Here is a 211,144-nt window from a genome sequence, read left to right on the forward strand (position 1 = left end):
TGTTAATTGGATGATAAAGATGGAGAGAAAAATTTGAGAGAAGTTTGCTTAGTTGAGAAGGATCTAAATGATTCATTAACATTGAAATGTAGCCTATATTTTCCATTATGTGGCCATATTTTATTAAATGTTTCAATAATATTAAACAGTAAGCATTGATTTAGTAAACTAATGTAAACTAATATTTTATTTTGAGAAACAGAATAACTTATTGGAGACATCTCATAGTCAGCAGCCACTCCATGTATTGATATAGATTACTTCTTGTATAGTTTTCTTAGTTTACATATAAAGTTAGTTTTATCAAGGTCAGAATGTGTATTTTTTTTTACCTCATCTGCGTCCTTGTTTGAGTGGGTGTGTACCGGGAGATCTTGTATGCTGGATTGATTCCAAGCATCTGTGGTCAGTCCAGCTGTGACCTTCACAAAATCAGTAAACTTTTGAAGAGGCACTTCATAACTTGTAAGAAAAATTCAGTTCTCATTCTATTGGATATGATGAGTTTTTACACACTCAATTAATTGCTGAGACATTGTGTGAGACTTGTGGCAACATCACTAGAACAGGCATCAGTAGAGCGAGGTCCAGCAATTAAACTGATTGCAACCATTTCCCACTGTACACCACTTCAACTACAATCAAAGGTGATCGTTATAACATTAGGTGTATATTGTGTATGCCTCTCTATTAAGCAGTAACTCCATTGATCCACAATAGGCCTTTTCACAGCATTTTGTCATGCTATAGCAGCAAAAACGTAGGCGTATTTAATGATATTTTAACCAGTCAAAGCGGTATTAATAGGTGTTTTGGCCAGTTGGAGACATTAGGACACGCCGTTAACCCAACATTGTCATATTATCACCTTATAAAGGCAAACATGATCAAAATCAGCAGAAATAAACATAATTTGCATAAATTCAAGGTCATGTTTATTTCCGTGCCATGAATGTAAGTCGATAAATTGACTCTCCTTTCTCCACAGGTAGCATTTTACGGGCCATAAAACCCGAAAATGAGTTTTAATGGTACCAAACCATTCTGTATAGTTGCAAAATCAGGTGAGTCCGTGGGTTTTGTCACCACTAGCAACAACTTTTACATTACACATAGTCATTTGACACAGCTTTTAAATGTCTGATAAGCTATGACAGTGAGTCTGGATCGTCAAGAAGAGGGCCCATGAACTGGCATACCTCAGAAGAATGTAGCTGCTATAATTATATAATTAAATATATTATTATATAATTATTTTATTGCTATGATATGTCACAATATCAGCTCTCTTTCAGCTGTCTTGGTCAAGTTCCATATTAGTTTGGTAAATTATACCTGTTGCCATGTAAGCAATAAGGCTTTTTAAACTGCTGTGTAGCTTGGTGTATGAATATGGGAAATGACAAAGTCAAAGCCTAAATATTAAAATAACGATTCAGTACATGTTCTGTATTAATGAAATGAATTGGTTCCACATGAGTTGGCTGAATAAACTCATACTTGTCCAAACTCAGTGTGTTGGCAGAGAGGGCTCTGCTTGATTTAGGAACCATTGCCAACTAACAGTTCAGTCCACAGTTTTTAAAACTCCACTGAGTAGATGTGATTTACAATATATTATACGCATATATTTGTCTGAATAATTGCATGAGGGAGGAATCAAATAATTTATTGCAATCATTCTTTCATACACTTACTAATAAACAGGTGTATGTTCAGTAACTTAATCTTCTTTCATTTCAATAAGGAAGAAAGATAGCAATTTCCTTTGTTGGCTGATTTATTCAAACTTAAACCTCTTTAACCAAACAGACCCTCCATTGGGGTCATTCTTACAAACCCCTGTTAAACATACGGAGTATTTATTTACATTTTTGTCAAGATTCCACATTCTCACAGATAATAAATATGTAAATTTATTTTAAAAATGTGTTAAAGGATGCCCAAGATATCATTTTTTTTTCCCATTTAATGTGATTTGGGAGAAAAAGAAAAGCATTTGTTAACATTTGTTTTCATTAAGGCATGCTGTAGCCTCAATGAAGCACTGATGCTTGTGTTTTTTTAAGATATGGTCATCTGTCAACTACACACAGTAAACTTATACATTCTCTCTCAGAGGATAATTAACCTCCACTTAACCAACATATGTAACCACAAAGCAAAGCAAGTCACATTGAAGACAGTTACATACACATATTGCAGTATGACTGAAAATGTTGGAATCATCCAGTAATATTAGATATTCATGAGAGTAGTATAAGCAGAAAGTAGTCCCCCACATTTATGATGCTGCTTCTGAGTCAGACACCTCGAGCAGAGCTTTCTTGCTGAGTCTCTGTAGCTGATGACAGTATATACTAAATCAGAGAGATGACCACAAAGTCAGTAGGACGGAAAATGCTTTTTATCTTCTTAAATACTTTAGCTCACAAAAACACCACAACAAACAGAAATATAGCAGTGATGCTGGAGTAACCACACCAGTGTAGGCACCTGCCTTTCCCCCCATCAACTCAGAGAACCAAACAAAAGTCAAAACACCGATAAGATAATCACAAATTTAAAAGACCTGATAGTTTAACAAAATTGTGAAACAGTAAATACGATATTTAAACCTTCTATATAAAGTGCTTCACAAGGATTTACTCTGTTTGCATGCTTTAGTGCCCTCATGTGGCATTTTTACATGCCACCAGCATTAATTCCTTTGCTCTCACTCTCCTGACGTTGCTATCTGCTGAACACACTCTCAATAAAGGCTCAAGCATTTGGCCTTTAAGGCTTTTACCTGAAGAAACTATGGCTTTAGGAATGTTAGCATGCTAATGTTAGCTCAAGACACAAAGTACAGCTTTGGCTGATGGGAATGTCACTTTTGCAGGTACTTTTTGTCATGAAGTATTGGACGATGATGTATGATAGCTAAATGGAATTTAGTTTTTTTTTTACATTGATGCTTTTCCTACTGTGACACTGTTTTTTTGTTGGTCTGGTGCACAAAGCAGAGGACTTTGAAACTGAAGATCGGAGGTCCTCCCTCACGCTTCAACTCAGTGTTGTCTTTCTTAATATTTAATATGTATATTTAATTGCCTAAACCTGACAATATGTAGGATGTAGGAAACATAACCCAGACTCCACTGTCAGTGTACTGTTGTTTGGTATAGCAATGCGTCTCTTCCTTAATTTGGTTAAACTTCCAGGGAGCAATTATGTTTCCTCCAAAATTGATTTGGGGAAGAACATTGGGATTTTGAATGAGACAAATTTGCATTTTCTTGTCTTTTACATGTCATGACAGGTATTTATTTTTTTATTCTTTAATTTAAAAATGTATTTCTGATAGAACATACCATATGTAAGAAAAGCGTACATTTTTTGTTTTAATTCTTTTAATGTTTAGCCACATCATTCAGTCCTCCCATATGTTGTCACAAAATAAAACTCCACATCTCTTGGGTTGGATATTTTGAGGTCATGTAATTTTGGCTGCAGCCCCAATCAGTGATGTCCCTTCAGGTGTCCTCTATTCACTCTCAAAGGAAATACACCTGCTGTGACATCACTGATTGAAGTTTGACCAGAAGTGCAACTCTCTTGAACTTAAAAACATTTTAAGTCAGTGTCATTTAAGTCACAAATCAGTGTAACAATAATTTGTGCCCTCTGTGAGTCTTTGCTGATTGGCCCTTCCAGCTGCAATTTGAAACAACTTCAGGGAGATGTAAAAATCAGTCAAAGCCAAAAATTGAAAGAATGAATGGGCCATTTTCTTAACATATTTAAAACTAACTTGTGTGGTTTCAAATGTTCTCTGCATTCCTCATTTCACTGACTGCATTTACTTATTTAAACCAGAGGATGGCGCTCACTGCTCACTCTTGTACTGATTAAAAAAGTCAGGAAAAGCATATAGCCAGAAATAAACATCTGGGCCTATGAAGAACCTAACTTAAAAAGTGTTGAATCCCATCACAACACATTGTTACATTAGGTAACAGTTGCAACTTTTTGGTTGTGATGTGTTGTGATCAAGCATCCAAGAAACAAGATAGACTATCTCAGTATGTTTTGTGCACTACAAATTCAAGATTCATGGTGTTGAATTGAGTACACACACGCCGTTTGCACTGCTATGTCAGGACATTAACACACCTCCATGCAGCAGCAGAAACCGGTTTTATCGGCAGTACAGTAGGGGAAAGTGCAGACCACCCATCTTGAGCAGCCCTGCTCACATTCCAGCATGGACACACGGGACGGCCTTGTCAGAAAGTGGAGAGCTGAGGAAGCAACAGGCTATCTTTGATGTCTATATTCAGGATGGACTGGATAGTGGGACTTTTGGGAGATGCAGTGTGAACTATATTGTGTTCTAGTGTCTATTGGTTCATTTTTCTTAAACAAGGTATAAGCAGGGTAGACATAAAAAAAAACTACACTTTTGAAGGGAGGAATTCAATTTTGTAGTTTAGTTTTGCATTAAATATAATATACATACATAGTTAATTCAATTTGAGTGTCTGTGAGGAGATCAAGGCAAACATCATAGTCAAAAGTGTAGAAATCCTGATTCCCTTAAAGTGATTATGTTTCATTGACTTTTGGTATAATAACCTCTTATAGAAAAGGAGAAAACAGCAGATAAGCCCTGTGTATGTTTACACGAGTAACTTCCTTGATTCCTTCTTGTGGACTCTTCCTTTTTAGGAAATGGGCCGCTGCCTTGCAGTCCCTCTTGGGAATCTGTGGGAATTCCTTAGCTGGTTTACTTGGCAGTTGGTTTCTCAATCCTGAATTATTCTTATTCCAGGGTGTGAGGTTGGGACGGAGAAGGCATTGAAAATATGTTGCCATGGGCCACTCTTTGACGGTGTCCTGAGTTAGTTTCACTCTCTTATTCTGCATTTAATGAAATGACACCACTGGGCACATTCAGTGCTACGATGTCTCACTGAAGCTTCCTCTTTATTTGGTTATTTAATTGAGATACCAGCTCTGGACTGTAACAGATTATTCTGTGGTGATAAAAATAGCGGTGAATAAACATTCCATTGTTCTCTTTTATGGTTATATTTGGTGTGGTTCAGTTTGAAGTTTATTGGGAATATCCTGTCCTGTCCTGATTGTTTTTTTCTATAAGGTCTGCAATCCTATCTCTAGTCGGTCACAGCTCCAGTATCTGTGCTTGAAGAGCCAGAAGGCAGAGCTCGTCTGACTGGTTAAATGACTCCTCACAAACAGTAGACACATATTTCCCTTTTTAGGGCATGAGAATCTATTACGTAATCTAGGGAGCACCTCTGAGCTCTAGCAAACTGGCCTGTGTGGAAAAGCAGGAGGGAGGGGGGGAGGGGCCAGTAATTAGAGCGACACCGCGCTCGACCAATCACACGCCGAGGAAGTTGCCATCTCGCTCGCTGATTGGCCAGAGGGCTGGACGCTTCGGGTTGACGTCTAGGTTGCTTGCACTCACTCTCTGGCTGGGAGTTTTTCACGTTGCCTGTTTCACGGGAGTAGTTGTAATAGTCTTCACACCGCAGGGTTGAAACTGCCCTGTGGAAGAAAGAAAAAGAAACTTTTGTAGAGGGTGTTTGGGAGAAAACTGCCTTAGGTGGTAGTAGAGCAACTTATTCTTCTGTTGGATAGTGAAATAAAGTTGCCACCATGCCGGTGTTTCACACAAAGACGATAGAAAGTATCCTGGAGCCGGTGGCCCAGCAGATATCCCATCTGGTGATCATGCACGAAGAGGGGGAAGTGGACGGGAAAGCTATTCCAGACCTGACCGCCCCGGTGGCTGCAGTGCAGGCGGCTGTCAGCAACCTTGTTCGTGTGAGTAAACTTTGTCCCTCTTTGTCCAAAAAAGTGTCTCAGGTGTTTGAGGCTATACCTGTCGCTCTTTGTCCCATAGAGCGTCCTGCTTAGACCGCTGCAACACAACACCCACAGCAGATAGATACAATGTATGCATGCTTGATTATAGAAGATAGATACAATGTATGCATGCTTGATTATAGTTGATACAATGTATGCATGCTTGATTATAGTTGATACAATGTATGCATGCTTGATTATAGAAGATACAATGTAATGCATGCTTGATTATAGCTGATATAATGTATGTATGCATGCTTGATTATAGCAGATATAATGTAATGCATGCTTGATTATAGAAGATACAATGTATGCATGCTTGATTATAGCAGATACAATGTATGCATGCTTGATTATAGTTGATACAATGTATGCATGCTTAGAAAGTTTTCTTGAAGTTGTTTGACTCGGGGCAAAAGGGCGTCCCCCCCCCTGAAAGTATGCCCTGCCTCCTCCTCCTCCTCCTCTTCCTCTCTGTAAGATGACTGCCATAGCTTGACGTAGGCACTGCTGCTTGTGTGAGCCAGGCAGGTACTGGAGCTACTGTATTTAAATCAAATACAGTGCATTATTGAATATGCCTTTGAATAAGAATATGACAAATCTGATATGAACTGATTCATTTCAGGAACCTCTGTTCACCAAACCACTTAGTAGGTGTAGTAATTGCACTGCATGTCACCTGAAAACCAAACTTTTTCAAACAGATCTATAAAGACAAACGTTACGCTGCTGCATGTGACAGTTGGAGAAATGACTGATCTTTGATGCGTGCAATAAATATCATGTCAGCTGTCAATGCTCTGCTTATATGATAAAATAGAAATAGATAGCATTATCAAACCTCCACCCAAGGCTGCACAAGTATGTGTCAAAATTGTTCTTTTGCAGGTGGATCTGGTATGCTGCATCAGATTTGTGTGACCTGAAAAGGAATCTGTCTCTATTGACATATTTACTGTGGTCACGTGCAGTATTTTCATAGTTGTTAATCAAAGCTGTCAGGCCATGATGGTTAAATGGGTCATGCATTTTGATGGCGGTGATGTCAGGAATTTGTAGACAGACGTGAAAACTGAAGGTCTGCTGTAAAGCCAGAAACTGAACCTCAACTGTCAACATGTTTTCTCTTTTCCATAGTGGACCTACAAGCATCAAATTATCCTTTGTTTTTTTGTCCCATGGCCTAGAACCGCAGAATTGTTGACAAGGTTTTTGAGAGAACTAACATACTGAACTAAAAATGTAACATCCTTGGTCGAGATACAGTACCTATAATTTTGACTCACTGTTGACAAACTATGGCAACAAGTGCTCATAAATGATCATATCTGGTTGGTGCCCATACTGTTTAATTAGAATGTCTTTGGAGCTATTAGTTATTCATTTACAGACTGCCTTTTCAAAACATTAAATTACGTGCGTCCCCTTGACCAGATGCAGCTTTGGTTTCAATTATATTTAGAACCTAGAAAGACCTAACCACAGTGATGTTCCTCAGAGCCACATTGTAACTATCACGGCTATATATAAGGAAATGACAATGTTGTTTCCTTAAATGTTTAGGCTGAAATACAAACCACTACATGGAAAGTCTCTTACAAGGAAACAGGAAGATATGGGGGCTGTCAGATATGACACTTGTAAAGAAAAGAAGGGGCAGAGGCTAAATTAAGGCAAACTTGGTTCCTCTCTGTCAGCCCTGCAGTTGTTTGGCGGTAAATTTGGACAATTGCTCTGGCATTTCCTGTCAGCAAAGGAATTCTCTGTTTCTAGGGATTGCCTACTATTAGCCCGCAGATTATTTTAGAAGGTTTTATGATCCATAACAATTTAAATCTAGTTGAATTAATTCTATGCCTTTGTTATTCCTCTATACCCCCTCTCAAACTATAAGTCTGTGTCCCATTGTGCATTATTTAAATGTTTATGTTTGACATCATATGTTGTTAGAAGGTCCTCTCTACCAAATCATATCGTTATTAATACCATGGATAATGGTTCATAAATACTGTCATAAACAATTTTGGTTGCACATAGACACTTCTACTTGAACTGATGGTAATAATTCCATATCCAATCATATTTATGGTTTGTGATTAGATGTAACTACTAATAGTCAAGAGATCTGCATGTCAAATTGTCATTGAAGATGAAAGTACTAATCTGTCCTTCAAAATAATTATATTATTGGGTGTAGGATGTTAAGTGAAATTAGACACACTTCTTCTTTTTAAAGATATAATCGGCATGCAAAGTTGAATTTAAAAAGGAAATCGTTAGTTGGAAATGTCATCAAAACATTGCAATAGAGCTTCACATTAACAACGTAAAACATGAAATGTTTAAAACAAATGTATTATAATAATAAAACAATATTAACAAAGGTATTGCCTTGAAATGATGAACCTACACAGAATAATGTTAACTCTTCTGCTTTACACACTTTTTTAGCCGCTTTTAGCTATTTTTGGGGCGTTGACATTTCGAGTATGAACACTCCAAATAATCCAATTTCCAGAATCAGCAGGCAAACAAACTTATTAGAAGAACGCATAAGAAGATGATAAAATGTCAGAGGTGGGTCTGTCAGCCTGTTTAGAAGTTCATCTGCACTGATTGGCACAAAAAAATATTAATGTTGCTTTAAATATTAAAACATTACATTGTCGCTAAGGTGAATTCAGTGCTCGTCAGCATTTTTCCGACACATGAAAGCGTCCTGTGCAACCTCAACTCGCTTGGGGTGAAATCATCCAGGCTTTGTGGACATTCTGAATTGTAATCAGATGTTTCCAACAGAGGCAAGAATGAATGGAAAGGCCTGTAATTATTTCCAGTTGCCGTAGCAACACTACAACATGGACAGTGTTATGATATAATTGAAGTTAAGGATCAGATGTAATTTCTTCTGGTTTCATTCCCACCAGTCCTGTGAGTCATACATTTCAAAGCTTAAACGTAAATACACTGTATGACTGAATGCATGAATGTGTTTTTTCTTAACTTATTCACTGTCTAGGTGTGGCAATTTTGCCAGCACTAGTTTTTTTTTTTCATAATCTTGATTGACTCAGTTCAAGTGACATGTAGAGGAAAGGATCATCCTGAGAAGGGAAAGGGATGAGGCGGTCTAATTATATTCCTTCAGAGTATCTCAGGGCGGGGCTGTGCCAGAAAATAAGGTTTTACCTCATTGTCTGTGTTGTCCAGAAAACCACATGTTACACAGACTTTTCCCCTCATGGATTCTTTTCAAAATCTCTGGAGCCAGAATCTCAAACACAGTTAATCAAGGGGGATATTGGATGACCTAAAATATGATTTTAAATATGGGTTACAAATGACTCTACCTTTCAAATGACATATTCTAATGGTTGCATCAGGTTACTTTCCATTGCCGGAAAAAGAAAAGGAAGATGAGCTTTTAGGATGCTCTTGGATGCTTGTCTGAGGAGATCTGGTGTACTCACTGGGACAGATGTGTAGACCTTTAAATTATTCAAATGAAAAGGGTCTAATCTTGTTATTCCAGATGCATGGAGATGAAAGTTCAGCCCTCGTCAACTGACCTAGTATTTAAATTGTAGCATTAACACAATACATTGAGAGTCAAATATGTCTGGTCTAACTAGACCCTTCACCAGTGCTTAGCATCTGTTGAGACAATGAGCCAGACCTAAATTAAAGATGAATGTGAGGAATGTGAAGAATTCCCAGCAATCAGGAATGCATCCCTGCTCAGAAGGGGGTTGAGCAGATCCTTTTGAATGAACGGTTTTGGAGAAATATTGAATACGATTATCAATTAACAAGCCTCCCCTCAGGAAAACCTGTGAAAAACTGTTCATGTCAGCTTCATCTATGTCAATGATGTCTGTGTTTGACCCATAATGCAGCTTGAAGTTGGTGAATGTCTTTACTAGCACGATGTGTGTAACTGTAGTTAATTAACTAACGTGGATGAGTTAAGAGCATTGTTTAGAGACGATGTGTTCAATGCTTGTGCAATAGCCAAGCCTTGTGGTTATTGCAAAAAAAAAATTGGTTGCAAAAGTTGGTAAATGCCCTCAACCTGCTGAGCTGCATTTAAAGAACCAAATCCAATGTTTTTTGCTCTGTAGTTTCATCCAGCTCTGGTGATTCATCGTCATCAGGTTTAAGTTTCAAGTTCAACATTTGCTAAAAAGGTTTTGTCATAATGAAACCATTATATCTAAAACATTTTCAACAAAATGATGTTACTATGTTAAATGTTATACTCATGATAACCTCACAGCTAAACGGACTTACAAATGTTTGCATTGTTTACTAAGTGATTCAGTTATCCTACTGGGGTAAGTGGAAGAACAACATGCATCTCTGTGTCAGCAGTCTTTCTTTTGACTTGACTACACAGGCCTTTTGTTTATTTCGGACCTGGTGTACTTCATTATATTTATAGCTCCTTTTTTATAGCCGTGGGTCGGATAAAGAAGAGAATGCCAGTGATGTACAGTCCTGGAACCATAGCCTGGAACGGATAAAGTAGTGAGTGGTAGTGGCACCTCTAAAAGTCTTTAGGAGACTTTTAGAGGTGCTCCTATGTGCAGATCACTTAGTAGCTCTACAGTTGATTTCTGGCTGAAAAAAAAAAGCCAACAACTTCTTCAATGCTGCTGAGGTTACAAATACCATGGTGCTTTATGCAACAATGCAGAAGAAACACAAATACTGGAAGTTGGTCTCAATTGTAATATTTTACTCGTGCAGAAGTTGTTAGCAACACATTTGGAGTCCTTTACTTCTTAAAACGTTGAGAGGATTATAGCAAATACAAACTGAAAAGTGTTTTTCAATGCTTAACTACGGTCTGTATTTGAGGAGGCCTTTGAACAGTCATTTAAATCACCTCTTCTTTAATCCTTTACAGATGGGAAACAAATGTGTTCATAAACTAAAGTGCTTAAAGGCATTCAAAAGAAAACATTTCCTATTACCTGGCTCTCCAGCTTCCTGCAATTTGTCAAGTGAAATCATTACATGCTGCTCACCGGTGGATTCAGTCATCTTGGCAACAACACAGCGTCTGTAATGTTTGCTTAGACGTATCGACAAGAGATAATCAAGTCTTCACAAAAATGCATTGCGGTGTAATAGTTTCACACTGCACCTGTAGTCGATTTGTTTTTCATAAGTCAGATGAAAACTTGTTAGGATAGAAGAACGCAGAGGAGTGATGAATTGATGAGGAAATGCAGGAAGCCAAGTCAGGAAGACCCGGCAGCTGTCGGCCCCACTCAGGAACAGGAGTGAGTCAGTGAAGGGAAACCCCCTCTCATTTTGCCGTTAGATGGTTATGACTGGAGATCATGACAAAAGATGCAATGCAGTAGGGCCGTCAACCTTTTCCAAAATGTCAAGTTTGAATGATTTACAATGATAACAAACTTTGTTGGGAAAAATATGAAAGCAAATCATTTAGCGTTCTCTTTAAATATATAGTATTTTATAAAGTCGGTAAAACCTTTTATCCAATGCTTGACTTGACTTCTGTACCATGCACCTTGGTATTGTGGTATTTGAAGTAAAAATGAATAATTCGGAATATGACTAATTGTAATTGAATTTCACTGAAAGGTTAAGATCCATTCAAAGACGACAAATAAGTTCAGGGTCCATTGAATCACCTGATTGAATGCCAGGATGTGATGTTGTCCCTTCCTCACCAACCCTCTGTGGACGCAATAAAAATAATCTTTCGTAATCTTTGTTCTTTAAGCAATCCTTGTAGTGTTGAAAAAGGGCAGCTCGTCTATGACTTACATTGACTCACTCTTCTTCTTACAAGAAGGATTCACACAGATGAGAGCCGCTCCCCAGTAACACTGTATGAGCTGCTGAGCTCCTGTAACATGAGATAGATAGTTGTGATATATCCTCTCTGGTCCGCAGGGCCACGGACAAACGAGCCTTTGATTTGTCGCTTTCATCGCGTTGAACACCCCGTTTGTAACCACTTCCTGAACCAAATTAATAAACCATGTTACACACCTGCCATCAATTTCCGTGAGAATGTGTCATCTGAACTGCAACGTCACCTAAGAGTGGGAATCAGAGTTGCACTTTGAGGAACCAGACCTCTGTGCAGAACCACAGACAGTTTATTTGTAGGGCATTGCTCAGGGCAGCGGTGACCACGCTTGACAGAATTTTTGTCACCATGGATCTTTATGGTCACCATGACTAACACAGCATTGTGCTAAAACTACCCAGCATGTGAAAGGCAGGCTGTGTCTTGGCAGCCTTGAGACTTTCAGAGTGGCCTTTCTTCTCCCAGCGGAGCGATGGGCTGCTGTCAACAAAGCCGAGTCTGTTCTAAAGGAGCGGCCACTTTATCGAGCTACTTCACAACGCAGAGGTTTCCACGCAGAGCTCTTGGATGGTAAAAGGAGTGTCAGTGTTTCCTCTCCAGACACAAATGGTAAATGAGACTGTCAGACAGCAGCGTGGTATGTGACAGCTTGGAAGAAGATGACACTGAATCGGGGAAGCGTTTTAAAAAGAAGGTGGAAGTGAACAACTGCCCTTTCTTTAAGTGGTTGATAGAATCTATTCAGGGAACAGGATATTCGTGTAGTGGTTTGGCCTGTGAGTCTGGACTCTGATAAAGAATGAGTTGTAAACTGACGGCCTGACGTAATCTTTTCCCCTCTCTCCCCCATGTTTCCTGTCTTCACTATCAATAATAAAACAAAGGCGTGGCATTTAAACTCTTCATGATTGATACCTAGATTGACAGAAAAAGTAATTGACAATAGTTTGGATGATTAATAAAAGTCTTTTAATTAAGCAAAAAAAAAAAAAAACTAGCTGGTTCCACATCCTCTATTATGATGATTTGCTGCTTTTTTTCCAGTTTTATATCATTGTTAGTTATATAATATCTTTAAATTTGGGATCTTGGGATCTGGGAACAAGAGATGGACATTTTCACTACCCTCTGACATATGTGGTGTAAAGTGGATGTATTGTCAAGCTCAGTCAGGTCATCAAAATGTGGTCCAAAATGTTGCCAGAGGTTCAAAATAGCGATATAGGCCATGGACAATGAACTGCTTGACAACAACGGCTATAAACTCAGGTCACAGTTCTATTTTTGCAGCAAATTGTTTGGATCTCTGTTTTGGCTGCAGATTGTTTGTGAACTTCAGACATTTGGAAGAGGCTCTGCGGGAAGGAGGAAAAGGAAGCCGCAGATGACCTGCTGCAGACAGTACCTAGAGCCTCAACTGGCATCAATCTTCGGGGAGAATATGACTCAGCACTCTTAAAAGCAGCGTGCACATAGCTTTTGGCCTCCACATTGTTGGCACATGGTGGAGTCTGTCTTCTCTCTTGTGTTCAGTTTAGGTCATGTCTAAACTTGACTTGATCTCATATAAAGTTTTTCAGTACCTTGGAGAATACTTTCTTCAAGATACTGAAAAACTTGTTTAAAAAGGCATGACATAGCATGCTACTATTTTATGGCGGATTTTTTAAAGTAATCTGAAAACAAATCTTAAATCATTTATTTTCTTTAGTCATTTTATCGTTTTATCGTAAGTTGATGATATGACAATTTCACAAGCTACTAATGTCCAAAAAAGAAACTTAACTAATAATCAAAACTGTCATAAGTTGATTTAACTGGTGATCAATTAATCAAGTAGCTGTTTAAGTGCAAATAAAGTAAATTATTTATTGATTTTGAGTTCAGGTTACTGTTTTTGCTGGTGTATAAATTGGTATGTCATCATACATCACAGAAATATGATATGGCTTTACATGGGATGAGATAAGAGGTACTTAACTTTCATTAAGATACTTCCTAAAAACAGCTCCCCAAAGACAGACAAAAATATTTCAAGTTTTACCACAAGGTACAGTTTCGCAGCTCAAAGTTGAACAAAAGAAAATTGCAAATTGGTTAGAAGCAATGACAACACTGTTGGCTTGTATTGTAAAAGTCACAAGACAGGAGAGCGGTTTTACTTCTTAAAGAAGATCACTGTGTTCTCTAGTGTTGGCAAGGGTTTGTGATGTTTTTCTCTCACCCTCACTCATGTTTACTACTCTGTCAGTGCCCCTATATTCCTGGTCTGTAGCCCTGCTGCCCTGTAGTTGAACGTGACAGAACAGCTTTAGTTGTTGTGGATGGCTTTTGTTCAGAGCGACTCATTGGTGGAATGTCAGTGTGGCATATGTATTCTGTCGCTGTGCTCGGGGATAGACAGCCTCTGCTAAGCTCCAGTTTTAGTTTGGCACAACCTTTGGCACTAATTTATAACCCCTCAGTTACTCAGAGTCCCTCCAGTACGGTGAAGAGATGCTGCTCCATTACTGCCTCCACGTCGACCGTCTGGAATGACTCTGCTACTGCCTGCAGTCGGACACGTTGACGGGCTCTCTGGGACCGCTCTACAAAGCACCAAGGCCACATCTATCTTTTAAAAATAAATTCCTTTTTTGGATAATCAATAAATGATTTAGTCTATGAAATATATTAGAATCATGCCAAAAGAGTGCTATTAACAGTTCCCAGAGCCCAGATAAATTGCTTGCTTTGTCAGCAAAGATCAGCAGAGGGAACCACTTTGGAAATGTTATATATTGCTAAATGATGCTTTTAATGTGGATGTCATCACTAACATGGTTAATATATATGTTATTATAATAATAATAATATAAAACGTTAAAGAAACGATTGTACATCTCTCTATTGGGCAGGGATGCAGCTCATTTTACCCTGTCAGTGTGATCCGTGCCCTGGCATGAACGCGTGTTATCACTCCCCCATCGCAGCTCGACATGGGTGAGTTGTGTCTCCCTGCAGAGCTGAGGTCATGATGGGGGAGGTGAGTCATTTTGGAATTTGAGGCGGCGTTCAGCTGCTTTACAAATTATAACTGTGCCGAGGCCTGGCGTCCCCCCAGCAGCTGTCTTGTTGAAATAATTGTTCGCCGTACGAGTAACAGGACATCATTCTGGAAATCTGCATGATTAAAGACAATACTCCCTCAGGGGGGAAAGTTGTGGTAACTGAGTTTTTGGTTTGATGTGTAAAATGTTTGCCCAAGTTGCATTAGAGTAGATCTCACATTTGAGTGTGACTGAGCTAGCACAACTGAAACTTACTGCAGTAGTTTGCAGTTATCTTGTCATAATTGTGTCGGTAGTCAGGATTCATGACAATAGCCTCAATGTGAGAAGATAATGGATGAGATGGTGGCAAAGAAGTTCACCTAAATCTTGTGCTTCTATATTGCTAAACCCTAGAGTGCATTATCACGCTTATACAGTGGCCATTTACCAAATAGTTTATAGTAATTTATAGTTTTGATACTATAATGGACCAATAACCTGCACATGGTGTCTTTGACCTTTGCCCAGTGCATGCTGGGACAGACTCTGGCCCCTATGACCCTGAAAGAGATGAAACAAAAAGGGCGAATGCCAAGTGGGTGAAGTAATTTTGAAACTTACTGGAAATTGAGCACCTGCTGTAGAAAACAGATTAAGATGAACCAATATTAGTGCCCCGGGACAGTCTGGTGACTGGTGTTTAGAGTGGACCCTGCCTTCACCTTCGTGAAATGACATGAGAAAAATAATTAGAATTAGGTTCAGAATCAACAATTAATGAAACTAAATTTGTCCCAGGCTTTCAAATGAAGAAATACACTCTAACAAATTTCATTTTGTGCATTGCAAAATGTCATCTCATATCTTTTGCCTGGAAATGTCTGTTGTGTGTCTTATGGATTACCTCTTTATTTCTTTGAAATGCCTTTTTCCATTAAATCACAGTTGATTGATTTATTTATTTTTTATTTTTTTTTACTAACCAATAATCTGTGTTTTCCAGGTGGGGAAAGAGACTGTACAAACCACAGAGGACCAGATAATGAAAAGGGACATGCCACCGGCTTTTATCAAGTAAGCACAGAAGGATTTCTTTGCAGACCTCATTCTCATACAGCAACAACCTGTCAGAAAAATGAATTTTAGATGAAATAGTGTCTCTCTATCGTATGTGGAACCCACTCTCTCTCTGGCTCTCTTTCTCTCTTTATCTGTTGCAGTAATGGCTGGTTTTTCCAAGCAAAGGTCAGACACGGCATGTTAAGTGCCTCAGAATTGTGCCCTGGTGGAACAGAAATACTTTTCTGCCTAGGGAGGAGTACCTTTACCCTAAAGGAGAAGGGCCACACGCTCATACATGCCCTCATAAATAAGAGCCACAGGCTGCTGCTGCTGCTGCTGCTGCTTCTGGTTTAAAACATCAAACATGAGCAAAAAAGTGAACATAATTATGTGGAAAAGAGGAGCGTATGACGTATTCGTTGCACTTACTCACTCAGCATCTGCTAAACCATTAAGTTGCGCTCAGCTGCTGTTTGTCCGTATCACAGTCTCTCATCAATCCTTATTACATGGCAGACTACAGTCGAGGTAGAGAGTGCCAGGACCTCGGACCCCCCCAAGGTCAGGGATGAAACTCATTGGCAGGCGCAGGTCATCAGGATCAACACATTTGGAGCCTTTAAGTCAGATCGTCACCCTGTGGTCATCCATCAGCACATGGGCTGGAATGCGTCTCCTTTACTAAATATAGTGTCTGCTGGGCTCCGGTTAATGCATGGCCGTTTCTTGCTAGTGCACGCTGAAGGACACTGTTGGCTGGCCCTGCAAAGACACACACACACACACACACACGTCAGCCTTGATGTCATGCACATACATTAGTCTTTATCATGCAGGGTATTTGCTCCTTTCAGAAGATTGTAAACTGAGCTGCCTTTGTTTGGCCCCCCTCAACGCCTCAAAATGTGGGAAATAGCAAGGAAAAACTTGGCCGGATGGTAAAAGAGTCGAGAGTAAGAATAGCATACTGGGGATACTACAACATGCGTCAGTCCTTGGCTTGTTGCCTGTTTCTATGTGCAATGTGGCTGTTATGATACAATGCAGGTCGCATGTATGACGCTGAAACAAAGGGCTGAGCCTGCAGTTTTTCTTCTGCTCTCGAGTTCACTGAGTGCATCGCACACAGGAGGCAACAATCAATCATTTACACTTTTTTTGGAAAGGGGTTAAATTGGGCCGAAGCCAACTAGAGTTCCGCCTCCCGAGGTCCAAATCACATCCTGTGAGAACAAGTTTAAATTTTCTGTCACGAGATATAGATACTCACGCTGCAGAATCAAAATTTAGGCCAGTTAGGTTTATATAGCCTAAAATCATTAATCAAAAATTTACGTCATAGGGTCTTACAATCTGCACAATATATGACGCTCTCTATCCTTACTCCCTCAACTATTAAAGCATTGAAAAGCGTGTTTCATTTTCAACCAGCCCACAACTTACTTCCTATTTCACACTCACTCAAGAACGCCCAGGAAAATGAATAGTCCTTGACAAAAAATCTTAACCTAGCTTTTTTTTTTTTTATTTAACACCTCATCTGTGATTTAGACTCCATCAGCTCTCACATGAGTATTTGCTTAAAATGTAATGTGAAGCATATAAGAAGAAGAAATGAAACAAAATGGACAGCACCCAGCGTATGTTATGGCGAGCTGTATCCAAAAGCTTCCATCTGTTTTTGCTGTAGGCACTTTGCTGTTTCCACGCGTAAAGTCTATCTGGCTTCTGAAGGGCTTCGTATCATCAGCATGACTTGTTTTGAGGATTTCTTTTTTTTTTTTTTTTTTTTTTTTTTTTTTAGCTGGTATTCAAATCTATGGTCTTCTGCTTTCCACAGAGTGGAGAATGCGTGCACTAAACTGGTGCAGGCTGCTTCCATGCTGAAGGCCGATCCATACTCTGTTCCTGCTCGGGATTACCTCATTGATGGCTCTCGGGGCATCCTCTCTGGGACTTCTGACCTGCTCCTGACCTTTGACGAGGCCGAGGTATTCATTCATTCATTCATTCATTCATTCAAATCTATTAACCAGAAGAAGTTTGCTGAACAAGTAGGTCAGAATACAGATTTGGTTACATGGTAAGAAGTATCAATCAGGTGACACTGCAGAATATCATCTGTTTTAGCAGTTTAGTGTATTTCAGCACACCTCATCCATGTAGTGATTTCCTGCAGTTAGCAGGATGTGGTTGTGCTTCAGCGGCTTCACAAACATGTGAATTCAATCATGGTTTTTTGAGACAGTGGAGGAATTGATTTCTCTGCCTCGTGTCCTCTGGAGTTCTCCCAGTGCGTTCGTCAAGCATTGGTGCAAAAAGGGCGGGGACTGGCATGTCCTTTGACTTGCCTCAGTATTACATCATTTGTTCTGTGCTCAGCTGGTTATAAACAGGAACCAGGAAGCAGAATTTGTGATAAGCTGATAAGACACAAAAATGTCAAGCCAGGAATTACAACTCGTCAACTATTCCTCCCAGAAAGTCAAATATGTCCTAAACAAGTCTGCCAGAATACAAAATGTAAAACCCAGCCATGCAATTGTAGCAGTTAAATATATTTTTATATGGCATACATACATATAGCTGAACTTAATTTCAAATTTAACTCAAATTCAGTTAAATGTGTATTTGTTTTTTTTATAGTTAACATTAAATTCCCAGTGGAGATTGCTGCTTATCTTTCTGTGACAATAAAGTTTGTTTTTAACCGTAAGATATCCTTCTCCAGTCATATCGTTATCATATCTTTTTAATACCCGAATGTGTATGCTTCTGTGCTTACTTGTTTTAAAAAAAGTAAATATCAGCTGATATATTGTTATAAGATTTTTATCATTCTGAAATAATGATATCAGCCTCACAAATCCAGTCTTGGTCAGGCGGTAAGAGACACTGTATATCTGGCAAATGAAGTTGAGAAGTGGACAGAAGATAACTAATATAGCTTTTAACTGTGTTAAAAGCTGTACTATTGATTTTCATTGAGCAGAAGCTGAGCTGAAAGGGCTTGAGTGTCTCCTTAATGGACACTTGAGCGTGGCAGAGGCCTGCTGTTACAGGCCCTTCTGCTATAAGGACAGTATCCATTCCTGCATACCCCTTGGGTGCTGTAAGGCTTATAAAGAAGACGGAGAGGCAGATAAATATGCCACACATGTCCGTGGAACTCTCCATATTTCTTGCACACTTCCTAAATCTTGAACCAGGCAGTTTCATCCAGCGGGCCCATCCCTATTATCCTCCCAGGGATGGAGAGTAAAATAAAAAAAGTGGCTGATCAGCTCTCTTGGAGCAGACAGCAGACATCAGGCGTCCCAGCGCTGTCAGCAGCAGTCAGCAGGAGTCATCAGTCAGCGGCGCCATCATGTTTTTCAATGCAGCTCAGGGATGGCTCTGTATAGTGGAGTGGTGACTCCAGCAGTCCACATAAAGCTGGAGTGAAGCAGGACAAAGAGGCTGGAATGTCAGTACGCAGCAGTATCAGGATGTAATTAGAGTGAATGGAAATAGTGGGGGGGGACTGGTTTTGCATAATCACTTCTATCTGGGAATGCAACTTTTGTTTTTGTCTTGTCATTATTGTAGGTCCGCAAAATAATCCGTGTGTGCAAAGGCATCCTGGAGTACCTGACGGTGGCAGAGGTGGTGGAGTCTATGGAGGACTTGATCACGTACACGAAGAACCTGGGACCAGGTCAGTCTGCTGATACTGTAGAGACAAGATCACTCTGCTGAAGTCTGGACTTGACAGTATCTCAGAGATGTTGCTGTCTTGTTTGACAGATTCAGAGCGCGTAATTGCTGTAGGGAACATTTAGTTTTTGCTTTGTTAGCATTCATCTGTGATGCAGTGGTTTACCAAAGTAAAAGCAGTAATACTTCATTGCAAATATTCCATTACAAGTAAAATACTTGTTCATTTTCAGATGCATATTAGCTTGAGAAAAGATCAAGTAACCCCAACTGTGGGATGCTACATTCGAATATACCTCAATAGAAGCTTTGAATGTAAAAAAAACAACATTCTGTATGCTACTTTAGTAAATGTACTTAGTTCCTTTCCAACTCTTGTTTGTTTCTTGTGTTCAGGGATGACAAAGATGGCAAAGATGATAGATGAGCGACAGCAGGAGCTGACACATCAGGAGCACCGTGTGATGTTGGTCAACTCTATGAACACAGTCAAAGAGCTGCTGCCCATCCTCATCTCAGGTATTCACACATTACCTACATGAAGAGGGAATTCCTACACATTGCTTTTTATTTTTCTTCTAATAAATCAAATAAACTGGCCCTAACAATGTGTTCTAGTGCAGTATTTTTAGAGTTGAAATATAGTATTGTTTATTGTGAGTTGTGTTTTTTTTTATTTCAGGTATCAAAATCTTTGTGACAACCAAAACATCTGGCAGCCAGGGTGTGGAGGAGGCCTTGAAGAACCGTAACTTCACCTTTGAGAAGATGAGCGGAGAGATAAACGAGATCATCAGAGTGCTGCAGCTGACGTCCTGGGACGAGGACGCCTGGGCCAACAAGGTACGCAGAATAACTTGCACGCTTTTACATGTGTTTGTCTATGGCCATCGAAGTCACATGCGCACACTGTTATTATAAATACATATGAGGTACCAGAGACTGCTTTGCCCTTTGAGTTGCTTAGACTGTTTAGCTTTGTTTTTGTGCATTCTTTATGGATCCCAACTGGAGGCAGTGTTTGTATGAGCACAAATTAGAATTTTGTCTGCTTCACACCGCGCTCTCACACACTCCCAGAATGCCTTTGGCTGGAGGCCTCAGACTGGAGAGAATATGAATTGATGTTCTTCTCATTTTTTTTTAACAAGGCTTTCACTTTGTTTCATCAGGATGCTTTATTTCAAGGTTGACAGGTGTGAAATGTGGTACAGTTAGTTATTAAAGTAGGAATGCTTTCACTTTCTCCCTGTCTCTATGTAGCTGGTTAATCTTTTTGGCTCTTTCATGTTTTTCTGCTCTGCACGTTCTGCTTCTTCTCTGTCCCGACATTCTCCAAAATGGCTCTTTACTGTGCCACTTTTTTTTGTCTTTGTTGACACTTTTTTTGTGTTGCTCTCAGTTGGTACGTCCAGTTCAACATGTGAATTTATGTCGTTCTTCCTTTCTTTTTGACTGTTTCTTTCTCCCTTCACCCCCTGTAGAAGGTAAGCCTTCCCTCTCTCGCCCCTTGGTTGTGCAGCAGCATGTCTGACAGATGTGTGTGCTGTCTTGTGCGGTGTGGTGCCATTGTGTGCTCATCAGTTGTGAGGTTAAACTGTTGACTATATATTGATAGAGCAAATTAGCAGTTTGAATTCATTGGACTGCTAATGAAAAGTTGTTTATTGAAGAAGTGCTCAGCAGGTTGTATAGCTGACATGTTGATCCATGCAGTATTTTCCTCTCCCCTCTTTTTGGATTTGTTTTGCTTCATAACATGCCATCGTGTCAACATCTGCGTGTCCTCCTCCTATGTCAATTAAACCTCACTATATGCATGTCCTCAACCTGTCCCTTTTTATTGATTGACCTTACTCATGCCGTATTGATTTTGGTGTCATTAATGAGAATTCTCTCAGCATTTTCCTGATCCGTACTTGCGCTTCACAACCTAGGAGAGCACATAGAAAAAAACCAGATATGGATTTTGTTGAATGAATGGCCAATTTTTAGTTTTATTTAAAGAGATATGTTTGCGCAGAAAAACAAACACCCTCTAACTTTACTTAATGACAACTACTAATGCAATAACCACCCCATCATTCACTTCACTTTTTTCCACTCGGATACACACAGAACAGCAGCTGCTCAAGTTTGAACAGTAACCTAATATACCCCTGTAGCTCTGCTGATATCACTTCACAGGTTTTAAACTTCCTGTTTTTTTCTCACGATTGTTCTGCTGCTTTACTCCACACTGCCAGTTTTTCAAACAAACATGCTTATTGTCATCTTTTTATTTTGACAAAGAAATTATTGTGAGGGCTCAGAAATATTTTGTGTTGAACATTTATAAAACAAGCAGCGGAGGTCTGTTCTTAATCTGCTTAATTTGCCACGAAACTCTGGCTGAACTCTTTGATGAAGATACATGCTGCCTTATGAAGGATGGTAATGTGCGTTTTCTGAATGTCTATTATTGTACCATGATAAATAAGCTCACTCATTCATCCGCTCTGGTCTCTTGCTTTGCTCCATGTCCTGCAGGACTCCGCTTTGTTTTTGCAGACTTCGACAATGAGTGAACTCATTGTCAAGTCAGCCGCTGTTGGACCGATTGTTGTATTTCCATCCACTCTGATTGAGATACAACGGAAAGGCGTTTGGCTTTTATAACATGACACGCTCATTATTGACCATAGGAAGGAAATATGGAAACGGCATGTGCTACGTGGTTGTGCCTGACAGATGTTAGCGATGCTGCACATGGACTTGTGTGCTGTGTGTTTCTTTTACTGGAATAACTAAACCGTGGGGTTATGATTAAAATGATGACGAAAGCCTGGAGCTTTTCTTGACCATCATGTAACTCGCTCAGGAAAAACTGTGAATGAGAATCAGAAATACACTCATGACCTCATTTCTAATGTTATTTTATTACTACACGTTAACCTCATCCACACAGAATATATACTATTTACAGGAATGTTGACTGGGAATTCAAATGAGTTTCTAGTGTCTAATAATCCTCTCATGATTTATAGAGAGAGAGTATATACATGGAATGACTAAGGGCATTGATCAACTCCTTTTTTTTTTTTTTTCTCTGGTTGCATTGATTCCCTTTTAAGATATTAATTAATTCTTTGTTTCAAACCCAAAGGACACAGAGGCCATGAAGAGGGCTCTGGGGCTTATCGACTCAAAGATGGGTCAGGCTAAGAACTGGCTGCGGGATCCAAATGCTCAACCAGGTAACAAACATCCACGCCCTATTCCTTAAACTATTCATTCTGCCACTATTGATGTGCTAAGGTTAATAATCTTGTGTGTGCTAAGGTTAAAAGAAGCACTACCCTGAGCCTTCCTCGTAGCACGTTTAGTTGTTGCACTTACGTATTCGTATCAGTTCGCTGCACTTATTGTATTCGTATTCGTTTACTGCACTTATCCTATTCGTAGTAGTTTGTAGCACTTATTATATTCGTATTAGTCTGTTGCAATTATTGTTTTCGTAGTAATTTGCCTCTGCACTGTACTTTTGCTCTGGTTTATGCTTTAAGATGCTTGTTTAAGAAAGGAGATGCACTTATGACTTCTGGTGACTAGTAGTTCTCTTGAATACCTATGTTGAATACACTTCCTGTAAGTCGCTTTGGATAAAAGCGTCTGCTAAATGACTGTAATGTAATGTAATGTAATGTAATCTAGTCGTATCTAGTGACATTATCGACGTGTCTGACTTTATGTTGTGCTTCCAGGGGACGTAGGCGAGCAGGCCATCCGCCAGATCCTTGATGAAGCGGGGAAAGTTGGTGAACTGTGTGCTGGGAAGGAGCGCAGAGATATCCTGGGCACAGCCAAGACCCTGGGCCAGATGACCGACCAGGTGTCTGACATGAGGGCCAGGTAAACTATACACCATAAAAGACATCGCTTTGAGTGTCTGTGTCACAACTATGGCAAGATATTTCCCCTCATATTTCATGCAGTCTCTTTCATTCTCCCTCATGTCCTGTTACTGTATGATTCCGTTATCAAATTTTCATTGGATATTTTTATCGATAAATGCTCCTTTTACAGAGTAGTTTTGTTTCCCATCCGTGGAGGGTATAGAGTGTGTAAGGCAGTAAGCAAATGAGAGGGGATCGTAGTGTGTAAGAGTGGAAGTGATATCCTTCCGATATGAAATCTCATTGTCACCAGGGACCCTGAGTCACGCCTGATCGCAAGCAGCTGTCTGGTATTAATCCATAATCTACTTTAACCCTGGCTGAGTGACTCCGCTGAAAATCGAGCGGTGCCTCTGAGCCTCGTCTGGTAATAGAGGCATTAAGTTAGAAAATACTATTCTTAAACATGGGGACCATAAGGCTTAAGCTTTTTTAAATAAACAAACAAAGAAGTGTGCATGTGTGGTCTTTAAAGGCATGGCGGTGCTGCAGTTTGTGGTATCCATGTGTTTTCTTTGTCCACTCCAGAGGTCACGGGGCAGCCCCGGCCGCAATGCAGAAGGCGCAGCAGGTTTCCCAGGGGCTTGACGTGCTAACTGGCAAGGTGGAAAATGCCGCTCGCAAGCTGGAGGCCATGACTAACTCCAAGCAGGTCATCGCCAAAAGGATCGATGCTGCACAGGTGGGTCATTAACCCTGTTTGCCTTACAAAACATGGATTCAAACCTTTTAAAAATGGAAGTACTGATGGTGTCTCTTGCCCCTGCAGAACTGGCTGGCAGACCCGAACGGCGGGCCAGAGGGAGAAGAGAACATCAGGGGCCTGCTTACTGAGGCCAAAAAGATTGCAGACATGTGTGAAGACCCGAAAGAAAGAGATGACATCTTGCGGTCTATTGGAGAGATCGCTGCCATGACTGCCAAACTGTCTGATCTCAGAAGACAGTAAGTTCCTGACTGCTAGAAATATGTATCATTTTCTGCTGTTTTTTGCCCCTTGTTTCTAACTCCACCGTTCTGGTTTTGCACTTTATTCCAGTTGTTCAGATGCTTTAATTCAAATATTGAGACGCAAAAGTGTTTTTACATATGCAAGACAATGTCAGAATTCAGTGTTCTGTAATAGTTATCACCTTAGGCTTGGAAGTTATTATCTACCATCAGTGAGGTATTTCATCTCTTCCGTTTCGCTCGTAATACTTTATCTATTCTTCCTGTGAGAATACAGATTTCTTACTGATAATCTGAAGTGGACAAGAATATATACTACTTTTACTGCATATTAAGCTGATATGCTCCCGATTTGGACTAAAATGGCAGTGTGAAAGCACTCTTTGTCAAACTGATTGATAACTATTCTCTCTCTAGCTGTAGCTGACCAATTACAGGCCTCATTTCAGCCATATCTTTATGATGAAGCACTACCTAAGACCTTTTTGCTGTTTTTAATTCCTTATAGGGGTAAAGGTGACACTCCTGAAGCCAGAGCTTTGGCTAAACAGATCGCAACAGCTCTGCAGAACCTGCAGTCCAAGACCAACAAAGCTGTGGCCAACAGCAGGCCTGCAAAGGCAGCTGTTCACTTGGAAGGAAAGATTGAGCAGGCACAGCGCTGGATTGACAATCCCACCATAGATGACAGCGGTGTGGGTGAGTCTGGCTCCCGTCCTCCCCAACTTCCTCGTCTCTCTATCTTTCTCCCACATTCCTTCCACTGTCCCTGTGGTTAGAGAGCAGACCAGACCAGACACTTGTACATGTCGCTCTAAACTGTACTCAACATTCCACAATACAACATTTTGGCTTGTCTCCTCTCAAACCTGAACATCATCTTGTATGTTTACAATTCAGCTGTAGTCCGGCTGCTTTAGGATTGATTGGTTCTCACATTAAGATGGAGGCAACGCTTCCATCAGAGGAGCCACATGACATGATACAGAAGCAGCCATGGCCTTTTTTTTCCTCTAGTATTGACACAAGCAGTAAAATATCAAATTTACCCAGCATTCAATGGGCAGCTATTGGCAGGAAGTGGCCAAGTTGAAAGCTGGTCTTAAAAAGGACACTTTAAAGCTAATAAGTGCTGAAATAATTTAAAACTTTGGTGTTTCATTCGTCATTTACCAATCAAAAACTTTCTCTGGTTCTTCTTTTATGTCATTATAAATTGAATATCTTTAGGTGTTTGTTTTCGGACTATTGGGTCCAAAAAACAAGCTTTTGGAAAATATCAACATGTGGAAATGTGATTAGCATCTTTTGCGATTTTATGACATTTTGTTGATGATTTGTGACTTAAGTACACAAGTTTGTCAGTGTTGATGTACCGAGATGTAACAGCAGAATGTTAATTAGCCCTACTAGGAAAATGTTGTTTTTTGTGAATCTCTGTGTTAATATGTTTGTCTGTGTCTGTGTGTGTTTAGGCCAGGCAGCCATCCGCGGGCTGGTGGCCGAGGGCCACAGGCTGGCCAACGCTCTGCCAGGGCCATACAGGCAGGAGCTGCTGGGTAAGTGTGAGCAGGTGGAGCAGCTCATGGCCCAGCTGGCCGACCTGGCTGCCCGCGGTGAAGGGGACTCCCCTCAGGCTAGAGCTGTTGCTCAGCAGCTCCAAGAGGCTTTGAAAGTAAGACAGCTCTCACTCAACAGTCATCCTCACTCAGATGTGTAGCGTCATTGTGATAGATCATGATTCACACACAGAGACAGAGAAACAACCCCCTCTGCTGGTTACTGGTGGTGGAAGAAAGTACAAGTAGAAGACCATAATGGGAAAATACTCCACTAAAAGTCCTGTGTAATAAAAGTAATAGTACAGTACTAGTAATAATCTGAGAAATAATGGAAATCTCAGATCTACAAAATTGCGGTTTCCATTCTTTCAGATTAGTTAAAACATAACAAGCCAGACTGAAGTTCTCCATGGCTGCCTAAAAGACTGCATTTTGAAGAGGCAATATTTTATGTTTATGTTGTCCAAACTGAATGTTTTATCTCAAACTGCAAGATAGGTAGCAACAGCAGACATCCGATTAAATATAAAGTACAATATTCTCACTGAAAGAATACATTTCTCAAAAATGTAAATGTAAAGTTAAAATCTCAATACTGTGCTTTCATACAAGGCGTACTTACTTTAGAGGGTATTAAAGCTCATTCCAAATTTGTATTTTTTAATCTACAAGACCAGCTTTTTATTTGGACATTTTTTGTTTGTAACACGTGTTTCTGTAATCTCAGCGAGCCACCATGAGTCAGTTGTAACGTCTGTTTGTCTTCCCCCCCCAGGACCTAAAAGGAAAGATGCAAGAGGCGATGACTCAAGAGGTGTCAGACATCTTCAGCGACACCACCACCCCAATCAAGTTACTGGGAGTGGCCGCCACCGCTCCTCTGGAGGCCCCCAACAGAGATGAGGTCAGCAGTACAGTCATTCTGTGATCTCATTGCAATAAGCCTCCTGCAGTGGTGTTATATTTATTGGCATGCTGTTTATATTATTTCCAACAGCCCTTTTGAATAATTGTTTTATTTGATCATGTGTAGGTCTTTGACGAAAGGGCTGCCAACTTTGAGAACCACGCCAATAAGCTTGGCACCACAGCAGAGAAGGCTGCTGCTGTCGGCACTGCCAACAAAAGCACTGTGGAGGGAATCCAGGCTGCTGTCAAGTCGACAAGAGACTTAACACCACAAGTATGTAACGGTTTGGTGTTTATATCTGTTTCCGTTTGTGTCTGCCCACCACTCTCCATCACGAGATACAAAGCATAAGTGTTTCTCCCGTCATGAGCCAAGTCTGAATCAGTTGTCATTGGACTGACAATTAATTGCTCAATATATTTTATAGGTGGTATCTGCTGCTCGTATTCTGCTGAGAAACCCTGGCAACCAAGCAGCATATGAACATTTTGAAACCATGAAGAATCAGTGGATTGACAATGTGGAGAAAATGACAGGTATTGTGCCATAAAGATGCTTTAAATGTCCCTGATTGCAGGAGATCAGTGGGTTGTACCTCATTGTGTGATTCCCTATATTGACATGTTATTGATGTTCAGGTTTGGTGGACGAGGCCATCGATACCAAATCCTTGCTGGACGCATCAGAGGACGCCATCAAGAAGGACCTTGAAAAGTGCCGTTTGGCCATGGCCAACCACCAGCCTCAGATGCTGGTCGCTGGCGCCACCAGCATCGCCCGCAGAGCCAACCGTATCCTCCTGGTGGCGAAGAGAGAGGTGGAGAACTCTGAGGATCCTAAATTCAGGGAGATGGTGAAGGCTGCATCTGATGAACTGAGCCAGACAATTTCTCCCATGGTGATGGATGCCAAAGCTGTGGCTGGAAATATCCATGATCCAAGTAAGTTTTGATTACTGGTTTTAGGTTGATGTTTTTATGAGAATGTGGAACCTTCTGATTAGTGATTAACGTGTTTGTTTTGCATTTGCCAGGTCTTCAGAAAGGCTTTCTGGACTCAGGTTATAAGATTCTTGGTGCTGTGGCAAAGGTCAGGGAGGCATTCCAGCCCCAAGAGCCAGACTTCCCACCACCTCCTCCTGAACTGGATCAGCTTAATGTAAGTCCTCAGATAATCACAACGTTTAATTTGGCAAACCATCTGAAGCTAATTTGGTAATGTATTTATTTATTTTTAAACCGCAAAACCATAATTACTTTAACTTGTCCTTGTAGCTCAACGATGAGGCAGCACCACCCAAACCTCCTCTTCCTGAGGGTGAGGTTCCTCCTCCCAGGCCTCCTCCCCCAGAGGAGAAAGATGAGGAGTTCCCTGAGCAGACTGGTGATATGGTTAACGAGCCCATGATGGTGGCTGCCAGGCAGCTCCACGATGAAGCACGCAAATGGTCCAGTAAAGTAAGCGAACACCGAAAATGGATGAATGGACTTTTTTACGTCGGAATGCTACACATTCATATTGATTTACGTTCCTGTTGTACCTCACAGGGAAATGACATCATCGGTGCCGCCAAACGAATGGCCTTGCTCATGGCTGAGATGTCTCGTCTGGTGCGCGGAGGCAGCGGAAACAAGCGCGCCCTCATCCAATGCGCCAAAGACATCGCTAAGGCTTCGGATGAAGTCACGCGGCTGGCCAAGGAGGTGGCCAAGCAGTGCACTGACAAACGCATCCGGACCAACCTGCTCCAGGTCAGTTCCATCGTCTTCATCGGAGGGTTGTGCAGTGGATTTTCACTGTGGAAAGACTATGCTTTCTTTCTTTTGTTTAGTCTCACCTGACTTTCTGATCTTGTTTCAGGTGTGCGAGCGCATTCCTACCATCAGCACTCAGCTCAAAATCCTGTCCACAGTCAAGGCCACCATGTTGGGTCGTACCAACATCAGTGAAGAGGAGTCAGAGCAGGTGAGCGGGATCTTTTATTAAGACCTCCAATAGCTAACCTATAACATGTTTTTCAGTCCCCCTCATCACTGTATCTTAATTTCTTCTTCGACAGGCTACCGAGATGTTGGTCCACAATGCTCAGAACCTGATGCAGTCTGTGAAGGAGACCGTCAGGGAGGCTGAGGCAGCTTCCATTAAGATCCGTACAGATGCTGGTTTCACCCTGCACTGGATCAGAAAGACCCCCTGGTACCAGTAAGAGAAGGGCCACTGTTCCTATGCTTGATGCTGGTTCTCTCCAGCTGTCCAGGAGGACATTGAATGGACAGATAGATACTTTATCGGAGCTATGATATCAGTGCCCGTCACACTAATATGGGTGAACCTTCTCTATTAGTCCCATATCCTGTCTGTAACAGTTGCTGTTCTGGTAGAATGTACACATTGGGACTATCAGAGTGAGTTATGGGTTAGATTCTTACTGGGGGTGTCTTTTTTTCTAAAGTGTGTAAAAATATTGTTTTAAAGCTTATTTCAACAAATCGCAGGAACATATACTGTATGTTTTGATTAGAGGTTGGATAACATATAATGCAAGGTTGTTTTTTGGCCTCTTCTAGACACAAGCCTTAAGTTAAATTTAAATAACTAGATTTTCTCAAGAGACATTTTTCTGTCTTTGTACTGCTAATTGTATTATCATGATCTTGCATTCATCTTTGCTAGGATAAGCACATGAACTTGAGGAGCTGTTACAAGTACAGTATAGGCCGTCTCTTAGCACACGCAAAATATACAATTATGCCAAGTTTACACTATTCTGTATGACCACAAGTAAAAACAAAACACTGTTAATTATTTTACATATTGTAATGCAACTGTAGCATTCTTTATTTTCTTAAAAGTTCTGCCAAAGACATTCTGCCTTGATCTCTGAAAGTGTAGTTGTCGTTCTTTGGTCAGCAATACATATTTTGTTACTCAAAATAATTTATCTTAAATGTTTGCCAACAGCAGCTAAAGATAAAACAGATGCTTGCACTCGACTCCTTCAACTCTTTCTACATAGGTTCAGGCTAATAGCCTAAATAATTACTCATAATTACTTTCACAAGCCCAAACTTGAGCTAACAAAGCTTACTCTTCTATAAAGAGGCTTGTCTTTTTTTCTTCTCAGCACTGCACACAGTTGTACGTCTCATGTTGTCTTGTTGTGCACAATCATTTGTTTGCGATATACGAATTGCACACTTCTCCATAAGTAACCAAGGGAATGACAACAGTTTTAATATGAAGCACAGTGTCATCGTCCGCTGGTGAAATCTTCACATTTGTCTCAACACACTAAACATAACTGGCCACTATCTGTGGCAACTGTAGTAGATATTTTGAAATGTCTGAAGACCGATGGTGTGAATGTGTCTTTTTAAGTATCTAAAACCAACAGATGTGCCTTGCGAAGGAACTTTACTTGCCATTGATACGATTTCATTTACAGATGTTTTGTATCATTATTACAAGGTATGCTGGTGTTGATTTCTTCAAAACATTTATTGTACATGATTTTTCTATTAAGTTACACCCGCTTCATGACTTTTACTGTAAGTCAAATTATGCTCTATGCAAACCAGTGAAAGTTTGTTTAACAAAATGATATCAAAATTATGCAACTTGGTTGGGTTAAATGGGCCGAAACAACATTTCGCCAAGGCATTGTTCACAATTTTGTAATAAAGCATTTTATAGCACTTTGAGGTGTGTGTGCTCTATACTTTATGTTCTTCTCTTATATGCTTACCGGTGCCTTTTATTGTGAGGAAGCTTTTTTTAGTTTCGTTATTTCTCTTGTTATTTTCTTTATAAAGTTCTTCCTGTGGGTTAGCAAATGTGTGAATGTCAAGGCCCGCTTTTTATGTGATCGAAAATATGCTTAAAATGACAATGAATTCATTCTTTCTTGCCTTTTCTCCTGGATATTTGACATTGACATAAAGCTATAGACAATAAACATCAGGGGGAGAGAGAGAGAGATAGAGAGGGAGGGATATGAATGCAACCAAAAGTCCTGGGAGTGATAAAGTTGTAGTTCATCTTACCAATGGGCCACTAAGTCATTTCTCTGATTCTAAATTAAACCACTGGAACCTGAATTTGCATAATATAGGATTGTATGCTGTGTCATAAGTTGAGCCTAAGGATTGAGATCATAAAACTAATTTGCAATCAATGAAATGACTCCAATCAATCTGCAAGCAATGCACATAGGCCCCTCTCAGACCTTGAGGGTGAACTAAACTGAGGTTAAGGTGCTTTAACTCCACTATAGGCCCCTCTCAGACCTTGAGGGTGAACTAAACTAAGGTTAAGGTGCTTTAACTCCACTATAGGCCCCTCTCAGACCTTGAGGGTGCTTTAACTCCAACTAAACTAAGGTTAAGGTGCTTTAACTCCACTATAGGCCCCTCTCAGACCTTGAGGGTGAACTAAACTAAGGTTAAGGTGCTTTAACTCCACTATAGGCCCCTCTCAGACCTTGAGGGTAAACTAAACTAAGGTTAAGGTGCTTTAACTCCACTATAGGCCCCTCTCAGACCTTGAGGGTAAACTAAACTAAGGTTAAGGTGCTTTAACTCCACTATAGGCCCCTCTCAGACCTTGAGGGTAAACTAAACTAAGGTTAAGGTGCTTTAACTCCACTATAGGCCCCTCTCAGACCTTGAGGGTAAACTAAACTAAGGTTAAGGTGCTTTAACTCCACTATAGGCCCCTCTCAGACCTTGAGGGTAAAAACTAAGGTTAAGGTGCTTTAAAGGTTAACCTTGGTGCTTTAACTCCACTATAGGCCCCTCTCAGACCTTGAGGGTGAACTAAACTAAGGTTAAGGTGCTTTAACTCCACTATAGGCCCCTCTCAGATCTTGAGGGTGAACTAAACTAAGGTTAAGGTGCTTTAACTCCACTATAGGCCCCTCTCAGATCTTGAGGGTAAACTAAACTAAGGTTAAGGTGCTTTAACTCCACTATAGGCCCCTCTCAGACCTTGAGGGTGAACTAAACTAAGGTTAAGGTGCTTTAACTCCACTATAGGCCCCTCTCAGACCTTGAGGGTAAACTAAACTAAGGTTAAGGTGCTTTAACTCCACTATATGCCCCTCTCAGACCTTGAGGGTGAACTAAACTAAGGTTAAGGTGCTTTAACTCCACTATAGGCCCCTCTCAGACCTTGAGGGTAAACTAAACTAAGGTTAAGGTGCTTTAACTCCACTATAGGCCCCTCTCAGACCTTGAGGGTAAACTAAACTAAGGTTAAGGTGCTTTAACTCCACTGTGCAGGCTGTGAAGTTGAACTTAATGTGGGTGGACACTGTGATAATGAGCTTTATTATCTCTAGTTATATCTGTTCCTGCCCTTTTATGTGAGTCATATGCACACGGGCTGGGGCAGGAGAAATGGCTAACTAAACCATTTTTATTTTTATTATTTTTATTTCCAAGGTTGCATGCTTGTGTTTGTCATTTTATTCATTATAATATTCATTATAATCAGCTGGGAGAGGAAGCTGCAGCCTGTGTTCCTGCTCGCCTCTTCCCCAGCAGTGAGCAGTGGTTTTCCCGGGCTCAGCTGCGTCTACACAGCCGTGTATTAATAATAATAATAATAATATATATATATTATTTATTTGTGGGAAGAAATAAACATGTCGTCGGGGAGGAACACGGAGTTAAGGTAAACGCGCCGACGGTGTTTTCCTGCTATTTGACGAGTGATGCTTGTGGACGGTTAGCAACCGTTGCTAGCCGTTGATGGGTGCTAACGGCTGTGTGACGTTGAGGTGAACTGTCAGCGGGAGGTGCGGGGTGATGAGGCGCTAAGCGGTTTGAACCTCTGGAACGTTGCATCGTGAAGCGGCCGTTAGTATCGAGCGTTACGTAGTCAACGCTGGGTTGTAACCATGCTAACCGTTGCTAGCAGGGCAGGGTGGGTTCATTCATCACATGACCTGGAGACTAGAAGTGTTTTATGCAAACATGTGATTAGTTTGGGGGTTTTTAATTGACAGGTGCTAAACAAACATCAGTGATGCTGTCAAACTTTTAATAGTGTAAATATTTTTAATATTATATTTTAAACTTGAAACTTTTCAATTAATACAATTATTTATATATATATATATATATATATATATATTTATTTATATATATTTATTTATATATATATATATATATATATTTTTATATATATATATATATATTATATATATATATATATATTATTTTTTATATATATATATATATATATTTTTATATATATATATATATTTTTTTATATATATATATATATTTTTTATATATATATATTATTTATATATATATATATATATATATATATATTTTTATATATATTTATATATATATATATATTTATTTATATATATATATATATATATATATTTTTTATATATATATATATATATTTTTTATATTTATATATATATATTTTTATTTATATATTTATATATATATATATATTTTTTTTAAATTTATTTATTTATATATATATATTTTTATATATATATTATTTATATATATATAGAATTTTTTTAATTTATATATATATATATATTTTTATAATATATATTTATTTATATATATATATATATTATATATATATAAATATATATATATATATATTTATATTATATATATATATGTGTGTGTGTGTGTGTGTGTGTGTGTGTTATGATCCATAATTAAGCATATATTAACATACCATTTGCAGAGATGGCAGGCAGCTATATTGTCTTGTTGCTATCATGCATAATGTTAAGTTAATGGTGCAGCATTCACTTGACTTGAAATTTGGCAAATGTAATGCACTTAACAGTATTTATATTGTACTTTAAACAAAGTCAATCAACACTGCTTCAAGGTGCAGAAAAATAAATTAAAATCCACATGCTCAGGCTCCTAACAGAGAAAACCACAATCAACGTAATGGTTGGGAAATTCAAGGGGAGAAAGGACAATGGCCTTTTTCATGAATTACATTTGACATGTCACAGTACAGATTATTCAAAGCTGAATTTCATGTTGCTGCTCAGTTTCCAGGTCCTGCTGTTGTGCATGCTGGCTCACCATAGACATAGTTAATGTTATTAGTAACACCTGTGTTTTCCTACTCTGTTAAACTTGTGATTTAGGCCTAGTTGCATGGTTTTGGGGGGGCTACTGAGTAATTCAATGTCGCCATAGCACTGGTCCTGAACCCTGCACTGCAAGAGCATCTCATGTTTCTGACAGACTGGTTTGGGCGAAGGAGTTCGTAATGTAAGCAGGGGAAAGGCCATTTAGTGCAACAAACAATGAGAATTTAATCACAGTCGAAAATGGAACAAACAGAAAAATGTGCTCGTTTGACCTCTTAACATTTACACTTTTAGTAAGCGTAGGCAAAATATTACAATGCCATCTGCTTAGTCTGCTTAAGTTAAGTTCAAGTCATGAGAGTGAGGACATTTAGTCCCCCACAAACAACAAAATGGAGGATGGCATGTAGCCCAAGACCATTTTGTATTCACTGTGGTCCTTGATAAGATGCAGGTGACCCAGTGATATCACAATACTATCAATTCACCACACTAAATACTTTGATAATCACCAATAAAAGTCATTAATTTAATCCATGATCCAAATGTAAACAAAAGTGCCACCCCACCAAAATAAATTAAAACACACAGCCATAGGATTAGAAGTTATTATTCCCATTGAGATTTAAATATAATACACATTTTAGATACAGAGGAGCAGAAAAAGCACTGCACACACACGAGACAGGTGTGTAGGAGAGGTACGAGTAGATCAAAAGTTTCAAACAAACTATATTATGATGATGTTTTGGTGCTTTGTGGTTTTTGCAAGATGTTGAACAGCAACAAAATCAAAACTATGAATATGTTCTTCTGTTAAAGGCTGATTTATATAATGTTGGTATACAGCTCTAATACTTGATGATATTTTCTGTAACTAAAACTGTTATTAAATTATATCCGAATAAACACATAATGTGTATAGTTAAAAAAAATAAAAAAAATAGTTTTCATTTTAATGTATTTTTTAAAACTTTATTGGTGTTCACCTTATTTCCCATTGCCACCAAATGCAACACAGAGAGCTTTCCAATAATTGGAACATGGTAGCCAATCGTATGCCTAGAAGATACTAAGGCCCGCCCACTTCCTCCACCAACCAGTCACTGTTGATCAATGTGCAGCTGAAGTTCCTGTAGTTCAAAAGCACATTGCTTTGACAGAGAGTAGGAAGCTTTTAACACATTTAATCATCAGGTTAGACTGCTGACTTTTCTGACACAATGCCAACTCCAAGGTAAGATCCAAATAGCAATATCCTCCAGTGTGTCCACAGGGAACAATTTTGCTTTAATGATTGTCTTTTTTTATGCTCACAGCACTGTCAGTCTTTCATTGGGTTGGTTTAAAACACTGTCTGTCAGACCTTAAAGCTGATATATAAAGTTGAGATGTCTTCAGTGGGTCTGGATCTTCTTGCAGATCACGTAAAACTCCAAATGCTGCACAAGAGAGCAATTATTTCTCCATGTGGTCTTAACCAGAGATTTAATATGTTTGTGTCTTGTGTTTTATTAAAATTGGGTAACATGTTATAACAACTCTGTAGGCTTTACCACTGTGAAATCTTGTAAAAGAAAGGGTTATGGAGAGAAAATGCTAAATTTAAAACAGCTGACACACAGTCTAAGCTTGCATTATGAATGAGGGGCACATGCTACACATGTCTCTACATGAGAACATTGAGACATCACATCTGAGATTATTCTTTATTTTGATCTTTTCATTGTGCTAAAGTGCCTTCTTTTCATTTGACTAATCTCCATCTGGATGGGGGGTAAAAAGAAAAAAAAATGATAAACTCTATAATTGACAGTTTAACATTTCTCAGGGCAAGCTGAGGAGGGATCTCATTAGTCTGTAATGAGCTCATTCGTTTGCAGTTGTTTATGTTTCTGTAGCTTTATTTTCTCCACATGCTTGACAGTACAGAGAATGTCAGGTCACAGAGCCATCAGTGAAACACAGGTCCATCCCTCATCAAAGTTTCAGTGACTTAAACAAATCAGAAACAGATGGTTTTCTGTTCCGCAACAGATTGTTTGCGTCCTCTGTTCGTGCAGAGCTGGCGAGTGGGAGTCTGCATAATACAAGTTGTTGTCTCCCCTACAGTGAAAACACACTCTTTGGGATGGGGAATCCCTTGCTGGACATTTCAGCTGTTGTGGACAAAGATTTCCTTGACAAGTAAGTCTAAACAGCTGTGTTTCACTGACATGTTGATATTTCTGTTCATATTTCTGTGCAGTATCTGACCTAAAACACACTGACGTTTATGTTTTCTCTGTAATCTTTCTTAAAGGTTCGGGCTGAAGCTCAATGACCAGATCCTCGCTGAAGACAAACACAAAGCATTGTGAGTCAAAGCTTCACGTGGACACCACATGTTTCAGTAGCATAACACAAAATGTTAAAAATGACATGGAACCAAATAAGGGATACACTGGTCATTCATACCCACTACTACCATCTTGACACTGAGCTCTGCTCAAAATAGCCCAGTTATAAATCAACCCTCTGTAACTGGGAGCTGCGCAACTTGACACGCACGCACATTTTTCCCATACTGACTTTTGAGCCAACTATACCAGGATGCCTCTGAATTTACAACTGCTCTGGGCTAAATAGTAGTTATTCATAGATATTTTTTACAGCACGTTTTAACTGCTTTCCATTAGATTGATGCAAAATGAATGAATTATTATTCAATTCGAGAAGGGCTTTGCTGAGCTTGCATGCTCCTTCTCCAGACCCCTCCCTCCAGTTGAAAGCGGATGCAACAGTCGTATTTCAACCTTCCTCGAAATCATGGTTGCGTGTCCCTGAACATACCACTAGGCTCTTCTGAAATGCCCCTGGAGGTAAACGTAGGCGTAGGCGGTAAACTGACAAACTAAAATTAAAATGCCAATCTGTAAGTAAGATGATGGTGAACTGTTGTAGTCTTTAAATCGTTTTAAACAATTTTCACGCTCATAACAATTATCACATGTTCCATATTCCTGATATGTAAACATTTCTTATGTGCTTGCCTCTTCTAAACCATTTTCAGGATGTTTAAAAACGATAATGACTGATCTTTTATAATTTATCTTGGTAGCAAAAGACACGAGACTATCTGGTCTAACTGCCAGTTTCATTCTGAATACACAGCAACACGTTATTCTTTCAGAGTTGTAAGCCGTAGCCTCAGGTTTCATACATCTTTTTTTTTGGCACATTTCACACTAGACTGAAACCCTTTTTGTTAGGAGACAGCACCATACCACAGAGGTGGGAGTTTTTATTCAGCAGTGTGAGTGCAGTTGTTTATGAGGAAAAATAGTTAGATAATCAAGAAGACCATATTTTACAATGTGTATAAAGATTCAAAAGGTTCAGAAGAATCTGCTGCCGAACCAGCAGACTTTAAAACGGCTTCTTTCCTCTGGCTGTGAGACTCATTTATTCATTCTCAGCCCTCCATTTATACTATTGTCTTTTGTTGTCGTTTGTTTTCTTTCCTATGTAGCAAATTGGGACTAGAATCTAAATTGTGTTTTGCAACTCTGTCATACAAGGATAAATAAAAACCTTGTAAAATCTATAAAAAAATTCCTGGATTTAGCTTTTGGCCTTTGGTCCAACTCTCAACGAGATGTTATTGTACAGAAACAACAGAAAACATAACCTCCTCGTGGATCAATCAGGCAGTTAAGTTATTGTTTTAGTGACTCTTTGACACGCGTATGTATTCACTGATTCCTGAGCTTCTCTTGTTAATTTTGCTCATGACGGAGCTTTCCAAACGTGGCATGTAATTCACACCTCAGAGGTGTTCAGAACAACCACTGTCTTATCTGTTGGAGCTAGATAACTCTAATCAGCTGGCCACTCAGGAGCTCCACTTGAGCACTTTGGTAATTTGCTAAAGGGCACCTCTGCAGTATTAATGAGTTCGGAGGGACAAGTGCTGTTCTTTAACTTTCTAAACCCAAATTCATACCGCTGGTCTGGGGATAAAAGGGACACCTCTCCTGTTCGGTTCATCGCAGGTGAAGCGTTTTCTGTACGCACATACTATTTTTTTTTCTCCAGTCAGTTTAGATTTATAAGCATAACATATTCTTGATTTTCAAGTAAAATGGCTTAAAGCTTTTAAATTCACATTTTTATAACATTAAATATGAAAGCCTTGGCTGTTATGGCTGCCAAATATGTTGTTTCTTTGTTCGTCTGTATGTTTAGTCTCAGAATATAACAAAGTTGTTTCAGTGAAGTTTGGTGGGCATCTTTGAACATTTTTAACAGTGAACTCATAAACAATTTCTGCATTACTTCAAAGAAAAAAAAATGTCTCGCATTATTCCATGATTTCTATGTTGTGCTTGTACTTTGATGCATATCTGGACCCAGATGTAAATTAAACAGCTGTAAACATTCTCTGTTGTTGAACTGGCAAATGTAGAGGATTATCCATGCAGCCTTGGCAGAGGTGTTTGCTCTCTTTCTAGTTCGATGACGTCTAATTTTAGTGGAACGCAAAATGAACGATCTCGTACCTGAGAAGCAATAACCTCTGTTTCAGTGTCTCGTGGGTAAATTCAAAGCAAATCCCAGTGCAGAAATCACAATTGTAAAATCATAAAAGGACCTGAGTAATGTACAAACAATAAATGGGAACAGACAGATCAGTACATCAGATCGTCTGTACCTTTTACAATGCGCTACCTTGTCAGGTCTTGTTACATGACAAAGGGACACATGTGACCTTGGGCGGCGGCAGCAGCAGCAGCGGCGGCGGCACAAAGCAGCATCATCAGCAGTGTTGTTCTCCTCCGGCACAAAGGCAGCGGTGTTATCTTTAGCCCCACAGACACCGTTCCCTCCGCATTCTGCACAAGGTCAGGGCAGGATTAACATGCGGCTTTGGCGGTTTTATTCCCAGCACAATACATCTCAATGCATGTCCCCTCCAGTAACACACACACCAGCACACTCGCCCTCATTTCCACAAATTTATATCTAAATTCAATTCAATTTATTTTGTGTAGCCCACAATCACAAATTTGGCTCCGAGGGCTCTACGTCTAAACTTTAGATGTTGTGATATGAGCCCCAGTATTCCTATTGAGGATGTTGGCTTACTACTACAAAGAGGTCATTCACAAGGTCATTGGTCCATTAAAGAAGAAGAAGAAGAAGAACTTGACTGCATTGTCTTGACAAATAACATCATTACTTAAAAGGGCCACAATAGACTTACAAGTCTAGTCGACTAACACTATTGTTGTGCTTCTGAACCTACAGAGTGTAACGCGATTCATTTTTTTCCTCCCCATCACCCTGGTGGGAGAGAGATCATTGGATGCAGTGCACTGTGGCCATGCCTGAATTCAATTATCTAGTCACAGCAGAGCCCATATAATCCTGTTGTGGCTGAGGAATTGCCTGCTGAAGAAACCATCAACATCCCCGTTAGTACTGGCTGGGGACTTAGTGCGTTTTCTTTTTTCTTCTTTTTTGTTCCCTGAATAAGCCTCAACTGTGACTTTTGATGCCTTTTTCGTTTCTCATCATGTTTTACAAGTTACAGTTGATTTCAAATTTAATTCAAACCGCTTTAGTTTTTTTGCTATGGAAACTTTAAGTATCAGTAGCATTGATTAGTTGACCGACAGACATTTACTTGAACACATTCTTTTGTCATTTATCAAGCAAAAATGTACAAGAATTTGCTGGTTCGAGCTTCTCAAATAAGAATCCGCTTTACATCACAATAAAATGATTATCTTACTGTTGGTTGGACAGAGAAAATGTTCTAATGATATCACCGTTGTATTAGTAATTGAGTTATTTAAGGAAAAATCAAGAGACACAGTGATTTGTTTAGGAAATCAAACAGTTGCAGCCCTAATAAAAAAAATGGTGGCGTATCTGCTCTGCTGAATACTCCACTAGTTGGTTAAGATGCAAAACTGCAGTGTCCTGGTTTGTTTCCGGCCCGGTGTTTGTGTATTTCATTCCTCTCTCTCTCTCTCTCTCTCTCTCTCTCTCTCTCTCTCTCTCTCTCTCTCTCTCTCTCTCCCCCTCTCTCTCCCCCCATGTTTCCTGTCTGTATCTATACTTTCTCCTGTTTAATAAAGGCACAAAAGAAAAGAGATAAATACTAACGACGATTAAAGTAAATTCAGAACTCATGAAGTGCAATCTCGAGCACTGCCACAATCGCATACCAGTAATCTCATCGCTCCTCCAGACAAGGCAGCTTCTGCTTCTCAATACTTGGCTATAACACATTGGTAACAGTGTGGTGGTTGGTGGCAGTAAATGCACGGGTCTTTGCGGTTCTTTCAGAGGATGCCTTGGATGTTTTGATATTGGGGTGTGAGAGGAAACCAACATGTGTTTGACTTCCTTTCTGCCTGCCTAGACATGTATCATTCTATATTTTAGTGGGTGATATTAACAGCATACATTTTCATCTGCCATCGCAGGAACTGTGTAATTGATAACATTAATACCAACTGCATTCCACTTGGGTGAGCTGGTTCCAGGGTCCTGGTGGCTAGTTTAACAATGTCTGCTGTGATAAAGGCCTATTGTCAGATGTAATGCTGTGGGTCACTTGTATAGTCACTGCTGCCATCCTGTGGTTTAAAATGTAAGTTTGATATCTGCAAAAGCAGGGTGTCTGTTTAATGGACTGTAGAACTTGTAAAGATGTGGGGTATTTTAAATCTTTATGTCAGATGATCAGATAATAACTCTCCAGTATAGTCTCAGTAGAGTTCTATTGTTAGTAGTGTTGTCTCTTTAAGTTCATACTGTTATGTCTTTGATTGTAGGCCTTTCAAATATTTATGGTGTTAGCAGTTGGTTGATATCTTATTCTAACTTCTCCCTTTTTTTCCTCAGTATTGAACTTTGGTAAAATGGATGTGTACCCTTTATATCCAACAGGGGGCAACAGTTGCCTGCTGTTTGCACCCCAAGTTGTCTCTGTAGGAAACATGTCAACATAATGGAAAAACACGCCTCTTTCTGCAGGAGATTAGAATGTGGGCAAATAGGCACTTCATTCCAGGATAACTGGGCATTACAGGTTGTTAAGAACATGCAGCATTGCATAATATACCATTCAGCCAGGCCCTCTTGGGCTTGTTAACCATATCATATTAGAGCTAATGATTATTAGTGTGTCAAATGAGTGAGTCATTGTTACAGTGAGTGTATTGTCACCTCTGAAATGGAAAAAAAAAGGAAAAAAGATCAGCCGGCTCCTGGATATTAGTCACGTTCAAACATTTGTTTTATGACTCCCTCTGTCCGACGATAATTAATTGTTTACTTTCTCATCTCCGGATGATGGCGTGACTCTTTTCAGAGGTTGTTTGCTCACAGCAATTAAGTTCATCAGTGCTCATCCTCCCTCCCTCCTCCTGCTTTCTCTCTATACCCCCCCCCCCCCCCCCCCCCCGTCTCCCTCCCTTTCTCTCTTTCTCTGTGCTAAATGCAGATTAGCAGCGTCACAATCGCATCCAGAATGAGAGTAAACTCCTCATTATGCCGTGTGACCCTCTGCTGAATGAATAATTCAGGGCTGCAGCGTTAGTGGCTGGCTGTTATTAGCATTCCGGATGGTGAAGGAAAGAGAGAGAGAAAAGGGGAGAGAGAGAGAAAAAGGGAGAGAGGGTGGGAGGCTCATATCACTGACAGGGCTGACTCAGGGGGATCAGCGCTGGATTGAGACACACATCACACACACATCATCACACGACACAGGAGATCAGTGGAGGTGCCTCTCCACTCACACACCCTGCTGTCTGTGTACATCTCACACACCCCTGCTGCTGCCACGCAGCTCAATCTGCTTACTGGGAGGAAAACAACAAAGGCCTCTCTCACTGAGTACATGCTAAACTGTGTGTGTGTGTGTGTGTGTGTGTGTGTGTGTGTGTGTGTGTGTGTGTGTGTGTGTGTGTGTGTGTGTGTGTGTGTGTGTGTGTGTGTGTGTGTGTGTGTGTGTGTGTGTGTGTGTGTGTGTGTGTGTGTGTGTGTGTGTGTGATTCTGCTCTGTAAACACTTGACTCTACCCCTGTTTTTTCCCTTTTGTTTTTGTGTTTATAATATATAACGAAGCGATGCTGCGAGTGCTAGAAACCCCCGGCGGAGCTATTCTGGTGTGTCAGGAGGAGAAACACTCCCCCCCCCCCCACCCTCCCCCCCCACCCCCCTTTGCGTGTGTGGTTGTGTCTGCTCACATGCAAGCATGCGTGCAGAAGCTGCATGTGCCTGCCATGGTGCCACTTCACTGGATGCACTCATGCTTGACTGAGTGTGTAGACACATTACAACCACCACCACCCCCCCTTTTCTTTTTTTTTTTACTTCCCAGCTCCCTTGTCTGTTGCTGAGGCTGAGTGCTGTACTACAGTACTTAAACTCACCTCCGCCGTCCCCGCTGGGGGGGGTGGGGGGGTCAGAACATCCGGCTCCCCCTGCCGCTGAGGGCAAAGGTCGCGGGCCTGCATCCATCAGCCGACCTCTGAGCCAAAAGAGAGCGAGCAGAGATTAATGGCACTCGACTGGTAATTGAGACATCAGAAACATGTTCAGCTGCTGCCTGCGCTGCTCTTGATGTTTTATTGATGTGCATGAATCCGACGATTTGGGGCCGCTTGCATAAATCTGACATGCTCACCAGAGCTGTACTCAACTGTAAGAAATGTGGATCTAGACCTTTTGAATTATAAAACAAGGAAACTTCACAAATAATCGAAACGACTCGAAGCCCCGTGTCTCCTAACTGCCGTTGCTTTATGATGAAGTGGGTTAGCCCCCTGTGATGCAGGCTGATGGCTCTGGGTATAAAGCGTACATGCTGCATCATGAGAGATGGCTGATGCAATCATAATTACTGCTCGTCCTCGCCAGAGCTGCAAATGCAATGCCTCTTGTCGTAGGTGACCGCCAGCAGGTGGTGCCAGAAGAAAACCTCACAAGTCAAAGGGAGTGTAACAAACATAATCCACATCTCTGTGCATGTGGGCGTCCCCCCCCTCACATTCTCCTCCTCCTCTCCTCTCCTCTCCCTCCAACTCCCCCTTTTTTAAAGAGCGTTTTATAATTAAAATGTGGGCGTCTCAGCCAGTACATACAGCATGTTCAGTTCAGAAAAGCATGCTCAGGGCTATTTATAGTCATCTTTGATCCCCAGCAGTCACACAGGAAAAGCCAATGATGGCAGCAGCGCGTACACATGTAGGCTAGTTAGCGTGAGCTATCTGAGCTTGATCGTTTCTCTACACCTAGCCTGTGCGGGGGTAGAGATGGTGAGGCCTGACTGGTGAACGGCAACACTCCCCGTGTGTTTTAAAGTTCACACTGGGCCATATGGTCCCCGCAGTAGGGGGTGTTGGTGGAATTATTCACACGAAGTGCTCTGAATCACCGAGATCCTGGTATCAACCTCCTAGATAAGGGGGACGTCTCAACGGCTTTGTGCCTCGGCTTCGAATCTGAATCCTCAAGAGAACGACCAGAAGCCCCATCTTTGCTTACACGCTCCTCTCTCTCTCTCTCTCTCTCTCTTTCTCTCTCTCTCTCTCTCTCTCTCTCTCTCTCTCTCTCTCTCTCTCTCTCTCTCTCTCTCTCTCGTCCCCACAAACACACTCGCACTCCCTCTACCACATCCACACAGTACAGTGTGACAAACAACGCCGCCCTCTGCAGCGCGAAAGCCAAAAACCTGTGACATTTTAAGAGGAAATAATATGAACTCATCCTCCATGACCAGATTTTTTTTTCCCCCGCGCCTAATCCTTGAGTGCAGCCTAATTAAGTACAAACAGCAGTCCTCGGCTAATGCCAACAAATGGGCTGCTGCGCTGCCGCCGGATCGGCTGATTATTAAAGGGATGTACATTTGTTGTTTCTGCATTCTAATGCAATTACTCACTCATTATGACCATGTAATTGTGCAGTCATTAATTGTGCATCCAGTCTATAATGCAAAGAGGCTCATCGCGGCTGAAGTCGTTCTTTTTTGTTGTTGTTGTTGTTTTCTTGCCCCCGAGGGACTCGAGGCAGGTTTTCTCTGCTGAACAAGGATTTAAACAAATGGATTGAGATAGCCTGAGATGAGCCTTGAGGATGGCGATCTCATGATGCTTTTGTGTAAATCAACTTTCATCCCTTACTGTAGTGTATTAGAAGATGTCAGAGGATGGGGGAACAAGGCCTCGCTCGCTGTTTGAATCATGACTCATTTGTGTTCAGTACTTTTATGCGTCTCATTCTTCGCCATCTATTCCCATCCTGCCCTAATGTTCCACTGATAAGAATGTCCTATTCATTCTGCTTTCTTCCTGTGTGTGTGTGTGTGTGTGTGTGTGTGTGTGTGTGTGTGTGTGTGTGTGTGTGTGTGTGTGTGTGTGTGTGTGTGTGTGTGTGTGTGTGTGTGTGTGTGTGTGTGTGTGTGTGTGTGTGTGTGTGTGTGTGAGAGAGACTACAGGCATTGAATGAAAAGCACATCTATTTCTGAGGGGGAGTGCGAGCAAGGTAGAAGATAATTATTGATTTGAAATAAGAAAAGATAAGGCTCAACCTTGAGCAGGCCCGGCGATAGCGCGCGGAACAGAATAATTAATGGGCCTGTCTTGTGTCGGGACAAGCTTTCACACTGAGACGAGCGTATTGATTTTAAACAGATAAACTGCGTAACCCTTTGTGAAGGGTTTGACAAACAATTTAATTGGGGGGGGAAAAAAACAACAATATTCCTCACCCTTTCCATCTCCCTTTCATCACGTCCCCGAGCTGTTTTTTCCCTCCTCCTGACCTATGGAAACAATTACTGTGCATCAGGCCTTGTACTGCCTCCAGACTACCAAGGAAGGCTGGTGTAGGATGCGCACACTGATTGGGGAATCTAATCAATGGTGGAACCTGTCTCCACTCCAGATGCCTTGTGTTGAAATTGGGATTACCAAAGCCTTTTAGCGGTACGGCCTCCTCTCTGCTTCTGAGAGAGAGAGAGAGAGAGAGAGAGAAAGATGGATCTGCCTGTTTTAAACGTACCTGCCTGCTATGGCAGAAGCAGAGACAATTTACCGTTCCTGTACAGCCCTCCTCCTCCTCCCTAATCCCCAAGAGGAGCAGCAAAGAACCCCCAGTCCTCTCACTACTTCCCCTTGCCCTCCCCTGATTAGCGATAGAGGCCGTTTGATCGTGTTTCCCTGCCTGTCCGCGTGATTTGTAAGCTGTTTAAACGTGAATGAGGCAATTAAATAAGGACGAACGCAGGCGAGTGGGGTGCCGCGGTGATCATTAGCGATGAATTACCCCGGTGTGCACTCAAACACTCGGGAGGACTTTCAGGCGGACCACTCCCGAGGATCCCGATCCAATCTAGCCATTGATTAACAGAGACTTGTTCTTCCTGTGAAATCACTCGACGGGGATTTTAGGGCACTCATCCGGTCTTATCGAGATAGGCTAACATCAAAAGGGCGAATGAAGAGGGATTGGGTAAACGGGCTCGCCTTGCCCTCCATTTGAGAGGCCTTAGAGGAGCAAATCTTGAATTATTGCCTCGTGTAAATAATCGTTTTTTTGGGGGAGGTGAGAGAGGAACTCGTGAGTCACTCTGGGCAGAGAACACTCATAGTGGAAGCTCTCATATTTCACTTGATGGGGAAACGTTGGTGGAGGCTCCATGCCCAGGAATGTAAACATCACCATGTTCCTGACTTGTGTGATCTGCCCCAACAATTTGAATGTGTTCAGCCGGGGAGATGTAGATTTGTTTTAGAAGAGGACTCTTAATATCCTCTCAATACAAACATTGCATTCAGTAGCCTAATTCCCCTTTATTTGTTTTAAGATGAACAAATAGGTGCCTCTATTGGTCTCAAATAGGAAGGTATGAAATTGAAAACTAGCACAGTGCCTTTAGTTAAGAGTGGTATTTAATCAAGAGTGTCAAGGTTCAGTCACTTGTCAAGCATGTGTTATATAACACAGGCTGTCTGTACATTAGTGGAATGCATGGCATAGCTGGAATCGCTGTACCATTGAGCAACACGAGCAGGTTTTTAAAAGCAGATTTTACTGGCTGAGGACATTTTGTTCAAAACAATTTATTTTCCTCTGCTCCCCTCCCATCACCGAGAGAGCTCAGACTGCAGTAGGTGGAAAGGGATTTTCTCTTCCTAAATGGCCAAGGGGGCCGTTTACGGTGTCACTACTACGGGATCACATGATGTTTGAGGGTGTAAAGGTCTTGAGGCAGCTGCTCCTTTTCGGATGGGATTTTTCGAGGCGTCCAAGAGCAGGGCCCCATGCTGTCTGCACTGAAAGGTGGAGCAAATACTTCTCGGAAGAAAAAAAAAAAAAAAAAAAAAAAAAAAAAAAAAAAAAGCTGAAATCCTCAGAAGCTGTGTGTCTATTTGAAATGGGCTCTGGAGTCCCTCGGCTGCCTTCATGTTATAAACACCCACAGTGCTCAAATTCTTCCTTTGTCATGGAGTCATAACAGGTGTCTCAGGAAGGATTTTTTTTTTTTTCCCGGTTAGCATATTTTCCACTTGCATGGAAAGTTTTTTTTTTTTTTTTTTTTTTTCTTTCTTTATGAGGAACATTCTGCCCTGGGTAGACCCCTCGCCTTGAGACATGATATGCAGACTTTCTTTGAAGCAGTAAAGGTTACTTTCACACTCGCTCAAAATTCGGCCATGCCTTGTTAAACCGGGTTGTGCTGAAGTATTGAACACCTCTGGCAGACATATGTTTGTAAGCCATGATGCACTCTGCATACATATTACTCTTGTCTGCAGTGAGGACATACAATGCACATAACATATTTCCGGGTTCAACTCCAAAATTGAAGTTTGTTCCCCCAAAACATGAGATTGTTGACCTCCTGTGAAAAGTTGTTTTAGTCCTATAGAGGGAATGAATTGGCACTCTGCTGCATAGCCTTTTAACTTAGAGTTAATTTTTAGCTGGAATTACACAGAAGGGAATGAAATGGTCCACGTTGAGCTACTTACTGTGTCATTGGATTGTTTCCCCTGATGTAAATACACTTACAAATTGTCAGTTATAAATTTACAGTTGAGAGAGAGAAAAAGCAAAAATCCAAGGACCTCCTCATGTGGCATATCATCTTGACTGCAGTTAGGTCAATTTCCTTAGCAGGGTGGACACGTTTATATAGCCGGCCCCCCTGGGAGGCTGTTTGTGTGAACAAAGTGGAGAATACACATTATTCATATTCACAGCTCCCCAGATAAAGACTCCATCTCGCCGCGTAGCCCAGCTTTGCATCAAGTTACGCATAAGCATTGAAGCTATTGATGTTTGAAATGGAAGTATGATGGGAAAATATAAAAAAGAAGTGATAGAACTGCCTTCACTATTTCAGTGGAGACCCAAGAGAGTTCCTGTGGTTTACGTTTGAAAAACTCAGCAATTGTTTACTCCCTATTCCCCAATGTCATGTCTGTTTTCTTGACTCATTGTGTTTAGTCTGTTACACTCATCTCTAAACTCTGCTGTATGGTTCATACATCAAACATTTAATCAGATGTGGTATCTAAACAAGTTATCCGGCTGTGAGGTTTTTCTGCAAACAAGGAAACTGTAAAACTTGTTTTTCTAATTGCTCTGGAAACAGCACCTATGAAAAACAAAAGGGCTGCATATCTGGAAGGAAGACTAGTGAAAGAGAAATAGATTCTTTTTAATTCATGCAACCCTTTTAGGAAGCAGTTCGAGTTCCCTCAGAAACAACTTTCACTGCTCATCTTGCTTTAATAGTCTTTGGCTCACTACAACCTTGTGTAGACAACGTTCCTCTTTTGCTTTTATCAAGTTGGAATTTAAACCCTAACTGCCTCTTTTCAATTGGTATCCCATTTAACAATTTATTATATATATATATTTTTTTTTAATTGCCATCATGCACCTAGAATGTCACAGTTGAAGACTGGCAATCAAAATAAAGTATGCCACTTTCAAGTTCACTACATTGCACTCTTGACATGCTGGTGTCTTCTTTACAGAGGGAAAGAAAAATCCAAACATTTTGATGAGTGATGATTCCCAACAAGGGGGGTTGAAGGATGAAGAGGTGTCTAAATAAGGTTAATAAAAATAATGCATGAATGGTTGATATAGTTGGCTTAAACTGATGGATATATGTTAAAGTAGTCAGCTAATAGTAATGGATATATGTTAAAGTAGTCAGCTAATAGTAATGGATATATGTTAAAGTAGTCAGCTAATAGTAATGGATATATGTTAAAGTAGTCAGCTAATAGTAATGGATATATGATTGAAATTGTTGGAGAAAATAAATGAATAAACTGTTAAACATGTTCTAATACTCATTTTGGCCACAAGAGGCTGAAGAGCACCAATACCCCATATTCTAAAGGACCGAAAACATTCATACTTTTTTCCAGGTTCATTTTAATTTACATAACATGCTAACACATAATATATGTACCTTTTTTGTGTATAGAATGTATGGAAGAAAACATGAATGCCTTCAGTCTTATTTAGAACTTGGTGCACCTCAGCCCCCTGTGGTCGGAGTGAGTATTACAACAACAAACCATTTCCTTTTCTTAGGTGATAAACCAAGGAGAGAAAACAAGTTGGAACAGACCGGGTCACCAGCATCCTTCTCCTCACTTGCCTCTCCTGGCTTCCGTACAAAATTGACAGATAGCAGTTAAAATAGTTAGCTAAGATATAAATGGTTGAAATGGACCTTGGACTGGAATTAGTTGTTTGTATCCTGCGTTGAACTAGTGGAATATCTGACATGTCGATGGTGATAAAAAGGTGGATCCTCAGAGTCGTTAGGATCCATTCTCTGGAGACCACAAATGTCTGTACCACATTTCATTATCTACAATCACAGCTGCGCCTCAACTGTACCTGCGTAAGCGCTCATAATGGCTTTTGTATTGACTAATTTGTGCTGCTTATGAAATTCACTTTCTCCTCACTCCTCCTACACATGTTGTAATGTGACATGTTACAGCTGGTTCTATCTGGTGCTTACACTAAGCCTTCATCAGGTCTGGTATTATTCATTTTTGTGGTTAATCTTGAATGGTGTGGTTTTTTTTGTACTTATTTCTTTTCAGGTTTGAAGAAATTGTCCAGAGGAGCAAAGTTGAATATCACGCCGGTGGTTCGACCCAGAACTCTGTCAAAATTGCTCAGGTTAGTCTTCTTTTGCCCTCTTTGGTGTGCCTGAATGTGTTTGGAATCCACGCTGATATTCCTATAACCCTTGGTTTGTCAGCCCGGGGATACGGAGCATAGCTGCACAGCATGTCGACACATTACGGTTTTAGGTGTTGTGAATTCATCAAACCTGCTGCGGAAAGAGAAAGGCGAGGAGGATCCATAATTGCAGTCTTATCTAGTTGGCCTAATTTCCTGAGACATATCAAACATCAATTAGATGAGAATTACAAGTAGATGCAATTAACATGTCAGAAGGAATTATATCAAACAAACGCTGATCATCTCCCTGACAGATTTGAGCATCTAAGAAAATTGGTGATAGGCTAAATCTAAAATGGCAATCTGAACCTTAGAAGATTACTCACTGATTCTTTTTTTCTTTTTTTTTTTCTTTTTTTTTTTTTTTCTAAAGTGACTGCAGTAAGTCTGTGAATTTGACATGCAGTGATTAGCTGCTGATAAGGCTTTGGTCTGCTTACAATAAACAAAGAAAAAGCACCCAGCAGAAAAACTATTCTCTTCCAAGGAGAAATGAGCGCAGAAGCTAATTGAGAGGCTGATGTTTGTGAAAGCGGCGTCTCCTTTTCTTGCGTGTGTGGGTTTTTTTTTTGTTTGTACTTGTCGGTGCAGTGTGTAGAGTTCGCAGTTGTACACACGTGCTTGTGTGTGTGTGTGTTTTTTTTTTTTTATGTTATGTTTGTGTGTATTTCGCACAAGATAGAAACAAAGAGAGGGAAGAAAGCAGGCAGGCCCTCAGGCTGCAACCAATTGGAGACAGTAAGCATCATTTTTAAAAGAGACGTGGAGCTGTGCACCTCCATACAAACACTCTTTAATTATCATGAACAGAAGCGTTTACATAAACCTCCGTCACTCACAATGATTGCCGACTTGATTTTATTCAACTCTCTCAATTTTTTAAATCTTGTGCGTTAGGTGCAGTTAAAAAACTGGTGGGCTTACTTTATTTACAACTAGGAAAATTGGAATTGCAAACATTTTCTACAGAGATTATTTCTTTCTTTCTTGTCATTACGCGAGCTTAAGCCGTAGATTTAGTTTGGTCTGCCCCGGTTAAGACACGGACCTTGAAAAGTATTTTTAATGTTTTATTTAAGCAGACACTAAAGGAAGCGCCCCAAGGTGCATATCAACCCCTTTTGTTAAATCAGATGGAGAAGGAGATTATTTTTTTATCGTAGGCCCTTGCTGGAGAAAGAGCCGTCATGGCCACGGTGCCCCTCGAGAAGCGTTCAGTAGACTAAATTGGTCTCATAATGCCATGGCAGACCCAAGCCAAATGGTATTCTGCCCTGTTTATTTGGATATTTACCCCCCGTCAGAGAGAAGATATAGAGCTGATTCTGAAATGCTCACGATAACAAGAGTGTTTTCGTCCCACACCCAGAAGTCTCAGAAACAGTTTCTGTCAATATATACCTTGAAGCGCTGACTTTTTCCACATTCCACTTTCAGGTGATGGTGTTCTTTTATGAAAAATGTATAATGCATAACCGGCTCCCAGATTATCACATTGTAGCACTTGCAATATGTGAAACTTCAAACCCCACTGTATTGTGGAAGCCGAACCTTCAAACACGAATGATATGCACTGCAGCACTGAATCCACATCAAAGGGGCCCCAGTGACTAAATGAGATGCTCGATCCAGGGCAGGTTTGCTCAGGAGCACCACCGCCGCCGCTGGAGGAGAGAGAGAGAAGTGTTCAGAGGCTTTGCACAGGAATCGCTGCACACGCTGGGAAAAACCCAGGGTGTGGGAGGATCAATGCCTTTGCCAGTAGAACCCGCACTTTCCTCCCAAAACCTAAGCGCTTCATCGGAGGCTGTAATAGGTTAAATACTGCCGCTTCATCGAGCTAAGATTTCTGCACTATCAAGGAAAAGCTAAACCTCGGCTTTAAGAAGATGCAGAATCAATGGTAATTGGATTTAGTCAAATGAGAATTGACCAAGCTGAAGCTCAGATGGATAAGTATTGTTTCCCTTTAACCACCGTCTCCGCCCCAGTCTTTGATCGAAATCATCCGTCGCAGTGTTTGCTCGTTGTCGATTGGTTGCAATCAGTGCTATCTTTAGCACTGAGACATTCCTTTTCTTTTCATTATCATGAATTATGGCCCCTGTCACTACTTATCCATATGCAAAGCACACATCATGACACACTAGAAGTCCCAAGGTACCCGTATCAACACATTTGTACATCCTTATCTGTGCACTTGTGCTCATAAATAAGCCTTAGATTTAGTTTGGATCAAGTTAGTAAAGCAGCAGTCTTGCATGCAGAGCCGTCTGTCTCTGATTCTTAAGAAGAAGAAGAAGAAGAAGAAGAAAAAAAGCACTGATAGAAGTGAGTTGAAGGTTGTTGCCTTTGCCCAGGCTCTAACAAACATCGTACCCTGAAGGTGCAGCCGACATAAAGGCTCACCTACTGGATGTTGCAGGGCTGTAAGGTAACAAAAACCAGCCCAGCGTTGCTTGCTCACATGCAGCCTCGCACATCAAAGGGCTTCTCCTCAGATTGGGCGCGGCGGGAAACAACAATCATATATTCCTTTTTCAGTCATTTGCAAAGTTAAAAGGGAAAATAATCATGACATTTCTGAGCAAGTGATCCAGAATTTGGTACCGCCGAGCACGCATGGTGTTTATCACAGGTGACAGAATCGCTGGGGCGAGTCATTTGACTGGAGGGCTGTATCAGGGAAGCACAGTCAATTCATTTAGACAGAACATCAAAGTCCTCCAACAGCTCCTTAGGGCCAAGAGATTGAAGTCTGAGCAGAGACAGGCTCATAGGGAGTTATTGCTGCTGCCAGGGAAGTAGATCCCACTCTGAGTGCCTCGTGTAAACCGTGCATTCTCATTATGGGCCTCACAAATCAACTGCATTGACATATTTTATTTCTTTGCACTGTAAGCAGGCTTTTGTACCCATTCACCAAAGGGACAAATTGCCCTGCCTAAGTGGCCAAGCTGTGAACGCGTCACAGAAAGTTCTGATTAAGTATGTTCCCTTTTCCCTTTTATTTAGATTGTGTCCTTTCTTTTCAGTCCATATCATCAATTCACTGTGATGTCTTAATTATTGTTTAGAAAGTAAAGGCTTTTGAAAAATCGGCCGTCTCTGTTTTGGTTATGATGCCTGTTTAACATTTCCTCAGACTTGGTCAATCGTTGAAGGGGTGAATGGGGCCCAGGCCTGGATGTTGGCTCTGAGCGCTTAATTGGAAACGCATGTGCACCACACTGTTGAAAGTTGTATCTAAAAAGCAGAACAATCCCACAGCACTACTTGACTCCGAAAAAAAAAAAAAAGTTCCTCACCAGCTCATATTTTGTAGGGGAATACTTAAACTGGGTTTGATGTCTAATTGACTTATTTCTCGGGGTGGAAATATTCCATGACCTAATGTTTGGCTTTTACAGCTCGTTTTGTTAAATAAATAAAGAACCGGAGCAACTTGCCTCCATTTGAATGGGCTAAATGAAGAAATGCCTACGTCTGGTTCCACTTAGAGAAAAACAGGACAGTTAAGGAGAAAGAGTGGAGCTTTTGTGTTCAAACTATGTGACTGAACTTATAGGAGGATGTGCTTCTTCGCTAAAAGAAGGCAATCAGATTTTTACTGTTTCTTTCTGTTTTTACTTACATTCTTCTCGCACTTCATGATTGGTTTTAGAAGAAATATTCTTTGTCTTTGAAGAGACTTTTGAGTGGGACATTGGATGGTGGGCCATTTAGCTCCTGGCATAACGGCTTTAGTTTTTGGTTTTTGATCACACTGAGTGAACTTGTAGTTCATAGATCTCAGTGCAGCTGTGCTGAAATGAGCACACTAATGACCGATTAAAAGCTGAACCCTGGTGGGCCTTTGAGTTTCACGCTGCAGAAATCAACCCTCTCAAGTATGTGCCTGTTGTTAAAGCAAAAGCCTCTTGTTTGTTTTAAGACAGGTTAATTGCAGAACCGCTGTTAGCACCCGCTCCGAGACGTTTTTATGGCACCGGGGTCTTGCAGTTTCCTTCCCCATTACGAAGCAGTGGAAGGTTACAGTCTGTTAAGTTTCTCGTGAGGGATGCATGAAACCAAATGGATTTCTTTTTTTTCTTTTTTTTTCCCTCCTCCTTTATTTTCATTCCCATCTCCACTCATTCTAGACATTCCAGGTGTGCAAGTGTGCACTTGAGGGGGGGGGGGGCTGCCATTGTTTTTCCCCGGCACAAGCGGCGGAAGCAGAGAACGCCTCATTCGCTTTGATGAGCGATGTGTTCATGCGTGGGCTTCAATGTCACCCGCCATGAGGCAGCTGTGAAGTCGCAGCTCATGTCTGTGGTGCCATTTACTCAATGATGAAGTGGGGGAGATCTCTGTTGGTTCCACATCCACCTCCCCTTTGCACACACATGTACGTACACACACTGTCGGAGCATGTGTTCCTCCCACCTCAACTGTATTGTGACTGTATGTCAAAGCTAATACCAGCATGCATTAAAATCCCAAGCTCTGTGATCACGATGATAAAGGTTGACTGGGCCGATTATGCAAGGCTTTGTCATCAGAGGGATTTGTTAACAGCTGATGGGCCCCCGCCGCGTGGCGCCTTCCTTCTTCCGTTTCCCTCGAATTCAGCTTTCACACAAAAAAAATAATTTGTTTGATTTAATTTTCCTCTCAGATGCACGAGAATTGCGTTGCCCCGGCGAGAAATATGCACAGATCGCTGCATAGGTGACGTATTACCGTCCCCGTTGAAGTTAATTTGCCGTCAAATTTGCGACTTAATTTAAGCTGCCAAAGGGAAGACGTGGGGAGTAGATTGTAACTCATAAGTATGCATTGGAAAGAGTGTTGATTAACATTGAGGGCTCGAGAGACAGACTCACTCAATGTGTATCATCTGGCCTCAGAGGCTGGCAGCAGAATTCGATGTGATATCTTGCATAACGTGTCCTTGCTTTAAGTCCTTGGTTCCAGGCTCAGGAAGAAAGGCAGCACCAATGGCTTGCTTGCTTTTTTTTTTTTTTTTTTTTTTTTTTTTTTTTTTTTTTTTTTTTTTTGCTTTGCTGTTGTACAGTTGCCCGGGCTCGAGGCGCGCTCTGAGTGAAATCTAAAGGCACTGGTGAAACAGACAGCAGTCTAACATTTCTGGCAGCATTCCTCATGTCAAATTTGCGAATTATATTCTGCACAGGACACTTGGTTTGCCTTCCACGTCGCTGTATTCTGCACTTAAAAGCAGGCGCTTGTATGTTTGGTGCACAAGCGATGAATAAAATGTTCTCACATGACTGTGGAAGGGTCTGAGAGCCTTTAGGACTGTAAACAATGGTTCATTAAACGAACTATTTGTTGGAATCATCTGTTGACACAGGTCAAGTAACCGATGAATGAAAGGCAGATTGGGCATTTTACACAACTGTTTCGACATTTTCATACAAATATCGAACGATGCCCCTCTCTCATATTTCCCCGCAGAATGTCTGTGGCAGTAGCATTTATTTGGCACATTCTCAGCATGCTCCCACTCTTGCGGTTGAAGTGTTGCATAGCAACTGAGAAAAACAGCTTTAAATATTTTGGTTAAAAAGGTCTTAAGAAAATAAAGAACAGCCTGCAATTACTGTTCATTTCTCCCGAGTTCATAAGTTTAAGGAGCTGTAGTATTGTGCCAAGTAATAAATGAAATACCAAATTAGGCTTTGTGTTTGCTCGGAAAAACTGAGAAACGGTATGTCTAGAATATTGCGTCCCCTTGTGCCAATTCAGCTATTCATCTCTAGCTGTTTTGTTTATCGAATAAATGCTGGCAGCTGTCTGCACCTTCACTAATTCACAAGTGTTTTGAAACAAAGCTCACAGTAGTTTTTTCAGAGTGCAGCTCGGGCTCAGTTTTCAAGCCAACTGAGTTTATCTCTGGCAGGATGGAAAATGTGTAGGTGAGTGCAAATTTGAAGTGATGTGCCTCAGGAAAACGGATGGGGATGGATCGACGGGGATGGGGGCGCATGTGGAGCGAGAGAAGGCTGGATGACGCACAGCAGGTGACAGACAGACACTAATAGTAATGGCTCTTATCAGTGCTTCGCTCGCTCCCTCTTTTCACATGGGCTCTGACATCCTCCTCCTACTCCACCCCCTCCATCTAGCAGGGGGTGCTGGGAGCTCGCTGGGTTGTGCAGCCCGCTCAGACGGAAAGAGCCTGCCAAACACCGGTCCCCTCACATATAAATTGCATCATTAACATCGCCTAGATTATTCCAAGCTCTCCCACCGGGTTTATGGCAGCACCGGCTCAACTTAACTATTTGACTCACTGAAGACATTCAGGTTTCCTGAGTGAGCTGTGCTCAGATCTGTGGTGAAATGTTCTATTCTCTCTCAAGGTTTTAAACAAATTCAGAAGAAACCTGTCTGCTTTTTTTTTTTTTTTTTTTTTTTTTACCCAGATAGGCTTATTATGCAGTCTCATGTGCTTTATTTCTATGTTGAGTTTTCAGAACTTGAGTGTGTTGTCGTTCACACCAAAGGAAGAGTGGTTACTTTAAGGCCTGAGCCATATGGTTATGAAATCAATTTCACAATATCAATAGCAGTATATTTATACCATCTAAATATGTATCACACTATATAAATCAAATCAATCTTTAATGCAACATAAAGTTGTGTTCCACTGTTGTCTCTTCACATGTGTAATAGAAAAAGTTTGATAGTTTTCTTTTTTTTTAATCACAATTCAGGTTTTGTATAACAGCTCTGTGTAAAATGAAACAATAACATCAAATGCTTATTTAAACTGTCAACTTGTTTTCACTGAAAGTAGATGAATGTTAACATTGAAACAAGGCTCCAGTTTATAGTTCATTTCATAATATAAATAAGACATTTTCTAACATTGAAATGCAGTATATCACAATATTGCAAAATCATACATACAAATCAGTGGAGTAATGGACGACTAAACAAAAATAAAATGAAAGTAATGTAATGTGAACATAAATGTCAGTCACCAGATCCAGCTTGTTTAATGTGTGAGTTTTATATCAATATAAATAAAAAAAGTTTTGGGGATTTGGACACTATAAACGAATTGATGAATTGGAGAAGATAAACATATGAATTGATGATTCTAATGTGTATCATCAGTTCCATGAATGAGGATACTGAGTCACTGTCCAGCTGTAGTTGCTCTAAACTCGTCACCTCCAACTTTAACTTGATCCTAAACTGCTAATTGTCCCTTCTTCTTAAATCGCACAAGACAATCCATGATCTGTTGCACCTCAGAAGGAGGCTCTTAAGCCCAATTGACATCTGCAGTGGAGCTGGATGGAGCTTCCTCCTCAGATCAGGAGGCAATTAACTCTGTAATTACTATCCAAGGTCAGGGTTAAGCTCCAAGTTAAAGGTTGGAGCAGCAAACATTTTATGTGATCCTCTTACTCTATTATCCTTTTCTCACTGCTACAAGGTTTTACCTCATGGGGAGAATACATTACACAAAGCCCCTTGGCAATTACTCCTCAATGAATATCCTCACGGTGTATAGTCCATATGATTAATCTGGAATCCCCTCTGCCCCTGTCCAACCGCGGGGCCAGGATCTGCTTACCATGCAAGTTTCATTTTCACCTGAACAAATGGCTCCTTTAGACAAAAAGTGCCAACCTTTTGCTTTTACTGGCTGCTCGGGAGAAGGAAAAAAAACAAGAGAGTGAGAGCACAACCTCCTGCAGTTAGAACAGATATTCCAACAAGGAGAAAAAGGAATGGGTGGGGTCAGAGTGGTTGTTGGTGGGGAGTTTTTTGGGGACGGGGGGGCACTTAATAGTGTTGAATAAAGGAACATTTATTTTTGTGCTTCGGCCTGTAACAGCCTCAGGAAATAGCTCAGTCTCTTGATCGGGAGCAAATCCTATTAACTTACAGTGCTCTCACTCAGGGTAATGGTCTCCACCTTGAGACTTGGGTGAGCACTTTTTCCCTCTGACACATTGATACCGGTGTCTGGAGGGCTCGGCGTTGGGTAGTCTAACACTCGGGCAGAGACTAATCAAGTCAAACAATCTGCCGGACTGGAGCAACACGGACTGGGGATGTTGATATCCAGCGAGCTCATTCAACAGGCCCCTTCACACGTTCCTAACCCAATACCAAAGGATCAGCGCGCTGGATCAGTTCAAGATCAGGTTATTCGAGCCCCTGAGAATTGTAAAGCGATCCCTGAGCAGCTTTTGCTTTCTCAGGAGCAATCGTAGCTGTCGGCTCCGTTATGGACTGCGAGGGCCAGGGCCAAAGGGAACTCCTGGGGTCTCCATTTATTTCTGTACAGCAAGGGTTTGGACTGCGTGTCTGCGAGAGGGTTTGCACTGTGTGTGTGTGTGTGTGTGTGTGTGTGTGTGTGTGTTTGTGGGAGAAAGTGAGGAAGAGAAACTCTATTTACAGTATGTGGGTAACCGCCATCCCAAAGCCAATTGGTAGAGAAACTCCAATATCTTTTTAGCGAAAACATAGGGCATCTCTAGTTTATTATTTTCTGTCAGGAATCTGATGTTTCAAAAACGTCTGTAGTTAGTTTAAAGCTGCCACATACTGTTATTAGCCTACCGCGAGAACCTCCGGAGAATTGGGAGCTCTCTATCAAAGCATAACTACTCCAATTAAGAGACTGAACCGGATTGAAAATGGCCTTTGTGGGTGGCAGCCATAGACTGTATGGCAGCAGACTGCTCCTCTGCTTAAAAAGCAGCAAATTGCTGGTTTCCCAACACGCCGCACATGTTTTTGTTTTTTTACTTTACTACTGCCACCCTTTTGAAACCGCCTCATTTAAATGTGTCCTAAACATGAACGCGTTTTGATGCTATGTGACTCCACTGATGGATCACCTGGGTCTGGACTTGCTCATAAATCCATGTTCAATGGCACGTTCTTCTCCCTTCACCATTACCCCTTGTGCCTGCTGTCATCCGGCTGTCTTATGTCTGTGGAGTTACACAGCGTACCTGTCAGATACAATTTATGGCAAGCAATTTGTTGTGCACCATGGGAGTTGCAGTTTACTTTTTTTGTTGTATTTTGTTGCACATTAGACATGGATGTTTCTTATTCAGCATTTCTGGCCAAGAGAGAAACTTGAACAATTATGTTTTCAGGACAGTTGAAAGATTACAAGCCCATATTTGGGTTTTAGATCATCTAAAAAGTGCATTGTCACTAATCTTTAAGACTAGGCTGTTTATCGCTTTGCTCCGGACGGCAACATAAGTTGACTTTCGATGAGCCGTCACCAGCATTTGTTTGATACAATAAAAGAAAAATGAATGCACAGCAATTAGATGTTTGTTCTGTCACATTGTTGCACAACTGCGCCTCTGCTGCTTGTGCTCTCAGCTAGGATTATCGCCCCTAAGAGGGGGGAAGCGTTACAAAATGACAGCCTCTCATGTCGAACAAGTCAAGCTGATTCAGTGAATATTGAAGTGGTTCCCACCACATGTTCTCCTGCATGTTAAGGGAGCAGCGTTAACCTTGTTTTGATTTGCATCTCCTTTGCAATTAAGATAATATGTCGTAATTAGAATTTTAATGTACCGCTGTGAGATTTTTGATAATTATACAGAATTCTCCGCGGTGATTTTCTCTTGCCTGCTTGTCTTCACAGATGAATTCGTGGCTGATTAGATCACTGCTCTAATCAGATTTGAGTTACATTGTAAGATATCTTCCCACATGTCTCCGTCAAGCTGAGTTCCTCAGTGTAACTGTGAAACAGTCAATGTGACGACTCATATGTTCGGTCGGGCCTTCACAAATCCTACTTTCACAGGGAGCAGACAGAGAGCTGAGGTGGAATTTCCGTCTGCCAGACCCGTACAATTAAGAGTGAGGGCTGGTTAGTCGAATACAGGGTTGTAGTTATGTCTTCTGCTGTGTCTGAAATCACTCCCGCCTTCACTCATGCGCTGCTCTTTACAGAATAAAACACTCTCTGCTGTTATTGTGAGTAGTAAATATGGAATATCAATGACGGGTGCTGTGTCACATCACTTCTAGCATGGCTGTCTGCTGAATAATGGGATTTTTGGGCTAAAAATAGTGTAAACATTCCATTTGAGGGCACTGCAGAACATATTGCTATAAGTTTTCTACTTTTGGGCTCTCAAACGGAAAGGCAGAAAGAAAATGTGGTAGCAAATAGTAATTGATTTGGGATGCACCACTGATCTTTGATTGAATTTCCTTTTTCATGTTTCATATCCATCTTGATCTTAGCCGTTAATGGATGATAAATGAACCTTTTAGCCAAAGTAACGTTGTCGATGTAGCGATTATAATTGCAGTGAGAACTTTTGCGTGTTAAAATGCTAATGTTACCATCTTAGCTAGCCTTAACTTTTAATGTGTATAATGTACTGTACACTGCATGCTGCACATGCTAGTGCTAACGTTTCAGTCGTTTAGTAGGTAAAGATGCCAAGCATTAGCAAGGAGTTGTTTCATTTTCATATCATTATAACTTGAGTATTCCAAGCTTCCCGCTGTTTTTGAGAAACTGTTTACGTTGTCCTGAAACATTTTAAACACCTGTAAACCAATAATAAAGGAATATTACTGATGCCTTGAATCAATACATGGCATTGATAGGACAAGTATGATCTCCCATAACAGATCAACATTCCTGTAAAGTGGTGAATAAGTGTTTGTTTTTTTTCATCTCTCCGACATGAATATAATGAATTCATTTAATTCAGTTGGTGGTGTTTTAGTAGGTCAAACTGGTCTTTAAAATCCATGTGAAGCAGCTCAGACTCATCTATACACCCCACAATGCAACATTTGTATAAATCCACATAATGCATATTTCATCAGTACGCCTAACCTCGATACATTAACTATGGCTGTTTTATTGTGTGTCTGCCTGTGTTGTCACAGTGCTGCTTCCTAGCTGCTTGTTTTCATTCACCACGAGACAGCAGCCAATATTCCCTCTTGGCCTTTTTTCACTACAACTGTACAAACCAGTCAATATTGGCAGGAGGATATTTTCCTGCCCCAAGTTGCCACAGTATCAATACTCGAGGACGATAACTGGGGGCCAGGGTAAATGAACAGGGATCTGCAAAGGAAAACTAAACCTGAGACTCTCTTTGTGGTGCGAAATTGGCCACCACAAAGGGAATTAATGACGGATCCTTCCAGCATAATTGTCTAATTATGCCGGGCAGATGGGGCACTGCTTTAACTAGGACACATTGTGCTACCTCTCCAGACTCTCCACAACAAAAGGCAAACCAGTGTGACAGCCTCTTCAGCAGTGAGTGGGAGGGAGAGTGAAAGAAAGAAAACGGAGAGAGTAGAGGAGAGAAGGGGGGGGGGGGGAAAAAAAAAACTGGGTCTGTCACCAAGCCATTCCTCCACTCGATATGTTACCACAGAAACAAATGTATGGTGTAAACACCGCGTGGATCACAGCTCCTGGGAGGTGAATCACTGCAGTGTAATGAGGTTGGTTTACATGCTGCTTCTCCGCTCCCAACCCAGGCTAAACTCAATACTTAAACCCTCTAATTAAAGAGAATCGGCCACCAGATAATTGATCACATCGGTTGCCTCTGCATACGCCATCACTGTACGGCTTCATGCCACTGTTTATTAGAGCTGTCTGCCTGCTTTGTCTCCTGGGAAGGAAGAGAGGAGGTAAGTGCTAGAGGGGAGGGGCAGGTAAGGGATGAAACGAAGGTAAACATGTAAAGAAATTAAATCTCCGTTCTCGAAAGCTGCTGTTAAAGTAGCAGTGGGACTAGTAGGATATCCCAATTTTGTCTCAAGGGTCTTTCAGGCAATGCTGCTGCACATACTACCAGTCATTGGAAGCACTACTTCCTGCATCAAAAAGTTATTAAAGGGGCATTAAGTAATCTATGACCTGTATCGACCTGTATCTGTAACCAACTACACAGAGACTCTGTATCGCAATTCCAAAGCAAATATGTGCTTGATTTTCACTCACAAACATTATGGTCCTATGAATCAATGCACAAAGGAATCAGAGGAGCTTCTCGTGGCTGAAAAAAAAAAAAAAAAAAAAAATTAATCGAATTCCAGATGGTGGTGAGGCAGTTACAGGAAAATCTCAGACAACAAAAACAAGCATTGAATTAAATTAAAACGTTTAATTGGCAGTGGTATTCCAAAAGCTGCAGTTTGATTAATGCCTGCTGATTCAAGTCTTGTATCGTTTCCTGTTGGTAGGAAACAGAGAAGTTCATTGATTTCCTAATATACTAACCGTTCCAACAGCAGACAATGACAAATTGCATATTGTACAAACTGTGTCACATTAGTATGTAGTATGAAATTACGACATTATTTGCATGTTTCAAACAGATTTAAAGGAATTTAATAGTAGTATAGTTTTATTTTTACTAGTCTCTTGGTGGGCTTAAAGCTGTGAATAATATGTGTAAGGTGCTATTATAACGTGTCACAAAAAACGATACCTTTTTATATATAAGAATATTCATATATAATCATTGATATATTGCATGTGTGCATACATTAGAACATTGAGTATAACAGTGCATGTGTACGAATAGTTTTCTTGTCTTTCTATGTTTATTTTCTCCCACCTTGCTCCTCTTTTGCACTTGTCTCCTCAGATGGTCATTATTGACGCGTGTTATCTTTACCACTGAGGTCCATCACTGTGTTTTGAAGCAGTCGAACAGGAAGTGACAGGGCTGACTATTGAGCATCTCCAGGACCTCTGACTTATAGATTTCCTCTGACTCCCTGTGGTGTTGGGTAATTGCTGAGTTTCAAAAATTGATTTATGGAAAGCAAATGTATCATCAAGGCTAGGACGGGGACCGGGAGAGGAGTGGATTGACGGTGAGCAGACAGACGAAGAAACGGGGCTGCCAGAGGAACACAACACACAGTAGCATGTATTTGTGGTAAATGGGTCTGGAGTAAATACCCAGAGTACACCTGCAGAGCAGACAGCAGGTTATTATAGCCGGGCCTGAGCAGGTGTGGTGGAGACGAGGAAGATGCACGACTACAGTCGGTCTGTTGAGCTCATTTCTTCTGAAAGGCTTTTTGCTGCTTTTGCTCGCTTGACTTAACTTCTTCAAAACACCACAGTCCCCATCGACACAGCAGCGCAGCATCACACTGCCTACTGTATCAAAACCATTAAGTTAGCCTTTTAAAATATTATACAATTACTCCCATTAAGAATCTTCACCATAGATTTGTTCCATGGTTTTGTACAGCCATTATTACATGGTCAAAAGGACTAATAGGTATTGAAGTGTGTGTGGAGAAATATAAAGTCAAATAGCTATGATTAAGGCTTATTCATCAAAAGGACTTTTTGAGTGCAGTCACCAGGATCAGATTTGTTATATAAGTTACATCTCATTTGTATTTATGAGCTTTACAGCAACCTGACCCCGACCTCAGACAAATAATTATAGTCTTTCTTGGCCTCCATGTTTTTGTACAGAATGATCTGATCAGTCTGTCATGTCTACATTGGCAGCAGCCCATCTGGCAACTCACCAAAGAGAAACATATTATTACAAAGTGGGTGTGACTTCCTTATGCCAATCACAAAGTGCTGGTTTGGCATTTCTGAATTCCTGTGGCTGGCAGCTGTTAGCGATTTCTCTGACAACCTTTTAAAGAAGCCTGCTGGGGCTTTCCCATCATTAACAATTATAGAAATAGATCTGTGCCTTGCATGCACACTCTTATACAATGAGTTTACACTGGCTGATGAGAAAAATAGAAGCTGCTGTACAATGCGATACAAGATAAGAAGCAGCCAAAATGTTAAAAAAAAAAGTCTTAAAGTCCAAGAAAAACGGCACAAACTACACCATATTGTTGAATTAACACTATTTAATGTTTACATATGATTGATGATATTATGAATTGTACATGTTTATAAATGAGGAATTTTATCTGCAACTGAATAGGCCTCAATATAGATTATGAGAAAATAGCCACAATGTTCTGTCTGAAATTATTAAACGGTAAATCTGGTGATGCTCTAAATCTTTCTTATTGCTCACAAATATAATGAAAAGATCAACACCAGCAATTACTAATTAGTATTGCCTGTCAGTCCAGAGTATGGTATGTGCCTCCATTGTAGTCATAAAACCCATTAACAAGCCACATTGATGCACTGTAGTCCATTTTGAGTCAATCCCACAAACACCGTCCTGCTGTAGAAGAAATACTTACTAGATCACCGAATGTGTATTAAGTCGCTGTAGAAAATAGTCCCCAAGAAATGCCTCTTTTTTGCTTAAAACTACAGTTTCTAGCTGTTAGGAAGCTAATGGCACTTAAAATGAAATTGGGAAAAAAAGAAACTATATATTTTTGATATATACATTTTTAATGTTTTAAGTTTTTATAAGGATCAAGTGGGCTTGGGAGATGGACTAACGCATTGTTGGTTTTATTCTTTTCAATTCTTTTTTTGATAATACAAAAAACTTGGAATAACGTCAGCCTTATCCTTTAATAGGTTCATTGATATGTTCCTGGATATGCACCAAACACTGATTACTTGTTCCCATGGCTCATCGCCCAACTTTTCACCAAATTTAATTGAAATCTGTTAACAAGATTTTGAGATATCTTGCTGTCTCGCACAGTAATAAAAAAAATCTACCCCAAATATACAGAGATGATTACAAGTTGAACTAAAGCACCATGTATTTATTGAACATCTGACTGTTTGTTTTATCTTGCAGCATGTTATTGAATTGAATTACAATGAACAGTGCAGCGCTTTCTTTTGGTTATGAAGCATAAAACTTAAGGACAACTTCTATCCTTTTTAAATCTGTTTTCCTGCTCTTCAAAAGCAGCTGTGTGACGATACATTTCCCCTGAAAGAGGCTAGCATGTCTGGCATCAGCTCATGACATTATTACAATAACACTTTATTCATGATGTTTAGATTGGAAGCCACAACCGTTAGTCCTGAGACATAATTGATGTTGCAATGATGGAGATTTTCTTATACACACAGTTGGTTTATATTTAAGTGTATAATACCATAAGAACAAGCACAGCTTGTTAGCCTCCTGCTTATGTAGTCTTCCTGCAGAGGTTACAAAGTGAAGTTAAGTTTATTGAACTTGGTATCCTTCCGCACTCATTGGTTTTCATTTCAAGGGTGTGAGAGAGACACAGCACTTCCCCCTGGCTCTGAGCGGATACTCTGCGCTGTGTTACTGTAGCGGTGACCTTGGTTCTTCTCTAAAAGCCTTCTGTCGGTGCAGATTCTTACAGGCATGCAGCAATGTAGTGTTGGCTGAAAACTCATTGAATCTGCTTCGCCAAAGCCAACAGGGCAGAAGGGTGCAGGTGCTGCACTGAAATTGTTTTTCTTTTTTGCTTAAAAATGTAAAGTGTGCTTCACCCAGAATGGCTCTCTCTACCACTCTCTGAAGCCAGAATCCGCTCCACTTTGGGGTTATGGTTTCACTGGAAGTCTGTTTTAAAATGTGCGGGGGAAAGAAAATATACAGTATGGATTGGATTCTGATACTAGACTGTATATATTTGGGTAATTATGATTGCTCAGATGGTGATATGTGGCCATTCCAGTAAATATTCAGTGTGGGACTGGAGTTAGGTAAATCAGTGTTGGCCCACAATCAGTTTTTAAAGATTATTATGAGACCGGGATTTCAAGGAGAAAAATAGAATGAATTAGATCGACTTTGTTTTTTTTGGCAGAGGGAGAGGCTTGTTGGCACACAGAACAATATCTAAATAGAAATCAAATTTTTCACTCAAGTTAGATTTAACTGGAGAGCATTGTCCTCTTTTCTGGCTCCCAGACGTCGGTGTCTAGAAATGTGAAAGTTGCAGCCGCAGAGTTTCAGTATATTAACATTATTGGCACGCAGGGTGTTATATCTGGCAAGGAGAGTCCATTTTGAGAGAGTCTGGAAATGTAAAGAGCATCTGCCACAGACCTTAGTTTCTTCTCTTAACCTGCAAAGTGTCAAACAGGTCAGAGACATTTCCCTTCTTTTTTCGGTGGGGGTTTGTAAAACGCACAGGATACAGGACCCAAATCATTAGCACGGTAGGAATCCAGAGCATTAATGGTAACCAGGCAGAGTCGAATGACATTGTTATTGCAGCCGTTCTCGGGGAAAGTGAGGCGAGCTGAAAATTTTATATTTGATTTATAGCAGGGTTTGAATTTATGTTCCAACTCTCAATAGGAAAGTAAGTGATCTTCGCCTGGCTTCTCACAAGAGGGGGCCCCACGGCATCTGGTGCTGGAAACATCTCTGTATCAAACAGAAAACCTTCTAGTTTCTCTTTGCACTGCTTAACCACCAAGAATTTACACCTGTAGGGGATATAGTATTACTGTGGTTATTGGACTGGATTCAAGTCTGAGCCTTGAGAAATTATCAAATGAGTGAAATAAGCTGCTCTTTGTGGGGAAGAAATGTTGAGCAACAGGTCTCTAGACATACTTTATTTTTGTTGTGTGCTAACTGATTACCTGCTATTCGCTTCTACACTAGTCATGATTGCAAAGATGGAGCCAAGTCATTCTTTTCTTGGGTTTTATATGTACTAAATGCTATTTGATAGCTTGAGTGTCTGCTCAGCATTGCAAGCAGTACGGCAGTGATATAAAGATCTTTGATTTACTCGGCTCAAGTGCTGTTATTTATTGGGAGTTCTTATTTCCTCAACAGCCCGTATAGACGAGAGCAGAAATATACAGCTCACTGTCACCACGAGTGTGCTTTAGAATCCTTGAAACATTGTATCTTCACATTATTATCTGCTTGAAGTGATGATACGAATAGCATTCTTTATGGTTTTGTAATAACTGCCCTGTTTTTCATAGGGACGCCGGGGTATTATTTATCACTGGCAGTGTTCATGGGGATTAATGATGCATAACTCTGTCAGAGTTGTCTGCCGTACAGCACCAGCCGAAGGAATCTGGAAGGTTATCAGAGCAATAAATCCCAAGTTTTTTTCGCCCGTTGTTTGTCACGATGCACTGCAGCAGCCAGTAGTTATGACGGTTTCAGCTTGTCGTCGTCGTCCCCCCCTCTGTCTGTAAGCCGTCAGAAAAATAACAGAACTTGTTTAAGCTGCCAGTTGATAAGGTGGAATTTGATGGCACAACCTCAAAGTTCAAAGCGGGCAACTGTTCTTAAATCTCCTCCTTATTACGTCGCCTGTGTCTGCTTCCAGCTGGATGATGGGTGTAGATAAGGAGCGCGCCGCACACTCTCTCTCTCTCTCTCCACCTGTGATGTTCGTTCTTGGCAACGAGAACACGAGCACAGTCTGTTCAGTCTTGCATTTTAACGGTTTTGTCAATTGCCGTCATCCAATTCTGTTATGTCCATAAACTGAAGATTAAATTAGGTGTGCAGACTGTTACAACAGTTCAATCTATACCCGCCCAGTAGCAGCATTTCTTTCATCATGGCTTATTTTCTCTGTTTAATTCATCCAATAAATTGCCCCTTTAACTTGCCAAGCAGGAGGGAAGCCATCCATGTATTGTCCATGATCCGGGCAGTGAGGAAGATTCAGTCTATTAGAGCAATGATAGGGCCTTTACTGCGGCAAGCTCACTGATTGAATGGCATCCTTCTCAAGGTCGGGCCGGAGCTCAGAGCTATTTTCTGCTTACCTGTGCAGCCAGCCGGCCACAGAATCTGCACACAAACTGCCTTTACACCAGCGAGCTTAGTAAGCGGAGAAGCTCATCACTGATATTTTTCCAGCTGGTAACATGAAGAGAAACCTCTTTGCCTGCAGAAAAAAAAAAAAAGGACACACAAAGGCATGTGTAATATGATAAGTGGGATCTCGATACAGTGCGTAAAGACATCAGGAATGTTGTTTTTTCGATCTGCGCCAAGGGCCGAATCATGTCCTCCCATTGTGTCCCCTGTCAAAGTAAACCATTGTGTTAAAAGTGAATCCGTTTGCGGGGAACGTGCGGATGGGGTCAGAGGTCACGGTGGGAGCACAGCTGTTTTGTCTGCTTATTTCTGATGGATGTGAAGTGCATGCCGATGCAAGCCCGCTTTCCTCGCAAGCATCTAAGCTGAAATAATGCAACACTATCACCATTAACAGAATTTCTGGCAGTCATGCTTTAAGCTGCTTATCTTCAGGGACCTACTTTATATATGTCTAAATTACTGAACACATAGGTGTGCCAGTGATCCGACAATGGATATACTTGGAGATTAGCGTTTATAATGTCTTGGATGGATATGTTATGTTGGAATGGTCTTGATCATTCATTTAGCTGATGGTAAATTATGTCACAATATGCAGTCATAACAAGTCATTAAAGCGCACTTCCTCCCAGCAGCTAATGTTTTTGAAGTGAATTTTCCGCACCGCCACATTGAATTTAGCCGGCCTTGACCTGTGCTAAGCCCTCAACCGGGGCTGTCATTTGGCGTATGTTAAGAATAAAAAAAATCTCTTCTGTAACACGGATCACCCGCACTGTCACCGTATCCAAAGGAGGGGGGGGGGGCCTGCCACCTCCGTGAGATCAAAGCAACGCATAAAGCCGCCATACTGCATACAGGGGAGTTGTCGGGGGGGGGCAGAACTGATTCACCTGTGCAGGGGCCGAGCACAGCTGCACTCCCACCAGCTGGAGCCCATGGACCGCAGACAGGATTAGAGGCTCTATGGCTGCAAAGGTCCCTCATCATCTCTCCACCTGAACCCTGTATGGCCACAACACACACCACACCCCCCCCACACAAACACATACGCCACTTTATGATCACTTTATAACACCCCCAAATCCTCACTCCGTGCACACCCTCCGCCAAACAGCTCATGTGCTTTTATAGCCGCCATTGTCTCAGATAAATAGGACGACCCGGCTGTCTGGGACTCCCAGCCCATGAATCTGGTGTGGAGGCATTTTCTCTCCCCCCCCTCCCCCCACAAAGGTATCACTGTACGACCTGCCATTGTGAGGCTCCCCGGCTTCTGTATCCGAGCTCAGCCCCTCATGCCTGCCAGGTAAACCCGTCTGCCTCTTTGCTGCTGCGATAGGGGAGTTTGGCTTCTGACTGACTGAAACAACATCAACTTGTTTATCCTGTAAATAATTCACCCCTCCCGGGCAACAGAAACAAAATCAGGGTTGTGTGTTTAACAAGGGAGGCAGGGAATGAAAAGGAGCCAAAAAAGAGAAAAAAATCAGGTGTTTCCTTTCTAGATAAACTTGCCGCCTGGGGACGGCGACACATCCCTGATTCCTATACAGTGTGAAGATGCTGCAGTGAGATGTGTTAGGAAGTGTGTGTGTGTGGTGGGGAGGTTTATTTTGTGTGCTCACTGAACTTGCCCTTTGATAGCTCTCTGAAGAGGGTGCACAGACACATTCTTGTCGTGTTTAACATCAGAACCTATGGAGTGTGTCAGCGCGTCATCGAGTCTGATGCTTATCATCGGGGGCTGTTCCTCGGAGCTGTAACCTCCCCGTCCGTGACACACATGTCAGCGGACATGCAAGCATTCTGTGTTTTTGTCTCTGTGTTTTGTGTTGTCTAATGCCACTCCCCTGGGGTGGTGTACCAGTGTCTAGGATAGCCAGACTATTTGTTTCCTCCTCACTTGTAGCATCCTCTCTGTTGTATTTGTTGTTTTTTAAACATGGCCGATTCCCTGGACAGTCTAGTCCAAGTGCATTTAGGCAGCGACACATTTTTTTATTGTGTCGACTCTGTACACAATCACATTGTACCTGTTAAAGCGCACATTTTCAAATTGATGATAGAAAGAAATTCAGAAAGTCACATTAGATTTAACGCAAATGTTTTGCATATTGTAGATATTTTTTCCCAAAAAGATTTGAGGGATGCCCTGGTGTTTAAGAGATGTAAGGCGCTGACCGTAAACATACGTCCCCAGTGTCTGGCTGGAAATCTCGCATTTCCCAGCTTTTTCTCCCTCATTTCCTGTCATCATGTAAGGTATCTAATAAAAGAATAAAACTCCTTCAAATAAAAAATATTATTTGTGTTCCCTGCTTCTGCTCCTTCTTTTGTAGGCAAACCACATGCATCTGGTTGTCACTTCCCCTTACAGTACATGCCTCCACGAGGTGCTCTGAACCTGAACGCGTTACACGTCGCCTCCCCTCTTTATCCCCGGTGGCTGATTAAAAATGCGACACACAATACATGGATCACATGCATAATACAAATGCCATCTTAAGTGGAAATCAGCAATGAAAAGCCATCATCAAAGTTGCTGCTCCTTGATGAATTATGTAATCTTGTTGTGGTCTATTTGCATAACAGTAGTTGATGGAGACCCAAATTGATTTGCATTTGCACAATATTTTCATTCAAAATCATCACTGACTAATAAGGAAATATATCCCCATCTTCATCTGTGCACTCTCACTATTGTTCACTGACATGAATGTAAACCATTAACACCTTTTTATAGGTTCTGTGAAATTGTTTCATTACTTCCTAAATATGATTTAATTCCCTAAGAAACAGGTTGTCAAGATCAGGATGATTCAACAGGCTCGTCCTATTAGTCACCTACCAGTGCAACACAAGTTCTTCATTGACATTTAACTGATTTCTAGGATGAAACAGATTTCCAAAAGTCCCCATTTTATTGGGATCTTTATACCTGAGAATCAGCCATTTAACCACTGTTGTTAAATTTCAAGTCTTATGTTGAAGTGGAGCCAAAACAGTAGGAAATGACTCACTGTCCAAATACTTGGAGATTACACAGTACATTTATACATCATTGGAGCATCAGTCATCTTTTATATTGTCGAGCAGCCAGTGCCCAAAGCTGCATGAAAACTGTGAAACAACCCTGACAAAAAGGGTACTTGAGTAGTGATTCACGCGCCTCGCCACCATGCTGATGTGTCAGCAAAGGACGAGCCAGGCGCTGATCAGAAGACGACGGAGGATCTGGATGTTTGAAGCTGATATTGGGGCCGGTTTCCCAATCAGGCTACATGCTATGCCTCCTGCCTCCCCTTTTTGAGTGTTGATCGCAGAGAGGACAATGTGGTTGACTGATCTGAAAGGAAATTACTGGAGAGAGAGCTTATCCATGCCTTTGACTGATAATCAGCTCATTATCGTGTTGATCATTTACAGCTCTCCCTCTCATGCTCCCTATTCTTTTAGCTGTGTCACTGAAGCAGAGCACAGAGACTTTTAATGGCTTGGCAGGGAGCCCACTGTGGCGAGGGAGGGTTAAAACAAGCATGGTAGCCCTGGCTAGTCTCCACTTTTACACAGTCTCCACCCCACTTATCAACCTTCCCAGGGAAGAGGGAAAAAAATTAAGCTAAAACAACAACAGCGACAACAACATATGCAACCCTGACGCGAGCAGTGCCCTAGCACCCCAACATGGCTAACTGTGCATGAAATTGAACTGATTGGAGTTATTGACCAGAAGGCTCCAGCCCCTGAGAGGACAGGGGAGTATCGTGGGGGAGTGGAAGGAGGGGGTCGGCTTGTGTGTTACCTGATTGAGTGAAAAATCCTCGGCCGGTTGCTTTGATGCCCTGCACTTTACAGGAAAGAGTGATTTAATGGAAGCTGCCAGACCTCATCAATGTCAGCGCTCGTAGTCAGGGCCCTCCGCTTCGCCGTGCTTTATATAAAAGCGCTCGCTATGACAGGTCCTGATGGACAGATGTTTGCTAGTTGTTTTAACTGCACAGTAATAAAAAAAAAAACACAGATATGAGCCTCCACCTCTGGCTCTAAAAGACGGGCTGTGCAGCGAGAGGAGGCTGTTACAGGCCATCCCGGCGTTCTGCACGCCTCGCCCTCAGCTGATTCTAGGCCTCTATAAATAGCCCTATTGAATTTTTACTGGCTTGATAAGCCTATAATTAATGTGACCATTATTAGGCACGGACATGTTCTTCTCAAGAGGACCCCACTGGTGAGGTGAAGTTGGAGAGTGCAGACTACTGTCCTTGTTTTAAGGATGAACTGAGCAGTCGAGAGGGGTGGAAAGTGGAGCGACAGCCAACCAGCTTCCCGGTGATGTGCAGAAGGCGCCGCTTTGTTGTGGAACTGCGGGATAACACACAGTGTCATCTATCAACTCTCCACAAAAGCCCACTGTGCGGCGCCTTCAGTAGATCTGAATTGCATTGGAATTGCATCATTAATAGAGCAAAAAATGATTCCCAGCAACTCCGGGAGAATACATTGACCCCTGGGGGAGACTAGAAACAAGACAATGTTTTTACAGGAGGAATATCTAACTAGAGGTCCCATTACCACTTCATCAATATACAGCAGCGAGTGAGCGGGGGAGACGGAAGAAGGCAGGGGAGCAAAAAAAAGAAGAGGAGGCAATGTAATAGCTTATAGTGCTAATGGCGGTCTGAGCGCTCAAGTCCCAAACATTCAGCCGCCTCATCTCATCTGGGCTGTGTAATTGCCCTCCTGGAAGCTGCCACGCGAAGCGGCTGCCTCCGTAGTGAAGAGTGGCAGCTGCTGGATGTTGAGGAGCAGGCCTAGGTCAACTCCCCAAGTGGGGCTCCTTGCAACCATGAGATGTCATAATTAATAGCTATCTGGGGGCCCCCGGGGTGAGTGTTGGGCGGGCGGGTGGTTGCATGGGTGGGAGGGTGAGATTATTTGGTGTAAATGGAAGCCAAACAGAAAGAGACACCAGACTTATTCCCCCACTTAACATAATATATACTTATCACTTTGCCTGTAGCGAAGACGCCTTTGCATGCTTTTCAGGGATATTTTTCTCACTTGTTTGTATTAGGTTTCGTATCTAAACGCACCTAGAGATATGTCGCTGTGGTGTATCATGGGAATTTATTAATCTCTGGGGACCGCCGTTCTCCCTAGTTAAGTAAATATACATGAGCTGCTGTGCAAGATACAAGCTCCCAGCACCTTCCGAAGAATCTGTTACTTCAGCTTCCCTCTCACTTCCCATCCTCCCCCCCCTCTCTCTCTAACATGCCGCCTGGGGGCAAATCTCACTCTGTCTCATCTGCTGCTTAATTTCACTGGAGCGGCCCTCAGTAATGAAGCGCCTTGATGTACATTTGCCAATTTCTGCCTCTGCCACTGCGGTATAATTGGGATGTGACTAAGCATGAATACCCAGCGCAGGGTTGGTTGACCTCTCGGCGACCCCGCGAATAGTGCTTTTGTCATAATGGAGGTATTATCTCACGTAATCTGGGAATGGAGAGGGATTGTCTGCAGGGTGCCAGGGATGGAAATGAAATGATATAACTCCCCGCTCCTGTGCACCGCAGAGGATGTGGGGGGGGGAGCGAGATACATTTTTGTACATGTTCATAATGAAGACATTTTCTTCTTATCTATTGCTGCTTTGTGTTTATTGGAGTAGGAGAGCAGCTTCTGGCAAAAGCAGGGGGTGTTTTTTTTTATGGAAGGGAGGGAGTTTTGATGCTGTGGCACACTCTGTATGTATGTGTATATGTGTACGTGTGTTTATGTCAGCCTTTTCCCTGCGTGGGTGCACTGTGTACCCATGCACATGTTAGTGTGTATGTGTGTCTGTTAATGACCCTGTAAAATGACAAGCTGAGCTGGCAGTGAGAGTACAGCCGACGGTCAGGAAGAGAGAGAGGGAGAGGAGGTAGGAGGGTTCAGATGGAGGTGGAGGAGGATGGGGGGTGTAGTATGGTTGCGGTTGCGGGGTCGATCGTTCCACTGTGATTCACCATGCTGTCATCAGAGGAACGGGGGCCCCTGAGTGGCCCTCTCTGTTCCCACCTGAGAGGGCTTGCAAATGGAGGGGCCGCGCTGTCATTATTTACAGCCCGCAGCTCCTAACCTTGGATTCGGAGCTCATCACGGCGAAGAGAAAATCAGATAGGACTTGACGTGTACCCGAGCCAGTGACCTTGATAAGTGTGAGGTGCCTGCAGCAAGAGGTTAGGGAAGAAGAGCTCGCTTCTGTCGGCTTTCACTGAGGATTTGCGTGTGCGTGTTTGTACTTGTTTGTGTATCACAGCCAGGTGGGGAGGAAGGAGGTTGTGGGGGGGCTAAATGACCGAGCCTAGACTCATGGGTCAAAATTCAGCGTTCATATGTGGCATTATTACTATTTATTTAGTTGGCACTAGTGATGAAAAGAAAAGTATTATTTTGATTATCCCTCAGGCGGCAACCCCAAATTCTGCCAGTGAAGCCAATGCGGAAACTTGCATTCTCTCTACAGGCCAGCAGGGGGCGACTCCTCCGGTTTCTCACTTGATTGATTACCTGATTAAACATTGTAAACATGAGTTTATGGTCTCAAGGACTAGTTTCAAGTATTCGTCAATTCAGCATGATGGTCATTTAGTAAATGATGGTCTATAATTGACCATAAAGCCAGTTGCAAAAAGTCAAAATGGCGAAAAAGATGGCGACAGCAAAATCACATAAACTCAAAGATTCACAATGGCACAAACCAATGGGTGACATCATGATGACTATGTCCATTTCTTATCTACAATTTATGTTATCACTTTAAAGTTTGCCAATTATCTGTGAACAACATCAAACATTTGCTGATTGCAGCTACTGGTAAACTCTTCTGTGTTTGGTATCACTCAAAATTGAATACTTTGCTAAACACGCAATTTGAAGGTATCGTCTAAGGCCAAGGGAAATGAGGGTGAATTTTTTCCCTTTTTAAAAATCAAAGGGATTAATGGATAATGCAGCCTGATTTTGTTATCTGGTAAAAGCCACAAGGACAGCTATGTTTGATTATTTATATGTTTTGTTTCTCCATTTGATTATGTTTTTTTTTTCCATTTGAAGTAGTTAGAAACGAGAGGGGAGAAAGCGCCATAACAGGGGAGAGCATCTCTGGATGGGTGATGAAAATGCATTTTTCTTCCCCCAACCGAGATGCTATTTGGTCGTGTGAAATGATTAATTTCACACGTATACAGGTCATCCCCAAAAGCAGCAACATCTCATTCACAAGGGGCCCCCGTCAGCAACAAAACAGAGGCTGCAATAAAATGAGCAAACAGCAGCACGTACTGTACGTCAATAAATCTTTGGAGGTTAAACCTGAGCGCTGTAGAATTTGAGCAGCAACCCCCCAACCCCCCCTCTCATCAGGTAAATGTCACTGAGTACATCAGGACTGTCAAGACCAAAAAAATGGCCGACAAGCAGTTCAGGGAGTGTCCTGTGGTAGCAGGTACACACACACACACTCTCTCTCACACACACACACACACACACACACACTAACAGTCTGTGTTTGCATAAGTAGGATGGAGGCTTGAATTATGGGGTTTGTGTAAATAAGGAGATGAGACTGTTTTTAGCACACATGGAAGAGGGAGTGCTTGGATGAGAATAGTGCGTCTATGTGGAGTGGAATTGGTCTTGGGTTGTTTACGACAGCTCGCAGCCCTCATATATCACAAGCAGTATGTTTGCTGTGAAGCTACAGTTTGTATGCCATCTGCCTTAGCTGAACTTGACCCTTCAAACAGACTTATATTTTGTAAACTGAGCTCACTGTAACTGCTGTTTTTTCTTTATTTTCTCTTTCCTAGTGGATGATCCAGAATCCCCAAAAGGTGGCTACTTTCTTCGGGTGCATCGGCACCGACAACTTCGGGGAGATCCTGAAGAAGAAAGCCGCGGAGGCCCACGTCGACGCACATTACTACGAACAAAACGAGGAGCCGACCGGTACCTGTGCAGCCTGTATCACCGGGGACAATAGGTTAGCCACCTTTCAGTCAGCCCCTGACCAAGAAATGACCCTTTAGCAAAGATTTGAAATAGTCTGTCTGATTCATTTTTACGTCCTGAGGCAGGCAGTTCACTCCTCTGGGCTGGAAGTCATAACAGGGAATCATAGCTCAGCTCTCACATCAAAAGGAAAAAGAACAGCTTGAGTGTGTTTTTCCAGGCCCCCACTCAGTCTCTGCCGCCCCAGTGGGTTGTCATCCATCTATAGGCTGACAGTAGCAATGTGTTAGAGATGGCTGGGCTATCCCAGCTCTCACCTGTCAGCCTTCCTCGGCTGTAAAAAGGGGGCATTAGCATCTCTGGCGACTCTCGCGCTAGCATCATCATCAGCACGTCTGAGACGGCAGAGGTCAAACCCTGCGCACACACACACACACACACACACACACACACACACACACACACACACACACACACACACACACACACACACACATACACACATACACACACGCACATATCACTAACAGTGAGAGCTCCAGTTCATGATAGACCAGGTGTGGATCAATAACCGCCTTCTCTAAACACTCCGCTCCTTTGCAGCCCTTCATCCGCTGCTACTGGAGTTGTCAGTCAGTCAGCGGCTGGACCTCGACCGCCCCGGGAGCCGGCCCCGCTGAATGGTCTTAGTGGGCTTGTTTGATGTGGCTCTGACACCTGAAAAGGTCAGGTGCCGTGCTCGGGGAGACGAGCGCTGTAATATTTCTTACAGGTGTTTAACAGGCAGCTCAAGAGGCTAGAGGAAAGGTCTCCGACAGGGCCAGGTTGGAAGGTTGATGGCTTTGAAGGATTGGGAACCAGTATGTCACGGCCCCTAGGCTTTGATTAGTGCAAGTCTTCAAAGAAAATAAATCCACCTCCCCTGCTCAATCTGACAATATGAGTTCAGATCTGTGAAGTGGTTCATGTATCTATGATTAATTGCACTTTATTCAGTTCTTACATTTATAATCAAAGGTTCACTGAGTAAAACTTGTTTTACCCTAACATGAGTCTGTAAGGTAACCTTAGTGCTTCCTACAATATCAAATCAAGTGGTAAGTTCCATGTGTAAAACTAGAAATTAGTTTTGGTATTTTTAATTATATTGTCAAGTGGAAATTTTGTTGGAGAATACAACGCCTGAGAGTACAAGTTGTAGGGGAACAAAGGTTTTGTCACCATAGTTACACTGAAGTCTCCTTACAGAGATTGGTGCTTGATTTTTATTTCACTTTTAAAAGTGGTTCTGAATTGCATTATGTTTATGTAGAAAACTGGTTATTGGTAAAGTTTAACCAGTTTTCTTAAATAAAAGATCTCACAGAATCAGCAAAATTGCAAATTCCTGGAGGGACCGATCAGCGTTTTATTTTAGTGTTTCGGTATTACCTTTTTAAAGATGCGGTATCATCAGATCTAGCTAGCTCCTTGACAGCGCTGAGCCTTGCTCGTGTCTGTTGGACTTTCTTAGTAATGACACCCATTTGGTCTGTCATGCTTGTTCTAACCTTTGAGTCCATTACTGCCGCTCGGGTCAAGTGCAGTCCTAATCCTGCTGTCATATCGTAGCCGTCTTCTGATCAACTTAGCACACTGTAGCTCCACCGTTAGCAGCTTTTTCCTCGCCGTGTGACAGCGGACCTTTTCCTGTAGCAGCACCCACCTATCGTATGATCGCCTAACAGCTTCCCTCTAAGTAGCGATGATGGTTGCACTCATTTTGATGGCCGCTCATAAAGCGACAGCACACAAGGACTGACTAATGAGCTATATTGAGATAATGCCACATGCCTCACTTCCAGCTCCCACCACTCACTACTCAACTCAAGTGTTCATTTAGTAATGCATTTCTGTTGTTTCTCACCTTCGCTAACAATGGACCACTTTTTTCAGGTGATTTGAGGATATGAATAATTTGTGTCTCATTGTTGGCCTTGAAAATCCCTTTTTTTTTTTTTTTTATCTGTGAGATGAAAGTAAGACATCCAAATGCCTTTTATTTCAACCTGGTTCAGACATTTTAAGAAACCATTATCATCCTTTTTATATTTTGAAAGAACAAAAGGAAAGTCCGGGGCCAGAGTGTTTTTTAGGGATGTTTTTGAGACAAAATTAAGATGGATGATAAGCGAGGTGGAAGATTTATGGGGTCTGTCTCTGCAGGTCCCTTGTTGCTAACCTGGCAGCGGCAAACTGCTACAAAAAGGAAAAACACCTGGACTTGGACAGCAACTGGGAGCTGGTGAAGAAAGCCAAGGTTTATTATATTGCGGTAAGTGAGACCCTCTACATTCAAAATAACTGTTCCCCGACTCCATTGCCAGAGGAGGACAAAATGTTAAGAGGCTTTATTCAGGAAATGCCTGAGCGCGCCTTCTGCATTGTCAGTATAGCCATTCATCCTTTGTCGAGTGAAATGAGCTATGTTACCTATTGAGACAATGCAGCTCCATTCTCCATGTTCACCCCCTTCGTCTTTGTGCATGAAGCTGCAGCACACTGTGAAATTGTTCTACATGTAATGCATTCATTCATTTCTTTTTTTTTCTTTTTTTTACGTGAAGACAAGCCAACAGGTGCTGTGAAAGTGTGAAAATTGATTATTCAAGTTCATTCGGCTTTACGCCCTCCTACACAATCAAAACACACACATACGCAGATTGAGGAGGACAGATGTGCCCTTAGACATTCACACACACTCAAGCTGCACCACTGAGGTAATGTCTTCACTTACAGCTTCTGGGGGTAGGATGGCCTGCCATGCTCACGTTTCACTGTTTGGGATTACATTTAATTCTGGCAGATCAACATTTTCTCTGATCTCCAGTCAAGATGATAGCCCTGAAATTGCACCGCATTCCACGTCTCTAAGCAGTTCATTATCGGCATAAATCAGCATTATAGCCCAGCCATCAACATACTCCTTGGCATATTGTCCCAAGTGAAAATTCACAATGGTCCCACTGTTGCCCACAAGCCCTCTAAACACGAGTGTACTGGAGTCCAATAATGATGGAGGTTTCATAATTAGCCGCCCAGTCGCAGAACCCCCCCTCCTCCTCCTCCTCCCGCCCCTAAAAAAAACACATCAATACTTGTGCCAGAAAGCAGATCAGTCAGTCCATCCTCCAGAGTTTGTGTGGTCTCATTTTTTTTTTAGCCTCTGCTTCGCATTAGCAAACACGGCACATCCTCTGCAAATTGGCAGTTGGGTTTTGCCCACATCCGACAGTCTTGCGCGCAGGGGAAAAGCTTCCGTGGGATTCGAGGAGGGATAGAAGGGCCACAAATGGGTGTTTGTCAGTGCTTGGAATCTCAAACGTCGTTTTATTTTTTTTTCAGCGTCCCTCCCGGGCCTCTTTGTCAAAACAGGGGGATCATTCGCTTTATTAGGGTCCCATTCGCACTTCTAAAGTACTTAGCCAGATACACTGCCACAGCTATTCCCACTTAATACTGTGTGGCGTGTCTAGACCGGTGTTCACTAAGGCCTCCTCTCTCCATTAACCTTGTCGAGAGCACTCAGATGTATTTACCCAATTTACAGCCAGATTGTACATTTTCTCTCGCCCGCTCCCTCTCTCTCTCTCTCTCTCTCACTGTACCAACCTCTGCTGTGTATTAATGTGCTTTGTTGATTTTCATTAAACGACCGCTGGGCGGTTAAAAAGCAGTCTTGTAAACTCTAATCTGTAAATAAATGTAATTACCGAATAGCGCACACGTGTGTATGTTAGCATGCGATTCTGCTTGCAGGTGCGTCCGTGTTTGCTGGAGCATGTGTGTTAAAGAGGTGATTGATGATTCCTGGCAGAGGCTCTCAAGGTGCCTGCTTCTATGTGGTGTGATTGGATGAAAACAGAATTATTAGAGGGCTCTTGCAGCCAGTCTGGCTCATCCGGCAGCAGCAGCGGTGGCAGCAGCAGCAGCAGGGCTGGTGGCAGACGCAGAGCAGGGAGGCAGCACTGCCATTTCTCACAAAGAGAGAGAGAGAGAAAGGGAGAGAGAGAATGTTGAACTCCTGCCAAATGTTTGGTGGCAGGCTGTTGCTAGGAAATCTGGGTCCTTAGGCAAATCGTTGCACAAAGACCAATAACAAAGGCGTGAGGAGGAAGAAGGAATGGCTAAACGCATTTCAGACTGAGGATATCTCTCTCTTTCTTTTTTGTGCGAATGCCATTGCTGCTGCAATGATGTTTACAGTTATTTTATCCCCCGACGATTGTGAACATCAGAAATGGAGGGTGATGCATTGTGTGAAGGGGGAGATGATGAGTGACTGTAATTGGTGGGGGTGATGTGTGCGTGCTGGCCCAGTTAGCCTCTCCCCCCTGCTTCCCTTCACTCCCTCTTTCCGTCCATCCCCCTTGGCCCTCTATGGACACCCCCTCCTCCTCCTCCTCCTCCTCCTCTTCTCCTTTTGCTGTCTCCTTTGCCCCCCCCCCCCCCTCCCAGTCTCTCAGACACACACATACACTTGCTGCTAAACACACACAGCATGCACGCACACATTCTGCAGCATACCACTGGCTTGTTTTTCTTACCACTGAGCGCTTTGCCCTGTAATTTGATCTCCACTGCTTGATGCATCCTCCATGATGCCACTTTGAATTAACCTATGGCGCCACAGCTCTCCTTAGCCCCGGCTAATAAAATGGCCTCTCCTAACTTATGCCATTTGCATTCAGGGGGAAAAAAAAAAGAAAAGAAGCACTTGGTCCATCTCATGGTTGTGCACGGAGCAAGTAACAGAAATGAAGACAAGGGGAGACAGACAAGACAATTGACTGTGAAAAGGCCTGTTAATGACTGGGCACAGATGGTCAGAAATAACCCCAAGGATAGACGGAGGAGACACTCGCCTCCGCCAACTGGCTTGATACACAAAACTCACCCAATGAGACACAAGCTGCAGTGCTGTTAGGTCACAAACCTGATCACAGCTGCGGACGCTGTTCGTCTACGCCCTTAGCTAATGGCGCCATCCCCGTTAGCCTGCGAGAGGTTAGCCACGCCCGAGGAAAACAGCTAGCCCACCTCTTTTTATAAAAAAAAAAATTCAAATGGAGCTGCAACTTGGAGTTGAATGCTTCATGCTGTTAACACTGGCACACTTCATATAGCATTAATTGGCAGTTGTATTCTTGCCCTCGCTGCAGGGGAAAGCTGAGTTCAGCTTCAGTCACCGTAGCATAATATGCAAGAAAAAGAGGCGAAGGGGAGGGCAGAAGCAGGGGGAAAAAAGCGCAATACTGGCACCACAAGCAGCACGTCAGCCTGCTTACACTCCAGAGTGGCACACACATACACACACACACACACACACACACACACACACATTGTTACTCCGCCCCACCAGCCCCAGCAATTTGCAGCCAAAAAAGCGAAAGGGAGAGGTTTTTCCACACACACACACACACACACACACACACACACACACACACACACACACACACACACACACACACACACACACACACACACACACACACACACACACACACACAACTAACTGACAACTCATCAGCCAGCCGAAGGGCTGATTAGCACAGAGGTGACTGCGGCTGTGTCTCTGTCCAACTCAGAGGACCACACTGTCCTCACGCTGACCTTGAGCTCCCTTTCACTCACTTCCTCTATCCTTTTTCTATACCACTCTCTCCCTCCTCTCCCTCTCACCAATGCTCTTTATCTCCAATATTCCATCCCTTCCTCTGTCTCCATCTCCTCCCTCCTTTCTCCCCTCTCCTTCTCTGTCTTTTCTCCCTTTCCTCTCCACTCTGTACTGCACCACTCTGCACTGCCCCTGTCCTTCCACATAGCCAGGGAGGGATCACGAGGCAAAATGCAGGCAGTGGAGGGAAAGAGGGAGGGAGGGGAGGGAAGAGAAGTGGAAGGGGGAGAAAAAAACTGGCAGGCTCCCCCTTTGTCTGCAGGCGATCAGTTACAGTCTTGGTTGCCGATGAAATTTAATCCCCACCGCATTTACATGCCAAGTTTGACTTCTGGCAAGCCTTATTAAATAGATTTGTAAATCATTTCATCTTGATTAGAATCTGTTCTCAAGGGATCAACATTTTTTTTTTTTTTTTTTTTTTTCGCCTTGCTTGTGTTTTGTTATGTGCACAATCTGTGCCCGCTGGTGTTCAAAATTTGAAAGTCAACCCTTTGGTGGTGGTGTTATTTTTCTGTGCGAGTTGAGTGTGAGCAGTAGGTTTAGGGGGACAAAGAGCGATGGGTGCCAAGTCCCGTCCGTCAGCGGCCAAGCCACTGTGTCAGCATGTCTCCCATCTCTGGAGGTCATGTTGGTGGGCGAGCAACCGCTATGATGTGTACTCTCTTTATTAGGCTGACACCACCATGTCTTTAGCACGGAACAATGTCATTTCAAATTGTGTCTAATCAAATGGCATTTTGTAATTGCCAGCAAGCATCTTATGAATATGAATTCATAATTGTTCAATTACAAGCCGACTGCATCATATTTATTGGCTTTTTTTTATTTATTTCTTCTTCTCCCGCTGGCCTGGGCCAATTATAGGATTTAAATCTTGAGGCAATCAAGTGATAAGGGTGAGGCGTTTAGTGTTTGCTGTCACTATATAATTCTCTTGAATGTTAAACATGCATCTGGGAGGGCTGTATTTGTCAGAAGGCTGTGCGTGGAGGTGCACCTGCCTAATTGAGTGGTAATGAGCTGTCAGGAGTGCGGGCTTGGTGATTGGCTCTTGGCGGGGCGTCCCGTGCCAGTGGGACGCACTGGGGCTGGCCCGGCCCTGCTGGAGGATCAGCCAGCTCCTCAGCCCTGCAGGCCTGAGTGGGTGGAGCATGGTAAATTAGGGTGGAGAGGCCAAATGATGCTGGCTGTGGAGACGTCCTGTGGCTTTCGCTCGTCTGTGGGATTTATTTAGGTTGTTTACAATTATCCTCACTCCTGATTTGGTTTTATATATTTTTGTCAATGGGGGAGGGAGATGTTTTGCTCAAGTCAATGTCGCAATACTGCACTCTAAGCATTCAGAATTAAAACTCTTGAATTATATTTTGACTTAAGGACACTATGTGTATATGTGATTATTTTGAATGTGTTCATAGAAAACCGTGACAGTCCTGTGCTGCATCACTTTGTTTTTACTGCAAAGTTAACTATTGTCTGCCATTTTATTAGTGTCTGAAAAGTGTGAGATTTATGTAATGCATCAAATTATATTGATTTTAAAATGAAAGGATGTATGACTCGACACCTCAGTAATGAGTCAGTTAAGTTGCGACATGATGATGATAATGCCATAAATGTATTTCACACTTTAAATAAAACGATTGAGTGTCCATAATATAGTGAGAAGTGAATAAGGCATTGAGGGAAAAATTGGTGCATTTTTTTCCAGTTCATTAATTCTAAATTTTCCGAAACAAATACAAAAGTACTCATTATGCAGATTGTTATTATTATTATTATTATAATTATAAAGGCATTTTATTACTGGATTATTATTACTGATGGTTTTTGTCACAAATAGTTGAGATTTAGCCAACTTTAAAGGCAGAATGAGTAGGATTTGTCTGTTTCAGTTTGTAAACAGAAATACAGATGTTGGCTCCTTTTCCCCGGCTCCTCAACACTACAAACTCACACAGCCTGACTGCTTCTGGGGTTAAGGTGATTTTCAGCAGTGGAATCACTGTAGTTTCAGAACAAGCTTTGTCCCCTTGGTTTTTGACTTGCTATTTGCGTTTTTGTCAGTTTCTTGTCCGCCATTTTTATAGCTTCCTCTTGAATGGGTTCTTTCAATCGTGCACCTAATTGCTACTTATTTTTAGAGGATAACACCCAGGAAAAGTACCAAACACAGCAATATAAGAAAATCAGGTAGGATCAGAAACGGCAGATAGAGACCCGGCCTCACAATTCTGATCATAAGTGATGATTGAGAGGGATTATTTTTGTCTCTACATTGTTTTGTTAGGAGCATCCTTCCCATTTTGCATTTGACTTCATGAAAAACTGTTAGTACTCTGCAAAAAGACATCATATTTTATCAAATGATCTTATGCTTCATGTAAATTCTACAAAATAACTAGAAAGAGAGGTTCGATAAATATAGTGGAGTATATATAGAATATTTCCCTTAGAAACACAGTGGAGTAGAATTAGGAAGCATAGAATTGAAATACTCTGTACCCACTTTTTTTATTTAACTGCATACATCACACTGAATGGCGTCTATTGCACTTTGTTTGGACTCTTGCAAGCTTACAGGCTTTAGTCCATATTACTCTACCAGCATGCAGTGACTCTCTCCTTGTACACCTACGTTACCTTGTAAAAACAGTTTTTCTTCTTCAGCGGGGAAAACACCATGTCCTTTCACCCCGGATTACTGTGTGCATCTGCTCCACAGGCAGCACGTCTGTTTTCCTCTGCCTTGCTGCAAAAGGGATGAAATAGTTCAGACTTAATGATATTTCTACTTTCCTTCACCTTGTCCCTTTACTCCCTCTGCATCAAAGCAGTGTGTGTGTGTGTGTGTGTGTGTGTGTGTGTGTGTGTGTGTGTGTGTGTGTGTGTGTGTGTGTGTGTGTGTGTGTGTGTGTGTGTGTGTGTGTGTGTGTGTGTGTGTGTGTGTGTGTGTGTGTGTGTGTGTGCGCCTTTTTATTCATGAGACCAAGTTGTGAAACGTAGAACACTGTTTCAGTCCCATACTTGGATGTTGTGACCATTTGTGCGAGTTCCACCGCTTAATTGAATAGACTGAGTAATTATTTGTCAAGTAATGCTGAGCAGAAAATAAATAGCCACTTTGCGGCCGTGAATTGTGCCTGATGGCCATGTGTTGATACTCTCACCAGGGAGAGTAAAAACCTGCTCTACTGGCTAAGTATCTGATTAAGATTCACATGATGAAACGCTTTAGGATAGTGTGTCTCCTGGGCAAAGATAGTGAGTAGAGTTAAGTGTCAGACGCTGTTATATTGTCACGCTGGAGCATAAAGCCTCCACTGAATAAATGTTGCTGGAATATTCTCACTACAAAACCAAAATCCAGCAGCACTCGGGTCAACATGACAGTTTTTTTTTTCGAAGTGGCCTTCAAAGAATCGCCACAGATGTGCATCGCTGTGTAGCAGATGCTGGACACTGTTGTTTTGAGAATTGTTGCCCTCTGCAAGGTTTCAGTTTTCCCTTTTATGTCGCTGTGATTTGTTTATGGGCTGTAATAAGCCCGTGTATCGCTTCCTTCTGCCTCTTTTTGGCCTTGATCCATGTCAACTGCCAGTAAATGTTTTTTTTTACTCTCCCTCTAAGACTAATACCTTCTGAGGATAATATGTTTTGTAATGATATGATAAATCATTCATTTAAATTGTAAGATATTCTTCATATTACAGCTACATTTTCATACTATTAATAACCCACGTATAAATACCCATACACAAGTTTCTTCCGTTATAAATAAAAACCGAAGTGTGAAGTAGGTTTTTTTTATATATGGTGTTGTATGCGGAAATATTTTTTCGCTTTGAGCAATAACTTCTTTGATTCTCTGCTGGTTGCCTGGCAACCATTTAATGATGAGAAGAGTCCCAAGAAGTCACGTGCACTTCCTCAAAAAAGAGCCTCCATACAACCACAACTTGTTGTTTGAACACTGTGTACTCATAAGACATAAACAAACTATATATTATGTGTTTATTAGGGGCCTTTAGACGTGCTGGTCAGGCATGCTAGCTGTTTCCTACTGGTCCCAGCCTTTATGCTAAGCTAAGCTAACCATCTCCTGGCCACAGCTTTGTACTCGACGGACAGATATGACAGTGGTATCGATCTTCAAATACATGTATAAACCAAAATATCAATGATTATTTCTTTAGAGAGACTTTTGACATATTTTTCTCTAAAATGTATCAATAAACAAATGCTGCAACTAATGATTATTTTTGGTATTAATAGTTCTTTAATAGGTCTACAGCGAAAAATGCCCATCACTACTTCCCAGAGCCCATGGTGATTTAAAATACTGGTTGTGTCCGACCAACAATTATAAAATACTCAGTTTTCAATTATTACAACAGAAATAGAACCAGGAAATGTGCCAGGGATACTTGCTTGACAAATGCTGATTGATTGACAGATGGTTTGCCTACAGCAGCAAGCTGCATGTGTTTCAGTGAGCATGTCTGGGGTCAGCACATGCAGGGGTGGGACAGTGTTTATTTTTCATACATGGTCCCACTCAGACACAGGCTACTACTCTGACCTTATCTATTGTTTCTCAAGTGTATATTGTAAGCAGCTTTGGAGGCTTTATAGAGACTTAGCCGGCAGGGCTGCCGTTGCTCTGGTGGAACATTTGGACCTCTGGCAAGTGTCAGATTTTCAGCGGCACATTAAATCTCTTAACCCAGTTCTCTTTTTCCTCTCCCATTCCTCTATCTGTCTCTCTCTCTCTTTCTCTCCCCCCCCCCATGCTAACAAGCTGGCTGTGATTTCTTTTTCATGTGTGGCGTTGTTAGCCCTCCGCCATTTGAAAAAAAATATTTTCCCCAGCATCTAAACTCTTGTGCCAGTGGCCCCTGAGGGGAGGGGGAGCAGAGTGGAAATGCAGCCAGAGCAGCTGCACATGCACACCGACCGGGTAAGGTCCTCCAGTCGCACTGTGATGGAGACGCCAGAGCCACTTTGATTAGCATGTCCGTCCTCATTGGCCAGCTTGAATGTCATGTACCGTGAGCCCAGTCGTCTAATGCCTCAGCTGGCCGCTCCCTGCAATGACTGATAGGGTTGCTTGTTCCAGTGTGGAGTGGAGAGCGCCAAAAGTGCCAAATGATTGTCCTTGGGTAAATAAAAAGCAGACATCTTTCCTTTTTGATGTTCTTCATGTGCGTGCCTTATTTTCCGACGCTGTGGCGCAATCACATTTGAAAGTATTTTGTGCTCGCAACATAACAAGGGGGAACCAATCAAAACAATAACTGTGGTTCCTTTTGACAAAGCCCTCGGCTCACAATTGTCAGAAGATGTAAGCTGACTCATCCACACAAGAAGGGCATGTATCCCTGGGAGCGAGGGGCAAAAAAGCTATGATGAATCTTCCCCTCTGTGCTCTGCTCTCTCCACTGAGCCAGCATGGATTAATTACATGACTAGTAGCTAGTTTAGTCCCATTATTTATTTTTTCTAATGAATAATTTTACTCTCACTCTCCGCCTGGATTTTATTCTGCTCAGGACTTTTTCGGCTTCGCCCCGTGGAAATAAGAATGCATTGATTATTTTCCATCTCGCAAATATCCCACCGACTGAGGAATAACATGCCTTTCCCCTAATTGGTTTGTTTATCTTGAGCAACAGACTCCGGGTTTGTTTGGACGCTGGCTGGCATCCACACACTGCACCGCTCCTCAGCATGATTACTCACCTTGGGAGGAGGCTGCTGGAGCAAGGTTGATGTTCCCCGCATAGACATCAGGCTGTCATTCTCCCCGCTTATGTGACATCATTTGCCAAGACAGATTTGTTACAGGAAAAATAAATTCAGGCCTAAAAAGGGATTGATTTAAGGACAGGCTGTGAGTGGAAAAAAAGGCGACAGGAGGGATGGGGGCTCCCAGACACATTTCACCAGTGAGAGGGCTCGGGCCGGATCCAAACAAGCTGCCAACAGAAGATGGATTCTGGCTTCATGTATAATTGATAAACTGTATGTTCTAGGTGTCAGCTTTAAAGAGAGAGCTAGGACTATATCAGGAAGCTATTTTTCCTCTCTGAGGCGAGCATCATTTTTATTTTGTCCTCCCCCGTTCTCTGGCTTATCTTCCCAGTTCAGAAAGCCCCGTTGAAAATTATCGTTTTCTTTGAAGACGACGTTCGGGAAGTGCGGCTTTAAAAGCACATCCTGTTCCTCCGCCTATTAAGAGTGCGAGTCCAGGGCAGATAGCCATCTGCAAAGTTGACTGTACATCCTGAGTTATCAGGATTAGCCATCTCGCTCTTGACACCTAGCACATTAATATTAGCTATGGGGGACTCTATCCTGCTGAAAGCAGCATAAAAGGATTAATGCAGCGCTTATCCTTTTGGAAATAATGCCCTTTATTGAGCGGATTTGACACTGTAAAGGCTAATGATGACATTCAGTGGAGCCAGAATAAGTAATGGGGCATCATCCCGTGTCAGGCAGCCAGAATAGTCGCTATTTGCATTCCGACGGCTCAAACTGTATTGATTTTGCTGAAGGCGTTCGGTTGTTTTTCCTCTGCGGCAGTAAGAAAGTGTTACTCAATCATCAGCGTCCTGTAGCTAATGACAGTCATCTCCCTGTAGGCCCAATGACATGCTTCGCTCATTGTCATATTGTACGCTCCAATCTCACCTCTGAGCACTTTGAGCTGCAGCAATTACTGTACATGAAACACAATATGCCAGTATGTCACCCTGCCTGTCAGTCACGCACAGACTATGGGGTTAATGTGGCTTTGCCCACTGACTTTAATAGTAGTACATTTCTGTCCTGCCAGTCAGATCTATGAGTGGCATCGTACAGTTTGTACCACAAAGGCTGAACTATTTGAGGGGCCCAGAGGAAGGTTGAATAACAACTGTGTGCCCTATAATTTCACTTCGACACAATATAATAGCTGTTAAAAGCAGATTTCTATTGTGTTTTTATACCGGACTTGAAGTGCAAAAAGGAGCCTGATTCGTATTATTTTTCTTTCTATATCACGTGCACTTGACTCTGAACATGGCTGGATGTGTAAACAGGAAACATGGCTGCATGGGGTAGCCGGATCCCGTCACAGTGAGAATTTAAATCAAGCTCAAGCGATTGCAATTCAGCGGAAGAGAGTCTCCTTGAACCCCCTAACATGATTTGGTTATAAAGAGGTTAAACAACTGTAATAATAAATCTGTTGATGTGCCATTTCGTATCGGGCGTTATAACACTGAGGGGCAGACAAGTGGCCATCAGGGCCACCTGAGAACATTCGCTCTGTTCTTTCTGCTAAATTGCCGCTTCCCCGAGGTGTTTTTCTTTAGCTGACAATATAGTAACCTTATCAATCACAGCTGCTTCCCTCTCTCTCCCAAGGACTTGTGTTGATACGTTCTAAGTGCACTCTCTTTTAGCGGTTTTAATGGGAATATTGCACGCTCATTTCGGCGATGCCTCCCTGTTTCTTAATGAGCTGATAAAGCCCCAATTACGGAGGCAAATCCTGATTTCTGATTTGCATTACCGACTCTTGTTTCACCGCACACGGCGGAAATGCACATGATTGAGGTGCCGAGCTGCTGGCCTGCCTTCCCAGAGACTTGCATGCTGCGCGTTGATGTGCATGTGCAGGGACACAGGAGATGGACAGATTAGATTAGATACAGTAGATGCCGCACGGCCCCGGCCGTTTGTGCGTGGAATGTGATTTAGTTGGGAGGTTTGAGACGGGCTGTGAGGCTGCTATGGGCTCTGTGATGGGTGAGGGGACAGACTGACAGTGACAGTGGGGTGGTAATGGCTCCGAATGAGGAGGAATGGCCCCTGTAAGGCCTCCTCTCCCAGTGGCAGAGCAGAGCAGAGCAGCCCTGTCCAAATACACTGCAAAATGAATTCTTCTCTACACCTGCGTGGGGTTTTTTTCTTTTTTATTTTGAGGCTATTTATAGCTTCACCAATCTTAGGAGAAATTGTGAGAGAAATGGAAAACGCTTCCCTTAAAGAAATCCAGCCTTCACTTTTATTAAGTATCAGCAGCTGCAGTGACGCCACAGCCCATCAGATGTTGAGACATCAGTGGACTTAAAAATAAATAAGAGAATGTTGTATTACATATGCAGTTTTTTTATTTTTAACAGGATCCTGAACAGATGGCCAAAAGGGAGACACAAAGTCTGATCAAAGTAGACCTCTGGATGCGTGATCAAAGATGTGGACAGATCAGTTTGAGTTCACTTGCATGTGATTTCCCAGGTTTGTTTTTCAGACAGCCACATATTTGCCTCTCTTGCCCCCTGTGCCCATTTTTCTCGTCTCTGAAACTGAAACATCATGTCTAGAACTTTGGCTGGGGAGCTCTGCGGTTCATGAAAAATGCATCCACTCGCTCTTTTTCTAACTCTTCGCCTCTGATACCCTTGTCATATCATATCCATGTCATGTCAGTGCATGTGTGTGTGTGTGTTAATTATGTAGCAGGCGATATATTGATGCATCTCAACTAGACGTTCTATGTATATAACTCACCCGTCAGTGGGAAATATACACAAGACTTAATTAAGGATGAGAAGACGCTTTAATGTTTAGCCTTGTGAGTAAATAATTCTAAGCCTGTGTTTACAGGAAGCGTTTTTTTCTTTCTTCCTGTTTCTCTCTTGGGCTCAATTTTTTTTATTCGCAGCCTCCCTCTGTTCAGCCCTTGTGGTCACTTTTTCCGGTTCAACTGAGGCGTTTGACCCGCCCGGGTTTAGCCATCTTTTAGTCCGCCGAGCTCACAATCGCTCAAAGTATTATCGACAAACAGCACCCAGTTGCACCTTTTTTGAGGTGTCCCAAATCGCAAAGGTAATTTATTTCTTTGCAAGCAAAATTATGCATGAGTAAGAGGTCATATTGGAATATAAAAATTGCTCAGCATTTGCACACATCCTGCCAGATCTTGTGTGGGATATTTGTTTTTCAGTTTATGACTCCTCTCTCTGCTGTAATCTTATGGAACTGTGATAGTGACTTGAATATATTCCCTCACCAAATGAATATCAGGAGGGAACACAGTTCTGGATGGTTCCTCTTGAAATACAGCTGTTTCCCTCCGGACCTCTTCCTCCTTCTGTAACTAATGGTCTCTCAGGATTAAAACCACTACAAACACTTCAGAGATGTTAACCTTCTTCCAGGACCTCATTCAAAAGTTGCATTTAAAAGGGAAAAAAGACTTTCACACCTGTTATGTATAATCCCAAATCTGATACCCGTGTAACTCTCAGATATAGATTAAGTACATGCTATGAAAGCATTTTTTTCAGTTGGTAACCACCATTGAGCCAGTGCATTTCATAATGCTACAATGATTGTTTTACAGCGTTGTGATTGCAGCGCTTTGGCAGGGATAATTGTAACTTCAAAGCGCTGATCCGTGAGTGTAGCCCGGGGATAGGTTTCTGGAGAAGCTGACACTTCAGACGTATTATGAAGCCATCACGTCTAATTTGCACAGGCCTCTTTTGTAATTTACCCCCAATTCAGAGGAACAGTCTCCTGCTCTGCAGCACAATGCGCACTCTGCTTGCATTGTTCATGCTCATTGGAAGAGACACTGAGTGAATGAGTCTTGGAGCTCAAATAATGCGCAGCACTGTTCGTGTCATATTTGTTGCTGTGTAATGGCTCCTGATTTATAGTTTCCTGCGGCGTCTTTTTTTCCGGTTTGGTGCAGAGCAGACATCGCTGCCCGGTGTACAGCGACTGCTTTCTGTGCATCCAGTCCAAGCAGCTTGTTTACAACTCGCTGTTGAAGCAACTGCTTGACAGATAAAGGATCTCAAAACGCGGTATAGTCTCTGAGAGGGGGGGAGGGAAACCTCTTCAGAGGAAGGACTGGGGTTTTCCACATGCCGCCCAGACATTCTCACACATATTGAGTTTGTCTGTGTGCATCTTTGAAGATGCAAATGTGTCAACCACATGTAACCAGCCACCCAGCGAGAAGCCGAGATGCTCAACTGCCTTTCTCACGGCTCTTAAATGGCTGCCAGTGATCTTCGGCAGCTCTGCGTGTCTGTGAAGCCTGCAGTTCTTTTTCAACGGACAGATTAGTTTTTGTGGTCTATTGAATCATTTGTGCACATTTGTCACAGAGAAAAAAAATAAAATGTCAGTTTAACCACATTAGGAGACGGAAGAGAGTTTGGCTGTAAAGTTTTATGGCTTCTTGTAGCAAAGTGTTACAGTAGATAGTAAGTGTAAGCTTTTGTAATGATACAGAAGCCATTAATTGGTCGTTAATGTAAACCAGATGTTACTAGAGTCAGTAAATGGATTTATTAGCCAAACTTTTTTTATGATCTATTTTACAAGGCAATGCTGAAAGAATACTTTTCATTTTAAACATGCAGTTGCTCCTTAATCAAGAGAATATTTATACCTCAAACTTGCCAGCCAGCTCTGACATGAGGTGTAATAAAAAAAAAAAAAAAAGGATATGCACATCATAGCCTGGCATATCCTGACAGAACAGACATTCGTAAATTATTGATGTTTTCCCTTGCTCTGTCACCTATCATTGCGCTATCCTTCCACTCCTGCGTTTTTTGAAATGCAAGAGAAGTAGTCCTGCAGTGTGGCAAGTCATGTTACCGGCTCTCATTTCAATATCAGAAGCGAAAGGTCGGGATGATATATTCCGTCCTGCCGCGGTGACAGTGACTTACACGCCACCAGTTCAAGACGGTACCACTTTTTACGAGGCCCACCCAGCCTGTCGAGCAAACTGATAATGAATCAATCTGTGTGAAACATTTATGGGTGCCCTCCCACCCCCCTCCGTGCGTGAGGCCAATTAGAGCATCCTCGGTGGCCCCTGCTGTCTGAGTCAGGGAAGCCCCTTGCATTGTCATATCAATATTCCTCTGTTTATCTCCAGCTGAGGCGAGTCCGGCTGCTCTCTACCACACATGCTAATTTGCATTCGCCAGCATGTGTGGGAGATGGCATGCTGGTTGCCTCTCCTCCTTGTTCCCCAACCTACTGTTGCCTCCCTCTCTCTCTCTCTCTCTCTCTCTCTCTCTCTCTCTCTCTCTCTCTGTCTTTTTTTCTACTTTTATTTTTCTTTTTTTCGAGAGGGAAAGGTTTCTTGATTCCTGGCATGCCAGAGAAGGGTCCTCTGAGGATTACATTGGCTAAGCCCTTATCACTCCAGGAAATTCACTGCCTGCTTAAAAAAGTGGTAGGAGTAGAAAATCAAGGGGAAGTGTTATTCTTTTTAAGTTTCTCCCTATTCCCATGGAAAGTTATTACGGGTTTGAAGAAAAGTCCTTTTTTTGGCACTCAAGTTTTCTCGTAACTACATTTCGTATTTCACCCCTCTTCTTTTTTTTTCTTTTTTTTCCAAGCGGCTGGTGGAATTTTAGAAGTGGAAAATGTGAAGGCAGGTGCTTGAGAGGGAGAGGGGGGAGGTTTAGGGAGGGCTGTGCTCACTGGGAAGCGATGTTAAACATCCAGGGGAAATGTTTGTTATTCTAATGGGATACCACCATGGTAACAGCTTTTAGAGACTCCCAAGGCTTTGTGTGGAGTATATGCACGCTTTCATCAATCTCGCCTAATTTCTTTTGGGGATTAGCAAATATAATCAGTCCTTTCTCCAAGTCGTCACCTGCTTATCGACATGAATATTACGGTGAAATTTAGCAGAACACAGCCCTGTTGGATGTGGAGAAAGCAATACACGGGCCATTAATATAAATCACAAATTGAAGTAAATGGATTCAAAAGTCATTAGTATTCCTTTTGTGCAGAATGACAGAATAGTTACATTTTGCTCATACCTACTTGCTTCTTTTTTTGTAAATCCTTAGAAGGGAGACCAAAGCACTTTTGCTCGTATTACATCTTCACGTTAAACATGTTTCAGACAGACGTAATGAATTATGTTATTTTCAGATTTAATACCTTTACAAGGGTTTTAAAGGCAATGGAGTGAACTCATTTACACGACATGGGGGAAAAAAGGAAAACCCCGGCCTGATGAGGAGCCTACATGTTTAAAAGGCTCCAATAACTTGTAAGCCCCTCTCAGTTTTATACCTTTTTCTCTCCCTCTGCAGATTTCCTTAAGTGGCTTATGTGAATTGCAATTGCCACATTGAATCCAGGGAGTATACAGAATAAATTTCTTCCCGGCCGTGACCAGCTAACAGCACGTTGAACTTGTGCGCGTGGTGATGGAGGGGTTTCACACACACAGCACCCCGGCGCCGTGGGAGTATAGCCTGACCTAAAGCTAAGCCCCCAGCCGGAACAGCCTTCCATCAAACTCACAACACTGCCCTCTTATCTACAGGCATTTCTGTGTGATACAAACAGCCAAGACGTGATATAGTTGGCTACATGTCATATCTGGCATTGTAGTAAGCTCTATCTGCCCCCCCCCCCCTCTGTGAAATATAATGCTTTTAACTCACCAGCTTTTTGCCTTGGCTATTTTTTCCATCTGTGGCAGAGACAGAGACCAGTGTGTTTGCTCGTCTTGGCCAAAGGCCAAAGGCTCTTTCTGATATAATCCCCACCATCGATCAGACTTTGTTTACTCTAACATGGTTTCTCTCCCCTCCAGCAATTAGAAGGCAACCTTCCACCTCCTGCTCCACAGACCAGCTTTATACGTTTATTTTTCCCTTAAGTGGTCATTTTTCATGTAGCGGCTAAGCTCTAAGAAGTGTGGGTGTATATTAACTAATGGATACTCTTCAACCAGACTGACAACGTTGGATTCCCAAATTTTTGTTAATGTTTCTCTGTCTTTGAAGAGGTGAATTCTCCAGTTACCAATCCCTTGCACTTATTGCACTGTACTATTAGTACAGTGTATTATTTAGGGATGATTCACACATTTCCTATATAGCACTCCACAGTCAGTGTTTTTTTTTTTTTTTTTTTTTTTTTTATTTATGCTGCCCCACTTAGAAATCTCAAGCACTTTGAAATTTTAGAAAAACGGATGTGGCTTTAGAAGCTGGGGATGACTCTCCTGTTAGTCTGAGAGGCTCTCGTCATAATGAATCAGGCGGGAGACTGACTGGTCGTCTCTATGGTCCTGGCTGAAGAGGTTCATATTGCATGCAGAGAGGAGCGCATTTTGCTTTATTGGTAAGATTGTGATCACAAATCCAGTTATGATAAATTTAAGCTCTTGATTTAGGGCTGAGATATTTGCATGGAGTTGAATTAGATATTGATTTGGGTCTGGTTTCATTAAGAAAAAGTCAGATAGATGCTTAAGTTTCCTTTGATGCTCAAAAGGTGAGGGCTCTTTTGTTGTTAGTTTTTCAATAAGACTCTCTTCTCTTTAGAGTACTATATTTACTTCAAATTACTTTACTTTAAAATGGTTGCTGTTTACAGAGGCATAAAATGGAACAAAAAAAGTAGTGACTACAGCATCAACACTTAAAATGACACAATGCAATGCTTTGCAATTTGTAAATTACTAATACATAATACTACGCTTGTCAGTGAAGGTGCAAGTGTCTGAAATCTTAATTTTACTGCCTACTCTAAAGTAGTAAGTGTTTATTATGCAGAGAATAGTGAATAAGTGAAAGAGGAACCGATATGGTGTTATCATCCACCTGTTTTTATGAGCATTTTCTACTTGTACATTAAAAGCACTTTATTTAGACGCAGAAAGCTTGAAAATATCAAAGTTGAAAAATCGCAGGAAAGTTTTTATGTTTGAATGAGGTGGAAAGATTATTATTTGGTCAATTGGTTTTAAGTCATCAAGTGTCACTGATTGTTACCATATAAAAACATTGTGTATTGCGCTGCAATCACAACGCTGTAAAACAATCATTGTAGCATTATGAAATGCACTGGCTCAATGGTGGTTACCAACTGAAAAAAATGCTTTCATAGCATGTACTTAATCTATATCTGAGAGTTACACAGGTATCAGATTTGGGATTATACATAACAGGTGTGAAAGTCTTTTTTTCCCTTTTAAATGCAACTTTTGAATGAGGTCCTGGAAGAAGGTTAACATCTCTGAAGTGTTTGTAGTGGTTTTAATCCTGAGAGACCATTAGTTACAGAAGGAGGAAGAGGTCCGGAGGGAAACAGCTGTATTTCAAGAGGAACCATCCAGAACTGTGTTCCCTCCTGATATTCATTTGGTGAGGGAATATATTCAAGTCACTATCACAGTTCCATAAGATTACAGCAGAGAGAGGAGTCATAAACTGAAACTTATAGTCAGTCAAAATTTTGTTAGACTGTCTACTGAACCTTTTTTATTAGATTAGTCCAAGAGTAAAATAAGACTGCAGATAAAATAACAAATCTTCATAAAACAAGTGATGTGTATAAGTCATTTTGTCCAACAGAGAGGCAATAGTAACCACGTTGTTGCTAATTGTCTTGCAGAATTATCAAAGGCAAGTCACATGCTAATGCCTCGGAACAATTTTAATTTAACATGTAACACATTGCTTCACCCTGTTACTTGTGCTTTTGGCAGACAACCCTGACGCCTACCAGCAGCATCTGAATTTATGATTTTTTTTTTAGGGTTTTGTTTGATACTTAAGAAAGACTCATTTTTTTCTGGCTGTGATTATTTATCTCAGCCTGAGTTTCTATTCTCAAGTGGGAAATGCCCTTGGTACACTGCACTGATAATGCTAAGCATGCTTTTAGGGAGGAAAATGTCTGAGCAATAGCTTTCGCAATAACTCGGTGGCCAACTTTTAATGGTATTATCATGCATTCACTTCAGAAGGTTGAAAGTTCCTTCTGTGTCTTCAAGTCTTTGCTGTTTTTTTTTCTTTTGATAAGTAAGATTTTTGAAGTCCTGCTGAGGTATTTCCATCAGCTGTGATTAGCTGTGCACAGGTAGGGAAGGCACTCTTCACTCAGCAGTGACTTTCCAAGGCAATTTAAAATTTTGCCAGAAACGGACCCCTTCTCTTGACAAACGCCAAATACCACAGCAACAAGAGAGTCTTTTATAGAACATATTCATGCGCTAAAGAGAAGGGTAAACTTTCTGTAGAGTGCACTGTTTCTGCTCTTCCTCCTATATGTTTACATCATCTGTGTGCACTCAATATTTCTCCCTCCTGGCCTGAATAAAAAAAAAGTCAATCAGAGCTGACTTGTAGCACCACCACCACACCAGGAAGATAAAAACATGTGGTGTGAATAAACAAGCTCTTAAGTTTCCTTAGCCTTGGCCGTATTTCTTACCAGTTGTCATTTTATATAGCTGTCGTTTTTTTTTTTTTTTAGCATAATTCCACGGTGCATTGGCCTGGCTTGATTTGATTTAGGACCTCCACTTTCAAGGAAATTGAGCTTAGGGTATGTAAGTTCACACTTCTTGCCTCCTTGCAATTGATTTCTCTGAGCTTGATTTTTAGTGCTTTGGCGAGACCGGCATCGAGTATCAGTAGTACCATGTTGTGTCACTGAAGACCTAAGACAGTAAAAACCTTACTGTGACCTCAGTGTGAATTTATAACTTTTTAGCAGGTAGGAAATATGTTAATAGACGGTCGTTCTTAAACAAGTAATGCAGTTGACCGAAAATCTGTCATTTGTCAAGGTGAAATGCCAAAAGTTTTCTATTTTCAGCTTTTCCATGCAGCATGTCTTCTCATATCATTGCCCGGCACCGTAGTTTTTTTTTTTTTTTTTTTTGCTGACCTCCACTGTTAAAACCAGTTAACCAGTATGTTGGCATGGCCACGCATCAGTGTCAACTCAGAATGGTGTTCGATTCAGGTGGATAGATATCTGTTGGTGTTTTCTCCCAGGGGCCATCATATAACTGTTTCAATTAGGTGTTTTTTTTAAATCAGGCATGAATAATTAAAAGTTCCTTTTCTGCCATGGGTTCTCATGGTTTGCTGGTGCTGAGCGCACACATAGTCAGTGGTTATTATTAGACTGAATTGAAGCGGCCCCGTGTCCTCGGCTCTGAGCAGTGGGCACCGAGCTCCTGCATTGAGTTTGACAGCCTTCACACAATATTGTGCAAGGGCGCTCCCTTAGCTTCTCATGCTGGTTAAATGTAATATGGCAGATGGATAGTATTTGCAGGGAGAGCGGGGGTCTCACCCTCCCTCTCACTCTTTTTTTTTTTTTTTTCTTTTTCTTGCCGTCTCTTGCCAGTACCTCAGACATTTTTAAGGGGGAGAAATATGTATCAAATTAACTCTTAGCAACAGGGCCTCTGAGCTCCCTGCCCTTGTCTCTTCAGCAATCAGAGCTTTGTTATTTTAGTCTTTCAACCAAAACCGAACTGGATTCAACGGCTTCAGCAATTACCTGCAATTTTCCAACCTGGTGCGCTAGCTTTCACCGGTCGCGTCTCTGAACAGTGAAAGATTGTCTCCTCGGTTCCTCGTTTTAGTGTTTAAGTTAAGTGCACTAATTCATTTACATCAACATAGTGGCACATTTGGAAATGTTCACTTTCACAGCAACAGGAGTGTCTGCAGAGATTTGGTTTCTGTGTGCGCACAAACCTCCGAGTCACTGAAACTAGAAACTCCTATGCGGTGTCGACACTCCAACACTGAACCTCTGCTTTATACATCTGACCCATATATTAATACGTCCTTTCAAGGCAGTTCAGAAGAGACAACTCTGAAGACCGACATCTGTTTTCACATTGCAGACTTTTATCCCGTTTTTCCATCGACCCCCACAAACTCCCCTTTTCCATTCCCCATCCTGTTCTGAGAATGTGTAAGAAGCTACAGGAGCTCAACTTGACTCCATAAGTGTATGTGAGTATGTGTTTTGTGTGAGTCGGAGTGATGTTTCCCCTTCAGAGGTACTGAAGGAGAGAGAGAACTGCCTCGCACTAAAATGCTAATTAAGTGCAGTGTGGCAGACAAGGACACTTGAGAGTGTGTGCATTAGCAAACTTTAACTCCCTGCAAACCAAACAGTTTGTTCTCGACTAATCTCCCAATGATGTTGGCAAGAACAACAGTAGGAACCAGAGAGAGTAGAACATATAGACTGGCTTTAGAAACTTGAAGCGGGAGCTAGAGAGAAGCATGGTTTTCTTTTTCATTACCAAGATAACACCATTTTAGGAGAAGAAAGCATCTCTTCTGGCATCGTGTTTTTCCCCTTTCATCTGCTCACTGAGGTAACATATGGTATCTGTAAGGGAGAGTCGGTTTGTACTATGTGGTGAATTATTTTTTGGATTAGTATTGGCATTTAAATGCTCTTGGCTTTAAATCTTGTCTGTTTTAGATCTTAAGTACATTCCTTGGCATCCCGCTCTCCCGCTCAGGCTGGCCTCTTCCCCCGGCCAACACTTTTTTTTTTTTTTTTTTTTTTTTTTTTTTTTTTTTTTTTTTTAAACCGTAGAGCTTAACAGGAGAGCAAAAGGCAGCCATTTGAAAAGACCCCGGAGCTGATCTCAAATTACTTTTAGTGAGATACCACTCAAATCAAACCAATTCTTCCAATGTTGTGATGCCAACAAAACCTTATCCTCAAGTTGGGGTGAAAAACCTTTTTTTCTTCTTTTTTTTTCTTTCTTTCATGCAAGGAGTTTCACCCGTTGCTTTACAGAGTGGAGGCGTCTGAGGTTAATGTAATTACAGTCCCTGATGGTTGTACAAATTGCAGGCTGGTAGTGTGACACACGCTCCCCTCAAGTGCTTTGTGGTTGGCTCTAATGTCTTGTTTTATCCATGCTCATTAAGACGACCTTGGCCAGGTATGTTTGGTTATCGCCACAACCCCTTTTAGCTGCATCTTTATATTTCACGTACACCCCAAGAAACCTTCACGACTTTGGGGGGGGGATATCCGCTAGCTTGAGAATCAGGTAATATTTAAACTAGAGAAAATGTTTTAGAAATAACTACTGCAGCGGTTAGCAAGTGATGTCTCTGCCCAGTTGTTAAATCCAGCATTTGTGGCACATTTATGTTGCCCTAGAGATCCCGTCTGACATGATAGCCCCCTTTTCCTCATCTCAAAGCGGCCTTTTAAAAGCACGGCCCTCCCTTTCCAGTACAGTTGGCCTCCCTCCAGCTCCCTCACAAGAAGTGGAGGAATTCCTAGATGTCTGATAAGCTTCTCCAGAACATGATTCTTAATGGAAGAGAGAAGAAGACGAGGCAGATGCTATCAGTGCGGTTGGATTGCCTTGCAGTCGGATCAAAACATCCTGAAAGTGCAGGGGATGCTGAATCATGTTGCAACGTACTAACACATTTATTTCCTCTAGTTGGTTTAATTGAACTTGTTTCTTAATGAGACCAACTAGCCGTTTCAATGCAAACAAAACATCATTAGCATTGTGAAAAAAAATCTCAGTTGCTTTTTTTTGTGAAAAGCCACAAATGAACTCTTTTCATCCTTGTAATTGTTTTCCCTTCACTCGAGGCACTTTGTGACACCATTTATCACTTACCTCTGTTTGTTTGGCCTCTTTCTTTCTCCTGTTTATCGAGCCAGAGACTGACACAGATTCCCCTAACCCCCCCCATCATGTGTGAAGGTCTTGTTTGTCCGTGTGTGTGTGTGTGTGTTCGTGTGTGTAAAACAGCAGGACCTTCAGGATTGGGGAGTAAAATATATCTTGCAACACTGGCGTGCCGGAGGTGTCTTGATGGAGATGGAGTCATACTGAGCTAATGAAGCTCCAAACCTCAGCTATCGATCCACCTCGCAATGGTGCTTTACAGAGATAACTGAGGAGGATAGCAGTGTGTGGCCTCATGTGCGCTCTGATCTGTGTGACATCTAATTCTGTGTAATGAACCCTGTGCACCAGAGAGCATGATGGGGGGGCTGTGTATGGTAATGACAGGGATAGCATGGCCTGGGCTGGCTTTTGAAAAGCTTTGAAACACTGCCGGTTAGCTCACAGGGCTTTTCTGACAACAAGGAATATATCACTAAAACAAGCGCCTGTATTTCCTTTTCTCTGCTTTGTTACTTTTCACAAGCACCACATATTTCATGCCTTATCCATCCTAGAAGAGGGATCCCACTTCTGTTGCTCTTCCCGAGACGTCTCCCATTTTTTATCCAGATAGAGGTTTTTCTACCTGAATTGACCCTTTGCTAAGTCCCACCCTCTGAACGCAGACTGGCCAATCATAGCTAGATATCAGCTAGCTCCGTACAGGGTTTAACAACTAACCGGCTCTGCTCCATAGACTCTAATGCAATAATTTCAGAATTTGTGGAATTTCAATAAAGTCATGATTAGATGTTGTGTAATAGTGTTGCTTGTTACACAGGACGTTGCGTTTCTACGTTAAAAACCTGTTGAGCTAACTTTAACAGAGCATGTTAGCACATTATTAACTAGCATTAGCACTTCTATGCTATGCTAGCCACTGAAGGTGTACTGAATGCCTACACATGCTGCTTTTGCTTTTTAATGATTGTAACAGTGAATAAAGACCGACCCAGCATTACAGGAATGTTGCTGTTCCTTCATTTTATTGTCTTCATGATTGTCAGGTAGTCGTTCACTTCTTCACTGTGATCTGTACGCTTTAACTTATTTATCTTTTAACCTGTTCTCAACGCTAAATCAGTTTGACATCCTGGATATATCCTACTGGATATACACATATTGTAGACCCTTCTGTCTGCTTCTCGCTGAAATTGCTTTTTTGTCTTAAAAAAAACGAGACGATATTAGTGCAGTGAGTGCCGTTAGTGACGGTGTGAGCTCCATGGTAGAATAATCCCTTTCCTTTTTAGTTTTGGTTTGGTCTCCTCAAACACTAATCAAGTCCTGAGGGAAATATCCGGCTCTTTAGTTGCTAAACGCTCCTTTTCATCCACCAGCTAGTCACCAACTTTGTCTGTCTGCCGTTTGGTGCTGAGCAGGTAGTGTACAGTGGGATTAGCAGAGCTTACTGAAAACAGCTGCCTCCTCCATCTGGAAAGAACTCTGATGAGAGACTGAACCAAAACAGTTAAGTTTTGGTTACAAAACCAAAAACAATGACATGAAAGACGCCAAAAAGCTACATAGAGCTGAGGGGTACTGAACAGCCAAGTGATCATTTTAAGTGGGTTCATCACTACGAGCGATCTTTTTGGCTTCATAGATAGTAACTTTATCCCTTATAATATAAAATATTGATAAGAGCAGCTTAAAATGTGCTCAATAGGAATTCAGAGCATACAACGAACAGCACTGACAAAGCTAACAGTGTTTATCCGAGTGCGTTACCTACTGCCGTATAGGTCCAGACACACCAAATCGGCACTAAAGAACTAGCAGTGAAGAAGGCCAACTGTTGCGTCGCTTCTCGCCGCCTGTGTCTTGTCCAAAAACTTCCTCTTGAACACGGACCTGCGTTAGAGGAAATAACTCTCTATACCAGCTGGTAGTAGGGGGTCAACCAATTAATTGGTTTGGCCAATTATCTCCTCCACAGATTGAACATGCTGAATTCTCTAGTCAGGTAGCCAGCACTCCTCTATATCTTAACATTTCAAATAGTTGTTTGCTGCTATATTAATGCTCTGATTTTAGAATTTAGCACCTCTAATGATAGTCTGAAGATTGTCAAACCCGCTGTGAGGAACTTGTGACTTCTGGTTGTATAAAGAAACTTGCCTAATATATGGGGATTTGATTTCATTTAGTATGATTGCAGAATTACTCTTTTCACTACAGTGGTGATTGTTTTAAATTCATTCCATCATTTCTGGGTAATAGGAAATGTCAAACAAAACCTCCATGACACAGTACTTTGAACCCTCCCTCTTATCCCTGCAGAATTAAAATAGACCTGAGAGAAAAAAAAAAACCTTTCCTGTTCCATGACCACCTCTGCTGCTGCTGCTGCTGGTGCAAATGAAAATGCCCTTCCCAAAATAGATAATTTTTAACCTTCAGATGTCCACTTTTATTTTAAGCCCGGTGACACCATGCCATCCATCACACCCAGCTTCTCAGATGTGAGCAGCCCCGGGGAAAACACTGATACAATGAAGGGGAAAGTGCGATAGCGTGCTGCTGCTGTATAGTTAGGACCTCTATGGTGAGATTACCTCTAATTTCATCTCAGAGTAGCATTTAGATGTTTTCTTTGTGTGAGCAAAGTGGAAGTCATTCCCCTTTTTAGGGTAAACATTGTAAATGGATGCCCTGCCTTTCCAACTCTACCCTCAAATTACCACTTGACATGGCCAAACATCGCTCTGCATTATTGTCTGCCAGGAAAATGCAGTTATGAATGTTTTTGTCTGGTTGGAAATTGTACGAAGTGTACCCAGAGCTTTGATCATCTTGACCTGGAAATGTGATAGTAACCCCACTTCACAGGGCTCTCTGACACCTGGGAAACTGGAGCTGGCATTCTTGATACACGATCTGCACCGCAGTACTAAAGACTTAACTTCTCCCGTTTCGTAGTCGGCACAGACTACTGATGGGAACTGGAATTTCACATGGCTCAGACTGAGGCTTTTTTTTACTCCCACAAGCCACTGGAGTCACAACATTTGGAGCCTGGTGGAAAAAATGGGGCCTGTATGATTTTTATGAACAAGATTCCTGCAGCATTACTTTAAAATCTGCCGCAGGCATTCACAAAAAGGTTTTTCTATATAGGTGGATTTTAAATGTTTGTGCATCAAAAGTGATTATTGACAGAACTTGTGAAACTACATATAAATCAGTTTTCTGATAGATATAGATGTCAGATTCTTTCTGTCATTAATTAGATGTTTGACAGCGTTGTTATTTTGCCTTTTTGTAATGGATATTCATTTGTAGGTTACTTGTCAGGGTGTCCCACCGTGTTTTGTATCAGAGGAGGGCGCAACATCATAGATTAACACACTTTATCTAAATATAACATAAAGCCCAAGGAAAACTGCATAAGCACTATTTAACACAGCACAAATCTGTTATATGTAATGGTTGAGACAGTTTGCTGTAATTCTCTAACTAGACTGATCATAAGATGATATGAGCCGAAGGATTGGCTTCAAGTTCCTGAGATATTAACTGATGTTGATCTTTAAAGATTAGTGTGTTATTTAATGATGCTTGTTTTTGTTTCTTGATGTATTTTAGCATTCAAATGTGTATGCATTGCTTCATATAAAAATGGACTAGAGTGCTCAAATCAGAATTTAAGTGTTGGAGACAATTTTTTTTGAATAACATGGATATCATTTGTTCAGTAATCAGTTTATGTATTACCGTTCTGAGCTATTTTCTGTGATGGCAGTGGCAGTGAGGCTAGCAGTAAATTACACAGAGCCAGTGTGTGATTAGAGAAGCTGTGGCATGGCTTTTAAAGTTCACCACCCCTCAGGATATTTGATCGAGCCGCCGGCCTTTGATCAGTGTTAACATTACGGTAACCATGACAGTTTATTTTCAACTACCAAAAAAAGATCGTTTGTGTCAGAAAACAATCTCCGCTTCCTCTGACACGTTGGCACGGCACAAAAGAAAAATGTCAGGGTCAGTGATGGGCCATTAGCCCAGAGTGAGTTCCTTTTGTGCTCCCAGATCCATTGAAAACACCTTTTTTAGTCTTCAACAGATGGTTCCATGACACAGCAACTGCCAGCTGACCTGGGATTTAAAGTGAAGACATTTCTAGTAAAAAAAAAAAAACAGAGGACATGGGACTAGACTGTCTTCGCAGAGATAGAATGACATCATGAAAGTCTAATAAAGAATTCACCTGCTTAGCACGGCTGTATTGTAATGCCTTGTACATTTGATTGACTGCACAGTCACCCTCTATTCATCGGTATTATACCCTTTCCTTTTTCCTGGAGGTCGCTCCTCCGTTGCTGCAAATGTCATCGTGCTTTAATGAGAACTGCACTGTAGCCCACAATGGAAGCTTTTCAGCCAGATTAAATGTATCACTGTGCTGAAACTTTCCTTTCCTCTCTAGCCCCCTATTGTGACACAGTGGTTTTACAGAGCAGCTTGTTGCTGAAAAACAAGGTTAAGAAGATCAGTATCAAAGGAGAAGTGTTTTTGTGTGGCTTGCAGGAGAGTCTCGCTTCAGGTTTCCACCTGAAACACAAAGGTGTTTTCTTACCTGATTTGTATTCATTCACACAATGAGTGGACCTGCCTCTCTTGTTTCCAAGTAAGGAGAGTCCAGACGAGACTTTTGTTCGCCCTATCATCGGATACGTGCATGTTGCTTCCTCCAGTACGAGCCTTGGAGCCCAGCCACAGGCTTTGTCCTGGATGGATTTTTTCCTGCCCTTTTTCCTCTTCTTTGTTGCTCTAAGAAACCATTCAGATAAATGTTTGAGTACTACCCCTGTTTATTTTTTCTTCTTCTTTTGGCTCCTGTGTTATTTCAATAATACCAAGCCTTGTCATCCTAAAATTGCCTTGTCAGGACTCAAAACCACAAATTAGCAGTTCAGAGTGTTTCAGTCCATATGAGCTTGTAGTTTAGTGAAATCTGGCCCATGTTGTGTTGTCTAAACACATATAATGCTGCCTTAACAGTGGCACTGTACACATGAATTGATGTAAAACTGCTGCAAGTCAATATTCTTCTTGTTTTCAGGGTTTTTTCCTCACTGTGTCCCCGGAGTCTATCATGAAGGTGGCAAAGCACGCTTCAGAAAACAACAAAATCTTCTGCATGAACCTCTCTGCACCTTTCATCAGCCAGTTCTTCAAAGAGCCCTTGATGAATGTAATGCCTTACGTCGACATCTTGTTTGGCAACGAGACGGTAAGTGAAACAAGACTGTGTGCTCAGTCCTCACTAGGACAGATAATCATGTTTGCCAACACATTGTTTTGTTTAAGATGTACAGTACATGTTTCTCTGTGCATGCTTATATTTCTCTCCAAAAAGGAGGTTGTACTTTTTGGTCGTGATCGTCTGTTTTGGTTTTTGGTTATTAAGAACGATTTTATCAAAAACCTGTGTTGTTAAATGTTTGGCCATTGTGACTGAAATGTCAAAAGATATTAGCATGCTAACACGCTATACATAGAAGGTGGACACTGTAAACCTTATACCTGTAAAAGGGTTATTTTAAACATATAAACATGCTGACATTAGCATTAAGCTAAAAGCCCTGCTGCTGATAATAGTCAACTCTGTGTCCTTTATCACTACTTCTTAATACATCTTGACCAAATTTAAAACACATTTCAATGACGTTTGTTTTATGGCCAAATAGTTGTAAACTATTTGATGTAAACCGAGGTCAATAGTCTAAAGTGTTTTTTTTTGTTTTTTTTACTTAAAGTGGCTCTATTATGCTTTTCCACTTTTTCCCTCTTCTTTAGTTTGTTATATATATATTGTTTTATGTAAAAGTGTAAAACCTGAAGTCCACGCCTAAAAGGAGTTACCCTCCCCCTCATAAGCTCCTGAGCTGCCTGAAACGGCTCCATTTAATTCTCTTCTTCACTTCCGTAACTCTATGAGGTCATAAAGTTACGGAAGTGACGTAAAACTTCTTCCGGCTAGTTTGGCCCTCAAACAACAAAAGAGAGAGACGGAGCTGAAGCTCCGGAGGAAGAGTTTTTTGAAATGTGAAACGTTGACCAATCACAACAGAGCGGGCTAGCTGACCAATCGGAGCAGACTTTGCTTTCTGGAAGGAGGAGCAAGCGCTACAACAGAGCTTTTCAGAGAGGGGGTGAGAAGAGGTGCTGCAGGACAGCCAGGATGAGAAAAACAAGGCGGATTATGAGCATTAACGCATGTAAACATTGTAACTGTGACTTGAGATAAAAAATATGCACCTGGAAAATAGCATAATAGGGCCTGTTTAAGCACAATTCATCCTTGTGCAAGCCCTCTGTCCCAGTCAAGGTTTTCTCCTAAAAACAATCAATCATGCCTGATGCAGGCTAAATACTTCTGAATATCTTCCATTATTAATACAACACATTCAAAGGATTGGTGGACGTATGTGCTCCTTGAGTGCTTTATACTTTGTATATTCTCTCACCTTGTTTGAAGCAAATTCAAAATGTCATGTCCACCGTTTCACTCCACTCAGTGCTCTCATTCCTCCTCAGCATCCATTTAACTTCTCACTTATCACTGCCCCATAAAGGGATGAATAAGAATTAGCCCAGCGATCATTCATCTCAATTGCGTCACCATTTCATGCCGGTTGATCTATTGATTTCTCTCGCCGCTGTGGAAGTGAGTGGCTGGTTTGGAGGTCAAGCTGCAGTAACAGACCGTGCTGCTACTGGGAAGTGTCCTCTAACAGGCCAGCTGAGCTTAACTCGGAGGCACCGCTGGACAAACTGAACCTTCGGGGTGGGGGGAGGGGGGATGATCGCTGGACTGAATTGGCCTCCCCACTGCTAAAGCTACTAAACAGAGCCCTGTCTCCGGGTTAAAGATGAGGTCCACAGACCAGGACAGAACTGGAAGAAACTGCTCAGCATTTGAGGATTTATTGCTGTTGCTGACTTCAGCTTTTTTTTCCTCTTTTCTTTCCTTTCCCAACACAAGACCTCCCTTTTACATATGCACATCTCTCTCTCTCTCTCTCTCTCTCTCTCTCTCTCTCTCTCTCTCTCTCTCTCCTAATTGCTGTGAGGGACGATTCTGTCTCCTAAACCACGGTGTATATTTTGCAAGCGTTATGTATTTTCGGGTGGGTGGTACTGTAACTGTTTGCCTAAGAAGTTTGCTCACACCTCCAGTCATTACTGTTTTAATGACTCCGGATAATTGCAATGTATGTTTGTTGAGAGAGATTATCTTTTTGGAGTCCGTGTCAGGGCTTGCTCTCTGGAATTGAACCCGGCTAAGACCCGCCAAAATAAGAGACTCAGTGGGAAACAGAGCAGATATTCACTGCTCAGATGCCTCAAGCAGTGAGGTCTTCCAGGGTCCATATAGGACTAATGCCTGTCCAGAGTGTTTTGACTCCTTTTGGCCTTTCCTCTGTGTTGGCTGCTGGGAGGAGGGCGCGGGGAATGACTGCTCATACAGTCGAGCCCCAGACCTCCCATTGTGCACAAGCCAGACAAGGTTGGCGGTCATGCAGTGGTGCATGGTGAGTGACAGGCAACAGGGCTGCCTCGCCCACGCCACCCCCCCACCGGCCGTCCTCTCACCCCAACTTCCACCCCCCAAAGTGATGGATCAGCCTCAGCCCGCGATGCTTTCATAACAAGTCAGTGACAGTCAGGATCATGCTGACTGACTCCTATTGCCTTGCAGAGTGTGCCATAAGGGAAGGCTAATGTGTCTGCCTGTCTCTGCCTTCCCCTCCCACTCGTACTGAGTCACGATACAGGGAGGCGCACACTTGGGGAAATATGTTAAAAGCAGCTGTAAGATCTCATGTTTTTGAGAGTGACTAATAATAATTTTAGGCAAGATTGAAGTTTTTGAGAATTGAGTGCTGCATTATTTGTCAAGACTTGGATCTTATTTTCAGTCGGATCAGAATTCCCTTTTGATCATTTGAAATTTCCAAAACAGTCGTGCAACAGACTCCAAAAAAATGTCAATAGCCAATGTTTCTTCCCTTGTTTTAGCCTGCTTCTGATGTTGAAATGTTTCTCTGTTCCTGACTGAGTCTACCCTTGGTAATTCTGCTGTAACTCGATCCTGCTGGTACTTGTTTGAAACCTGGCATCAGCAGGCCCTGCCTGGCCTATCGGCAGCCTCGTACTTATATAACAGTCTCCCATCCATCCTGTAATTACTGCCTTTTTGGGGCATAGTGTAGTGTCTGTTCCTTCACTGGTGGGTGGGGGTGGGGGGTGGAGAGGCTAGCGACGCCGTTTCTGCGCCGCTACGGCCTGAGATGGTGCCGACAGAGGCACATAGACATCAGACGCTACTCCATTTAATTGGCAAACATGTCGTGTGATAACCTGGGAACAGCGCAGGCCTAATTGAGTCCTTCTGTGCTGTCCTCCTCTGACTACCTGACATGGAACCCAGGGCATTACATTTCCCTCCATTTAATGGCTGCAGTTAATTAGGCCCGAATGAGGGAATCATTACCGCTGGAAAAACCACATGCCAGTGGATTCGCCGATAAAATTAGCCACAATTTGCTTTTGCTATTTGAGCATAAGAGATAAACCACACAATGGGGGGGAGGATTGGACCATTACTGGCGGATTTGTATAGTGGAATTTTAGACATATCATAGACAAATGGAACGATTAATCAAGACTGAATTAATCACCCTGACTGATGTTTTTTAAAGCCAGGATTCATGGTTTTCTCAATTTTGATCATTACATGTGCTTTGGCTCTTTTCTTTTTTTTTTTTTTGGTATCTGCGCAAATGGTTTAAAAATATGCTTCCTTAATAAAATGCTACCGCAGATGAGCAGCTTAGTTTTTTTGCCCCACAGCCAATACCCAACAACCTCCTCACTCCTCTGCCATTAACATTATATATACCACCCCCATACAGGAGCTTTTTTATGCCTTCCATTGCTGTCCAATGCGTTCTGCAGCTCCACACTCAGAGGGAGCTTATTTTTATGGGTCCCAGCCCCGTCTTCCAAGCGAGAGACAGCCATTGTAATTGAATACTCAATAGGTGAGCCATTTAAGAAAAGTGGAAATGGCATTCGGCTATGTATTAATGTGCTTTGCTGAGGCAAAAGGAGCCATCATCATTTCAATGTTCAAGCTGTTTTAAAAGAGCATTTAGCCTGCCATCTCTCCAGGCCATGAGAGCACAAATGACACGGATTTCTTCCTTCTCTGTACTTTGTGTGAATGTTCCTCGCCTAATATTTTGTACGGTTATCTCGCTTATTTTCCCATCCATCCCTCAGCACCTCTCCCTGATCTAGGTGGAGGGATACAAGCAGCTCTACAGAAGGTTATTGTCATGAAAAAGCCCCTCAGGCATGTTGGCTCTCAGCCCTATTTTTCTCCATCTGCATGCAGTGTGTGTGGGGTGGTGGGGGCTCTAATGATTTTTCCAGGACAGGCTGAAGTGGGTGTACAAGTATATACTATATGTGTGTCAGTGTGGATGGAAAAATAGGCCGGCAGAGGAGATACACGGGCAACATAGCGTCATTTCTTTACATCCTTCCAGATTCGTCATTTGGCTTTGTTTGTTTGATAGACTGCTTGGAAGCCTTATCTCTGTGGCGAGCCCCGTGGCTGTTTATCGCCTCTGTGACGTGAGAGGGACCGTGGAAGTACGTGCTCGCTGCTGTCAGTATGTGTGGGTGATCGCAAGTTCACTAAAGGCCCCTTAGGGTATGAGGGGTGTTCTTGCAAAAAACATTTTTTTTTTTTAAAAAGCGGAAAGAAAATAATAGGAGAAAGAATTTCCCCTTGACAGCTCACCCACAGCGGACTCGACGTGTACTTTTCAACGGTAGCTCGAGGAAAATATCCCGTCTCCCCGCCTAAAACAAAGAGATGTGAGAGCCAGATTAGCGAATTACCGAAACAGCTTTCCTTTAAGGCTCTTCTCGCTCTCCTCCTGTCAGAGCTGTCGGCAGAGAACGGGGTAGAACATGAGACATTAACCTCCATGTGTTTATTCACAAGGCCCCACAGGCCAACTGTTGAGGATGAACGCAGACCCATCTCCAACACTGGCGAAGCGCAACAATCACGATGTGTCATTGGAGGCAAAGACATGAAGTATTAGCTGCCGCTCTCCTTTGTGTCTTTCACAACTTCATTTTTAATTGAATGCCCTATTTCTGTGATGAGTCACATACCTTCCGCGCAGCGCCAGAGTACATCGACCTTCACTATGACGTACAGTCATGGTGAGTCATAGCGCACATTAGCTGTGATGATTTGCCAAATTCAAAAGCTGCCTTGTTTTATTTATTTAAAAAAAAAAAATTGCTGGATGCTAGATCAATGGATCCCGACCCCGGGACCAGGATCTTGCATCATGATGCAAGATGCTGAAAAAAACCCATAATATTATTTTCTTTTATCTCTTATTAGTTAAACGGCTCTTAACTCATCGACAGGTATCAACTGGTGACAAGGAGATGCAAATACAGCAAGACTATTTCAATTTAGCTGAATTGAAACAGGCTGCACAGTGGTGTGGAGTTGTGCATGTTCTCCCTGTGTCAGCGTGGGTTCCCTCTGGGTTCTCCGGCTTCCTCCCACAGTCCAAAGACATGCAGCTTAGGTTAATTGATGACTCTTAATTGCCCGTATGTGTGAATGTGAGCGGGAATGGTTGTCTGTCTTTTTTACTCTGCCCTATTCTTTGGTCGTTTCAGCGGAGCAGAGGCATTGAAGCTGCATGCTTCATGTACATCATCATTTCCTCTATAAATCTGTTTCCAGTTCTCTTTTCACATTTTGCTTTTATTGATTCACAAATTTCTTCCTCAGCCAAGCGTAAAAACTTGTTTTGCGATATTTCAAGATTGTTTTCGACGTTTTCACAATTCCACTAAGATTTATGTATAAGCAAATTGAAAAGGCGCACAAAGAACAAGTGGTGAAAATAAGAAGTCATGTAGCAAGAGAGTGCAATAAGGGCTTAAAGACAACTTTGAAAACACACTATAAGCATTGCACAAGCAGTTACAACTAATTCAGCTTACTCAGGCTATAAAAAACTGTTCTTTATATTTTTCCCAGCATATCATGCAAACAGGCCTGATGATAAGAACAGGGCAATACAAAGCTTTGTTTCGAGGAAGTTGACCCGCATACCCGTGACCCACTCAGAGTGGACTAGCTGGGAACCACTGAATTACATCATCATTAGGCAATCTGACTGAGAGCAAGTAGAGGGAACCCCCAGGAAGAGCATTTAGCTGTGCAGCAATTCTGGCAGAGTGGCCACAATCAGAGGTGCACAATCATTCTAAAAGAAGTGACAGTCAAATTAAAACAGTTTCCTGGCCGTAACAAACACTCCAAATTGGCTATTTGTATCCACGATGACAATTTTTGCCATTTGGTCCAATAAAAATGTTTAAGTGCCGTTATACTAGTGAGTTATTTTTCTACAATACATTTATGAGGGAGCCAGCAGTTCAGCCTCTAACTCTTTTGCATCAGAGGCAGCCTGCAAAACTTTTTCGATGTTTGTGCCCACTTGAGCAGTTTTAATTGGAGCGAATAGGTCGCCAATTTGGAACACTATATCCTGACATCCATGCCACCAGCAGGAAACAGCTGCTGAGATGTTTGCTTGTTTTATTGTTGTGATAAAACAACTGAAATGTTCAACATGCTAAAATATAGTTTAACAGTAGTACAAAGAGTCAGCAAACTGACTCACTCAAATGAGTTCTGCAGCAATATATACCTAACGTTTTCTATAACATTGCTATCTTTATTGGCTAAAAGCTCTTTCCAAGTGAGGCTGAAGTAGCAAAAGGGCATACAATGAAGCAAGTGAGCCTTTTATTGCTTATGAATTCAGCCTTTCATTTGCAAGAGGAAAATTGTGTTATTTCTTCTTTCAAAAGTCTGACTTTAAAGGGTCACACGGCAAAAAGGTTGTAAACCACCACTCGATCAAATGAAGTGTCACAAATTACTGCTTCAATGAGAGTTTCTGCCTTTTCTTGTGTGTGTGTGTGTGTATAGAGTCAAAGAGAGTGTTGAGTATGGAAGAAGAATGATCTCTCCAACATTCCTCTGTTTTTCCTGGCCTGTCTGCTTGCGAGTCATGGTACTTTGGGAGCCAGCACGGCTCCACCAGAGGAGTCCGACTAACCACAGTAATTGTGCCGTGCCGAAGCCGCCTTCCCCAGCCCCGGGATTGAACCATGAAATATTCGAAAATGCCTGGGTTAAGAGAGGGGGGTCTTTGGCAGTGCGACGTGAAATGTGAGACCATAGAGCATCTTTAACAAGGAGGCGGATAGAAAGCCAGCCAGCCTGCCAGCCGGGCAGCCAGGGCACACGGTGGAGTCCTCTGAAGGAGAATAATTATGGATGTAAGAGGAGATATTGCGCTGGGAGCAGATCAATAGTGCCCACGTTCTGCTGGCGCTGAGGCCAGTGTATTTCTGTCACAGCAGGAGAGAGTGCAGGATATCAGCTTGTTGCTTGACAGATTCACAAAAGTTTGAACACCGACGGACTTCCCAGATAGCCTTACAACCCTCATCCCTGTCCTCTTCCCCCCCAAAATCACTGCTGCTTGGAGTCTGGCTGGTTGCTCCCACCCCATCTCCAAATCCTCTTATCCACACAGAGTTGGCAGGAGGACTGGCCTTTGTCTACTCATGATTGTATTCCCACACTCCCGGCTATTCAGTCATGTTTTCCAGTGTCGTTTTGGAGAACTCTCCCAATCTCCCTCATGGTTAGAAAACTCTTTATAAGAAAGTGACAAATACATAAAGACCAAGCATAATATACCCACCCGCAGTACCAAATTAATTTGCTTCATTCCATGGATAATAAAACCTACGGGCTTTTATTTCAGAAATGTCGCTCCCACTTGAACTGAATGAAATGCAAGTTTTTTTATTTTATTTATTGTGGCTTTTTGGATTGCATCATGCCAGTATTACCTTACCATGGCGTTGTTTCGCTCTCCCTGCAACATCCATCACATGTGAGCTGTGTGCATAAATGTGAAATGATTAAGCCTCCTTGTTGAGTGGCCCCTGCCCTCCATGCAGCTTTTCATTTGGCAAATGGCCATCTTATGCCACATCAACACGTTGGACATCATCTCAATTTTTCTATGGCCAATTTATTCAGACAAAGCTCTCATGTCCCTTGTGCACACAAATGGTTCAAATTATACTGAGAGCTTCTTTTTTTTTTTCCTCTCTGGGTTTTTCATTGTCTGAAGCATGCAAGTCCCTCCAGAGCAGATCTTTGTTTCTCATTAGGGGGTAAATAGAGCAGGCCAAATGCCCATATGTTTATTATACACAGGAGGACATGGTCACCGTTCTGTTCACTGAGGGGAAAGAAAACAGTTTGCTTTCTTGACCTTTTTGTTTGCAGTGCCTGGAACCAGACATCTTTTGTATTTTACTGGATAATAAGCTGCGGAAAATTTAACCTCATCAAAAGTTTTTACAGCAGTCTTTTCAATAAACTCTTTTTACCCAGAGTGAAAAATAAATGTACAATCATAACCGTTTGCAGGTCATTATTTGAAGCGGAGTTACACGCAATGAAACATCTGCAAAGGTAACAAATGTGTTTATGTTCATAGAAAACCGAGAGAAAACAAGAGAATAATCGTATTTAATGACACTTGCATGACAGCCGAAATGCACAATGATATAAGCAATTAACAGCAACTGAAAACTAGGTTAAACATTTTGTATTTCTCTAGAATACTTAACATTTGTGACAAAATAAACCATCATACTTTAAATTAGAAAAGACATCCGTTAGCTTCAAATTGATGGTAGTTAACACTTAAACCTAATCTGGTTCATCAGGACTGTGTGGATGTGTTTTGATCAGATTTGACTCACTTGCAACATGAGCAAGCTACTCAAAGTGTTGGGGATTCTTATCTACTTACTTCCTGATTGGTGCATTTTTCTTATAGCAAGAAAGATGAGTACTGGCAAAACTAAAATACCAACTTTTGGTAAATCTAAAAAAAAAAAGCATTGTGGTAACTTTAGCAGATGAAAGTGTGTGTATGAAACTAGAGGGCATTAAGAGAACTTAAACTCCACAAGTGTTTAACATTTCTCTAGCTTACTGCACCCAAACACGTTGTTTCGATCAATTGATGTATTGACCTTGAAGCTTTGCCCCAAAGAGCTGGAATCAAGTTTGCAATTCAGTTGCTTTCATATGCGTGGCTAAGAAAAAAGTAATCTTCGAACTGTGAAGACCTGGATCCTGAAAAATTCAATAAGGTGGACCTTGACCAAACAAATTGCAAGACAATCAATACAACTTGAAACTGAGGCAAAAGTAAGCTCTGCCTCTAGAGCAGTCTGGTTCATTCACCATCCTTCCCTTTATCCACTGCCGTTGCTTGAGAGATGGCCAGTCTCTGGTAGTCTGACGTTGTGCACTGACCCCTTGTTAGAGCCCAAAGGTGAGATGTGTGATAGAGGCCCTCAGTGCTGATAAGGCCATCAGGCTGATAACTAACTCCCCTTAGAAAAAAGCTGCTACTGCCGCTGCCACAGCTTCCATTAGCACCACCAGACCGGCTGAATGTCTGCCTGCTCCCTCCTGCTCTATCTGAGGTCACATCCTCTGTTCTGAGCCCCTTATGCAAACCCTGCTTTCCCCATGCCGGGATTGCTATCGGCAGAGATATTTATGTACTGCACATGTTTCCGATTGTTTAACCTTTGGACCTGTGCTGTAGGTTCTGCTGTCGTCCCCGTGGGCTTTCTAAGAGTCCTCTCTCCTGCCCTTGTAGGCAGACGGAGATAGTTTGGGAGCAGAGGCTGTTGCTTAAAGTGTGTAATGGACTGGCAAGAAAGGGCACTGTTGAAATTGGTCACAGGAAAGCTTGAGTCAACCCAGCACCTGCTTTCAAGTTTGGATAAATCTCATCAAAATGGATTTAAAGGGAAATGTTCGAGCATATTATTTTTGGGTATTTCCTTGATTCTGGTTCAGCTAGTGCACTGACGGTTGAAAGATGCCTGTCTAGAAAGCCTGTGGTGTTGCTGCTTGCAGCTTTCTCGATAACCGCTCATACAAACGGCTTCACGCTCGACGCTGCGCTTCCTTGGGTCCTCAGCAATACGCCTGCAATGACATACAGTAGTTGCATCAGACACCTAAGTCGCAGCTACTCGAGGTCAGAAACGGCGATGAAATATACTCTGGTTTTAGTGAGAAAAACAGGGAAAGACTTTAACCATAAGGCATGGTAGGCAAACGGCTATAGATTTATTATGTTGTTTACATAAGGAAAGAAATTGAATCATGTTACTAATATAAGTCAATGTTCCCTGAGATAACTAACAAAGGGCCCCCAAAGCACTTAAACAAATCAAATGTATACTACTTACTGTGTATTTCTACTAAAGAGGAAAACAGTGATGTGCTAAATTTACACCACAGAGAGACTCGCAAAATGTTTAATATTAAAAATGAGTAAAACACGAGTTATCACTCTGTTAACTATCCAGCATTGAAAAATTGAAAGCTCCATCTTGAATAGGCGTTCAGTACATTTTAGTACATTGTGCTGATAATGCCTCTTTTTTCACTCTGCACTTGAGCTGCTAAGTTAGTATGATACAAACATACACAATTTGAATTGCAATAGCATATTGGTGCGTTCCTGTTAAGGCTCGTGCTTGTTGGCTAGAGGAAAATAAAGAAAAGTTTGGTTGTAAAGTTATCCAGCGTTTGTGTAGCGCTAAATTATGCAGACTATGTATTCATAATACAGAGCTACTCAGCCATCAAACATATTTAGTTTTAATGTGCGTTAACCGTAAGTGTGCAATGTGCAGCCGTAGTATGTTAGAAACAATAAACAAAACATATACATGTAATTTGAATGAATGATTCAACAGTTACTCAATTATAATGGATTTTGAATTTTTTAGCCCCCAAAGTGACATTACAACAGTGCATTATATAATGAACATATCCTGAGGCGAGCACAGGGGTTTGACAGCAGTTGAAAATGAATACTCTCTTATGCACCGCAGAAGGTAATGCTAATGTAAATGCTCTTTCTCACAACAATACACCATCTGGTGAGCAGCGGAAGAAGTTATAGTAGAGGTAGAAATAATGGGATTATTTAGAAATTAAAAAATTCTCAATTGCCAGCAGGTGTTTCTTGCTGCTTAGCTGTCTTTGCCTGAAGACATTAGAGAAACGCTGATAAGAAGACAGATTTAACGTAAAACATTTGGGAGTTGTAGGAAGCCCTCATTTGGAATTAAGCTAAACTTCCTGTGCGTGGCAGATGTAAGTCACAAAAAACCCTGTACGATCACACACAAACCCCCCCATGGATGGAAATAACTAGGTAGAGATGAAACATGCCACTTAATGGCCTGGGAAACCTAAAGTCAAATGCCATCAGTTGTTGTTGAGTAAATTCCCAGAGGCAGTAAAAGCGACTCCTGCCTCTCTGGAGTGTGTTGCTCCGTGTGTGTGTTTACCCTCATGTTTGTGGCATGTCATGCTTGAGCAGGATTGCTGCATTCTCCTGGGAGCTACAGGAGTGCTCAGTACAGGTGATTTATTCCTCCTAATCTGTCCGCGCGCTGTAGCAGGCGGCCGCCTTGCCTCCACCCAGCATGAGTGAGGCGCTATCATCTCGCATGATCATATTAATAGTCACCTGCGGTCGTTATCGGCCCACATATCTTTGACGTGGCAGCTTCCCGTTTCAGCGGCACCTGGACTCATGCCGCTGGGGGCTGACGTCCTGACACCCAGGAGGCGTCATCTCTGTGACCCCAAGTCCAATTCAAGGGCATTTACAATCCCAACAACCATCGCCTCGATTAGTTATTCCCTCTCCACCCCCCACCCATCGACCTGTAATGTATGCTGTGGTAATCTGACTGGAAACGCTTGAGTTGGATGCCAGATGTTGTTTTCACTGGGCATTTATGGAAGCTGTTGGACTCGCCTCAGTGATGTCTTCTTACACTTACATGCAGGGAATGAGGACGCTGTCATCTGTCACTGTTATGCATAGATAATATAATGTATTTAAGTGTTGATAATTGGCTGAAATATTAGAGATGTCATGACCCAGTCATGTTCAGTTTAGCTTGACAGGTTTGAGGTCAACTCATCTGTCCAGACCAGATTATCTATTCTCCTTTTGGTTTGCACAGTTTGCAGACGAAGCCAGCTATTGCATTATTAAGTCAACCCTACAACTGAGAGTCAGTTCTCCATTAAATGGTTGTAAGCATGAAAACGATGTGTAACATATATTGAAATGCCAAGAAATGAAGAAGAAAACAGGGGTGTTGTTGTAAATGACTTGTCAGGGCTGCCCCCCCCCCCCCCACACACACACACACACACACACACACACACGCACAATGTCAAATACAATTCAATTTCTGCCTCGGCATCAGCTCGGGGTAACACGGTCAAGCAAATGCCTATTTTCTGAATGGCCTTGGGAGTTATGCTTTTCAGCTTATCAGCTTTTATTAACCTTAGCACTGAGGTTTGCTCTTTGATTTAGATTCTTTGGGAAACACCGAAATTGGATTTCTATTTCTTTATTTTTTTTTTCCCCAAGTCTCACTCCTGCTGTGACATATGCTCAACAGCTTGTTTTCGCAGGGGAGGAAAAACTAAATGCTTGCTTTGGTTTGTAGCTGGCAATATTTTATGATGAGAGCAAATAACAACTTCTCTAGTTTAATTAATTTCTTATCGTTCAAGTGACCTCGTACACCATGGCGCTTTAAGAGCACGTATGCATTCAATGTTATGGCCAGTAGGATATGTCTGTCATGGGATGCTTAGTAGCAAGTTGGACAGGGCTATGGATCTTGGAAGTTTTTTCCTCCCTTTTTTATTTGGGAGATGAATGACCAGTGTTACTCAACAGAGCGCAATGGGAAAATGTAGTAGGGTTGGATTATCGTTATGTTATCCAGAGCCCTGAAGGCCAACTTTACTCTTCTGTTTAGATAAGGTATTATATAAAGTCTGGATGCATATTAAAGCAGTTAAGCTTCATTAAAAGGAAGATAATTAAGTCTATGCAGCATGGGTAACCTACCTACACACTATGGCCGCACAGACCAGACCTGCTAGACTCCTGTCACATACGGTGTCAAGGAAAAACAAAATGTGAAGCTTTTGAGAGCTGCCCTTTTGCATGAAGTGTGTATTTCCTCTTTCATTTTGCTTGGCAAGAAATTGTAGACTCCCGCCCCCCTGACTGGGCTCTGGATTATTAGCTTAAGCTCTCTAAAAATATCCCTTTGACTGTTTAAGCCTCTGACAGCAGCAACATCTCACACATTCTGATAGCTTTATACTAACGATGGCTGCAGAGGGCTCATGCTCTCAGCCCGCCTTGTTATCTTTTACCTTGTTTGCCCGAGGAGGAGAGGGAGGAGAATTTACGGGCCCCCACGAAATCTGCAACAGTCCTCTCTCTCCTTTCGGAATCAGACTCTGAGCGGATCATCAAAAGGCGAGCATGCAATCACAGCAATCTCCGAACAAACGAGATGCTTTTTTTGGGCACAAGAGGATTTTGCCCAGATGTCACTCGAAGCACTTGTCATTGTTGCGACAGCTGTAGAAGCACATGGACCGTCATCTGAAAACCGTCTACAACTACATACCGAAACAGCACACGTCTAATGTGAAACATACACAGCCTGAAAAAATAAGATTTTTGAATATTAATCATGTAAACCCCTTAAGAAATTGTTACTTTTATTGCCTATCATTTCAGTTTTATTGACTTGCCTGTGTAGTCGCGGTAATTGCATATTTACCACCATATAGTATTTATCATACCAATACGTTAATATATTAGCTTTAGCTGAGTTTACAGTACCAAATATTTGTGATGGTGGAATTCATAACAGCTCATAGAAATTAATAAATTCCTAAAAGGGATTACGCTGTACACATGTGTCTCATAGACATGGCTTCAATTATCTTTTCTTCTAACACCCACACTCTCTCCAAAGGCTTTTCTCACAAATATTATAGCTGCTAACTAGAGAGGGAGAGACGGAGGGTGAGATAGAGGCATGTGCCGCTCAACAGCACCATCGTTATTCCAGCCCTTCATTCTCTCTGTGTGTCTCTTTTTAAAATGCTTCCAGAAGGAAATATTGCTGTTTTGACAAGACATTTTCCAAACTGCTGCCGTCCCTGTGAGATGCCTCGTGCTCACTGGTGATGGAACGTTCCTGAGGAGAAAAGTCAATATGTGGTTGTAAATAAATGAAAACAAATGTGAGACCTAAGCCTTTCAACAGATTGAAAAAGGCAAAGGGAGGAGAAAGACTGCTCACCTTTACTCATTATAAAACTGCTTCTTGACTACAGCGGCTAATTGACTAGCCTCCGTGCCCCTGTGTGTGTGTTGAAGGAGTAGAGGGGAGGGGGGCGGGGGGGTGATGAATTGACATATTGCTGGCGCTCTGATGTTGATCCAAGCGAGGAGCCATGAGGCTTCCCCCTCCAGGGACCAGTAACCTTATTGTTCCATGTCATCTCCTCCCCTTCTGTTTGAGGACCAGGTTGTCAACCTCTCCCCAAGGTCACGCAAATACTAGCCCCCCTTCTGCAGATAATTGGATTGTTTAGAATCATAGCATCAACTTATTGCCCCGTCTGGGGTCAAAAGTGAATTTAGTGCACGAGGTTGTCTGTCATGATTTGTGGCATCGTTCTGAAGCGACAAGCAACAGCTTCTGTCACCAGATAAAGTACCTTACCAGTGGTTTATTTTGGCCTACAAATCACATATTGAACATCACAGCTAACCGTATTGCAGACCATGCTGGTGTGTTATAGGATTTTTGGAGAGCATACATTGGTTTCATTAATTTCTTTACAATATGATAAATCAATTAGCAGAGCCTTAAACGTCCCAAAAACACTGGTATGATTGTTTACTTTATTACATGTTTGCTGAACATAGTCAAATGCAAGATGCACCGTAACGTGTAGACTTGTTTTGGTATATATATTTCCCTACCATTCCAGGCATCTGTTGATTAACATTAGTCCCAAATTGATATAAAAAAAAGCTATAAGAAGACTTGAAGACTTTTTGACCCAGCAATTCATGCATAACTCTTCAAATGTAGGAAGTACGATTAGGTTTCACTTTATTTTTATCCAATTGAAAAATGAAATTGAAGACTCTTGAAACTTGAAACTCTTGAGTTTTGTAACCTGATAATAATGGCTAATTAAACCGTCATGCAATGCAACAATGTTCCTCCTTAACATTGTATGGAAACCGATGGCTGCCTGAAACAGTCGGAAAAATACATCCAAATATCTAAAACTATATTGCAGGAATTTGGATTTGACAACTCAACCAAGTTTTCAAGAGTTTGCCATGCAATTCTCATGAAATACTTAATTCAATGGAAACCAATGGCCGCCTGAAGTGGTAAAAAAATATCTCGAATGCTAAAACTACACCATATATGTGATCAACTGAAAGCTATCTCGAAGATCAAACCTTTGTTCTGTTTGGCGGCACCTGTGGCGATAATCGGTAATAGCTGGTTTGTTTTTGGATCTCACTTCCAAGAGATCCAAACAGTGTCGCCTTTCACGGGAATGGTGTCAGTTCATGATACTTCAAGTAGTTTCTTCAGTTGGCCATTCGCTCAATTATGATTTTGTTATCTCATTGGGGCCATTTATTGTGACCTTACAGACATTTACTTGAATAAAAATCCTGAGATTATTACTTTAAGCATCGATGTCAGGTTTACATGATATGTAGCAAAGGAGAAAAAGATGAAACACTGGTATGGGCCTTTAAAGTGCACCTGTTATGAGACTAAAGAAAGATGGTGGGTGTTGAATGTCTGCAGTGCTGGGAATTCCCACGGACCGGCACATATTCACAGTTTCAGTTGCGGTTTCATGGCTGAAGGCTGACGTGCTGTTACCTCATGCTGCCGTGGTAAGATGAGATGAAGTGGGGCAATAGATTAAATGGGTGGGCTGCATGCCTATTAAATCAGGGGCTGGCAGAGCAACACTAACTCGGGTTACTTATTCTCAAGTGACATGGCCGCACATGTGAGGAGAGGAGGCAAGCGAGATGTCTTTACTTCACGTCTGGAGTGTGACATCGTGCTCTGTTTTGAGACTCTGTAATTAACTGCTCATTTGTGTGTTTTTTTTTCTTCTTTTCTAGGAGGCGGCCACATTCGCCGAAAAGCTCGGCTTTGAGGTGAGTTGACCAGCAATTGTACACTAAACAGATCCTAAAGGTTTATTTTTGCTGATAATGAAGTTCTTTTTGGACAGTGATTGATGTGCTATTATACTCTCCAGGCCTTGCAGCAGTTGCTATGGAAACCTGGCAGTCGTCATGGTTTCTTTGTTCAGCCAGCTCTCTGTTATGACGCACTCTGCTAGGTCTGCACCCAACATCGCCTACAGATGTTATTTATTGAATTTTGAAAAGCCTCTTGGGAAGCTGAGAAGTTGGGCATGGTTTCAAGCCTTTCTCTGCAGGCTCGGGGCTCATCAGGTTGCCTGGTTAAAAAGCCTCCTCATTATCTTCATTGCACTCAGGGATGATACTGTGTCTCTTCCCCTCACTGCTGTGGCATTACACCACACTGAAACACGCTGTAGTCTTTTAGTAAGCAAATTACAGCCACCTGTGGTTTTAGATTATGGAAATGAAAATTACAGTGCTTGTTTCCCCATAGAATGTGCTTTAAAGTGGGGCTGCCTCTTACGTGTGAAATGAATGTTCCCTTGGTCTATTTTCTGCTTGTCTTTTGCATATTCCTCTCGCTGCCTTTTAAATGTGAAATCAAAAACACAAATAGCCGCTGTGTATGTGTGTGTGTTTTTAAATGGGCTCAGGTATTTTAAGTGCCTTCTCTCTTTCAAAGGTAGAGCTGCCTTCAGTATAGCTCTGCACTGTGTGAATAATTGTCATCCCGAATCACTAACGGTGTGATCAACGTGACTGGAATAGAAATGCAATCCTGATGGCAGTGACAGGTTTAAGAGAGGAGAAGGGATGAAGGCAGGAAAAGAAGGGGGGGGGGGGGTGATGGAGGGGGCCTCATATGAAAAAGAAAAAAAACCCACAAAGGGCAAAGACTCTCCTACTAGTCACAATCCTTTGACATTTTCCATGTCAATTTGATTTGCCAGAACACTCTGAAAAATTGCATTGGATGAATGTGATTTCTCAGATAACATCAGTGGTGTGTACACTGTACTTACTGCATTTCTAGATGGTTGTAGTTCAAAGAGGTTCTTCACAATAGCCTTTTTTTTTCTTCTCATCACTTTCTGATGGCATTTTTACCCCCATTCTGTAGATGTTCAATGACAAGTCTTCAGAACATCAATATATAGCATATACAGTAGTTTCTAGAACTTTGTTATGAAAAGGAAAGGACAACTACATTGTTAAACCAGAACTAGTTGTGTACTTTTAATGAGTACAAGTGCTGAAAGGCTGTTTAATTTGTATATAACAGGGATCATTTTCCAACCCTAATATAAAATATGTCAAATGTGTTGAAATCTTAAATCATGGATATATTAGTTTGACATAAGATTCTTAGCGCAAATTCCACTTACTGGAAATATTCCGGAGCTTTCAGTCTTTATACTAACGATGGCTGCTCCGGAGCTTTCAGCTTTCTCATCTCATGGCTTTCATAAGCAAAAGGGGTTTGCTCAGTTGTCATGGAGATTGTTAAAAGGATGGTCCGTTGCGTCACATCCGACCACCTGTTATCATGTGACAAAAATTCAAACTGTCTCCATGACAACTGAGCAAACTCCTTCCTGCGAGGAGTCAAGAGACACATTCAAATTTCCAGGAAGTGGATTGATCTTGTGGTAAGAATTTTTTATCAGATCAAATTCGTGTTATGATTTCTCTTATTATCCATCACACAAAATTCTACAATACGAATCGGAGTAGTTTTTCTCACATCATTGTTCAAAATCAACTATTAATCAAACATTTGAACACTATTTAATATCCTCAATTATATGATACTGCTATAAGACAATAAAAAACTGAGAATCATCATTCCGTTGTACCAAAAAACTATTTATTTTATTACAGTTAAAGACCAAGTGTACAGAAGTGTGACATATTTAAAGCCATTGGGTTTAATTTAAATTAATTTAGAGTCCAGTTAATCGGTCAGTGTGTCACATTTGAGTGATACTATAATTGGATATTGTATTAGTAGCTGCCCAGTTGTCAATAGCAGACATTGTAATCATTACATTATGGAGGACTTGCAAAAATGACACATCTTCTGTATAAATGCTTTTTTTATTTCCAAAACAGCAATTAGCAGATCTGAGCACAGTGTCCTGATTGTGATCTGTTTCCTTTAAATGCTAAAAGAACTATCTACATGGCAGCTCTGATTGAATCTTTCCCTGGCAGTGTTTGTCAAACAGCCTGCAGTGGAGATGATCACTTTCTGGCTGGCTTCAACAGAGAAACACAATTTAACACCCTTGTGAAGCTTTTATATTTCACGCCTTGTTGATTTATGTCTGATCAATTGCCGCACAATCGTAAATATTGCCATTTGTCAGCAGTAAACTAAATTGACCGTATAATTTGTCAATTCATTTGTTTTGCACTCGTGTTATTTTCCTGCTTCCTTTTCCCATAGGAACTTGTCAGGTGTGTGTTTCTGCTGGGCAAAATGTAGGAAACTGTGTATGTGTGTGTGTTTATGTGTGAGTAGCTTACCCCACCAACTCTGGCCCTGAGAACCTTTTAGCTCCTAAACTTGAGTAGAGCGCCTTTTTTTTATGTCGGTGAACATAAAACCGAAGGGTGACAATGTGCCGAAGCCTTGTGTGGTTTTTGCATTCAGTGTCTGGAGGAGTGCTTGTGGTTACATCCAGTCACAGTGACAAATTGCCTTTTTTTTTTTTTTTTTTTTTTTTTTTTTTTTCACCATCGCCTGCTAACAGCCACTGTATTAACCTCACCATTAGCACTTACTTAGAGTGTTACACCCATTTTTCCTCAGCTCCGGGTCTCACCGGACCTCTCAGGGCTGATTAAAGGACATTTGGGAGGCATTTAGAGGTGTAAAACCTCATTGGTTTGAGTGAACCAGTGTGGCTGGTATTGGGTTGGAGCCTATCTCTCTGATTACTCCCATAACCACAGTATTTGATCGCCCTGAAGGAGTTACAGTGTTAGCTTTGACACAGATGCTAGAGGCGTCTACGACCCTTAATGCTAGCTCCTCAGCGTGCTGTATTATGGAAGAGCGGAGTCCACCCCACTGCGAGGCGGCGATAAAGACATTCCACCTGCTCATTGTACATCATGATGAGTTAATAATAAAGTAGCACTGACAGGTGTGGTTTTTTTTATCCCTCTCATGATCAAAGGCAAGCACTCCGGAGAGTTCTGTCGTCTCCAGGCGAGAATATCCATTCTGTGCAGATGCTAAGAGAGAGATGGCCTGTTTCAGGAAGAGAATGATACAGTACACGCACCACCTATCCCTTCAGCTCAGAAGTACCTTTATCTGACAACAGCATATCTTCACATGCTTATTTTCATCTCACTTAGGGAATATGACATTCTAATATTTTTAAAGCTCTCCTGTAACTGCACGCAAACATCATCGAGCGCTGCTATTGATCTTTTTTGAAGCATTTTCTTTGCCCAGCTGGTTTTATTATCACTTGATCCGTCAGCAAGGATTGGAAAAAAAAATCTGACCCCTCTCAGTCACAGTTGTGATCTGTGATTAACTCCTCAGAATTTGCTCTTCACGATGTATCCATTCAGCTTCACATACTCACCCTAATGGTTGTGATGTTTCTTACAGACGGATGACATCGCAGAGATTGCAAAGAAGACCCAGAATCTGCACAAGGAGAATCCGAAAAGGCAGCGCGTGGTGGTTTTCACACAGGGCAGTGAGGACACTGTTGCAACTGTTGGTAGGCCATGTTTGTTTTCCGTTTTTGTCTTCTTATCTACACCTACTTCCACATAAGTACCACTCAAAGCCATCCCAACTTTGGCCCCTTTTAGAAATCTTTACACTTCAGTTAAACCTCAGATCTCAAAACTGCAAAACGCAGCCTCATATAGATGGTAGAACGCTGACTGAAGAGAGCCGAGTGCTATCAGTAATTTCTTTGAAGTTAACCTGAAATATTGACACCAGATGTTTAAAAAAAAAAAAAAAAAAAAGAAGAATGCTTGCACTACGTTCTGTCATTTCAGAGCATAAAAGAAGTGTGGGGGATGCAGAGAGCAGGCATTGATTTGTGAAGTACTTCTAACTTTGTCTTGGACAGACTCCAGGCCAGTCCTCAGCAATTTTTAATACTTTAACTCTTGCATCCTGCCCTTTTTTTTTTTTCTTCCTCCAAAATGCTGGCAGAGTGGCCTTGAGGAGAGGTTGACGACATCGGTCCTCAAATCAATCCAATCTTCTTTGATTCAGGGCGTATTTGTTAGCGGGACATTAAAAGGCAGTGTCATCATAACAGAGCAGGGGTTGCAGGTTGAAGTGGTGTAAGGAGAGGCGATAGTTTCCGATTACAGCTGGGAGCCGTTGCCTTTGTTTGGAGCCACAGGGTGTCTCTCCTTGATGCCCTTGCAGTTCAGAGTAGTTAGCACGGAGGAGAGATGGCCTCAGGTAAAGACTCCAAAATATCACTCATCACTGGCGACTGCAGAGCAGCACAGCTACAGCAGGACACTGTCTTCACATGTGTCCACTGTCCTCAATCTCATACTGCTGGCAAGAGTCTTCATGAGCTGAAGCTCGCACAGTATGTCACTGATGACATGATTAATCAATCGATGATTAATGCTGACTTTTCTGTATTTATATCTATGTTGTATTTGGCCAGGATTGTCAAGAGACTATCTTGGTTTTCAATAAAGGTAAGAGTGGCTGTAATCAATGTTTTACATGAACAATAGATTAAATAGTGTAATCTGAAAAGGGTGGGCTGCACGGTGGTGTAGTGGTTAGCACTGTCGCCTCACAGCAAGAGGGGCCCGGGTTCAATTCCCGGGCTGGACAACCTTCTGTGTGGAGTTTGCATGTTCTCCCCATGTCAGCGTGGGTTCTCTCCGGGTTCTCCGGCTTCCTCCCACAGTCCAAAGACATGCAGCTTAGGTGCATTGAAGACTCTAAATTGCCCGTAGGTGTGGATGTGAGCGTGAATGGTTGTTTGTCTCTATATGTCAGCCCTGCGACAGACTGGCGACCTGTCCAGGGTGAACCCTGCCTTCGCCCATTGACAGCTGAGATCGGCTCCAGCACCCCTGCGACCCTTAACTGGATAAGCAGGTTACGGAAAATGGATGGATGGAATCTGAAAAGGGAACCCACAGAATTAAAACATGACTCCCCTCAGCAGATTTTTAATTCTTGAACTCGTTGTTTTCGTTTTACAGCCCAAACTTTGCAGTGTTGGTTCATTGTCGTCAGTGTTGTTGACAGCTGCAGCAGGCCACATTAGAAACAAATTAGCAACTAGCTTGTGAACATAGCGGATTTAACAGCTAAAGAGACAGATATTTCCCTCAAGAGTTGGTGGAGAACAAAAACTGAGATAAGAGGAGAGTGAATATTGGACATAGATGCATCAGGTGGACATTTATCCTTACTTCCAAACCCTAATTAATAGCATTTATCTTAATCGAGTAACTCTAATTTTCCTTTTCAAAGTAGAATTTCTCAAAGTACATTTCCTTTCATGAGAATTTGAAAAGAAATCTTTAAGCAGCAGCCCGACAGTTAAAAAGAAAAAGAATCAATCCATTGTGCTGGAGGTGATGGATAATTCCTGCCTGCTTCTCTCATTCCTCCTGCATGAAGACAGAGCTGTGCGCCGCTGTGAACTTTATATAAAATACATGATGAATGCAGGCGGGATGAAAGACAATGTGTTTCAGATGTCATCTACAAAGGCAAACATGATAAATGTCATTGACTGCGCTATCATTGCAGAGGAGCAGTTACAGTAGTAGGTGCAGCAGAATCGGTATGTGCGTGCGTGTGAGAACATCGCTATTCATGCCAGCCAAATAAATGTCAATGTAAAAAGAGAATTAAAGATTTTCATTTCCCAGAGGCGGCGCTCTAATAAACTTGATCTCTCATTTTGTTTGCAATTTGTCCTCCTGTCAGGATTTGATCATTTGCCAGCCTCTGCATGTCATGTTAAACCATTTTCTAGTGATTAAGGACGGGAGAATGCCTCCCCCCGTGGTATAATTCTCCGAAAAGAGATGTCAATTTGTTATTGTTTTTTTTTTTTTTTTTCTGCCCTTCATTCAGAGCCTTTCATCACACCACCGCTTCAAACGTGCCTTTTAAGAGCTGGGAGCAGGGGGAAACGGCCCTTTATTTAGCTGCCACTGACACCGCTGAACTACACCAGGCTTTTGCTTATACACCCATTAAAGCAGTAATTAAGATCATTGTGCCCTGAACCTTAACGGTGAGGAGATCTAATAAGCGATCATTCAGCGGGGGTTGCCGCTCTAATCGCTGATAAGGACTTGATAAAGCCTGACTCTGCTCCTCGGCGAGTTTTAGGGCTCTCAAGGGGGCTAAGCAGGCAGATTTAAAAAAATAAAAATAAAAGACCTGATCTATACATGTTAATCACACGGGGTAGACCGAGGAGTGAAGACTGGCTACAAGGCAAAAGGCTGTTTTTTTAAAGGTTTATTCTCCCTAAAGTTACAGTAGATTAAACGCTGCCGAATGATCACAAGAACTACTGCAAGAAATCTTAGTAGTCTGTTTAAAAAGCTGGATGTTTATGTTCCATATTTCATGAAGGACAAAATCAATTAACATTCTGCACCATAAGAAAGATCTCCTCGCTTTTCCCTTGGCATCTCAAGCTGAAGTGTTTTCTTTCATGTCTCCCTGAAAGGATATTGGTTGGCGATGATCTTTTGCCTGTGGTTACAGTAATTACAGGCATATGTATTTTCTTCTCTAACTCAATCGTGAACAAAGATGCTGCTAACGATAGGGAAACAGATTGAATGTCAACTTGCTCATAACCTGTCGCGTTTGCCAAGAAAGCGGTAACGTTGTTTTCCTCTCTGAGGCTCAGAGTTTGGCTGAAATGCAACAGGAAACATTCCAGAAGAATGTATTCTCGGGGAAGTTTTCTCACATAAAGATGTACTTAAACTCTGAGTACTTTTGATCATGCCTTTTAGCTCAATAGTCATTTGCAATTCCCAGTCATTTAGCAGCTCAGGATTTAAAATCATGCATTCATTGATTTATTTGTGTAGATGATAAAGTGTGACATGATCAAAGTACATTTTAATGATGTGCAAGCTATTTGATCTACCTGCTTTCTGTCAAAGCACCAATAGTGAGCGCTGGAACACAACAAGTGGAGTATATAATAATTTAAGAGTCAGAACAACCTTCCATATGCTAATTTTCCAATAAAGCAGAGGTCGTCTCACTTGCATGTACAGTAGCTTTTTTTTTTTTTTTTTTTTTTTTAAACAGGAGACCATTATTCTCAGTCAGCGAATTGGCATTGTTGAAAAGAATAGCCAATAATAAAGCACTTAATTGATACTCATTTCAAAGAGACGCCTGTTGAAAGAATTTCTTAAGTTTAATCACCACTATTCAAGAGTTGTAATGAGGGAATTATGAAGAGCGAATTAACAAAAGCACAATTATAGCTTACTCGAAGGAAGTATTTTAATTCCTTCTAGGCTTTTCTCACAGTTTTGTTTTTTTTACTCTGTTGCAGGTTACCTGTCAAAGCACTGCCATACTACACTCCAACATATTCACCACCAATCTGCTGCTTAACTCATTTCATCAAACTAAACTTTAGGAACAAGAATATGTTGGAGTTAAAAAGTACAGCAGAGTTTTTATTGATTGAAAATAATGTTTCCCGAGTCATTACAGTGAAATGAGTTCAGCGAGTGATGTTTTCAGACGTTGCACAAGCCAGTAACAACAGACTCTGAGTATTTTGGCAGGATCTTTTTCTGTTATTGCCATTTCCATGACAGATTTTTACCAATGAGATCTTTGTTACCAGCAGCAGGGGAATTGTTGGACTGTAACCCGAGTTAACATGACAGTCAAATTAAATAATTTGCATCCATGAGGTTATGTGAACTTTAGCCGCAGAGTACAAACTTTGACTCCATCCGTGATGATTTGAAGTAGGAGAAATATTGGATGCGTCTTGTGCCATGCATTTCAGAAACAGTTCTGGCATAGTTTTGAAAATTAGATAAATGGCAGAAATGTTGTCTGGCAGAAATGTTGAAAAGTATGCCTCTTAGGTGCAAAAATTCGGATTCATATGTTCAATTCAATTCAGTTTATTTTGTATAGCCCAAAATCACAAATTACAAATTTGCCTCAGAGGGCTTTACAATCTGTACACATGCTACATCCTCTGTCCCGGAACCCTCACATCAGCACAGGAAAAACTCCCCTAAAAAAACAAAAACCCTTCAACAGGAAAAAAAGGAAGAAACCTATGGGAGAGCGACAGAGGAGGGATGGACAGAATGCAGTAGATGTCATGTGTACAGAATGAACAGCATAACAGAGATGCAACACATTCAATGTATATGACATAAATGATTCATATAATCACAGTAGTAAGCAGAGTAACGAAGGAAAAATTAAGAATACTTATAAAAGCAGCAATAACTATAGTAGAATTTAAATAATGATATAGGGAATAGTATTAGTAATGTAACTAATAATAATAATGGAAGTAGCAGTGAGTGTCAGCCGGGTCACAGCAGGAGGCACGACCACGGTCCAGGGACCACAACGACTCGTGGAAACCTGTGAGGCGAGAAAGCAAAACTTTAAAACTACTCCAGGGTAGAAGCAAAGACAATAAGTGTACTAGTACAGCGATTCATAATAGTAATGTGACTGATAATAATAGGGGTAGTAGCGGTGGGTGTCAGCAAGACCACAGCAGTTGGCACGATGACAGTCCAAATATAACCCCGATTCCTGGGAACCTGCGAGGCGAGAAAGCACGAGGACTCCGGGGAAGAAGCAAAATCAGTAATGTGCATAAATAGGAGATTAATACATAAAGATGGAGGGCGAGAGGAGCTCAGTGTATCCTAGATAGTCCCCCAGCTGTCTAGGCATATAGCAGCATATCTAGGGGCTGGACCAAGGCGAACCTGAACCAGCCCTAACTATAAGCGCTACCAAAAAGGAAGGTCTTAAGCCTACTCTTAAAAGTGTTGAGTGTGTCTGCCCCCCGGACTGAAACTGGAACCTGGTTCCACAGAAGAGGAGCCTGATAACTGAAGGCTCTGGCTCCCATCCTACTTTTATATACTCTAGGAACCACAAGTAACCCTGCATTGATGGAGCGCAGCTCTCTAGTTGGGTAATATGGAACTATAAGTTCCTTAAGATAAGACTGTTCCTGGCCAGTTAGAGCTTTGTAGGTGAGTTGAAGAATTTTTAATTCTATTCTTGATTTAACAGGGAGCCAGTGCAGAGAAGCTAATACTGGAGTAATATGATCTCTTTTCTTAGTTTTTGTTAGAACACGTGTCTAGAGTAACAAATGCATGAACTAGTTTTTCTGCATCGCTTTGAGACAGGATTTGCCTGATTTTCGAAATGTTACGTAAATGAAGAAAAGGCTGTCCTTGAGATCTGTTTTATATAAGAGTTAAAAGACACGTGCTACTAAATATATTAATAATTTACAAAAACAGCACAGTACTTTGAGGTATAGTAAATGCTCAAATGCATTTAAAGGATTTAAAAAATAATCCAAATCCAGAACTGTTGATTGCGATAACATAGCAGTAGGTCTAACAGGTTCAAATTTGTTTAATGAATTCTCACACCTCTGGGTGTAGTGTTATCACAAAGACAAGCTTCATGTGAAAGTTTACCTTGTTGCAAACTGTGTTTCTAATGAGACCTGACTCCTCCTGTACCACCCACACTGGAGAGGGTAACCATTTATTTTAACCGCTGTAAACATATTGACACAGTTATTTATATCTTATTTTCTCGGGTCTAATGAACAGCACAATCTTTGCTGAACAAGTGCAGCATCTTCAACCTTTAAAAGCATCTAGTTTTATAGCAGCAAAGTGCATCGCATAAGCAGGAACCACATCTAACTGTGGAATAAGTGACATAACTGTAATTTATTATTTCCCATTGCGGTTAATCGTTTCAAGAGGGAGGAGGATTCTCAAGCTTCATCTGTGGCATTAATTAAGCAAAGTCGTTATGCTACTAATTAGCTGATCCTAAAAGGATTCTTGTCTTATTGTAATTTATTATCAAAGAGACAATCTCCTGCTTTCCTTGTAAAAAGGAAAGTGTGTCATTATGGAAACACAATCTAACTCTTTATCAGACACGTCTTCGGTACCTCTCTGTAACGCAGTCACATTCTGCTCTCTGTCATTTCTTGATGCAGTTTCTCTCTCAGTGGGTGTTTTTACCATAATTTCCTTGACATCAGGTGTTGAGCATATGCTCAGCTACAGGTTGTGTATCTTTTGCCCTGTAGGACAAGCGCAGAAATGTATTCAAAAACCGATAAGGCGGGGGGTGTCTTATCTGCAGCACAGATATTCTGTGAGCCATTGTTAGATTAGCGGGGAGCCTCATTAAAGAACTTTTTGTAGTTTTATTTTTCTTCTCATGTTCTCCTTTAACTTCTAACCTTTTTTCTGCTCAATAAGAGATCTGTCAGCCTCCTCGTGTTCCTTTTATCCACATGTCAGTCTTTTGTCTACTGCACCTTTTTGAAGGTTCCACCAGAGCCTTCAGATTGTTTAAAGTGCGTGCGTGTGCGTGTGCGTGTGCGTGTGCGTGTGTGTGTGTGTGTGTGCGCTTTAGATCGTTCTGCCATAAGTTGCTGATTTAATGTCACTCTACACCTCGAGACTTTGTCATCTGGTAGATTTTTGTTCCCTTTTCCCGCCCTCTCCTTTAAACTGGAAGTCCCTTTGAAGTGCATATGCTACTGATAATTGAAGCAATACAGTCCACTGAAGATTATAAAGAGACCCTCATTTAATTTATTCCGTTTTGAACTGAAACTCACAGCAACTGTTCTTGCATTGTTTTTTAATTTTAACAGAGGACTCATCTTGAGATGTTGAGAATATTTGCATTTGATCATTTATTTATTCAAACCACAGCAGGTCATTGCATTATTCTATACTGAAGTGCTCCTTAGTTTAACGTTTAATTTACGCCATAGTTAAATAGTCCATTTGTCTGGAACAAAAAAGAAATATTTGTACAATTAGTCGGGTGTTTACTGTATGCCATTTTTCAAGCAAAATTCCAAATATTCACTGATGACAGCTTCTCAAATGCTAGGATTTGGTTTAAAAAGATGTTTCAAATCTTTGTAAACCAATTGTATTTAGGTTTTGGACTCTTGGTCTGAAAGAAAAATCAATAGATTAACTTATAGTTACTTAGACTAAGAGTCAACAGCCATGCTAACAGCTCTGTGAGGCTACTTTGAGATACATGCTAACACAAGCATGCTAGCCTTCTCTCGGTGGCTATGCTAACATGCCAATGTTTAGCAGGATTTATGTTCACCATCTTAGTCTTGTATGTTTTAGCATGATCACATATGCTAATTAGCACTGAAAGTCACTAAAGTATCGCCGAGGCTGTTATAAATGTATCAGGTATTTGGTCATAAACCAAAACAATTATGAAAGATTTTAAGCTGATGATAAAGTTAATTGGTCACCAAAGTGAGGACACTATGGTGCAAATATTTTAGGCCATAACGATTGTTACTGAAGTTTCATGTCCAATTAACGCTAAATCTTTAACTTTGACTTCCTTGATGACTATCTTTGAGTTACTTTGAGCTAACGTTATGTTGAAAATGTGTAAGTCTTCTATTTTACACATTATTACCTAGCCAAAAACAATGTTTTGCTAAAGTACTCAAATCTCAAATAATCGGGATATGCCTTTTTTCAATATGAAGTTATAAACAAACAAATAAAGTAATAAGCCAAAACTTGGGAGGAAAAACCCCACTGGTGTTCAACTTTAATTAACATCCCTCTTGTGTCCTGTCCACAGGTGAGAAGGTGACCAGGTTCCCTGTTTTGGACATCGACCAAAATGATATCGTGGACACTAACGGAGCCGGAGACGCCTTTGTCGGAGGTACGCCATGAAAATCATCCTCGACACAGCTTGATTTCTGTGTACAATCCCAATTAACCTTTGATACCGGCCAACTACGTAACGTAGTTATACCTCCAGATTATATGAGCGTGACATTTAGCCTGCTGTTTTCACTCTGTATGAGCTGATCATAGCCCAACATAAAACTGTCATCGTTTGGGTCCTGTTGAGGATGAAACAGCAATGTCCTTTAATCCAGAAACCATTAGTACCTGGCTCATATCAATGATAACTGCTCTCCAAACAATTTTGGAGGTGATGGAGGGATACAGGTTGACCTTTGCTCTTCTGTCTACCCAGGATTCCTCTCTGCGCTGGTCCAAGAGCAGGTGTTGGAGGAGAGCATCCGGGCCGGACACTACGCCGCCAACGTCATCATCAGACGGGTCGGATGCACCTTCCCCGAGAAGCCAGAATTTCACTGATGTGTCCGAGCGCTGCACAAATGTCTGCTCCACGAGATACTTGTATATGTATGATTCAGGATTTGATGTACATTTTTCTTTTCTATTTACAGTGACTCACTGCATGGGACTAAGTGCTACAGCTTGAATATTTTATCAAGCTCGGGGGAAAAAAAAACAACGCAGATTTTTGAATACAATTCAAATAGTGTGCTAGTGTCAAGTATTGGAATAAAATGGGTATGTTTAAAGGAGCATTTCGCTGAAAATCTATTGTTTGAGCATAAATCACTGAACGCCCGTTCAAAATGTCTTTTCACAACACTTTCCCACCATTGATCTATATGTTCTGCATGTTTCAATCTCTTAGGAAGTGAAAAGCTACAATATTTTGGACCTTACTAAGTAATAGATACATGGTGGAGAAGTGGATTATCCTGCAGGATATGTTTGAAAAGTTTCTAAATACATGTGCCTCTGAAAAGTTATTTTGTTTGCTCCTTTTGTTAACGACGGCAGCTGAAGTTAAAAGTTACAATCGATTATGATGGTGACCCAGAGTTATGCCTAAAAAAAGAGTCCATTGAAACTTCTCAAACCATTCCTGTTGCATAATCTGATGTTGATCCTCTTGTTGAATATTTTCCCCAAAAAGTTACAGATAAATTGCTTAATACACTATTACACTACAGGCAACATAGTGCCACAGAGGTGCTGTATTTAGCAGTGTAAATATCAGAGCCATCCTTCATGAAGCAGAAAACTACAAACCTTTTAGAGCCTTCTTTCAAGCCTCCATGAGGCGAGTGTTTCGATACTAGCATACTATTAAATATAGTCAATTATTTAGTTGAGTATTCCTTGAATATTCAGCTTTTATGCTGCAGATTCTTTTATCATACGAATAAAACAATATCAAACTCACCCTACCAAGATAGTCCTATACCAAAACCAAAAGTAAGTTTAAATATATGAAATTTGTTTTACCAGAAGTTGAAGTTTTTTTTAAATACACCCCAAAACCAAATGCAACCTTGGGTTTGTGTATTTCTCCATTATTTAATCAGCCAGAGGCACCCTCATGCTAATCACTCTTGGACAGCTCAACACCCTCCATTATTGACAGGACTAAGGGGGAGGGGGAGGGGGAGGGAGGGACCAGGACCAGCCTGGTGGCCTGGCTCCGCTCAGTAACACCCCTACTCATGCTTGTTGGGTCCTAACTGGACTCTCGGGGTCTGGAGCTCCACTGCAGGCCTACAGGAGATCATTTTTCTCAGTTAGGGGATTAGTGGTTGCTCTTCGTGGCGATCATTAGAGGGATCTGAAAATTAGGCTGATCCCTCATACCCAGCTGTGCTGTCGCTGGGGGTTGGAGACGAGGATCAGAGGATCAGAGGGAGGCCCCTCCCCTCAAACTGAGTGTGGACCAGCTGAAGTGTTGGGCAGTGTCTCAAGTGTTTTGTGGAGAACAATTCATCTGTTTTACAAAGACGTGTGATTGAGCATAACATTTCTTTGTTCCCCTAGAACAACCTGTTACATCATATTTCATTTATTTTCTCCGAACATGACAGGAGGAATCCAGTTTTTAACACTCCCTGCACCAGAACTCTCCTTCCCATAATGAGGCATAGTTGATGCATTTATGCTAATCGGGGGGCATCTAGGTGAAAACATTTCTCCAGCCAAAATGTTATTAACAACTTTGAGACACTTTTTTTTTTTTTTAAAGGTTTAACACAGATGCGCTTTGAAAAGGACCACATTTCTGATTGGGCAAGATCACACTCCATGGCAGCTGGTTCATTTGCTTCTCAAGATGACAGATGGCAAAACACAAACACAAAAAGAGGCAGCCATGATCAAGTAATGAGAATGCCTGCCACAATAAGGAAACCACTAAACACACTTTTCTCACTTTTCCTGGTAAACTTTCGCATTGCTCAATGAATACTAGAGGTTGAAAAACAAACATAAAATCTGTGCATTTAATTTACATTTTACAATGCTTTGCTATGTGTTTCGTAAGCCAGTGAGCCCAAGGCATTTTTGAAAATGTTTAATGCCAGTTTTATTGTGTAGCAGCAATTTACAAAATCTCATTTAATTTACTGTTTTGAGTTAAATCTGCTGTTAACGACTTTGAAGTAGGGAGAGGGGGAACTTGACTCTGTGATATTTGCTTACAAAAGTGGGTTCACGACCAGAATATTTTCTTTTATTTTCTGAATGCAGGCAAAGGAGTAACTGGGGCCCTGGCCAGTGTTTTGCCCCGCAGATGGGCAGCAGTGTTTGTGAACACCAGTGTGGCAGTTGGCAGGGATTGAGGAGGGGGGGATGGGCAGATTGCAATGGCACATGCTCCAATTCAAATTATCCCTGGACCCATGCAGCAGTGGAGGACCTGCTGGGGCCCAGGGTGGCATTCATTATAACCCAGACACAGGCAGGTTTGGTCAGTGCCTCCATCATGACACCAGCCGTAAACGCAAATCCAGAATCCGCTTTTACTCATATTTCACGCTATTCTACATTGCTTCAATTAACTAACATCTTATTTGTGCATGTTTATCTCAAATTATCAGTCAGTACATTGAAATAAATGTCAAGGACTAGACGGCAACCAAACTCTGAATGATATAAACACTGTGCGAAATGGGGAAAAGGCAGGTAAATAAAAAGAAACATCAAGGTAATAAGAGCATCCGATGAAGATGCAGTATATTGACAAAATGACAAGACTATAATCATGCAAATACAAATCAAATTACTCATAGAATGTATTTTATATAAGAGTTAAATGTTTTCTTTTGAGCTCTTTTTAAAGCTGCATGTGTGGTACATTATGTGTTTATAATCTGATGGGAAGTTACTAATTATCGCTCTAATTACATCTGAATTACTGCATGAAAAATGAGCTTTCTGGCATTTCTAATGCTCTTGAAGAGTTGGTGAATAAGTGAGCGGGAGTGCACAATCCAAAGACTGAAAAATGTAATGATCTACATTATTGCTAACAACTATTGCTAGTCCTCGGGCATGGTGAAGTTAATTAGCAGATTATAGTGTTAGTGTATGATATCCCATAACTGCCCTGGGACGTAATGGCCTGTGGAAGAAATAGTTCTGTTTAGAATTACATTACATTACATTACATTACATTACATTACATTACATTTAGCAGATGCTTTTATCCAAAGCGACTTACAGGAAGTGTATTCAACATAGGTATTCAAGAGAACTACTAGTCACCAGAAGTCATAAGTGCATCTCCTTTCTTAAACAAGCATCTTAAAGCATAAACCAGAGCAAAAGTATAGTGCAGAGGCAAATTACTACGAAAACAATAATTGCAACAGACTAATACGAATACAATAAGTGCTACAGACTAATACGAATACAATAAGTGCTACAAACTACTACGAATAGGATAATTAAAAAAATGTATGTTTATGTCAGAATAAGTCACATTTGATCTTATATCTACTGCACATCAATGGACGTTTTTAAAAAAATATATGTTTATGTCAGAATAAGTCACATTTGATCTTATATCTACTGCACATCAATGGAAGTTTTTTTAAAAATGCCCATAGGGAATAAATGTTATTATGATGTGACATAAGTATGTGTGCCTATGTTGCCTGCAGAGGGTAATCCACCAACAACAAAAAAGAAAAGTGTAAAAATGTTCCTCCTGGCTCATCACTGGACATGTTGATGGAGGAGGTGGTGGGGAGTGAAATTGACAATATCATTGTAGGAGCGCACTAAAGGGGCGACGGTCCGCTCCACTACGCTGAAGTAGGGATGTCTACAGTGGAGGAAGAAGAAGAAGGGGGAGGGTACCACTTTGTCACAGGCTGCTATGTAGATTAACCTTTCAATTAGTTGTTATCAGGTCCTCTCCATGTCTCCGGCTAGAGCTTCTCAGCCTTTACGTTTTTCAAGAGATCAAATCCCACAAAATCGCTTTGGATACGTCGCTGCACTTGTATCCTTTTCCATTTTTCAACGATAATGAAGAGGAGTATCCGAGGGGGGGAAAAACTTGAAGAGGTAAACTAACCAGCAAAAATACATGACGGTAGACTGTGCACTCGTTTTTTTTATTTTTTATTCTTCTTTCTCCATAAGATTACTAGTTATATATGCATCCTCGCATGAAACTTGGTGTTAATTTATTGTGTTAGATTTAGATTTTTTTTTTTTTTTTTTTTTTTTTTTGCGTAACAGCTTAAGAAAACGAGGAAGGAAAGAAAATAAATATATATATATATATCCAAGAAGGCTGTTTATCATTTTATAATAAAAAATAAATAAAAATGTGAAAACGAAAGCGATACATAATTGAAAAGCAGTCGTGTTAACTTGTATTCCCCACTGAACATGTCCTCTTCCTTCACTGGAGACATTTGATGGTTTAATGCTGATAAAAGACGCGCGTCACGCACATGATGTTTATTCTCATCATTATTATTATTATTATTATTATTGTTATTATTACGCGTGCAGACGTGGCGAGAGCTCCTTTTTCTTTTTTCTTTTCTGTGTGTTTATATATATAAAGCTCAACGCCACGTTTGTGTTCATTCACATCGCAGCCAATATAAACGCAACATAGTTTATTAAATGTTAAATATCAGGAGAATTACGGCTCCTCTCGGGGAAATAATGGAAAGGGAGGAAGATAAAGAGGAGGAGGAGGGATATAGAGAGAGAGGAAGAGGCGATAGACACGTTCAGCCTGCAGGAGTCTTGAATATGCAATAAAAATAAATAAATAAAAAAGACATTTGTTCACACTTTAAATAATTTATTTCTTTAATGCAAATGATTTAACAAACACAATTAAAGTCTTAAAAAAAATGTTGCACATCACTTTCAAGTGTAGCCAACTGTTTCAAGGAGGAACCTATAAGTAAAGGTGGGCTGGTGTTAAACGGCCTGCACATGATTAAACATATATATCTAATTTAATCGTTTACAACACTTTGTGTCACTTTTTGTTCATTTACGACTCGATAATGTCCCGTCGCCGTGGTTACAGCGGTGACGCTCACATATTACCAGCGTTCTGAGGGGGTGAATGATATCCGTTTATCAGTGAAGGCACCTTAAGAGGGCGGGTCAGTTGAGTGAAGTGACAGATCACACAGCCAGTGCCGAGCCGCTCTGACTGAGCTCATACATAAAGATTGACATGTGCTTTATCAAACCAGAAATCACATCTTGTCTTTACAGCCAATATTGAAGTTGCTAGGGGAGGGCACATGGTAGTGTAGGTACGGTTTAATGAGACTCCATTGGATTGTAATCAGCGTCATGTCGGATTCATGTAAACTACAACATTGTAACAAAATGGCGACTGTTTAGGGTGACATCAGTAATGCTTTGGTGACACTCAGTCAGTTATCTGCTCAACTCTCTCTCCGTTTGTTACCTTAGTTACTAACGGGTCCCCCCTCCTCCCCTACACCCCCTCCTTCGTCTAACGGCTCGGCGGTTATTTTCGCTAGACGCGCCTAGAGCGTTCAGCAGCTGCCAGGAAGTGAGCATTGATTCTACACAGCTCGTCATCAAGAACGTTCGCGTCGATCAGTTTCGTCGTTGGCGGACCGGTCGGAGCTGTCAAAAGTCGCGTACGGACAAGTAACGGTTAAATTCAAACGTTTTTTCAAAAATCAAATTTTTTTTTTTTTTTTTCAAACGTCTGTTCTGTAAGTCAGTTTGCTTACTTGAGCGATGTGACGGTTGACATTTTGGGAAATTACGTGCAGCAGAAATACATGTGAACTTGTGTTGTGTTGTGTTTTTTTTAATCTGAAATCAAACAATATATATTTATAATACTTTCCTAGAAGTTTCTATCAACCTGTCACAATGTTTAAACTCACTGCTTTTACACAAATAGTCTCTTTTTTTGGTTGAAATGGACATCTGGTTTCATGGTGTCAGACTGGATTAAGTCTCAGATTTCTTTAGCAACCATGACAGCTCCTGCATCTGTTTTTATGCATCTGTTCCTCATGTTTTAACACATCTTACACGCCCTGCATTCCTCCCCAGCCTTTATTCCCAATATGCTGTAAAATAGCTAGTTCATATAATGTGAATATGAAGAAACACCCAGAAAGATCGCAATGTACAAAATGTATTTGACTATTTTCCCTTTTTCAGATTTGATGTGGAGCTGAATACATAAGGCCTCAGGTCAGCTGGTCACTACCATTGTGGGATTTACTCGTGCCAACTTTTCCTCCAGGCCGATGTCCGATACCCAGGATTGAGAAGACGCATGTGGATGTTGGCGTGGAGGATAACCTTTTGACCTTTCTAAGGATGTGGATGTATCCAGTGTTCGGCAGCCGCAAGGGGGAATCTGTATGGATGTGGTTTTTGTGATTCTAATTCTTCAACCATGGTAAAACTTGCAAACCCTCTGTACACGGAGTGGATTCTTGAAGCAATACAGAAAATCAAAAGGCAAAAGCAGAGGCCTTCAGAGGACAGAATCTGTCATGCGGTGGCCACCTCGCATGGACTGGACAAGAAGACCGTCCTTGAGCAGTTGGGATTAAGTGTTCATGATGGCTCTATTCTCAAGGTTACAAATAAGGGAAGCGCCTCCTACAAGGACCCAGGGAATCCCGGGAGGGTCGGATCAATCCCGCCTGCGAATGTGTCTGTGCCATCGAAGGAATCTATATGGAATTCGAGCGATCTGCGCCATATTGATTGGAATAAAATACTCAAGAGGGCCATCGAGGGCCTGGATGATAATCACGGCTCCTCGCTGAAGAACATCGAGAGGTATCTGAGGAACCAGGATGACCTCTCAAACGTTGTTGATAACCCCGCTTTCCGGCAGAGGTTACGACTGGCGGCCAAGCGGTCGGTTAACTGCAGCAGGTTGTTAAAAAATGGCCCGCGGTATAAGCTCAGCCATGGCGGTGCGGAGGGAAGGGGCTCCAGGTGTCCGAGTGCTTCCCCCTTGGTCCTCGCGTCAGTGACACTCCTACCCCATGAGCGAGACCAGGTACACACACCTTGGCCTCTGTTTCACCTCATGCTTATCCCCAAGTTACCCTGGAGTTTGGTCTGTCATATGCTGCTGTGAATAGCCTACATAATAGTCTAACTTTTTGACAAGAATATGTTATTAATGAGTTATTGATTTCAACCTTCTAACACGTATCAAAGATTTGTTTTGCAAGAACTGAGGACTTTTTTATGGGACTCAAACAGCATTTCCATGATGTCATTACCAAGGAGGAAGTTTGAAAGTTTGGGCCACCACTGAGAGGCATTTGCTTGACAGGCATTGTATGATTGTGGTCTTAATCCTTGGGACGCTAGCTTGGCGGGTCAGAAACAACGCCATCTAGAGTGCGTCCCAGTTGGCCTGCGATGTTGTTTATCTCCATAATATGAGAGCTTGGATAATCAGAAAGTCATGCTGACAGTGTGTGGTGGGCAGTCTGCTGTAGGCTTCCCACCAGTTATGTAACTCCAGCCTAATGACCTTAAGGGATGTGGCTGGCTGTCTTGTGTGTGTTTCAAAGCATTAATGAACAGATTTGGGATATTTTAGTGGTCATTTACAAGGGCATGAGCATAAACTAGTCGTCACAAACAGTGCGGAGAAATGGCAGGCGAAGAATGTGTGGCAGGACCGAATATACTCGGGCTGAATGCAGCTGGTATGACCTTTGTGCTAACAGAGATGCCCCAGAGAGGAAATAAAACCATATCAACAAACTTCCAGGTTGCGATGTTTCCGCTGCTTTTTGGCACCTCAAAGGTGGTTTACAGTCTGCAGAGATGGTGTCTCTATTATTGGCGCCAAGCTATCACACACTACAGACAAAAAGATGCAAAGATGACAGCACTTTTGTACTTGCTTTGCAATTTTAAGACACTGTCAAGCACAGGAGATGGAAATAGTTTTCACTAAATGGCCCTAAAGTGTAGTGTACAGTCATCTGGATCATTTGTTGTGAGGGCTTTTTTGCAGATCGTGTGTCAAGATGAAGTGCGGTTTAATAGTTTGTGCACAAGTTATGCAGCTGAAGTGGCTCGCAGCATCAGGCTATAGAGATGTCACCCTGCTCCCCACCAGTTTCACAGTGAATAATCAGGAAGCGACACCTTGATACTGCAGCCACAACTGTGACTGTGTCTGTGGTCAGGCCAAAAGTGAAACTGAGAACTGTTTAGAGACACAGTGTCCTGCAATGGTTCTCATAACTGAGGAAGGCCTGCTGTTTTCCATTTGGAACGTTTCAACCTATTGCTCCCAGCCTGATGACATCACCTAGCCCAGTCCAGGTTTACCGTTCACTTCAAAGGATGAGACATCTCTGCCTGTTCGGTTGTTGAAGCACAAGTGTGTGTGTGTGTTGAGAATAGGAGATATTTTGAGTTTAAAAAAAAAAGAGAGCAGTCTTGGTTTAGAGTTTATTAGATTCTGAAGAGACTCTGGCAGGAACAAAGGCAAGGAATGAGGTTTTTTTCTGCTGCGTTATGCAACCACTTGTGCTCTCTCTCTTGCTCTCTCTACCAGCAGTTTTCTAATAGGACCCCACCCCCTCACTCAGGACAGCCTGCTCTTTTGAAGCAGCATAATTTCCTGTAATGTACTTAATTTAGAATCCCCAAGTAAATCATCAGCGTCTCTTCAGCTGTGTTTGTTTCTCTCTTTTCACATTTTTTGCGCCGTGCAGATTGCAAATTGCTATTGGTTTTAATCACCAAGCCAAAAGAATATTCCTGATGGAAATTAATTCTCCAGTTCCTGGATTAGACTTCATAGCTCAGTCAGCGGAGACTATTTTATGAAGTGAAGTAAAAAAATAAATAAAAAAAAAAAGCTTGCCTGTCAGTTCTGAGCATTTCATCAGCAGTATGCACAAGCTGCATATTAGCACTGATGTCGTATTAATTTCAAGCTCTTTACACTAATGTTCATGCTTGTGTCTATAATTCTCTTGTATAGATTATATTCATGATGGTTGCTAGCCCAAAATCTGAGTTTTAAGGCTCTCAAGAAAATTGTTTACATAGTGATTTCAGGATATTTCATGATAAAGATGACACCCAGCACTTTTCGTACATAAACAAGGAATAACAATAACTCTGAAATAACAACAACACTGAGGCCTTGTTTTCAAATGCCCTTGGCTGCATCTCTTATCTCTCATCATCGTAGAATGGCTTGTGATCAAGGACAAAATAGTAATATTTCTCGATTTATACCTGCTCTGAGCGAATGCGATTTGAACTTTGATAAGCTCTAAATTGACAGACTTTGTGCAGTCCAGTTTACAACATATTTGGGGTATATGTAGGGCTTCAACTAACACGTTTTCTTTTCATTTTTAATTAATCTTTTCAATTATTCCTTTAGTCTCTGCAATGTCTGCAAAAACTGCTCGTTTTCACTTTTGGTGTTGTCGTCTACTCAACAGTCTGAAACCCAAAGAGAAGAACCCAAAGCAATTTACAATTATAAGGAAACAGAGAAATAGTCACATGTGAGAAGCTGAAACCAGAGAGTTTGCCATTTTGGCTTGAGACATTACCTAAATGAGTAATAAATTCTCAAAATGATTGGTGAACAATCCTCTGTAGATTGCTCCATTGTTTGTTATGAGCATTTGGACTATGAAGAATACTTACAACGGGCCTGAATTGTTTGCAGTTGCAGACCTGCCCAACTTTAAACTGTGAAAAATGTTTTGTATTTGGCTTTCATAATACGAGACAATACCAAAACCACTGATTGCTTTAAACAGTTATACTCTACAGGTGTAGCCTCATCACGCGGTAGCATTTCAGTGTTTTTATGTCCATAATCACAGCTCTGTTAGCAGCAGTCAGCCTCTAATGGCAGTGGCTGCTTTCAAATATTGACCTGGCAGGTTGGAAAATAGAGTAATCATTGATGTGGCAGTAAACTGCTTCCCCCTCACCGTAACAGCTAATTGATACAACAGCCAGGAACAATGACCAAATCCCCACAGTGTCCTTGCTGCATTTCCCTGGAGTTCATGTGGATGCTGTGACAGGTTGAAAGGACGCTACTGTCCTGTGTTTGTTAACTGATGAGGGGGATGAAAAAAGGAGAAAAACAAGATCCCTTTAACGTCACTGTAGGTTAGGAGGAGGTCAGGATCAACCGAGATGTGGTAGTCTCAAATATTGTTGAAGTCAGGATGCTGATCTGCGTCATAGAAATCAGGAACTAATTATGGGCATCCCCAGAGTGCCCTTCAAATCTCCAGAGAATTGACGAGGTAGTGTGTAAAGTGATGAGGTGGGTTATTTATGGTCACACCATGTGAGTGTTATTTTCCGTACATAACTTCCTCTCTGGCAGGGGAAGGAGGCAGCAGTTTTTCTGATGCTGCTCTAGAGTCATTGTGTTGTTGAGCACATATTTAGTGGGACACCTTATGAAAGCCATATTACGTCACTGTGGGTTCAGTCTGGTGATGATTCAAGGCAAAGATTGGTCAAGTTTAAACCGGCTGTTTTGATAAAGAGATGACACAAAGTCTCCCCCCAGTTTCCTCCGTGAAGTCAGCCTCTTTTCATTCTGTGTTATCAATGTGAAAATCCTCTTAAACCTTCAGCTCATATTTTACTTCTTCTGAACTTAACCGTAAGCCCTTAAATGAGTATTTGTTCTGAGACTTGGAACATTTACTGTGGATCACGGCAGTAACAATGAGAGCATGTTTTATTATTGAGGTAATTTGATTACATGCTGGTTAATCCTTTCAGACTGGAGTGCAAGCTTTAAGAATTGGATTAAGCCCTTAAACTATGATTACTAAGATCACTTACCCATTCGTGTAATGGATAAAGTAGGTGGATCTCAATATCTCTGAGGACGAGATTCATTTATTATTTATTTTTTAGTCCGTGAGAACTCCTATTTTCATTCCATGAGCGTTGTAGTTCATATTTTTGTGGCCATTTCATTAAATCGCGCGCAGGTTTTATTGTCTTGCCTTAACCAGCAAGAAATCTACAGTGAGATCTACAGTGACAAGATGAAATCTCCAAAAAATAAACAGGCTTCCAAGAACTTCATACACAGCCTGTGCTCATTTCTGTTTTTTAAACAGTTTGTCTATGTTTGTGTTTCCCACCCAGCTCCGGGTTGACCCCATCCCAATATGCAGTTTCTGTCTTGGAACGAAAGAGTCAAATCGGGACAAGCGGCCAGAAGAGCTGCTGTCCTGTGCAGACTGTGGGAGCAGTGGTAAGTCGCCTTGGATGTTCTCACAAGCCACAACATACTGCATGTAGTCTGGACAAAACCGTTGGTGTGTTAGCAAAGGCTCACAAGCAACAGTGGGAATGAGGGGTAGGAACAGAGGAGTACTTATTTATGCAAAATCCCATGTAAAATATCAAATGCAATGAACTCAAACTCTTCAAAAACAAAGTCTTGCTAGTTTTTAACTGAAGTTTGCTTGAAATCATTAATTTGGGCCTCAAGTTTTTGACATTGTGTCAAGCTATTTATCATATCATTGTTATTCCTAACAGATACAATAATATTGAATCATTGTCTTATACTTATTAGAAGTGTTAATTTATGAATAGTATCAAGTAGAGGTGGGAGACATGGATAATATATTCTATCAAGGTATGTCTCATGACAATGTAATACCACAATAGACATGTAATGTAGTTGTATTGTAATTGTTATATAACTATATGGAAATGTCTGTTTAACCTGACAAACCCTTTTCACCAATCACATTGATGCAAAAATCCTGCAAATCCAATATTTCCATAGAGCATTGCTGCCCATGGATTTGCGTAAATTGCCTGCAATAACCTTATACAACAGGAGATATCAAAGCTACCTTGGTATAAAGGCTGTAGATAAATCAGTGTTTGTCACAAATGTTCTATTATCTCACAATAGAAAGGATATTATCGTACGACCCAACCCTGGCTGGTCGCAGTAGTTCTCAGCATCGGTTGGGCAGATGTCACATTCTTGCTCCGTGTTTTCCGCTGTCCTTTAAGGGATTTATTGGTAGAACAATGTTCAAATTGAGTGGCTGAAGGGACCCAAATTGCTCGCAACCCTCAGTGGACTAAAGAAGGGCAGATGCTCTATAAGTGGCCATTAGAATCTGAAATTACCCAAGTCATTTTCGCTCGATTCAGACTCTTCTTTTAGAGCGCACCAAGCACAGCGGATCAAAGATCAACCCTTTTCCCTCCGCAGATTGGTGACATTTCCTTTACTGTTCTTTTGTTCCATACAAAACTGCTAACCCCCCCCATACAATTACCTCTGCCAAGGAGTCATTTATGTTTGAACAATTATTTTTAAATGCCGTAAGGAATTGTTCTCCTTGTGACATTTTTATAGCTGAAATTTGACTAAGTAGCGTCGAGGTGGTTTTCATTAACTGCTCGTAGTGTACACAAATTGTGCTCTCACTGTAAAACAGCTGTTTTACTACCATGAGAGGGAGCCGGGTGAGGGAGGAAGGCAAGCTTTTACATGACTTTCATGGATCGACTTCCATTAGAAATGAGTGCTGCTACTGTTTCTGCCTCATTAAGATCAAATTATCTGTAATTAGCAGCTCAGATGTTTGATCACACTGTTTTTAGACACAACTTGGTGGTGGGAAATGAGGTGTCGCGGTCATACGATACAGGCTCGCCCTTGTTTTTTTCATGATCTAATATGTTAATGTATAACCGTACTGTGTGAATAAATGGAAAGCCTCTGTGTCTCGAGCTCTGGGACACAGTCACCGCTAGTATAAACTGTGTTATGCTAACATGCTTTTTTCGGTTGCTTCTGAAGGGCATCCGTCGTGTCTGAAGTTTTCCCCCGAATTAACCTCAAATGTGAAGAGATTACGATGGCAGTGTATTGAATGCAAAACCTGCAGCTCCTGTCGAATACAGGGGAAAAACGCTGTAAGTATAATGTTGTATACATCCTAACGCACCATTATCTGTGTATTTGGCTTGGGGGGGGGGGGGTAGATCCCTGAGGATTTAATGGTTTTTCAGATTTGTAAAGCCTCTCTCTTCTTATTTTTCCAAAAGACTTTATATGACACGGGGGGGGGTGTTACATATATGCAACAGGGACATCCCCTCACACATGCCTGCTCTTGCCTTTCAGGATGAGATGCTATTCTGCGATTCATGTGATCGGGGCTTTCACATGGAATGCTGCGACCCGCCGCTTTCAAGAATGCCAAAAGGTGAGGTGTTTACACCGTCTGGCTTCTCTGTTTCCCGCTCTCTGCTGTCAATTCAAAGCCTTTTTTCTTCACAGACCACCGTTCGGGGCTGTCACTCAGCACACAGAGAGGCAGCGGTGGCTTATTAGAAGCTTTTGCATGCATATCGAATTATTCCAGCATCCCCGGGGAGATTTGCTATCTCTGGATTACAGTACTGACCCTACAGCCAGGCTTGTAATGATGGCGCACGTACTGTAGAAGGACATTTGGCAGGCGATTCATACAAGTCACATAGCTTTGCTCAACAAGCTGATACGAAGTCTATTCCACTGGACAGAGAATTGACCCAGTGTTTTTCTTATGGATTTTCGCTTTGTGCTGAGTAATTGATTGTCATTGTGAACTGGCGGGACTCTCGCCAGCTCTCGGTATTAAAGGAAATGTTTCAAATGAATGTACTGTATGTCCTCTGAATTGATGAACCCACTCAAACGGTACTCTCTGTATTTGGACCCACTCCAGGTACCTGGATCTGCCAAGTCTGCAGGCCGAAGGAGAACGGGAAGAAACTGCTGCACAAGAAAGCCGATCAGATCAAACGTCGATATGCAAAGCCAATTGGAAGGCCCAGAAATAAGCTCAAACTAAGAATGTAAGTGTGCACTAGTCTGTAAAACTGTTTTCATTTTGTCAAATGAATATTCCTTTTGGTGACGATAACGTTGTGCTCACTGTATTCGGAGTTAATTGTGAAGATCTGGGAACACAGCGGCACTGCTGTTAAACACTGTGTGCGATGTTACGTGTTGCAAGTTTTTGTTGGATGCAAAATGTTTTGTTCGCTCTCAAAAAACACTTGTTACCCACGCAGCAAGATTTTATTAAACATCTCATTGTTTTTTAAATGAATAATTGCTAATTGAAGCATGGATGTGTAAGCAGCACTTTAATGTTGTAGCTGTTTGAGGTGAACCTTTTTTTAAAACATAAATTGTTTATAAATGTATCTTACCTTCTACAACAATGTCTTGTCTTGGCAGGTCTGTAACCAGTGGTGACGGCTCCATGGTAGCACTTGGAGGAAGGGGGTCACCTGGTAGGGGTCAAAAGATTACCGTCTGTTCCACACCTTCATCTGGTCATGCTGCATCTGTGAAGGACGCCAGAGACAGATTGGCTGTTGCAGACCCCTGTTGTGTGGTCGACGCCACCCAATTCACCACTTCCACTCCCACCACCACTCCCCCCCTCACGCCCACCTCCACCCAAGCTACACTCACCGTTAACAAGAAAACCAAAGGGCTTATCGACGGGCTTTCCAAATTCTTTACCCCTTCCCCCGTGGGCCGTCGCTCGCGAGCCGTAGCCATAGAGTCGCCCGCCATACAGTTAGGCTCTAGAGACACGGGTGTGCCCAAACTGTCCAAGCCACCAGAGCCGTTTGCCTTTGCTGCTGACGCCATTCAAAAGATAACCCCCTCTTCCTCTGCACTTCCCGCTCCCACTTTGCCGGGACTTAGCCCCCCCTCGCAGGTGTCCAGCAGCTCCACCTCTGCTAACTCGCCCCAGAGCTCCTCCAGCCAGTCTAGTGTTCCTTCCCTGAGTAGCCTCTGCAATAGCAGCCAACTTAAGGGACTTTTTGACGGACTCTCTCACATTTATACTACTCAGGGACAGTCGCGGAAAAAGAGACTACCTTGCTACGCGCCGCCTAAGCGCATGCATCATAAGCAGGATTCAGCCCAGGCGTCCAAAACGGGGCCCCAGCGCCTTGGAAAGAACGAGTTTAGTAAAAATAGGTTACACTCCACATCTGCTGGGCCGGGCCGACCCAGAGGACACCCATTTAAGATGGTCAGTCATTTCAAACGTAATCCCTTCCTTAAAAAGCACAGGACGCTAGGCAGGCTGAGGTATAAAGTGAGCCCTCAGAAGGGAGCCCCCTCACCAGGAAAGGGAGACTTGACAGACGGAAGAATTAAGCCTGAGAATAATCATGGTAAGCAAGGCTTGAAACTCCAGCCAAGACCTGCGTCTCCACACCTTTAAGCTTCTTCTTCATTTTTTTTTTAAAAGCTTGACACTCGCAGTTAATTTTTTTTATTTTTTTTTCCCAGACTAGAGCTAATCTTTTCTTTGAGAAGACACCCTCAACATTCTAACAGACTACTAATCTTCTGCCTGATTTGAATTCTTTTCTTAACCCAGTTTTTTCGTTGCGTTTTGACTTGGCTGCGGAGTTTACGTGGCTTCCATCCTCTCGCCCGTTGGCTTTTTGTCATAGTGCATGGCCCACTAACTCCCTCATGTTGCTCCTTGCTCTGTCCTTGACCCTCTGCAGTAGTGCGCACATTGTGATCACTACCTAGTAGAGGCTGTAGTCACATCAGCGGTCTTCATCATCCCACCTTCACTCTTGAAATCACTGTATCCACTCAGCCTCACTTCCAGCCGTCATTAGACACATACAGACTAAAGTGATTCACCCACCCAAGTTGACTCAGAGCTGACATGATGATTATAGCCAGAAGTGCTGTAACCCTTACATTTCACTGTCTTCGGAGGTGAAGTCACAGTTTCAAGCAGTTCTAAACAATATACTGCACAAACACTACTTACCCCAGCAGCACATTTCCATAAATATGTTAATGACACATCACGTCCACTTATAATGGGGGTTTTTGTTTTGGTGGTTATGTCATGGTGTTGATGTCTTTTCATAAAATTATTGCCTGCTTTCCAACATCAGTTGCTTTTCATGTCGACACTCGCTCCCTTCACTGCATCTGCTTCTTCATTCATGGGAAACTGTCTTGGTGGATGACTAAGCACATGAAAGCGGTTACGCAATTAGAGTGATTTAGTTTCACTTCATTACATTAGGGGTTTTCATATAAACATGCAAAGATGATACATTATGAAATTCCTCAGAGACACGGCCTCAAACAGGCTCAGCAGCAGTACTCACAGTATAAGCACATTTGCATAGAATGCATTTATGAGATTATTCAGCCAAGGCTGCTTCAAACAGCCCCGGTGTTGATGTGCTATCTGATGTTTTGATGTTGTGTTATTGTGCCGGTAACAGGCCACAACGGGGAGCTGCGTGTCAAGCAGGAGGTCCAAGCCGACTTTGCTGCCATGTCCAGAGACCACGTGGCGGACGAGGACATTGAGACGTTCACTCATGTTCAGGAAGTCGCCGGGCAGGTGGGAACATTTGGGAAGGGGCTAAACATCAACTGGATTTTTAAATTTAACTGAGAATACTGATATTTTAAAGTTGAAGGGGTTAACATGGGTAGCACAAAACAAGGTATTTTAATGACAAAGCTTAGTGGTAACATCTTATAGGTGCATGTGTGTGTATATATATATATATAGTCAAATCTGTCCACTATTTTACATATGGTCCAAATGGTAGATTTAGGTTTTGTAGTCGCAGTTCAGCCAAAATTAAAAATACATATTTTTCCTCTTACCTGTAGTGCTATTTGTCACTTCTCACGGGCAAATGGCCTATGCTCATGGCATCACACCATGTAAACAATATCGACGCCCTCCTTAGCTGAGCTGTAACATTAGCTAGCTCAGTGCTGCTAGGGGAGCTAGCAGTATCATTGCGCTAGAAACGTATAAACACAAGTCTCTCGTCCGTGAGTAGATGCAGGATTCCTTAAAATAGTTCCTACATGAACAAGGTGTGACAGGGTCGTCATAGAGAGATCGCTGCTGAGTTTTTAAGATTCATTATTTTGGTTCTTTGAGCACCACAAGCCAAGAGTTGTGTAGTTGCATTATATTAGAGAGAAGGACATCTCTAGGGCAGATGTCTCCAACACTAGGCAACTCACACCAAAACAATCTAGATTGAGATATAGAACCACAGGTCAGAGGAAAACTATGCATTTTTGAGTCTGGGGCAACGTTTTTAAGGTAACATGGTTCAAATTTAAATTCCTGTTCATCCCATATGTTTTTTAATGTATTGCTATTGCGAAAACTAAAGGATCAGACACCAACCCAGATGATGATTAAGTATTTAACATCTTGCGAATGACGTTGTTTTGGTCAGATTTAATAAGATCTGATTTAACCACAATCTTGATTTCAGTATTTTGTACTGTTTTTATGGACTGGTTATTAGAGACACTGTAAGAGTGGATTATCTGGGTCACCGCATTTATCCATTTGCTTTTGTCCATTCTTTTTTACAGAAAACTGGATCTCTGATGAACACAGACTCCATGCGATGCCCTGCCCTCATTGAATTTGGGAAGTATGAGATTCAAACCTGGTACTCGTCGCCTTACCCTCCTGAATATTCAAGGTTAATGCTGCTTTTACTCAACAAATAATGCCAGTTTCTTTGTAACTGCGTTTCATTTTTATTCAGTGTCCTTTTAAAAAACAAGCTCTAATGCTGAAGTACAAACCGCATCTCTTTCTTTTGTCTTTGTCAGATTACAAAAGCTTTATCTGTGCGAGTTCTGTCTGAAGTACATGAGGAGCAAAAACATTCTCCAGAGACACACAAAGAAGTGCGGCTGGTTCCACCCACCAGCCAATGAAATCTACAGAAAGGACGACCTTTCCGTATTTGAGGTCAGCTTCCCTTTACAGCAATAAAGCAATAACTGTATGCTGCATGAGATTCCACTGAATGGGTTCTGGGAAGAGGAGGAGGAGGGAGAAAATGGGAACTGTTTGAACAGTGTCCTCTTGGTCTTTTTATTCCATGTTTAGGTTGATGGAAATGTCAGCAAACTCTTCTGCCAAAACCTCTGCCTGTTAGCCAAGCTTTTCCTGGATCACAAGACCTTGTATTATGATGTGGAGCCTTTCCTCTTCTACATACTTACAAAGAATGATGAGAAAGGCTGTCATCTTGTGGGCTATTTCTCCAAGGTAAGAATTACAGAGTGATCATATGGTAAATGAAGGAACACCACACGCCATTCTTGAATGGTGATACTGATACAGTAAAACCTCACTGCAATGTTTCCATTTTTTTGTAGCGTGGATTGGATTTATTCACTGTAGTGGTTAAATGATGAGTCGATTAAACGCTTAGCCATGCAGAAATCTAAACATTATGTTCCAGCTTCTAGTGTGTGAGGTATTTTTTGCTTTGGTCTATGCTTTTGTCATTGCATATTGATCACAATGATGTGAGATTTAAAAATGAAAAAAAGATGAGATTTTGTTTGTTTTTCACTATTATGTGACATTTTATTAATGAAACAATCGATCAAATAACCTAAGAATAATTCACAGATTAACCAACAATAACATAATCATATTTTTTTTTGTAGCTACATTCAGCACAGAGTGTTACTTTTTAAAATAGCTTATCACCCTGTGTGTGTGTGTGGCGTGCATGTGCTTGTGCACAGCTTTAGACAAGGACAATGGCAGGTGCAGTAAATTGCCAGCTTCAGCAGAGCTCTGACATACTTGATCTGTTTCTCCTTCCCTCAGGAAAAGCTTTGCCAGCAGAAGTACAATGTCTCCTGCATAATGATCATGCCTCAGTACCAAAGGCAAGGATTTGGAAGGTTCCTTATTGATTTCAGTAAGTTCCTTAATGCTTTTTTAGACCACTGAACTGAGTTTTTATTTTTTTTATTATTGGTTTTAACAAACAATTTCAGATTAAGGGGTGAATTTGTAGCTTGTGGCAAGGTGCTTTTATTTGGTTAAGGCTTTGAAGTAGCCTAATCAAGAGCATTCATGTACAGTACTTAGGCAATCACAGAAGATTAGGAGTGAGAAATATAACATTCTGCCTGCATATATTATATGATGGCCAATCGTATTTCTAAGCCTGAAGAGCTTTTTCATAGAAAAATGCCCCCAATTCAGTCTCCTTGACTCGTGATGAGGTGTAGATACTGCTTTTATGTTTCAGCTCAGTAAATGCAGCACATACAATATTTAAAGCCTCGTGGTCCACTTTTGAAAACAGTTGCTGCCTTGAGTGGATTTCTGTGTTTAGGCAGGCATTTTTTTGTTTTTTGTCATTATAGGCGTTTTATTGTTTTGAAGAGTTGTCTCTTTTGCCGAGTTTGTGTGTGTGTGATGAAGAGAAGGGAAAGGAGCGAGTGCGGGGAGGGCGGACGGTAATGGAGCATTTGATTTCCTGTTCACTTTGGGAGCCATTGAGACACAGAGATGCAGGAGGATCTGTGATATTGAGAGTGTGCTGATAACAAAGACAGGGATTAAGGGAGATTGAACACAGCTGAGTTCTGAGCTCTTTGAAGGCTTTATTGGAAAATGTAGCTTTGGAGCTGGAAGTTGTTTAGATTAAGATTTTCTGTTATATTGGATTGTATTAGAGGAACGCTTTGTCTCAGGTAGCTCTGAGAGCGCAGCATTAGTGGGTGCCGGTGTGAAAAATGCTCCCTTTTTAAATCATTGTTCAAAGAACTCAGGGCATCTCTGTTGTTTTGCTTTATTAATGATAATATATTTGTAAAGTGACTTTTTTCAATTAATTTATTTGAATATTCATTGTTAAGTGTTTATCCCAGGCTCCTCTTCTTAGCTTTAGTAATGAATATTGTCATGATTACTGCAATATTATGTGTTCACTGTTTGGTGATTAGATTTGCTTGTTTGGTTCTCGGTAGTGGGTGCACATTAAAAGGCATTAATTAATTTCATGCCGCTCATAATGGATGACCCTTGACAGGGCCGCTATAAAACTAATTACACACAGATACATATTAGTATTTTTTTTTTTCTTGTTCATTATCTCTCCTAAGTGCAGTCTCTTGTGAGCAATGACATCCAGCTGCTTCTCTGTTTCGCTCTGTCGCTTTGTTTCCTCTTAACTCCCCTCTTTCAGCCTCCTTTGTTGCCCTTGCCAGCATGTATCATAGCTTCTGACAGAGGTTGAAGGAGAGTAAAACTGATTGCCTCGCCTCCCTTTATACCATTTGAAGGTGAAATCCCAAGCAGGGTTTGGTGTCACATCCTTGCATGAATACATAATCCATAAGGGAGGAGGTGTAGGGATTGACTTGCAATCTGAAACAACCCAGCAGCAGCCTCTAGCTTGACTAAAGCGTTTTTGTTTTTGTTTGAATCTTGTCTTTTTAGGTTACCTTCTCACCAGGCAAGAAGGACAAGCCGGCTCCCCGGAGAAGCCACTGTCAGATCTGGGTCGCTTATCCTACCTGGCATATTGGAAAAGTGTCATACTGGAGTACCTTTATAAGCACCCAGATAAACACATCAGTGTTAAAGGAATAAGCAGGGCCACTGGGATGTGTCCACATGACATCGCCGCTACTCTCCAGCAGCTCGGCATGATTGACAGACAGGATGGCAGGTCAGTTTCCGAGCCGCAGTCTCCTTCAGCCCGCGCTGCCGCTTCTGTGTGCCGTCTGACTTTATCCAGGCCAGCGGGTATTTTTAACAGCGTATCCATTAATGCAGCTGAATATTGACAGAAGTAAGTCAGGTTAAGCACCCCCAAGGACACGGAGCACCTGCTGTCCCAAAGAGCTTGTCTTTGTGCTCTCATTCAACCGCACATCACCTTCGGCCTACCCTAGCGTGTGCTTCGCTTTTTTTTGTTGTTGTTATGAACTTATTGGATTTTTCTCCCTGTGACCTAGGATTGTGTTGATCAGGAGAGAGCGATTGATTCAGAGGCACACGGAGAGCATGAGGGATAACCCACGTCGCAATGAGGTGGACCCCGACGCCCTGCGCTGGACGCCGTCCACGACTCTCAACGCCGTGCTGTCTGAGGAGGAGAGGGAGGCCGAGATGGATGTGAGCTTCCTGGTTCAATCAGGAGACACTAGTTATTTGTTTACACTTGCCTGCAATGCTATTATTGGATGTTTGTTTGATTAGCTGGAGAGTTCAAACAGAGGCCGTAAATGGGAAAAGCATTATCGCTGTCAGCAGGCATCTAATGTTGTGCAAAATTGCCCTAAATCAGTTACTACATAATTGATAGTGCTGAATATTCCATGAAATGCAATCTTTCCACGGTTGCTTAACGGAAATGTTTCCTCCATGACGGGCACGTATCCAATCAGGACGCCACTCTTATTATCAGGAGAAACCTGCAGTGATTCATTTGTCATGATGTTAATTCCAATCTCTTGTTTTCCCATTAGCCTCATTGCTCAGATGTTGGAGCTGTGCGTGCGCCTTTCCCAGAGATAATGTGTCTTGTCTGTTTAATTACCAGGCTGAGCGGCTGAAAGAGCAGGCCAGTTGCTGGGAGAAGGAGGAGAGGGAGGGCTTCCTGATGACTCACGGCAGCAGGCAACCTCTCACGAAGGTCCACTGTAAGGTTCCCTACAGGACGTACGAACGCCGCCCTGCACTGTCCTGGACCAGGCGCATCCAGCAGTTGGAGGAAGCGAGTGATGACGAAGCAGATGATGACGACGACGATGACTCTGATGGCTCACCACCCATCCTGACAAAAGCGCATGCAATGCTCGCAGCTAAGAGAAAGGTGACTTTTATTGTTTTGTTTGCATCACCACAAAACAGCTATTCCCCCTTGTTCAGATAATCTCATTGATTATCTGGAGTTTTATTCTAGGACAAAGTGGAATTGAATGTATATCATTAGATATTTTCCTTCATTAGGAGACCATGTTGTTTACTCTGGTGAGACGGAAAAGGTTTGATAAATATTCATGAATTCAGTGGAGGGTTCAGTGGCTTCCTCCTGTCATCTGGAGCCTCCCTGTGTGCCTGCAGCTGTAGATAATAGATTGTGTTTTCACTGCTGGTGTCGAGACTGTGCAGGCTAAACCTTGTACTACTGTCAGTGGTCATGGTTAATTTACTGCCCTCCTCTGTGCTTCTTACGTCTGTTTTTTCTATATGGCACTGCCCCCTTGTGCTGGAGATAATATAACAGCCAGCTACATGATGTCAGGGAAACCAGGAAAAAAACAACACTGGCTGTTGGAGTTTATTTAGTGCATTGGTTATAGTATTGTATTGACATTCTTCTTGTGAAGGATTTTGGATATGAAAGCGCAGGCTGCCGAGAGATACAAATGGAGAATGTAAAATAGACCGTGGTTTCTGCCAACTCTGCCTGTCCTATTTGTGGTTTTCCATACCGGGCTGCATTGCTCAAACATTTAGTCTCACAGTGCGGTTAAAACATTTTACATTTAGCACAAAAGCCTGAATGAATTTCTGCTCTCATGGAGGTCATCCACCTAGTGCCCCTTGTCTTCAGTCTTTACAAAACTCCTCTACTCTTATGGAACTTTCTAGAAAATTAATTGGTTCCTCTTTCATTTGTTTTTCAGAGAAACATTGTGCTCAAGAAGAGAGGGCGTAAAAGAAAGCGAATAAACAGCAGTGTCACAACAGAAACCATCTCTGAGACGACCGAGGTGCTGAACGAGCCGTTTGACAACTCGGATGACGAGCGTCCTATGCCCCTGCTGGAGCGCACCTGCAGAGTGGGCGAGATGGGGGAAGAAGAAGAGGAGGAAGAGGAGGCGGAACAAGAGGAGAGGAGACCAATTACACCAATGAAACGCCGGAGAGGTCGTCCAAGGCTGGAGAAAAATGCACAGAGAGACAATCTTGAACACTGGAATGAAGGTATTTGCGTCTTGACGGTCATAAAACTACAATGTGCCACATTATGTCTCGTAAAATGATTATATAGTAGGTTGTTCCACTTCTCTGGCAGAACATTAAAGTGGGTTTCTTTTTCCAAGCTGTAGGGGCTGACCTCATCTCTAAGAGACCCAGCAGACCCCGTCCAGTGAAACGGAAGAAAGGCTGGCCGAAAGGAGTTAAACGTGGCCCTCCTAAATGGAGGCTCAAGAACGAACGGAAGATGGGCTTCAAGCTCAACCTCTACACACCCCCCGAAACCCCAATGGAGGCAGAGCAGCACCATATTCACACCGAGGAAGCGAAAGAGGAGCCGGACCAGGATGTTGTCAGTGCTGACGAGGACAGCAAAACCGCCAGAGGCTCGGCTAGTCCAGATCTAACGCTAGACAGGCTTCTCTCTGAGCCCCCAAGTCCTGTTGACCATGGCTCCCAGAAGTCCAGCTCCCCCGAGGGATCGCCAGTGGCTTCTCCGGTGTGCTCACCTGCCACCTCGCCTGCCGCCATGTCCCCCAGGCCCGAGGACAGATGTGATTCCCCAGAACCACCTGAGGAGGACCGGCAAGCGAGTGAACCCGGGCAGGACTCCCCATCCAAAGACGTGGAGCTCAGCACAGCGGGTGTTGAATCACTGGAGAACGACAATGCAGAGGATGAAGAGGAGGACGAGCAGAGAACTCAAATAGAGGATCAGGATGCAGATGATGAAGATGACAGTCACAGCAAGACAGCGGCACCTGAGAGCAGCAAAGCAGACCCGGAGCAGAGCTCGAGAGAAATACCCGAATGCACCCCACCTTTTTTAGATCCAAAAGAAGACAATGACTCCGAGTTGAGTCAGCCGGCGTCTAAAGTACCGTGTAGTGAAGAGGAACCACCTACAGCTGCAGAGAGCGTCCAAGAGGCAGTGACAGAAACAACGGTAGCAACACCACCACCTGAAGCAGTAGCAAGCGCCTCAGTAGCAGCTGTGGACTCTGATAACCCTGTAGAATCTGAGTCAGAGGAAGAGAGCACGTCCAGTCCTTGTCCGAATCATCCACCTCCTCAGCCTGCAGAGCGGCCAGCGCTCAGTCCCGTGCTGAGGGAGGATCCCCCCGTCTGCACAGAGATTGACTCAGAGACGGCCCAAGCTGTTCAGTCCCTGACGCAGGAGACCGAGAGGGAGAACGTCTTTTGCGTGGAGAGCCAGGAGCCCTGCAGGACCCTGCCCAACTACACCCATGTGGCCCAGAGCCCGCAGCTCACCTCGCTGGATGACTGCCCCCAGTCAGACCACAGCAGTCCCCTCTCCTCCGCTCAATCACATCCCAGCCAGTCGGTGCGCTCTGTGAACAGCCCGGCGGTCTCCATCCTGGAGAGCGGCTACACTCAGATAAGCCCCGACCACAGTGCCATCTCGGTGCCTTCGCTCCACAACATGGAGACGAGCCCCATGATGGATGTGCCGTCGGTGTCGGATCACTCGCAGCAGGTGGTGGACAGCGGCTTCAGCGATCTGGGCAGCATCGAGAGCACCACTGAGAACTACGAGAACCCCAGCAGCTACGACTCCACCATGGGGAACAGCATCTGCGGGGCAGGCCCCTCCCAGAATAGCTGCTCCTATGGAAGCATCCCCCCCAGCGGCTTGACCCAGAGCAGCTGTGCCGTGAGCCAACAAATGGCTGCCGTCAACCCGGGCGGCTGCGGGATGATTCAGCAGAACAGCCTGAGCTCGCCGCCTCACTGCAACGTCAAGTCGCCACAGGGCTGCGTCGTGGTGGAGAGGCCCCCCAGCAACAGCCAGCACAGTCAACACAGCCAGCGCAGCCAACACGGTCAACACAACTCCCACAGCAGGCACGGCCCTCACAATCAGCACAGCCAACACAATCAGCACGGTCCACACAATCAGCTAAGCCAGCACAGTCAACACAATCCCCACAACCAGCATAGTCACCACCACAATCACCACCTGCAGCACAATCAGCTCAGCCAGCACAATCAGCACGCTCAGCATAGCCTTCACAATCAACACAGTCAGCACAGCCAGCAGCAGCCCATGGCCCAGTGTGCCATACCCACCAACTTCACCACCACCATGCAGCTGGCAGACATTCCCGAATCTGGCAACCCAAATTTTGCCCTCTATGAGAGGATCAACCATCAGGGGGAGTACGGCAACGGGCATTATTCTCAGTCGTCCGGCCTCAGCCTCGCCAAACTGCAGCAGTTCACCAACACGTTTATAGACCACCCTCACTCGCTGCCTTTCAACCACTCGGCCTCGCACCCCATCACATCTTATGCAAACACCTCATCGCTGTCATCCCAGCACTCCAGCCTGGTCTCCTTGTCCCAGACCCCGCATCGAGTCCCCAACCCACAGGTGCAGGCCACCATGACCCCGCCCCCGAATCTCAGCTCCCCACCGCCCATGATGCAAATGCGCAACATGGGCATCCCGCCCTCGCAGCGGATCCAGCCCCAAATGGCCTCCAAGAGTCACATCTCTGCACGCTCCAAATCCGCCCCGCTGTCGCACCATCAGCAGCAGATGTACGCCAGGCCGTCGCAGACTGTGCCCATGCAGGCGCCATCCAGGACGCTGGCCGCCATGCCGCGCATGAGCGTGAACATCATGCCGGCACCGGGCTACAATGTCAACTCCATGAACATGTCCTCCCTAAACGCCATGAATGGCTACAGCATGAGCCAGCCCATGATGAACAGCGGCTACCATGGCAACCCTGCCTATATGAACCAGTCACCCCAGTACTCTATGCAGATGGGCATGATGGGAACACAGCCATACCCCCAGCAGCCCATGCAGGCTCCACCACATGGCAACATGGTGTACACTCCAGCTGGTCACCATGGTTACATGAACACAGGCATGTCCAAGCAGTCCCTGAAAGGGCCTTTCATCAGGCGGTAACTCCCCGCAGGACTCAGCTGGTCCTTCTCACGTGCATTTTGCTGTTTGAAGATGCACTGATCTGGCCTTTTGCTTTCTTTTTTTGGTGTCTTTTTTCGTTATCGTTTAATTACTTAAAAACCAGCAGCAGCACTTGGAAAGAATGCAAAAATTTTCATCAATGAGTAGACTTTGAAGCTAATGTTAAAAAGTATTTTTGTTTCTCCAGATGGGAAGCCTTACATCATTACGATGAGAATCTATTTAATTAGTGTTAGTGTCTCTGATGTGTCTTTTAGAGCAGGCGGGTTCAGAGCTCAGCGGTAGAGATTTCATCAGTGGTCTTGCAGTCGTGTAGCAGCCTCAAATGAAGCCATTTAATGTGCCTGCTACAAGTGGAGTTAGTGGCCGTTTGAACCTGTTCAGTGTACCTGTCTAACAGTGCTGACAATTAGTTTGTACTATACTCATGCCTTTGTATATTTAAATTATTGTACTTATTTTGTAAAGTGACAACTAGCATGCTTCAGTCTCTGTTAGTGACAGTGCATTGAGTAGTACTGTACAAGTGTTGTGCTTAATAGCAAGCCATTTTAAAGATATCTGGCCTTTATTAGGTTTCCCTCCACAGGGAGAAAGATGAAACTATATTTTGTTAATTCTAATAATGTAAAAAAATGTAAACTTAGTCCTGTTTTATGTTCGGTTTGAGAGGTTTTATTGCTATGTATGTATAATTCTGAAGTCTTTTGTAACAGATCTCCTTGAGGCAGCTTTCTGTTTAATAAAGCAGACTGATTTCTGTCAAAAATAACAAAGCATATCTCAGTGTTTGTACCCTGAAAAATTCTAAAACATTTCAAAAGGTTCAGAAGTGTGTCAGGATTTAAAAGAACTAAATGATTATAATGATGAATAACAATAAAGAAAATATAAATTTAGTCCAAAGTCGATATTTTACATAATGCCTTTAAAGCTACGTTTTCATTCCATCTGTAGATTTGTTTTCTATCTTTATAAAATGTTGGATTTATATTTTACCGAAGTGTAGAAGAATAGAGCCTGTGAATAGACCAAACTAAGCTAATGGATTGCATGTAAAACGCAACTTGTACTTGTGTTTATGTTTATATTGCTCTTTTGTAGCCTTTGTACCTGTACAGAGTTGCTGGTAAGAACAGGAGGGAAATACCTGGCTATGTGCACAAAAATCGGACAGAATGACATTCTTGTATTTATGAATTTTCTCCTTTTGTCAGTCACTTAAAATGCTGTACATTTTAGCATAAGAATAAATTATGATTGACCATGTACTGGATTGTTCTCCTTTTAATTTGAACTATTTACTAGCCTGAGGCGTGATAAATTTTGAATTTGTCGTAATCCTGGCAGCTGTTTTCTCCGCAGAAAAGTATTTTAAAATAAAAAAGTAAAAAAAGGAAACTTGACTCGGACTTGACTGCTCTGAGACTTGATTTACTTTAGATTTAACCCTCTTGACATGAAACTATACAGAAAAAAAACAATCGTGTCTCTAATGTAAAATCCGAAAAGTAAATAAAGGCAACAGCCAGATGCTGCGTGCCCACAAATAGTGTATTTAATTATTAAGCCTTTGCATTAAAATAAATTGGTCTCCATTAATACAAAAAGAAAACTTGATTTAACACAATTTCAAAGGGAACATTCAAACGTCATTTTGATGGACAGCATTCAGAAACATGCAATCTTGCATCTTGTGTCGTGACTTGAGACCTCATGAGATTCACCCTGTAAGACTTGACCTGGATTTGTCTCATAGTATATAAAACTACAAAAGACTTGTGAATTGACTTGGTCTTGTCTCAGATGACTTGTGACTTGACTTGAGCTCTGATCTGATATACTTAAAACTTGACTTTCTTTTGTCCTGACTGACTTCCTACTTGGACTTGTCCCCCCTTGTGACATAACTTGTCTCAAATGACTTGTGACTTGACTTAAGATTTGCTCCGTACTGTTCATGAGACTTGACTTCAACTTGTCCTGAATGACTTGAGATTGAACTTGAACTTGTCTCAAGTTCATTTTTACTTCACTAAGACTTTTCTCAAATGACTTTGTGTTGGCCAGAGTTTTGTTCTTCGACTTATCCTGACTTTTGACGTATGACTTTAATGACCAGACACTTTTATTCTTCAACAATGACTTGAAACCAAACTTGAATTTGTCTCCTTTGACTTGAGGCTCGACCTGAAGCTCAACTTGACCCCCGGGTGCTCCCCTCAGCTCTGCTCTGTACCCTCTTCTCTTTTCTCCAGGAGCTGCATGTCCAACTCTCTCAGCTGTTTCAGGAAGCCCCAGTTGGGGATGATCCTCCTGCATCTCTTCACGTGTTCGATGGCGTCGACCACCGTCATGTTTTCACAGATCATCAGGTAGGCCAGGAAAAGTGTGGCAGACCGACTCCGTCCCATCACGCAGTGCACCAGCAGTTTATCTGGACAGGAATGAATCACATTACATTTAAGGTTTCCTTCAATTTAAAGGTTCACAAAAATTCTAGAATCCTTTTTTCACTTCTCTACTAGTGGTGTCTATGCAGAAAGTTTGAGTTTACCAAATGTAATTTGAGGTCTTTACAGAATAGAAACAATGGCATTGTGGATCATCCTTAGCCCCCGAAATATAAAAACTGCACACTGCAAAGTGTCCTGAGAAAGCAGTACATTTTGTTCCTAAAAAATATATTTTTCCTGCAAGCCAATCAGAGCAGACTAGGCTTTTTCGGCAGTGTGGCTTTGAAGAGACGGGTGCTTAAACGGAGCGTTTTAGAGAGAGGGTGAATACAGGTATATTCAGGCAGACAGAATGAGAAAAAATGATGTGTTTTTTTAACATTAAAGCATGTTAACATCACCTTCATCACCCTATAGACTCACGTGGTAGTGGATGTTTAAAGCCTTGTCAATTAAAACCTAACCTGTCAAGGCCTAGATACCACTCAGTCATCCCGCTGATACGGCAGAACTGACCCTTTAACTGTGTGTGGTCTTACTCTGAGGATTGCTCAATGTTTCCTCTATAAACCGGGCCGCAGAGAAGAAATACTGGCTGAGGTTAAAGGTTGTGACGTCTTCTGCCACCACACCATAGTAAACCAAGTCCATGTCGCTATAGTAACCAGCTCCGGTGTCCACGTTGTTCCACGTCCCCTCTGCTGCATTCAAGATGTGCGTAATCCCCAACCTCTTCAGGTTACACTTGTCCTTTGCAGTCTGCCTGCAAGAAGCCAGAATGAATATTATTTTAATCCTCCATTATTCTTATTCAGTTTAGTTATTTTATACTTTTCTTTTACTTACTCGTCCCCGATGTGGACATTTGGCCAGACCTCGTTGACATGAGTGTAAGCCACACTCCCACGGTTTAGGATTTTCTCCAGCTCATAGCCCCCAGGTGTGACATATTCATCCACTGGACTGGATTCCTCCGCTGCCTTTACAACATTTATCTTGGTTCCAGTCTTTGACTTGTGAGAAGCCATTTTCTCGCTGTGGCTTCCTTTCACACATGATTTATTAGCTTAAGGGGGAGAAAGAAATAGCACGCTTGCTTTTTTTTCCCTTCCACTTTTCTCCCTCTACAATTTTGAAAAAATACATTTTTTTTTGGTTTGTTTTTGTTTTTCACATGCATCCCCAGAACCACTCACCAACAGATTGAAGTCCTTCGTTTTCCTGCTTGTGAATTTTGCTTTCATCATTCTGGCAGCTTGTTGTGAAGCAGTCCTTAAAGGCAGAACATGGTAGGGTTTTAATTCTGGCAGTGAGGGCACAGATTGTATAACCGCTCTGTGACAGGAATCAAATGCAGAGGATATTTTTAGGGCTGTGATGTGGCGGGCCCCTGACCTTAGCTGCCACGTTCTCTGCCTGTGGGGAAAAACTTCCACCCAGCCAGTCCCTGCCATCCACTTCTAAACACACAACTTTAATCTTCGCTGCTGGCAGGAAGCTGAGCTTACCCAAACTTTGCACTTGCCGAAGGATACCCAAATTCACTGGAGTGAACAGGGCACTCTGAGCTTTAGCTCAGCCGTATGAGCGACTCCTTGAAATTGTGTCGGTCTCTTTTAGCCTTTTCAACATATCTTCAGACGCTGGGAGAGAACGCTGAAGCGCTGCCTCACAACACCCGTTAAGGATGTTCTGCATTTTCTGGAGCCTCTCTGGGGCCAGAAGAGAACTGAAATGTGTCAGACTGTTAGACAGACAAGGTTTTTTCACAGGATGGCACATGTCTTTGATTCCCCCGTTATATGATATGCATGGTCCATTCAGTGATCTAAATGCAAGCCCCCAAAGTGAGAGTGTGATGATGACTGTATTGCAGAATGGCTGGATGAAGCTGCTAACATGTCAGACGGAGTTTTCACACCATCAGCCTCCTTTATTTTCCCCTCATATCTTCATGCTCTGCCATCATTCATTCTGACAGTGAAATCATTAAACCTGTGATATCCAATTCCTTTTATTTTGACAGCATCTCTCTCTCTCTCTCCCTCTCTCTCTCCCTTTCTCCCAGTGTGCTCCGGAGAGCATCTCTTATTAAGATGGCTTCAGCGTTTCATCTCTTTTCAAAGTCTGACCTGAATCTGTATACACACTCAGAGCCATGCTGGCATATTTTTATCATCTTGTATCAAGCCTCTTTAGACATCGCAGTTTTAACTGTACAACGCTGGATTGCAGCAGTTAGGACACAATATTTTGAGGATTGTGAATTTATAAGTGGAGCATTGTTTATTTATAGGCATACAGTGTATTTGTATTGTTCAAGAACTGCAGGGGTTTTGGCAGTGGTGCTATTTGTTTTAATGGCCTCTGTGATATTGATTGTGCTGCGTATGTGACCATACCGGTGTTTTTGTATCATATAAGCTCCTTAACATCATGCATACTTTACATTTGTACTGACTGTTTGCAAATGAATGCTGTACATTTTCTAGATTTATTTGATGTATTTTTCCTGACGCTGCAGACAGCCAATGGTTTCAAATCATTTCTGCACTATATGAAAACCAGTTTTTATTTTTATTTCTTCTGAAGTCTTTCATGTCTCTAAATGCTGACATGTAAAATGACACCACCTTTGAACATTTTCTGCTGTTGTGTTTTAACATATCTGAGAGAAATTCCTGTACACTTAATGTAAAGTATAAAAACATTCAAGTAGTTATGCAAGTCGGATGAGTCCAGCCGAGTCTTAGGGTCAAATATGCAGCTCTCTTTAACAGGCTCTTAAAACTATCTTGAGTTTTGTAATCCACACAGAATATCAAGTCTGTATTTATTTTTGTTTGTCAGTTATTGTTTTGTGGTAATACAGTACAGACCTGTCAATTGAATCTGAACTAAAACCACATTAGAATGCAATGGAAATGCGTAGGATAAAACAAAATGTGCTAATTGATTTTCTTTCTGAATTGTAAATTATTGAAAACCACGTATGTGAAGAAAAGGCAAATTGTATTAAACAAATTTAAAAGATCAATCTTTATTTCTCCAGTTCTTGATGTTGTCTTGTTTTCCTCTGCAGGGCCAAAGAAGAGTCCAGGTGACAGAGTTGATTCAGAAATCCAACATTTGGAAGAATGTTTCTGTGCCTGCGAACGGCCTCCACAGCCTCAACGAGGGTAAGTCTTTCTCTGATCATGAGGAAGGCCAGTGCGAGAGTCGCTGAGCGGCTGATTCCTCGTGCACAGTGGACGAGCACCTTACCTACAAGGACATTAGACAGAAACACTTAAAATGTCAGCTTTGTCTATATGAAGCAAGCATACTTTGAGTTTTTATCAATAAATGCAAACAATTTCTGCATTTTTGGGTCATAATTCTTCAGATTTAGTTAACATTACAATCAAGTTTTCAGCTGGATGTTGCATCTTGTCTTCTTATATTCATTATATTGTGAAACTATATATAAAGCATTATTCCACCCCTAACCTAATGTTTTTCTTTTGTTTTTGTGGCTCACATGGACTCAATGTACCTTTCTGCTTCAGAGCAGCATGAATGAAATCAGCTGTCTCAGTGAAGAATGGGCTCAAGTCAAAATCTCTACAGTCTGGTGCTTCGACTCCGTGATACCGTATGCTGGTGTCTTTGTAGAAACACGGCCCAGTGTTAATGTGCTGGGGGCCATCTGCAGCATTCACCACATGTGTTATACCCAGATCCACTAACAGGGATTTATGCTGAGCTGTAGCCCTGTAAACGACACAAGACATGATACAAGGAATGGAGATGCCTGGAGCCAGCTCTGTTAGCGTATGTTTGCAAATGCATCACTGGTGACTCAAATGTACAGAATTTATATTTGTCCCATGAGTTGGACCAAATACAGGACTTGTTTGCAGCAACAGTTTCACAATCAGATCACCATATTGCAGCGGGGCCCTGAAGTGAGAATGTCACTTACGCATCTCCGATGTAGAGGTTGGGCCAAACCTCGTTGACAGCTCCAGTGGGGCGTCTGTTCTTCAGCAGAAGGCTGAGCAGATCGCAGGTGGGCGGTGTCTGATACTCTGGCTCCTCCTCTGGGCTCATATCGGCATCTTTCACTTTAGTGTTGGTGAAGAATTATCACAAATTATATTCAGCTCAACACTTGGTTAACAGATAGATAATATCCCCAAAGGCAAGATGCTCCAGGATGGAAAATGTGAGAAGTTATTGCTGCTGTCCTGCTAGTTTTTACTTCCTGTAGGTATTTGGACAGGAACCACGGTAAACTCTGACCCTGTTGGTGCAACTCTGCTCTGTTTTCCATCCGAGCAGAGTATCAGTGTTGTTTAGAGGCTGAGCCCCGCCGGAGTGAGACAGCTGAAGATGCCAGAGTCTGGGCAGGAGCGGTGTGAACTATTTATTCCTTCCATGACAGTGACAGAAGCCAGGCTGCTTGTGTTGTGACAATTTTAGCTACAGAACCACATCGGTGATTTGGAACATGGTGAGGAAGATGCCCTACTGAGTCAGTCCAAACTGCATCATTGTGTAGTTAATTTTAGATTATTTAAAGGATAATGCTGCTGTTATTTTATACTTTCTTTTATAAATGTCAGGATTTCATGAATTAAGCAGGTGTGTAGCCACTGCCCTATGATTCCATTCATAAACTAAGAAAAACACATAAAACATTCGTTGACATATTTCCTCATTACGATGGACATGGACACTGTAGTTTATTCTGAGACCACTCGGAGACTACATTTTATATTTCTGGAGAGTATCTCTGAGTCAGACGAACACCAGTGGTTGTTGACAATCTCAAGGTTCATTTAGTAGCTGTTTTAAAGCTTTCCATCATACCAAATGATCCTCACCAGCAGATGGAGTTTGGCAGAGAATTATAGATGTTCAAATTCCCAATTTGTCTTTTAAGGAATACCTCAATTTATCAGTAAAAATATTTATTTGCTTCCTTTTCCTAGAGTTAATGAGAAGAACGGCACCACTTTCATTTTTCTAGGTTAAACAAATGAGTGTATCATAATATAATAAGTGAGATTTACAGCCTCTATGCAAAACTAAGCTCTCCTGGTTCTAGCTTAGCATATTTAGCATACAGGAATAAGAGTCGTAAGTAATATGTCACCCAGTGTAACTACATGGCTTTTCTATTAGTTTGTTGTTGTCAACACAGACAATTACCTTTTCTGGATAAAGTAATTGTTGGTTTTGTTACTATTTGTTCATTACAATGAAAGACCTTTAATTTCTTCACAAAAAAATGGAATTTGTCTTACAAAGAAAAGACAATTAGAGCATGTTTTAACATTCATATCCCCCTTGTCTACTTTAAACCCAAGCGTGTGATCCAAATTTATGAACTGATCTATTTTATCTTAGGTCCGCCCATTGGCACTGCAGCTCCTCGATGATCCCTGGTAGTGAAGCTGTTTGTCCAGCTCTCGGAGCTGCTCCAGGAAACCATTGTTAGGTGAGATGTTCCTGTTGGCGCTGACAGCTTTGATGGCGTCCACCAGCGTCATGTTCTCATGGATTATCAGGTAGGCCAGAACCAAGGTGGACGAGCGGCTGAGACCCATCGCACAGTGGACAAACACTTTACCTGCCAATCAGCAGAGAGAAAAAACTCAGCTTCACTTTCTACGAATCAGTCCAGAGCTCAGCCATCCACAGCTCCATGTCTGTATTTACAACCATGCAACGACTGGATTATAGTATGGAACTTTATTCTAACTGTCTAATTTGTTACTCCTCTCTCTGTGGATTAGAAAACATGCACATTCCCAGAGAGGAGCACTTCAAACTCCCGACTAAAAGTTTTATAACAATGTTGCAACAAATGTTTCTACACACGGTAATCCCTGGTTCCTTATCGGGCTTGAGGATTAGGGCGCATAGGAGCGCGTAATTGAACTGTCTTGGCGGTTGTGTATTTCTGCTGGGGGATTACTGTAGGGCCCGCCACACACTGGAGCCCCCGATCAGCCAGCATGTGAATGAGGAGGCCTCATCTTATTACTGTCGTGTCAGATACCGACTTCACTTTGCATAACAGGCCAGGCAGGAACAGGCCACAAACATAATTGTGTAATTTCCATGTCCAATAAAAGTGTTGCTTACAAATTACCAGGGCAATCCATTTAAAACCAATTTTCCTGGCCAAGGTCTGAGTTTATGAGAAGATTACCGTGGGGGAAAGATATTAGCTTGATATTATGTTTAGTGCTTGATTTGCATTTTAATGACCAATACAACTGGGGGCTGCTGTAATGGGAATTGACTGACAAATGTATCTGTACTTTGCCTTGCAATAAAAAATTATAAGAAATACCGTGAACCCAGTGAGAGCTCCTCACCTGTGGGCGAGCTTAAAGCGTTTTTGATAAAATTGGCCGCAGGGTAAAAGAAGGGACTCAAGTTAAAGGATGGCATGTCAAAAGCTTCCACTCCATGATAAGTGATTTTGGTGTCTCTGTAGAAGCTGGGGCCGGTGTTCACGTTGAACTTCCCATCAGCAGCGTTAAGTACATGGCTGATGTGGTGAGCCTGGAGTGTCCTCTTGTCTTTAGCTGCATACCTAAAGGTAAAGAAAAAGCATAATTATCTGTCGGTGCAGATAAGTGAAAGAAGGGTTTGTCATTTCTATGAGCATACTTATGACCTTATATGACAATGCTTCTTATTAATTATTTTAAAGTTGTCATATTTATGAAAAGCAAAACATTTACTCATATCATTCATAGCATGTTTAATGCAAAAATTAGATGAGCATTTGTGTTGCCAAGTTGTGGACCCAAAGCTAATGTTTAAGATATTCGTCTAACAACAAAAGCGTTAAATAAGTAAATGCGTAAATGACTTCCTCTATTAAGATGTTGCTTCAAAATCTGTCAACCCAAAACTACTGTAAAACAAACGTATTTCTGTAGAATAAGATGTGAATTATGGAACCTGCAATAACAGATATTTTGCCAATAGGGGCAGCAGAAACAAACTGTGAACACAGACATATAACCTTTAATCGATATTTTGAACTTGTTAGCAAACATAATATAACAGCTGATTTATCAAGCAGACATGAAGCAACCTAAGCATATATATAGAGAGTCTCGTTGAATGTATCACTGTCTTTAAGGTCTGGTTTTGATCTACATTAGCTCCTGAGTAAAACATCTGGATTTGTTTTTGCAAAAATGGTTCTACCTGCTGTGTTACTTTCCGAAAACAGCCCCATGAGAGCGGGGAGATGATACGAACAGACCGTGAAATGATCCATAGAGCTGATGACGAATGACTCGGGGGGGCAATTCTCTGTGGTTTCATCACTACAATCAACACTTTTTATGTACAAGTATTCACATTATCCATTGTAGATTTAAAATATGCTGCTTTTACAATTAATACATTATCTATAATTGCTTTTTCAGTTTTGTAAGCCTTTCATTGGTGACAATTTGTATATCCTCTATGTGCATGCCTGGTCTCACATGTCTCCAATATAGATCCTGGGCTGAACCTCATCCAGATGGCTGCTGGTCCCTTTCTTTGTCCACATTAGCCTCTGGAGCTCTGAAGCCACGGGGGTCTCATACCTGCCGTCTTCCCCCTCAGGGCTTGCCAAGCAGCTGAAGCCTCTGGGCATGTCTGGATGCTCCACTTCTGCTTTTACACCCTGTCGCATAGAAGTACCACATATGATACTCTAACAGAGATTAACTGGGAGGTTAAGCAGAACTGGTCCCTGCTATGACATTTGGACAGTGCCAAGAAGCAGAAAAGCAATCAAAAGGCTTGGAAATGTTTTTTCTTTAACTCACTCATCTACAGTTTAAGAAAGAAAACATGGATACAGTTTTTAGACACCATCTGATTTTCCTTTGAGCGCTTAATAACTCCACTGATGACTTCTAATGGGCTTTATTGAAGAGAGAGGTAACACTGAAAGATAAATACAATGGTGGATTACAGTGAGGATTGATGAAAAGAACATCAGGTATGGAGGCCCATCGCCTTTAAATATAGACTATAATTATGCCAATAAATGCACTCCACAGCAGCAAAGGACCACAAGAACACATAATTGTGAGATGACCTTATGAAGCTCTCATTATTTTATCCACAGTTCAGTAGCACTTAGGTGGGTTTATTTATCCCTGGAGATAAAAAAATTGGAATTCAAGGCTTATGAACATCAGCTTTTCATTTCCTGCAGGCAAGTCCAACCTGTGCATTTACAATTTACACATCGGGCTTGTGAGAGACTAATATGCAAACTGTATACATTAGCATCCATTAAGGCAGCTGTGTGATTCTGCTCCAGGCTGAGGATGTACAAATGATGTGTATGCATTGTTATAGCCAAGAAAACCGGTGGCAGCTCTGCTTCTTATTTGCATTCTGCTGGTTGTGTGGAGACATAATGTGACACTCAGGGTTTGGAGACTTATTATCGTGTCCACAGGGACGCGTCGCTGGGACCAAATCTGTCTCACTGACCTTTTGTTAAGCTGCCGTGGCATATGGAGGTGCACTTAAACATCATGACAGCTTCATGCATCTCTGCATGTGCATGGTTGCATGTGTATCGTGTGTATGCAAGAAAAGCTGCATCTGACGTGTGTATGCAAGAAAAGCTGCACCCGACCCAGCATATGATCTATGCATATGAGTTTGTGAGTGTTGGAGGCAGAGTAAAGTGTGTCTTTGCACAAGTACAACATGTGCCCGGAGTACCTGGAGGCTCCTCTTTCTCCTCATTGATCTATAAGTACAACCCTTCCCTCCCTCCCACAGTCAGGGCAGAGAACTGATTTCCCTGGTGCACATGTTGAGCTGCAGCGCTGCTTTCATAGCCTCCCCCCTTAGGCTAACCTGTCCTTCTTGCTCCACTTCTGTGTAATTAAAGATGCTATGTATGGGAAAGCGCCCACGGTTAACATGGAGGGCAAATAAAAATGGCTTTTTACCTCCTCCGGGCCTCTTCTTGGTGGTTTTATGAATTACACTTTCCTCCTTTGGCCTTTTGGATGCGGTTCGTCTGGATTTGCGAGCAAATTAATAAAAGGAGAAAGTGTGGTAATCAATCAGGCAGTGCAGTATCATCACAGTACATCCTTGTTTATTAAAGTGCTTTATAAACATGTTGACTGTACCTTGCAAACAAATGTATACAGTACTATAAATCCATACACTGTACAGTCTAATAAATAGTTCCCAACATGGACTTCAATCTGCAACAAATCAGTAACAACAAACTGTTAGTGGACACTTGCCTTGGCTGGAAACGCTGCTTTTTAATGTCTCTCTGTACAAGAGCTACATGTAGGTCGACAGCACAACTGTCTATGTTCTCCTTTGGTTATCTACCCTGCAACCTTTTTTGCTATTTTAAAATCTGAGTCTCAGCTCAAAATAATTCTGGCATCATCTTTTGCATTCCATTAAGGTTACCCGAGCTACCAGCACAGGAGGAAGGATAGGACACAGCTTTTTCACTAGCAAGACCATTAAATCAGTGCTGCTGAGCTTAAAGTCTCTACTGAGAATCTCCTCCACAGTGAAATGTGTTTAAATCAACACCTGGACGTTTGCTCAAGTCAGGACTTCACTTAGTGAATAAAACAGAAAAGCTGATTCAGGCATACTCAATCTTAGCTAAAACAAAAGTAGTATGTAAAAAAAAACATACACAAGAAGAAAGAAGATCATGTATATGTATATATGTACAATACAAACATTTCTATTAATCGTGTTAAGTGCATTCTTTTTTTTCTTGTAACCAAATTAAATATCAATAGCTGAAACCCATAGCCTATATTGAAATTTAACTTCTGACTTCAGAAATACAAATAATGGTAGGAAGGAGTCATTGCTGTCAAACACTATTTATAGTTATTTATAGTTATTTATAGATGCATGTGTGTACCTTTTTGTGTCTGACCTCTAATATTGCTACAGATGATTTAATTTACCAACAAAAGATCTGAAACCTTTTGATGTAAAGTGATGATCAGCTCAACTAGCTTGACGAACAAAACCAAAATAATTGAACACTGATCTTGTTAAAGACTGATGCGGTGGATTTGTTCCCATTTGGGGTTTGATTGTAAACTTGCAGAAACATCATTTATCTTTTCTGAGTCATCGTTTCTGAGTTTCCCAAAAAATAATGCTTTGCAAAAACATTTTCCACAAGACATTTGGTCCATTCTGCTGTAATAAGTGAGGTGCTAAAGAAAAGAACACAGGTAACTGAAAGACACAAATATTCATAAAATCTCCTTATCATTGACATTCATTGTTCAGTCTTGTCTCTGTTTTCACGTCACATTGCATTGTTTACAAAGCGACTTTTAGTTAAGACGTTCTTTGTTTTTATGATCCCTACATCCAAAAACATAAAAAAACATGAAATGTCCTTAACCATGGTGAAAGAGAATGCAGCTTATTACAAACCAGAACCAAACAAAATTTGATTTGAATTGAGAGACAACTTTGCGATTCACCTTTTCCGCTAGCTAGGTAAACAAAGCTCAGCCTGAGGGTGGCACCATAGAGTAGGCCATGTTGTTACTACGATGTTACTGCTAACATTTGTTAGCGTGTTAACATACTAGCATCATGCTTCAATGCATATTAACAACTAGCTTACTTGATGTTACCATGCTGTTAGCATGAAACAGTAAGCCTACAAAAGCCTACAATTATCATAACATTAATATTTTCATTTGCTAATATTTAGCAAGTTATGTTTGTTATATTAGCATGTTAACATGTGCATACTTAGCATGCTAACATGTTGGTGTAACACGCTAGTATTGCAAATAACTTGAAGAAGGCAGTATGTGCTGAGAGGATTCTGCATTTTGCATCTTTCCATTAACATTTAGCATGTTAATATGCATTAAACTTACTAATGAAATGCTTAAAAGTATGCATTTTTCCCATTCTTCTTGTTTTTTTTTTTGCTAACATGATATCTTAGCTGTTACTCTCAAAGTAAAGCTGGGTCTCACGGAAATTCAGCCAGAAGTTGAAAAGATGTTCAGACTGACTGGCATCACCATCTCTAGACATCGCACTGCTTTGTGGCTGAAAAGTCTAAACTTCTCTTGATTACAGGATCTGACATGTTTTCTTCTTTCTTGTCAGCTGCAGATCCAGATCCAACAACAAAGCCAGGAAATTCCTGTTGGGGTAGATGGCTCTCTTCTGGATCAATTTCTGCAAAGCCTGTTTGAGCGGGAGTTGACGGTGGATCATGAGGTACGCTAACACCAAGGTCGATGACCGGCTCATTCCCATGATGCAGTGCACCAGAACTTTCCCTGAAGAACAGACAAGATGAAGGGAGAGAGAGGGTGTGAAGGAAGGATTAGAGAGAGGCCTCAGTCTTATTAATATCATACATGACTGCCCGCCTCATGCTGTGTGTGGTCTTTCTTTTTTCTTGCTGTGAGCTATAAATAGCACCCAAAATTCATCGCCTTTGTTTGTTTAAGGTCCCTATGCAGCCTCGGCCCGACTGTCTCTTTAATCCTAACTAGTCCTCTGCTTGATAGCTTCTTTGAAGGGAGCTATGGTAAATTATAGATTTAAATTCTGCAAGGTAAGACCTTTATTAATACTGCTGAAAATACACTTACATACCTTTACAAGTTGTGTTACATTGTGGTGATAGGTGACACTGAAAGGATGGCATGGTGGGAGAATTTGAGTAGACGGGTTTATTAAGCAGCATAGAGTTAAAATGTGAAATAAGACATGTAATGTGCAGGAATTTGAAAAAAAATACCATCTTTTTGCAGTTAATTAAAACTGTTAAAACTATTAAAAGAAATATGAATGTGAAAAGAAGAGGAGTCTTACCATCAGGTGACTTCAGAGCTCTGTGAATGAAATCAGCTGCAGTCTGGAAGTAAACATCCAGATCAAAGTATGTTGAGTCATCTGCTGGAATGCCACAATACACAAAGCCGTTGCCATAAAAGCTTTGGTTCCCTATGCTGCCCCGTTTGGAGTGAGCAGCGTTTAATACATGAGTTATACCTAATTTCAGCAAGGTAGTCTTGTTTTGGGCTACTGCCCTAGCAAGACAAAGAGACAGAAAGCATTTCAAGACGTATTTGAAGGCTAAGCATCATAGCACCATATTTGTATACCAGAATAACAAACATCTACGAGGTTTATGTGAAAGGTCATGACTGTTTAACATTACAAGTAACAGGTTTCACATGTCCCTGCGAGGCAAACTCATTTAGTCTGAAATAAAAAGTATACTTACACATTCCCAATGTATATGTTTGGCCAGACCTCATCGACTTGTCTGAGATGTAGTTTGCACGAGTCCAAAACCTTCTGCAGATCCTTCACACTTAGATATTCCTTTCTCTTGCCTTTAGAGTCTGCCATTTTAGGTCCAAATGCCCCGTCTTGGATTGATTACTAGTTCAAATGTTTGTTGTATGAAAGCATTTCCCGTCAACTCCGGCTCAGGATGATCTGTACGAGCAGGTGTTTATCTGCTGTCACTGGACAGTTACCCAATTTAGTGCTTAACCCAGCGTGTAGTCTTACTCGTGCAGAGGGCAGGACAACAAACAGAGCAGCCAAGCTCTGCTTTTCACAGCGCTGTGGGACTCTAATTTAATAAGCCTCAAACAGAGATGAATAATTGCATAAAGTAGTGATAATTGGATGCCATTACGGACAAAATAATTAAGTGCGTTGCTTATACTGGATGACAGAAAAGTCCACTTTAATGCAGCATTTATAGAACAGATATGCTGAAACAGCTTCATGCAGCTAGTTTTGTTCTCTGATATAAATATATTTTAAAGCAAATTGGCTTAAAAGGGAAAAAAAATTAAGCTTTGCCCTCGCCTGCACATAACATCAAACAGCCCTCACACTGCTGGAAGTGTCTCTTTTAACCCGTCTGTTATGTTGTAGGTCAATTTCACCAATTCCAGCTTTTAAATGGAAGAAAAAGCATTATTAACCTCCATGAAATGTAATGACCTCTCTTCATTCAGCGCTGTGAACGTGTAGGTAAAACGTGGACGCAATGATGTGTTGTGAAAAGCCAGTACTGATGTTTTATACAAAATCAGTCGATAAATGTCTCCGCCTCATCTCGACCTGGAGACAGTTATTGATTGATTATTTAAAGTGCCGCTTCTGCTTATTGATTCATCTACAGAGGTGTGTGTGTGTGTGTGTGTGTGTGTGTGTGTGTGTGTGTGTGTGTGTGTGTGTGTGTGTGTGTGTGTGTGTGTGTGTGTGTGTGTGTGTGTGTGTGTGTGTGTGTGTGTTGCAGGACCAAATCTCACCTGATGTGTACATGAAAATAAAATCCATACCTGCTGGTGAATGTGTGACCCTGGTGCAGGTTAAAGGCCTCAGTTGATACTGCATACATTTTGTATTAGAGATGCTGTTAACACAAGCATTTATAAGAAATATTGAATAAAATGTAGAATTATTCAATGAATTTCACATTAAGATGTAAAGGACCATGAGAATCTGAACTCTCTCATATTCTACTCTCCACCAGCAGAGCAAAGGCAGATTGTCAGGTTTCAAGGACCAAGTTTCTTATAAAAGATCCTGAGCATAAAAGCCTTTTCAGCATTTGACCTCATGACATAAAATAGTCAGAAATCCAGTCTACCACTGGAACAACAAGACAGAAGTAGTGAGGACAATGAAACTGACAGTACTTGTGTAAAATGCAGGGGGAAAAAAGACATTTGCAGGAACATTTGCAGTTATTGTACATTCCACTGAGTATGTAAACAATGTGTAAATTATGAAAAGCAGATGAAATAATCTTGGCAGTTAGCTACTTGACAATAGCAACATAAGGCTATTGAACAAGCATACGATGATTACTGTTTTTTCATGGTCTTAAGTATCTGTTGGTAGGGTCGTGTCCATCATTTTAGAAATGATGATGTCATGACTACAAGTTTTTACCCCAGTGCAACTGACATATTAGATAAATATTTGGTAGGTAACACTGAAAGAGAAATACAATGGGGGATTAAATTTGAGAATTAAGTATAAATCACAAAGATTAAAAAACGTAACATTACATTCATTTGTCATATACATATTGAAACAGAAATACAAAATTACTTTAATGGAATTTGATCTCTGCATTTAATCCATCTTTAGTATTAGCAGTAGATGTAGATGTTCATTTAACTGTAAAATTGAATACATTTTCGAAATCATTTTTATCTTCCAACATTATGGGGTAACAGCTGTTTCAAAATCTAATAGTGTTGGAGAATACTGAATCCATTATTTTATCTTTAAAATGATAATGTATTTGTCAACTCCTAATCTTAATGATGATGATGATACTAAGATGGTCACTATATCAGATTTTCACCACACGATTATTGTGGCCAAAAGAATTAATGATAAAGATAATATTGCAATACTATGATGAGACTTTATTACGCACTTGAACAAACCTTAAAGCCTGCAATAAACCATTAACTATGTGTTTAAAATTGTTAATTAACATGTCAAAACTCATAAAGACACATTATATCTGATTAAAGCTGCTATGAAGTCAAGCATTCATTCTCTTTTTACACACCAGTATTGGATGCTTCATATGGTGAGATATACCTGTTGACAATTATATTGATAATCACTTTAAACGTACTTAACTCTACTTGCAACCAGATTATACTGTGTTATAAACCATCTATTGATTGTCCACGATGTTTTAAAGTGAATACACAACACAATGTAGTGGATGTAAATTTTCTTCAAAATAGAACAAAGGTTAAATGAGTCATTTTGTCTCATATTCAGTCTTAAAAAAGATTCTGCTCAATGGTGTGTTGATTACATTGATCTCCTACTAATATAAGTATCAATATCCAGTGAACCAGCTTAAACACAGCACCAAGGTCAATGGACTCAATACCATTCTTGAAACAAACTGATTAAAGTCAAAGTACAGTATCTCCCTACACTTGTAGACACTGAGTTCTTAATTTTAAACAGGCATTTCGGCTTCTGCAATTTAGAAAATCAATTGGTTTTGACGTGCAGAGGGTTACTCATGATGTCTTGCGTAGTTTTATATCCAAAGCACAAAGCTGTTTGAGGAATCCTCTGTTTGGGAAAATCCATCTGCGCTCTTTGACCTTATTGATGGCCTCTAGCAGGGTGTAATGGTGGTGGATCATTAGGTAGGCCAGGACGAGGGTGGCAGATCTGCTTACTCCGACTGCACAGTGGACAAACACACGAGCTAGTGAAGAAGAAGAAGAAGAAGAAGAAGAAGAAGAAGAAGAAGAAGAAGAAGAAGAAGAAGAAGAAGAAGAAGAAGAAGAAGAAGAAAACAATGAACCTAAAGCATGAGTTGATACTGGGAGTTTACTCTGGATAAGATGAGTGACTTCCTTAGAGATAAAACTGACAATAACGCAACACGATGGGTATTTACCACCAGCCGTTTCAAGTGCACTCTGAATATACTCAGCAGAGGGAAAGAAATAGCGAGAGAGGTCAAAGGACGGTGAGTCATCTGCAGGCACGCCATGATAATCCACAGTAAAGCCATAGAAGTCATGACTCCCCTGACAGTGCATCCTCCCATGAGCTGCATTCAGTACATGAGTGACTCCCAGCTTCCACAGACTGTAGCGATCATTGGCCACTGACCTGTGGACAAAGGAAACAGGCATCATAACAAGAAACCCATAAGAAGGAAACAATCTTGTCTTTTATTTAATAAGCTGTCAATAGCATTGTCAACCACTTACATGTCACCAATGAATAGGTTAGGCCAAACTTCATCCACATGATTTCCAAATCTTTTACCTCCATACAAAACCCTCACCAAGTCTTTCACTGATGGAGTCGCAGGGGAAACTGCATTACTTTGCTGTAGAGTGTCCATAATTCACTGCATGAATCTTGTTGTAGTTGCCTACATAACAAATACTACTCCGACACAACCCATTTGTATGATTTCTTCTCCCGACATTTATTTTAAAACTCTGCTGAGGCTATGCCACATTCACATTGGTACTGACAAGGACAGGTGTCCTTAGCCTATAATTAAATCAGTGACCTATAATCCAAATGTTGATCAACCTCAAAGCTCTATTTATTAATGTTTAGCTATACTTTGGGGGTATTTTGAGGCATGACTTAATTTCTTTATTCCTAACAATAATTGCCATCAGACTGTACAACAACAGCGGAGACCACAGTCTGTCATCATGCTGACCAGCCCCCCCATGTGGATATACTGTACATTTTATTGTATAATATGTTGTATTTATTATCTGTTTCTATGTATCTATCAATAAAGGAATATAATAGAATAAAAGACCAAGCTTGTCAGGAAGGCCAGCAGTGTGCTGGGGTGTCCACTGGATACGGTGGAGGTGGTGGGAGACAGGAGGATGATGGCCAAGCTGTCATCCCTGATGAACAACACCTCCCACCCCATGCAGGACACCCTGGCAGCTCTGTGCAGCTCCTTCAGCCACCGGCTGCTTCACCCCCGGTGTGTGAAGGAGAGGTACCGCAGGTCCTTCCTTCCTGCTGCTGTCAGGCTGCACAACCAGCTCTGCTCCCAGCAGACCACATGACACATGACATGTGCAATACAATACACTGTGCAATAATAGTTAAAATAGTTTTTTCTGTCTGTAAATATTATATTTCAGTTATTGTGTTTTTCTACTGTTTTTATTGCTTATTTATAATACTTGTTTTTTTTTATTTTTCATTTTTTATTTTTATCTTGTCTTTCTTTTACTATGTCTCTTATGTGCACTTTACTCTATGCTGCTGTAAGCCTGCAAATTTCCCCGCTGCGGGACTAATAAAGGATTATCTTATCTTATCTTATCTTATCTTATCTTTGTATAGTATGTGTATTTATTGTCTGTGTCTGTGTAGTTGTATAGTATGTGTATTTATTGTCTGTGTCTGTGTAGTTGTATAGTATGTGTATTTCTGTGTCTGTGTAGTTGTATAGTATGTGTATTGTCTGTGTCTGTGTAGTTGTATAGTATGTGTATTTATTGTCTGTCTGTGTATGTGTATTTATTGTCTGTGTCTGTGTAGTTGTATATTTATTGTCTGTGTAGTTGTATAGTATGTGTATTTATATGTGTATTTATTGTCTGTGTCTGTAGTTGTATAGTATGTGTATTTATTGTCTGTGTAGTTGTATAGTATGTGTATTTATTGTCTGTGTCTGTATAGTTGTATAGTATGTGTATTTATTGTCTGTGTCTGTGTAGTTGTATAGTATGTATTTATTGTCTGTATTGTATAGTATTGTATTTATTGTCTGTGTAGTTGTATAGTATGTGTAGTTGTATAGTATGTGTATTTATTGTCTGTGTAGTTGTATAGTATGTGTATTTATTGTCTGTGTAGTTGTATAGTATGTGTATTTATTGTCTGTGTCTGTGTAGTTGAGCTGCTGCAACACTTGATCAATAAAGGAATATAATAATAATTTATCTTATCTTAATAAAAATATTGCAGAAAAACAGCAGTACCCTCTTATCACCAGCAGGTGTCGCTGTTGCTGCAGCTTCAACCAGGCCCTCCTTTGCAGCTGGTTTCGTCGTGCGCAGCTACTCTGCACATTACAGCCTTGTGTTGTCACCAGCATGCTAACCGGGGAGGCGACATGATCTCCAGCAAGCACGTCTTATTGAAGCTACTCTTAATACGATTTACCCAGATTATTGTCAGGTGTCATGTAGCCAGATAGCTGAACAAACACGTCTCCGTCGCGTCTTCTGTGACCTCTCTGAGGGTGAGTGAGCCTGCTGGGACACGCATTGATCCAAGCTAGCTAGCTAGCTGGTAGCATGCTAGCTAAGGTTAGCCAGGCAGAAATTAGCCTGCATGGGAGGAGTTGTAGTGATGCATGAGAATATGCTTTTGGCTGCACCTCAGGGATGACTGTGGTTACATACACCATCAAAACACCAGTGGTCTTAACAGTGGAGGGTAGTTAGTGGCTCCTTTGCTCCACCTTTATGATGGCAGTGATGTGGGTGGTGCAGGTGGTGGGTGGCTGTAACACACAGGGGATATACTGGTCATCCTGGGGTCAAACTTAAGAGTCAGAGTTTGCATCCACTGACACAGAAGTTAAGCCTAAACAAGGATTCTTCAGATTAGTTTACAGGATTGTTGGGCTCATAATTAGATTGAGGAGAGGCTGAAAACTCACCTCTTCAAGAAGTACTACCCTGAGCCTTCCTCTCAGCACTTATTGCATTGGTATTAGTTTGTTGCACTTATTGCATTGGTATTAGTTTGTTGCACTTATTGCATTGGTATTAGTTTGTTGCAATATAGTTTGTTGCACTTATTGCATTGGTATTAGTTTGTTGCACTTATTGTATTCGTATTAGTTTGTTGCACTTATTGTATTAGTTTGTTGCACTTATTGCATTGGTATTAGTTTGTTGCACTTATTGTATTGTTTGTTGCACTTATTGTATTCGTATTAGTTTGTTTCTGCACTATACTTTTGCTCTGGTTTATGCTTTAAGATGCTTGTTTAAGAAAGGAGATGCACTTATGACTTCTGGTGACTAGTAGTTCTCTTGAATACCTATGTTGAATACACTTATTGTAAGTCGCTTTGGATAAAAGCGTCTGCTAAATGACTGTAATGTAATGTAATGTCGTAATCCATTTACAGCTATTGCAAAAGTGTTAAAGTCACTTTTTGTTCTATGTGTGCTCCTTGATATACATTTTTAGAGTGTGTGTGCAAGCTTATCTTATCAAATCTTTTGCAATATTTGCTCAAGTTGTGAATGCTCAGCTTGCCCATGTGACTCCTCAGGGATTGACTTCAACTTTGTCACTTAGTTTTGTGCCAAAGTGAAGCTATTTTCTGTCTATGTTGCATTTGTGTTTGGAATTAGTATTGCTGATTCAGTGGAAATAAAGAATGCGAAAGAGAGCTAACTTTTCCTTAAGATGTCTTTGTTTGTTGGTGAGGAAGACAATGAGGAACTGATACTAATGTCCTTTTTCTCCAGCCTTCAGAGTGAGGAGGAAATGAACCAGCTGAGCGTCCGTCGCTGGACGCCCAAACATGTCGCCAAGTGGCTGAGGGAGGAGGGCTTCTGTGAATATGTGGACCTGCTGTGCAACAAGCACCGACTGGACGGCACCAGTCTGCTCGCCCTCAGCGAATATGACCTCCGCTCGCCACCTCTGGAGCTCAAGGTGCTGGGGGACATCAAGCGGCTGATGGTGTCCATCCGCAAACTACAGAAACAGAACATTGACCTGTTGGAGGAGCTGGGTCTTCCCTTTGATGGCCACTCCCCTACAAGCTCCGGAGGCAGTATGGACTGGCTGTGTAATGGAGACTCGGGCAGAGACTGTGACAGCACTGACACAGCACCAGTAGGAGAGGAGTATCACCAGTACACCAATGGGAAGTACAAGCAGCAGACGAGGCGCCTCGATCCAGAGTACTGGAAGACAGTGCTTAGCTCCATCTATGTGGTCTTTGTGTTTGGGTTCACGTCCTTTGTCATGGTCATAGTGCATGAGAGGGTGCCTGACATGCGCACATATCCTCCACTGCCAGATATTTTCCTAGACAGGTGGGTCTGTGACATCTATGACTAACACTCCTGCTATTTTCCTGACCTGGTGCACTGCTTAGCCATCATAAAACATCTGTCAACTCTGAAATACCAAATAGAGAGTAAATAAATAAATAAAATATATATATCAGAATATCATACCAGATGGTGGATATTATAACCGCCCTACTTCCTTGTAGCATGCTTCTATTATTATCCTCACATATTCCTGATGGGCTAGCTTTGGTTCAATGAGACCTTTTGAGTGTTTTTTTTAAGTGACCTACTTCATAGTGTGACTTGTTTATGACCAGATTTGAGCTTTTCATGGAATGTCTTTAAAAAATGTTTAGGAGAGCTGATTTTAGTGGCTTCTCTTTGGCATGATATAACATGTAGAAGCATGTTACAGTAAATGTAGTGAGTCCATATTTTACTATTTAAAATCAGTCATGCAACTTTGAAAATAGACATTAGAACCTATATGAAATATTTCAGCCTTAACTAACCCAAAATATGTTCCAATGGACTTTTTAAGGGCTGAGTCTAATGGTTAACTCGTGATTTAACTAATGATGTCATAATTGATTAATCTCTTTTTTTGGTGGATTGTTTAGGCTATGAGATATATTTAAAAAACTGAAAATTGTTAGTTTTGTCCAGCTAACAGTCCAAAACCAAAAGATATTCAACATACAATGATGTAAAACAGATAAAAGCAGCAAATCCTCACATTTAAGAAATTGGACCAGAGAATGTTCAGAGTTTTATTTTTATTGACAATATGATTGAAAGATTACCAAAAATAGTTATCAATTAGCTTTTTGTTCAATGGACTTTTCATTTCAGTACTAATCTCTCTTTTTGTCTTCTTTCAACAGTGTTCCCAGAATACCATGGGCCTTTGCCATGGCTGAGGCATGTGGGGTGATCCTCTGTAATATATGGTTGTTGGTTCTGCTGCTCCATAAACACAGGTAGAGTCCTGACAGTGTTCACATCACTGCAATGTTGTCACCACAGGAAATGCAAATGAATGCAAATTTTTGAGAAAATGTAAATGATTTAATAGTCAATTTTTCCATGAAATACAATTTACAAAAATGTTTGTGTATCCTGTTAATTATAGGTCTAAGAAAGATGGAATAATCAGAATCAGCATGTCAGACTCTTAAAAAATCGGAAAACTGAATCGACCAAGAATTTTTAATTCGGTGTTTCTCTCCCTAAAATCAGTGCATTAGAAGTGAGCTGTTTCTCATGTCTTGTAGGTCCATCCTTTTGCGGCGCATGTGCAGCCTCATGGGGACGGTGTTCATGCTCCGCTGTATCACCATGTTTGTCACCTCCCTGTCTGTGCCAGGACAGCACCTGCAATGCTCAGGAAAGGTAATGTGTAATGAATTTACTACATATCCTAAACACTGATTTTCTGGCTCTTTTTGAAAGATCACAGCACTGATAGTTTCCTTTCTTCCCTTCCTCTAGATGTACGGGGACATGTGGGCCAAACTGCAGCGAGCCGTGGCCATCTGGAGCGGTTTTGGGATGACCCTGACAGGAGTGCACACATGTGGTGACTACATGTTCAGCGGCCACACCGTGGTCATTACCTTGCTCAACTTCTTTGTCACAGAGTGTGAGTAGCTTTTAAGTTTGAGCTCATTTTTGTTATTTTGTGTTACATTCAGTGGGGAACAGAGCTAGTGATTGATTTCAGTTTACTTTAAATGAATCTGTAATAACTCAGCTTCCTCATTTTGGTTGAATGTCTGAATTGAACATATTGTATTTAAAGTTAACGTGTTGCAAAATGTGCAGTCTTTCTAAAATCCTCAAATATTATTTTAGTTTTTGAAATTCAACCTGATGAATTATGAGCCGTTATTAACAGCTTTGACATCAGATGGTTGAAGAACTAAATCATGAGGATGACAGAGGCTGAGGAAGAAACACTGTAACCATATTTGGCACTATTTTCTCCTTGTTGCCATCCAGTGTCCTTCACTGGTATTGCAGCTGAAATAAAAACTTTCCTCTGACAGAAATGGTCTGTCATCTCAGGATGGGACAGATTTCTAGATGGCGTAGTAAAACTCCAAAAAAACCACAACATTATAGCTAATTTGCTAAATGTATCCTAAACTGTTCTTTCTTCTTACAGACACCCCACGGAGCTGGAACTTCATCCACACGTTGTCCTGGGTCTTGAACCTTTTCGGCATCTTCTTTATCTTGGCCGCACATGAACACTACTCCATCGACGTGTTCATAGCGTTCTACATCACGACCAGACTCTTCCTGTACTACCACACTCTAGCCAACACCCGGGCCTACCAGCAGAGTCGACGAGCGCGCATCTGGTTTCCCATGTTCTCCTTCTTTGAGTGCAACGTCAACGGCCCCGTCCCCAACGAGTACTGTTGGCCCTTCAATAGACCGGCCGTCTTTAGGAGGCTTATTGGATAATGAACAGCCGCGGTACTGTCAGACACTTCCTAGCCCGTGCTGTTTAGTCTGCTTTGTCAAGTTGCCAACTGAGTCCGTGTGTGATGTCTTCATCCACAAAAAGACTACTGTTGTGATCCTGTTAGCACCGAGGCCTGATGGGATACACAGAGCCATACCTTCTTATATTCTGGGATTTATCTTCAAACATTCTTCCCCCTGTCCCCATTTTTAGATGAACAAAATCATACAGAGTTTCTTAAAAAGCCCCCAACATTCTTTGCTTGATTTTGAAAAGTGAGCACAGTGGAGATGTTTATTGGTTGCTTATGTCTCCTCTAAAGGGATATCATTGTATGTAGCATCAACTTCATTTTTAAGTACCTCCTATCCTTAGAACTTAAGTGTAAGCCTGTTGGAGTATTTGGATAGCAGATGATAAAAGGAAGCCACATCAAACAATTCTCAGGCAGCAGTGTCCCTAATCCTTCACAGTAGTTTGCCATTTTCTGTTCAATTAAAATACCTGTTCATTTCAAGGTTTGGATCTGGATTCTTGACTGAAAGTTTTTTCTTACTTCCCCTTTTGTAAACTCTTAAGGACCACTGTTATCAAAACTTAACTCTTAAGACCACTGTTCTCAAAATATAAACCTACGGACCACTGTTAAAGCAATATGTATAATCTACATTACGCTGTTTTCTGTATTGCAAAATGTTCATCATTTTGAGAAACAGATGCTACTTCTCTGCCATTGTTTGAAAGTCTTTTTTATTCCTTGAAATAATGCTTAGGTTTCGTCAGTGTTACTTAATGTTGACAGAGCAATTCATTGCTCATTGATTGATACAGTAAAGGATGATAATGTCATTATCAGCCAATACATGGAATCAAAGATTAATTTCCAGTTGTCTTAAGTATAATTCCAATTGCCAATAACCTTGAGTGTTATGATAGGTTTCTCCGTGTAGAAATGTCCCAAATATTTCATGTTTACTGTTTGATAGATGTATAGTGTTTTTCTTTTTATTATCATCATGCGGTGTAAATTCTAATAATCCTTTGACATTAACTTGTAGTAATAGTTCTTAAAAAGGATCCTTAAATTTGTATGTATTTGTTTATATTAATTTATTTCATTTTGTAACAGTGAATAGGTATTTTTATATTTCATATACAATGTTACAGCAACATGCACATGAAGAAATATGTTTACAGTTGCTCTTGACTATGTATTTATTTGAAACACAATGTGCTTTTTAAGTGTAATGTTGATTTCAGAGTGGCCTCTACATTTCATTGAGTGAAACCTGCCACTGTAGTAAGAGAGCTGCTCTCAGTGCAGCCTGTTGGAAACATGGTTATTCTAGATGGAGTTGACACTCTACAACTAATCCTTTCATTGAGGAATGATGCTGTTGTGTTCATTTGCTGACGCAAAGCAGCCTTACTCGTTTCATGTCTCGTTCAGTCATTTCAATCATTAAAGAGTGAGAAATCAAAGACCAGTTTCTTATATTCTCATACATTCTTGTATACACAAAAAATACATTAGCTGTTCATTATATAAGGACAAACACTGAGCAACAAAGACTTACTTGTATTTTACAAACACTGAAATAGACTAAGATTTAGTTTTCTTTATTAATGGTGTTGATATACTAGGATAGCCCCACATAATTTATGATAGCTACATAAGAAGATCTGTGGACTGACACCTAGGCTAACTTTTGGTTAGTTTGACAGTAACTGACTGATTAATAATATTATCATGAACTCTTATTAACTATAATAAAACAAACAAGAACTGTAAATGCATCCTGTGACTATATACATAGTCAACTGCATTTTTATTATGCTTGTTGTATGTAAAGTCTATGCGACTTGTGGCCTCTTATTATTCACCTGCCTTGGGACTGGGGATGAATATAATTTTTTTATCTATATCTTTGTAGATTGCATCACATTGTATGCACTGAAATGTATGTTTATTATATGTAGTCCTTGTCAAATAATCTTAATAAATAAATAAATTATGACAATAATATAAAGCTGTTAGTGTTATATATATATTAATTATATAGTAGACCACATGACACTAAAAACCTCTGCAATACAAATACACTGTGCAATACAATAGTTATAATAGTTTCTGTCTGTATATATAATATACTATCTATCTTATTTTATCTTATCTTATCTTATCTTATCTTATCTTATGTTTGTGTTTAATGTTGGATATTTTATTTTTTTGTATATTTCCCTGACATTTTTTAAGGCAATTGGATAATAATAGGACTGCGGGACTAATAAAGGATTATCTTATTTTATCTTATTTTATCTTATCTTATCTTATCTTATGTTTGTGTTTAATGTTGGATATTTTATTTTTTTGTATATTTCCCTGACATTTTTTAAGGCAATTGGATAATAATAATAATAATAATAATAATAATAATAATAATATTTCCCTGACATTTTTTTAATAATAATAATAATAATAATAATAATAATAATAATAATAATAATAATAATAATAATAATAATAATAATATATTAAAGCTCACTACACGTCATATCCTGTATCGACATTAGCATATTGGTTGCCATGGTGATATAGGTGTCTTCCCACCTGCCGGAGTGCCTGGCAGCAAACAATTGCCACGTAAAAAATGAGCGACTTTTGCAAATGACAAGTATTACGTCTCCCTTTCACACCAGACAATAAAAATACACCTTTAACTGACCGAGGATTTAAAAAAAATAATTAATCATCTCGTTCCTATTTCAGACAGGCGCACGATAGACGACTACATCTGGGGGTCCTTCGGCGCCGAGGTCAGGAGGGTGTTTGTTGCGGTGTCTCCTCCATATCGTCCTTAAACCGGTTCCTGTCGCTTTTTCAGCCGCTTTTCCACCCTCACAAGTTGACAGCACGTAATCGACAACGTTACAAGTCGGTGAGTAACAGGACGTGCAGTTATATTATCAAATTATATTGCCTAATTATAATAGTAAAGCTAAAGAAAACGACATTATGCTGTCGCACCTTTAGTCCTCACTGTTCATGGAGTTCCTGGTTGCTGTCAGCAGGCAGTCCTGGCTGTCTAACCTTGAGGGGTGCAGGTGTTTCACAATGCACACATTTTAAGGCGTGACAGGCTGTTATAACTGTTAAATAAGATTATGTGATGGTGGAGTTTAAGCAATATTTAAACATAACAAGTAAATACATATTGTTCTAAAGCTCTAACCAAACATTTTTTAAGTAATGTCAAGTTTTGTAGTTTTATAGTATAGAATATAATCCTTTATTTTTTTTTAATGTTGACACGAAAGCACTTCATTTTAAGTTATCTAAGTCTAAAAAATTGCCCCACCCAAATACCCCCATGACTTCATTTTTGAAATGATAGAATGTAAATCCCCCCCAAGGTGGCTATAATATCCAAATACCCAGCAAAAATGCAGAGGAGCAAAAATGTTATCATTTCTGCCCTTTTAGATATTATTTTCTTACTTTTCTGTTCACATGTTTAAGTTTTTCACCATTTTTCACTCTCTGAAATGTCCTTTTTTTTGCAGGAAAAATGGCAGTTCCTCCAACATATGCAGACCTTGGAAAATCAGCAAAGGACATATTCAATAAGGGATATGGTAACTAGAAGCAAGATTAAAGCCAATTTTATGAGTGTTTATTTATTCACCCTCAGAGGATAGGCCGGTTGTTTGAAATGCATTTGAACCCCATTAAGTAGTTCCTTACTTTCATTTTCTATGCAGGTTTTGGACTGGTTAAACTTGATGTGAAGACAAAGTCTTCAAGTGGAGTGGTGAGTATAGCTGTTACTTTGAATATACAGAAGTGCATTGCAGGTATTATCAGCTGATTTCAGGTTATAACAGATATAATGTTATCAGTTATCTGTTAATAGTACCCCTACTTCTTTAAAAAAGAAAATAAATCATCAACGTACATTTTAATATCATTTCAAAAATATTTATTCTCAATTTTTGTAGGATATTTTCAACATGCAGAAACATTGAACTAATATGGGAAACGAATAGCTATCTTTATCATTAATACAAATATTTCTAGCACAATAAAACTAAGGCCTATAATTCAATTAAAAGAAAACGAGACAGAATCTTCCTAATAAAGTAAATAAAAGTGTCTTAAAGAAAGCTGTATGTAGTATGATCAATTCCCTCTTGTTTTTACCTCTAGGAGTTTAAAACGTCTGGCTTATCCAACGTTGACACCAGCAAGGTCACCGGAACCCTGGAGACCAAGTACAAGTGGGCTGAGTATGGGCTGACATTCACAGAGAAGTGGACCACGGAAAACACACTTGGAACAGAAATTTGTGTTGAGGATCAGGTAAAATAAAATCCCTGCTCTGTTACTTATAATCCCACTTAATGCAACAGCTGTAAATGCAGTGTGACTGATGGAATCATCTTCTTTAGATCACCAAAGGGCTGAAACTTACATTTGACACTACATTTTCACCAAACACCGGGTAAGCTACAATTTTTTCAATGTTAATCGTAAAATCACAGCATGCTATCATTGTATAAAGCACATACATCTGACTACTCTTCCTCACATTTCATTTTATTTTTTAATTTAACAGCAAGAAGAGCGGCAAGGTCAAGACTGCGTACAAAAGGGAATACCTTAATGTCGGTGTTGATGTAGATTTAGATTTTGCTGGTCCTACGATCCATGGAGCAGGAGTAGCCGGCTACGAGGGCTGGCTGGCCGGCTACCAGATGACCTTTGACTCGGCCAAATCAAAGATGACTCAGAGTAACTTTTCGGTTGGTTACAAGACCGGAGACTTCCAGCTCCACACCAATATGTACGTTTCAGCATCAAGTATTTGAAACCAAGCGAAATGAGTAACTGCACTGTAGAGTAACACAATTAGCGTGTTCATGTAGTATGTCAGATGTCACTGACATGCGATGTTGCTCTTCTTTTCTTTTTTTTTTCTCTCAGAAATGATGGTTCCGAGTTTGGTGGCTCTATTTACCAGAAGGTTAACGACCAACTGGAGACTGCTGTGAATCTTGCCTGGACTGCAGGCAGCAACGGCACTCGCTTTGGAATTGCTGCAAAATACCAGTTAGACTCCAGTGCCTCTATATCAGTAAGTGTCTTTTATTTCTCCCTATTTTCTTTTTACCTCCCTCAAGGAAGTTTTGTTCCCTCCCCCCATGTGTGTCAACAGGGTGTCACAGAAAATGTACAGTATTGTAACATTTTGTTGGAAAGTAGGCCACAGGCCAAGTAACAAGGGATTAGGGTTTGCAAGGATGATCTTGCTTACTTAGATTTTAAGTACATCCAGTATATTTAAATGATAATCAAGTATTTCCCTTTTTAACTTATCATTATGATGTAAAAGTTGATTGAACATCATTGCATGTAATGGCTTTAGAACAATGGCACCATCATGGTTTAGATCAATTCCCTATAAGCCTCGCTCCCTGGAAAATAATGGCTCAATTTACGGGCCAAAGGAAGATCATCAATCGTTGCTCAACCAAAACAGGAAGAGGGTAGCTCTTTAATTTTCACTAATATCTATCCCCAGTTATCAAAGAGTAAAAAGTTATTTGCAGTTACTATTCCCATTAGCGCAAATAGCAGTGGAACAACCAAAGTAACTGTGGAAAACAGAATGCAGTATATCCTGTGCGACTCTTTCCCAATTAAAGTAGCTAGCACTAGCTCCAAATTTCGCCACCATTCGTCAGATACGCTCATTTGCATTTCTGCGATGTTGCATTGTGTGTATTTTCTTGCATAAAGCTTAGTGGTTGTGTCAGTTGGGGTAAAGAAGAGCCTGTCTGAAAAGAGGAAAGGGAGACTTCCTGTGCCGTTGGCAGAAGGGCCATGGACTGCAACATTGAGAATAAATACAATGTAACATATTTGAATATATATTCTTGCTTTTTCCGTGATGGTCAGAGTAAGTTGCTGAATCTGCAGCTAGTAGTGGGCTCTGAGGATAACAGTAGCGCTCTGGTTGTCTTTGCGAAAGCCGCACCAACAATAACACCACTGGGAACCGCTATTGCCACTTTAAAATAACAGATATAGAAGTTTGTGTAGCCTTGCAGGCTTTACTACATGTACACTCTGAATGCTGCTTTAATGATTAAGTGCTTTTTCTCCAGGCAAAGGTGAATAATGCCAGCTTGGTAGGAATTGGATACACCCAGACTCTCCGGCCTGGTAAGAACAATTTCTCCTCTAATATACAATTGAAAACACAATAGTTTTGTTTTTTTTCAGTAACAAAGAAAAATAACCTATATGAATTGTTGTATTTCAGGTATGAAACTAGTCCTCTCTGCACTGGTGGATGGGAAGAACATCAATGCTGGTGGTCACAAAGTTGGTCTGGGCCTGGAGTTGGAGGCATGAGGATCTGCTCTGCCGCCTCAAAGGAAGGAGAGAAATAGCAGCTGAATCTGATCCTTTGTGTTCCCCTCTGGTCAGCAACAGATATTTAAAAGAGGTGAAGCCAAAACAAAAAAAAGAATCCCAGTTCTCAAGCACTGTTAAAATGGAAACCATTCCATCAGCCTCCCTTTTTGTTGTTGTGACAGTAACTAGACATGTTTCAATCACATGAATTAATCAGTTACTTCTTCTGCCAGTTTATCCTCAATAGTGATAGGATCAACCCTCCTCTGGGTGCCACAGGTCCAGGAATGGTTTCAGAAAAACAAAACCTTGTTATTTTGCTGAAGTGTGATAATGTAGAATGTAAATCTGAGCTGTTAATTTGCACAGTAGATTATATCTTTATTCAAGCTCTTTCTCCTCTGTCTTATTTGCACATATTATTTGTATTTTAGTGGTGATGTTCTACCCGTTTGAAGGTTTACTCCAACAAAATATGCTTATCAAGATCGAAGCCAAATTAGTGGCTCGTCTTCACTTATCTTTCTAGAGAGGCTTAATTGTGCTGGGTGATGAGTTTGAGACCTCCGCTACCTTTAAATACCTGCTTCTCAGCTGCAAGACGATGCTAAATGGGTTTTTATTTTCCTCCGTGTGACTTGAGTGAAAGAATATCAGAGTGATTCATCCACTTTTCTTCCCATTTCTGAGGACTGTGACACTAATCAGGAAGCGATTTGTGTGTTGGCGTGAGTCTAACCTTTGCAATAAAGTCCTGAAATCAACCTTTATTCTCTCCTGTAATTCAACAACAATATTATTACACAGCATTGAGAATGATATGAAATCAGTTTGGTTATATAATGATGCACTACAAAAACAAATGGCATGGATAGTGTTTTATTTTTAATCAAATTTTCCTTGTAAGTGTAAAACAAGTAAAGATATTACAGATTGTAACTCAGTCATCCTTTTCCAAGGTTGCGGTTTACGTGAGCCGCCAAGTGCAAAAAAATGGTAACGTTGTGATGCACTTATGACTTCTGGTGACTAGTAGTTCTCTTGAATACCTATGTTGAATACACTTCCTGTAAGTCGCTTTGGATAAAAGCGTCTGCTAAATGACTGTAATGTAATGTAACGTTGTTCGCGTCGCTCAGATGCCATCCTCACCATGGTAACGTTGTCAAGCAACGGATGTCAGATGGCGACTAGCAGTACTATGCTACCACAATGATTCTTAGTTTCAAGGGATATTACACTAATCAAAACATATTAATCAATACTATATTCTATTTCTGCCAGGAGATCCCCCAACCTGTAGTAACATGAGCCCAGAGGGTAATACCTGTTTCAGCTACCATCACATTTTTCATATAAAAGTTGACCTAACTTAAAAAAAGGACATAATCAGTATCCCATAGTTGCCTTCCAAAGCCCATGAATCTTTGCACTTAGCAGACATCTCTCCTATAATTTGATAGCTAGTGTCAGCCCATCTCCCACTGTGAGCATGCTCAGGTTGACTCGAGCATCTCGGTGCAACTTCTTGTTCAGCTTGTCGATGGCCACAGTGTCTTCATCATCAGGGGACGGATTCAACACCTTTCCCCCCCACAGCACCTGGAGAACCGGGGGAAAAAAGTTGGGATGATAAGCTCTTTTAAATATCCTAATGCAAAAACTCAAACGTATCTTGGACGTAGCCCTTACATTGTCGATCGCAATAATTCCCCCTTTCCTCAACAACTGCAGAGACTTTTCGTAGTAGTTGTCGTAGCCAACTTTGTCTGCATCAATGAAGACAAAGTCAAATGTTTCAGCCTGGCCATCTGACAAGAGATCATCTGGATGGAAATAAAAGGAACAGAGAGGTAAATTATACTTCAGGTTATATATTTAACCTCTACATTATAATGTACTGTATCTGTCAACCAACATCTATCTCCTTCTGGTCAACAGGATTCCCACTGCTAGATGAGAAACTAATTTCATATTTTATATATCTAATACAGTGAAATAAGGTCATTTAAAAAAACTTTCCAGAGGTAAATTATACTTCAGGTTATATTTAATGTACTGGATCCGTCCCCTTACATCTTTATCCTTCTGGTCAACAGTCTTCCCACTGCTAAATAAGAAACAAATTCGGAAAGACGGTCTTATATTTTATATATCTAATACAGTGAAATAAGGTCATTTTAGTTTTTTTAATATTAACCCATTGAAGAAAATATGAATTCATTTTATAAATCTGAAAAAATCGTCTAAAAAACAAAATAACTTTATAGTAGTTTTATGAAACAATCACCAATCAAAACATTAAAGCAAATCTATGATGATATCATTTGATTAAATAAGGAGTTATTTAATTTTTTTATGAAATTACTTTTATTGGAATTTATTTAAATTGGCAGGAATTCCACTAATTCTATATACTGGCAGTGGTTAGTTATGCAAGTGTGTGTGTGTGTGTGTGTGTGTCACTTACACGCGCAAACAGAGTCATGTGACCCACGACTCTGCCCTTTAGGCAGCGTTTACTCAAGTGGACAGAACTTCAGAGGCTGAGCTGTAATGCTTAATGATGTTTCTGTGGACGGATTTCTCGGGCGGGTCACCTGGACCCCAGGTAAGTTACCACAAACCTGTGTAAAAACGCAGCTGAAGTTGGAGCTGATTGTTGTGCCTCATGGTAGCTAATTAGGTAAATTGATGTCACCTGTCAGATTTTACAAATCAGGGAACTCAGTTGGCAATAAACAATGTGTGTTTTTGTCACTTAAAATGTAAAGTTAGTTAAATTCTTTTAATTATCAAAGAATTTAACTTTTTGAAAACACTTGACATAAAGCATGAATTTCACCTTTGTGTGGCTTGTCCAAGTCATTTTTCTACTCTCATTAGGGCTTCTTCTTCTCCTAATTGTGATCCGCCACGCATTAATGGACTCATTCATTAAATCACCCACTGTGACGATTGGTGAGAGCCAATATATTGAATGTGTTATTCCCCCAGCGGCCACAAGGGGCAACAATGAGATTCAAGCTTTATCTGAGGTGCTTTAAAGCAGTTTGTTTCTGTTCCTGCAAGATAAGTGACTCTGTGGATCAGCACTAAGCGGTTTATAATGTAGTTATTAGTAGTTGTAAACCGCCTAAGCTCGTTTAAGAGCAATGCAAGGCAGCTTCCCTGAGCTTTTCTATGGGGCTTTGTGTTGCATTTGTGGGATAATAAATTGTGGAATATCACAGTTTTAACTTTTTGAAAAAAGTTAATTATGTCAAACCAATTGCAATGTGTTATTTCAGAAAAATTTCAGGCAACTACTTTTGCATCAGGACATTGTACATCTGGCAAATGTAGAACAAGAAGTTAAGAGAAAGAGATGTATTGCCGTACCCAGAGTTTTCAGTGCTGGCTGTATGCGCAGGTCAATTTTTTGCTCGACTCCAGCCTGTAAAGGAAAAGAAACAAGAATATTTTCATAAGTAAGTAAAATTGAAGCAGATACGTTGTCTGATGACAGATGAGAAATAATGTATTGCTGCACATCTTTTATGAGTGTTTTTACATGCATGATAATATATACTATAACCCGGTTTTGCTTATTTTGACTCTGGATGAGTCAAATAAGATATGACAATATAATCCTAGATACAGCTGACTGTAGGTTGACATGTTGTTCACAAGATAAAAAAAATCCAATTACTTATGAATTTCAGGAAATTTATGAACAAGCATCTTAACTGATTTATAATAATACAAAAACAATCTTAGCCCAGTAATGAGCAGTAGTTCAACATGCTGTGTGCTTGGAAAGTCGAGGTCTGCGTTTATTAACTGTGACCAATCAGAATAAACTTGAAAGTCATAAAATGAAGTTCTGAAGGCGGCGCTCATGCAAATCATTTTAGCGATAATTAGTTTTATGATTAATAAAACACTTGGCAGACTTGTCCAGTAGTCATCTTTTTACACAAAAGACTGACAGACACTGAAGTCTTCACTTCATGCAAATGCACCGACTTGCTTCAAACAAAGCTGCAGTACGTCTATTACCTGTGACGTATGAAAATCCTCTGCACTGGTCAGCACTTTGCAATATGGTAACAATGCAGTAGTATTACACACTATATACTGGCTGAACTCTATTATAACACATTGTTTTGACAAATGCTTCAACATAGATGAGAGCGGTACCTCTTTCCAGAAGGGTTTGCCGATGTTGGTGTAGTCTTCACTGATGTCGCATGCCACCAGAACTCCATCGTCAGGCAAAGTCAGTGCAATGCTCAGTGTGTTGTAACCTGTGTAGACTCCTGCAATGAAAGGACACTAGAATCAGCATGATGGATGACAACAGAGTGTGTGCAGTGAAGTTGTATTTTTGTAGGCAAACCCCCCCCCAAGTTAGTCTTGCACTGGTTCTCTCGACAAAGAGCCAAAGAGATTTTTCACTTAGATTTTGGATTATTGCAGAAAATAAGTTCTGTGGCAACCTCAAGTTTATGATACTTAAAAATGACTTTTATGATTTTTGTAATGTGAATGCATCACCTTTTTAAAGACATGTAAAAATTCAAAAAGTAGAGTATTTACTGATGTATTTTATATCGTATAACAAAATGTTTAAAGCTCTCAAGATGGTTTTAACCACATTTCTTATTTCAGGCATTTTACCAAATATCCATTGTAGAAAAACGCATTGACTTCGATAAAGAACTCATTTTCCGGGATGTAGGACTCATTCCTGCGGTACTTTATAGAAAAGGCAAACACACTGGACATTTTTTGGAGTAAAGACAAAAAAATTCTGGTTTTGCACAGGCAGTGTTCTTGCATGCACTTAAGAAAGCGAGTTACGGTCAGCTTTCTGAAGAAATCTGATTTCATTAAGATCCTCCAAGAGACCTGTTTACTGTAGACGTGATGGGGAATAGAGAAACCTGATTTGCCCAGCTAGATTTCTTGTGGGAAAAGCTGGTTTCTTGGCCACATGTAAGTGTAGCCAGGTTTCTAATCAGCTTTTTAAATGTGTGCATGTGCCTGACAAGAGATTTCAGACAAGAAATTTATAGCCGTGACAGCACTGTAGCACGATGAAAGGAGAAGTCTTTACACAGTGACGCGCCCTCGTCTTCAGTATAATTTGTTTCAAGTGTTTTGTTTTTCATTTCGAAAGGCAACAAAAATACTTTCAAAATTAGATCACAGTTCCTCAGCTCCAGAGCATAAAACTGACAAAATGCACAACAAAACAAAAAAGTATCAAGATGAAAACATAAAACATCTATATATGCACCTGTACACTATAAACATATATAGTGTACAGGTGCATATATATAAACATATATATTGTACAAGGGCATCATAACCTAAGTGCAATAAAGGTGTGTCTGTTCAAAATAAATGCATATATTATAGTAATTTAATACGTATATAAACATACTTCCAAGTACCAAAAAAAAAACAATAGGACTAACTACTCTAGAATTCAAAGTCAGGCTACAACTGAAACTTATCAACCTCTATAAATCTGACTAGTTCAGTTCCTCCCGCTGAACATTTTAGCAAGTTATCTATAAAATTTGCCTTGTAAGCATAAACGGTGTCTCTTACTGCAGAGCCTGTCCTCTCTCTGTCAGTCAAAACGCTCTGCCAAAAACACAATTATGTCACTAATGCACTTAAAACAACTAGCATACCTCATAGGGGTAGGGGAGAAGTCTACCGTAATTACTGACCTGCTGCACAACCTGATTTCTCCTAGAAACTCGGCCTCTTGTGTGCATGTATAGGTACTCGTAGTGTCTGAACAGGTTAAGGATTGTTGAATCTCAGTGATTTGAGGCGTACATGTTTCAGAGACTAGATGTGATGTTGAGTCCGAGGCCCTTACCGATCTCTAAGGCTTTCTTGGTTTTGATGAGTTTTGCCATATTGGCCATGAACTGCGACTGCTCACAGGCGACCATCATGATGTTCCAGGAGTGTTCCATCGTCCTCTGAAAGCAGTGAGCGGAAAACATTTGCGTTCGTTCCACAATTTACTCTGTGAAACATGATTACATCTCATGAAATTGAAGGCTTTATTATGCCAGAGCACATCTGTATTCTGGACACCAAGACGTGCTTACCAGTCTGAGTTTCTTCAGGACCGGATGCTCCCTCATGGAGTTATTGAGAACATACTGCAGCAGCGGGTCGTCTTTTCCCCCGGAGTGACTTTTTGAGATGCTCATTCTGGAAGATTTCCTTTTCCCTGAGGCAAAACATGAACAATGAAGCAATTATAAGGATCTTAAGTGCACGATGATGCCATTCGACCATCCAGTTTATACATCTTTCAGGAAACTGTAGTCTGGTCTAGTTAATGTACAGAAGTTATTTGATTTAGATTAGATAAAACCTAAATTATCTCCATGGGGAAATGAAATTATTGCATTGGCAGCCACAGATCGAGGTAAAGAAATGAAGACTGGAAATTGTAAGAAAATATAGCTCGACATCTTGAGCGAAATCTGAATCAGTCTAGACTAGGTTTTTGTTTCTCTACGTTTTCTCTCTTTGTACATCACTGAATCTCCGTTTTTGTTTGTTTTTTAAAGGCTTTGCAGTTTTGTTTACCATTATGAGGGTCAATAGAGGCTGGAAGGGAAAGGGAATGAATGAGTAGAGGGGGACTTTGTACCGGCCGGGTCTGTACTGGGTTTTGTTTGTACGACTCTATAAACCTTTTATTTGAATAGTGCTGCACACAGCTGCAATCAGCTGAGGCAGTTTCTCCAGTACAATACATTACACCATACAAACATACTGTACTGTATGAGGTGAAAATAGGATTTTACATGATCATGCATACTTTGTAGTTCAACTACTAATAACTACATTAGTATTTATACATGTGCTTATGTATTCCTTTCTACTAATTAAATACTATATGCACACAATTTATTGCTTAACCGGTGAATGATGTAATCTTAGCTAAAAGGGTTTTTTTAAAGGTAGCATTAGGCAAGACAAATACTTAGGTTACTCATTCAAAACCATGAATGCATCACTTAAATTATACCCTCTTTAAATTAACCCCCCCAGTTAAAAGTACAAGGGAAGCCACAATGATTGTAGTATATTATTATCACAGAGAGAATATCTAATGCCCAATTGGTCATTTTTCTCTGTCACATTTGTGAAAAAGGGATTCCACTTGATTCAAGACGACATAAACTCAGAGCAACATCGAAAACTTCTGTCACTGTAACGGGGCTAGACTTTCAATCACAACTTTAAATCAGTTTGAAACCATATTTGACTTTTATTCTACTTGTGAAAACTGACAAAAAAAATATAAATGAGTTTCTCCTCCTCTGTGCAGATCATCTGAAACCACCAACTCTGTATAAAACCTCCAAAACAAACAGAGAATGGGGACTGCCCTCTAGTTGTTTACACACACACACACACACACACACACACACACACACACACACACACACACACACACACACACACACACACACACACACACACACACTCTCTGGGCTCCAACACCTTCTCTCTTACCCAAGAAATACCCAGCGACCAAAGCAGCTCCTAGTGTGATGGATCCAGCCAGTGCCTCTTTAGAAACAATACGAAAAGACATGTCCTAAAGCACAACAACAGCAGCAGCAGCAGCACCACACGACACACGTGATGCCAGCCAAGCTCCAGGTACTTCCGGGTTGGTACCGTAATACTGCGAATAGAGGCGACGCGCAGCTGTGACGTCATGGAGACTTCTGTGGGGATATTCTACCACCATGTGACTATTATTATTATATTCCTTTATTGATCCCCATGGGGGAAATTCAAGTGTTGCAGCAGCTCAACTACACAGACACAGACAATAAATACACATACTATACAACTACACAGACAATAAATACACATACTATACAACTACACAGACAATAAATACACATACTATACAACTACACAGACAATAAATACACATACTATACAACTACACAGACAATAAATACACATACTATACAACTACACAGACAATAAATACACTATACAACTACACAGACAATAAATACACATACTATACAACTACACAGACAATAAATACACATACTATACAACTACACAGACAATAAATACACATACTATACAACTACACAGACAATAAATACACATACTATACAACTACACAGACAAATACATAAATACACATACTATACAACTACTATACAACTACACAGACAATAAATACACATACTATACAACTACACAGACAATAAATACACAGACAATAAATACACATACTATACAACTACACAGACAATAAATACACATACTATACAACACAGACAATAAATACACATACTATACAACTACACAGACAATAAATACACATACTATACAACTACACAGACACAGACAATAAATACACATACTATACAACTACACAGACAATAAATACACATACTATACAACTACACAGACAATAAATACACATACTATACAATAAATACACATACTATACAACTACACAGACAATAAATACACATACTATACAACTACACAGACAATAAATACACATACTATACAACTACACATACACAACACATACACAGACAATAAATACACATACTATACAACTACACAACACAGACAATAAATACACATACTATACAACTACACAGACACAGACAATAAATACACATACTATACAACACAACTGCTAACACTGCTGGTGTGTTTTAGAGCTTTAGTGCCGATGAGAGAAATCCCATGAAAAGGCTATAAGTCATATTTGATAAATCCTAATAAACTAGACTAAATTATTCTTAATGTATAAATACAAACATTGCCAGACTTCAGCTATGACATGCAAAACTGTTTTTATATGATTTTTAAAAAAACCAACTCACCAAGTTGCCTCTTAGAAGACTGTTGCTTTGGTCAGAGTGTGCGCCAAAATGAATTCCTGCATAAATGAAACGGGTCAGTCATGTAGATATAATGCATCATATGACCTGCTGGCGCTCTCGTGATAGGGTTGAAAAACAGACGCCCTTTGTTACAATAATGTGTAGTGATGTGTGCAACCGAACAGTGCTAGACAAAGTATTCATTCTTTACATTTGTAAATGTACCATCATGTGAATTTAAGTCAAATGCAGCTGATTTAAAAAAAAAAAAAAAAAAAAAAGAGCAAACACAGTATCCACAAAATATCTTTATTTTGTTGTATAGTATGTGTATTTATTGTCTGTGTAGTTGTATAGTATGTGTATTTATTGTCTGTGTAGTTGTATTGTATAGTATGTCTGTGTAGTTGTATAGTATGTGTATTTATTGTATAGTATGTCTGTGTAGTTGTATAGTATGTGTATTTATTGTCTGTGTAGTTGTATAGTATGTGTATTTATTGTCTGTGTAGTTGTATAGTATGTGTATTTATTGTCTGTGTAGTTGTATAGTTGTATAGTATTGTATAGTATTTATTGTATAGTATGTCTGTGTAGTTGTATAGTATGTGTATTTATTGTCTGTGTAGTTGTATAGTATGTGTATTTATTGTCTGTGTAGTTGTATAGTATGTGTCTGTGTAGTTGTATAGTATGTATTTATTGTCTGTGTAGTTGTATAGTATGTGTATTTATTGTCTGTGTAGTTGTATAGTATGTGTATTTATTGTCTGTGTAGTTGTATAGTATGTGTATTTATTGTCTGTGTCTGTGTAGTTGAGCTGCTGCAACACTTGAATTTCCCCCATGGGGATCAATAAAGGAATATAATAATAATCAAGTATCAAAAGTAAAAGCACCATTCATGCAGAATGGTCCCATCCAGTTGTTATTTTATTATGCAGAATATTACAGTATAGGATTATTTTTTATTACACATGCATTAACATGTAAACAATATTCCTCTGTGTCTTTATCTTCAAAGTAACAGGAAGATGAAAGATGCTAAAGTGTTTTATATGCTGAATATAGTCACAATGAACTTGAAAGCGGTTACATATCAGGATTTTTTACCTTTTTTTATACAAATCCGTTATTGGCTTAAACTTGACTATTATGACAAAACTGATAAAAAATACTTTTAAGATAAAATATTGCACTTCTTACTATAAATTAAATAGACAATAAATAGGTCAGGACTTGTAATGCATGTTTTCACACAGAGAGGGGCAGTGTTGTCAAAGAAGTGAAGCTCACTTATACTGATGTTGCACATTCTGTCTCCAGTAAATAATACCGACGAAAAAAGTAGTTAGGTATTTAACTGATAAATGCATTTCATTTTCTGATAGAAAAGAACGTTATGATCAACATTTTGTGACTCATTTGAATATTTTTGTTGGTGCAAGCATCCAGTTTGTTCACATGTGGATAATCTGGTTGACCTTTTAATAAGAGATAGTTCTGGTTTGATACATTAAGCATCAAAGCGTACAGCCCTACTGGTTTGACCACAGTATCATTATGGAAAAGAAAAGAAATCTGCATGACATTAAGACTGGTCTAGTTAATTAGAGACCATGTGATTGGGTTACACGCTGGGTGTGAGTCTGTTTTTGTTTCTGGTAGTGTGTGTTTGTGTTATATGAAGGTGGGTTTACAGTTGCCCATAGGGAGTTGTGTCTTCAGACAAATGTACTCTGCGTGAACACTGTCATACCTCCTCTCTGTGTCTGTGACTGATGCCATGATGAAGGCTGTAGCTTGGCTTACATCTGTGTGAGACACATGAGCAGGGGGTCCGAGGAAGATCATATTATTAGGCTTACTACAGTGCAGGGATAAGTGCTGTAGATGTTTCCTTCCTGTTTCACACTGGGACTTTTTTGTGAAAAGTAAGGACATGTGTTAAAATTGTTACAATCAAGCTTTTATTCAGTAATCTGCAATTGTTAATAATTGCAGCTTTCAATTACTCATTATTGCTTTAAATCAGGCATCACTCATTACATTTGTAAGTGTTAAGTGTAAGTGTTGAACTAACTGATTCAGAATTGAACATAAAATCCATTGTCACACAAAGAAATATAGAGCACTTAACTAGACTTAACTAGACTTGAAATGACATTATCAAACTCATTAATGTAAGAGCAGACTGGGCAGTATTGGCTACATTTAGGCCTTCACTTTGTTTTACTCCTTGAATTTATTCCATGCACATTTCATTTTAATCCAAACATGAAACGTTTTTAAATGCTTTTAACATATGAATTTCAGTGTTTCACTCCCCCAGAGCATGTTAAGCATTGTGGCAAACTCTGAGGAGTTCATGTAGTTTTTTCTATTTTATTTCTTTTTACTAGTTTCAGTCAAGTGAATAAAAGGAAGACACAGAAGTTTATCCACTAGAGGGGGGAAATGAGCATCAAAAGGTTGTTGAGTGTTGCATACAAGGCAACAGTGTAATGCATTAATATTTCTAAACAATGATAAAGAAACTGTATCAAATTCAAATGATGGCAACAAATCCAGTGCATGTGAAGGCAGCCATGATATCACAGGTTCCTGTTTGATAATGACAGTGTGCAGAGATTAGTATTCACTCTGAGATCTGGACAAAGTGTTGTTTTTTGTATATGACACCTTCTCGTACCTGTTCTACCTGATGGATAGCTTACAATTTGACGCTCTCTCCTCTCACAGATCTCCAGTTCCCAGGAAGCCCTGGCTGCTGGCCCTGCCGCTGCCGCTTACTGACAGAGTCTGGACAGCAGGGGAGGGCAGAGTATTCCTCCAGGGGGGCTGAGACGCTTCCAGTTGGGCCGCTGAGGTTGGGGAGCTCGCCTCAGGGTGAACCGCTTGTGTGAGTAAACACCATAACAATCCAGCAGAGAGACACTCTCCCCGGGTCGGGGGATTTTCTGCTCCGCCAGAACAATGTCTGACACTGTTGTGATGATTGAATTTTATGGGCCGGCCTGACTCGAGTCTACTGTCTATGAGAAGACGTGTTTTATGATGTCACATGCCGGGATGATTAATGGGCTCTGAAATGTGCAGTCCGTCTTTGTATGTGTGATGAGGCAATATTCCTTTTTTATAACAGACTACAGAGAATTTTATGAGTCTATTATATTCCTCTACATAGCACTTATTTAGCTTTAAGCGACCGACTCTATCAACCATTAACCATGTTAGTCCCTACTACACATTATTACTTATTATTACAAACATGCCCTACAATTATTAAAACCAGAGCTGAACTGTGCTCGTCAGACTTCCCTGCTCCCCCTGACAATGAAATGCCGTGTAAGTCCACTCCTCTCATCTCTCTTATTTGACTTTGGCAGCAGTCGTTCCCTTTGACTGACAGATGAGCGAGCGATACGACTCCATCAAAAAGTGCAGCCTGACAGCTCAATTTGACAGCCTTCTTGAAACCAAATATACTCCTTGTTCCTGGCACTACATCAACTTGACAAGTAGAAAAGTGGTAGAAAAAAAGATGTAGAAATCTATACTCTGATATGGATTTCACTATGATATAATAGAAATAAGTTTCCATATACAGTGTCACCCAGTTTAGTTATTCAATCCTTTCTCTGTCTTTTATGCTGTTACAGTGATTGTGCCTGTCCAGCATGTGATTGAGACATTATTTCTTGTCCCTTTTGTATTGCTCTAGGGCCGCAACAAACCAAATCATTATTGATTAATCTATTGATTAACATTTTAAGTGAATTGTTAGTATATAGAATAAGCCTGATATATCTGAATTGCTGTTTAGCACATTAAATTCATTCAGCCAAAAATCCTCTTCATTTTAGCAAATTTCTGTTTGGGAAGGGGATTGTTTTATCGATTTAAAAAATATGCATATTTAAGGTTTTATGGCTTTAATTTAGATTATTTTGGAAAATTGACAAACTGTGCAGCTGCATGGATCCCTTCCATGCACATTGCTATTTTTTGCAGCCAATTTATGTTCCTATTTTTCTGGCTCTAGCACAGGACAATGACAACCTCATTTTTAATTCCACCTACAAAATTCTGATTGTTCGATTGCTTCTCCAACCAGGGAACAGCCGTCAATAAACTCAACACCAGACTAATTTGAATTGTTGAACATATTAGAGATGTGGGGGGGCTGTTCAGAGTAGAGCTGAAGTGATTTAGATGATTGATGGATAAGTCCATCAAAGAGAAAATGAACCAGCTCAGCATCTGTCTGATATTACATATTTTAGCAAAAATGGCAAAATTTATATTCATGATAGAGAACTAAATGTCTTTGGGTTTTTGACTTTTGCTAAAACATAGTAGGACATTTAGGGGAAATTATGATGGGCATTTTTCACACTTTTCTATTGGACAAACAATTAATTGATTAATCAACAAAATTATCAATTAACTTACGATGAAAACAAGTACTTAGTTCGGTCATAATTCAGAGGTTTGGAACCAGGTTGGTCTCATATCAGAAGTCCAATTCGACTTATTCAAATACTTGTTCTGTCCAACCAACAGTGAATCTTCACAATTGAGAGCTTGAGAAAGACATTTTTTGCTTGTAAATGACTCAAATAATGAGTTCATGATCAAGATTTGATGACAAATAACATCCAAAAGCCTTTTAAATTAAAGGGAAATAATCTCAAACACTCCCCTCCTTGTTGGTGAAGCAATGGCACATTGCACTGCATAAATGGATAGAATATTATGATGTGGATTATTTTGTTAATAATTTATGGTGCAGCACTTAATGTACACACCAAAGAACTTTTAAAACCTAAGACCTCTGGGTAAACATGACCCTTTAATAGCCATTAAACATCATATTTAGTCAATTGTTCATCAATGTGGAATGTTTAGTGCCATTAGCAGGGGGCCTACATGAAGTTGTGATCAAGTCACTAAATATTCTTGTACTTGTGCTGTCATCACTCAAGTGTGTAAATCCTCATCATTGTGATATGGCTTCATTCTGCCCTCCCATTTGGCTAATAAAATGCATAGACCTAAATGATTCATGGCAACCATTTACATAATTCATAATTAAATCACAACTCGATGACTTGGAATTTATTAATAGTGAAAATGCATGTGCCGCCATCGCGATATACTAATTAATATCTTTAGTTATCATTGGCACATTGCTCGCTCAGCTGGGGTCTGGTTACGGGGCAGGAATAATGCAATGCAACAACAAATTATCTGTGCATTTAAGTGGGAATGTCTCGGAGTGATGGCCACAATATGCATTTGCCCGAAGAACTTAATGGGGGAATCTGTTTCATCGGAGTTGTCACGTTCTGGTTAATCATTCTGAACAGTGTTAAGATTAAGGCTAATGCATTTACATCCTTTAGCTCCCTCGAAGGGCTGCAGGGCGTCTCTGATCGTGCTGTGCACTTTTCCCACTGACAACAAAACGTGCTACACATGCTCCCAGAAACACACTTTTTCCTGCAGACAAAGAAAATCTGAAACTTAAAATGGCAATGATAACATATCAAATAGACATTTTGATTACTCGGTAAAATGGATGTGGCGCCAAAATATTTAGTTGGGGTAATTGATAATTTTTTTTTTTTTTCAATAACAACACGAATATTTGCTGCTTCTTGTTTCTCAAATGTAGAAAGTGCTCCTTTTATCTGTTTCTATATAATTGTAAATGGAATATATTAAAACTTTGGGTTGGACAAAAACAAGTGATTTGAAAAGGCTACCTTGGAGACCTTCTTCACACTTTCTAGACTTTTATAGACAATGTGGGCTGTTCACCCAAATTTCAATAGAGCATATTTTCTCACTTAGCTCTTGTGGTATCAAGCCATGCACATAGTTTTGAGTTTTATTTTTCAAGGGTGATTTATTTTTACTTTATTGCCATTTCCAATAAAATGTGTTAAACTTACCTTGGTGAGTTCACAGTGTAGCTGGACACAAAACACATCATACTTATTAAACTGATTTTAAAATGCACAGAATAGATATATATGATGAAATACAAAAGATAAGTTAAACACAATATGTACCTCAAAGTGCCATGGGTTTAAAATTCAAGAGTCAAATCAACTAAACGTATTAAAAAAAGGCAAAATATCACAAATAATAACAAAGAGAGCCATACACTAAAACAAAATGTACGTCATAGTGCCATGGGTTTACAAATCAAGATTCAATAGGTTTCTATGTATTCATCTTTGAGATTTCTGCCTCCAGCCTAACACTTTTGTAAGTGAACTCTATTGAGGTGGTGGAGTAAATCTTCAAAATACAGTTATATTATAATATATACTTTACTATAAAGAATAATTTTTGGTGTGTTTTGTGTGAACTGAACCTTCAAAACTGACCCCAATCAACCATATAACTGACAGACTAATGGATAAAGGGAATAATCTTAGTTGCAGCTCAAATTGGTTGCATAGCGGTAAGATTGTCTGTATTTATATTTAAAAAGATCGGTGACCCCGTTGTTGCGTCCCACAACCGCCGGGGTCAGGCTATGAACTTGTGTCACCAAGCACCTCCCTCCCGCTTCTGTCATGAGCTCAGTGTATTCTTATTTTCGACAGTTAATTCAGAACCGAACGTCCACTAACTCTCCCCACCAGTGGACAAACAAAGGGGTCCTCTTCACTAATGGTCCCTGAGGCTTCACCACTATCTATTGATCTGCTGTCACCCAATTTCTCCGTGACTTATACCCTGCTTAATTCCCATTACTGTGCACACTGAGGCCTTATCACGGAGAACAATAGGCTTGTTGTCACTGAGGGCAAAAATATGAGCAGGGCCTGTGACAGTGTGAGCATAAACTCATGACTTCACCTCCCCGAGCCCTCTCGATGACCTCCACGCTCATGTGGGCCGGTTTGAAGCCCAGTGTCAGAATACTAAACTCAATCTGGACCGTTTGCAGATGAATCAGAAAATTGGATCTTGCTTGTTTCGTAAAAAACGGGCACCCAAAATACAAAGGGCCGGCTCCTTAGCCATAAAACTGTCGCTGTGATATGTCTCTAGCAATGATGACTCTTATTTCCTGCATGCCCCCTCTCCGGCTCTCCCACCGGCTAGCTGCTATCTCTTCCTTTCAATTATATGTTTCTCTGCTCTTTTAGACAAAGAGTAATAAAGCTATAAATCGTGTAACCGGCAGAAGGTATGGACATTCTGTCTCTGAACTGCTGTTGAAACTGCCATAAACCACCCACAAAGTCAAAGATAAGGATTTACAGTTATTTAACATCATCCTTGTCCCCTAAATCACACTGATAAGAGAATTAAGTGATGGCTATAGGTTCTTTGTCCTCTAGCTATTGATTTTTCTAACAGAGAGGGCCAGTGCAATGTTTTTATCGAGCATCCTATTTGCTTTAAACTTGAGAGTGGAAATAAAGCTATTTGGATTGTTTTATTGGACTACAGATTCTGCACACAGAATTAATTTGTCTGATAACAGAGCCGTCTTCTTGTTTTAATTTCTATTCACAGTGGAAATGTTTACAAATGTCGAGTCACAAAACATGTCGGGATTTTGCTTTTGTAAACCTGCAGTATTGGAGTCAGAATGTTTGAAAAGCAAAGTAGTTGAAGTAAGTGACATCCTTGAAAAGCCATTGCAACATTTTTTTATATAGTGCAGGACAATTTGATCTTTATGTCCATTGTTTTCTGGTATGCTACAATTATATTGCTGTTCAACATTACAGGCACAAGAACTGAGTATCCAGTCGAAACAGGAATGATTGTTCCTCTCTAGACATAACACATGACTTGATTAACAGGAGGACATCCATCTACAACAATAATTGGTATTAATATCAAATGCAGCAAATAATCTCCTTGTAAAGGCGACCATTGTTTCACCAACCCCTGGAGTGTATGTCCCTCTGAGCGCATAATGTCCCAGTTTGAACAAAGACGTGTTTAGCTTAGCGGAAGTTAGTCACTCGTTTCAGCATGAAAACACTTATGTCAGTGCCTCTGAGACGGCCAAGCTGCAGACGTTCACATTTAATGATTCAATCGCTGCTTAGCTTCGAGTTCACGACCCCGAAGCTATGATAAATGTCACGCGCAACAATATCCCGCTAACTAGACGTGCCACTGCCAACCAATCATTTTGTTATTGACTGGGAAAGCACACGGCGCTGTAATGTGACTCTAAATGCTACGTTACAGTGTATCTATCTGGGTAACCCTGTGGGCCGGTTATTCAGTCTTGTTCATTTGGCTCAGAGCGTCGCTGTCAGTTCGTACTCCGGATCACCCAACAGGCGTTAGGGCAGGTCTCTGATTACGTGTCTTTACTTTCATTAATCATGGAAATATCAGGGTGAAGGAACAGCTGTTCATTTTCAAATTAGCCATAGTCTTATCGGTTTTGAATGGCTTCTCAGTCTGCAGCTGTGGTTTCCATTGTTTTTTTGTCTGATGTAGCTTTATCATAGCTCTGTCAGATGAGCCCCTCATTGATACCTTTCATCAGGATGTTGTTTGACACCATTTTATAAGACTGGATATTTAAGGGCAAAGACATGGTGATCCTGAAATTGTCTATGTTTAGGTTTGGTTTTTTTTTGTTCTTTTTGTTTCCAGTAGGTTAGTAAGGTCTGCCCTTTTTTTATTCATGTTTTTTCACTATCTGTTCCGACTTCTATGCTCGCTTTCTATTTTTCAATTACTCTAAATTGCAGCATGCTGTGTTCATGTTTCACAAGGAAGCAAAAAATAAACACAAAGCCTATTTATGTGTTTATTTTTCCTCCTGGACACAGACTTTAATATCAGTGGTCCCGAATAGCTGGCATCCCACTGCTTTTAGAAACACATGGTTCAGGTTAATGAAGTTGTGTCTCCAGCCACCTTTCCCCCTTTGTTATGAGCTCAATGTATTTTTAGCGTGGACAGTTAATTATGTTAATTATCTCCCAGTCATGGAAACATCAGCATGACTTCTAATATTGACTTCCACCAATACTTAAATTCAGGCACTGCGTCATTTGTCTTTATTTGTTCTGTCAGTAACATATAAAGTACAATATACTCTTCTCCAAGATGTCAACCTCCAACAGCTGTTCCTTGTTTTAGAAATGACAATGTACATTCAGTATTTGTTGAAAGCTGTTAATTCTGTCTGGGTGTCATTTCCTTTAGTGTGGCCTTGGATTGAAGTGATGACAGCAATAATTAATTTAATCCTGTGTATCAAAATAGCCCCGTTTGCGTCAATGCCCAATCAACATATCTTTCAAATAAAGTGGTGACATTGAGGCCTACGTTGTTGATGAGAGAGTAACGAGTAACAGAGTTTGATAAATGAAAAGGTTAGGATTAAAGTGAAACTAGAGGTCAGTGATGGGTTGAAATCAATATTTTCATAATTTTGACATATGCCAAAACATGGAAAAAGTATGAAATCACACACAAAGTAATACAATTGATGCAATGCACAAATAAAACAACATTTTGTTAATTTAGTTGATTATTATTTGCTTGGCAGCATTTATTGAATTTTGTGAAACAATAACATGTTTTCATCATATCATCACGATTAAAATCTACTTTAAGTCAATCAACGATAATATTTAGTGAAAAGTTTGCTCTTTAAAAATAATATCAACCAATCCCTGCAGCCCTGACACACCCCGCTCTGTGCTGGGAGGCATTTATGATAGTTAAGAGCCACTGGGTGGGACCGTCATGCTGCTACCATATATCAATCCCAGAGAAAGCTAAAGGGCCACTTCTCTATGTATAGCCCAGCTGGGTTTTATTTTGGCGGAGGGTCATTTAATTTTGTACACAGACCTCCCAGTTGGTCAGTCTTAGTATAGTGTCTACTAAAGAGGGGTTAAGCAGGTGGAAGGATGGTAACAACACTGACAGTAATCCTTTTTATCTTTTGAAAATATGCTTGCTCTAAAAGACAAGCGCACAGAATTTAAAATAAACTCAATGTTATATATTCAGATTTTTATTGTAGTAGATGCAGATGTTTTGGCTCCTAGTAGCCCTACGGAGCAAAGAGAAACTTGGATTAAGATAAAATAAGATAATCCTTTATTAGTCCCGCAGCGGGGAAATTTGAATTAAAACACATAAGGAGACATTATTCCATGTTACATTGCAAATAGTTGTTTGCTGCTATATTAATGCCCTGAATCCAGTAACCGTCATCATTTCCTGGTTAGCTTTTCAAATGCAAAAGCTTCCTCATCACCATTGTTGTTCGCTGCTGCTGGCTGGCTGAGGGATACCAAATGGAATTTCGTTGTATCGCTACAATGACAATAAAAACCTCTTTATCTTTATCTTTATCTTGTCTTTATTAATGATCATAAAAAGCTACTGTTATAATATTATATAATAAGTATATAATATTTATAATTTCATCCCTGGTTAGGTTTTCCCCAACCATGATGATGTATGCTGCCTAAATCCATCAATGATCCTGAAAGGGGTTAACTGACCGAGAGCAATTTATTTGCCTATTATCAGCAGCCCAAGCATGTTAAAGGTTTCCTGGAGATCTTTTAAAATCTTTTTAAATACTCTCCTGTTCTGGGGCAGCCACATCTCAGACCTCCACAAATGCCCATTGAGATGACCATGGCCACTGGTGGTGCTCTGCCTCATTAGTGAACTGTGGGAACAAAAGACTCAGACTAGAGGAGTCCAAACCCACATAAATACAACAGGAGCGGGAATTATGCTCAAATGTAAAACTCCCAAACAAACGAGATTGGAAAACTCTCCGGGGGGTCTTCTAAACTTTGCTGCCGTTATCAATCAAGAATATTGCTGCGCGAGTCCATACAGGACTTGAACAAACTGCTTCTTTAAGCATTTCTCCGGGAGGCATAAAAGTGTATTTATGGTCACCACGGGCAGGTATGGAGGAAGATTGGCAAACATGAAAATCAAGTCCTCTCTCGGGTGCCATCTAACCGTGCTTGGCTGTGTTAAATCATAGATGGAAAGAACAACAGTCTGGTGGCACAACGGTCCAGTCTGACAAAGCACTGCCTTGGGCCTGCGTTTCACATTCTCTCTACAGCATGTTATTGGAGTCAATGTTTTGTCTTCATACCTGTTTTCAGCTCTGTAATGAACTTCATCTGTCTTATTCCGCACATCAATGACATGTTCCAGTTTAATGTAACCTACAGTTTAGCGTATATTATCCAGTGCCAAGATTTAGGGCTGCAAAAGATCCTGTTTCTGCACTTAGCTGATGTGGGATTGATTTCCTTTACGAATATATGAATCACTGTGGTCATTACTGAGCCAGACTCTTTCATTAAATTGAGCTATATCTCCTGCGTCAAGCCAGGGCCTTCGGAGAGCCCTCCACCAAGAATATATACTCCATGGGGTAAAACCACTTTGAAAACAGCAATATGTAAAGTATAGCTTCATTTATCCCACAAATGCAGCACATTGATCCTCTGTGGAGAAAATAGGTGACAACATACTCTTGGAGCCTTTTAATAATTCAGATGTATGTGGAAGGATTGTAAATATACTGATAAGTGGATCTGGTTGATGAATGTAGAAGCAGAATCTTGTAGTTACTTGAATGAATAATAGAGTGGTAGAAAATTATAAATACAACGATACACCGGTGTACTCGTATAAATGCCAGCAATGCTTTCCAAAACCCTTTTAATTGGGAGGCCTATAACGGATCACTGCAAGTCGCTCTCACTAGAATATTCCTCACACACACATGGGCAGTATTGACTTTTCAAATAAAAAGACATTAATGTAGATAACGGCAATTTTGAATCCTCATTAGTCACCGGTAATCTAGAAACATGGGCGATATATTAAGAGCGGTGTTCGCGGGTAGTCATTAAAGGAGAAATAAAAGACAAAATAAATCCAATCTTGGAACGCCTGCTATTAATCATGTTGGCCACCACTGGCTGCCTGGCTGCTTAACAGTTTTATTGAGTCATTTATGCTGGTTTCCCCTGATAATCCATTTATTCTGAATAATGCCTCCCTTCATGCTCAAAGTGCTGTGTTCAGGTGATACCGCTATAAACTGTATCTATTTTTTAGTCTCTTCCCCCATGACAAACATATATTACAATAATTACATGTAATGGCTGACAGAAAGAAAAGCAACAATTGCACATAATTCAGGGAAGCTTTCAATGAAAGTGTTAATTAAGTATATTTTCAATTATTCCTTAAGGGGATCACAAACCAAGATAGTATCATGAATAATTTACTGCAGAGTATCTAATTAGAGCTATTTTAATGTTATTTTTGCAGCAGAGAGCAGATAATTACAAAACAAGAGGAGTTACCTATGCAGAAAGGTTCACTGGTGTCCCTGAAATGGTACGCGGGACGTCATGTGGTGTGAGACATTGGAGCGATAAGCG

At 41.1% G+C, this 211,144-nt stretch overlaps 10 protein-coding genes across 20 annotated transcripts; 5 read left to right on the forward strand and 5 right to left on the reverse strand.

The window, feature by feature from the left end:
- The first annotated feature begins 5,497 nt into the window (after window positions 1-5,497).
- On the forward strand, window positions 5,498-30,582 carry LOC129091047 (vinculin). Of its 2 annotated transcripts, XM_054598478.1 has the most exons (21): window positions 5,498-5,838; window positions 15,770-15,840; window positions 17,669-17,819; window positions 19,417-19,525; window positions 19,921-20,043; window positions 20,207-20,367; window positions 22,670-22,760; window positions 23,268-23,415; window positions 23,988-24,141; window positions 24,229-24,404; window positions 24,919-25,109; window positions 25,886-26,085; window positions 26,748-26,876; window positions 27,006-27,155; window positions 27,310-27,418; window positions 27,521-27,823; window positions 27,916-28,040; window positions 28,157-28,339; window positions 28,430-28,633; window positions 28,743-28,847; window positions 28,942-30,582. In XM_054598478.1, exons 1-21 carry the CDS (start codon window positions 5,671-5,673, stop codon window positions 29,086-29,088), a joined length of 3,198 nt encoding a protein of 1,065 aa, XP_054454453.1. In that variant the 5' UTR covers window positions 5,498-5,670; the 3' UTR covers window positions 29,089-30,582. The 2 variants fall into 2 exon arrangements, with proteins under 2 accessions (XP_054454453.1, XP_054454452.1); XM_054598477.1 differs by having other exon boundaries at window positions 28,157-28,633.
- A 1,857-nt stretch (window positions 30,583-32,439) lies between these two features.
- Window positions 32,440-133,372, forward strand: adkb (adenosine kinase b). Of its 2 annotated transcripts, none has more exons than XM_054598894.1 (11): window positions 32,440-32,555; window positions 36,088-36,162; window positions 36,278-36,331; window positions 49,119-49,197; window positions 74,879-75,051; window positions 77,226-77,334; window positions 104,343-104,513; window positions 120,550-120,585; window positions 124,211-124,325; window positions 132,488-132,574; window positions 132,896-133,372. In XM_054598894.1, exons 1-11 carry the CDS (start codon window positions 32,527-32,529, stop codon window positions 133,018-133,020), a joined length of 1,053 nt encoding a protein of 350 aa, XP_054454869.1. In that variant the 5' UTR covers window positions 32,440-32,526; the 3' UTR covers window positions 133,021-133,372. The 2 variants fall into 2 exon arrangements, with proteins under 2 accessions (XP_054454869.1, XP_054454870.1); XM_054598895.1 differs by lacking the exon at window positions 32,440-32,555 and adding an exon at window positions 35,100-35,212.
- Window positions 133,373-136,991: 3,619 nt separating this feature from the next.
- Window positions 136,992-160,077, forward strand: kat6b (K(lysine) acetyltransferase 6B). 7 transcript variants are annotated; one of them, XM_054599067.1, is made up of 17 exons: window positions 136,992-137,061; window positions 139,183-140,041; window positions 144,166-144,274; window positions 145,853-145,968; window positions 146,180-146,261; window positions 146,766-146,895; window positions 147,284-148,242; window positions 149,332-149,453; window positions 150,461-150,573; window positions 150,707-150,848; window positions 150,990-151,151; window positions 151,725-151,818; window positions 153,351-153,582; window positions 153,872-154,031; window positions 154,459-154,731; window positions 155,549-155,849; window positions 155,969-160,077. In XM_054599067.1, the coding sequence occupies exons 2-17, from the start codon at window positions 139,424-139,426 to the stop codon at window positions 158,785-158,787; spliced, it is 6,432 nt and encodes a 2,143-aa protein (XP_054455042.1). In that variant the 5' UTR covers window positions 136,992-137,061; window positions 139,183-139,423; the 3' UTR covers window positions 158,788-160,077. The 7 variants fall into 7 exon arrangements, with proteins under 7 accessions (XP_054455042.1, XP_054455043.1, XP_054455041.1 ...); XM_054599068.1 differs by lacking the exon at window positions 136,992-137,061 and adding an exon at window positions 138,270-138,287; XM_054599066.1 differs by lacking the exon at window positions 136,992-137,061 and adding an exon at window positions 138,540-138,644.
- Window positions 160,078-161,030: 953 nt separating this feature from the next.
- Window positions 161,031-162,491, reverse strand: LOC129091451 (dual specificity phosphatase 29-like). Its single transcript, XM_054599075.1, has 4 exons — window positions 162,461-162,491; window positions 162,111-162,330; window positions 161,804-162,027; window positions 161,031-161,245 (listed from the first exon to the last, which is right to left on the reverse strand). The coding sequence occupies exons 2-4, from the start codon at window positions 162,290-162,292 to the stop codon at window positions 161,031-161,033; spliced, it is 621 nt and encodes a 206-aa protein (XP_054455050.1). The 5' UTR covers window positions 162,293-162,330; window positions 162,461-162,491.
- Window positions 162,435-165,356, reverse strand: LOC129091450 (dual specificity phosphatase 29-like). The gene is made up of 4 exons (XM_054599074.1): window positions 165,229-165,356; window positions 164,800-165,017; window positions 164,431-164,528; window positions 162,435-162,536 (listed from the first exon to the last, which is right to left on the reverse strand). Exons 1-4 carry the CDS (start codon window positions 165,354-165,356, stop codon window positions 162,435-162,437), a joined length of 546 nt encoding a protein of 181 aa, XP_054455049.1.
- Window positions 165,357-166,650: 1,294 nt separating this feature from the next.
- On the reverse strand, window positions 166,651-168,921 carry LOC129091449 (dual specificity phosphatase 29-like). Its single transcript, XM_054599073.1, has 3 exons — window positions 168,767-168,921; window positions 167,636-167,856; window positions 166,651-166,881 (listed from the first exon to the last, which is right to left on the reverse strand). Exons 1-3 carry the CDS (start codon window positions 168,919-168,921, stop codon window positions 166,655-166,657), a joined length of 603 nt encoding a protein of 200 aa, XP_054455048.1. The 3' UTR covers window positions 166,651-166,654.
- A 3,274-nt stretch (window positions 168,922-172,195) lies between these two features.
- LOC129091816 (dual specificity phosphatase 29-like) lies at window positions 172,196-177,207 on the reverse strand. Its single transcript, XM_054599512.1, has 6 exons — window positions 177,071-177,207; window positions 176,752-176,969; window positions 176,369-176,556; window positions 173,563-173,714; window positions 173,148-173,365; window positions 172,196-172,606 (listed from the first exon to the last, which is right to left on the reverse strand). The coding sequence occupies exons 1-6, from the start codon at window positions 177,205-177,207 to the stop codon at window positions 172,395-172,397; spliced, it is 1,125 nt and encodes a 374-aa protein (XP_054455487.1). The 3' UTR covers window positions 172,196-172,394.
- A 1,705-nt stretch (window positions 177,208-178,912) lies between these two features.
- On the forward strand, window positions 178,913-184,845 carry LOC129091448 (sphingomyelin synthase-related protein 1-like). Its single transcript, XM_054599072.1, has 6 exons — window positions 178,913-179,094; window positions 180,341-180,916; window positions 181,780-181,875; window positions 182,170-182,287; window positions 182,387-182,537; window positions 183,063-184,845. The coding sequence occupies exons 2-6, from the start codon at window positions 180,360-180,362 to the stop codon at window positions 183,365-183,367; spliced, it is 1,227 nt and encodes a 408-aa protein (XP_054455047.1). The 5' UTR covers window positions 178,913-179,094; window positions 180,341-180,359; the 3' UTR covers window positions 183,368-184,845.
- A 1,329-nt stretch (window positions 184,846-186,174) lies between these two features.
- Window positions 186,175-190,553, forward strand: LOC129091018 (voltage-dependent anion-selective channel protein 2-like). 2 transcript variants are annotated; one of them, XM_054598430.1, is made up of 9 exons: window positions 186,175-186,307; window positions 186,933-187,004; window positions 187,131-187,180; window positions 187,576-187,728; window positions 187,818-187,870; window positions 187,985-188,212; window positions 188,353-188,503; window positions 189,537-189,594; window positions 189,695-190,553. In XM_054598430.1, exons 2-9 carry the CDS (start codon window positions 186,938-186,940, stop codon window positions 189,784-189,786), a joined length of 852 nt encoding a protein of 283 aa, XP_054454405.1. In that variant the 5' UTR covers window positions 186,175-186,307; window positions 186,933-186,937; the 3' UTR covers window positions 189,787-190,553. The 2 variants fall into 2 exon arrangements, with proteins under 2 accessions (XP_054454405.1, XP_054454406.1); XM_054598431.1 differs by lacking the exon at window positions 186,175-186,307 and having other exon boundaries at window positions 186,957-187,038.
- A 97-nt stretch (window positions 190,554-190,650) lies between these two features.
- On the reverse strand, window positions 190,651-198,768 carry LOC129091019 (catechol O-methyltransferase domain-containing protein 1-like). Of its 2 annotated transcripts, XM_054598432.1 has the most exons (8): window positions 198,693-198,737; window positions 197,335-197,509; window positions 195,909-196,033; window positions 195,671-195,776; window positions 193,972-194,090; window positions 193,171-193,225; window positions 191,482-191,615; window positions 190,651-191,391 (listed from the first exon to the last, which is right to left on the reverse strand). In XM_054598432.1, the coding sequence occupies exons 2-8, from the start codon at window positions 197,414-197,416 to the stop codon at window positions 191,239-191,241; spliced, it is 774 nt and encodes a 257-aa protein (XP_054454407.1). In that variant the 5' UTR covers window positions 197,417-197,509; window positions 198,693-198,737; the 3' UTR covers window positions 190,651-191,238. The 2 variants fall into 2 exon arrangements, with proteins under 2 accessions (XP_054454407.1, XP_054454409.1); XM_054598434.1 differs by lacking the exon at window positions 197,335-197,509 and having other exon boundaries at window positions 198,693-198,768.
- Between the last annotated feature and the right edge of the window lie 12,376 nt (window positions 198,769-211,144).

This window comes from Anoplopoma fimbria, chromosome 5, assembly GCF_027596085.1.
Source record: "Anoplopoma fimbria isolate UVic2021 breed Golden Eagle Sablefish chromosome 5, Afim_UVic_2022, whole genome shotgun sequence".
Taxonomy (NCBI): domain Eukaryota; kingdom Metazoa; phylum Chordata; class Actinopteri; order Perciformes; family Anoplopomatidae; genus Anoplopoma; species Anoplopoma fimbria.

Excerpts from the sequence above, each read along its gene's own strand:
- LOC129091019 (XM_054598432.1), bottom strand. The coding sequence starts at position 197,416 with ATGTCTTTTCGTATTGTTTCTAAAGAGGCACTGGCTGGATCCATCACA. Across the intron at positions 196,034-197,334 it reads GGTCGCTGGGTATTTCTTGG|GGAAAAGGAAATCTTCCAGA; the intron begins GTAAGAGAGAAG and ends GTTTTGCCTCAG. Across the intron at positions 191,392-191,481 it reads GAATTATTGCGATCGACAAT|GTGCTGTGGGGGGGAAAGGT; the intron begins GTAAGGGCTACG and ends CCGGTTCTCCAG.
- LOC129091448 (XM_054599072.1), top strand. The coding sequence starts at position 180,360 with ATGAACCAGCTGAGCGTCCGTCGCTGGACGCCCAAACATGTCGCCAAG. Across the intron at positions 181,876-182,169 it reads CTGCTGCTCCATAAACACAG|GTCCATCCTTTTGCGGCGCA; the intron begins GTAGAGTCCTGA and ends CATGTCTTGTAG. Across the intron at positions 182,538-183,062 it reads CAACTTCTTTGTCACAGAGT|ACACCCCACGGAGCTGGAAC; the intron begins GTGAGTAGCTTT and ends TTCTTCTTACAG.
- adkb (XM_054598894.1), top strand. The coding sequence starts at position 32,527 with ATGTCGTCGGGGAGGAACACGGAGTTAAG. Across the intron at positions 32,556-36,087 it reads GGGAGGAACACGGAGTTAAG|TGAAAACACACTCTTTGGGA; the intron begins GTAAACGCGCCG and ends TCTCCCCTACAG. Across the intron at positions 120,586-124,210 it reads CCGAAAAGCTCGGCTTTGAG|ACGGATGACATCGCAGAGAT; the intron begins GTGAGTTGACCA and ends TGTTTCTTACAG.
- LOC129091018 (XM_054598431.1), top strand. The coding sequence starts at position 186,957 with ATGCAGACCTTGGAAAATCAGCAAAGGACATATTCAATAAGGGATATG. Across the intron at positions 187,181-187,575 it reads CAAAGTCTTCAAGTGGAGTG|GAGTTTAAAACGTCTGGCTT; the intron begins GTGAGTATAGCT and ends TTTTACCTCTAG. Across the intron at positions 188,504-189,536 it reads ACTCCAGTGCCTCTATATCA|GCAAAGGTGAATAATGCCAG; the intron begins GTAAGTGTCTTT and ends CTTTTTCTCCAG.
- LOC129091451 (XM_054599075.1), bottom strand. The coding sequence starts at position 162,292 with ATGGCTTCTCACAAGTCAAAGACTGGAACCAAGATAAATGTTGTAAAG. Across the intron at positions 162,028-162,110 it reads AATGTCCACATCGGGGACGA|GCAGACTGCAAAGGACAAGT; the intron begins GTAAGTAAAAGA and ends GGCTTCTTGCAG. Across the intron at positions 161,246-161,803 it reads AACATTGAGCAATCCTCAGA|ATAAACTGCTGGTGCACTGC; the intron begins GTAAGACCACAC and ends ATTCCTGTCCAG.
- LOC129091047 (XM_054598477.1), top strand. The coding sequence starts at position 5,671 with ATGCCGGTGTTTCACACAAAGACGATAGAAAGTATCCTGGAGCCGGTG. Across the intron at positions 24,405-24,918 it reads CTGTCTGATCTCAGAAGACA|GGGTAAAGGTGACACTCCTG; the intron begins GTAAGTTCCTGA and ends AATTCCTTATAG. Across the intron at positions 27,824-27,915 it reads TGGAAATATCCATGATCCAA|GTCTTCAGAAAGGCTTTCTG; the intron begins GTAAGTTTTGAT and ends TGCATTTGCCAG.
- LOC129091816 (XM_054599512.1), bottom strand. The coding sequence starts at position 177,207 with ATGGACACTCTACAGCAAAGTAATGCAGTTTCCCCTGCGACTCCATCA. Across the intron at positions 173,715-176,368 it reads ATATAAAACTACGCAAGACA|CAAGACGGGGCATTTGGACC; the intron begins TCATGAGTAACC and ends TAGTAATCAATC. Across the intron at positions 173,366-173,562 it reads AACATATACATTGGGAATGT|GGCAGTAGCCCAAAACAAGA; the intron begins GTAAGTATACTT and ends TTGTCTTGCTAG.
- LOC129091449 (XM_054599073.1), bottom strand. The coding sequence starts at position 168,921 with ATGCCCAGAGGCTTCAGCTGCTTGGCAAGCCCTGAGGGGGAAGACGGC. Across the intron at positions 167,857-168,766 it reads AGGATCTATATTGGAGACAT|GTATGCAGCTAAAGACAAGA; the intron begins GTGAGACCAGGC and ends CTTTACCTTTAG. Across the intron at positions 166,882-167,635 it reads CGCTTTAAGCTCGCCCACAG|GTAAAGTGTTTGTCCACTGT; the intron begins GTGAGGAGCTCT and ends GCTGATTGGCAG.
- LOC129091450 (XM_054599074.1), bottom strand. The coding sequence starts at position 165,356 with ATGAGCCCAGAGGAGGAGCCAGAGTATCAGACACCGCCCACCTGCGAT. Across the intron at positions 165,018-165,228 it reads AACCTCTACATCGGAGATGC|GGCTACAGCTCAGCATAAAT; the intron begins GTAAGTGACATT and ends TGTCGTTTACAG. Across the intron at positions 162,537-164,430 it reads GACTTACCCTCGTTGAGGCT|GACTGCTTCACAACAAGCTG; the intron begins GTGGAGGCCGTT and ends TCTGCCTTTAAG.
- kat6b (XM_054599067.1), top strand. The coding sequence starts at position 139,424 with ATGGTAAAACTTGCAAACCCTCTGTACACGGAGTGGATTCTTGAAGCA. Across the intron at positions 145,969-146,179 it reads GAATACAGGGGAAAAACGCT|GATGAGATGCTATTCTGCGA; the intron begins GTAAGTATAATG and ends CTTGCCTTTCAG. Across the intron at positions 151,152-151,724 it reads TTGTGGGCTATTTCTCCAAG|GAAAAGCTTTGCCAGCAGAA; the intron begins GTAAGAATTACA and ends TCCTTCCCTCAG.